The 288,358-nt window shown below is 43.2% G+C and overlaps 6 protein-coding genes and 1 pseudogene across 18 annotated transcripts; 3 read left to right on the top strand and 4 right to left on the bottom strand.

The window, feature by feature from the left end:
• Nucleotides 1-27,254: 27,254 nt before the first annotated feature.
• Nucleotides 27,255-47,083, top strand: CALB1 (calbindin 1). The gene is made up of 11 exons (XM_081071032.1): nucleotides 27,255-27,447; nucleotides 27,912-27,988; nucleotides 31,799-31,873; nucleotides 38,855-38,938; nucleotides 39,042-39,098; nucleotides 42,109-42,186; nucleotides 44,598-44,653; nucleotides 44,743-44,782; nucleotides 44,911-44,964; nucleotides 45,795-45,866; nucleotides 46,201-47,083. The coding sequence occupies exons 1-11, from the start codon at nucleotides 27,369-27,371 to the stop codon at nucleotides 46,312-46,314; spliced, it is 786 nt and encodes a 261-aa protein (XP_080927158.1). The 5' UTR covers nucleotides 27,255-27,368; the 3' UTR covers nucleotides 46,315-47,083.
• Nucleotides 47,084-50,990: 3,907 nt separating this feature from the next.
• DECR1 (2,4-dienoyl-CoA reductase 1) lies at nucleotides 50,991-74,958 on the bottom strand. The gene is made up of 10 exons (XM_081071031.1): nucleotides 74,369-74,958; nucleotides 66,174-66,376; nucleotides 64,769-64,826; nucleotides 64,560-64,646; nucleotides 63,501-63,648; nucleotides 59,719-59,818; nucleotides 55,733-55,805; nucleotides 53,635-53,781; nucleotides 53,133-53,195; nucleotides 50,991-53,031 (listed from the first exon to the last, which is right to left on the bottom strand). The coding sequence occupies exons 1-10, from the start codon at nucleotides 74,417-74,419 to the stop codon at nucleotides 52,972-52,974; spliced, it is 990 nt and encodes a 329-aa protein (XP_080927157.1). The 5' UTR covers nucleotides 74,420-74,958; the 3' UTR covers nucleotides 50,991-52,971.
• Nucleotides 74,959-77,829: 2,871 nt separating this feature from the next.
• On the top strand, nucleotides 77,830-111,577 carry NBN (nibrin). Of its 6 annotated transcripts, none has more exons than XM_081071021.1 (16): nucleotides 77,830-77,977; nucleotides 79,524-79,654; nucleotides 80,452-80,600; nucleotides 81,025-81,184; nucleotides 84,195-84,298; nucleotides 85,584-85,701; nucleotides 86,278-86,471; nucleotides 89,166-89,263; nucleotides 94,101-94,230; nucleotides 94,722-94,997; nucleotides 96,745-97,186; nucleotides 101,985-102,056; nucleotides 103,306-103,461; nucleotides 105,360-105,473; nucleotides 110,096-110,145; nucleotides 111,350-111,559. In XM_081071021.1, exons 1-16 carry the CDS (start codon nucleotides 77,941-77,943, stop codon nucleotides 111,378-111,380), a joined length of 2,262 nt encoding a protein of 753 aa, XP_080927147.1. In that variant the 5' UTR covers nucleotides 77,830-77,940; the 3' UTR covers nucleotides 111,381-111,559. The 6 variants fall into 6 exon arrangements, with proteins under 6 accessions (XP_080927147.1, XP_080927148.1, XP_080927149.1 ...); XM_081071022.1 differs by lacking the exon at nucleotides 77,830-77,977 and adding an exon at nucleotides 78,177-78,611; XM_081071023.1 differs by lacking the exon at nucleotides 77,830-77,977 and adding an exon at nucleotides 78,182-78,455 and having other exon boundaries at nucleotides 111,350-111,577.
• Nucleotides 111,578-119,477: 7,900 nt separating this feature from the next.
• Nucleotides 119,478-134,551, bottom strand: OSGIN2 (oxidative stress induced growth inhibitor family member 2). Of its 4 annotated transcripts, none has more exons than XM_081071030.1 (7): nucleotides 134,356-134,551; nucleotides 133,309-133,428; nucleotides 129,471-129,625; nucleotides 127,418-127,554; nucleotides 126,655-126,846; nucleotides 124,237-124,328; nucleotides 119,478-122,146 (listed from the first exon to the last, which is right to left on the bottom strand). In XM_081071030.1, exons 1-7 carry the CDS (start codon nucleotides 134,397-134,399, stop codon nucleotides 121,111-121,113), a joined length of 1,776 nt encoding a protein of 591 aa, XP_080927156.1. In that variant the 5' UTR covers nucleotides 134,400-134,551; the 3' UTR covers nucleotides 119,478-121,110. The 4 variants fall into 4 exon arrangements, with proteins under 4 accessions (XP_080927156.1, XP_080927154.1, XP_080927153.1 ...); XM_081071028.1 differs by having other exon boundaries at nucleotides 133,309-134,057; nucleotides 134,356-134,433; XM_081071027.1 differs by lacking the exon at nucleotides 133,309-133,428 and having other exon boundaries at nucleotides 134,356-134,532.
• On the top strand, nucleotides 134,398-157,311 carry LOC308506579 (uncharacterized protein; the record flags this gene model as incomplete). Its single annotated transcript, XM_081070247.1, has 4 exons — nucleotides 134,398-134,922; nucleotides 135,208-136,664; nucleotides 154,279-154,387; nucleotides 156,557-157,311. 2 exons carry the CDS (start codon nucleotides 134,398-134,400, stop codon nucleotides 135,358-135,360), a joined length of 678 nt encoding a protein of 225 aa, XP_080926373.1. The 3' UTR covers nucleotides 135,361-136,664; nucleotides 154,279-154,387; nucleotides 156,557-157,311.
• A 28,181-nt stretch (nucleotides 157,312-185,492) lies between these two features.
• Nucleotides 185,493-216,027, bottom strand: RIPK2 (receptor interacting serine/threonine kinase 2). 4 transcript variants are annotated; one of them, XM_081070773.1, is made up of 12 exons: nucleotides 215,609-216,027; nucleotides 210,894-211,047; nucleotides 207,490-207,645; nucleotides 201,704-201,861; nucleotides 200,321-200,370; nucleotides 199,367-199,528; nucleotides 194,914-194,999; nucleotides 193,207-193,296; nucleotides 192,004-192,097; nucleotides 190,324-190,479; nucleotides 189,471-189,851; nucleotides 185,493-186,608 (listed from the first exon to the last, which is right to left on the bottom strand). In XM_081070773.1, the coding sequence occupies exons 1-11, from the start codon at nucleotides 215,779-215,781 to the stop codon at nucleotides 189,505-189,507; spliced, it is 1,626 nt and encodes a 541-aa protein (XP_080926899.1). In that variant the 5' UTR covers nucleotides 215,782-216,027; the 3' UTR covers nucleotides 185,493-186,608; nucleotides 189,471-189,504. The 4 variants fall into 4 exon arrangements, with proteins under 4 accessions (XP_080926899.1, XP_080926900.1, XP_080926902.1 ...); XM_081070774.1 differs by lacking the exon at nucleotides 185,493-186,608 and having other exon boundaries at nucleotides 189,367-189,836; nucleotides 215,609-216,024; XM_081070776.1 differs by lacking the exon at nucleotides 185,493-186,608 and having other exon boundaries at nucleotides 189,367-189,851; nucleotides 215,609-216,020.
• A 16,133-nt stretch (nucleotides 216,028-232,160) lies between these two features.
• On the bottom strand, nucleotides 232,161-238,721 carry LOC308506991 (melanoma-associated antigen B1-like; annotated as a pseudogene). Its single transcript has one exon. The product of its transcript is annotated as a melanoma-associated antigen B1-like (transcript).
• Nucleotides 238,722-288,358: the final 49,637 nt, after the last annotated feature.

Raw genomic sequence — 288,358 nt, 5'->3', positions numbered from 1 at the left:
CTATAAAAAAATGTTTCTAATGGCAAGGCAACTTTAGTAGATTATACTTAACTGAATTTTAAAGCAGTACTACTGAAGCTTTGGGTTTTTTTTTTTTTCTGTTTAATTCAAAAACTGTCCCAGTAAAAAATCTGGAACCTTTTCTCAGATCATTAAGTTTCTCATCAAAAAAGTTTCCCAATATCTATCAATCATAGCTCTTAATGTGGTTACTTACATAATGGTATTTTAAGTTGTATTTTTTGAATAAACATGCATTTTGCATATTAAACACACAAGGATAATCTTTACTTTTGAAAGAAATGTGCTCTATCACATATGCTGCCCTCTTAGCTTATCATTTGTTTTTCCTCTTTTGATAAAGATACAAGAAATCATTCATCTTCTTCTCTACAATAAGAAAATAACAGAAATGCAATGATATATGGCAACTGAAATTCAATCTGTTTATCAGAGAGGAAAAAAAAAAACCCATGGGTTTACTCTGACACTTACCACAAGAATTTTGGCCTAGTGAAGCGAGAGCTTCTGATTTTTCAATGGAAGGCAAACACCTGGGATTTTCCGTGAAACTGCCCAATTTTTTCATGGTGAGAACCAATTCGAAATGTGTTTAAAACACCATTCAGCCCATGGCTGGTGTGTGGGGCAACAAGCCCTTGCATCACGTGACTTCAGGCCCCTGTGCGACTGCCCTCCATCTTACTAACCTCAGAACGGCTGCAGAGCGTGAGCTCACATTCTTCAGAAAATCAATTCTGCAGAGTCGTCATCCATCAAAAGCTCTGCTCGCACTGAGTTTTCATTACAAGTCCTGCCTACAGTTCTCACAAAGCCAGACACGTGCTGACACCACCAGGCTTTTGCATCCCGTGAGGAATCCATGAGCACGTATTTGGCTGCCTGAAATTCTCCAAATAGCCAGACTAGCAAACAAACTACTGAATCATAAAGCACTGTCTGTGAGGTCATCACATCCAACTGCGATTTGACACATAAACATCTAGGACCAGTGTGGCCCACAAGAGCAAATCTTAAGGAAAGGTCAGGTCATTCAGTTTGGAGAGCTAAACAGTAAGAAGTAAAAAGTACAGTTGATAATGTGTATCGTACACGCATATTAACTGTTCATCTCAGAAAGACAGCACATTAGGTCGTATAAAAAAATGGGTCTTGAATAGTTGTATTTCCCATTAGCTACCAGGATCCAAGAATATCTTCTCAAATTCAGACAGCCTTATGCATCATCTAATGTTTAGTCTCAGGAAGATGGATTGTCATACAAAAAGAACTGATCGATGTGATAATCCCTTCCTGCAAAGACAAGACTTTATTCTGGGGTTCATGGACAAGCATCAGAGAGATTCATGAAGCCCCTGAAAATACATAGCACATTCTGGATGGATGCAAATTTTTCTAAGGAAAAAGCTTATAGTTTCCATAAAATTTTTAAAATAATTGATAATACCAACTCATTTAAAGTTAGCATACTAGGAGCTAGAATTAAAGAATTTGATCAGTATTTCTGATTAAGAATCTAAAATAACCAAATATTTTTTAAAAAAAAAAAAAACAATCTTCTAGTAAGTCATTAATAATTATTTGGCTAGGTCCTCATTAAATTTGCAGTAAAGAATTATGGCTTTTCAATAAATTCATTAGAAAAGGCAGTGGAAAATTGAAAATACATGGACTGAGGAGCCAGACACACGTTCCACCCGACGTCTGCCAGTGACCAGTCTCATGACGATGCCCCAGGCACTTAGCTCTGAGCCCCTGCTCCTTCCTCTGCCAGAGTGGTGACAGCTCCTCCCTACAGAGTTTCAGGGGCACTCAAGGAATCCAACACCTCCTGGCCACTGGTAGGACTGCAGCACCAGGCTTCCTTCCTCTTCTCCTTCCAATTGAATAAATGCCCTTCATAACTCTCTAGGGTACCCAGACTATTTGTTCCTGGCAATGTGAAGGCCAGAGGTAGGTACCTTATAAAAACACCTGTAGGACACAAAAACACCTCAACAATATCCACCAAAATGAACAAAAAGAACTGAACAGACAGTAGCTTAAGCCAAAAAGGCCCCAATCCATATGACATTGAAAAAATACCAGCAAAGAATACAAATCTGAGCACTAGGGAGGCAATTCTAATCCCAGGCACAGGGCAGAGCCACAGACACAGCCACTAAAGACCATTCTGAAGGGATTGCTGATGTCCCCAGGGTTTCGGGAAAGCCGCCAGAGTCCCTCAGGTAATGCATGTCCCCAGGGGACCTGCACCAGGTCCCACCTGGCATGTGCAGTACCCCGCAATGCAGCTTTGCTCTGAAATGTCCACCTCTGCTCACAGGCAGACACGTGCAGCGAGGCTGGAGCTCTGACCGCAGGGCTCCCCATGCCCAGGGAGAAGCTGCCAGAACTGTATGAAATGGGAAAATACAGGGCAATCTGCACTATTTAAAAGACTAGATCTTTCCCACTTCTGAGGAACCAAAATGTGTTTTTTTATAAATCTCTAATAGACAGCCTTTCAATGACCTTACATAGTAAATGTAAAAATTAGCAGCACTACGTCTTTTCCCAATTTTTAAAAAGTTTACTCTCTGTGGAAAGGTCTAGAACTACTAATCCACATAAGTGCTGGGGGAGACCACATCGGTGAACATTAACCATCAATCTAAGTTAATCATTGTAATCATTATTCACCTGATGAGACAACAGGAGAGCCTCACAAGTAGAACATCAGAGCCAAAACAGGTGACAAAGCCAGGTGAGCAGAACAAGTAACCACCAGTGAACATGTGATTCTGGAAACAGGACAGAACTTTTTAAAATTCTAAGTAGAATCCTCAGTGGGATGTGAGAAAATAATACTGCATTGTGGGTTTTATTTTTAAAAGACCTTTTAAGTAATTAAAAATGATGACAAAACAGGTAAGTCAATAGAAGTAATAGTTTTCAGAAAGAATTGCTCTGAAAACCAAGTCTGTGATTCAGCACTTGAGAAATTCTTTCAGAAAAGGATTCTGACCCCAGAACTATGTACCAGTACACTATTTTTCTATGTGAAAGCAAACATTTATTCAATAAAAGAATGAATAACTGGAAGAATGACTGCAGTAATTATGGGTACCTGTCTGTACCCATCACCTATCTGTACCTACTGGGAACACGGTAGCAGAAGCTATGTTCCCCCACTTGTGCAGGTCGGACTTCCAACTGTAGCACCTGAAATTGAAAAGAGGGCTGGCTTCTCTGTCTGGCAGAGCCCACTCCAACTGCAGAAGAAGCCGCCAGAAATTCTGAAAAATCAGTGCTTCCCACGCCTGGTGGGAGTGGGTGGACAAAGCTGCCAGTCTAGCCAGCCAGGGAAGGCTAACTCTGCAGGCACTTTTCACGCAGGCCATCACTCAGCAGGAAAACTGGTTGCCGGCACCCTGAGTGGCCACCCTCACTTCTCTGTCCCAACCCCCCACTGCCTGCAAACCACCTACCCTTGAATGCAAGCGACAATAACCCCTCTACTCCAAATAATCAAAATCTATAAACTAACCTATTCTAAATGCCTGAAAGAAGGCCCCAGACATAACTGGAAGGTGGAAATTCCCTTAGAACTGGACAGAGCAGGTAGGCATGAAATAGCAAACTGGGGGTCAAGGAACAAGAGCAGGTGTGACATAATGAGCTATACCGATGACAACATTATTGAAGAAGCCACCTTTCCCATTCAGCACCAGAGCACGAGGAGCTCCCAAATTCAAAGAACAGAGCATTTCTATGTTATTTAAAGTGTTACAGAAAATAAAGGTTTTCACTCTTCATTTTCTGAAGTTGGTATAACTTTAATTCTGAAAACTCACGGACTTTGCCCACTTGTGAGCACACATGCACACACCCCCCCCAACCCTCACTAACTACAAAGCAACCTCATTGGGGACTATACTGAAAAAAAAACTTCATTAAATATTAGCAAATCAAATTCAGCATTACGTCAAAAGCATAGTGCAACATGACCAGGTTGACTTTATTCCAGGATTTCTTAACCTAGGAAATTCAATTCTGTACTTGCTTATGTTGACAGATCCACAGATTAAACCATGTATTTATTTCTAAAGATGAAAAAAAAGGCATTAAATGTAACTTATCTATTTCTATATTAGGAATGAAATTTCATTAATGTGATTCAGTCTAACAAAAAAAAACTGACATCATCATCCTTAATGGTGAAAAAATTAGAGGCATTTCTATTAAATTCAGATAAAACAAGGATATTTCGTGTCACTTCCATCACTTGACCTTGCTCTGAAATCTCTAGTCAACACGATGAAACAAGACAACAGGCACCCATAGGGAAGTGAGCAAGCAAATTATTATGATTTTCAAATGACATCATTATTTACCCTGCAACAGGCAAGAGAACCAAATAAAAAAGTTTGAGAAATAACAAAATATAGGAGGTGACTAAACTGCAACATAAATACACAGAAATCAGTAAATCATAAACATCAGTAATAATCACCAAGATGTTTGAATGGAACAGAGTTATTCATATCCTACTGAAGTAAATGCTGTATTATTCATAGGAATAAACCTAAAAAGAACTATATGAAACACCTGTGAAGAAAACTAAAATTTACTGATGGGCATAAAAAGCCATTCTAAATAAAGTTTAAGAAAGACTTTCTAAATAAAGCACATGATATCTCGGATTCTTATATGGAAGGACTCAATATTGTAAAGATTTGTCTTTTTCCAACCTAATCTATCAATTTAGTGCACTTCTAATTAAATTTTGCATAGAATTAATGGAAATGGGATATACAAAAGGAATGGAATGTACCAAGGTGACTGTTAACTTTCCTAAAGGAGAATTCAGAAGGATGATCAAGAAATTTTGAAAGAGAAAAGGTGGGTTTGTTCTACTGGGACTACAAAACTTTTTTTAAAAAAAAAAGCACTACAATTACGTAAACAATATGTCATTGGCGTAGGAATAGATGAATAGATAGAAAAGACAAAATAAGATCCAAATTTATAAATATATAAAAATTTTTGTATTATAAATGTGGCATTTCAAACATTGGAGAAAAAGGATGATTAAGTATAATAAATAATTTTGCACAGCTAGATAAACTTGGAAAAATATTAAGTCTTTTCACACAAAATCCAGATGTATTAATTTTTAAATTCTTTTGAACATAATACTATTATAATCAAACAAAGGAGTACATTATGTTGATGTGGAAGAAGGACGACAAGGAGATTTTTCTTAGGTGTAAAAAATTTTTTAAAAATTATTAAGTTGTATAACTATATATTAACTTAAAACTTTTTTTTTTTAAAAGATTTTATTGGGGAAGGGGAACAGGACTTCATTGGGGAACAGTGTGTACTTCCATGACTTTTTTCCAAGTAAAGTTGTTGTCCTTTCAGTCTTAGTTGTGGAGGGTACAGCTCAGCTCCAGGTCCAGTTGCCGTTGCTAGTTGCAGGGGGCACAGCCCACCATCCCTTGCGGGAGTCGAACCGGCAACCTTGTGGTTAAGAGGACGCGCTCCAACCAACTGAGCCATCGGGGAGGCAGCTCAGCTCAAGGTGCCGTATTCAATCTTAGTTGCAGGGGGCAGAGCCCACCATCCCTTGTGGGAGTCGAGGAATCGAACTGGCAACCTTGTGGTCAAGAGCCCACTGGCCCATGTGGGAATCAAACCGGCAGCCTTCGAAGTTAGGAGCATGGAGTTCTAACCGCCTGAGCCACTGGGCTGGCCCCAACTTAAAACTTTTTAAGGCAAAAACATTATGAACAAAATTAGCAGATAAGTAACCAGGAAAACATCACACTATATATAAAAGACAAGAAATATTCATAGTAGAAACACCCTAAAAAAAAAAAAAGAAGAAACACCCTAATATGGTTCTTAGCATTATGTTACACTACATTCTTATAACATGAAAACTCTAGTAGGAAACTAGTCAAAGATTAAATATAAGCAACTTACAGAATAAGAAAAGCAATGAGCCAAGAATACTAAATGAGGAAAAGATGGTTTTTTCAATAACAGATGTTGAGAAAGCTGGATAACTACATGCAGAAAATGGAGTTGGCACCTATCCTACATCACTCACAGACATCAACTCAAGATGATGAAAGACTTCAACATACACTTGAAACCTTAAAGCTCCTAGAAGAAAACATAAGGAAAAAGGTCCTTGACATCAGTCTTGACAATGATTTTTTTGTGTGTGACACCCAAAACACAAGCTACAAAAGCAAAAATTAAGAGGCGGGAGCACATCAAACTAAAAACTTCAAGTGCTGCTCAACACCACTACTCATCAAGGAAATGCAAAGCAAAACCACAATGAGATATCACCTCACACCTGTCAGAATGGCCGTCATCAATAAATCAACAAACAAGTGTTGATGAGGGCGTGGAAAAAAGGGAACCCTCGTGCACCGTCAGTGGGATTGCACTTTGGCGCAGCAGCTATGGAAAACAGTTCGGAGATTCCTCAAATAGAACTACCTTATGACCCAGCCATTCCTATTCTGGGTATTTATCCAGTGAAATCCAAAACACTGATTTGAAAAGATATATATGATATATGCACCCCTATGTGCACTGCAGCACTATTAGCAATAACCAAGAAATGGAGGCGACCCAAGTGCCCATCAATGGATGAATGGATAAAGAGGGCGTGATATATAGATACAACGGAGTGCTTACTCAGCCATGAGACAAGGAAACCCAGCCATGTGCTACATGGACAGAACTGGAGGCACCCTGCTACATGAGATAAGCCAGACAGGAACAGACAAATACTGAGGAACCTCACTTACGTGTGAACTCATAGGACGGGGAGTAGAATGGTGGCCACCAGGCCGAGGGGAACGGACTTGGGGAGATGCTGTTGCAAAGCACAAACCTGCAACTACTAGCTGAGGAAGTTACGGAGACCTACCACACAGCACAGTGATTACAGTCAAAGATACTACGGACTTCAAAGTTGCTAAGAAACCAGCCCTGAAATGTTTTCCACCGCAGAAAAGCAATGGTAATTATGTGAAGTGATAGAGGTGAAGGCTAACATTACAGTGGAAAATCATATTGCAATATAAAAATGTATTGAATCAACACAGTGTATACCTTAGACTGAAGGTTATATGTCAATTATATCTTAATAAAACGATTTTTAAGAAATACTTTAAAGAATGAAAGGAAATACACCAAAACATTAACAGTAGTAAATAGCTTTATAAGGTGAGATTTAAATTTTTCTGTTTACAATTTTTATCAAGATTTGTATTACCAGGAAAATATACTCCATTCTGAAACAAAAATGAGTAAAAAAATCAAATTTTGATATTTTTGAGAGTCATACTGACTCACATTTTTATTCCTAACTGTCCTTCCAATGAAATTACTGGTTTAAATAAATATTTACATCATCCACGAGCAGCAGTAAAATAGGGGAATTATTTTCAAAGCTTAGAAATACAGTTGTGATTTAATACAAAGCATACTTTTGATCCTGGATCCACAGTAAGGCTGAGTTTGGATAGTTTTGAAAAAACAACTACCAACAAAGCGACATCTATAGTGCCAGGGTATTTGAAATTCTTACCAAAGGGACTCTGCATACAACAGGAAAAACTAATGACGGCTATTTTTTTCTTTCCTTTTTGAAGGTTAATGTTGAACAAAAGTCAGTGGAAAATAAAATGCAATGGGTGACTTAGTACATCACAGATTTTAATGTTAGGCTTTGCAACTAGCAGGGGCACAGCAGCTGCTGTGCTCACATATACATTTTCTAGCTAGTGGACAAGGTCGTTCACAAGATCAAAGGAATGGGGGTTTTCCTTACATCCACTGAAAGCAGCCCACATGTTCTTTCTTTCAAAGATACCCATTAGTTTTCATGGAAAGAGCATGTTTATGCCACGTGAGTATCTTTTCTTTGTTAGCCTGCTCAAACAAACTAACATGAAAATGCTGTAACATTACTAAAAGTTTACTAACACCCAAAAAGATAAGCACGTTTTTCATACAAAAAGGAGTACAGCTAACAGAATGTATGTTAGTCTGGGTACAATGTGATTCTATGAAATCAAATCAACCAGCCAACCAGTGACTCTCCTAAGCAAATGTTCTCTGCCCAGCAATGCAAAAGCATTTGATTTGCGAACATGTGTTTACCCTGAAATGCCAGTTAATAAAGCAGCACTTTCTGAAGCATGAATAAAGCACCCAGTCTTTGAGAGTTCAGAGTTACGTAGTTATCCCTTAAATCAATCTCAGGTTTCATCTTAGTAGGCTAAAGGGGATTTGAAAAATATAGGAGTTGTCTGTTCATAACAGGTTCTCCAATAGCAGAAATGCTGAGTAGAATACTTCATTTCTCTTTAGTAATTTGTAGATGGGCCCAAAGTTAGTTTAATTTTCATAACCAATATTCCTAACATCTCTAAGGGTACCCAATAACCAAAGTACCCATCTATCATTTTGATTAAATAGTGGAAAAGGCAACCAATCTGATGGAAAAAACCCACCTAAACCGTTATTTGATTTTAAAAGCCAAAGCAATAGGGTTCTTGGTAAATTTCCACTGCCAGGTTTCTCTGGCATTGGTTAACTATCTGTTTAACCAATGTGAGGCTGGTCACCAAGAGGTACTGAGAAGGGAGAAGCTCAGGACAAACGTGAGTTTCGTTGACTGTGGCCTGGAACACAAGAGGAGACACAGAGCATACCAAGGTGAGCATGGTGCCTTCCATTTAAGACTTTCAACAGCTCAGACAAGCGTCTTACCCACATTACAAATGAGGAAACAGGTGTAAGAGAAGTGGAATAATTTTTTTCAGTCACAAAGGTAATAAATGTTGGATTCAGGTTTTAAACCCAAGTTTCTGACCCCAAACCAGGGCTGTTCCCTCTTCACCATGCTGCCTTCATAGGGCTCAAACCAGTCCACACAGTGTAGATGTTTTTGGAAATGTGGATTTATGTCATCTCTAGATCTGCCTGAATGTTACACGTGAATCACTCTATGTAAGAATCTAGTACAGTAGGTGGGGCCCACGTCTCCTTGCTTAACAAGACACAGAGCTCAGGCCGGAACATAAGACCAGGAAACAATAACCTAGCCCCACCCCTCTCATGAACTTCCCTGAAAATCCTTTCAATTCTCCACAGTGACAGAGTCACAAAATATTAAGAGAATGAAACTTCCTACTTCCAGTATCAAGTTGTGAGTCCCTGACTCAGTTTCCTCAGCAGGAGGATGGGAGATCCCGGTGTTTGATCGCCATCTCTACTGTTGCTATGGGGACCAGAGGGAACTAAAGTTACACACTGGGGGAACCTTGGACATCCTAGATCAAAACTCCCTCCCAAGAGTTTAAAAAAAAAAAAGCTGTTGTTTTGCCCCAAAGTCACCATGACTTTATGGAAGAAATGGAGAGGTGTGGCTGGTTAACCTACCAGGAATCCCTTTCTGGAATCCCGTCAGGGCACGATTCACACCCTAGTGGAGTAAAGGAGGTGCAGTGTCTGACCGAGAGGACAACTCTTCCATCACCCTGGTGACTCCTAGCACACTGGTCTGTTTTGAGCTTCTTGAATACAAGTATCATGTCCCATATTATTCCAGGCTCCCACTGGATGCAATATTCTGCCTGTTTCCCACCAAGCAATGTAATCTCACAATGTAATCTCTCTTTTTTCATCAACAAGGAATCACACAGGTTGGAGAAACTCATTTGCTAATCGGCACTAATGATGGTAGGAACCACTGGAAATTACCACATTTTGTAGATTAGACGATATATAAACAAACGTGACTAAAGATACTGTTCCACTAAAATACACATTTCCTCAGCAATTGCTTACTTTGGATTAGTTACATAAACATCCTTTGCTCTAAGTGTGCCAAGAAGGTGAAATATCTGCAAGTATGAGTAACATTTTAAATCATTTAATCTTTTCTAAGCAATGGGGAGAGACATTCCAGTTTTAAAGTCTGTACATTTCTTCAGCAGAGCAAGAACTGGAGGAAAAAGATTTAAATTCTACTTACAAGGAATATTTCATTTTCAATGAAGGTCACTAGATGCTGGAATAAGGCTAGAGAAAGATCAAAATGGAACAGATGTGTTTTAACTAAAGAATAAACTTTCAATCTCCTGGAAAGATTCATTTATCATTCAAGGACCATCAATACCCACAACTTTTAAAAGGGTTAGTCTATGTCAACGCATTGAAAGATGGACCATGCTTACCTCTTCAATTTGTAGGCAAAGAAATAGACACAGAGGCATGAAATGCCTGCTCAACACCATACCATTACTTTGGGAGTCACCAGAAGAATTCATGGGTCAGATTTAAACATTTTCATACTTACAGTTGACAAAAAATGAAAAAATAAACAAGAACATGTTACTTGTGGTTTGGGGGGTTGAAAATTCAAATCAGAATGCTTTATCACTCTAGAAAACACTGGAGCTACATTTGTTTTTACGTTGTTACTCCTTTACTTTCACTCTGTACACCCCTATTCTTCATAAACCTGATTATGTAGCCAGAGGCACAACTTGCTTGGATTTGGGAGTTTGTATTAAATAAAAAGCACTTTGAAGTCCACATTTAAAGATACATGAGTGAAGCACAAGTTTCAAATTTGTATCTCAAGTTTTGAAATTAACTTTTAGAGCTAAGCCAAAGGAGTTGATTGTGTCTCTAACTTGATGAATAGGTACTAAAAGAGTTAGCAATAAGATTCATCTAATCTAAATTTGAACTCATGCTGTTATTTTGAATAAAGATAATTCAGACTGCTATTAAGGGATTTGGCTAATAAGAGCTTTTAAAGTAATATTTACAGCAATGAAAACGGAAAAAATGTTTTTAAAAAATCTAAAAATATGCATTTATTTTATGGCAAAACTTTACAGGGAGAGGTATAAAGGCATTTTAACACGTACAACTAAAATAATAAGGACAGCAAGGTAAGAAGATGGTGCTTTCACTACAAAGAGAAATTAAGAGAAATAGGAAGGAAATTTTGGGGAAAAGTTCTATGTGTACATACATTTCATGAGTATATTGTTAAAAACAAGACATCAGGCCCAAAATGGAGTCGCTTATGCTAAGCCCCAAGTCACCAAACCGAGACTTAATGACAGTTTGGTTCTCCAAGAACCGGAATCTTAAACAGCGAGTCAGGAACCGCCTGACTCATGGCATGAGTGAGGTCACCTGCTGCGAGACTCCAGGGGGTCACCTGGCCACAAGCAACCCGCTTCGTGTCCAGTGGACGCTCCTTGTTCCGCCCCCTTCTGCCTTTGAAGGTCTCTTGTACAACTCCTCAGAGCTCCTTTCCATCCGCCTCATTCGAATGGATTTTGGCTCAAATAAACTCTTAAAATGTCTAATGTGCCTCAGCTTCCATTTTTAACAGCTGTGGTGTCATAAAAGGGAACTGAGTGGACCTCGGAAAGCCCTCAGCAGCCACGCGCGACCAGACTCAGGTACCTGTGCGGCGCCGGGCGCTTCCGGCCGCCTCCAGTCGCTTCCGACGCCACCTCAGGGGCCGCGGGGGGTCCCTCTCAGGCCGCAGCCGCCACCTTCCTGTCAGGAGCGTTCAGACTTCACCGGAGCATTCCTTCTCTGCCAGACAGGGCCCAGGAACCGGCCCCAGTCAAACTGGGTGTGACCTAGAAACCGGACCAGGCGCGGGCTCCCACCTGGACACCAGACCGGATCCGGGTCAAAGTGGGTCCTACTCCGAAACAGGGCCGGAGTAAACTCCTTCCGACTCAGAAACGGGCCGGTTCCGGGGAAGGGCTGGGTGCGAGTGAGAAATTAGACAGGGTTGGGGTGGGACTGGGCCGGATTTAAGCTTAACTGGGCCCATTGTAAGGCCTCTGTTGTATAAAATTTTAAGGCCGAACAAGCGGTTAACCTTCCCAAAGATAAACTCAAGTAACAGCAGGACAGCCCCCGATTCTGGAAACATTCGTGATGAAAGAAAATGCTCCCTCTGAGCTTCCCGATTCCAGGTTCCAGCAAGAGGCCAGAGAAAATATCCAGGCACAGTGAGCGGGACTGTGGGCTAGGAGGGACGACGACATTTCTCTGACCAGGAGGCAGAGAAAATAAGCAGCTTCAGCAAACACCCTGCCCAGCAGCGCCTGCATGGCCCTTGGGGGTTCAAGGACTCACTCTCTCATATAAAGATGGCATTTTTCCTGCAGGGAAGCTTGGCCCAGTAAGGGGGCTCTCCCTGGACATGTGGGACGCTGGCAATCTATAGAGGAAGTACAGTAATTTCTTAGGGAGTTAAAATAAGGGAGGCCATCCACGCCTGATTTGAGGGCCCTGATCCCGACAGTCACTTCAGGAATGAAAACCTATAAATTCTGGTCCACGAATTTCATGTTAAACTGTCATGGGATACAATAGTCATCATGTTGGGAAATCCATTGTTAATCTGGGGGAAATTGACAAACGCCAGGACCGAGTACAGACTGTGGGAAAGATCTGAACAGAGAGGGAGCTTGAAAAGGCTAATCAATCGGCTGCACAGGGTCTGGCCAACTATGTGTTATTTTTAATTAAAGTTTATTGGGGTGTCTGACTATTAAAATGTTTAATATGCCTCGGTTTATCTTTGAACGGTTCACACACATATGTATGCATGTATATGAGTCTGGTATAGGCATAGAGTATACATAGACACATATAGATTTGCATACATAATATACATTGTGTGTGTGTGTGTGTGTGTGTGTGTGTGTGTGTGTGTGTAGGTTAAACAGGTAGATAAATCCTGTTCGTTCTGTCTCATCACACATCAGTCCTCTCACTGAATGCCAGTTTACATGATTAGGACACTTACATTAACCAGCAAAGTTCCTAAGCAGCCTTTGACTTCTGGTCACTTAATCTTTACACTAAACATTACAATTATATAAGACTCACAATTTGAATACAAAAGAATATTGAAAAAATCTAGACTCCTAACCATTAACAAACAAACCAAAAACTCCAGGGATGGTGACCAGCATATAAAAAGTAAAGAAACAGTTTTCAGTTGGTTTGCAATGTCTCACATTTTGCAATTTGTGATAACTGCAAAGGGAAATACTCTTTCCATCACTATTTACACTTCACATCCACTGCTGTTAATGAAAATGACACTTGAGAAACAAATGCCAAATCTGTCGCTAGTGTTGCTGGATCCCCCAAAGTGGCTAGCTGAAAATATGCATAGATGATGACATGGTTAGTAAATCTCTTTGGGGTAATTCTACAACTGAGTAACAAGTACGCATTAGCAAATTCTAACTATGCGAACTAGTTTCCTTATCATCCCCGATGGTAATATAGACCTACTTCAAGTTCATAGGGGTCAAGTGATGAACTAGTTAACCTTTTCAGGCTGTGTTACTGTTTTTTTCCATTAAAACACCTAATAGAGATGCCAGTCTTATAATGTATTTGCTTTTGAGTCACATGCAATTGACATCTCCATAATAACAGCATTTGGAATTACACAATTCAGAATCCAGTATTCATTTCAGGGCTACCAGGACATTATTCCTTAGCTTCAACACGTTACTAAAATGAGTATTTTCTGCAGGGATAATTATGACCTCTTGGATACCGACAAATATAATGTAGTTACATTAAATACTTGTAAGCGAAAACTGATATTTTCTTAGTTGAGATCCAAATTGTTCTTAAAGAACTCCAAATACTTTCATTTTAAATTAACAAACACATTTACTCGTATTTTTACATAAAGGCCAATGCCTTCTTTTTTCCTGAGGAGTATTCAGTATATTCAAAAATTGTATTTGAGGTAAGTGTTAGAAATATTTTCATGTGTAACTGGTTATGGAGCTCTCTGTAGGCTGAACACAACATAAACATACTGAGAACATAGCCCAGTCCCTTGGGCTCCTAGAAGTTACTTAAATATATGCTGAATGTTCTCCCAGCTCGTGCCTACCTCCTGCACCCCTCTGCTGTCCTTATGGGGCAATAGATAAGAAAGCTCCATATGGAAGGATCAGGGACTGCGTGTTGAATTTGTGTGGTGCCTGAAGACCACAGTCCTCACTGGGGAGGAGCATCTGAAGCTGCTGGTTTCGGGATATCAGAACCTCACCCTCGGAGGACACCTAACATGTCCCTCAGCGCAACACCCTTGCTGGTTCTTGGACTTCATCTTTAGTGGCCTATGGTACAGAATGTCCCACCTGCCAAGGTTGCATTTCTGGTTGCTTCTGACTTTCAGTCTTTTTTCTCAAAGTTTGAACTTAAAATCCCTAAGTTTTCTATCCACTAGCTTTCTGAGGTAACTTTTTAATAAAAGGCAAGCAGACAGCAGATGGTATAGGACATTTCAAGTGCTTAAAGAACAACCAGAGATGTCAATGGGAACAGATAAAAAGCCCCAAGAAAAGCAGCTCTTTTTAGACAGAAGATCAAAAAAAGGGGCTGCTTAGCAAAACAGCAAAGTTAGACAATAAGCACCCTACTCTAACCAGACATTAGATCTACCAGGAAGTACATCTTAAAATTCTCATATCACATGAAAACAATTTTGGTAACTATGTATGGCGATGGATGTTAACTGGACTATTGTGGTTGTTTCACAATACATAGAAATATCGAATCACCTTAAATTAATGTTACATGTCTATAGCTCTATAAAATATTAACTTAAAAGGATTATAGACCAAAATGTAACAGCTAGAATTTAAGAACTAAAAGACAATTTAGTAGAAAAATTTTATGACCTTGGGTTAAGCAAATATCTCTTAGATACAACCCCAAAACATAAGCTATAAAATTTAAAAATGATAAACTTCATTAAAACTCTTGTACTTCAAAAGATACCATTAACAAAATAAAAAGGCAAGCCACAGACTGGAATGAAATATTTGCACATCATGTACCTGGTGACAGACTTACTCATATATACAGTATAAATAAAGAACACAACAGGAAGATAAACCAACTTACAAAAGGACAAAGGCCAAATAGACATTTTACCTAAGTGGACATACAAGGTCTGCTAATTCAGTTTGTGCACTTACATTGGCAGCACTGTACAAACAGCTCGGTAAGGTCTCATAATCATGGTATATCAGTGTCTCACAACTGTGCTCAGGCTGATGACGTGTGGCAGTATCTTGCTGAGTGGCGTTCATTATTGTTGCAGTTTTGTGTGCCATTGTGAGAATGTCTGAGCTTGAATTAGAGCAGCAAATTTAATGAACAAACATTAAGTTTCTTGTTAAACTTCACCAGAGCAGAAGTAAAGTCAGAGACGTGTTAGTCCTAATTTATGGGGATAATACCATGAAGAAAACGGCAGTGTACAAATGGAGTAAACGTTTTTCTGAAGGGAGAGAGCACATCACTGATGAAGAGAGGTCAGGGCAGCCAGTAATGAGCAGAACTGATGCAAACATTGCAAAAATTCATCGAATTGTGTATCAAAATCATTGGCTGAATGTGAGAAGCATAGCAGACCAAGTAAACATCAATAGAGAAACAGTTAGGAAAATCTTAACTCAAAATCTTGGCATGAGAAAGGTGTGCGCAAAAATGGTCCCGAAGGAGCTCACCGATGAACAAAAGCAAAGGAGATTTGAAGTTTGCCAAGGCCTTTTGGAGAGGCAAGACAATGTTTTGGGCCATATTATCACTGGTGATGAAACATGGGTGTACCAATACGACCCTGAAACAAAGTGTCAAAGTGCACAATGGAAGTCGGCCAATTCTCCACAACCAAAAAAGTTCCATCAGTCCAAATCAAGAGGCAAAACAATGTTGCTAACATTTTTTGATATCAGAGGGATTATTCATTATGAATTTGTACCAACTGGACAAATGGTTAACCAAGTTTACTATTTGGAAGTGCTGAAAAGGCTGCGTGAAAACGTTAGACGAAAACAACCTGAACTTTTCACTAACAATTCATGGCTCTTGCATCACCACAATGCACCAACTCACATGGCACTATCTGTGAGGGTGTGTTTAGCCAGTAAACAAATAAATGTATTGGAACACCCTCCCTACTCACCTGATCTAGTCCCCAATGACTTCTTTCTTTACCCAAAGCTTTAGGAAATATTAAAAGGAAGACATTTTGGTGACATTCAGGACATCAAGGGTAATATGACAATAGTGCTGATGGCCATTCCAGAAAAAGAGTCCCAAAATTGCTTTGGACGGTGGACTAGGCACTGATGTCAGTGCATATCTTCCCAAGGGGAGTACTTGGAAGGTGGCCGTAGTGATATTCAGCAATGAGGTATGTAGCACTTTTTCTAGGATGAATTCAAGAATCTAATTGTCAGACCTCATATGCTTGACTAATAAGAACATGAAAGATTCATAAAATCATTAGTCATACGGGAAATGCAAATTAAAACCACAATGAGACACCATTACGCACCAGCTAGAGTAGCTACAATAAAAAAGACAGACAATAACAAGTGCTGGTGAGAATATGGAAAAACTAAAACGTTCATGCATTGCTAGTGGGAATCTATGTAAATGATAACAGCCACTTTGTAAAACAGGAAATTCTTAAAATGTTAAATCTAAACCTATCATGTGGTTTTGTAATTCCTATTCCCAAGAATCTACCCAAGGGAAATGAGAACATATACCCACACAAAGTCTATATGTGAATGTTCCTCGGTGCATTAGTCCTAATAAGCAATAACTGAAAATAACCCAAATGTCCACTAGCTGGTCAATGAATGGGCACAATGTGCTGTATCCAAATGATGGAATATTGGTCAGCAACAAAGAGGAAGGAAATATTGGTGCATGATGCAGCAGGATGAGCCTCAAAACATTAGAACCAGATGAAAGAGACTACACACTGTATAATTCCGTTTCCATGAAATATCAAGAAAAATGAAATTTATAGAGACAGAAGCAGATCAGTGGTTGCCTGGGGCTGGTGGGGTGTAAGCAGAAAGTTACACCAAACAGGCTTAAGATAAATTCGGCAGGTGAGGGAAAAGTTCTAAAACTGTACTGTGGTGGTGGTCTCACACTCTATAAATTTATTAAAAAATCACTAAATTATGCACTCATGATGGGTGAACTTCATGCTATATTTCAATGGAGCCATTAACAAGTACTAACCAAGCAGGATTCGTCAACCTTGGTTGCATAATATTTGAACCACATGCACACATTTAGGATAAGCTTGCATCTGGGGCACATTGTCTGCCGTTCTGATTTAATATTCTAGGGATCTGGATGTCAGAAAATTTTCATAGGTTTCCAGGTGATTCAAATGTGAAGTCATGGGTGAGAACCACTACAATGAAGGTTTGTCCCCCTAGAGGACATGCTATACAGCACGCTAATCTCGTCATTCCGAATCTATTAATTTATTCAGCAATTTATCGAACATCCATTATGTCCCAGGCACAGTTCTGACACTGAGGAGACAAAAAATAAGGAAGGCCTCATCTCCTCAGAGTAATGGACCAGGGAGAGGTATTATACAATCCAATAACTACAGCAGTTTCATAAATTTCATAACAAAATAAGTGCAAGGTTAGTAGAAGTATAAATAAAAAAGAATGGCCAATTCTGAGCAACAAAAGAAAAGGTCAAGAAAAGCTTAAGAGAGTGATTCTTAATCCTGGAAGATTAGAAGAAGAGGAAATGGCAGACAAAAATACACAAAGCAAAGCATACTAGAGGAAAAGCAAGTAATTCAGTACAATTGAAAACTTGGGGAAAGAAAAAAGAACGCTGAGAGAACCTGTGAGGGAGGCCCAGTGAAATGACAGAGAAACTGAAAAAAAATGACATGGTCACATGTGTCCTTTAGAAAGAACACACTGGCAGCCCTGTAAATAAGGAACTGGAGGATTTCTACTTCTGGCCAACCAGAACCAAATTTACACACACACACACACACACACACACACACACACCTGTAAAAAAAAACCCTAAAAACTGCATAAAATATATATAAAACAATCGTTCTCAAGACATCAGAGGCCAGGCAACCAAAACGGATGCTGATAGACAAGAAACCATAAGTCCTCACCCAGTTTAAGCCTGACAAGGCCCCAGTGTGTGACTTAGGGAAGAGAAATCCAGGGGGAGGACAGCAGGCCTCTGAGCTAGGACACAATGCCAAGAGTCCTGAAGGGGAGAAAGGTGCACAGACAGAGGACTTCAGAAAGCCATGGGGGTCAGTGCTGACCGGTACATGTCTGTGAAGAGACTAAGTGAGGCTGAGAGTCATGTCTGCGCCCACTGGGCAGTGGGGAAAACCTCACAATTCAGGAGGCAGCGGGTAGAGTACACAGGAAGTCTTCCCTTAGCAGTGAGGAATAACTAGCCTCGGATGAAACACTGCTCTGGCCTCACCTACAAGTCTTTAAACAGAATTCCAACGGAGCAAACTGTTCCCGTGATACGAACTGTGTCCCACAACAGTGTTCAAGAATACACACGGAGGGGTGGCCAGATGGCTCAGTTGGTTAGAGTGCGAACTCTCAATAACAAGGTTGCCTGTTCAGTTCCCACATGGGATGGTGGGCTGTGTCCCCTGCAACTAAAGATTGAAAACAGTGACTGGACGCGGAGCTGAGCTGCCCTCCACGACTAGATTGAAGGACAATGACTTGGAGCTGATGGGCACTGGAGAAACACACTGTTCCCCAATATTCCCCAATAAAAAATTTTAAAAAAGAAAGAATACACATAGAAATACAGAAATGTGCAACACTCAACAACAAGGTAAAATGTACAATGTCTAGAATCCAATAAAGATTAGCAGGCATGCAAAGAAACATGCCAACATGCTCCATATTGCGTAGATAAATCATCTGATCAAAACTGGCACAGATAGAAACTGACACAGACATTAGAATTCGCAGATTAGGACATTGAAACAGCTATAACTCTATTCAATATACCCAGAAAATTAAGTAGAGACATTGAAGACATAAAAAGATTCAAATTGAACTACTAGAAATAAAAATTACAACATTTGAGATGGAAAATGCACTGGATGAGGTAACACTGGATTAGCGATGGCAGAAGGAAAGATTAGTGAACTTGTATACATAGCAGTAGAAACTATACAAAGTGAAACACACAAAGAAAACGTAATTTAAACACTGAACAGAGCATCAGTGAACTGTGGGGCAACTTCAAGTGATCTAATATACATGTAACTGGTTTCCAAAATGATGGCGGGGAAGAGGGGGGTGAAGAAATAATGATCAAATTTTTTCCAAAAAAACAAAAAACCACAAATCCAAGAAGGAAAATGAAAACTAAGCACAAGAAACATAGAGCAAATTATGCCAAGGCACATCATAATCAAACTTCTCAAAACCAGTGGCAATGAAAAATCTTCAAAGCTACAAGGGGAAAAAGATACTTTACACACAGAGAAACTCGGTGAGGCAGGTTTCTCACTAAAAACAAGGCAACTGGGAAGATAGTGGATCAACACTGTTAAGTACTGGAAAAAATACACTGTCCAGAAACACTGGGTAAGGGACAGTGTTTTCAACATTTGGACTTCCGTATGCAAAAAAGAGATTCATACCTACTATCATACGTAAACATTAACTCAAAATGGATTGTAGACTTAAATATAAAACATAAAACTTCTGGAAGACAACATAAGAGAAAATCTTTATGACCTTACATTAGGCAAAGATTTCTTAGATACAACACCAAAAATATAAAAGAAAATATTGATAAAGTGGACTTCATCAGAAGTTCTAATCTTCAAAAGACAGTGTTAAGAGAATAAAAAGACAAGTCAAAGACTAAGGGGAATTGTTTGCAGATCATATATCCAATAAAGGACTTCTATCCAGAATATATGTTAAAAAAAACAAAACCTCAAAATTCAATAAAAGGAAGACAGGCAACCTGGTTAATAAAAGCCTTTAGCAGACTCGTCACTAAAGAAGATATGAGTGTGCAGATGGCCAATAAGCACATGAAAAGATCGATATCATTAGTCATTAGTGAAATGCAAATTAAGACCACAATGAAATAGCACCACACACTTGTTATCATACCTAAAATTTAAAGACTGAGTATTCCAGGTGTCAACAAGATTGTGAAGCAACTGGTGGGAATGTAAATGGCACCCCCACTTTGTAAAGCAATTTAACTTATTTTTATTTATTTAAACATGTACCTCCCATATGATTCAGTCACTCTACACGTAGGTGTTTTCCCAAGAGAAATGAAACATGTCTATACAAACGTGTACATGGGTGAGCGTAGAGCTCTATTTGCAATGGCCAAATAGTGAAAACAAACCAGATGGACACCCCAGGTGACCTGTGGTGTGCACACACACAATCGGTGGTGTGCCCATGCGGTGGATACAACTCAGTGATTCATATGCACTACTGATACCCACAGCGACATGAACCAATCTCAAAATAATTATGCTGAATGAAAAGCAGACAAAAGGGGTGTGTGTTATACTATCTTGTTTGCATAAACCCTAGAAAACGCAAACTGATGGTAGTTGCCTGCACATGGGGAGGAAGTGACCGGAAGGGTGAGGGTAAGAAAGGATCACAGAGGCAGGAAGTGGTGGGTATGTTCGCTGTCTTGATTGTGACCAGTGTAACTGATTTGTGAAAACTTGTCAAATTGTACACTATAAATATGTGTAGTTTGCTGTGTGGTGATGATGCCTCTATAAGGCTGTTTTTGAAAACAGAATGAATTAGAGAAGGCATCCAGAGTGGACGCAGGGAACCACCTCAGAGGCTCTTACAGCAGTCCAGGGCTGGGGGCTGAAGGGGCAGGACAGGATTCATTACTTTGGAATAAACACGTTGGATATGGCAGCAGGAAGTGCAGACTCCCAGATCTGAGGCTTGGGGAACAGCTATTAACCGGAGTGTGAAATAAAGAGTGGGAGCACACTGGGTGAGGTGAGGGTGGAATATAATGAGTTCAATTTCGGGTGTGAATTAGGTGGATTTAATATCCTGTGTATTTGCAGCCATGCTCCCACAGCCATTTACTTTAATTAGTTTTTACATTCGCCATGAATGATTTATTATGCCTTTTTCCCATGATCCTCTCCCCATCCCACTCGCGTCCTTCCTCTCTACCCACTTGAATTTAGATCTCAGAAAGGCAAAACATAAGAACTATGTCATGCATTAAAGGTTCAAATCCTTGATTAAAAATCCATAATCTTTGTACTTAATAACTTATTTTAAAAAACCTTTACTGACCATGTATCAGACGCCAGGCACTTATGGTGCAATGAAGGAAAAGGCAGATTTGGCCCCATCCTCATGGAACTTAGAATCTGGCAAGAAGAGGTGATGTTGTGAATGAGAGTGCAGGGCCTTAGGACAGGGGATGGCACAGGGTGCTAGCCTTTCGGGTAAGTGACCAGTGACCATCAACCACATCCCCACATGTGGCCAGGAGCTGGTCCAGCTCAGAGACGCAGGGAGAAGCTCCTGGGAGATGCCCGGAGCGGAGCTCAGTGCAGACGGGGCACAGCACACAGCAGCACAGTGTCCTAGAGAGGGGTGGCTCTAGTAAGAAGTCAGACACCAGACGCTATTAGTGATGGGAGTCCTTGAACAGGACACACTTGTTCCATTGATGAACTAGATATCCATTTTCAATCTCCTATTACATTTGTAAAGGCTGATTTTTTTCAAGTTCATTGCATGTATTGATGACAATTTTCCACCTTGCATACTTTTAAATGTTACAAAAGTCTATTGAGGGAGTACAATTATAAATTCAAAGATATTAATATATAATGGCCTTCTCCTAATCAGGTACTAATTCAGATTAAGTTCCAGTTATGATAAATGTTCTACATATTATTAGCCAGACATAGTTCCTGAATATAGTCCGTTATCTGGGCCTTTGAAGCCACTTTATAAATAACTGTATAATCCAGGCGAGAAGCCAGACAGGGAAGAGAGAGAAGAGCAAGTTCCTGAAAGTTACTCTCCAGGCAGAAGCTGTGCCTCCTGATGAGAGAGAGATAGAGAGAGACAGAGAGACAGAGAGACAGAGAGACAGAGAGAGAGAGAAAGAGAGAGAGAGAGAGAGAGAGAGAGAGAGAGAGAGAGAGAGAGAGAGAGAGAAGCCTGGCAGGAGCTGCACCTGCCGGAAGCTGGCAGTGCTCCACCAGAGACACGGAGACTGGAGAAGGCACATTTCTCCGAGAAGAGAATGATGTGAGCAGCGACAGGCTGCAGACATGCAGGCAGCTCTGTGCTGGGTGGTTGGGTACTGTGGGAATGGTGCTGGAGACAGGATGGAAATACATCGTTTCAGTCTTTGGATTCTAGGCCGAGAGATTTAGATTCTGTCCTCCAATGGCTGCTCACTGAAATGTTTTGAAGGGAATTAGCAGTTTCAGTCAAGTTTAAAACACTACTGATTTAAGACGTGGTTATCACATGTCAACTTGCCAATTGAAAAACACTGGTTGTAAGATGCGCCACATGATCACAGATAAGAAAATGTGAAAAAAACATGGAGTTTAGAATTGTTGTCAATTGCAGAAGTCTGATGACTGTAGATAGCTACTCTAAAGAAAAAAGCTTCGTAAAATCAGCCTTTTATCTTTATACCCCTTCCCACGTCTTTGAGAAAGTGAGAGTACAGTTAATGTACATGAAAAGGTACAGCAGTGTTGACCCGTATTTGCACCTGGGGAGGTCAGATGAGGGGGAACAAAGCCAAGGACGTCAGAAGCATTTTTGGAGGCGGGTTAGTAAACAGGCGGGGCATTCTCGCTCAGGGCCACAGTCCACGCTCCTTACTAGACATCTGGTGTGCAAGTGCACGCTACGCACTTCTCACACAAACACCAAAGCAAGCGGTCGCAAGAGCTGGGGAGGTTCCTGGAAGTTACAGAGGAAACTGCCTAGAGTGTCCGGTAGCGACAGCCGTGCTCTCAGCCTGCCCTGCAGCCGCTCAGGCTCTCTCCTGCTGGACAGCAGCCCCGGGGCCACGGGCTCCTGAGTTACAAGCTGTGGTTAGTAGCTACCTCTGAGCAAGTGCGGGAGTGTTCTTATGGAAGATTCATACCTTCGCTACAGCACTGCCCACCTCTGTGGAAGAGCTGGAATTAGTGAACTCTGTTTAAACTACACGAAAAGTCGCGCTCTGCTGCCTTCTGATAACGTTTGCCCAACTTGCACATGCAAGCAAGCCTTGCAAACACTTGCGGGCTGCTTCTTCTCCAAGCCAAACGTTGCTATTTCATTCCACAATTTGCCACATTTTATTGTTTCCAGAACTTTCCACTGTCCCCTATATGGGCCACATTTGATCGGTTCTCTTTCTAAAACTTGTGTCACCCAGAATGAAATATCATTCTTTCCTACTGTTGCCTACCTGGCCCAGAGTACAGATTTCTCTGACTAAATCTATGCAAGTCCTTCAAACCTCATGAACATTATGTCAAATGGCAAGATGATGCTGATGAGGCACCTTTCAGAGAACACAAGTAGGTACAACCGTGACGCTGCCCCCCCCCCAGGCTTAATCCAACTGTTAAAGAAGATCTGAGGGGCTAGGATGCTAAGAGAGTGATTCATTACATTCCCTGTGCAACTGGCCCCACAGTGGGGGGGTTCCGGAGCGCTCCTTTCTGAATGGAGGCTCAGGGAGCGTTCCTTAAACAGGCAAATTCAGCCTTCCACTTTGCACGGCCCGAATGTGAATGGAGACGTGCTAACTCAGTACACGAAGTGGGAAGTGCAGTTTCATTACCCCAGAGATTGTTTTTTTCAAATGAACTGCTTCTATTTTTTATGACAATATTGGATCCTGACCCCATTCACCTTACGTTGGGTAATGCGGCCTATAAAGCAAGTCATAAAAATGCTTTTCCTACAATGCTGTTTTTAGAAACTCCAATCTTATGGAAAAATCTTTCTCACTATGAAAAGCATTTGTGATTCTTCAAGAATCCTAGAAATGAAAGGATTCCTGCACACTTAAGAAGATCCTTCCTACCGTAATTACAGAACCCAAGCATTTGAGGACAGCAGTGAGAAGTATATCTCAAGTTACTTAAAATCTGGCACCATAAAGTAGAATTTAATCTAGAAATGGCTGAACATTGTCTGAAAAGAGATGTTATTTTGAGGTGACAGTCCAATAAGACCAATAATAGCTTCAAGAAAGAAAACAACATTTTCTATGAAATTATATTTCTTCTATCAAAAAGAAAACATGATAAAAATTCCACCTTAGAAAACCAAAAAGTAAATTTTAAGAATTAATAGTGAACACAAAGTAAGGGAAGAATGCTAAGCTATATTTTTACCCATTAGATTAGCAGAAAGTTTAAGAGACAATAACATTCATAGCTAATGAGGATGTCATCCTCGGACTTTGTTCATTTGAGTACCAGAGGCTACAAATTGGAGGAAATCATCTGGAAATGTATTTTAAAAGTTAAAATACGCATACCTCTGAACTAGTACTACTTTTGGGACTCTGTTCGATTGTAATAAAAAACACATGTATCTAAGATAAATGTGTGAAGGTGTTCGTTGCAGCAGTATTTATCACAGAAAAAAACTAGAAATAAACATAACATCTCTAATTACGGTTGATCAATAAAAAATGTTATTTGAATTTTTAAACAGTATTAATTAGATGTGGATGTTAATACTGGAGGGATGTCCTTGAATGAATACTAAAAAGATAGAGCAATATACAGAATATAGTCTTTCCTGTAAAGCCAAACAACAAACATGCACGTGGAATGGTATGTTTGCAGAGCATGAAGCCTGATACTGATTGCCTTGGGGCAGCGAAGGCACTAAGAACTGACGTAAACGGGGTTGTAGAGCTCCACAATATACTTTATTCCCCTCAAAAGCTGCTCCACAGAACCGTAGGTGAAAAAGAGTGCCTGCTATTTGCACATAGCACCACGAAAGTCACCTGTGGGTCCCCAACCTACTGCCTTGTCACCACACCTAACCATTGCCACACACACATTCTGAAGTCATCTGAGCTTCAGAGAAGCAAAACAGAAAGGATACTGCGTTTTCAAATATATCTTTTTCTGACTTTTAAATATTATCATGTAACATTTTTGGAACTTAATATGAAACTAAAAAAATTGTGGTGGAACTATTTAGGAATGTATATCACTGTGTGTGTGCTGGCACAAGGGTGGGGAAGGAAGGAAACTGGTTGTAGTTACCAAAAAGAATAGAAATTTTAGTTCTCTTTTCATTGGCTTGCTCAACTCATGTGCCTTTATTTTTCCTCTGGCCTTTCTCTTCATCTCCACTGTACCCAAGTCTAGACATTGTTAGCTGTTAGGACAAGAAAGGGTCAGAGTGCTTCATCAAATCATTCTGTAGTCAATACTTTCTCACTCTCTTTTCAAGGATTATCCTCTAGAATCCAAGTTCACAGGCCATATTTTCATGTAAAGATCTTGCTGCTAATGTAGTGGCAAATAGGACCTTTCTTAGAATTAGTTTCCAGGAGTTAGGATGAGCTTGTACAAGCTCTTGATATTTCATTTCATTTCTCCTTAGAACCAAAAGGGCCCACTATGGAACACAGTGCTTGTTGTCTCAGCAGAGAACTTTAGCTTCACCTGCACACAGGCAGAAGAACTAGGAGATTCATGCACACATGGTAGCTTGTGCAAACTTCCATTGTACCAACATGTACTGTTGTGTGTACATCTGGCCATAAGCACATAAGTTTAACCCTCAAGAAGGCAGACACCAGGTCCTTTATTTCATTATTTTCCAGTGTCTAGCAGAGTGCTTGACATACTAAGGATAAATAAATGCTCACTGGATGAATAAAAATATAAATAACTGAGCATTTAATGAATGCCTATTTAGTCCAGAATACAGTTTATTTATCTTTTGTGCAAAATAAGGGGCGTAGTGCTCCACATATAACAGCCTCAGAGACTAACAGAGAATCAGCAAAGGGAACTGGAGTGCAAACAATCTGTGCTCTGCAGAGTGTTATGGAAGAGATGACGCTACTGGGAACACTGAAACAGGCCGGCTTGGAAACGATGGGTCTCTGAAAAGGATACACAGGAAAAGCTCTACAAATCCACAGCTGGGAGAGGCGTGCAGTCGCAGGAAGATGAATTTGAGAGTTCTCATAGATAGCTATACAAGGATAAAAAACAGAGCGTGGTGAATTCACTTTAATTCAGTTCAAGTCTGCTTTGGCTGTACCTGGCTTTTCACTTGTGCCCTCATTGTGCTTTTGTACCACTGTAATCAGACACGACACACATCTTCAGTGGACCCAAGGGTCTCAACAGATTCAAAAACCAAACACTACTTTAGAAGTAGGTTTGAATAACAAATCATCTAAATATATCATTTATCATATTAAAATACATAACACGTATTTATTAAGGGTTTTTTTTTTTCCAACTCTGATGGCAACTTCCATTTTTGGAAAATTGTTTAAGAGGGACTGCTTGGCATAGACAGGAGGAGAGGGACGTGTGCTCGGACCACTGAATAGGGCTGTGAGCTTGGCCAGAGCCTTGGTTTCTCTTTGGGTTGGTTTACTCATTCTTCCCAAATTCAAGGAGGTAAGCCACAGTATCTCTAAGATGACTTCCTTCTCTAACAGTTTAAGGTTTTGTCATTTAATTGTATTACTTTCTAATTAATTGTACTTCAAGCAGAAATAAACCTGCATAATCCTGCTTTGTCAGGTTGGCATGTCATATAATCCATTTTAGGAAACATTCATGTGATGGCCTCATAACTACAAAACACAGTGGTTATTGACATCAATAAATTCAATATGTACACTAATCAGATTGACCTAATACTTGCCAAGCTTTCACCTGAGTTTGTTCAAACGCGTAAACGTCTTGGAAAAATCACGCACACACTCACTACAAGCATCATATTTATGGTTCCAGCCTTCATCAGCTTTCCCCTACCATCTGAAAATCAGAACCTCTCCACGTATGTTATTTTACTATACTATTTAGGAACGAGATGGTCTCTGGAAGAGGCGAACACACGGGACGTGAGCGTCGGAGCCAGGACCCCCACCTGCGGCCTCCTCCCAGGCCGCCGCCTTCCCGGGAGTGGGGCGGCCGTGGGCGGGGCGGGGCGGGGCCGTGGGCGGGGCGGGGCGGGGCGGGGCCGTGGGCGGGGCCGTGGGCGGGGCGGGGCGGGCGGCAGGATAAATGCGGGCCGCGCGCGCGGGACCGAGGCGCCGAGCTGGGCAGCACCGCGGACAGCGCCGGCCCGGCCTCGCGCGCGCGGACACCTCGCACTCGCACCGACACGACACTCGCGCTCCGCGGCACGATGGCCGAGTCCCACCTGCAGTCACCCCTCATCACTGCCTCACAGTTTTTCGAGATCTGGCTGCATTTCGATGCTGACGGTGACTATCTTCTCTCTTATCTGTCTCAAGTCCCTTGTCCGCGTCTGTCCCCCTTCCCTCCCGAGCCTCCCACCCCTTTACCCCTTTTTCTTTGTGTCACTTCTTCCCCCGGCTCTCAGGCTTACCTGTCGGCTGGCTAGAGAACCATCAACTCGAAAGTTTTTATTTTGCTTCGATGTTAACCCCCAAGCCTTAAACTTCTTTATCTCCAAGAACGGTCGTAGTAGAAAGTGGGGGGAGAGCAGGGATTGGGGACACTGCTCCTCAAAGTTCCTGTGGCCTTGCTCAGCATCCCTAACCCCCTACCCCCGAGTGAGGGGAGCGTGGCCTTATCTTCTGTGGGTTAATCCAGGTCCAGGCAGGACAGAACTTCTGGGGTAGCCGGAAAGACACCTGCCCTGGAGACTGAACAGGGAAGAGACTTGGAGTGAAACGTCTGACACCTGGCGCCTCTGTCTTTGCAGGAAGTGGGTACCTGGAAGGAAAGGAGCTGCAGAATTTGATCCAGGAGCTCCAGCAGGCACGGAAGAAGGCTGGACTGGTAGGTTAAAGTGGCAAAGACCAAAAGGGATCTTCAACCTTAAAATATAGATATTCTAACATTTTCATAAAGAGTCAGCAAGCTCCAATGGTTTTCAGGGAATGGAAACATTTATTGACTGAGAAAGGGCAGAAAGAGCGCCTTTCCAGATTGCGTGTGGGGAAAGAAAAAGAGAGAGACGAAAGAAAAACAGAGGGAGAGATGGGGAGACAGACAGGGGATATTTCCTAAGGGGAAAGACAGTGAACCTGAAGTCGGTGCGTTGAAGTACAGCTTCTGTACGTGCACAACTCTAATAGTGTTAAAAGGAAAGTGTGGGTTCGTGAAATCTCCTAGAAGATCAGCATCTGAGACTGCGTTCTATTAGGTAATTTTTAACTTATGTGCATGAGAAGTGAGGGGGTAGAAATAACATTTCTGCCCCTTGGTGGTCAAGAAACAGACCTGCACATTATGGATCTTTTTCTATTGCCAGTTGTCATTGTGATATTGATGAGGTTAGAGAGATGAAAAAAGGACCTATTTCGACCTTCCTCAATGGGGGGAAAGTTGGACGACTTGTAACATGATAATGAGCAACAATTTAGCAAGAAAGATGTTCATTTCTGAAGACAGTGAAAAACCCAAAAGTTAGAAATGTAAAAAGTAAAACAAGTTTAAGAATTCAATGTGTTTTACAAAAGCAAAATGATACTCTGATGGTAAGCAATTAATAGGATCTTGAAAACAAGATATATTATAGTATTTGTAACTTAAACCATTAGTTGATTAAATAAATGACAATTCTTACTAATTCTGAATGACTTCCTTTGGTCATAAATTAACTTGTCAAGAAAAGATGTTGTCAGCATAAAAATAAAATATACCCAGCTTGGAAACATAGATAAGATGATTGTATATAGTAAAATAGGTTAAGAGTTTCACTAATCTATTGGGATTTATGTAAGACTGTGTTTCTGAAGGCAGTGTTGAATTTGGGCTCGTTAGATGTTCATGATCTTTGGCTTTTCTGACTGCCATTAGAAAGAGTTTACATAACAGATTGTGTGTGTGTGTGTGTGTGTGTGTATAAAATTTTTAGAGGAAAATACAGGTGTGTCTGGTCCTTTAGCAGATCACCACTTCTAGTATCGAGTTATATATAATTATAATGTTATTATATATTACATATATATAATTTACTAAGAGTTATATTTTTGTTCTATCTAAATTGAAAACTGTGATACACATCTCTGTACAACATATTCAAAAGAATCCCAGAGGCCTCTAAAATGTACTGAAATGCATTACAGAACTGTCAGCTGCTAATATCATTGACCAAATTGATTTAAAACCAGATAGCGCTCTGGGGATTGTTTTATCCAGATTTAATATTATATAAATCTGAAAGTATAATTGAATGAGATCAGGTAAAATAGAAAATGTTTTATACATTCTCTCCACATCCTTTGTCTTTGACTAACAAAACAAAAACAAGTCTCTTCCTCATTTAAAAAATATATATTTAAAATATCAGGTTGGAAAAACCTTACTTGCTAAAAATTTTCAAGTTAAAACCTTGTAAGAGCTTCCAGTAGCTAAATGATTATATTTTAATTTTTCTAGAAGTAATTTTAATATTGAGATGTATTTTCATCTTAGAAATTCAAATATTTAGAAGCTATACATTTTTCAGATTTTTCTTTTCCTCTTCCCATTTTAATATTTGTACCTTTTCTTTTGTAAATAATGACTTCATGTTAGAGTTTTAAAAATTTTAGAGCCTAATTATTTTTCTTACTGCCTGGACTCCAATTTTAGAATATTGGAAACTCTGTATTACATAATAACCCAATGATACCAAACCTGAGCACAGGTAGAGGGCCATAACAGGCTGCTCACTCCCTTGATTACTGAATGTTTTTATGGATTACTCATATAGTATTTGGATAGTTCAAAATTTGCATCAAGATCTGAATTGAGAGGCTCATGTACCAGAAAAACAGTTCACTATACTACTGGCCCCACTGCTTATAGCCTTTTACAACATTTCTTCTCTGTTTTTAGAGCATAGAGATTGCCCCTATTAACTAGATGTCTCGGCGTTTCAGGCCTTAGGATAACAGAGTTCAATGCATTAATGGAAATATTGCCTTGTTATGTGAACAATGTGACATCTCAAAAATGTTCACGAATATTAACCATAAGCAAATATAACATTAACTAAACATAATCACCCAATATATTTTCTACCCTTTTACAATAAACATGGCATTTAGTCATTAAATTAGAAAGTTTTAGTTTAGTATCATCATCATCATGTTTTGCACTGTTTAAAACACATTATCACCCAGAAAGTTCATAAACTAAAGGTCAAATCTGCTAGTTAAGCCAGTGGTATTATACGGTTTTCAGATTTAAGGACTGATGCTTTGTTTTTTGTTTACTTTAAAGTATGTGTAAAAAAAATAACAACTTATAGTCCCACTATTGCCACTTTCATTTCTTACAATTGTTGCTATGGTAAAATTTAAGACATGCAAGTTGAAAGTAATCTACATTAGAAGATTTTTTTTAAAGACTACATTATAATTAAATCGCTTAATTACTGTTACCTCAGCTCTACAATGATATTTACTTTGGTTTATGAAGGATTACGTAAAACTAGTAGTAAAGAATCCACCCTCACTATAGCCCTTAACTTGCATTTAACTATATTACATTAAACTATAACCCCTAGAGCTGACGCGTGGTAGCTAATACCTCCCTCTTTTTAGTTAAGACAAAAATCAAGACCTTAATGCACTTTCCCAAGAACACAGAGCAGGACGTGAGTGAGGGCTGACCTATTGTAAACAGGCTTCAGTTACTGCAACAGGACTGCTTGAAACTGGCTGGAGACCCAAGGGGCACTTACACTCAACCTCCTGAATACTAGCTCTGCGTTCAGATCGCTCCTTTATAGCTTGCAGCTCTCAAGTCTGACAATATGGGAAGAGGTTATGTAAGTAGTAGAACAGACTGAGGGGGAACCCAAACGAGACAAAAGCACTCATTGTGTCACTCTGAAACGTGTCTTCCTGCACTAGAGTTCATAAGAGAAAGAACATCGTCTCAAGAAATCAAGGAAACAAGGAAACACTGGAAAACTGCTACCTACATTAATCTTGGAGGCAAAGATCCTAAACATATATAATAAGTGGCCTAAAATAAGGTCATCAGATTGTCTGTCTCCAATGGCAGTACACACTGGTGAAGCTGGTTTTACATCTGACAGATATGTTCGGATATTTAACTTCTCTACTTAACTAATGAATACCACTTCGTGCTGGAAACACTGCTTACAAATGAGTCACTCCTCAACGCTCCATATCTTTTGCTTGTCCAAACTGAAAACATATATTATTACCTTCCATGGATAAAAGATACTAGAATAAGGACAATTATTGCAGCAATATGAAAGAATCTTTCTTGAAGCAAGCAGTGTTTAAAGTCCATTAACAGTGATCATTACATTCACATTCACTAAAGATCATGAACTGAATAATTCTGACTACATTTGAAAGCATAGCATATTCTCAAAACTAATAATAGAAGAGAAATCATGATTGATTCAGAAATGAAAATCATAACTCTTTCATTTGAAACCAGCAAATACTATATATCAGCTGTGTCTTTAATTTTCATGAAAATAGTTCATCAGTATTCATAATTCTGAATGGTTCCAATTCCAGATTTTCTTTGCAATAAGTTATTAACACCATTACAAGCATAATTGGGTTTGGGTTTTTGTTTTTACAGAATTTTTTTCTTGCTCTTATATAATTTTAGGAGTTATCACCTGAGATGAAAACTTTTGTGGATCAGTATGGGCAGAGAGATGATGGAAAAATAGGAATTGTAGAGGTAAGAAACCTGCATTTTTCTGACAGTTTTAACAAATGATCTTCACTTTCTGAGTTGTATCCAGCTCAAACATGGTATGGCAAGGCCCATTCAGAGAGGTTTTGCCTAGGTCCCAGGTTATATCTTCTGGTCAGAAATATAAAATCAAAAAGTGTTTGAAATGAAGGGGATCTAAGAGTTTGCCAATTCCAGAGCCTTGGTTTAACACACGAGAAACTGACACCTGGAGAAGTGAACTGATTTGCCGTTCAGAGGCCTTCAGAGGCCGTGTCGCCAACGCTGGGTCATCACCACAGGTCCATTTACCTTACCCGCCGCACTTCACCGTGACACCTGCCATGTGCACAGCTCACTGGTTTCTCTGCTCATTTAACATTATAGACTTTTCTGTTAAAACATAAAATTTTTGCAGTCTCTGTGACGATGTCATGGCAAAAAGCAGCATCCTGGTTTCTGAAATTCTGTGTTAAATTGGCCTTAGGATAAACACGAGACGTTAACTACGGTGAGTGGTGTGTTGTATAGGTTCCGTCTGAGTCTCTAAAAGTTCAAAATGTGGGTGTCAGATGTTATCTTTTCACAATGACTTTTTAAATTGAGGACTTTTTCTGTCTATAAATCAAGGAAGTAAACTTTGACTATATACCAATTATTCTACAGTCTCAGATTTGAGAAAAAGTGGTTGGTACCTTTATAGTTTTCCAAATGCTGGTGTCTCGGCTACTTTTTAAAATCTCTGCAACCTATTTTTATCTCTATTTCTATTAGAGAAATTGAGTGGACAGCTTTCAGGAAAATGAATAAGGTCATATTTTAAAATATGCTAAATCATAAGCATAATTATGTTCTTCATATATAATGTTCTTAATGTACTAGATTGAGAAGTATTCTGGCTGTCAACATTTAGTTATAATTTACCTTTGGTTCCGAGAACTAACCTGGTTTTCAGATAATTGATCTCACAGGACACCTGTGATGTCAATGTGCAATACACTTATTTTTAAACAGCTACTACAGATGGAGTTAGGGAAGGACAGACTATTATTATCTGTGTCATTAAAATATCTCCCTGGAGTATGCACCTTCCCTTTGCCTGTGGGAAACTCATTACTATATAAGGAGATAAATTTATAGTAATGGGACTTACGGACTGACAAAGAGGCCACCTAATAAGATCTGGAATCATGAAGGATAAGAAGAGAACTTGAAAATGAACATAAATGAGATAGGTAAATCTATTCCAAACTAGTTGGAAATTCTGAAATCAGTGTGATTATTGTCGTGGCTATTTCAGAGTTTGGCATGCTTTATAATTCTAGCAGAGGAAAGAGTGTCGCCTTATATTTAACACATTTCACCTTGAAGGACTCTAACCAGCTGAACATTTATTTGACTGAACTTTGCAAGCAGTGCTACGTTGTATGGGGTATAAATGGCATGGATTTGATTTACACAGATCCTACATTCTTAAAGGACAAGATGGATAAGCCTGTTTTGAACCCAGGTTTTCCTTTACGTGACATAGTCTAATCCTTTATGAATTAGAATTTGAGGCCATACTTGAATGAAAGGCTGGGGTGACCAGCAGATGCACCGTCCTGGAGATCTGATGAAAGAAATTTCCCCAGAAGTTTGAGATAAGAAACTTTGGAGGGAAGAAAGGTTTTCTGTGTCAGGAAAGACAGGACCAGAAGAGGGTGAAGTGAATGAAGGCTGAAATGAAGAATTGAGGAACTTTTACAGCAGTAACAAGGGAACCAATTTATGTTAGGATGACATTACACAATTTATAAAGTATTTTCAAATATGTTCTTTCATTTGAACCTCGTAACAAGCTAAAGTAAGTATAAATATAAAATAAGGATCTATTTTAGAGTTGGGGAACCTGAGACTTCAATAAAAATGTCTAAAGTCAAAGAAAAAATAAGAAATAAGTGATGGAACACCGGAACTCAGCCATGCTCCTCTAAATTACTCTGCCTTTTTTTTTTTCTTAAATAGTAAGTACTCTGTGCACTTTCTGCATGAAAAGAAAACCTTCTCAGCTTCAGCTGGCTGCTTATGGCAAGGCTTCAGGCTTAGCCCGTGGGTCTAGGGCAGTCAAAGTGCAGACAAGCATCTGGCCAAAGCACTTGGGACGTGATCTGGGCAGAACTTAGAGATCAGCTGAACAGAAAGAGTTAACGGGAGAGAAGTGAGACACCGAAGAACCCATGAGAAGGTTCTTATGGACCTTTTTGCTAGATGGGACCCTTGGAAAAAACTAGCCCGAATTCCACATTCTAAGGGCAAAGCAGCTCAAGCCCAGAAAGTTGACTGGTGTTCCCACGGGGAGTGAGGAAACCCTGACAGGAGACCTGCCTCGGACTCCAGAACTCTTTCCCTTAATCTAAGTTGTCAGCTAAGGCTCCGGATATGGGGCCAGGGTGATTAGTTGGGGGGAGTCAGTGCGCCCATCCACCAGATGACCGGCAAAAGAGACTGCGCAGTGGGTCCTTTGAATGTTAAAGCTGTCCCAGTATTAAGCAGCAGTGAAGAGAGCAAGGAGACGCTCTGAACATCCTGGGGAGAAATAAACTAAAAGCTCCAGATCATGAGTAGAAAATGGTGAGAGGGAATGTGGGCAGTGCCTGATCTCAACGTACCCTGTAGTGTCTCCAGAAAGTTGTATTAAATGAAGTTCATCCTTTGTTTTCAAACTTGACCTACGATGTCACTTGCTAAGAAATCCTATTAGAACATGGGACACAGATGCCAGCCAGCTATGAAGGAACAGAAAGGCCCATATCAGTATTTGGCCCATGCCATCAAGCACTCCGAGCTCTGCTGCACATGGGGAGAACAGGCTGGATTTGCCTACATGTTATGCCCATTTTACAGGTGACTCACAGCTCATAGTCTAACCCGGGTAAAGCAAACGAAATGCCGGTAGCTCTTCTGAGGGAAACAGACCACACTGACTTGGCTCTAATTCAAACATGCTGTGCAACAGATCAGACAACACAGTAGGTATTTTTTCAATGTTCTGTCCTGATGAAGTTGGCTGAGATGCTGCAACAACATGCTTTTGTGACCTGGAAACATGTAGAAAGAGCGCTTTCTTCTGAAGTGTTTAATGTCATGTTTTTAAATAGATTTAAAATCCACACAAACATAGTTCAGCAACCAAGAGATTGTTAATATGAAGTTAAAACAAGAGTAGTGAAATTCTGAGATAATTAACAAACATCACAACAGTCAGAAGTTCTCTATTCAGACTAATGGCTCTATTGCAGAGAAGGCCTGTTACAATAATTACAGAGGAAGATGAGTGATTTAGCAGAAAACAGGAATTTCTTCTCTGGTGCTCACATGAAGTGCAGACACTTCCCTTAGCCAGCTGTCGACTCTGGAGTCTTCTGGATGCCGCTTCTTATATAACTTGTCAAATTCAAATTATTCAATTCAAAGAGTCTTAAATGCACATGAGAAGATTATTTGCCTTCCAAATTCTGCACTTGTCATGGGTAGTAAGTGTCTCTAGGTCCCATGGAAGTGCAAGTGCAAGAGGCCAGGGCACAGGTCAGGAAGCCACCGGGGCGGGGGGGGGGGGGACGCCCCATTTCCCCGCTCAGGTGCCTTTTCAGGAAAGTGGTCCTCACATAGCAATGGCTTCATCGCTGTCTCCTGCGCTTTGATGATCTGCCTCCCTGTAAGGTTCTACCTAGCAGCCACACAATGCCCAGCAGCAGACACGCATGCACCTAGTAGGTCTGAGTCACAGCCCGGCCACGCACAGAGGGTGCCCACCTGCTGCACACATTTGCCAGGGCTCCATGTGGTGCTGGTTGTGTGGAAAGACCAGGCCGCCTGCCATGGGTGGGCACCCAGGGAAGCACACCTGACTTGACAATAGCGTTATTAATAGGAGTGCTGTCGGATCAACACTCGTGGAAGGGGAATGAGAGGGGCACGCTGCTTGACAGTCCCCACAGCGGTCAGTGGACCTGACAGTGCGCTCAGGCACTGGCATCACCCTCCAGAGATGTTCCAAGGTTTGAGTGGCAGGGCTGGGCCTTATCTGTCCTCATGGGTCAGTCACGGGATGCAGCCTCCTTGGGGACACAACTGTCCTCAGCCCAGGTGCTCCCAAAGAGACCTGACAGCCAAGGCCACAGCAACAGTGCCAGCACCTGAAGGGAGCTCCAGATGGCAGGTCACAGCGTCCCCTCCAACCCCTCCCCACAGCTCGGTAATACCTCCAAAGGAACACTGTCCCCTGTGTTCCTGACTGACTCCCCCAGTACACTGACTGACTCTAGACCGAGTCAATAGCTTCATTCACGGGCTCAGTAAAAATATTTGCTGAAATTGTGGCAGGTGCTGGGAAAGAAACGGTAAATGAGGCACAGACCCCATCCTCAAGGTCTGCACACACCAGCAGGGGGGTCGGGCGAGGAAGAAGAGGCTTGCACTTCCCCTGCGGACAGGCCACCCGCTGACACGAGTCCTGACGGCGCCCCCTGGTGACCACAGCTATCTGCCTCTCACTCATTCCCTTGCCGTGGTCCACTCTCCTACAGCCCAGGAAAACATTTTGGGGATTCACAAAGGAGCAGGCAGACAGCCCAAGGACTAAGGAATCAGCAATAATCTTGGAACAGGTCACTGGACACCCATATGGACAGCAGTGACCTAGCAGATCGGAGAAAAAAGCAGCCCTGCCTAACACGTGGCCTTGGGCGACGCGGTCTGACACACAGCTGGAGAGCGAGTGTGCCCAACTCTGAGATTTGGACACCACGTCGCAACGCACAGCGGGGGTACAGGCAGAGCACGGGCCTTCCATGCTGTGATGCACACCTGGGAAAGGTGGTCTCTCCATGGTCACTACAGCCACATCCTATCACACAGTTATTGCTCATTTCTTCAGACTGGTGTGTCTTACTGTAACCTACTATTGTTCAAGACTCATTTCTAATGCCTGTAAAATAGGACGGTGCTGTATTCAGCTTAATAGTAACAGTTCAATGAAATTAAGAGGCTGAACGTGTGCATATGTACATAAAATAAACCAAGCAGGACCAAACACGGCGTGGGCAAAGAGACGCTCGCTCCCACAAGCTGTGAAGGGTGACTTCCCTTCTCCAGGCGGGACATGCGCAAGGTCTCTGAACTCTGTGCGAGTTGCATGAACTTTCATTTTAAACAAGGATGGTTCACATTTTCTAACTTTACATTTGGTCACTGCTTACTAACTCGTTCTTCTACTTTTTCTGTTTTCAGGTATTCAGAGGATTTTGATAAGTAGAATTTTTTTTAAGAAAAAAATCTTTTTGTTCAAAACAATACACATTAAAATCCAAGTAATATAGAAAACTGCAATGAAAATAGTAAAACAAATGACTATAAATAGCATTAAGTAGGTATTTTTATGAAGTACAATTATCAACCAAACCACACGCATTTCTGTGAGGCCCCTAAGGTGCTGAGCGCCCCACGGGGCTCTTGGGGGATGCAGACAACAGCCTCTGCCTCCTGACGAGGACGGTCTAGGGGGAGGTCCACCAAAAGCTTGCAAAGTGTATGTCAAACACCTATAAATACAGGAAGGGCTGGCTTCGGCTATTTCTAGTTTCGTAAATGAATACTTCTGCTCATGTATAACCAACTAGTGACTTCTGTTCAACAGAAATAACACGTTTTCTGACTGAGCCATACTAAGCATCCTAATAAGATATTTGGCCCCACCCCTTACTTTCACCCCCGCATGTGGTACCTAGAAACTGACTGGTTCCAATTGGAGATATTATTTCAAAGATCTAAAAACAAGGTAAGTTAAAGGACATTTTATGCAGGCATAGAGAAACTGAAATTACGTGCTATACGGTAGAATGATACATTTTATATCACATTTTAAAATTTTTAGTGGACTTAAAAGGATGAAATGTACAGAAAGTGTGACAGTCTTTTCTATAATTTTTAGAACTTAATTTTTGAGGTAAATCTAGACCTAGGGTCTTGGTCTGGAATTCAGGGACGAGGGTCCCTGTCTGCATTCGGGGTTCACCAGCTGTGGAAATGGGAGGGGATGTGATGTGGGCCATGTCCTTTAACGCGACGCTGTGGCGATTCTAACAGACGCTCAGTCCTTTGAACCCAGAGCATTTAGGAGACACTGGATGCTATTTCAACTCCTTATTTTAGTGATGAGGGTAGAAATGGCTGAGGGAGTTGCCAGGGACCACAGCTAATTAGCAGCTGTGCCAGGAATAGAATCCGCGCATGCCGTGGGGCCATCAATCCAGCTTCCTCCCTCCCTGCACACGACATATAGTTATACTCATCTTAAAATGGGAGCAGGAGCCCTTTTCTTCTTTTAAAGAAAGGAGCACTGAAGTTATGAAATGAGACCTAAGGATGAATGTCAGAGTCCAAGATGGAGATCAAAATAAACCCAAGCTCTGGACTCCAGCCCCAGAAGTCTTTTTAGCAGAAACCAGCCATCTGGAAACTGGTCTTCCCCACCTGCCTCAGTTTCCACTGCTCACCACAAGCTCTCTCCACTGCCTTATAGTTCCCTGTCTTCGGTCATCTCCCCTTGTGTGGTTAGTAGGTTTCCTCCTCTGAATGGGGCTGTGCTTTCCCTGCATTTGTGTTCCTCATACATGGAATGTATGGCCCAGTGCCCCGTCCCGTGTGCCCTGAGATGAGCAAAGCTGCTGTACCCATGTCCAGCAGATGAGCAGAGCCCAGACGTCTGGTCTCCGAGCTCCCTCTGCAGGCCTGCTGCGGCACTCCACCGGCCGGCCCACTGGGCTCCCATGCCTGGGACGCAGTGGCTGTCTAGGAACAGAGCTGGGTCAGGAACTGGGTGGGTCCTAAGGTCTGTCCTCTCCGAGTCTCCTGGGCAATGGACCGCTCCTGTGTCCCAGACAGGTCGAGCGGTGGGAATGCCCGACTTCTGCTGGCACTCACGACAGCTGTCTGGCTCTTTTGCAGTTGGCCCATGTCTTGCCCACAGAGGAGAACTTCCTGCTTCTGTTCCGATGCCAGCAGCTGAAGTCCTGTGAGGAGTTCATGAAGGTACGCAGGGCTGCTGCCCGACATGGCCCATAACGCTGTGCACAGTAGGGAAATCATTGACTTTCTTTAATGTTCTGCTTTTCCTTATCCAAATTACTTGCAGACATGGAGAAAGTATGATACTGATCACAGTGGCTTCATAGAAACCGAGGAGCTTAAGGTAAGCGGTTAAAACTTGTGCTGCTTTTCCTTTCAAACACAGTTATCAATTTCATAGCTTTTTGAAAAAATTCCACAAAAGAAACCAATGTTGAGCAGTGGAACATTAACACCCACTTTCCACATCATTAATGAGGCACCAGATCAAAAAAGGGACTTCAAGTACTTCTTGAAATTCTCTTCAGCAACACAAGAAATTAGCATTTTCTGTGGTGTACACAAATTGTTATATAAGACAGATAGATAGATAGATAGATAGATAGATAGATAGATAGACAGCCTAAGCTGAATAAGCCACTCCTTTTCATTGAAATTTGACGTTTTAGTTCATAAATTAAACACCTCTATAGATTTCTCTTTCGAGAGAAAGGAAAAGAAACAAGGCCTGGGCACCTAGTAAAGCCCGGTACTTCACACACACCACCTTATGTAATGTCCACGTGAGTTCTGTGACATCAGCATGATCCCAGTGAGGAAAAGCTAAAAAGAAGGGAAGCTGTGCGCTGAGTGCCCCAGGAGTGAGACCCAGGGTCGTCAGCCTCCAGGTCCCTAGACGGTCTCGCACCCTGCCTGCAACCAGTGACGACGGGCTCCTTCTGTGTGAGGACACCACGCGGCCAGACTGCTCAGAAACTGCGAGTCCGGAGATGAATTTATCCACCCACACCTCACAGACGTACAGAGGAGCTAGCTGGTGAGGAGGAGGAGGGCAAAAAAGGAAGAGGCCAGGAGATTTGAAATGCTCTTTCCTCTGGACAAATCTTTGTAATCATTCTGAGTTTTATACCTTTACGATGGGGGTAATAACACCTTCCTCTCAGATTTATTGTGAAGTTCAAGAAAGATGTTGCACACGAAAGAGCTTGTGAAACACAAGGCACAATGAACTACATTATTCCTGAGCTCGGTAATGTACCAGTCTTTCAGAAATAGAAAAGAATCTTTCTCTCATGTCCTTAGAGTGGCCCCAAGACTTCTCAGAAGACCCTATTTTCTCTGTCTTAAGGATATGGTGACTACAAGGGAAGCAAATTAATATTTACTGAGCACCTACTATGTGACAGGCACAGTACAAGGTGCTTGAACTGTATTTTAACATTTAATCCTTAGAGATAATTTTCAAGGCAGGTGTTATCGTTCCCATTATACAAACAGAAACTGAAGTTCAGAGAAACTAGATAATTTTTCAAGATTATCCAGCTGCCTAGGAGAAGAACCCAGATGTGGACGTAAACACACTGTGCAATAATGCTGACGTTTTATCTGGTTTCTTCTGGTTTTCTCTGGTACTGGAGACCCGCCTTCTCTGCCGTGGGGGAGACAACAATACAAACAAGGTTTCCTGGCCATGGCTGACATGGCTCCAGTCACATACAGTTCAGAGATGGGACGGGGCCAGTAGCACCACTGCAAAATTGCTGAGAACAATTTAACTACAGCCTCTTGGAAATGGAAACATTTTAAATGTGAAATCACCAAAAAACAATGTCTTTAACAAACCTGCACCTCAGCAATGTAGGTCCCACAAGGGGACAGTTAAGCTATTTTGTTTGTACCCCATTGAACCAAAAAAATTCTTTTGAAAATTATTTCAAGTTCATAATGAAAACCTTAGCTCATTTCCAATACTGACCTCAAAATACTCTAACGGTCTCCTTTGTTCTAAATTTTATTCTCAGAAAAAGATTCTAAATAGAAGTCCTCCTCTCTGGGGAATTTTGGAGATAAGTTGGCATTCTTTTTTAATGGATCTTTCAAGAAAGCTAATTTTAAGATCTATAATAGAGTAAAACATTCCTTGCTCTCAGACACGACTGAATCTCAGCGTCCCGAGGTTTCTCCCAGGCTATTTCTGTGACCACCATTTTTGTCTCTGATGAGGATTTTTAACCCAATTAATCTCTGACAAAAGCCTCCTAGGACTCAAAAATAAAATTCAGCCTGAACAGATAACTTTGAATTTTCCACATTTCACTTTGGATTTGAAGTGGAATGTCTGAAGTGAAAGTGAATTGATCAGACCCAAAGAAGAGATCTCCTCTTGTGAAAAAAATGAAGTGACAGCAGCCCAGCAGGGCTGGGACATTTTGGGGGGACAGACATCGCAGAGCGAAGCTACACAGTCCTTCTGGGACGTGCGAGCACGGGTCTGCCCCATTCCGCCACAGCGTTAGCTCACTTTCTGAGAAGATAAGGACGTGCAAATGACGAGCACTAGACAAAATGAAAGGCTACGGACTTACACTGTTGTTTCTATGGCAAATTTCTGTAAAGCTCTGATTTATTTCTCTGTTAAAAAAACTCACTCCTGAACGCCAACTGTCAAATTAATAATCACCTTTTTTCATCTTTCCCACATTCATGTCTGTGTCAATATGATCACAAGTGCTTCAGAGGGGGGATTTCACCCACTGTGGCTCAGGAGCTGTGGACCATGCCAGCCCTACGCTAACTACTGGGCCGCTGCTGAGACGAGCAGCAGATACATTGGCCATCAGCTGAGGTGGAGAGACAGCTGTGAGGGCAGGGCACACTTGAAATTAGGGTCGAATCTCCATGTGGTTCACTGGTAGTTTCCCACACACAGCATGAGGGTATAGAGAAGGGCCTTTGTGTTTCTTGCAGAGCCACATGAGTCTGGCTGAAGGTATCATTACCTAGAAATGCATCCACGGGGCTGGCTGCTTTCACAAGCGTTTGCTCAGATCCCTACACACAGTGCACAATCCAGACACTCCTATCACTGAAATCAAGAACATAGTGTGGCACAGACTAGGGCAGAGCAGGTCTCAGTGAAAGGCAGACATCCTTTCAGAGATAGAACCTGTCAGAGGCAGCGTCTCTGCTGGAGTGTCGGGAGGACCACGCAGTTCATCTCCCTTCTAAGCTCCTCACCCAGTTCTACCCTCAGAGGCTTTTGCACGCCTGGGATGTTACGTTTCATGGCATGCTGAAATGGAAGCAGACTGTGTTATTGATGAAGTTTATCTGAGTGTACTCTGTTTTGACAGAACTTTCTGAAGGACCTGCTGGAAAAAGCAAACAAGACTGTGGATGATACAAAACTGGCTGAATATACAGACCTAATGGTAAGACTGATCCTGAAAGGGCGGTAGCCAGTACCTCCTTGCTCATTCCCACAGCTGCAGAGGATGAAATGATGTGTGTGGGCATCGCATCACATAGGTATCATTTCACCTGGAAAGTCAAATATTAAGGATGCTGCCGCCTCGTGAGGCTCCGTGCTCAGGCCTGGGCTTCAAAGCTTCAAAACAGTGGAGCACTTCCTTTCTGTGGAGCTAGAGTTTTTATCCCTTGTTTTTCTTACAAAGCCAGTGTAATTATGCCACTAAATTATACAACTTATACTTACGTAAGCTCCATTACAGATACATAAATTATATCAGTAAAACTTATTTATTGTAGAAGTTCTGAATCATTTATGACTTAGGAAATCACAGATTTTGTTAAGAGTTTAAAGAGAACCTCTAGCTGCCTTCCTCATTGAGCCACTAAATATGGTATTTCCTCCTTCCTTTTGATTCTTGTTATTTTGGAATACTGTCTGGTGGGTTGAGTGAGGAAATACAAATACAGCCTTATTCCCATGCTCTGGAAAACAGTGCGGCAAAATCTATTGTAGGATGATGACCATAGAGTCAAGAAAATGGCTTTTCACATAGGAAGGCACTTAATGTTTTAGGGATGAATGTCAAATAAATTTATGAAGTTCCAGATGCAGTAACTCCATACCCATGAAGTTAATTCATTTCCAGTGGGTCGTTTGCTCATTCTCACTCATTACAGCATCAAAACCATGAGGAAAAGTCTTTGCTGAACTGATTATGCCATGGGCCATTAGTTTGACAACAGTATTTTAATTTCTTATGGTTTTAAATTCAGAAAGTTCTATTATTCAGATCAGATGCATGTTTGTACGTACATGCTTTAAAGACTGTAAAGTTACAGGAAATTCCTATCTCATGGATTTAAATACATAACCTATAAGCCATAAGTGTATATTATAAAAATTGTTACATAAAAGTGATAAAGAAGTTAGACTTTTTAGTTACCCTGAGAAATAATTTTATACAGGGTTTGATTATAGTTGATGTGACTGAGGTTTTCTTTCAGCCTGTCAGCCTACTTTTATGTGTGTGTGGGGATGGGGTGGGGTAACAACACTAGAACTTAACTACTGCCTTATTCACTATACAGTGATATTTATTAAAAGGAGGGCTAATATTTAGTTTCAGAAAAATCAAAAAAGTTTTCGTGGTAAGGAGGTGTCCTCATTACATTTCACTTTATCATAGCATCAGCATTTAAATGTGTCATGGTGTGCAGATCGAAAGACCAAATAACTTTTGGGAAATGGACAATAACCTACATTTATCAATTTTCTGTTTTGTGCCAATCTTTAGGGATATCTATTTAAAGTAAAGACTCCTTTCCAGGTAGAAGTTTGAAGCAGCCTTTTTAAAACCACTCAGATGGGAGTTGTCCCCTGTTGGATTGGCCTGGCATATCTGATTAAATGTCGTAAACCAGTTCAAATCTGGGAAGCAAATTAATCAAGAACTAATTAAAATTTAAATATATATGTGGAGAAATATTTCCCTATGGGCACTAAACTGTGTGATCTGGTGTCCAGTGTCTTGGTAGACAGTGTGACAATATTAGAACTTATGGTCAATGAATTATAAAATGTGTCACTACCAGACCCTGAATCTGCCTCTGGCTCAGGGTTCTGAGAACAGCTCAAACCATAGCATGCCTTCATTTTCTCCTTAAAGAGGCCTCACTATACCTATCTTCATTCGACCCTGAGCACATTCCTTCCTTTATAAACAAAAATAATGCTTTTTCTCATATTTAATGTACGTATTTGATATATTTACTATGTCCCATCCATAACCCTTCTAATTAATACAGTACAGCAGCAGTTGCTAGCTTCTAACAGCATGCCTGCCTCCCGGGGCAGGTGTACAAGTGTTTGTACTGGGTGTGTCTGGTGTGTGACGTGTACTTACGTGCACTGGGCAGGTAGGGAGCCTTACAGAATGTAAGAGTTCCAAGAGTTCTAATCTCCAAGGATTTATTCGTAGTATCTGCCCGTTGCTCCTGTGTGTACCCTGCTATGCTCTAAAAGAGAAAAACAAATTAAATATTTATTTTCGTATCTTTGTTTGGAGAATCACGATGTGCTATACTGTACTATTAGACACCGTCCCTCCACATCTTGATACATATACACACATATTTGCAAGAAAATATTCCAGAAGCCTAGATAAGATCACTGTTACTATACAACTATTCTAAACTGTTCTGAGAATCTCTGGTAATGACACAAGTTATAGAATTGAAAATTTGCACTGAAAGTTTAATAAATGCTAGCTTCTAGACTTGTTCTGTAATTGATAACTTGGACTGCTTTATTTTGAATTTCTCCTTCAAGCAATGAATTGTTCAATGGCTACAATGACATTTTGTCTTTCAGCTGAAATTATTTGATTCAAATAATGATGGGAAGCTGGAATTAACTGAGATGGCCAGGTGAGTTTAGGGAGTGTGCAAATATTCTTATAATAAGCTGATCCTTATCAAAAATTTAACCTGTTCATGTAATGTTTTTCTTTCAAAAGGTTACTACCAGTGCAGGAGAATTTTCTTCTTAAATTTCAGGTATTTCTCTTTTTCTCTAGCATAAATACTATTATCCTTGAAAAGTTAGAATATGGGAGAGTTGCCAAGAGAAACACAATCAAATGTGATAGCTGTGTTTAACCTTTGTTCTCTTCTCTATCATCTAGGGAGTCAAAATGTGCGGGAAAGAATTTAATAAAGCTTTTGAGTTATATGATCAGGTAAAAGTTTGCTAAGTATAATTCTTTAGAAGAATTTGGAAAACAGTGACTAAGGGAAAAACCCTCAAACTCAAGGTTTTTATTAAAAGCAACATGAGTATTAAAATTACCCAGCGATTCATTTTTCTCATAGGAAACATATTGTGTTATGTCCTAAATTAGGCAAATCTAGATTCAAATCCAAAGCTATGACTTACCTGCTCTGAGGCTTTGAATAAGATACCACACTCCTCTGAACCTCAGTTTCCTCACTCTGTAAACAAGAGACAATACTACCTACTCTGCACGTGGGATGAAGATGAATCTGGATAAAAATACCCAGCAAATCCCCATCCCCCAACCTAGCAGATGGGAACATGGTGTGTGTGTAAAGGCTGTTTGTGAGGTCACTAGGTTAACCTCCTTTATTTGTTCTAATTTCTCTACTCCTGGACAAACCAGGCCTTTGTGGGCTCTGCCAGCATCCGGTGTGACACTAGGCCCGTCCAATGCCTCCCCAGGCCTCCACATCCCCACTCATATGAACACATTGGTGACCCTTCACTTCAGCAGGAGGTGATGTGAACATGCAGTGACGTATTAAATGTGAAAACACTTCGAAAAGTTCACAGTGTTTTACAACTGTAAGGTGTCCAATGAGAGGCAATTCAGATCCACTCTGGAACTCTGGAGCAGTTAGAAATGTTGAGGGTCTGACCTAAGGCATTAGAATATCTGCCAGGGAGGGAGACAGGAAGCACATTTTCTAAGGATGTCAGTTCCTTCCATTCCGCTCCACTCTTCTCCCTGAGATACTGTTGGTCGTACCTATTTTGCTTCTCCTCCCTCAGGATGGCAATGGATACATAGATGAACATGAACTCGATGCTTTACTGAAGGATCTGTGTGAGAAGAATAAACAGGTAATTAGTTACTGAGCCACTTGCTTCTTAGGTAGATTTTATGGATCCATCCAGAAGCAACCACACATCCATTTTTGGAAATTTACTTTAAATGTTTATAGAGAAGTAGAAGTAGATTTCAGTTCTTATTCTGATTTGGTACTGGCCTAAATCAGTGTAACTGGGATCAATAGATTCGAAAGACAACCTTATGATTCCTCACATTTGTGTAAGAATGTAATCCAGCTCTTTTCTTAATGGCTTGAGCAGTTTCCGTGTCCCATTTTATCCTGTGGCCGTGGTTACCTACCTTGCATGTCTAACTGGACCACAATGCCATCTGTGTTCTGTGTAGGATCTGGATATAAACAACATCCCCACGTACAAGAAGAGCATCATGGCCTTGTCGGATGGGGGCAAGCTGTACCGGACAGACCTCGCGCTCATTCTCTGTGCTGGGGACAACTAGGATTGGGGACCATGGCCACTCACTGCGATACACTGTATCTAAAAAGTAACTGCACTATAAGGGAGTAGGCTGTATTTTCTTTTATATCTGCAAATTTAATTGTGTATAGATAACTGTCCAGGGTGTGTGGCACAATCTTTTCAGCTTGTTTCTATACTGTTCGTAATGTACAGCTTTTGTAACCACATGACTGAAAAGGAGATTGTCTATGCTTAGGCCAGTCAATACACCCAATTAAAAAAAATAACCTAACATATTCTTGCTTTCATAAATATAGCTGGATAAGATTTCCCTAAAAATTCTACCAGAATTAACATCTAAAATTCTAGTCTCTGATGTATAAATGCACATTTTTCACTGAAGCATTATTTCAGACAATCATAGGTCTGTTCCACAAAATAGTTCTAAGTTCTATTTCCAATTATTAGGAGGAAATGTGCTTTCACATCGAAAATACCAAATGTCAATCAATAGTTAATTTTGGCTCTCTGAGGTTAAGTCTCACCAGACAAGATTTAGTTAATCAATCAACAACACGTCTCATGCTTGAATCCACACCCATCTACTGGTTCAAGCTGATTTGACAAGGACAGTGCCAGAAGACCCGTAAATCTGTCTGATTCTAGGTCTGTATTTCCAACAAGCCCACTGTCAGAGTATAACCTTAACCCATTTTCTAAACTGTTTTCATGTGTTGCAAATTATACTCTAGTACACTGCTGTTTTTATGTCTTATTCTGTGTAATCTGATTAAATTATATAGACCAAGTTTCCTGGTGTCTAGTTTGCATACTTCCTGTATTTTCTTTCTATGTGGAATTGCTCATTTCCACTGAGAGTATCTGCTGCCTGTGAAAATATTTTTTTCTAGCTATAACTCTATTTTTTACTACATAACTGAATTTTAATGTAAAATTCATAGCCCCCTGACTGTTGAATGTTGTATTACTAATAATTGTGTGTATTCTGTGAATTCTATATTTCATATTGAGATCAGCACTCAAAATAGTTCTATTTCTATCTGCAAATAGTTTCAAATGAGTTAAAAATAACATCTGAAGAGAAATGCTATGGTAATCATTTATCTTATTTATCAAGGGAGATTCTCAAACATTCTTTTGACCCCCATTCATGTCACAGTTTCATCTATTTGTAGCTAGACCATCCCATTCAGGTTGCAGTGGTTGGTGATTTCTGTTCTGATTGTGAAGAAAGAAGCTATGAGAGATGTGTCTGTGTGGAACTTATCGTAACCGCCAAAGGGCTACTGGTTCTGCATCAATTTGAACGTCGCCATTCTACCAGTTCAGGACTGATTTACTCAGTTCACAGACATGACAATAAAAAAGTGAGGTATCTCTTTCCCCCAAGAATGATCAGAAAAGAGATATGCCACAATAATGTTTATGAAATGATGTGAGTGTGGTAGACTAGCGTCGCTTCTACTACGTGAACGGAAGCAGTGACCTCAGGCTGATCGAACTACTAACAATAAAGAACATTACTCTAACCTCTTGTATTTTCGTTTCTTCCTCAAAAAGTCAGGGGACATATACCGCATGATCAATCCCGGTGGAGATGTAGGATGCTCAAATTATTCCAGCCTAAGAAACCTAACCAAACGTAAAGCTGCCTGGTTGTGAAGCATTGATGCCTCATTAAATGAACAGGGGCTTCTGACATTAAGATTCACAAAGAAATCTCAAAAAAAAAAAACCCCGACATATCAAATATTTTTGGGCCCAACTGACATGAACTATGTCTTCACCAAAGATCTTCTCCAAAGGAACAGGAGGAACGTACAGGTCTCCTACGTTTCATCTGTAGGGCAACAGCTGTTGACTGTTACCATGACACTGTCACCATGACAGCTCGGAAGGAGGCGACCAAGCGCACGGGCTGCATCCGGGCCTTCGGTGCCGGGCCAGCAGCACCGGCTCCCGGGTGGGCGGTCAGTCCTGGGCGCCGTCCGGGAAACCAATTCGGTAACTGGGCTGAATTGTCACGCTCACATGTAGTGACAGGCCAGCCTCCTGGGGCTGCCGGTGACAAGTGGACCCTGTCGGGCTGCTCGTCCAACACCTCCGGCGCCCTGCGAACCAAAGCCACGTCCCAGCGCGGACGCTGTGCGGACGACAGCCGACGCGACGCTCGCAAGGAGCGCTTACCAACCAGCCATGACCGAGCGGGGGAAGCTGGACTCTCCTCAAATGAAGGCCGCTTCCGCAAAAGGCAGCGTCGGGGAGGCCGTGCAGACGTCAGCGTGGAGGCTGCTGCGTGGGCGCGCAGCCTCGGGGCACGGCGGGCGGCGTCGCGTTCTCTTTGCGCCAGGCCTTCGGGTCCGGCACGCGCGCCGCCTGCGCAGCCTCACACCCGCCTCGCGGGCTGTGCCCCGGAAGCCGCTCCGGGGTGGGAACGGGGGGCGGAACCCAGGGGCCAGGGCCGGGGCAGCCGGGGCGCCCATTGCCTGTGCCCATCCGGGCATCCGGGCAGCTGTTTGGCGCGCGGCTCCCAGACCCGCGTCCCACGTAGCAAGCGTCAATTGAGAGAACACAACCCAGCAGAAAAATGTGTACGAAGGTTAAACAGGCTGCTCACAAACAAAACGGCATCTAAACATCCACAAACAATAAAAGTCACCAACTTTATTACTAATCAGAAGAGCAAAGGAAAACAAAGGAGGTAGCACCACACACTCATCAGAAAGCCTAAAATTAAGAGATTTTGAATGCTAAGTACTGGTGACGATGTGGCACGATGGAAATTCTTACACCGTGCTTGGTGGGAGCTTAAACTGAGGCTTCGGTTGAGCCATGTGGCAGCATCTGCTAAATTTGAAAATGTGCATCTTACAACCCGGCAATTTCACTTCCAAGTTGCATCACCCCAAGAGAAAGCTGTATGTATCTTCAAAGAGGACGAATGTTCACAGCAGCATTGTATTTGGCTTAACCCCAAGCTACAAACAACCCCAATGTCCACCAATAGAACTAAATTGCGGTATATTCATCCAGTGGGGTATTATGTAACAATGAGGATCCATGAGCAAATCGCTCCCCAGAAAAATGCCAGAAACAGGAGAATACACTTCAAAAGCAGCTTAGCTATGATGTGAGAAGTCAGGACAGTGATTAGTTTTAGGGAGAGAAAGGGACACAAGCGAAGCTTCTAGATTTTCAGTTATGTTTCCTACCTGGGAAGTGCTTGCAGTGTATTCATTTTGTGATAATTGGTGATTTGTGTACATGTTCAAGTCCTGCGTCAATTAAAAGGTTAATGAACGGGGTAATAAAGGGTTTCAGGAAGCCAGCAGTATAGAGGACATTCCCAGGACAAAGCAGCAGCCAGTGCAAAGGCTGTAGGTGGAACTACCCCAGGAACAGAGGCAGGTGCTGAGCAGGGCCTGGGAGGGAGGGGAGTGCTTGAGCTAGAGCAGGCGAGATTTCCCATACAATACATATTGTATACTCTGTCTTTAAACCCAAGGGTTACTTTATTATTTTATTTTACCTTGCAGAGAAATGTAAGGTCTTAGAAGTGAATTACAGGGATTGTGGTTAAGAATGAATTTATAAAGGTCTAATAATATTTTTATGTTCAAGGAACAAAATATGGTAGATCAAGAACAAAATAAAATAGTTTTTCTCCCCTTGAAAGGCTTTTGCAATAGACCTGTATCTTTTTATAAGGACCTTGTTATTGTCTCTTGCTTTAAACTGGTCCAGTTGGGCAGGAGGCATGAGCTTGACTAACTGTGTGACCTCAGGCAACTCACACCTGCCTTAGTCTCAGTTCTCTCAACTATATAAGAAGGAGCTGAGAACAGTGTCTTCTAAGGCTGTTCCAGCTCTAAAATTTTGTTATTCAGTGACTTAAGTTCTCCTTGCTTTAGTTTTCCACAAGAACAATGAAGGGACAACAGCTGTTAATCCATACCCAAAACATTTCCTGGAGGTGTTTTCACATATAAATTGTCAGATGAGTGACAGTTACCAATAATCCTCACTTTACTTTCCTGAGTGTTAATTCTTCCATTACTGCATAGAAGTAGGATGCTTGGAGGAGGTACTGAATGACAAAGTAAGAATTCCGAAGGTGAAACATTGACATGGTTAGAGCCCAAAGGTGGTACATCATAAAATATAGTGACTATCCATCAGTAATGTTTGTTTCTCTTTCAGACTTCCTAAGAACTTTCAATTAATTGATAACGCATGGTCTCTTTTCTGTCCTCTCCATGCTTGCAGACTTTGCTCACTTATTCATCATTTATTATAACATATAATAATGAAGCAAACTTTTAAGAGACGATTAATAGGACGAAATGTCGTACACAAACTTAGACTAATCAAAATTTTACAGTACCCCAGTTAGCCACCAATAGGTATAAAAGCAAACAGGACACTGACAAGTATAGAAAAGTACTCACTAACACTAACCCTAACACACACGTTTGATGGAGCTATCGTTTTTACTTATGAAATTGGTAAATAGTTTGAAAGTGAGAATGTCCCATGTTGGTAGGTATTTGTTGAAATTGGCACTATCACACACAGCTAGGATATTTTAAACCCATGTAAACCTTAGGAATAACAATTTGGAAATGTACATCAAGGGTATTTAAAAGCTTTGTAACCTTTGATTAATAATATTACTTCTAGGAATCTATCATAAGGAAAAAAATTCCAAAGTCTAAAAATTCTTTATGCACAAAGATATTCTTTACAGGATTATAGAATTATATATATTACACTGAAAAATGAAAAATAACCTAATTCCAACAATAAAGAAATAAAATGATACATATAAGCAATGAAATATGGAAAAAAAACAGGATCTGAATTATTATGCAATCTCAACTGTTTGGGGAACATTGGGAAAAAGCAGTATTTATAGTTATAGAAATGTGAACACTGAATATTAATTCCACCAAAAATAGGGATATAGATAAACTGGCAGGACAAGTGGGGAGGAAGAGGGTATATTCCAGAAAAAAACAAAAGCAGTGGAGACCTTCAGAGCAGGCACTAGAGTAGTACTTTCCTGTGTAAATTATATAAACAAATTGCTTTCATAAAAATAAAACAGCAAAGGCTGAGAATAAATATATCAAAGTATTAACAGAAGTTTTCTTGAGGAAGTTAGCTTTTCATTTTTTCTATTATTTTGTTTTCTCACATTGTCTATGACAACCATGTCTTAAAAAGACTGGAGGGCCCACCTTTCATTTTTATGTTTTACATTCTACATGGTGTTTTTACTTGTTGCATCTCACTTAATCCTCATAACAGCCCCACGAAGCAGGTATTATAACCCTGAATTTTATAAGGAAGAAAATAAGAAGTGATGAAATTCACACAAGGTCATTTATACAACTACTGGCATGTTTTTTCCCCTACACCAAAAGAGGTATGGATAATTTCAAGAAGATATGGACAGATGAGAGAGAAGCTAGGGTTAGTGTTAAAGGAATGGAGAGTGGGCATCTGCATTGCGAGTGTGAAAAACGGTAAGATCCTAAAAGGCCCGGTCAGAGCAGTGTACTGGGAATGTCAAGGCGCTTATTCCTACAGGATTACCCATCTGTGCACACACTTAACTGTCAGCGTAATAAGGGTTTCCATGTAGGGCTTACAGCATATACATGCCAACAGGACTAGGTTCGCTGGTACATCTGCTCACGGGAGGGAGGATGGAAGCTGGTCTCCTCCTGGGGAGCTGGGCAGTAGGGGTGGTCAGTCTGCTGAGAATGTTATGAGTGATTCCTTATAACATGTTATGAGTGAAAGCAAAATAGGCCTTTTTAAAAACAAGCTGAAAGTTATAGCTATATAGACTTGAGACTGTGGCTTTCTTATTATTTCATTCTCAAGGTGAATGAAATGATACACAAAAATATTGTATAAGCTCTATGCATCTTCTCTACCCAGAGAAATCTATTCTTGTTTCAAAATTGAGACAGGACGCCATCGCCTAGATGGTCCTTAGTCTGCACTCTAGGGACAGCATAAGCTATTTCCTCCTGCACACTTTCACACTGCTGGAATAGCATCTATCACAGTGCATCATAAATATTCATAGGTCTGTCTATCCTGACAGATAATGAGTTTCTAGAGGGCAAAGACTGTAGACTATTCATGTTTTATGCTCAGTACTAAATAAAATGCCTGTCTACAAAGCAGGTCCTGGTAAAAAGGTGCTGGAATTAATGCTGAGCTATCTAAAGAAGCCAATTCCCAGGTACATGAAAAGGAAATGCCCTGGAAAGGCAGAGTCCATTACATCGTCCCTCCCCCCTCTACACCCTTCCTTCCAGCTCCCATCACCACAGGCCTGGCTTCATGTGTAACTCAAGTGTTACTCTGCCACTAAGATTCTCCTGACTTCTCTGTGTTCCTTTCCCTGCACTTCTGAGCTCTTTTTACCTCTGTCAAAGCCTTCACTCGCTTCCCTCTGTTCTAGTTTTAAAATAATTTGGAAGAGACGTGTTCCCATCTTATGTCTTTGAATATGCAATGTGCACCTACCAGTGGCCTGGCACACAGCACACACTCAATGAATGATTGTTAATTAACAATTTATTAGACTTGAAAATATTCAAAAGATAGAGACAGTTTGTGTCATTTCCATGGTAACCAAGATGAAGGCCAGAGGATTTTAGGAGCCTTTTGCCTTCCTGATCAGTCCTTCTATGGTGTCCCACTGTTCCTTGGTGACCTGACACAAAAAGAAAAGGTCAATCCAATGTTGTCTTTGTGGTTTTTAAAGCTTTGTATCCTAGATGCTAACATTATATTATCCTCACAAAGCGGCATTACCTTCTTCAGAGAGTTGAATTCACCCGAAATAAATACTTCCTCTCCACCATCAAATCTAATGACCTGAAAAAAATTAACAAACACTTTGAAACTAACTCCTTTTTAAAAGTTTCTGAACCATGAACCACTTTCCCATCTTCACTGGATGGAATATATCTTTGGACTTTCAATCAAATCCCAAGTTTTAAAGGCAAAACTGATGATGAAACCTACCTTGATTTATTCTCTTTAGAATATTCTTTTCACCTTCTCTACAATTTCAAAATCTACCCAATCTTAAAGATCATCTTAAAGAGTAATTTTCACTTAATAAAATTAATTTATCAATCAATCCATTCCATAGGCTAAACAATATACATTAACATTTTGATATCATTCACAGTTAAATACATATTTTAAATCATATTTACATCCAACATTGTCAGGCAGGACTGGTTCCACAATAGGCCTCAGTACCCCAATTCCACCCCCCCTAAATGTGAAGAGGAATCACAGTACTTACTGCTCCATTAATCCAAGAAGCATAATCGCTACACAGGAAAGCAGCAAGATTTGCAAGTTCTTCCACAGTTCCCAGCCGACCACAGGGGATTCGGTCAAGCATGTCTTTCTCAAATGTTCCAGTTGGGTCAAGACGGCTAAAGGCACCCTTAGAAATTAAGAAAGTAGTGACGTGGCATTTTTTTTTTAATATAACCCCTCCTATTTAAGAAACAAATTTGCATAAAATGAGTATTACTCCTATGGCAGCCCAGCCTTTGTAACCAACAGAATTCTGCCAAATTCTTCCACATAACTTTAGCTCAAAACAGGTCATTTTACCTAATATGGACGCAAAAAAAAAAAAAATCACCGGAAAATGTAACCTTTTTAATTTTAGTTTCTTCATCTGTAAAATCAGGACACCTATCTCAGCTACCTCACACCATTGCTATAAGCATCAGATGAGAAAACGCATATGGAAATACTCTGAAATATGCACAAGCTTAGTGTGTGTATGGGTGGGCACTGTCCTTGGACTTAGCAAACAGAAAAATTACTCAAGTAGGAAATATTTAAGAGGACCTTCCTTTTCTTCTCCATTCTTCTCAAATAGGAAAGGAAGAAAACAAGTGTGTCGTGATATAAATTCATGTAGATGCCAGACAGAGGAAAACCATAATTAAATCTGCAAACAGCTGCTGCCTTCTGCTGACAATGAAAAGGAGCAGACCAGGGTGGGTATGGACATGTACTGACGACCAAAACGCCTGGACTTTGCTGCACTAGAGGCTGGAAGTGAGTGACAGCTGTCTTCAGCACATGGCTGTGAAACAGTCAGCACCACCAGCTCCCCTGGGTAGGTGTGGAGTCACAGGGACAAAGTGTGGCAGCAGGTCCCCATCCTGCCCCATCTGTCAGCGCTCTAAGAGTTTCTGCACTTGGGTTTCCTTTCATCTCTTTAAACTACTGCTTGTTATTTGTGTACAAGTCACACCTCTATGCTAGCCTCCAAAGTCCTTGATGGCAAGCCCTGTGTCACAAACGATTCTTTCTCAGCACCTTTGCACACAGTAGGCCCTCAATAAATATGGTAACTAAATAATGAAACACAGGTGATCTTCCCTAGATGTTGAGGTCCTAGAAAGAAGCGTCTGTGGCTACAGCGTCCTCTTCAGAGACTCCTTAGCACCTGCATGATGCATCCCGACATATGCTTTCATTTCTCCATCTCTTTGACTTGACTCTATTATTGCAGTGTCAAACCTGTGAAGGTATTCAGTGACATTTCACTCACTCACGTGGTTTTTCTTTCCATTCCACCCTTCAAACTGCTAACTAAATGAATACAGCTATTTTCGTGTCACGATTTCATACCCAGGACCCCCTACCACCCACATGCTTCTTCGCAGTACCTCTCAATATGCTTCCACAACTGGAACAAGGTATCAGACTTTACTAGGCTTTCAGAGCTACACCCTGGGTGGGACTGGAAATTCTTGCTTACCATTGGAAACAAAAGGATGTGTGAGGATGAAGTTATGTGGGGAAATGTGAGGGAGCAGAGGGGCTGGGGGTGTTCTGAGCACTGTCTGTAATCGCACTGGTGACAACTGTGAGTATCTGTGAGGATCAGTGAGTATAGATGAAGGATTTTGAATGATATGTGTCAGGTGACACACACCCCGAAAGGCATGGACATGAGCCAAAAAAATGCTCCTACGGCAAGACAAAGCGGAGGTGACAAATTTCTTCAGCATTTCTTAAACTAAAAATACACACTTCCATTATTTAAAAAACAACAACATGTCAATCAAAGTAAGAATCTTTAAAATGTGGTAAAAATTAAGAACTATAAGTCAAAACAGATTATTGAAGCAAATTAGATAAAATGCCAAAATTAATGGCATAAAAGATCCCGGAAACAGACCTCCGGAGGCCGCTCAGCGGCTGCACTCCTACCTGCCGCCTAGTTTCTCAGACTGGATAACGGCAAAACCCTCTTCCTATCACCAAGGCTCAGGCACCCAGAAAGTTCTACACACGACAGTCAGAGTACATCTGCCCGTGTTTCATTCCTTAATCACTCACAACGTGATAACAAGCAAAAGAACACTTACTTTGGTTTTAATGGGCCCCGGTTGGATCACATTAAATCGTATTCCATATTTACCCCATTCAGCGGCAAGAGACCTAAAATAAAAATAAACATAGATTCCAAAATTCAGACACTCTCTTAAAAATAATGACCATGCTTACTACATGCCAAAGATTACAACACACCTCCCCCCAGGTACTATTATTATCCCTGTTATACACAAGGAAACTGAGGCACAGAGGTTAAATCATAAATAGTATGGCTAGTGAGTCATCCTCAAGAGGCCCAGCTCCAGAGTTGAGCCTCAGTCACTCTGCTGCACTGTCATTCACACTCTGATGTCCTTAATTACTATGCTGTTCACACCGGAGAACCAACTCCGCTGTCAATGAGTACACATCTCTAGAGTAGGTATGACTACCTGGCTAGAAACAGGAGAGAAGCGTGGCCCCCCCTCGTGCTCTGCAGTCAGCCCAGCATTTACAAAGTTCAGTATGACTTCATTATCGTACACTGGGTTACGATGTTTGTGACACCACCATGCTTTATTTAAGCAAGAGATGGGCTACATAGATTTAAAATGTTGACCACATCCATGTTCAACTAGGCTTTTTAATTTTATTTTCAACGTTTAAAGTTTATTGGGGTGACAATCGTTAGTAAAGTTATACAGGTTTCAGGAGTACAATTCTGTATTACATCATCTATGTATCACATTGTGTGTTCACCACCCAAAGTCAGTTATCCTTCCATCACCATATATTTGATCCTGTTTACCCTCATTTACAACCCCCCTCCACCCTTTAACTAGGCTTTTTAAATACAATTGAACTGTGCTCAAAAGGAAACAGGAATCTAACAAAATCCTGCTAAGTGCCCAGAAGCAAATGTAACACTAAAACAAACATGGGAAATTGAAGCAACCAGTTTGAAAAGCCTACCTGACAGACAGGCCTAACTTTATGATCTAAACTTATCTTAAGACTTTATTTTCATATTATATTTGTGTGCCTGTACTTAATCTAGTTTCAAACAATGACTTAAGGTAAATTATAAGAACACAGTGCAAATGTGTTCTTATAGATCACATTTATAGAAGATAAGATCATTTGAAAGTAAGAAAGATCATTTGAAAGTAAGATCATTTGAAAGATAGAAGATAGATCATTTGAAAGTAAGAAAGGAAAAGAACCAAGGATATGGAAATATACAAGTACCAGGAATGGAGCTAATATCTAAATGTATGGTGACATTCCATAAAATTACAAGAAGCGAGTCACAAATTTGTCCCTCTTTCTATGATGCTATACAAAAAGGTTAGACCAGTCAGTTCCACCATGAGCAGTGCCCGTAAGAAAAAAGCAAGCCAATTTCTCAGGAAAAGCACACTGCTTCTGAGATGTGCTTTTTTAAGTAATCAGAAAATCATTTCTTCCAAGATTCATAAAAGGAAAACTGTCAGGTAAAAACAATGTCCTTAAGACACGGTCTCTTGCCATAGATACAAAGGGACTCATTTTATGAACGTATAAGGTATCACATGGCCTGACAGCATTCCTGCAAAGGTCAGTTCTACAGGGGAGGGGCCTGTGCGCCAAACCCAGCCGGTTCATCTGAATTAATCCTTGGGGGCAACTTAGAGAAATGGTGGGCTGCGTCTCTTTCGGGCAAATCCTACCTACAAGCTGCTTCTACATGTGAAGCTGTGACAGAGTTCAGGGCCACACCATGCTGGGTACCTCCTTGCGGTGTACCTCCTGCAAACCGCTAGGAAGGAGTACCTCCGCGTGTGAACAGAATGACTGAGCTGAGCAGCTTGTGGCATCCTGGGGAAACCTGGGCGGCCTGGTAAGGAGACCTGCCCAGAGGACGTGCATCGCCTCCCACTCAGGTGTGTCCTGGCAGAGGATGGTCCCGCTGACCAGCTGTGGGTGAGAACTGCTGCGGCGCTCGCTCTGCACGGTGCACTGCCAGGAAGCAGAGCATCTCGGCACACGCCGGCCTCTGCGGTCGTTCCATCGACGCCCATTGCGCACCTGCGATGAGCCAACACTGCAAGTGCTGCTCACCCTCAGCTGGGGAAAATGAGTCCCTGCTCTCGAGAGAAGCCCGCACTCGAACAATGGAAGAGTCACTATACTGGGAACTGAGTGACGTGTGTCACGGCTGTTCAAAGGAGAAGTGCCTACATCTCCTGGGAGTGACGGGGAATTTGTGTGGGAGTGGGGGAGGGGGTAAGAAGACAATGGCTGAAGGTGACGAGGGTGGCATGGAGGGCAGGCAGGCAGGCACTGGCCAGCGGGAGCAAAGGACAAGGACGCAGACCGCACCCAGGACTGTGCGCAATAGGCTCTGGACAGAGGGCTGGAGTGGAGGCACATGCTTCCCTGCAACTCCCAGGGGCAGCGTGCTGTGCAGAAGCACTAACAGAAGCAGCAGAGCGACAGCCCTTCAAGGACACGACACTGAAACCTCCAGCAGGATTCACAGGTCCCAGCAAAGTGAGAATTGATAATAAACAAATGGCATTAAGATAATCAAGTTCCGGTCCCTATTTGCAGTGCCATCTGACCTTCAGAAAGGTAATTATCTCTGTTCAGAGTGAGGTTCCACTTCTGAGGGCAGTGATACTTATCAGCAACACACGTGTCTGACTGACTGAAACGTCAGAACGCACGTTGAGACCGCAGGACAAGGAGTGACGCAGCAGGTCTGTGAGCACTGAGCCCCGGCTGTGCACGGGGTGCTGTCGGAGGAGAGTGACCCCACCTCCCGCGGGGAGCCCAGGGCCCCTTCTCTGTGCGCCTGCATTATAGGAACATGGCCATCCTTGCGGAATCCACAACACTGGATGGCACCTGTTCATTACAGTGTTTATCTTCTCCCGAGACTGGAGTAAAACTTCACGGCACTCACTGAGAACAACTATTCTGTTGCACAGAAACGAGAAAACCTCCCAGAGAGGGTAACATGATGGAAGCCTTGAAGGAAGGCACAGACTCACAGAAAGTTCCAGCAACAGCAGAAGCGGGGCACACGTGAGGGCTGGAGCCGCTGCAAGGAACCCGGAGCCCAGGGCTGAGGCGGGAGCACACCAGCTCAGGCCTGCTCACCCTCCATCGCATTGTATCCTGGTGCCCAGCTCCGTGTTGGGCACACAAAAGGCACACTCATCAAATAATCAAATAAACTCATCAAATAATCCAGTGAACAAATGGGGTGGGGCAAGTCTGTTCAGAAGACCACATGGAGCTGCGGCTTTCATTCTAAAGAGCCATGGAAGTCCTGTAACGTTTTAGCGGGGAGTATCATATGCAGATACGTATGTTTAGAAAGGTGCCTCTGGTGGGAATGTAAATAAAAAAGAAAGAGGGAAGAGCCTGGTCGCAGAGAAGTATCGTAGGGTTACAGAAAGCCAGACCAGCACTGGTAAGAGCCTGCTTACAACACAGACAGCATGAAGGGCCAACGGGGAATAGATTCAAAAGGCATTCGTGCGCTGCTGAGCTAAGGCCACCAGCCCTGGCCAGTGGTCACTGTGTTAGTCCCCCCAGGCCTGCACCACAGGTACAATGGAAGGATGGACATGTGTTCAACAGAGGGCAAGGGTGGCACTAGTGCAGACACATGGGAGAAGTACAGGCCATCATCCGCTGCCATCTGCAGCAGGCAGCCACTAGCCACTCGTGCTCTGCAATTTTAACATGAAGGTAACTAGAATCAGATCAAACTCAGTTTCTCTGTCTCAGGAACCACAGGCCCAGGATTTGATGACCACATGGCTGCCGGATGGTGCAGATGCACAGAACATTTCCAACCCAGCACGACGTCCCACTGGGCAGAGCTGCGGCAACAAGGGGGACTCGGCCAGGAGGCAGGGTGCCTGTGTCCCGGGGAATCCAAATGCGTCTTTTACTTTTCTCCAGATGGAGCCTGGAGACAGGGTGTCATCCTGCGAGTGACCAAACACACCGTGTGCCATCGGTAAAAGGGATACGCAGCACTCACTTGTTTAGGGCTTCCACTCCTGCTTTGGCAGAAGCACTGGGCACTACAAAGCCCGACCCACTCTCGGCGTAGATGGTGGTGATAGCAAGGAATGCTGCCCCTGGAATTATGAAAGGACAGTGATTAAGGACACGGCTGAATATGACGTCGCTCTCAGCATATCCTTTTGGATAAGTCTCCTCGGGCAAGGGTAACAGAAGCAAAGATAAATAAGTGGGTTGCACTGACTAAGACGTTTGGGCACAGCAAAGGAAACCACCAGCAAAACAAAAAGACAGCCTACTGAACGGAGAAGATAGCCAATGACACATCTGACAAGGGGTTAACATCTAAAATATGTAGGAAACTCATATAGCTCCACACCAAGAAAACAAATAATCCAATAAAAAAAATGGGCAGAGGACCTAAATAGGCGTTTCTCCAAAGAGGACATACAGATGGCTAATAGACATATGAAAAGATGCTCAATCTCATTAATCATTAGAGAAATGCAAATCAAAACCACAATGAGATATCACCGCTCTCCTGTCAGAATGTCCATCATCAATGAATCAACAAACAAGTGCTGGCGAGGTTGTGGAGAAAAGCGAACCCTCGTGCATAGTCAGTGGGATTACAAATTGGTTCAGCCGCTACGGAAAACAGTATGGGGGTTCCTCAAAAATTAAGAATAGACCTTATGACCCAGCAATTCCACTATGGGTGTTTATCCAAAGAAAACGAAAACACTCATTTGAAAAGATATATGCAGCCTGTGTTCACTGCAGCACTATTCACAATAGCCAAGATATGGAAGCAATCCAAATGCCCATCAGTAGGTGGCTGGTAAACAATATGTGGTACATTTATACAATGGAGTATTACTCGGCCATAAAAAGAATGAAATCTTACCATTTGCGACAACATGGATATTGGAGAATATTATGCTCAGTAAAATAAGTCAGACTGAGAAAGACAAATACCATATGATCTCACTTATATGTGGAACCTAAAGAATAGACTAAACGAGAGAATAATACAGAAACAGACTCATAGATACAGAGATCATAGATACATAGATACAGAGAACATTTTGGTAGTTGCCAGAGAGGAGGGGGTTTGGGGCTATGGGTGAGAAAGGTGAAAGGATTAAAAAGTACAGACTGCCAGTTATGAAAATAGTCATGGGGATGAAAAGTACAGCACAGGGAATGTAGTCAATAATAGTTTAATAACCACGTGTATGTGTGGTGCCAGGTGGGGACTAAACATGTTGTGGTCATCGCCTCGTAAGGTTTATCACTTGTTTCTAGTGATCTAGGGATTAGTGGAAAAAGTCAGTATCTACCCTGTCCATGTCCTTTGTGACTAGACTCTTAACTAAAACCCTGTATTAGTCTCTTAGTCCTTTATCATTGAGTTCTCTTTAATGACATTAGGTATTCTTTTCCACACTATTTACTAATGTTTGCATTTACACATGATGTCTAGTGAGGACTGGGACTCAGCGTGGTATTTCCCATCCCTCCTGGAAAGGGGAAGCCATGCATGTGCTGGAAGAGCACTGCAAGCCTTGGGCGTTTCCCTCATCTCTGGTTTGTTGCTTCTTGTTCATTTTCCATCAATGCTGCTTACCTTCACAATGTGCCCAATCAGGCTTCTCTGCCCCGACTCCGGCCACAGTTCTGGAATCCTGTCATCGTCCGTCTTGGCATGCACATCGTCACTAATCCTGCCCCCTACAGTGTCTGTCCCTCTGCTGCTCCCATCCTCCCCTTCTCTAGTTTGGCCGTCCCTGCTGTCACCTGACCTGCCTTCCTGCATGGCTGACCATCTGCCCTCCTCCTGATTGCAGGTTACCAGACTGCTGCCTGGACGGACCCCCGGGTTTACACACTTGGACGGAGCTCAGAGGTCATTACAGCTGATCCCTCGGCTGTGGCTCCAACCACAGAACAGACCCCAGTCGAGGGCCTGGGTCTCTCACCCTGTCAGATCACCGCATCAATAACTGACAGGACTCCTGGAGAGTGCAAACTGGCTTCCATCTTTTAAATTAGCTAATATATTTTTAATGAAACCCATAGAATTTTAATCCAATGTGATGAATAAAATAGACCAAAGTCTATGTTAAAATGAAAGACAATAATGAGAGTAGAAGGAAGAGTCAGACAGACAGCAGGGTCCCAGGGATGGGCAGAGGAAGAAGCAAGAGATATAGTGAGGCAAAAAACATAAAGTGGTCAGAGAGACGCTGATGGAGAGAGAAACCGAGTACCAAGTGACGAGCTGAGAGTGAGACAGAGAAATGGGTGAGAGCTGCGGAGAGAGAGGCAGAGGCAGAGTGAGGAGCAGAGGTGCGGAGACCAAGGAACTCAGATGGAGAAGGAAAGGGGAGTCAGCCTGCTTCTGCCTCCCCTGCCCATCACCCACCCTTCCGAAGAAACAAAATCAAAAACAAAAGAGTCACACTGACTCCAATCTAAATCGTATCCCCTCTGCTGTGCTGGAAAGGGGGGGCCTGGGTTTTAACCTCTGAACATGTGGAGAAAGGGTGCAGGTTCCAGCACTCACAGCGGCACTGTCACCATACCCTCTCAGGTGGCACTGAACAAGAAGCTGAATGCGGTGAGGCAAAGGCTTTGAAGCAGAGGAAGGAGGCTGGCCAGCCCGCCGCCGCCTCCCTGGCCCAAACCCCGAAGGGCGTCCGTCAGGGAACAGAAGGGTCCCGGCCTCTGAGAGAACACCCCTCTCTTCAGGCACAGTCCTGTCCACCTGTCAGTGGGCCGTGAGCACAGGCTGGGGCTCGAGCATCAGTATGTGTCATGAACAAATGCACCGCCCTGGATGTGCACGTTCCTACGTACCCACTATTCACAGCATGTGTGATTTAATCCGGAGGTTTGTGCATAGTCCTGGGCAAAACTGTCATCCTAGTCACCTTCTCTAAATCTACTCTCCCTCCAGGGTCCTCGTCCAGACGCCCTTAGCTCAGAAGCCTCTCATCTGACAGTAAGGTATAATATCCTACCTTCTCAGGGTCCTGATTTATTCCTCCTGCCACCCAGCCACTCGCCAGAAGAGAAACCAACGTCCTGCATGGCCTGCTAATCTTCTCCACCCCCACACTGGAGTCAGTAACCTTTCCAGTTAGTCACACTCTTCAGCAGACACTGTTGAGAAATCCACAAGGATACACTGTTTCCCCGAAAATAAGACCTGGCTGGACCATCAGCTCTAATGTGTCTTTTGGAGCAAAAATTAATATAAGACCCAATATTTATACCATATTATATTAAATTATATTATACCTGGTCTTATAGTAAAATAAAAGCAGGTCTTGTATTAATGTTTGCTCCAAAAGACACATTAGAGCTCATGGTCTGGCTAGGTCTTATTTTCAGGGAAACACGGTAACTGCCATTTCCTTCAGAACCCACACTGTTTCCCACAGTGGTACTGGGAACCTTTCTATCACACGTAGCCCAGCCCCCTCTCATTTCTACCTCTCCCTCCCGAGTCCAGACATGCATGCGTCCTCACCCTCTCCTTCTCTACACCTGATCTCTGGCAATCACCCCAGGGAGGGGTGGTCACCCCTATGCTGGATTCCCAGTGGTCCTGAAACATACTGATAACTGCTTGTGTCACAGTGCACGGTAATTCCTGAAGTGTCGTTCCCATCAGAGACCATGAGTTGTTCAAGTGTGGACACCGTGTCACCAGCTCCTGTCAGGATCCCAGGGCCACACACAGAACCCGCACACTGCAGGGACCCAACAGGGGAAGGAGAACAAACCCACCTTTCTGTGCTTTAATTAGTTGCTTTCCAATTTCCAGTGTCACGAAGGCCGTGCCATTCAGCACTATGTCGGTTATGGTCTTCCACGCGTTGGAAGAGAGTCTTTCGGTGGGAGAAATAAAATTTCCTGCTGCATTGTTTATCACGATCTAAAGAAAGCAAATGGGAGTCACAGAAACTTTTAGACAAGGGGCAACATTCTCCCTCGGAGGCTCTTAGTTCTGAAATTTAGGAATGCAACCAGCACAAAGAAGCTGAAGTTCAGTCTGCTATGAAAGGACACCGTAAGACTTGGTTCAGATTTAATTTTTTTGAGCTTGTGAAAATATATATTATTGACCAAATTTCAGATTCCTAATTCTTTTCTCAAAATCAGGGTAGAGCCTATTATTGAGAACAGAAATACAGAGGAAGCATACGTACCATGTGACTACAAGGTATTTCAAGCAATCTCAATTAAAATGCCCTTAGTCTGTGTCATTTTGGCTTAACTTACCTAATGAAACTCTTGGCTGATGACCTGTGTTTTCACTAGCAATAAAGATCCCGCTTAGTTCTATAGAAGATTCCATATTTTGGCTGTCTGAAAGTATCTGTGACATACAAAAGCGCTGTCCTTGTGACTACTGGAGGAAATGGCTTCTTTCTACCATGTGAACCTAACAAAGCAGAAACCCCCACGCATATCGCAGGTCTTAAATAAAGAGAAATCTGGACTTTCTCGCTGGTTCTGTGCTTGTATTTTTCTCCATGGACAGATCCTGGGGTTATTAGGAAATGCGGAGAGCAGGACTCGTTTAAACCAGATCCTCTGCTCTTGGATAACTGTTCTTCTTAGTTCACAGTCTTATCAACTCAAGTGAAATCCAGTTTGTTCTGTGTGAGTGTAAATGCGTTTTTTAAATACTCCTGAACGCTGGTGCAGCTGGCTGTTCTAATCTGTTCCCTGCAGCAGAGCTGGCCGCTTGCCAGGGGCAGGGAGCCGGTGCTTCTCCCTGCGCCTCTGCAGGGTGTGACCATGGTGGGTTACCAGCGCCATGCCCCGCACCATGACACTCACATCGGGAAGGCCCGCGATGCTGATCAGCTCAGACACTGCGCTGTGAACCCTGTCGGGGTCCCTCACGTCACACTGGACTGCATGAACCTGCAGAATAACAACGACAAAGGGAGCCTACATTTTCAAACTTCCCAAACCAAAAGCATGAGTGGATTATGTCAGCAGGTTACGACTCTCAAATCTGAATTCAATCACTGTGTTTAATGTACCTTATTTCCAGTTTGAGAAGAAATCTCTTCTGCAGTAGCTTTCAAAACATCAATCTTTCTAGAAATAAACACATAATACTTTGCTTGAGTCTGAAATGTCATATATTTTTTCTTTTTAATTCCATAAATTAAAAATCTATAGAGATGCATTTTTTAGAAAATACAAATTATATCTGAAAACAAATCAGTTCGAATGAATTCATTTTGTAAAAGCTAGATTCAAATGGTTTCTATATATCTGATACTAATGTACTAAATTATTTACATTTAAACCAGTTGTTTTAATTCTACTCGGAGATTAAAATTATCTCCCTTAATGACAATCATTTCTATGTGTTCCCTCGCCCAATCCTGCTTTAGAAAGAAAATACATTAATGGTATAACGTAACGTTATGTTATACTATATAAAATCTATGATAGCCGATTTTAGACCAAATTAATATATAAATGCATTATATGCATTCAGAACCTCATACTCTTGAAAGAAACATAAAAAATCAACCATGAGTATAAATTATATAGTGTTACATAAAAATATTTTAACACTCTTAAAAACATTACAACATAAAAATGAAAAATATTGTGGCCAATTTTGCATTAAAGGAAACGTGAAAGAAAATCCTTGGTCCCTTGTAAATTACCTAATGATCTGCCATTCAGATTAATACCTACCTATTTAAAATTTTTATACTCCTCAAAACTGAAGGGAGCGTACATTTTTTTGACCAGTCTCTGAAGCTCTAGACCAGGGGTGTCAAAACTGCGGCCCGCCGGCCAACTGAGGTCCACAATCCATTGTTAATTGGCCTGCAGCAAATTCCAAAAATATATTTAGTTTACTTAAATAAACCAGGTGAGGCAATACGTACTTCACCTCGAGTGAGTGGCCCGGCTGTTTGTGTGTTTTACCACATATGGCCCTTGGTAAAAAACGTTGAAAAAAGTTTTGACACCCCTGCTAGACTAGGGACCAGGATATGCCTCAGCAAGAAGTCCTTCCACGTGGTCTTACCCTTCCTACATTCATCACAACAAAAGATGTTTTGCAGTATCTGCCCATTTTATAGAAAATGGAAGGATTACATCCCTTTCCTTGTACAAGGCTAACTATGTACTAAAGCAGTAACTACAATCACCCCACTGAGAACAAGGCAGTCTCAGTGTAGAACTTTTTAACTTCATCTCCAGGTAGAAAAAAAAATCTATCACTGCGTTTGGGAAATGTACTCTATAGTCAATCGTTAATTTCTCTCACCACAAATTATAGCTGATTTTTCCAAGGAGATTTAAATAATCTAAGGATATTTCATAGAAGATTACAATGCAAATCAAATAAGTCTGGCACACAGTTTTCAATCTCGAGGCACAGAGTTGTAACAAACTCTCACAGGTGGAGTGACTTACCGGCTGGCGATCACACACTGTGCACCCAGGCTGGACAGGAGAGTGGTCATTCCTTTTCCCAGGCCAGTGCCTCCCCCGGTAATGAATGCCACTTTGCCTTGAAAACTGTTCGGTGGTAGCATTGCTTTTTTAAGGGGTGGAAAGAACTTAGACTGAAAAGCGTCACTATTTTGATACAATATTTTCGTTCCACAACTGAAAAACTAAAAGCAGGGAAGAAACAAACAAAAATACCCCTGAAATTTGCATACATGTATTTCCATAAGAGATGAATTTCAAAAAACTTACTCTTGAATTTAATAGTATTCAAATTCTTGGATGAATACAAATTCCCTGTAAATACGTTAGTGTATAATTGTATTTAATCAATTATCATTCTTTTTCTATTAGAATGTTAAGTGACATAGTGGAATGGGTAAAAGCATGGCTTTGGACAGAATTTTTCCCCAGCTAGTCATTTAACCTCTCTGTGACTCAGTTTCTTCTACAAATGGAAATAACAGAATCTTCCCCACAGGATGTTGTGATTACATGAGTTAAGTAAAATACCTTCAACATTGTTTAGCACATACTAAGCACTCTATAAATGCTACTAGCTTTATTGTTTGCAGGTGTTTTACTTAAATTTAACTTAAAAGTAACATAAAGCATCTTTGTCTTTTAATAAGAATATCTTGGATAAATATTACATCCCATCTTTGAATCATTGAAGAAAATCATAAAGTTCTTTAAAAGTTTTATTAAATCAAATGCCTCTTCCAATGTTGCCTTCTGGATGATAAATTTAGAAACGACAAACTCTGTTATATTTAAAATGGGGGGCGGGAATCAAACCATTCTGAACTGAAAAATATTTGTACTTCCCTATCTTAGATTTTACAGCTTACACTCTCATATTACTTGTGAAAATCACTGCTGCTCTCTCCCATTTCAGTGTTGAGCATAATAACAAACAATAAAGAACTGATATTCATTAAGAACTTACCACATGTCAAACTGACTACTTTTCCCCACCCCATGAAATAGGTACCATTTTTACCCCATTGTACGGGAGGGGCCTAGAGAAGTTAAACATATTGACAGTTGCAGAACCAAGATTCAAACATGAGGTCCCCTTGTGCATCGCCTGGTTCTACTCACTGACCCCTACTGAGCTTAATGACCACACCAGCGGAATGTGATATTCCTCATCTGGTCATGGTTGCAAGACACGATCCCTGGAGTCTATCCTTTCCTGCTACATTAGCCCTGCAAGCCAAGTGGGCCACCATGAGTTGATCGAGATATCTAGAAATTTACCCTAAGGAAATAGTTAGAGATGTGATCAATGATTTAGCGTAAGGCTGTTCATCAAGTGGAACTTGCACAAGAAAACGTTTATATTAAGTGAAAAAAGAAATATGCAGTATGTTCTTCACTGTAAATAAAAACATATTCTTAGAAGAAACACTAGAAGGAAAGAACACCAGGAAGCAGTAGTAAATTCACTATTTACCACGTACCAAGGTCTACTTGACTTCTAATTCAGAAGCTCACAACAACCCTCTAAATTCTGTTGTTACCCCTATTTTATAGACGAAACTGAAGCACGGAAAGGTCAAGTTACCAAAATTTAATGACAATGAATAATAAAAAACCAAGACTTGACTCAGCTCCAAGACGTCTGACTTCCAAATCCTCCATTGCCTCAGTTACATCTCTAGGTGATGGGATTACGATGATTATTTGCTTATTATTTGTTGGTTTGGCTTTTAGTATTTTCAAAATCTATTCAAAAGTGTAATTTGATTTCCTAATCAGGAAAAAAAATGTTACTAAAAAGACAAAATTTGAGAACACATATAAAATAACTGGAGAAGATAAATCTGCAAATCCAGTTATACTTCACACGGTTATCTTATTTCCTTTAGCTTCCTGTCGACAGGGCATTCTTTTTGTATCCTTTTGCCAAAGCATGAAATCCAAGCAGCCTACAGTAATCTTTCTCCACCTAAATGGCAGTCTTACGTGAGGCTCCTACTGCCTCAAGAACTACTGTGAGGATGATGAATTGGGAGACTTGCACGAGTAGGCTGGAGAGCTTGTCATTACCAAGTAATAACGAAAAAATGTGTTATAATTTTCCTAAGGCTTAGGTTGACTTTTTACTTATTTAGTGTCGATTTGTGTAGGGAATTTGATGTGCTGCTTTATGAAAGATAAATTAAGCAAGACATTTGCATACAGATTCCTTTTTAAATTTATTTTAAAACATTTCTCAATCTCGTAACTGGGAGATGAAAGGCTATGAAGGTAAAAATAATCACGTTTAATAAAACTTCCTAATAAGTTTAACAGATCACAACACGGCACAGTCTCACCCACTGTGTCTTATCTGATGTGATTTATGCCGATCTTCTGACTCCCTTTCCCCACCAGAGAAAAGTGAGGAAATTGATATGCTGTTTGAATTCACATTACCTTCTGATAATTCACAACATATATGCTGCAGAATATTCCATTCAAGTCACTGTCTACCTAAAAGCAAGTTGTTCATTTCAGCATTAAGACCCACAGAGATAAACAGACCTCACAGACCTTACTGTATCCAACCTTTTATTTCTACAAAGAAGGATCCTGAATAAGCTGAGATAGGATTTTGGCCGTTTTCATTTGAGTCATAAAAAGCAGATACAAAATAGGCTTCCAGAGATTTTCAAATCTTTCTTTGTGGTTTTTTTCTTGCTATAAGTTGTTTCTGAAAATTGAAGTAACACCTTTCACATCAAATTGATTTCTCTGGAGGTCTTTAAACTCTCTAAAATTCTTAAAACGAGTCTTCCAATTTTGGCAAGTATTTTTTAGTTATAAGTTCTAAAATTTCCCAGAAAAAAAGTTAGCTATCGTCTGCCTCCCCTCCACACTCAGCATGTGTGCCTGCATCATGGCACCTAAACTAATTCTAACCCTCGAAATGGCAACTCTGATGAGGGTGAGGACTGAGCTGAAAAAGATTTACTCCTAAGTTACTTAGTACTTGGCTAGTCTCGAATGTCTAGAACAAACATGTAAAACAGACGCATGCCAAATACATCCTACACTAAGCGTCTGTTTGAGGCCTGTCCACTCTTTTTACAAATTTGAGCCAACATTTCAATACTGAGAAATTCAGATAAAAAGAGGAGGCTCTACCAACACTCAGGTGCACCTTCTACCCAGTTGAGTTCGGGCCCCTTTAAGAGGGCGGAGCTCTGGCCAGCGCTCAAACGTACAGTGCACCTGGTCACTGGGTGGCCTCCTTCAGGGACCTGAGGCACGTGTGTGATTCCCGGTTTAAACACAACCCAAGAAACTAATACAAAAACGGAAAAAAAAACAAACAACACACAGTATGTTTTTGTCGTGTGGCGCAGCAGGCGGGGTCTCAGCTCCCGCTCCCCACATAAGAACGCAGGACACGGTGACGCCAAAAAGGAACACCCATGGAGCCATTAGTAGGGGAGTCATATCACTATATTCTCACCGGAGGCATCTGCCTTCTCTGCAATCCGCTCTTGCTAGCCCCCAATTCTTTTTGCTAGCTTAGCCACGGCAGTTATATTAGTGGCCAATGGCTTACGGATTACAGCTGAGGCCAACTAGCCACAGCTGATGGCCATCTGATCACAGTTGATGAGCCAGCACCTTTCTATGTGAGGCCGAGAGCCTGGAAACTGCTTTTTGGGGCTTTGTCCCCACAGTTTTTGTACCAGAGAATATTCTGAAGTTTCATGTGAAACAAATTTCTATGAAAATAACTGGTGAATGTGCAGGTATATTATTAAGAAAATCCTGTTTCAAATTTGTAAAAATCACATAATAATAGACCGCTATATGGAAGCTATGGATCTAAGTAAGTCAATATTTAAGCAACTCTTAGCTTGGCTATTTCACTCTCATTGTCATCGCCACTGTGGACTGGGCGCCCACATTACAATCCCATCCCTTAAACACATGCATGTCCTCCTGATTTAAACCTACAGAACGTAAGCTCGTTAGGGTAGCGTTCAAGCTGTGGACAAGGTGGCCTCAGCCCCCCTTCAGCAGATCCGCCACTTGGGGTTATAACCTGTGCTCCTCCTCCAGCATTCCTGAAACTTGCCAAGCCCTTTCACTTCTGACCTCTGCTCTGCTTTCTCTTCAGCCTTAACCACCCACTTTCTTTCTCAACAAAGCAGAATCAGCCTTCAAAACCAAACCAAAGTGTCAGAAACTCTGTGGACACTTAAACAGGTGCCTCTGTAAAATATAGGCCCAGTGACCCCCTCCCTCCATCATGGCATGTTTCCATGGGGGAACGGGGATACCAGGAAGGCAGAAACCAATCAGGGCACATCCATGTAAATCTAATAAGAGAAGCTAGAAATTGACTGGCTTTATGGAAACATGCTACATCTATACTGTTTATTCAATCAGTCAACAAATATTCGTTGAATACCAACAATGTGAGGCATTATATGCTAAGGGAAAATCCAAGGTAGGAAAACACATGTAAAATGCTACCGTTTGTGTGGGTTTTTTTAATGAGGTCATCTTCATACATATGTTGATATTTGCACAGAAATTGTTGGAAGGATCCACAAGAAACTATTCATAGCAGTAACCTCTCGGAAGAGGGACTTTCTGTATTGTCACTGCATATCCTTTTGTACTGTTGAATGCTTGACATGTTCATAAACTAACTTCATTAAAAATAGTTAACACAACATCAATTCACACATACAGGCAAACAATATAGGAAGAGTATAGAGGAAAACAAAGTTTATAGCGAGAAGAAAGCTGGCATAGAATCAGTGTCATGATAAGGACATACACCCTATTTGAAATGCGAGTACTCTATATTCCACACTTAGGTCTGAGCTTTGTTTATAAAGACAATGAAGTATTACCATATCTATTTTGGGGGAGTTTCTAAGTACCTGTTGGTTTAGGTCAAAATGAGTAACTTTTTTAGATCAAGTTCACCTCTACTCAAATTCACATAAGAGGCCTTAACTATCATATAAACATGTCAGTTTGGTAAAGACCGGACAATATTATTTTGCACAGGATGACTTTGAAAAACGCACATCATCATCTTTGCATTCCCAAAGCAACTCAATAGTCCATGCACAACGTAAGCCTCCAAAACGACTTCCCAACTAATCATGTCCAGTTGCTACAAGGCAGCGTCTGTGCCATGCATGTGTTTCTGTCCATGCCCAACCACTGCCAGGGCAGCAGCAGATGCGGTTCACAGCTGGAGGCATCTGGAAATATAAGGGGCGGTTGGACGGGACACTACTGATGCCCCACAGCAGAAAAGGACAGTCCTGCAGAATGAGGAAGTGTCCCACCCACTAATGCTAACAGTTTGTAAACTTTGCAAGAACTGAAGAACCCAAACTCTCCAGTCCAGGGCTTGCGGCAGGCCACATGCATCTCCTGAGGTGCCTGTGTGGGTGGCTGAGCACCTCCCCCGCTTCAGATCAAATTGGGCACCGCAGAGGCCACTGACATCCACGCTTCTGCAGGACACAGATCTCGTTGCCACAGCAACTTGCAGGGACGGCTGAGCAAATATAAAAGAAAGTTAGCTGGAATCCAGGCCCCAGTGGCCGGGCTCAGTCATTCAGCTGTTGCCAGCAGCAAGACACGAATTGTACTTTGAGAAATGACACATCTGATGGCAACGAACGAGGCCTTAAAAAAGTAGTTGCTTTGTGCGACCAGATGTACTCCTGTTTTGTTAGTTATCTCTCTGCAGTTAGATGAGGACCAAACTGATGCTTCGCCAATGGTACACAATAATACACAATGGTACACAATGGTACACAATAGCAAAGTGGTAAATCGGCAGGCGATTTGAAATTTTCACCTGAGGTCTTCACTCCTGCTTGCCTCTTTCACATCCTTGCTTATCGATCCCTATCACGTTAGCCAAAACTGACATGACTCTTTTTTTGAGCCAAGAGTTCAAGCATTTATTTCGATTTGCAATTTTGTTTATATGAGAAAGCAGCAGTAAACAAACCAGATGAAATCCTTGGCTCCAGGAAGCTTCTAATTTGCAACTTGAAATTGAGTAATTAATTTCTTAGGCTTTCCAGATACCGGGAGGTGGGGGGAATCCAGCTAGCCTTACCCTTCTCCCTGAGCATATTCAGTGTCAAAAGACAATGACCCAATGCTGATTACATTCTAAGGGGAAAATAAATGGGATACATCCAAGCAAAATTATGCCCATCCGCCCATCCACTTACCAGCACAGAGCCCTAGAATGGCAATCGCCAGATGTAAAGCCTATTTATTTCTGGGTGGCCATTGCATGGTCATGTGTTACTTTGTTTTTTTAACTGAATTGTTTTTTAACCTGAATTCATAGTGACTGGGTATCATTTTTATAAAAATAGTAAAGTGATTACTATTGATAAAAACAAAAGGAAAAGAAGCTTGGAATGTGCACCACAGATATCAAAGAATGAATCTACAAAAGGAAGAATGATAAATTTAAAAAAGTTTCATAAAGTAAACTTAACCTTACTACATGAGATGAATCCTGGTATTTCCTATTCTATTCCAGTTTAGTTTTCTTAAACTCATTTTGCTCCACTAAACTGCTTTTAAGGTCCACTCATGGGTCATCATCCCTAGCTTGAAAAAGTGCATGATGCTATTAGCTCATTGATAGCAGAAATACCTTTTTCAACCAAGGATTGCCAAAGAGTGCCCAACACTTAGTAAGCACTTAATTAGCATCTCCTGATAACTGAATGAGTGAATGTTTTCCTCAGTAGAACTGAGAGCAACTTGAGAGCAGGGTTCATATTTTTTAAATCATTACATCCCCAGGGCCAGGCACAGAGCCAGTTCTGAATGTCTGTATTGAACTGAGGCCTACTAGCTAAGCACACACTTTAATATATCACGTCTTAAATGAATTACGTGACAAAGGAAACACTAATCTTGGCTCTTGGTACAAAAGTATTCACATTAGGGATTTTGACAGTAACAACTTGTGCTTGTGCCCAGAAACATGATGTTCCCTGAAGCCTTGTCTTCTCCCAGGGGTTCAAGCCCAGCCTGCACATGCCAGGAAGCCCAACACCACAACCGGGTCTCTGTCTCAAACCCGTCCTGTTTTTTTCAGCAAAGCAATTTCAAAATTGTCAGATTACAGTGAATTTCTAAACAAGCTGATTTTTCCCCCCTAAACCTGTTGTCTAATGGTGTCCGAAGAGCTGGGATGCAGTCTGTGTGACTTGATCACTATGGTCCTAATGATCTGTGTTAGTCTCTGAAGACTTTTCTACCCCACGGAGCTGTGGTCGGTTTGAAATGAGAAAGGCCTCTGAGAAGGGATCAGAAAACAGGCTTCTCTTACAAGGACCTGTAACCTAAAATAACCCACAGCCTTGAACAAATATGATTTTTGAAGAGCAAGTTTTCTTACTTGAGAGACTCACCATACCATTTCCTTGAGTTCACCTTTGGAATTTGTCCATATTTTTCAAAAAAGGACAGCAGGGCATCCATTCTATCAAACTGTAAAAAGTTTTTTCACAGTTGGCAGATTACGTTTTGTACCTGGCTAAGAAAATTGTGCTTTTGGGTTTAGTTGAGTGTATTGGATTTTTTAATTTAGTTCGGGAGGGGCGCTATATTGGATATTATTGCCTGTCACTTTTCTTTCTTCCGTCCCCTCTGCAGCTGTGTGCACGTACAATACAAACTTTGTCTCAATTTCGTCCAGCATGGAGGTGCTGACAGGAGAACAGAGGTGGGGGAGACAGCGGTGGGAGCCGCCCCGGGCGCTTGTCCACCAGCACGACCTCCAGGGCCGGCGTCCAGGCAGCAGGGTGTTGTTTTCTTTTACGTGCATTTGTTTATTAACGTTTAATTGCACAGCTGGCACAAGAACGAGTTTCCCTCCTCAGAAAGGGCCGCAGATAAGGCCAATGCGCCCCCAGCCCTTTCCCGCCCCTCGTAAGGCCGCGTGCGCACGGTCCCCTTTCTCCCAGTTTGCACTGCTGGGAGCGTGACACCGCCGAGGACCGCGGCGTGCCCTCGTCCCCCCACCCCACCCGCGTCCGGGTCGCCCTCTCCTCTCTCGGACCTCGCTCCCCGCGCCCGGGACCTCCGTCCACTCGCAGGGTGCGCGCCAGACCCGAGCACCTGCCCCTGCAGCGCCGTCTTACCCGCCGAGGACAGCGGCCTGGAGCAAAGGACACCCAACCAAGCAGCGCCATGGCGACCGGAGAAAGCAGCCGGGAAACGCCAGGGCCGGGGCAGCGGGGCGTGGGCGAGGCCTGGGGCGGGGTCGAGGGCGTGGCTTGGAGCGGGGCGGGGTCGAGGGCGTGGCTGGGAGACGGCGGGGTCGAGGGCGTGGCTTGGAGCGGGGCGAGGTCGAGGGCGTGGCTTGGAGCGGGGCGAGGTCGAGGGCGTGGCTTGGAACGGGGCGAGGTCGAGGGCGTGGCTTGGAGCGGGGCGAGGTCGAGGGCGTGGCTTGGAGCGGGGCGAGGTCGAGGGCGTGGCTGGGAGACGGCGGGGCCTGGGGGATGGTAGACCCGTTGGCCAGACAACACGCGCCCCTGACTCTGAGCTGGGCTCTGCCGCGCTGGACCTTCTCAGGCTCCCGCTCGGTCTCCTTTGTGACTCCCGGTGTTGTGCGGGCGGGTCGGCGCTGTCCTTGTCTGTTGCTTTGCCCGACAGTGACGATGGCACTGTCAGGCGCACACGGTAGCTCGGGGGCGCGGCCAGAACCCTCCTCAGGCTTCTGCCAAGCAGCCTGGATTCACAATAGGCATGTATATTGGCGACCATTGTGAGACATGTATATATACTCCAGAAGAGTAAGAAGAAAACCCGTACAAATTGTTGGGGTCCAACAAATCAGTGAAATTTGGGGATTCCAGGGTCCAAGGCATACTTTTCTTGCTCTGTTTAATAAAGATTTGCTTATTTCTAAATCATGTTTTACTTATTTTACTTTCACATTTAGATCTATGATCCGTCTGGAATTGATTTTGTTTTTTCGTCTGTGAGATACAGGGTCATTTCTTCTGTAGTATTAACCAATATCTCCAGGATTATTTATTGGGAAAAAAGAAAACAACAACCTTTCCATCATTGCTCTGTAGTATTAAAAACGTTTGAAAAATCAAGTTACCTTATATGTGTGGATATTTTTCAGTCTTTCTATTTTGACCCATTTATTTTCTATCCTTGTGCCAATACAACACTGATTTAATAACCATAACTTTATAATACCTTTTGATATCTGGTGGTTTCAGTACTCCAGCTTTGCTCTTCAAAATTGCCTTGGCTATTTTCAGTCTGTGCATTTACATATATATTTCAGAATCTGCTTATTAATTCCCACTCAAGAAATCTGAGACATTGTTGAAATTGCATTGAATCCATAGATAACTTTGGGAGAAATGACATCTTAATAATCCATAAATGTGGTATATTATTCCTGTATTTATTTAGGACTTAATTTCTGTCAATGTTTTAAAGTTAATGTTTTGTATCACATCTTTTGAAATTTACTAGTAAATATTTGATGACTAGGTGTTGTATAATTATCTATTTTACGTTATTTTCTATTTTCTGGAATAAAGGTATACAATTAAATTTTGTATATGGACTTTGTATCGTGACCTTATTAAATTCACTTATTCAGTTTGCCAATACATTTAGATTTTCCCCCTTTTTCTGCCCCCCCCCCACTCCAGTTCAAGCCATTGTTTTTCTCAGTCTAGTTGTGTAGGACACAGTCCCTTGACCCATGCTGGTATGAGCCTTGCACTCCCTGTGGGCCGCTCACAGCGGCTCAGGCTGGCCCATGGCAGAACATCTGACCTCCCACTGCACAAGGCAGCCCACCACCAGGGAGAGCCGTTGTTGCAATCCTAGCTGTAGAGGGTGCAGCTCACTGACCCACTGGCCCATGTGGGAATTGAACTGGCGACCAGTGCCCCACCCGCCTGAGCCACCAGGCAGGCCCTTAGATTTTCAATGTACACAATCACGTCATTCATGAATGAGTGTGATTCTTCCTTTTTAATCTGTATGCATTGGTTGGAGCATCCAATACCATGTTGAAAATAAGTGGCAAAAGCAATTATGTCCTTGTTTCATTCCTAATGTCAGGTTCAATAATTCACCTTAAGTATAATGTAAGCTGCAGTTTTTTCAGATATCCTTTATCAGATCAAAAATGTTCCCTCTATTATTACTTTGGTGAGAGTTTTTAATCATGAATGGATGTTGACTTTCATCAAATACTTTTTCTGCAACTACCAATATAATCATATGATTTTCCGCCCACCCCTTATTTTGTTATTCCCGTGAATTACACTGACATATTTTTTTTCCCAGTTAACACCCACCTTTCCATTTCTGGAATAAACTGCACTTAGTCATTATTATATTTTTTTGTATACCACCTGATTCAATTTGCTAGTCTTTTCTTCAGGAATTCTGCATCTCTGTTCATAATAGAGACTGGTAAACCAGCCTTTTAAAATGACATTTTTCTTCTCATTACAGAATGCTTTTGAGAACCAGAACTTATATGACCAGAAGTGTGCTCTAGGGTGTTCACTTTCTCCTGTGCAGGATCATTGAAAGAGATGAGTGGTGAAGGATTAGGGGCTATCTGGAGTAGTAGGAGAGTCTGTGCCCAGTGGAAGCGGAAAGGATTTAGCTCCTGATTAGATGAAAGTGTAAAATTGTGAAACAGATAAGTTAGAAGTTGATTTGAGCTTAGAGAAGAGTAAAACTAATGAGTTGACTTGGGGTGAAATCCTTGTCTTCACCATAATTACCACCATCACTAAGATCCATATAAACGAATGAAGATAATTTAAAAAACTGAAAACGCACGAAATTCCATAAGTGGTTAGTGTGTAAATGTATTTAAATATGAAGCTCCCTTAAGTCGCTCTGGAGCTAATGTTTAAGGCTATTTCCATTCATAATCAGAAAACAAGTGTGACGGTGACCCTCTATTTTCTATTTTGGAAATTTAAACCTCTGATGCAATTCGATTTGACAGTGGTTTGGCTTGGGATTTTTTGCAAGTTTTTTCTTTCTTTGGTTTCCTGTCCTGCCCCCAAACATTGATGACTGTCTGTTAACGGTGCATTTACTACGCACACCAGTTCCAAGGGCTCTGTGGACTTCAGACCTGGCCCAGTAACTTGGGAGCCGTTTTTTGTGTCTGCATAGGGTTCACTCTTGACCCTGGGGCCGAATAGCCTGTAGGAAGCGCCTTTCCCTGAAGTTGCCTCGCCAACTCCTCCTTCTTTTGTTTTGCCCCTCCTGGCCTGTCTATAAAACTTTTGGCGGTATTAAGAGCCGGAAGGCAGTCTGACAGGGAGTCCACTATCTTCTCTTAATGCTGGCATTTTGGAATAAACTCTACTCTTCTTTCCACCAACCTCGCCTCCCGAATTTTGGCTCTCGTGGGGAATTTTTACACTGTGCAGATAATCTGATACTCGCTGGCACCCTTAAAATGGGGTGGGTTCTTTCCAGCCCTTTAACAGGGCTCACTTCCATACATATTGCTCTATTCCCGTCCTAGCCACTGGGTGGCGACAAAGCGCCACGGCGCCCTCCGTCTTATCTGTTTTTCTACGCAGGCGCGGTCCCGGGAGCGCGCACGTCACGGAGCCTACCCGATCACAGTCGCTGCAGCCACTCACGTCGGTCAGCTGCGATTGGGCAGCGGCACGTCGCCCCCACACTGAGGAACAGACCCATGTGGAAGCTGCTCCCGAATGCGGGCCCGGCCCGAGGTGAGACGGAAAGGGAGATGCCCGAGGGCCGATTTCCCAGGGACAGATACCGCGGGCGGAGAGTCTGAGGAGCGCTGCTTTCGGCTTGGCCCCGCCCCTTTTCCCGCTTTCCGGCGCCGCTTCCATCCCCTTCCGCCCGGCTGCTGCGGGGGTCGGTGCGTCGTGCGCAGGGGCGTGGCGTCGTGCGCGGGGGCATTGCGTTCTACGCGAGGGCAGTGCGTCTTGCGCGGGCGATGCGCTTTCGCGGGCGGAGTGTTGGCCTGGGCGGGCGGTGCGTCGAGAGCGGAGGAGTGGCCCGTCGGGCGTGAGGGGCGGAGCGTCGGGCGTAGGGGGCGGAGCATCAGGCGAGAGGGGTCCGCTGGCTCCCGAAAGGGGGCCGGGCTCCTCGGGTGACAGCGGCCCCTGCGGGGCGGCAGCCCGCCGAGGGACGGCCGGCGTCGGCTGTGGCGCGTAGCGTGTCCACCTGTGAGGAGACATAGTACGTCACGGCGGTGACACCAGGGGTTCGCTCCGGGAAGAAGCTGCGGTGCCTCCGGTGACCGGCACTCCGGCAAGCGTCGTTTCAGCGCGTTTCTGAGCCAGAATGACTGGGGCAGTGGGTGTTCTCTTTGCGCAGTCCGGGCGCGGGGGAACGGTGAGCGGCGGGCGCGGGCAGGGGGCCGGGCGGGCCCTCGCGCGGTGACGGCCGGTTCGCTGACTGAAGGCGGGCGGAGGAGGACACTGTCGCCCGCCGCGCAGTCCTGCCGGCACGCGGGTCCTCGGGCCTGGGGGCGGAGCGGGGGCGCAGGCCGCGCGCTCCCCGTGACCGCCGGGCCCGGCGCACCCTCCCGTGCCGTCCCGAGACCGCTCAGCTCGCCCATCGCTGGCGGTGCCGCCGTTAGCACCCAACGGCAGCGCGCCGCACGCGTGCGCGTGGCTGGTCTGAGCGCGCCCTGCGTGGATCTGCGTTCCCCGCGTTTGCTTCTGTTCCTTACGTGTTCTTCTCGCTGTGGCACCCCCGGCGAGGGCAGGTTCCCGTAATACTCCTGCTGTGCTTGGTAGTTTTTTACATTATCTTTGCCCGGTGGACTTTTGAATTCGTTTATGAAGGTCCCCACAGAGCACAGTTGACCCTTGAACAACGCAGGGGTTAGGGGCGACGACCCCCACACCCGCGCGCGGGTAACTTCAGTCGCCCTGTCTTAACGCGCATTCCCACCGCGCAGTGCAAAACCCCCTTGTTCACGGGTCAACGATATTTTGATTTTGTTTGGTACCGCGTTAAATTTGTATGTTAATTTGGTCGAACATTCACACTTTGCAGTATTGTTTTTTCCTTATAAAAATGGTAGGCTTTCCCATCTAATCTTTTGCATCCTTCGGTGAGGCTTTAGTAGAAAAACACGAGTTTGATTTATAGAGTTGACTATTAGCATTTAAATAGCAAAATAAAAATATTTTACTTAAATATTTGCCATACCTGTTTTACATATGCACTCATATATGTGTCAGCATGTATATATACACGTATGCGTTTATCAATTTATTTTATTTTAAATTCTCTTAGAACCATACAGACTTTTGACTGGTGTTGAGTACGTTGTCGGAAGGAAAAACTGTGGCATTCTAATTGAAAACGATCAGTCAATCAGTCGGAATCATGCTGTGTTAACTGCTAACTTCTCTGTAACCAACCTGGTATGTTACCAATTGTATTCCACTAGCTCAAGCAAGCGGTTGAAATCACAAAAATTACCTTGGCCCATATGTAAGAGAGTTTGTGAGATTTTTCATAAAGCTGTTAGATTTTTATTTTAATGTTAAAAAAATTAAATACTTAAAACATTTTGGCAGTGGTATCAGTGGTGTTTGTTTATTTGATATTTGAAGTTTGTGCTCCAGTATTTTACTGTTCTAATTTAGAAACTCAGAGGAAGTAGGGCATATTTATATTTATTTACTTAAACTTATTTACTTATATTTATTATAAGTTATAATAAACTTATTTACTTATATTTATTTACTTAAACATTTAATGAGTGCTTACTGTGTGTCAGTTTCTGCTAGGCCTAGGAATAGAGCAGTGAACAGATTGTCCTGTCTCCTGATTTAGAGTATGTTTAGCCCTATGAACACAAGGATTGCCTGAATAAGGTAGGTTTTCACAGTGGGAATTGATTTGTTTTATTGTGGAAAACAGCTGTTGCTTATGCCCCACAGCTCTTTTGAATGGCTTTGAGTTTGTGTTAGTTGCTTGTTTTTGTTACAACCTTAGACAATAAAGGTAATACAAATATATACAAAGAGCTGTGCTCATCATATGCTGGTGGTAATAAGAAAGAAAAAACGTTTTTAGCAAACACTGCGTATCAGCAAATGCTGGATCTCTTCAGTGATCTTTAGGTTTTGTGTCTCTGTTCTTAATAGGTTTAGAAAAGCTGTTGAATATTTAGAGTGGTTAAACACTTTAAGTTATTTATTGATATGTTTTTCAGAGTGAAACAGATGAAATCCCTATATTGACAATAAAAGATAATTCTAAGTATGGTACCTTTGTTAATGAGGAAAAAATGCAGACTGGCCTTACCCGAACTTTGAATACAGGAGATAGAGTTACTTTTGGAGTGTTTGAAAGTAAATTCAGGTAAGAAGGTTTTTTAATTGACATTAAAAATGGACAGCTTTATTTTGCACTAATCAAAATTCAAAGGACACCTGATTGAGTTCCTACTTAGCGCAGTGGTGAACTTTGTATTACATGTGGTCTGTGCCTCTTATCAGTCACAGGTAGGGCGTGACCAAAGTAAGAGATTGAGTGGGCTGTGGGAATCTTGAGCTACGTTCCTTTGATGCCACATACGTGAAGGTATAATGTTAACTTTAATTGTTATTTTTTCTTCATTGCAACTCCAGATTTAGGAAGTGATGATTTCATTAGTTAGAAAGTTTAAGAATACATAAAAATTAAAATAACAGCATGTGACGTGAGCTTCAAGTTTAAACTTCTGTAAGTTGTCATCTCTGTAACTGTGATACTACAACTTTATGTAACTCGTTTCCATTTACAGAGTAGAGTATGAGCCTTTGGTTGCATGCTCTTCTTGCTTAGAAGTCTCTGGGAAAACCTCTTTAAATCAAGCAATATTGCAACTTGGAGGACTTACTGTAAACAATTGGACTGAAGGATGCACTCACCTTGTCATGGTATCAGTTAAAGTTACCATTAAAGTATGTTGAATGCCTTGTTATTATATTAAAATAAGTTCTGTGAATTTAAGCCTACTCTCTCACTATACAGTCATTTTTAAAGTCATTTACTTTAAATCAACCATAATGAGTTGTAGATTTCTACATGCCAACCCCAATGCCTTTGTGTACCATTGAGGCTAGAATGGCTTTTTGATACTGTATTTATTGTGTGAGTCACGCAGAAGCACATAAAATTGTTTTTCAGAGTTTTGATTTAGCATTTTGAAAAATGACTTATGCTGTCTCTTCACCAAGAAGTTTATACAGTGCATAGTTTGTGTTTTCAGTCTAAGAGCAAAGCAACCAGAGATCGACTACCAGTTTTCAAAGTTAGCATCTGACGTCTCCTCTGTCAGGCTGTCTTTCTCCAGTCTCTGTCATCTCATTTCAGGCTCTTCTGTTTAGTATTTTTTTGGTTTAAAGCCCTAATCACAAATACTTTTTAAGGTCTTGTAGTTTAATATTACCCTAATGTATCTTCACCTTCTAGAGAATTGTAGATTATATACTTTTAAAAGATGCTGACTCTTCATTAAAACAGTGATACACTTTGGTGTGTTTTCAGATTTTGCATCTTCGTCAGATTTGGTTATACCCAAAGCTAATTGAAGAGAGACACTGGGAGGTGTTGGTCTCCTTTTATCCAGGTTGATCGTGGATATGTAGGATTGTTTTGGGTTAATATCTACAGAGAAAAGCAACAAATATTTAGATGCCTTTATTAGGTGATAGGAAAATCCTTTAATACCTAGTATAATTAATTAAATCAGAATGTGTGGATTATAGCGACAGGTATTGTAGAGAGGGGCTTGCTCTCAGATGGAACCTCAAGTCACCCTTGGATCTTGGTGGTAGTATGTCTGACCAAGGATCTTTTCATCTGTGTGAATTAATTAAATTGACTTATAAATTTAGCAGAGTACTCATTTATGCTGGTGCACCCACAGATAATAGATTCATAAATCAAAATGTCCACTTAGTTTACAGTACGGTTGCACCCTTCCAGTGATCAGAATACTTACGTGTGGATTCTAAGATATGGAGGTGCCTGAGAAATGGAAGAGGTAATCATGCCCTTGCTTGGTGGGTGTGAAACAGGAGCCAAGGCAGTGAGATGGCCCTGAGGGATGTTTTGCTGAGTCCCGGGCAGACCTGAAAGCTGGCACCCTTCACGAGCACACACGCCATTCCAGTGACTGGGATTTGCTGGCCACCCTCTGGCTCTCTCCATCAGAGGACTGGAGACACACCAACAAAGGCTTGCAGAGCAGTCCTCTTTTTCAATATTTCTGATCAACCATGTGCCAAAAAACAGAACTTTGTCGTTTTTTTGGTAAATTTTCCAGAAGTGCAGTTTAGCTTATGTTTTTAAAATCATTGAATGTTAAAGCCAAAAGGTAACCTGAGCAGCATTCAGGTCAGTTTTTATTTTCTGATGAGGAAACCGACGCACAGGACTGAAATCCTTGGCCCAGGATTCTGTGTGTTGGATCCCCCTCAGTCCAGTGTTGAACTGCACACTCCTGCTTCATGCAAGAAGTCAGTTAGGTCATTCACATTGGAGGTTGGTATCTTTCAGATTCTGTTCTTGAGAGACACCCCAGATTGCTTGCTCATATTTAGGTCAAACCCCATGTGATTAGAAGCATACTTAAACAAATTCTTTAGCTGGATTATTTTCTAGAATGAGGTTGAATCTTCCTTTTCATTTTCATTGCCAATAGTAGTATTTTCTAATCTACATCAGATTATTTTAATATGTATTATTTGAGGCTTATGGCTTAATTCACTTGCTACTTGAATCTGTATATATTTATTTTGAACTTTTGCCAAACCTCAAACAGTTAATTCCTTTACTTTCTTGAAAAGACTATTCCGTAGTTACAAACTGTTGGAGAGACAGTTGAAAAGGTCTTCTCTCTCCTGATACTGTTTTCTCTAGGGCAGATGTTACATTACTTCAATCCTAAAATATACTTTTTAACATTTCAATGTTGTTTTTTAAATGGAATACATTTTAAAATTGACTTATATTTTGTTATGTTGCTCCAACCCCCCCCCACCTCCACCCCCGCGGCTCCCCAAGCAGTTTTTAAATTACCATATTTTGCCATGTATAATATGCACCCACCTTTTGGGCCCAGACTTTCAGGGAAGAAATCTTTTGTTTTAACTTTTTAATTCAAATTTTTTATTTGTTTTTATTTAGATACTTGTTTTTTGTATTATAAAATAATTTTAGTCTTTTTTTTTTTTTTTTTTTTTTTTTTTTAAAGAAGGCACAGTTTCAAAGTGGCCCATGCGGGGATCGAACCCATTGAACCGGCAACCTTGGTGTTAGTAGCAACATGCTCTAATCAACTGAGCTAACCAGCCAGCCAGCATTTATTTTTTAACATATTATGGCACAAGAAATTTTATGTAACAAATAATTACAAAACACAAGAACAGATACAAGGTACAAGAAATTTTATGTACAGGTAGCAAATTTTACCATACGCATCATAGAAGGCCAAGAACTCTTAGTCGTTGCAAGTTTGTCCTAAGTTCACCAAAACTGATGACCATATTCCAGGGTATTATTTTGCATACAGATATCATTATTGATTTCCAGAGTTGCAATTTTAACTCATAAGCATAAATAAAAAAATTAAAACCATTTATATAGATACCAAATTAGTACTACCCATGTATAATGTGCTTCCTTTTCCCTCACAAATTTGGGCAAAAAGGTGTGCATTATTACACAGCAAAATATGGTACTATTATAGTTGGTGGCTTCTTAAATTGATTATGTAGGGATTTGTATACTAAACTAAGCAGTGACTGAGTACTGACTTCTATGTTGTAGATTGTGGCTTCTTTATAAAGTTAGAGATTAGAGAAAAAAGGAATAGAACAGCTCCTTTGTAATTTATAACTTAAAGTTTTTCTTTAAAATAGGTAGCATGAGTGAATACATGGACTCACATGTGTTTTTTCTTTTTAGACGATATGTGCACTCATTTGTGGACGTCCGATTGTAAAGCCAGAATATTTTACTGAATTTCTTAAAGCAGTTCAGTTCAAGAGACCGCTTCCCCAACTTGAAAGGTATATTGTGTGTTTTACATAAAACATGACAAAGTACGATGGCACTGGTTTTGTTTAGGTTAAGTCCCCCATTAATGACTTTTTTCAGGATGTAATGCTATAGTTCAGTTTTATTAGGAAAGTTTTTTGCATGTAAAGAAAGGATCGGGAAATGCTCAGTTGATAGTTTCTGATCTCGGTGAAACAATGCTTCATGTGTGCAGGTATTTAAAGAGGACACAGAGGTGCAGACCTATAGAGTTTGTGGGTGGGGAGCCCTGCTCCCCCACCACTTCCCTCTACCGCTCCCCCCAGCAGGAACAGCTCCGTGGTTATGAGTGGAGCTCGTTTCTTCTGACAGTCAGTTGCAAAATAGCTTGCTGGTAGTTTTATAGGAATTGCATTGAATTTATAGATCAAGGTGGGAGGAAATGACGGCTTGACAATATTGAGTCTTCCACTATCCCTGAGGTGAGAGGCTGGTCACTTACGAATAGCTGTTGCAAAAGATCTGATTATATAGAAAGTTGAAACTATGGGTTGAGGAGAAGCTTAAGAATTAATCTGATTTTACCTCTATTTTCTTTTCCCTCATTATCATGGACGATTAGGATAGTTTTATAGCATCCTTTAAAGAGCTAAAGTATTATATTTTTAAATCTCACTTTGGAAATTTTATTTAAACTGACAGAATAATGTAAGTTTTAATTTCCTGAGATTCTCCAAAGAGATTTATATTAAAACACTTAGAGTGGTAGTTCACAGAATTGGAATAAGAACATTATTAATGCATAATAGAATTTCATCTTTATGATTGATGTTTCTTTCAACATTTTTGTAATTCATATAACTTATTTGAGTTATATACAGAGTGCCAAAACAATGCATACACATTTTAAGATGTATACATGTATATAGCGTATACATAATGTATACACTATTAAAATTGTAATACTCAGCATGTACTGATAACAAAAGATGAATACAAGCCATGTGCATGCATTGTTTTGGCACCCCCCAGTGTATTTAATTGGATCTTGTTATTATCTACCCTTGGATTATGTATTTTCAGGAAATAATGAACAGTGCTTTTATTCTGTGTGGCACCTGTCCATATTTTTAGAAAAAGCGTTTAGATACTTTTTTGTTATTTTTGTCCCAGATAAAAACTTATTTTTTAAAAATCATTTAATGATATTATGGAAATTAAGTCCTTTAGTATCTAGATAGCCACTTCATTTACAAATTTAATGGCACACATACAAGTAGCATATAATTAGAATATACTCTAATTTTGTTTCTACAGTTTTTACCCACCTATTAATGAACCAGCTATTGGAAGTGAAAATATTGACCTGTCAGGACGACAGGAAAGAAAACAGATCTTCAAAGGGAAAACATTTGTATTTCTGAATGCCAAGCAGGTACGATTATAAGCTACATTTTCCAAAAGAAAACATTCATTATAAACTAGGACAAATTATTAGTATTATCAATGGTTGTTAATGCTTTTTCTTCTGAGATTTTGTGTAGAAGTGTGAAGTGGAATGAAAATTGCCCAGGCACCAGAACCTGCCCATTGTTCATGTACGTGATTATTATATCTGTTAATTGGCCAATTAATTAACTTTATATAAATAATGTAAGCTGAGGGGAACATAAAACTTTGGCTTAAGTTCTAACTTGTTCAGTTGGTAAACAGCTGTCAAATGTCTTCTGTGTGCTGAGATGGGGGGTTTGGGTTGTAGATGGGAAGTGATGCAGGTACCCACAATGGACGTGCATGTGGGGAGCCCTGGACACTGCGATGGTACCCAGCTGCAGGGCTTCCTGTGACCCCGGCATCTTCTCGGAGTGGAACAGGCCAAGAAGCACAGCCAACTCTACTTCAGTTCTGCTTTTATTTTACTTCCAAATCAAATTCTTAGCACTTTTACAATGTACTCAAAAAATTGATTGTGGCTATTTTATTACTTTTTTCTTTTTCTTTTCATTTATAGCATAAAAAATTGAGTTCAGCAGTTGTTTTTGGAGGAGGAAACACTAGGTTGATAACAGAAGAAAATGAAGAAGAAAATCGTTTCTTTTCAGCTCCTGGAACTTGTGTTGTTGATGTAGGAATAACAAATTCACAGACCTTCATTTCGGACTCGCAGAAAAAATGGATTCAGTCAATTATGGATATGCTCCAAAGGTACAGACTTACTCTGTATTAGTAAAAAAAAAATGTGCAAGTAGGCCATTTTGTATATAATTTTTGTTGCATTCCACATAACAATGAAAAGTATTACAATAATTAAAAAGATGTGTATGGTATCTGAAAATTTATTGTGACTTAGTATGCTAGCAATGGAATATCTATTCATAATTTAATCTCAGTATTTATTTTCTGCCTCTTAATTTTAATAGCATTTGTAGAATTTACCTTTCTAAATTAATGAAGTAATATTTAAGTTTTTCTGTAGAATGTGTAGCAGTTGAGAAAGTTACAACTCAAATGTAAATTTTTTTCTGAAATTGCCTCAACCTGAAATGTATTTGTCACTTGATGATTATTACCATTAAAAATGCATATAAAAATTTTTATCTGTCTTATATAAGCTATTAAGGGAAAGGAGGAAAAAGATGTCAGGTATCTTAGAATAGTGTTTGTAGTGGGGAGGGAGAGTGTGATTGAGCTAAATCGAGTCTTTGTTTCCCACTCTTTATTAGGGTTAATAATCTTAGCACTATTGGAGCCAAAAAATACTGTGAGAATGTCAGACTTGGCAGTATGGTGACTACAGTTCTAGTCACCCAGCAGAATGCAATTAGGGCTTCGTGTACTCAGATGCCTAAAAAGCCCATAGCTACCTCCCTACGTTATTCTTTTTTCCTGTCCCAGGAATCCTTCTGACGGTGGAGATCACTTTTTTTGTCTTTTATGGGTTTGCTGAAGGAAAGAGTAAAATTTCAGTTATCTGCATCATAAATATTTTACTTAATGGAGAGGTACGCATATTTACTGCTGTGAAAAAGAAAATACCTGCATAACAAAGATGCCATCTTACTACTACAATCAGAATTTCTGTGGTTCTGTTATGTTTTAGGCTAGGAATACAATGGTAAACAAGGTAGCCATCGGAGCTTGCTGTCTATAGGGAAAGAGACACAGATGAGTAAACGGATAATTACAAATGTATATAAAGGAAGCGGGGGACAGGGCGAAGGGGAGACGTTTATTCTGGAGAAGGCCTCTTAGCTCCGTGCTGTCTCAGAGCCCGCAGAGCAGCAGCAGGAACAACTGCACTTATTAGGCCACTATGTAGCACGCCCTGTTTGAGGAGCTTTGTGTGCATAAACACGTGGACCTGTGTGTCATTGACTATCACGTCCCCACGTGCACAGGGCCAAGGAGGTTGAGGAGAAGTCAGGGATGTGACCAGGCAGTCTGGTTCCCAAGCTCATGCCCATCGCCATTGCGTCTCACTGCCTGTCCTGTGCAGAGACTGAGGGGTGCAGGGCTGCTCAGAGGTCACAAGCACGAGGTGACACTGGGTACTCTAGTCTTTAGCCCTTGGGTTTGGAAGGAGGATAATTTTAAAGTTTGAGGAAGACATCACTTAAAATAACCATCCACTTAGTCCAAGCTGTTGGAGGTGCAATTATGGCTAGGAAGTGGCCCGTGAAGCCGACTGTTGGTGAAAATCATACAGCAGGGCGACCTCGGGGCTGCGTAGTGGCTTGCTGTCTTGAGCTGTCCGAGTGAGTGTAGCATGCCCGGGTTAAACTCCATACATCTAGGGGGACAGGACAACCCTGGGTTTTGTCCTTACTGAGATGTGTTCCCAGAATCCTAGCTCACATTCAGAGCTCTTCCTGTTAGCACTATAATTATTTCTCTTTATCCTCTCCTCACCCATTTCGCAGCTTTGCACAAATTGGATGAGTCATAATCCTTGGTTCATGAGACGCTGTCATCACTGAACCACTAGTAATGCACATGCATTTTGTTCACTGATTATTTAGTAGTTATTTAAAACTAGGTAATGTGTTTGAGAATCTGCTCCCTCCCCCAAAGTACAAGCTAGATCCTTGACCATAAGTATGGCTGTCTAGGTGGTTCCCCTTGACCAGCTTCCCCTGCGTGGGAACCTGTACGTGATTGTTCATAGCAGATTTACTTGTCACTAAAACTGGAAAAGAAAGAAGCAGTTGCCCAGTCCTTTAGCAGGTGAAGAACTGGGCAAAAGCGCAGCCGCGCGATGGGGCGTAGCTCCCCAGTGGGGAGGAGGCCTGTGACAGACACAGCTTAGTGGCCTCTAAGGAATTACGCTGAGGGATGGCTGTGTGTTACATTCCCTTTGTTCTGTACAACAGTTGTCAGTCATGTTACAGACTGATAAAAGGTAGGTTCACAATAAGATTCCTTAACACATGTAAGTGGGTAAAATGATTTATTAAACTGAGAATCATGACAGGTGTGTGTACAGCTTACATATATGTAATTGTCCTTCATACTTTCTCCTTTCCCCACTCCCTGCTTCTTTGTTTTATGTTTTATCTCAGGATTTTAATAGAACATAGATTTGCTTATAAAAATCTATTGCTTCATATGGCTATTACTGTTTCCTCTTTATTTTGAAAATTACAGAATTTTAGACCTGGAAGGATCTGTAGCCTTTACTTGTTAGTCACTGCAGGTGACATAACTGAATTAGTAAAACATGGTGGACTTGCTCGTGTGACATTGCTCCGGGGAGCAAGCCAGCACTCTGTGTATTTGAAATTCTCTCCATATCATAAAACTGCTGTTCCTCTTTGGGGGGAAAAAAGATTCAGCTTGACATCATCTCAGTAAATTTGTTAATTGGAAGATATTATACTCATACTATTTTATTCTTAATAGGCAGGGTCTTAGACCTATTCCTGAAGCAGAAATTGGATTGGCAGTTATTTTCATGACTACAGAGAAGTACTGTGATCCTCAGGCCCAGCCCAGTCCAGGTAATTAAAGTGTTATTTTATCGATTCTTCGGCAACTTTATTTATTAGGTAAATTGATGATAGGCTCTCTGCACATAACTGTATACTTACCAGGGCTGACCATCTTCACTGTCTTTTAAAACTCACCTTTTCCATCCCATCATTTATTCGTTCAATAAAGATTTGTGGCTGCTGCATCCTGGGTACTGTCCTAGGTGCCCAAGACACAGTGGTGAATCAGGTCAACAAGTTGCCTGTCACTGTGAATGGTATACTGTAAAGGTCAGACGCAGACAGTTAGCAGGCACGCAGGCAGACTCTTCTGGTACATTCTGTTCTGGCCAGGCGCCAAGACAAAGCTGCAGTGAGGTGATGGAGCAGTGGGAAGCGGGCTCCCCTGGGTGGGCGGTCGGGGTGGGACTCCCTAGGGTGTAACAGCAGAGTCTCGTGCATCCTGCATGAGGAGAAAGGCGGCATGGCAGGATCTGGGGGCAGAGTGCCAGTGAGGAGGAGCAGGCTACAGCGTGTTTGTGGAGAATGGGTTCCCCGGGCAAGGACAGAAGTGGGGACACGAGTAGAAAGCGCTCGTGGCGGTCCAGGTGGCGAGCCTGGTGGCAGTAGTGGAGAAGCAGGAGGAACAGGGTCAGGATGTATTTGGGGTGTAGGCCCAGCAGAGCTTGCCTGTGGTGGAGTCAGAGACAACTGGTAGGTGTGGGCATGAGTGACAGGTTGGACGGCGGTGCCATGCAGTGGGATGAAAAGTGCATGCTGCCGTCATCCAATGTTGGTGTCGCCAAGCCAGGGTACTCAGGCAGCAGCCCTTACCCTTCATTCCTTAAGACACGTCCCCCACTTTTCTTGAAAATAAGCTATGTTCCTGTCACGCTGATTCATTTCTTCTTTTCTTCTTGCTTTTTTACCTTCGATAGTTGTACGTTTCTTCTCCTTAGGAACTCTTCTCTTGTTTGCCTAGCTATCAGAGCACCCACTCTGGAGTCCTGTGTGCATTTACTTGCTTCCTGGTTCTTAGCAGTTGTTGGACTTGAGCCACAAGACAGGTTAGGACAGCACTGCCTCGCTGTCCTCTCCAGGGGTGTCGTTCACAGTGTGGCCCACTGAATGGTCACCATGGAGTTGGACAGTGTCCCAGCTGAGGGTCTGTACTCTTCATCCTGGTTTAGACATGTTAGAAACGTGCTGAGCCATTAGATCCTAATGACCAGGAATTAATGAGGTGTGTAGGGCATTACTAGTAATGATTAGTAATAATAGCAACTGTCTTTTGAGTTTGCAGAGACAGAAGTAAGCGATTTTTATATGTCATCAAAATTTAATCTGCAAAACAATCTTTTTAAGATAGATGAGATCATCTGCACTTGATAAATGAGGGAACTGATGTACGGGGAGGTTAAGAAATTAGCCAAAGGTCATGTAGCAAGTCATTTCATTCAAACTGACTCTTCAGGGGAAGCTATTAAGATATACTGTGGTGCAGATGGCATGTATTTCAATGTGTAAAGTTTTGAGAAATGATGGTGTGGGCTTGACGGGAAGCAGAGTAAAGGATAGATACCTCATAAAAAAGTTGACCAGCTAGTATTTTACTATTTGGATAAGAATGCTTATTCATCTGCTGTCTCATATATCCAGTGAGTATACTAGGTATTTTTCTGTCTGTATTTAGCTTTCAACTATAAAGTTATAAGTGTTTGTGAAGTTTTCAGTATTTCCACATAAATTATTTTGCTAGAATTGTGGCATGATGAACATTCCCAGAATTCATCCTTAGAGGGCAAAAGTGAAAGACCAACTCTTCAGCCTCTCTCAGTGACAGAACTACTTCTGTGTGGATACCAAAGAGAGCCATGTGTTTGGAGAAGCTGCACAACCTTTAGAAATAGCATCGCTGTAGATAGGATTTTGTCACAGTGGATTTCTGTTGTGTTACAGAACAAAACAAAACAAAGAAAAACCTGTCAGTAATTTCAGGCTGTAATAACATAACAGAAATGTACGAAACAGAATCGTCTGTGTCTAACTGAGTAGCTGCCCTTGTTCCAGCCTCTATTTGGGACAACTGTCCTTCGTTTCTCTTTTAGCAAACTAGTTCTCAGAAACTTTTTTCACGCTTCAGAAACTTTTTTCAACGCAAATTTATTCTCTGTAATTCAGAATATTCTGGAGCGCGGCCAAGGCATCTGGGTTTTTTGTTTGTTTTGATTGATTTTAAGCTTGTGTTTCTCATACAAGTGCCAGAACCACCGGGTCAGAATATCTAGGGAAGGACTAAACTAGAGAGGAGCTTTTTTTAATGTAAATGAGGAGACCCCTGACTACAAAGGTCAGTCATTTCTTGTTTTTACAAGACCTGAAATCCTCTCTCTGCAGCTTCTGCTCAAGAGGCCCACTGCCTTGAGAAGCTCCCTTCTCTCAGCCGCTGCCCTGTATGAACCTCCATGTCTGCCTTTCTGGAAGGCAGCAGAGGTCCTGCCTCTTTGTTCATCTCTACAGATAGTGTTTCACTGTGCCACTAGAATCACCTTCCCTTTCAAACTTTGCTCGCTCTCATCAGCAGAGTGGATCTCTCAGCCCTTTTCTGGACTTCTGTCTCCTCCCATCCTCATCTTGTAAAAATACACCTCCCTACACACTCCATGTGCTGCATTATGTGCAGTTCTCACACTCCTTGACCTTGCTCGGCCTGGTTCCTGTTCCTAGGACACCAACTCTGTGGTTCCACATCCAACTCGCCCGACAGACACTCGTGTCTGTCGACAGACATTCATGAAGTTTTCTAGGTTTTCTCTCCTGTGACTCACCTCCAAGTCAGATGAATTACTCTGTTTTCTGTACACGAGTAACTTTTTTGTTCATTCCAGTTAGAGTTTCTTCCTACTTTGAAATGTAGCCAGTTTCCATGCCTCTTGCAGCCACTAAATTGATTGTAAACTCTTGCTGATGTTGGATTCCCTGATAGCACCAAGCATAGGACTTGATTGTAGTCGGTATGAATATTTGCTTAGTTGAAATAATTCTGGCATACAAGATTATCTTTGCCAGTGTGGAGCAACAAGATTTTATCATCTACTGTTAGAAATGTATTTATCGCTGAAAGGACCTTAGAGATCATCTAATCTGTCTTCTTATTAGAAGGTAAGAGATCTCAAGGCTGACAAAAGTTAAAGTCTCATAGATATTTCATGCCCAAGCTGTTCCTAAAATTTGGGATTTCTGACTACCTGGCCAGTACCTTTTCTATTATATCATTTCACACAGAAACAGTTCTTAAGGTGTTGGTAAAAATCTACCTTAAAATTAAAAGTGTGACTTGTTGCATATATTCACAGGTGGCTCTCTGTGGGTTCTAAGTCATAGACGTCTGACTTACAATTTCAGAACACAGCCAGTTTTGATGGAACAGAGAGAAGGCATGTCGCCTTGCCTCCCCTTTCCCCTCCCTTCTTTTCTCCTTTCCTTCCATGTTCATTCATTTACTTATTCAAAGAGTGTGTATTGTAATTATTCTAAGCACTGGAATAAAGAGGTGAGCAGTTCAAAGCAGATCCCTGCCCTCATGGAGAACATTGGACACAATCTTACTGTTGACAAACATTACTTATTCTTGGTCGTTGGATTCCATTTATAAATGTTTCTTTTAGTGATTATGTAAGCATCCATAATTATAATTTTGGGCAAAATTCTGTGCAAGCTAAAATGAATTTTAGGGGTATGTCTGTTTAAGGAAATGCCAGTGAGCTCCTCAGGTGGTCACATAAGGGAGTGGCAGAAGTCGTTTAATACCTGAATTTGGAATCAGTAGTAAATGTGTATTGAACACATCCCCACCATGAGGACCTAACAGTGATCATTTAGCTTAGATACTTGTAAATGTCAACTTTTAAAATTTTCAGTTGACAGATTGATTCCATTCACTGACATATCCACTACTCAGCAGACCTTGCTCAGGGACTGGGGGGAGAGAGTGCAGCCGCTGCTCCAGGCCCAGCAAGGTAGGGACGTGACAGGTGAGCGAGGTGGTGTAGAGTGAGGCAGCGATGACTGCTCCCTGGCACCTTGTCCACCATGGGCCACGCCTTTTTCTGAGTGCTGTCCGTATATCAGTTTATTCTGTCCTCAGAGCAACTTGTGAGGAAAGTGTTATAGTTACCCCATTTTGTAGTTGAGGAAAGTAAAGCACAGAGGTTAAATAATGCCTGTCGTACAGCTAGTGATGAGTGTGTTAAAAGTGAATAGAGTGGTGTGAAGCCCGTTACAGGAGCCAGGACGAGCAGCAGCCACTTCAGTGCAGGAGGGTAGAGACACATGTGCCCGAAGACTGGCACTCAAATGAAGTGCCATGAAGTGCCATGAATGAAGGCTATTCTAGTAAATAAAAGCATGAAGTAATCGTGGTTTTCTGTGGGAGCCAAAATTAATATCTAAAACTGTTTATGTATTTTTTTCAAATAGTATATTGCTCCTAAAAATTAAAAACACGTTGATTTTGATTTGTGTAGGTGGCAGGGCAGGTATACTTTCTGTGGGAACGAAATGCAATATTTTGTTCTACTGACTTAAAGCATAGTTTGATTTGGAATGTAAGTTGATTATTTAAGTCGATAATACTTCCCCTCGAAGTATTTGATGTAGCTGTAAAATGATTTGGTTTCGATAAGCTCATCACAGTCGCCAACAGGCTGCTGACAGGCCTTCATGTTAAGTATTTGTTGGCTCCACTGGCTGGAGACGACCGTGGGCTGTCTTCCTACAGCATGCCACAGGCTAACAGTGGTAAGTGACCAGAGGTCCATTTTGTGTTCAGCGGTTGTGTTCTTTCTTTCCTTTGTGTGATTTACAGGATTCAACGCGAAGACTCCTGGGCTGAGCCTTTCCCAGTGCCTGTCTGTTCAAGAACAGCCACTGCCAAGCACCCCAGTGAACACCACGCCATGGGAAGCTGACACAGAGTCAGAGCAAGCAGACACCCGGTAAAGCTTCCCTGCTAACAACTGGATCAGTAATTGAGTCAGTGCCTTTATCAGGTCATTTTGTGGAAGATGAAGCCTGGGAAAGAGGGATGCTGGGAATGTATATTTTAGGTCAGGAATCAGCAAGCTGATTTTCTCATTTTCCATTTTTTATTTTTTTACATGGAAATAATTTTAAAATCTTAAAAAAGCAAAAATTACCTAGAATTATTGCCTCATTTAATGTGTAAGAGGCTCCTAGGTTGATATTCTGATTAGGGATAGGGTAGTTTTTCATGGAAGAGCCTGCCTGACTGTATGTGCCGTGGGGATGAAGAAGAGAGAGGAGCATTGGTGACACGGGGGGCTACTTCTGGGGAAATTCGCTGAATAATTGTGTTAAGGATATTATGTTCTAAAGCTATATTACATTGTACTACTTAAAGGACTTTGTTTCTAGATAAAAAGTGCTGTAAACCTGAATTACTGTGCAGTCTTTTCTTTTGCTACAGTATGGATTTGAGTGAAAGGCCAAAAGAAATCAAAATCTCCAGAATGGAACAACATTTCAGGATGTCTTCACAAGACACATTCACTGTGAAGGAACCCCCCAAAATAGGCTCCAATAATAACACCGTGGTATCAAATGCTCTGGTTAGGATGAAAAGTCCACACTGTCAGCTTTCACCAACTAAGTGCCCAGGTGTAAACAGAAGTAGAGATCAGGATTCCCAGCAGCCGCAGACCAACTCCATCAGAAACTACTTTCTCCCGTGCACCAAGAAAAGGTACGTTTTTAACACCACTTCTCTGTGTCTCTGAAAATCTGTAGTACTGTTACTTGATGGCAGAATGGTGTTTAGTCTGTGGAAAGCAGCGGCCCGTTGACTTTATTTCCTCTCAGAAACGTTGGAATCTGCTTCCCCACTAAGGCTTAGATGGACTCTCCGTCCCCTTGTTTCTTGTGCACCTTAGCGCACTAGTTGTCTGATTTGCATCATGAAGAAGCCCTGCCCCACACCCGAATTTTCAGCTGCCTGTTTCCCTGCTGACCCCTCTCACTTCCAGGAGGCAGGACATGCTTCATCAACGACTCGGTTTCTAGCACTTTTTATGTCTTATTATGGGTCCTCTTCTGTATTCAGGAGCTCTGTCTCCCTTTCAGAACCTCCCTTGACTTGGTTTCTTCCTCTAGCTACTGTCTTTTGTCTTTTATAATCACCATTAAATGTCTCGGAAAAGGAGGTGGTTGTGATTGCTCCTATTTCTGTCGGAGATGTTTCTAAACTGTCAGCATTTTGTCTTCTCGTGACATCCTTGGAAGTCAACTCTGACATCTTGCCGACTTGAGTGACCTTTCTCCTCCTCGCGTCTCTCGCTTGTTGTGGCAGTGGTCTGTCCCAGCTCTTTCCCTCTCTGAAGTGCCCTTTGCCCTTTTTCTTAACTGTTTTCCTCCTGCTGCTGGTTTTTATACTCTGTGTACTCTACCTTCATGGTTTCATGATATTATAAAGTGACTGACATATTTGGCCCTAACTTACTCTTTAGACTTTACTTTTCCACAGGAATTTCCTGCTGTTTCCCCAAATAATAGTCCTAAAACCTTTTCTCCCCTGTGACTGAGTGTGTATTCTTTTGTTAGTAGTACACTTTGTCAAAATCTTTGATTCTTCCTCTAAACCAGTAATGTTACTTCTTGTTTTCAGTGTCTTATAAATTCCTCCCTTTCTATCTGTTTGTGTTGCCATTTCACTGGGTCACACTACGACCACATAAATTATTACAAAAAGCTCTTGATCAGTCTGTCCAGTGCAGTGACATTAGATTAGGATTATTAAACTGTCACTTTGAGTGTTCCTATTGAACTCGAACCCAGCAAACGCCTGGGGAGTGGAGACCTGAGTACAGTGATCAGTACTTACGGAACGAATGGTACTGTGTTGTGTAGAAAACTCTTGGTCACATGGCCACACATCACTGGCAGGGTGTAGTCTGTACTGTAGTCTGGATTTAGCCTGTTTGACTTACTTTGAATCCAGCTCTCATTAACACATCAAGTTTTATTCCCAAGGTGCTTTTTCCCTGCTCTGAAGTTCCCTACATCATGAAATAAGCTGCTGTTTCCTGGCAGCAAGTCCATTGTATTTTCATATTTTTCTCCCTTTTTCTCCACGTTGATTTACTTGGGCAGAGAAGACAGACATCTCCATGTTGTTTTAGCCATAGGGTTGATTAGTTCTCTCAAAACAGAGTGTATGTGAATTATGCATTATTTTCACATGTCTATTTTCTTTATTAATTTTTATTAAATTTATTGGAGTGACATTGGTTAGTAAAATTATTTAAGTTTGAAATGTACATTTCTATAATACATCATCTATATATTGTGTTTCTTTTCCAGTGATATTGTTAATGAATACAGACATGAATATTGTGAATCAAATGGGGGAGGTGGTGAATATTGCCAAACTACTAAATTATTTAGCTGTGTTCATTGCTTGTTTTGTTTTTTTCTCTCTTTTTTTAAAATCGAAGGGAAAGGGATGAAGAAAACCAAGACATTTCTTCATCTAAATCAGCAAGAACAAAAATGGAAATCTCTAGTTCTCTTTTAGAACAAACACAGCCTGCTACATCGTCAATATGGAAAATGAAGGAGCAGCACCTATCTCAGGATGAGCATGTGGGGGAAGACCCAGATAACTTTCTTACTGATAGAAATTCCACTGTGAATAGCTCTGCCCATAAATCTCATTCTACAGAAAAAGTAAGGTCAGAGAAAAGGAAACCTGATGATGAAGCCATAGAAAATGAAGTATTGGAACAGTTATTCAAGAACACAAAACTAGAGTTAGAAATTGAAGGAAAAGTTCAAAAACAAGAGGAAGATGCCAGTATCAGAAAAAGGCCAAGATTGGATAGAGAAACAAATGGCTCCTTTAATGATGAGAGAGTAACAGAAAGTAACAAAATAACTGTAAGTAACATTTTTTTAAAATGAAAAGTATTGCAAATAGAAACTTAGAATGTTAAAAAGTGCTTTAGGTATTTGTATTGACAGTATGAGCATCCATTATGTTTCCTTAAGGAAAAATTAATAGCTTCAAAACTCAGTATTAAGTATAACAATTTGTTGGTTGATAAGGTAAAAGTTAAAAGTACAGTAATTCTTTAACAATAACACTGTTATTCATGATTGCTTTAATAGATTTCTAGCTGTGTTATTATATAAGATACTTGGCCATGAATGTAAGTATAGGACATGCCTTAATAGAGTAAACAGGCACAGAAAGAAGAAAGTTAGTGAAACAAAGTATCTAGTAAATAAGTTTTTAGGGTAAAGCATGTATAACCTCACTAGGAATATTTTTTTTCCGTTTTGATCTTCAATGTCTTATCCTGTTTTCATGAATGTTGATAATTGTCTTGCCCACTTTGGTCTAAGAAAACTGTTGGGATTTCTTCCTGTTTTATGCATCAGTAAGTTGCCTACTATCTGTAGAGCAGTTAGCTCATGAAGTGAGAGGACAGACCTCATGAAATCAAACTTGAATATTCTGATCTCCACATAGATCCGTTACTCTGCTCTCATTTATGGCTATGCGTGGTCACCCCCTTAAAAACGGCTATTGGCTAAGGACAGGACTCAGTAAAGGATAAGGGTTAAGCGATTGGGAGGATAAGCGTTTGCTGAGAAGCTCGTGTGTACAAGCAGTGTGTAAATCGGTAACTACTAGTAGAAGAAAAGGTATACGTGATCTCGGACCTGTGTGTTAGCATCTTCACATGAGGGGGGGTGTCCTCATTATTTGTGCGGTGAGCATTTTACCTGGTGAGCTTTTTAAATAGGGGTTCCCAGAGCAGAGCCCCAGAGATGCTGACTCGTACACCCAGTCTTCTTCCCAGAAATGGTTCCCTCATTGTATTAGTTAAGAATTCCTCTTGCAGCCTTTAAAAATTCTAAAATCAGGGCTTAAATAAGATAAGGTTATTTTTTCCAATAAAACAAACCCAGAAGTAGGTAAATAAGGTGGCTTGGCAGTTCCACAATGTTAATTTCCTTGGTGTCTGCCTTCCTGCTCTACGGGATGGCACCTCCAGCCATCATGCCAGTTTGCACGGAGGAAGAACGGTGGAGAAAGGACAGGGTAAAGACCTTTCCACTTGACTTTCTCCCCACTTTTCTAAGGAGCTTCCTCAGAAACCCCATTTGATAACTTGTGTTATTGGCTAAAATCCAGTCATGGTCAGGGCCACTTCCCCTCCCTTGTCCCAATCTAGACGAAAGTCTGGGATGTGTTTTATGCTTGGCACATAGCTGTCCCTAATGAACTTAGTGATAATTGTAAGGAAGAAAGAGAATGGGTACTGAACAAGCCTCTAGCTAGACTGAAAACTTGAGAAACACGGGGTCCTTTATTATCAAAGGTTTAAATATCCACACGTCACTCACTGGTGTAGCTGTTGCCACCACAGTGGAGAGCTGGGCCAGTTATCACCATGGGAATGAGGCATTAGGTGAAGTGCACAAGATGATTCCTAACTAAGTCCAGTACATTTACATCTTGTTGTAAAGGTGTTTATTCTACTTGCATTGTGAATTTACACTTTAGCTGCAGACTGTTCAGAATCTGTTTGGCCCCTTAATGTTATTAGCATTCAGTCTTCAGAAAGTTAGGCCTCATTTCTGTTATTTTGGTTACACCTTTGGGAATGTATATGCCTTGTGGTACCCTTCCCTCCTGTATTTATTTCTAATTTTTTCTGATATGTTCTTTTCTTTCTCTCGTCATCTTGTCCTATTACACACATTAATCTTTTATTTTTAAGCCTTTTTTCTCCCTTCTCTTTCACTTCTATATCCCTGATTGGTCGTCTGTCCCCAGTGGACGACAGCTCTGTCTGAAATGGTGGAAGTTTTAGTCACAGAACTCTTTGGTCCTCCTGTGTGGCTGACTGATCTTCCTAAATACCTACTTTGTCTGCACATTCTCCCAGTGCTCATAAACCCAAGGAATTGGGCACACCAGAGCCCAGGCTGGGAGAGGCAGGAAGTGCGTCCCCAGAGATGCGGGACCATCCAGCAGTCTTCTGTGCACCTGAAGAGACCTTTCATTTAATAGCCAAGGTGGACATGCTGTGGAATGAGACCAGGGAATATAATCATTTTCTTTTGCTGTGTGATTCTGTAGCATAATTTTCTTGCCTTTTATTTTGCTGTTTCAGAATTTATGACATTCTAAATAAAAATACAGTACAAAATAAATATGTTGTCTAGACTTTTGGAGAGTGAATAGCAATTTGATTGTGGCACACTTGGATATCCTAAAAGTTAAATCCCTCTACTCTAGCACTATAATTTTTTAAGTGAAAATGTAACAAAGTTAGTTTTACTTTCAGTATAATATAACTTTTGAAAACTATTTTGAGGTAATTGTTGATTCGCATGCAGTGGTAAGGAATTACATAAAGAGATCCCATATACCTTTCACCCTGTTTCCCCTAATAAGTAGCATCTTGCAGAAGTACATCCAGTATCACAGCCAGGAAATGGACGTGCATGCAATTTGTCAACCTTACACAGACAACCTGAGATTAGTTTTACTTTTCAGTTTTGTCATTTTAAGAACTTATTGTCTGAAAGTCCTTGTGGGTGCTCTGGATTAAAGGAATTGTGCTTAATATTTCCAGCTGCAGAAGTGATACCAGAAAACATATTTCTCAGTCCTCTCACTTAAAAAGCTTTCTGCAGTTTTACGAAGGCAAAAAGTGTGACTTTTTTTTTTTTAAGATTTTTTTTATTGGGGAAGGGGAACAGGACTTTATTGGGGAACAGTGTGTACTTCCAGGACTTTTTTCCAAGTCAAGTTGTTGTCCTTTCAGTCTTAGGTGTGGAGAGTGCTGTTCAGCTTCAAGTTGTCCTTTCAGTCTTAGTTGTGGAGGGCGCAGCTCAGCTCAAGGTGTCGTGTTCAATCTTAGTTGCAGGGGGCGCTGCCCACCATCCCTTGCGGGACTCGAGGAGTTGAACTGGCAACCTTGTGGTTGAGAGCCCACTGGCCCATGTGGGAATTGAACCGGCAGCGTTTGGGCCTTTGGAGTTAGGAGCATGGAGCTCCAATCGCCTGAGCCACCAGGCCAGCCCCAACGTGTGGCACTTCTTGTTGACATTGGATTCCTTAGCCATATTTCAGAAAGTCATTTTCTAAAATACATTGATGGTAGAACTGCCATTTTTCTGTTTTGGGATTTAAATGTAATTCTGGCACGTCTGTAAGATATTTCTGTAAGCTGAAATAGAAAGCTATTGTCTAGATACTCCTCCTAGGAATTTATCCTGATGTAAATGGCAGCTGTGTCTGTCTTGGCCTTGCTTTTAATCTCCGAGTCACCAGAAAATGCACACATGACTTGGCGTCCTTGTTAACATTCCTGTTTATGGCACCCACTGTCTGCACAGTATCTCTTTTTCACCTCATTCCTTGTCTGATTCTAATTTAAGGTTTCTTTCTGTCTTATTACTGTAGCATCTTCCAAAGCCCAATATCAATAGCTACCACGGACTGGAAGCCATCATTCTGTTAATAGCAGCCTAGCTGCAAGCATACTATATGCATTGAACAGATTAGGAAACTGACAGGAGGAGGTGTAAGTAGCTTGCCAGGGTTGCTGTGCTAGCTCTTGACAGCTGGCACAAAAACAGGTTTGCTTTGCTGAGATAATTCCCAAGCTTATAGTCTGAGTATCTGGGAAGGGTGTAGTGTGGTTCTCTGAGCTACGAAATGAAAACATGCTCCAGAGGATAAGCAAGCCTGAAGAAGGAGTAGTGCAGGGTGGGGAGCAGGTGCCAGGGAGTGACTTGTTGCTTGTGGTGACCACAGCTTCCAGTGGGAGACGTGTGTGAGAGTACTCCGGAAAAGGGCATATGGTCACCTTGGAAGGTAGGTTTTCATAAGACATTAACTCTCTTTAGTCCCTAAACAAGCACAAAGTACATTGGTTTTTCTGGACTTTCTTAGTAATTTTCCTGAATTTTTATTGCTGAATCGTTGAAACTTTGATGTAGAACAATATACTCCTCTATTGTATCCAGGAGGACTGTGGTTTTAACTGAAAATAAGAAGCCGTCTCTGTGATGCCCTTTTATCTATAACACGGTCTGGATATGTGAATGTGAAGCCTAGTATGATTGCATACAAGGCAGTCTTAGGGTTATTACAGATAAACATCTCAAATAGTTAAAGTAACTCTGTTTCTGTCTTTATGGATTAAGGGTGATTTAAAATTCAATTCTCAACAAATTCAGGTAGAATTCCTTAAAAGTGTTTGTTTTTATTTTTAACTATAAAAGTAATGCATAATACTGTAGAAATATTGAAAATAAAAAATATAACAATTTGTTGATAATCTTGTCTACAGATAGCTATAATTAATATTTTAGTATTTTCTTTTTAAATCATATTTTGTTAACTTGGAATCCACTGTTAATGCAATTTTGTAGCCGTTTTTATTCACTTATATTATGATCATTTCTCATATTGTTAAATGTTTCTTAAGTATGTAACTTATGTGAACTTAGATTGCTTCCAGTTCTCTGCTCTTACCACTGACTCATACTACAATGTCTTCCGCGCCATATGTTTTTATTCCCATCTCATAGTTTCTCTAGGGAAGATACTTGAAAGTCAAATAACTGGATCAAGAGCATGAATATCTCTAAAGTTTTCAGAAAGGTGCCATTTTGTATCTCGTATGAACAATATTTTCTATTTCTTTAGCCAGAAAATGAAGTTGGGAAGAAATGTGTGCTCAAGAAAGAATTACTATGGTCAACTGAAGAAGAGCCATCTGTGAGGAAACTTTTATTTTATTTAATTTTTATAAAGATTGACTTACATGGACCATTATCTCATCATTTTCTGTCAGTTTTCATTCTTAGGATTAGTTATTTCTATTTTTATATTTTGGTCTGTTTCATAATTGTGCCCCCTCTGGAAATAGATAGATCATATATATATATATATATATATATATATATATATATATATATATAAATAACGATGACATAGCAAAAAGACTAAGGACAAAAAAAAAGCCTGAGTGAAATTCCTTGTCCTCTACAGATAAGTGACCTTGACTAAGTCATTTTCACATTTATGACGCTCAAGTCCTTTGTTTAATAAAATCATGTTGACACTTCCAACAGGGTTATTGTTTGTATCAAGTTAACAGTTGTGAAAAATTTCTAAACTCCGAAACACAGTACGAAAGTATTAGGGTATTTTTATTAATATTTTATTACGAGTTCCTAATTATATGTACCCTGTCACTGTCAGGTGAGCCTTTTCTTTTGACTTTTCCCTTTTTTTCTCTCTCCCTGACTCTTTATCTTGTCCTGTTAGCAACTTCCATGTGAATACAGAGTAAAGCAGCTTAAAAAGCTAAAATGGTCAGCCTGGAGCAGCTGTAACAGTGTTGCTATGTAACTACTTAGTTAACAGCACATGACAAAGAATCCCTCATTCAGCCATAGGAAGGAATCTTCAGGCTGATTTAATAGCTATCAATCTGGAATAAAAAGTGGCTTTCAGTTAATGAAGTGTTGTGTCCAGAATTAATAATTGATTTTTCTGAGGTGTCAAAAATAATAAAAATACAAATTTTTGAAAATCCAAAAAGGCTTAAATACAGCAGATGTGAATTTGTAGAACAGATTGTAAGGGTATGATTTTAACAAAAAGCAGCAGATAATACTGAGATTTCTTGCCCAGAAAATGTATACAAGAAGATAAATCGTTTATTGAGATAGTTATTAAAATAGGCTACTAAATTAAAAATATTATGTTTGTTAAGCTTTGTGTCATAGATTAGTATGGTATAAATGTTTCTAAAGTTATACAATACTTGAATAAATGCTTTTCTGGTTTTGAAATAGATATGATTTGATTCCAGATACAAAGTTCAGGTGCCAGACATAAACCTTTTTAACTGTCTTTTTCAGATGTTTGAACTTTTTTTCTGCAGAAAAAAATTCTGACAAGTAATTTTCTTTTTTCTTGCATTTCCTCTTCTTGTCCATCCTTCTTTATCCCATCTAAGAACAATGCAAGTCTTCAGGATGATGGTGAGACACCTCCAAGGAAGGTGTTACTGACAGAATTTAGATCACTGGTGGTTAGTAACTCTGCCTCCAGAAACACATCTAGTGTAAATGATGGTTATGGTCAAGTGAAGAATTTCAAGAAATTCAGAAAGGTATGTTTCCTTTAATTACACTATAATAAGAGGGCAGTGTTTGTTGCTAAATAGTAATAAAAGCAGTTCATGTTGAAAACAGACTATTTCTGCTGCTTAAAACAGTTAAAAAATTACTCTCGGAAGGACATGAACTGACAGTTAAAGAATATATGGAACACCTAGAATGAAACAAACTTCTTCAAGACTGAATTGTTTAAAGTGTGTGTTTACTTGGCTTTCCCTCCTTAAACAGCAGGCGTTTGGCTATAGCGAGAGGGTCTTCTCAGTTGTGGTATCGATGTATGATTTCCTGATGGGCTGCTTTAACTCAGGACTTTATGAAGATAACAAATGTGTTGAAAATAACTGACCACATTCAATCATGAAAACCAGGCATTCTGTTATCACACGTCCACACAAAACAAATATATATACAGAGTGTTACCATCAGATCCGAGTTTCTTGTCTGTTAGGAGCTGAAAGGTAGCTATGTTATCAGTGTGGTTAAAAGAAGGTTTCCGACTCAGTCTGTGTTCTTTTGCTCCCTGTTCTGGGAATTTGCTCTTGCTTTCGCACTGCTGACTACTGACTGCTACCTTCTGCTTACGCATTGGATGAGAGTACAGGAACATGGCACAAGTGACATCTGTAGAAAACTGCTTTTCTCTAGGACATGATTGTCTGACTCTTACTGTGACCAGGAGGTGGTGGAGCTTTTTCTTTAATGTGAGCTACTATTACCATTTCTCAGTTAAATTATTTTCTGCTAATGACAATCTCTAAAGGATTCCAAACTCCGTTAACAGGAAGAGTCTCTTCTAAGACTAGAAGATGGGAATGTCTCCGCTGACATGGCACCCATGTCTTCTTTCTCACCCCACGGCTGTGGTGCACGAACAGCATAGGCACATTCTTATCACATGGGTACTTCATGTTCAGTGTAGTGTGACGAGATCTCATTGTTAAATCAAAAATTCAAAAGACATACTAGTTTCTTATTAATGAAGTTACCAAAATAAAAGCAATAATATTCATTGTGGCGAGGAGTGGTAAAGAAGTATAAAGTTGTACAGACTTGTGGGACGTAGTTTGGAAAATTTTAAAACCCCTAAAAATATTAATATCCTTGACCAAGGAATAATTTTGAGAGTATAAAAGAAGTTCAACCCAGAATTTGTATGGAAAGTTGTTCAGTTGGATTACCTCTAATGAAAGAGTTTGTCTGAGTGTTTCTTTGTATATACAAATCAATGACCTGGTTGTATTTGTACTTTGAAAATACTGCTTAATGATGAAAACTAATTTAACATTCCTGTTCCACTTCATACATTGAAATTTTTAAAAATCCCATAAATACTAAGGATTTATTACTCCCTAAATACAGTATTACCAATGTGCTTGATATGCATTTTCACATATTTTTAGCATTTTTTAATTTGTGGGCAATTAAAATTTCAATTAAAAGTATAAACTATTGCCGTCTCCAATACCTCTTGCTAGGAAATAGAAATTGGAAAGTTTTGAATACTTAAATTTTCATGAGTACTAGAAAGGACTTACGCTTTGAAATCTTTAGAACACAGTATAATTTGAAATACAGTGTGTGTGTTCACCTTGAATTGGTAAATGATGAGCTAAGGTCATTTTTGGATAAAACTTCCAAATTGAATATCGTAAATTCTCTTAGTACATAAATCCCAGTTACATATTTAAATCTGGTTATCGTAATAGCCAAAAAATAGGGCAAAAACATGGATCTAACATAGTTACTTCTCTCCCTTTCATTTGTAGGATACATACATCTTTGACACTTATGTTATACATGATTTACAATCTTTACTTTTTCTAAGCTTTTTCAGAAATGATTATCTTAATTTGCTAATGCATTTAACCTTATTACTTTTACTATTTAACAGGTCACATTTCCTGGAGCAGGCAAACTCCCACAGATCATTGGAGGATCAGATCTGATAGCTCATCATGCTATGAAGAATACAGAATTAGAAGAGTGGTTAAGGCAGGAAATGGAGGTTAGTAGGAAGTGAGCTCAATAACTTGTTTGACTTGCATTTTCGTCCCTTTTGGTTTCCTTTGAGTAAATTCTTCTTAAAACCAAACTTAAGTGACCTAAGGTCATTCATTAGGACAATTCCTGAGTTACAGAGCATTGAGATTAATTTGTACCTTTCTATAACACCTCTTTAAGGGACTTCTAGATTTATTAATTTAAATTATGGGACTTAAACAAATGAGTTAAGTTTACATCCTAACGTAAAGAGGAAAAAAGAGACTTAACCCACAAAAATTTCAAAGGAAGCTAAAGGATAGCAATTAAAAGGATGATCATACAGTCATATGGAAGATATTACAAATATGTCAATACAGTAGAAAGGACTGGGCTTCTAAATCTGGGAATTGTCTTTCAACAGTTCTGAGAATTTCTCTTTTGAATATTACCTTTTTCCTATTTCCTCTAATATCTTTTTTTTCTATGTTTAGCTTTTTAAGCACCTTCATACTGTTTTCTGTAGCAACTGCCCCATTTTGCATTCCCACCAGCAGTGCACAAGGGTTCTAATTTCTCACATTCTCGCCAATACTTGTTATTTTCTGTTTTTTGTGTGTGTGTGTGTGTGTGTGTGTGTGTGTGTGTGTGTTTTAAAGATGTTATTGGGGAAGGGGAACAGGACTTTTATTGCAGGACTTTTATTGGGGAACAGTGTATACTGCCAGGCCTTTTTTTTCCAAGTCAAGTTGTTGTCCTTTCAGTCTTAGTTGTGGAGGGCGCAGCTCAGCTCCAGGTCCAGTTGCCGTTTTCTAGTTGCAGGGGGCACAGCCCACCATCCCTTGTGGGAGTCGAACTGGCAACCTTGTAGTTGAGAGCCCACGCTCCAACCAACTGAGCTATCAAGGAGCTCAGTGGCAGCTCAGCTCAAGGTGCCGTGTTCAATCTTAGTTGCAGGGGGCGGAGCCCGCCATCCCTTGCGGTACTTGAGGAGTTGAACCGGCAACCTTGTGGTTGAGAGCCCACTGGCCCATGTGGGACTCGAACTGGCAGCCTTCGGAGTTAGGAGCATGGAGCTCTAACCACCTGAGCCACCGGGCCGGCCCCATTTTCTGTTTTTTAATAGTAGACATCTAATGAATATGACGTAGTATCTCATTTGATTTGCATTTCTGTAATGATTAGTGAGGTTGAGCATCTTTTTATGTGCTTCTTTGGATGTGTATGTCTTCTTTGGAGAAATGTCTCTTCAAGATCTTTGCCTCTTTTTAATCAAATTGTTGATCTTTCATTATTGTTGTTGAATTGTAGGAATTCTTTATATGTTCTGGATATTGACCTTTTATCAGATATGTGACTTGCAGATGTGTTCTGCCATTCTCTGGATTGCTTTTTCACTCTGTTGATTGTGTACTTTGGCGTCCAGAAGTTCTAAATTTTCGTGTAGTCCAGTTTATCTTATTTTTTTTTCTTTTGTCGCCTGTGCTTTTAGTGTTATATCCAAGAAACCATTGCCAGATATGCTCATAATGTCAGGAAGCTTTTCCCCTTTGTTTTCTTCTAAGAGTTTCATAGTTATAGCTCTTACATTTGGATCCTTGATTAATTTTGAGTTAATTTTTTATATGTGGTGTTAGAATAGGTCTAACTTCATTCTCTGTGGTTACACTTTTGTACTTTGGTTTAAAGACACATGATCACACCATCTCAAAGGTGGGCAGGGCTTTAAAGTTGTTATACTATTAACTGCTTTCTGAAGAAAGTGTGCCTTAATACCTCTTTCCATGGGCAGTTGTTACTGGTCTATCTTCTTTCCCCCCAAGTGTCTTTCTAAGTTTTAAGAAGGTAAGGGAAATTGTTAGGTAATATTAATTACTGTATAGTAATTATTTGTAATACTTACTTTAGGGTCTAAAACTTTTTATTATGAGAAGTTTTCAGATACACACCAAGTAAAGAGAATAGTAAAATAACCCCCTAAGTGCACAGCTTCAGCAAGTTTTAGCACTCTGCACATCTTGCTTCATCTGTTCCCTTCCCAGCTTTTTCTTTCTGGAGTATTTAAAGGCAAATCCCAACTCTCTCACTCAGATTTATATGCTTAATGCAAACGTGCAGATTTCTGATCACATGGATCGTGTCAGAGTGCTTTTCTGGGTACTTTATAGTAGATACTTGGATAATCCGTTCACATTGTTTTAAGCCATGAAATTAGGGCCAGCAGCATCATTTTGATATTTGAAATTGCTTTAGAGTTCTATAATTTTGCATACTTGTTTTGTGGCATTTCTCTGATCATATCTGCAACTGATATGCTGCCTAAGCCTCAGGAAGCCAAATCTGTTATAACATTGCTCTTTTGGAAAAATATGGACTGCTTTACAGCTGTCCAGGTTAGAATGCGGTTTCTAAGACCTCACTGTTTACATATGTTTATGAACTGCTATAATGAGAACCACAGGAAAGATTACAAAAATAGGCTTTTCTTTTTTTACTTTCTTCCTCAGTGTTGTGTGTACTAGTAGATATTATATGTATAAGAAGACCATCCATCTGATACCTAAGTTTTTCAACCCCTTTTTTTAACCAGAGAATTTAATAAAACTCAGTAAGGTGGGGAACTTTGCAATAGAAGAAATACTACGTGAAGATGAGAATTTAGACACACACGGCCACTGAATTGAGAGAGAACCAAAGCCTCATACAAGGGTGGGCAGTTTTCTTCCTCGTCATCGAGTTGCCTGACTGTCCAGTGCTGCCCGACTCAGAGGTGGGCTCCGGACAGGTCACCTCAGGCAGCCGTGGGAAGAGAGCTGTAGGATAACAGGGAGAAGGGGTATTCCTTTTTTGAACTTGATTTGACGTAAGTTAAATCTCCTTTTCTTATCTGTGTATCTTCTATGCATTTCATCACTGATTCTCTGGAGTGTATTTTTGCTCATTTTTTTCAGATTGTCTTTAGTACTTCTGCTTCAGTTCTGTTTGGTTGGTATTCCATCTGTCTGTTGAGTTTTCACTCAACCTGTTGTAGTTTTTCATTTCTGGAAATCTTTTTTATTCATTTCTAAATCTGTTTTGTTCCCTGCTGCTGTGTGTAAGCTCTTCTTTTGTAATCTTTTCCTGATGGTACCAGTACCTAAAGTGTTTGTCGATCTGTTTCTGCTTGTTCTCTTTTTATAGCACCTTGTTTCCAATTGTGTATATACTTCATGATCTTTGAATGGTGAACTGCTCATTTCCCTTGAAACTTGATCTGTGGGAATTCCTGGCATCCTGAATTCAGGTGTATTTCCTCCAGAGAAGACATATATACGTCTGTCAGTCTTGTTCTACCAATATGAGACCACTTTAGTCTCTGCTTGTGAGGGTTTTGGATCAGTCAGGTAGTTACCGTGTTCCCCGAAAATAAGACCTAGCCTGATAATCAGCTCTGATGTGTCTTTTGGAGCAAAAATTAATATAAGACCGGGTATTATATTATGGAAGACCAGGTCTTACAGTAAAATAAGACTGGGTCTGATATTAATTTTTGCTCCAAAAGACGCATTAGAGCTGTTGTCCAGCTAGGTCTTATTTTCAGGGAACACTGTAATACATGTTTGGACCAGAAACCTGAGTGAAGGCCAGCTTGTCTTTATAAACGTAGATTTCTTTTTCCTTCTTTCCTCCCTATGCCAGGATCAAGACAGGCAAGTTTCTTTGCTGGTGCCTTTTGTGTTGTAGGATTTATTCCTCTTTCACCCTTTAGTAATAGAGTCTTTTATTAGATTCCCCGTCTTGGGTTTTCTTACATATCACTCATCCCCTATCCAGATATGGAAGCAGAACCCTGGTTTTTTATGGTTTGCAGATATCACAGGGCAGGGCAAAAAGCTGGCTGTGGTACTTAGTAACATCTCAGGGTTTGTATTTTGCCTTATTGTGGGTCCACTGTAGTCTTCTGCAAATAGTTTTTAAAAATTGTTAGGAAGGTCACTCAGAAAATTTGCATTAGTAAGAAGGTCACTCAGGATATTTACTGTCCAAAAACGGGAGTGTGGAAATCACTTTCTCTGCCTTTCTTCTTGGAAAGAATAATTGGCTTTATTATTTTATAAATGTGCATTTCAGAGAAGCATAGTAGTACACAAAAGAATTGAAGCAGTTCAAATGCTAAAGCCCAGAAATTACCCATTTAAAGATTAAGTGAATAATATTCCAGACATCTCTTAATTGAGGGGAGTGAGAGGCGGGACAGCGTGGGAAGGGAGAAAGGGAGCCACTTTACCTGGTCAAAACTGGGATAAATACTGCCTTCTCAGCCCCTTCATCAGTGCTATCTGTGACCTCAGAACACTGAGATTTCACTTAGGAAAAGGGTTCTACTGCAGAAAATGTTTAAAAATTCACCAAGCAGCAGTGTGTGTGCTGGTTGCCTTGATGGGGAGGTTGGCTGGTGGAAGTTGTTTAATGAGAGGACTTTGCAGTCAGGTGGCGTGAAGTATAAATGGAGAGAATCTGTGGAATGGGAGACGTGTAGAAACAAGAACAATCGACCTGATGACCTGGATGTGGAGCTCTCGGAGGTGCCTGAGCACCCCATATAGCAATCCATTCACTGCATATGCACCATTGAGCAAATGTTTGAAATTATGTTCGTTTTGACAGGTGCAAAATCAGCATGCAAAAGAAGAGTCTCTCGCTGATGATCTCTTCAGGTAAAGTTTTAATTTCCACCTTCTCATGAATCTTAGAGAGATGTATGTAAAATTCAGTTCTGTTTGTAGAGATTTAAATATTTGTTTTTCTTCTGTCCTTAGAAATAAACACTTAGTCCCTTCCCCTAAAGAATGTTTTGTTTGTAATATGTGTTTTTTTCCTGCTTGAGCACCTCTAATTGGGTTTACTGGATATAGCTTCGAGGTTTGGGGTGATTTAGTTGTACTGCACCACAGGAGATTTAAAATTTGTGTGGGGCATTCAGGAAAGAGACAGTTCCTAAGCTGGGTGAATTTGTCTATAACTGCGAGACTTTCAGCTCTAAGCAGAATTATGAGTGAATGGGTTTTGAAGTCAGACAAGTAAACTACCAGACCATTTGTTTAGTTTTAATTGGCACATGCATAAAAACAAGAGGCTGGATTAGAGTTTCAAAGCAGGTTTTGGTGGGAAGTTTATTACAATGGATGATTATAATTCAATTCTGATTTAACGTATTTTCAGTGTTCTTACAGGCCCACAAACCTTATAATTATATCTGAAATACTCACAAAGTATTGAAATATAGGTAGCTACTATAATAGTTAGGGGAGAATAACATTTTCCCAAACTTACTCCCAAAACAAACATTTTCCCAAAACAAAGAAGGTACTACATTTTTGAGTCTGTTTTGCAGTGAATTTGATTCTTTAATTTCATTATTGACAGTATGAATCATTGGTCAAAATGTGGACAGTGCTGATTTTTCATAAGAAGTCAAATGAGAAAATCTGGTTGTCCAGCTACATTTAATTGCTATTAGAGAAAATTTTGTAAAGTAATTATATTTTAGGTTTATTATGCTTGTTTGTGTAAATGCTATTCTTTAATTTAGGGGCAGGCAGAGAAACTATTTGAAGCCATATTAAAAGAAGTATAAACACATATTTGTTTTTAAACTGTTGTTTTTGTTAATTATTTTAATGGGTTTATAGGACTTTTTGATGATGTTTTATTTATTCACCAAAGCATTCAAAGGATAAATGAAAGTATAAATGTTTAATTTATGTGCTTAATATACTTAATGTCTGATTTTAAGGATAAAAATGGCATTCTCATTCTGTTTGCTAAAGTGTGACTTATTTTGAAAGCCCTTTAACTTTAAAAGTGAAAGAAATGCCATCATTTATCTAGGTATCTTCTAACCCCATTTCTTTCTTGCAGATACAATCCTAATGTAAAAAGGAGAAGATAACTGAGAATTTTATAAAGAAGCCATGGAAAACCATTTTCTGTCAAGTATTTACTTTGTTTCCTCTGGGATACATACATATAGTATATAAAAGGGATGGGACATAAGTTACAAATATTCTATGGCCTGAATTTGTTAAATAAAATGCACAAAACTCCATTTCTTTTGTGTGTGGCAAATAGTATGGTTGTTTCATTTTCAGTCTTGGTCTTTTCATCTCTTATGGTAATTTTTCTTTTTTTCATTTTTAAATTTGGTTTTTATTTATTTAGTAGTTAATGTAGTCACAGTTCAAAATTCTAAAAGTTTAAAAGAGTAAAGGATTAAAAAGTTTCCCATCACTGTTTCCCCTCCTTAGAAGAATCCATGAGACTAATTTCTTATGGGTCTTTGCAGAGATTTGTAATACCTATTCAAACTTCTGTGCATATCATTTTTCAGTCATTTTCTATGGAAACGATAGCATATAACATGCAGTGGGCAGCAGCTTGCACCTTTTCACTGATTTGATCATAGGCATATCAGAACATCCTTTTTGCTTTTAATTTTTCCTTTTCCATATGCATAGTCTTCCTTGAGCTGAAGTGACCTGAATGAAATGGATTTCAGTAGTGAAGATGTCACCACATAAAGTAGTACTGGCAACTGGAGACAGGATGGAAGCCTTCCTCAAGCTTGTGGATAAATCTCACTAGAATGGAGAGACCTCTTTGGTGGTCTTACTGAGCTGGGTGTGCCTCTGTTGTGAGCTTCTTAGAGACCTAGGTTTGGTACCTGTAAAGTAGAAATGGTAAGATCGTCTTCTTTCTACCTTAAAGGGAGATGGTAAGAAAAATGAATGTCTTTTTTCAAATTTTGTAATATAAACAATTTTGTACCTTAGGCTTATGGTCAAGTCCTTTGGTTACCAAACATTGGTACATCATGTCCTAGGAAGCAGAGCAGGCTTTGGATTCTGCCTGAAAGCGTCCTGGTCTCATGCAGGTTCTGCCGCCCTAACATGCTTACCTTTGTAGGCTGGTAGCGATAGCGTAGCATGAAAATGATGCATAAAGTAACATGTACCATTGCTAGACCTCATGGAAGATGCAGTGCTCTTCCGTCGTCAGGGAAGGCACCACATGTGAGGGTCGGCTAAGCCACTTTGCACCCCTGGCCAGCCCTCGGAACGTACCGTTGCCTTTCAGGAGTTCGTTCCTTAGTGTCTTTGCTGTTTCTTGTTTGTTTCTTTGTTTTATTATCCCTTCAAAGTCTTTGTTTGGGTAACATGATTAAAATTGTATTATATATAAAACATTGCTGTCCACAGCACTCAATCCAAAGATGAATGAGCAGTGGTCTCTGCTCTCTAGGACGTGACAGTCTGAGTTGGAGAATTTCCTTTGAGTTCTTTTGAGCTCTGGAAGTCTTGTTAAGCAGACGGAGGATATCCCCCATTGCTGTGCACAGATCCTTCGGGGGGCTGTTAGCTCTGCCCTGAGCCAGTGGAGGCACAGCCCCCGCGCTGGCAGGTGTGCAGCTTTCCCCAGGCTCTCCTGGGGACACTTTTCTAAGCCTTTACATGTTCTAGGAGAAAGATGGGAGGGTAGGTGAATGAGAACTGTGCCCCATTTCTAGCCTGGGGCTTTAGCTGAGCTTCCTGATGGCAAGGAGAAGGTGGCCAGGCCTTGGGCCACAGTCTCTCAACTGTCCATTTCCCAGCAGCACTTAGGGGCCCCACACCCCTTTCCCTTTCTGCAGTCGTAATCACCCCGGAGTGTCTTCTTTCCGGACTTCTTCCCAATTTTACAATTGAAGCCTTGTGGTTGGTTACACCACTGGGAGTCTCCAGTTGCTTATTGGAATGATATTCATGGTCCAAATTCCTTCTACAAGATTGAAGAAAGGTGACTTCCGTGAAGTTTGCTCCCTCAGGTGTAACAAGGCCGCCTGTGTGACTGGCTGGTGAGCAGTAGTACTGTGAACACACAAGCACAACAGAACTGAATCTCTTTTTCCCTGTATCAGGATGATGTGGAGTGAGCAGGTGTATTTTGCTGCTCTAAGCCATGGAACTGAATGTCACAGTACAGGCTAGCCTCCCACACTGGGAACAAGAATTCCTGAAAATTTAATGTTGGTTTTGGTAGTAAGTTACAAAACCTTAACTGTTGGCCAAGAAGCCTGGATTTTATTCGGTTTGGGAGTGGGGGAGCTGCGCTCTGTTTCTGAATGGGAACTTCTAAATCAGTATGTTAATTATGTGTAAGATACAAAGAAACGGAAGGTACCGGTATTTCCATGTTGAGCTCCAGTTGAAGTAAACGGAAACCACCATAGACGTTTTAAGCAGGAAATGTTTTAATACAGGGAATGAGATGCTGAAAACGGCTGGACGAGGAGCAGGCTCTCACCTGGGCCTTCAAGGAAAATTCCCAAACTGTTGAGAGCAGACCGCAGTCCACTCCTCACTGAGGCCTCCCTGGAGCATGTGCTCAAGTGTACATGTGTGCTCCCATCATGCTCCAGGCCAGAGTGGACAGTGAGGGGGGCATGGGTGACGTCCCTGGGAGAGGAGCAGCCGGAGGGATGGGACTTGGCCTCTCCCTCACTGTCACCTTCCTGACCTCAGGCTCCAGCATCCACTTGGTAGAACTAAATAACCTGCTGGCAGGTGGGGCGCTCGCTCAGGGAGTCAGAAGTGGAGGTTTGAAGATGCTCTGCTGCTAGGAAGTGGAATGGGGTGAGCCAAGGTACAATTTCTAGTACAGGCATCAAAACTGAGATATTAAAAGCCATTAACGAGGAGGTTATTAGAATAGTATAAGGGGTTATAAACACATAAGTGATGACGGTGGTGACGCTGGAGAGAGTGTGGACACCGTACGAGTGGAATGGCCAGGCCTTATTGGTGGATGAACTGGAGTCTCTGAGTAATAACGGTCTTGCTTTGCAACTAGCCAGTGAAGCTGGTGGCCTCCATGCTTCAGGTGAGGAATGGAATGGTCTCAGCCATGCCCACAGACCTGTTCTAAGGAAACCTGCCTACACCAGTCCACGAGTGCTCCTGTCTGCAAACATTGGGATTGCCAGAGGTTTTTCCTTTTAATCCATTACCCTGGGTGTGCAGTGATGTGTCATTCTGGTTTTAATTTGCATTACCCTGGCAACTATAATTGAGATATAGAAGTTCTTCATATATTATGGATGCACTTCTTTTGTGTATTGAGAATATTTCTCCTAGCCTGAATTATTTTTATTTTCATATTTCACTGTTTTTCATGATCTCTTTGATGAACAATGCTTTAGATTTTGGAAAGGTCAAACGTGTCAATTTTTTCTTCTTGATGTTTCCTTTTGTATCCTAAAATATTTGATTCAATATCAAGATTTCAAAAATATTCTGTTTTCTTCTATAAGCTTTATATATTTTTATATTTATATATATCTGATCAAACATACATTAATCTTTGAGTATGAAGTATGGGTTAGGGTTCATTTTACTATCCATATGGCTGTCCAGGCTAGCACCGTTTGTTGAAAGAACTGTCCTTTCTTATTACCTTGGCAACTTTGTAAAAAATGAGTCAAGCGTATGTAGATGGGTCTGTTTTTAAACTCTGTCCTGTAGCATCAATCTGCTTGTCCGTTCTTAGACTCAAGCACACTGACTTGAATCACTATAGCTGTTTAGTGGGGCTTGAAATAAGGTACTTTAAGTCCATGAAGCATATCAATTTCTATCAAAAAAAAAAAAAAACCTGCTAGGATTTCAGTGGAGATATACTGAATCTAAAACTTGATTTGGGAAGAATAGACATCTTAAAAATATTCAGTCTTCTAATACATGAGCATAATACATCTGTTCATCTCCTTAGATCTTTAATTTCTTTCAGCATTATTTTATAGTTTCAGTAGAGAGGTTTGCACATCTATTTTAAATTTATCCCTAAATGTTTAATATTTTGATACTATTGTAAATGGTACTTTTAAAAATTTCATCTTGCAATGATTTATTGTTTATACATGTAAGTGCAGTTATTTTTTGTATATTGAATTTAGAGGCTAAGAACATGCTAAACTCATAGTTTAGGATTTTTTGTGTAGATTCCTTAGGATTTAAAAAAATTCTGTAGGTGTAAAGTTGTTCATAAAATTCCTGTGTTAAACTTTTAATAATTGTGTAATATATAATGATGTCCCTTTTTTCATCCTTGTTTTCAGAGAAATGTGTTCTCTTTTTCTTGATCATCTAGCTAAAGGTTTATCAATTCTGTTTAAAAAGTTTTAAAGAATGGTTGGTTTTGTTAATTTTTCTTTATTGTTTGCCATTTTTGTGTTTCATTGATTTTCACTCATCTTTATTTCTTCTAATTACTTTGTGTCCAGTTTGCTCTTATTTTTCTAGCCCCTGTAGATGGAAGCTTAGATCATTGATTTTAAATCCCTCTTCTTTTCTAACACGAGTATTTAAAACTATACATTTCCCTCTATTTACTGCATTAGTTGCATGTGACAACTTTGGATATTTATGTTAGCATTCAGTTCAAAATATATGTCTTAATCTCTACATGCTTTCTTCACTGATACATGGGTTAGCTACTTAATTTCCAAATAAAAATTTTCCGTCTATCAAAAGATGTTATTTATTTATTTGTTACTGCTTTCTAAATTAATTCCACTGTGGTAAGAGATCATATTTAGTAAGATTTTCAACCTTTTGAAATTTTCTAACACTTGTTTTGTGGACAAACATGTGGTTGGTCTGTTTTGGTAAATGTTCTTTGTCTACTTAGAAAGTGTATTTTCAGGTTGTGAGCGTAGTGTTCCATAAATATCATTTAGGTGTGTGGTTAATTACTGTATTGACATCTTTTATATCCTTTCTATTTTTCTGTCTTCTTGTTTGACCAGTTACTCAGAGGAATATTAAAATCTCCAACTATAATTGTGGATTTGTCTGTTTCACCCAGTTTTACTGAGATATAAATTAGTTTAAGGTGTACAACATAATGATTTCATATGTGTATATATTGTAAAATGATTACCATGGTAAATTTAGTTAACATTGATCACCTCACAAATTTTTTCTGCTTGTGATGAGAACCAGCTTTCAAATATACAAAATAGTATTGTTAATAGTCACAATGCTGTAAATTACATCCTCAGAACTTATAACTGAAAGTTTGTACCTTTTGATCACCTTGACACATTTCCCCACCACTGCCTTAGACAACCACCGATCTGTTGTGTGTCTAAGTTTGGTTTTTAGAGATTCCATGTATAAGTGAGGTCATATAGTATTTGTCTTTCTCTGTCTGACTTATTTCACTTAACATAATGTTCTTTAGGTCCATCCATGTTATTCCAAATGACAGGATTTCCTTTCTCAAGGCTGAATCTATATTCTATTGTAGATATGTGTATATATGCCATATGTTCTTTATCTGTTCATCCATTGATGGGTACTTAGGTTGGTTCTATATATTGCCAATCGTGAATGATGCTGCAGTGAATATGGGGGTGCATGTATCTCTTTGAGATAGTGATTTTATTTATTTTGGGTAAATAGCCCGAAGTGGAATTGCTGAATCATATGATAGTTCTATTTTTAATTTTTTGAGGGACCTCCATACTATTTTCCATAGTAGCTGCACCAGGTTACATTCCCACCAACAGTGCACAAGGGTTCCCTTTCCTCCACATCCTCACCTTATAGTTTGTATAACTTCTTTTTGATGACATCCATTCTAACAGGTGTGAGGTGATTTTTGCGTTGTACTTTTGATTGCATTTCCCTAATTAGTGATGGGACTAATCACCTTTTCATGTACTTGTTGGTCATCTGTATGTCTTTGGAAAAATGTCTATTTAGACTCAATCTATTTTTTAATTGGATTCTTTAGTTTTTGCTATTGAGTTGTGTGAGTTCTGTATATGTTTTGGATATTAAACCTTTATCAGATACGTGATTTGCGAATGTTTTCCTCCAGGACTTTTATGGTTTCAGGTCTTACATTCAAGGTTGTAATCCATTTTGATTTGTTTTTTTCTATGATACAATGGTCTGGTCTCATTCTTTTGCATTTATCTCTCCAGTTTTCCCACCACAGCTTATTGAGGAGACTGTCTCCTTCCCCATTGTATATTCATGGATCCTTTGTCAAAAATTGACCGTAGGCTCTATATTCTGTTTGATGGATCTGTGTGTCTGTATTCAGTCTGTTCTTGAGACAGATTTAAGGAAACCATGCAGATTTCTGGAGCTGCTTCTCAGTGCATCTCCCTCAGGCACCTTGCTCCTCCGTCTCTAGCAGGGACCCTGAACTGGGATGTTTTCCACTACTCCACTTCCAGTGTTGTGTGGGAAGCAGCCTCTGGCAGAGTGAGGGTGATTTCAACCTCACCTGTTGTTTCCTCACCTCGTTTCTTCTCTTAAATGTCATTCTAGGGCTGCTGTCCATCGTGTACAAACATTGCTTTATGGTTTTTCCCCAGTAATTGATAAAGGGTTAAGTCCGATTCCCATTAGTCTATCATAACTGAAACCAGTAGGGTGTTCTTTTAAATTTGAAGGTTACTTTTAGTTGTTTTATGGTTTATCAGTTAATTTTTTTTGTCCTGCTACCTCCCTAGCGACACCATTTTTCTTGAATAGTCTGGGGGTGGAGGGAACAGTCAAAAGCAGCCGTTATCTGTTTAGTTCTTTCTCCATTATTCTTCTGGGTAGGTTTAGCAACCTGGCCCCCTTTTCACCCTAGGAATGTATAGTGTAGTTTAAAAGACTGATCTGATCTGATCAAAGTAGCTTTATCCAATAGCAGCCCTATAACCAAATTAGATTTGTTTAAATGACGTTTAAATTCAGTCGGTTTCATTTAATTCTGGGTGTCTCCGTGTTCCACAGGCTAGGACTTAAGTGCTTTCATTTAATAGGATTTAGAAGGATTTTTCACCATTTCCCACTGACTACCGTGTTTCCCTGAAAATAAGACTGGGTCTTATAATAATTTTTGCTCCAAAAGACGCATTAGGGCTTATGTTCAGGGGATGTCACTCTGAAAAATCATGCTAGGGCTCATTTTCCAGTTAGGTCTTATTTTAGGGGAAACACGGTACATAATTTAAAATACCTTTCAGTCTGATTTTTTAAATTTGTTAACTAGAATTTGATTCTATGGAAACATATTACTTAATAAAACTTACTAGATTTTCAAAAAAGTCATTAAATGAGGTTCACATTATAAAACTGCCTAAAATAGAAGTGACTTAATTTTTATTGTATTACTATTTTTAAATTTTTGTTGTGCTGCCTTTTTTTTAAAAGATTTTATTGGGGAAGGGGAACAGGATTTTATTGGAGAACAGTGTGTACTTTCAGAACTTTTCTTCCCCAAGTCAAGTTGTTATCCTTTCAGTCTTACTTGTGGAGGGTCCTGTTCAGCTTCAAGTTGTCCTTTCAGTCTTAGTTGTGGAGGGTGCAGCTCAGCTCCAGGTCCAGTTGCCATTGCTAGTTGCCCACCATCCCTTGTGGGAGTCGAGGAATCGAACTGGCAACCTTGTGGTTGAGAGGCCACTGGCCCATGTGGGAATCGAACTGGCAGCCTTCGGAGTTAGGAGCATGGAGCTCCAACCGCCTGAGCCACCGGGCCGGCCCGTATTGTATTTTTAAAATCCCAAAGAGATTCTGCTTTTTAAACATTCTTTCAAGAGCCAGGCTTTTGAGGGATGAAGGAGAGATGCCCACATCATGGTATGACTAGTCAAATATTTAGTGCTTTCTCCCTCTCCCTGAGTAGCTGGTTGATGACACTGAAGAATAAGTAAAGGTTTGTGATTACGGGACAAATTAAGAGTACAAAAGTGTAGAACATCAGAGAAATGGCTTTAATGTTACTGGCGACCCATAGCAGCTAGGTTTGAGAGGTAATTGAAAAATGGAAAGCAACTAACGATGAAATTATTCACCAGGCTTATTTTGGGCCTTACTAGAACTTTACTTGAAGTCTTTTTTTTTTTTTTTGGTGAATAATCTCATCACATAAATGCTATGGGTAAGAGCAAGCTTTTGACACCCAAGGGGATGTCAACAGTTCTTATCCTTCCCTAGAAAACATCTTTATAATAATGTCATTTTTTATTTAGAAGTAACGTTAAGAAAACATCAATTCAACTCATTCAGAGCTCAAAAGAACAGGCAGGCAAAAGAGTGCTCAATCTAAGTGTAGTCAGAGATGTTTTATCAGTTCCAGTAGATCTGAAATTAATTTGAAAAAAATTATCATAAACTAAAACTGGATCACATTTCTAAAATGTTACTCAGACATGAGTTATCAAGAGTGTAAGAATTCTGAGACAGATGGTTGTAGATGAAAGTATATTCTAAACAATTCTATTTGAAGGTGAATTGTGATACTGTAAGCACATAATACTGCAAAAAATGGACAGCAAAATAATGACACTTTAGTCCATTCTTTAATACTAAAAAAAAAAATTATATGTAAACACATTTCAGATGAAATAAATTCTACCAAAAGAGTGCCAGAGTGCAAGAGAGAATATGAGAAATTTAATTTGCCATGGAGAAATTCAGAAGACTTTTCTGTCTAACACAAAGGATTTGTATGAAGATGCAGACATTATGCACACCTCAATAAATATAAATCAAGGTAAGAGCATACAATTCAATAAGTAACCACAGAATGAGCTGCTGTGTCATCTACGAGTATGAACAAATTTGAAAATAATCATATTAGGAATGGAAAAGACAGGTTTTAATCTTATTTTCAATTTTAATCTTAAATAATTCTGGCAATACCCAAATAGTATTACAATTATTAGAAGTACTTATGCCCAGATACCTTAGTTTCAGTGATAGATATGAACTCCGCGTTCACAAAGGGATAGGTAGTTCCATTCACAATCTATTGAACTGCAAATTAGGTTCTGTTATGCTAGTTAAGTAGAGAATAAATCCCCAGAGAACATCTTGGCAAATTCTGGGTTTGCCAGCACTATCGGACTGTTGAAATTATTAGAAGCTAAGAATGTGAAGTATCTGTCGAGCTTTCAGCAATAAAAATATTTTTTCAAAGATCATATTTGGTAATAAGTTAGATTTATACAATTGGTAATTTCAAAATAAATAAAACCTGAGTTTAAATGCCTTCTACCCCACCCCACTTCCAGCATCCACCCCTCACATCCATTTTCTTTGCGGCCAGTGTGCCTCCCACTTTCCTGAGCATACATATTCCTTGAGGAGCTCAATAATCAGATGTGGTCTCTGAATCTAAGTCTGCAGTGGGTGTGAGAGTCTGCACTTCTGACAAGCTACAGAAGAAGCTGATGCTGGTCCCTGGACCACTCTGTGAATAGCAAGGTCACCCAATGTGTAGTGAGGACAATTTCTAGCCTAATGACTGTGGTTTTATAGGTTCAGGCTGTAATATTTTGGAATCAATCCTAACAAATAACCAAAAATGATCACAAAAAGTACCTCTTGGAAGAAGACTGTTTAAGTGAGAGCTTCAAGTATGCTAAATTGGCAGTGTTTCCATTTGTCTGACAGTGACACCCTTGATACATTACAATATAAATCTGAACACCAAGTTTTTTTAACTTTAAAAAATAATTAGCTTGAGGCTCTCTTCCAGTTAATTCAAGTCCAAAAAATTCAAGCCAGTACACTGCAAAAACACTAGTAAAAATCTTTAATGGTAAACTGTCCATATAAATTACTTGTAAAGCTGCTTTAAGCTATCCCATCTCCTCCTCCTCTTTCAACAAATAAATGCTGCTTTTTCTTCTGTCTTGCAGCTAAACAGTGTGTAACACCCAGTGCCCCTCCCTTTAAAAATCGAACAAAATTGTCTCCAACTAGAGGACCCAATGCAAAAAGGTGGGCTTCTTTGACACACTCATAGGTATATGCATCTATTTCCACAGGATTACCCTTACAGGTGATTGGCTGACTTGAGTTATGGCCCAGGTAACAGCCTTGCTCCTTCAGAAAAGATAGATTGGGGTGAGAACCTATCAGCACCACTGCTGCAGAGAGTTTAAAGATTTTCTTCAATCCAGAGACGTTCTGAAGGATGCATTTCATGTCCGACTTAAAGGAAAGCACATGGTGCTCAGGAAAACTGGTATAATCAGATAAAAGATTGGAGTCTGCAGAACACGACTGAGTACACATCATATGATAGACTTTATGGTATTCTGGGTAAAGCTTTTTGGGAAGCTGCTTGAAAATTAAACTTGGGTCCGTTACTCGTCTGCGGAATACATGAATCACAGGGATATTATTGTTGTAAGCACACAGTACTGCGTCAGCTGCAGTAAGCCCTGAGCCCACAATTAACACTGGGTCCATTCTGCCACGCAACTTTCCTCTGCTCACAGCCGCTCCGAATTCAGGCATAGAGTGAAACACAAAAGGAAAATCTTCCCCTTCAACCTCCAGATGGGCAGGAGAGTCCAGAGTTCCGGTTGCCAGGGCCACGTTCTCAGCGAAGAGACAAAAGGGAACCTGGGAACCGTCGGCTACGCGCTGATAGCCCCGGACCTCCCAGTTTCTCCTGATAAACTTGGACTTGTCGATCTGGAGCTGCTGTGCTGAAATACCACTGTCCTGGCCACTGTCGTCGTCGTCGTGATCTCTGTAGAGCCTGGACACAGAGGTAATGTGCGTGTTCTCTCTGAAATTCTTCTGGAGACCCATGACTTTTACATAGTGTTTATAGTAGCGAGCCACCTCCTCGGGCACAACGCGATCCCCTTTTAGGTTCCTGTAAAAGAAGGCAAAATACCCTGTGAGGACAAATTAGTACCTCTCCATCTAGTAAGCTGTCATATGTTTTTAATCGCTCTCAACTGTCTTAGCTAGAAATGATCCTAACGGTTTACAAAAGAAAGCTAAGATTTCTTTTTAGTTCACAAGAGTAAGTGCCATGAGGGCAGACTATACTTAACGCATCTTTGTTTCTCTAGTGTCTTGCATAGTATCTGTTCACACTAGCTGCCTTTATCAATAAACTTTTATCAAATGAAGGGGTTAAAACACGGGTATATGAAAACTGGCTACTTGAAAGTCTATCTCACAATTGTAACCTAAACAATTGAGTCTATAAATACACTACTCAGTCTATGTTCTGTAGTTTAGTACAGGCTAAATGGTTTAGATTAATAATTGTTGAGATACGATACAGGTCTTGCTGTAATACACACACTTCTTATAGTGTGTACCTTCTTGACCCAACTTTTAGTTAAATTGCTTTCTATTTTCCTACTGACCAAAAATAAGTCAGATCAGTCAGTCTTCTGCTGAACAAAATCATCTTACACCCTAGTAAATAAAACATGTGTTTTCCTACTCATAAGTATATAATCTCTTTATGAAAAAAGTGCATTATTAGCACACCATTCATTTTCCACTTGAACTTCAAAGCTAGTTTTAGCACCCCTAAATACCGTGCCCCAATTAGAGCTAAGTAGCAGGAAAAATACACCAAATCATTTCACATAATTCATTATACCTTGTATTTGGAAGAAATTCATACAAATATTTTTCTTAAAGTTTAATGACTATAATAATTTTTAGAATGTATAACTCTCAACATTTACAGAAACCCTATGTAGTAGTTACTATTATTCTCTCCATTTTACAGACTAGCAAGTTGACAGCTATTTATTTGACCAGGGTCACAACATCAGAAGTTATAATAGGTTTAGGATTCAAACTGCAATCTCTATAGAGATTTAAGAATCTTCTCTTAATGCTATGCTAAGGGAGGAACTAAAGGTACTATTTATCACAAGATTCATTTTCACGTTACTTCTATACACAGCATCCCCAATTTAGAAGGACGAATGCTTCTGGTACATAAACCATAAAGCTTTCCTTTCTTACCGACATTGCAAAGGGACAAACGTTGAGCAATATCGCTTGCTTATGAAAATCAGGAAGTTGTCCATCTTGCCTGATTTTGTAACTTTACACATCAGACCTATATATTATAAAATTCCTTTTTAAAAAACCCAAAAGGGACAGTTGAGAGATTTAAAACATCTCAATTACCCATGTTGGTCCAAACTTGCTTTCTTAAATCTTCCCAAAGTAAGGATAATTTCTGTGGTGAACATGGATTCTATCTGGCAGGAGTCAAGCATTCACATGTTACAGCCCTGTCCTAACAAAGGTTAAGTAACTTCCTCCTTTTACTTACTGTTTCTGTGAGTAGTCAAATTAGAGTAGGTTCTCCCACTTGGTAATTCCTATCTAATTTAATATTTACTGTCCTTGAAAATGGAGCTTTTCATATATATATTTTTAAGTTTTGGGCTCTTTTTCCCAAAATAAACTTGTATTCTTCCAAGTTGAGATTTCTTCTATTACTCCTACTTTCTTATTAAATATTTACCTCTATACCCAAATAACCAATTACATCACAGATTCTAGTTTATCCCATCATTCTAAATCATTAATCATACACATTCTTCTCAGAAATTCAGATCCTCTAGGTATGTATACATGAGATACACACATGCAGTTACGTATCCACTCGTAAAAGTAAGATGTGGAAAAGATATGTGGGTGGCTGAGAACATACACAGAGTGGTTTAACAGAATGACATCAATCCACGATTAGCAGAGAAGTCAAGAATCCAGCGTACAGACCAGCCCTTCCCTCCTTACCTCTGGGCTTCATATGTAACATCTCTAAGTGGAAATGAGCTCCTAATCTCTGCAGCAAAAAGGCGTTTTATTTGAAAGACATACACATTTATGTTATTCATCTAGGACAGGATCATAAATATTCTGACATTTGCTGACACTCTTTCATTGTACAACAAAGAATTTTAATAGTTTGATCTTTACCTTCGTTTACTAGATGCCCAATCTTTAAATTTAAGTCCAGGTAGCTCCATCCAATTTCCAAAGCTGATGGTCAACATGGAGCCTTCCATATTCTATTTGAATAAAAAATGGATAATCAAAAACACACTTAAGCAGTAACATTGATTTTTGTTTTTAAACTCAATCCATCTTATTTACTGTTAAGTTAGAGTCTGGATAAGTAGAGCTCAAAGAAATCCTAAATGGTTGTATAAATTAATTCTCAAAGTATATTCCAATAAACTTTTAAATAATACTTCCATCACTTGGTAGTATCTATATTCCTCCTTTCATGTAGTTATACATTTATAAAACAAACGTACACTATTACCCGATGCCTACACAATGCTGATAGCTCTGGCTGTAGTCATGGTAGCCCAGCTGTAGATCATGTTAGAGGAACAAATCCGTAGTTTCACTTTTTACACAGAAGGAAGAAAGTTCATTAATTTCCATACTTTAGATGTCTTCCCATCTTACTGTTAGAATTTTTTAATGGGCAGCACCCCTATCAATTATAATTGCCGTCTACGTGGTTTGGCCACGGCAGCATGTCTTCCGAGAAGTATGGAAAGAAGCAGTGCTTGCCTGATTAGAACAGACCACGCTGGTAATGTTGCCTATAAAGGGCGCCGCTATGTTTCGCTCAGTACAAAGCGAGGAAAGCCCGAGGGCCACCAGCACCTGTCCCTGTGCCCTCGGCCATCTTTTCTCATCAGCTTTTTTAGGCTATGGCTTCTTTCCTCTTAACTCTTCTTGCCCTGTTTCTGTACAGCCCAGGACTGGGAATGGGACTGGCTACTACGAGCCAGCACTGACAGCACACTTCCTGTGTGTGAGGCCTTCTGAAGCCTCTCACTTGTGACAGTACACAGGTCCCTTGTGAGCGAAGGCAGCCAGCTGTCAGTGCTTTCAGGCAGCCTGGGCCTGGTACCAGCATGAGAACCAAGATGCGAAACGAGGAGCATCAGAAGGACAGCTGTTAAGAATGTGTATCAGAAGTTATCTGGAGCCACAGTCTTCTCAGCTGCAAAGCAACACCCTTAAAGCACTAGCGTTCCACTGTCAACAGTCTCTTAAATTTATTCCCAGTGCATCAGTTCTTCCAGTGAGATGAGAACCCTCACCCCTCGATCTCTTCATTTTTCTCCCAATCTGCTTTCCCCCCATGCAACCTTGCCATGGATGCCTGCTGTCATGAGGGGACGCAGGCCTGACAAGTACTGTGGGCACATACAGAACGGGGACTGTTTCTGAGAGGACACAAGTGCACTCTGAGTAGCGCAGATTAGAAAGGGAGAGCAAACAGGCTGTGTGACACTTTAATAGAAAGAAAGCATTAGTGTCCTTCAAGGAATGAAACCATTAGTGCAGGAAAGGACGAGCTCAGCAACCATGAGTTGCTTTAGCCCTACGCGCTACTGACACGTGTGTGCAGAACTGGTCCTTGGCCGCCTCCAGGGAGACACCCTTTGACCCTTGGGATAGTCGATTGATGAGTGTGTTTCTGCACGCCCATGTGCCGGTGTGACTTGGTTCCCTGCGTCCAGAGCAAACACTGAGCACTCGACACACTAGGGACTGCTAACTGCCAAGGATGTAGAAGTAAAGAATAACGGTTAGTTAGTTGCTGCCTCTAATGAAATGCTCTGGGTTAACCAGTTCTCGGGTTAAACCTCTGCTGTGGACTACACTGTGTCACAACTCCATGGGAAGCTGGAACCCCCAATGCAATGGTATTTGCAGATGGGGTCTTTTGGAGGTAAATAGGCCTAAAACAAGACCATGAGGGTGAGGCCCTCGCGACAGGATTAGTGGCTTTATGAGAAGAGGAAGAAAGAGATCAGGTGCTCCACCACGTGAGGACACTGCAAGAAAGCCGCTGTGTGCAAGCCAGGAAAGGCGCCCTCACCACGGGTGCGGGCTGGCACCCTGACCCTGGACGTCACAGCCTGCAATCTCTGAGGAGAAAGTACCTGCTGTGTAAGCCACTGGGTCTGTGGTAGTTTGTTAGAGCAGCCCAAGCACACTAATACAACTTCTTTCTTTTACAATACATTTTCACTTAAGATCTTGAAAATGATGAGAAATAATGGATATTGGTATGAAATACTGTGTGAGATTTTGTAAAATCTAAAATGAATACAGAAATTTAAAATTTTTTACTATGTAAAATATTCTTGAAATATTTTCTATATAATTCTTATAAAATAGTATAGAGAAATGCTTATAGTAAGACTATTGTTAGTCAAATTTGGCCTAGCTTCTAGTGATTAACCCACATTTACTTGAACAGGATTAAAATTCTTAGATAAAATTCAGTACACATCATATAATGTGTAAGAATCCACGTGGTCTTATCAGCTGACAATACACTAAAGTGCTGAGGAAAAGACTCACATGCCAGGCTCCGCCGGGTGGCCCTTTCCCGAGGACGACGTGAGGGATGTAGTGATGCTGCTCTAACTTCCAGTGCAACACGGAGGGGTCATCGTGCCCAAAGTCGGCGCCGGGATGCAGAAGTGTATCGAACAGCACTGCGACTGGATTGGATGACCGGCCCTCAAGGCCCTCAGATAAGTATTCCAAGTCCTGAATGGATTTTTTGTTTTTTAAAAGAAAAAAGGCAGATAGACTTTCAAGCAAGCAAACAAACAGCTATCATAACTAAAGTGAAGGGCATTACACTAGTGCTGCATTTCCCAGATAGCGTGCCGTAGAACACTGATGTTCTGTGAGATCCTACGAGGTTCTTGGGTCAACTGAACAGGAGAAATGGTTGGGTTTCAACAAATCTAATCAGACCCTTTTACTGCAAGACTTGAAGATGCCTTTAATATGCTATATGCCTTAATATGTCTATGGTGACACTGCAGTTATAAAAGGCAACAAGTCACAAACTTATTTAAGTACAGAGCACCTATTAAAACTTTATCAGGAAATCATTTAGGAATTCTGCTCTTATCAATCCAGGAAAACAAATTGATGTTTGAGAATCCACATGGATTCCTAAAAGTAACTCAGAATATATTTACTAATCTAAAACAGAAATGATACAAAATTTATTTAGAAGAAAGGATTTTCAATTAAACACAGTGTTGAAGTAGAAAACTAATCTTGTTTCAGTCTAAAAAATTAAAAGGATTGCCGTGAGAAATAGTACCTGATCAACAATGGAAAGATGTCTTGCTTCTTCTAATTTACTATGTAAGATTGCATTTGGATGTATTGCTTCTGGTGATAAATATGGCCTATAGCCTGACAACATATAAGAAAGGCAGATCCCTGAGGGTCCATTTCCTACAAAAAAAAATAAATAAATAAATAAAAAAGAGAAACAGGTGGAGAGGGGTGTGTCATTGCATCTTCATAATCCTATTCCTTGGCTTTTCTCGCTCACCAATTCCTCCTCTCAAAACCAACTCTCAAAACTAAATATTCACATGATTCTGACTTTTGTCTTCACTCCTGTTTTCTTTTGGGAAGCTCATCTACTCAGAGCTTCAACTCTCTATGCTACTGACTCCCAAAATGAGATCCCTATGCTGACTTCTTCCCCCAAAATATATTCCACATTTCCAATGCTACTTCTTCACCCCACCTGATAGACCCACTAATAATTAAAATGTGTTCAAAAGCAAATTCACGAGTTCCTTCATTTAGGTGCCCTCTCCTTTTAAACACCATCCCTTCTCAGTGTATGGCATGAGCAAAATCCTAAGTCAGGTTCTGGTTCTACACCTATTTTGTCCATCTATATCCATTTAGTTGTCTGCAATTCTCACTCCTATACTCTCATTCAGAAGACAAAAAGGCTCTTTCTGTTTCTCCTCCTTAAGATTCACCTCCAAAATCACTTTCTACATTCCAGTTTCGGTATCACATGCTCTTCAGCATGTTACCCCCCTCAATTCTAAAGACCTTAACTGCTTGTGTCTGATACCCAGTGTTCTCCATGTTCTAGTCTCAACCATCTCCTTATCCCGCCTTCCTATATTTTTGTATGCTTTAACTAAAACCAGACTGGATTTTCTGTTGAATCTGTTGCACTACTCCCATTTCTGTAGTTCCTTTAGTCTGGGTTGCCCCTTCTCTATTATCTACATCTATCAAAAATTTAATCAAACTGGGACAGCTGTGAGCCACAGGGAAAAAAATCCTGTTCCTGACCTAATATTTTGTCCCAAATAAAACAGGCTCAAAAATATAAATATGAAAAGTAAAAACATAAGAATATTAGGAAAGTGGGTAAGATTTCTACTTATAATGCTGGAGTGGTAGCCTTTAAGCATGACACAAAACTCAAAAGACAAGAAAATAAACCATTTACCTTTGTAAAAATTATAAATGAATGACAAATAGTGGAGTAAAGACCTGAGGCAAAGAGCTAATTTCCTTGAATCAAAAGACAAAACTACAGAAGACAAATCATAATAGCAACAGATACAGAAAAAGCATTTGATAAAATCCAACCCCGACTTATGATAAAACAGGCTATCAAAGAAACTAAGAAAAGTCGTCTGCCATTGAGGTACATTATGTTCCATATTTCTTTTCTTCAGCTTGGCTTCACACTACAGTATGTGGCTACCTCGGGTGAGTGTGAATATTAGGTGGAAGATACACATGACAGGTAATTAAAAACATGCAATAAACAATCATAAAACCTTTAATATTCTGAAGTAGTTTTTATTAATAGCTTTATTTTTAATACATGCCTATCTGTTGAGGTGGTGCAAAGGACATATAATTTTATGGCTAAGGTAATTTACAAACATTACTGCAAAGTACCAAGTGTTCATTACTGAGCACTGGTTACTAACTTGCACAACTTTCTCAACTTCTGTTTTCCTGTCTGCATGTGCACTACATCAGAGGAAGATAGGGTGGTAGGTCTAATCTAATATGTACACAGAATGTTCTAACAATACTCGCTGTCGTCATTACCATGACACTTCATATAAGCAACGCAAATGACAGACAGTATTTTAAAACAATAGAGTAATATCAGTCCTTTAATGAAAGGATGTAGTACTCTAACACAGGGCCTCAGATCAGATACACCAATTACTCTCTCTAAATATTTGGCTATTGGTTGTTTTAACATCTCAAACCTAAAAATACTTATCAGTACAATCCTATGAACTTGTGTTATGTAATTACATTTATAAAAGATTGATAACTGTAATTTTAAGAGATAAAATGGAGTAACTTACCTATTACTACCATAGGCAAAGTCACTGATGAATCTTCAAGTAAAGAAGTTTCTTCAACTAATGGCATAGCTTTAACTTTTCGCCCCAAATTATCACCAAAATATTGCACTAAGGAATTAAAAATCTCTCCTTCGGTTTCAGTGTCTCTATAGTTTCTTTTAAAAAAAACAAACATGGAACAAAAACAAGAGATGTATAGTCAGTATAGCCTTTATAAAAAAATCTCTTTACTCAGATTTTATTTAGGCCATAATATATTCAATAGTTCCATACCAGATTAATGCTTTCAAATTAGTAGCTTAGATACGTCAACCTACACCACTTTCAATGTCAAAAATCCTAAATAGCTGCTAATGTCTCTTTAGTACTGTATAGTCAAGTCCTACATAAGACAAGTCCTAAATAAGCTCTCTTTAATGACCAACGACACAATATTGTATAATTCTCAAGAGCTCTAGGAACGGGTAGTTTCTTTTACTTTTCTCTCATTAATCAAAAGGTGGGTGCATTAGAGGTTGTATATTTAGAAAATCACATAATATTTTAAGGAAGTTACAATACATGTTATAAATTGTGCACTTTGGTAAAAAGAAATGGGGTTTATATTTATTAATTCTCAGATACTGAAATATGAAAAGATGTTAATCTACCTACCTTCCCAGTTGCCTCCTTAGAAAACTAGTTTTAGCATTCTGACATGCTCATGCAGTAATGGACTAATGTTCAATATCCTTTCATGTGCTTATTGGCTGGCCACTTATGTATTTTCTTTGCAGAAATAGTCAAATTCTTTGCACACTTTAAAGTGGGTTGTCTTTTTATTGCTGAGCTTCAAAAATGCTTTATATGTTCTGATACAAGTCCCTTTTCAAGATACATCATTTGCAAGTATTTTCTCCCATTCTGTCGGTTACCTTTTCACTTTATGTTGTCTTTTTAATCACAAAAGTTTTAAACTTTGATCAAATCCAGTTTATTTTTTGTTTTGTTGCTGTGCTTTTGGTGTCGTATCTAAGAAACAACTACCTCGTCCAAGGTCGCAATTTACTCCAATGCTTCTATATGTTTCATAGTTCTAGTTCTTACATTTGGGTCTTTCATCAATTTTAAGTTAGTTTTCTATATTGTATGAGGGAGGAGTCCCACTTTGTTATTTTGTTTGTGGCTGTCCATTTTTCCTGGCACCATTTGTTGAAGAAACTGTTATTTCCCCTTTGTCTTGGGACCCCATGGGAAACCCAGTCAACATAAATGTAAGGATTTATCCTGGACTCTGAATTCTATTCCACTGATTGATAATACATTTATCTTTATGCCAGCACCACACTGTTAATTCTACTTTCCTTGTAGTAAATTCTGAAATCTGGAGTTGTGAACCCTCCAACTTTGTTCTTTATCAAGACTGTCTTGGCTACTCTGGGTTCTGTGCAATTCCATATATTGTTCTGAACAAAAGGCACCTAGAACTTTGATAGGATTGCACTGGTTTTGTAGATCAATTTGCGAAATACTGCTATTCTCAGAATATTAAGATTTTCAATTCATACACATAGGATTCCTTTTCATTTAGGTCTTCTTTAATTATTCTCAGTGATGTTTTGTAGTTTTAAGTGTACAAATCTTGTATTTCTTTTGTTAAAATTATTCTTGCCTTACATTTTTTATTATATGTACATTTATTATGTTTTTCAATTATAGTTGACATTCAGTATTATTAGTTTTGTCTTACATTTCTTTTGTCAAAATTTTTCCTAAGTATTTCATTCTTTTTGATGCCAGTATAAATGGAATTGTTTTGTTAATTTCATTTCCAGATTGCACATCGTTAGTGTATAGAAATACAACTGATTTCTGTATGTTCATCTTATATTGTGCAATATTGCTGGGTTCATTTATTAGGTCTAGTAGGTTTTCTGTGCGTGTGGGCCTCAAGCAGCTTAACTCGAGTCTATCCCAAGACTCAAGTGGATTAGTAGAACCAAAGTTTTACCTGATCTAAATTCTCTGTGCAGTATAGGTACTTTGTTTTGGTATTCTACTAGTCATTGGTATAAACTATGTGTATGTAATCTGTATATAACATGTGATAATTAGTATAAACTGTCTGTAATAAACTTGCAGGGTGTTTGATAAATTGAATACCGGTTTAACACTGATAGGAAAAACCAAATCAAGAGAAACAAAAACCAAAAATATGGTTCACTGGTTTTACATCAGGCAACAATGAAACACAGGTCTTCTAGTAAGTATTCTTCCTAAAAACTTCAGAGTCTAAGTTATACATTTAGTATTACTGTGTTTTACAGTATAGCATACTAAATCACAGGTCTATGAACAGTGTACATTTCCACTTTAGATATCCAATTTGATGAATTTTTGTTCTATTTAAAAATGTATTTAGGAAGATGATGGTTTTTAGACATGAGTCTGCCATCTTCCCTAGCTGCTCTGATCTAGAATAAAGGACGCTTTCCTCCTCACCAAAAAAATAAATATTTATTTTGAATAATAAAATCTACTTTTCCTTTATTTGGGAGCACTAGTTAGATTGGAATGACTATATATATAAAATTACATTTTAGGAAAGAGTAGAGAACAGCACTTCATACACATGGGAAAACAGTTACCCTATTGTTAGGCCTCAAGTTACGAGTTTGAAATATAAGATGATTTTAGAGGCCTTCCATTTTGGAAGCCCTTTAATGTTCTGAAACATTATGGTCCAAAGTCTCAAAACAAATTTAAAAGGATGGCATAGGCATAATACTTGGGTAACAAAAAGACTTTTCTCACATTTAACAATATGTCTTTAAATGATCAAATCAAAATGAAATGCTTATTATCTGAATTTTTATAGTTTTCGGAAGCATGACCCTACATTGGTACCCAATTGATACTACCCTATGAAAAGAAGGTTCTAATGTGACAAATGAACAGGAACTATAGGGTTTTCTCCCTCGGGAAGTTACTGGACAGCTCTCACAATACCTATCCTTTCAGATATTAGACAAGATCCAAATATAGATGTTGTCACAATCTGTTTTAAAGTGAAATTGCGTGTTTCTAATGAAATTGCGAAAAAAAATTAGTAAATTATAAACTTCTTCCTAAAGGAGCTTTTTTAAATATTAATGTTTGTTTGTAAAAATTTTAGGTACAATATCGCTGTTTGTACAATGAAATTAGGGTTTATTAATCACAATATTTATTTTCTGGTGAGCTGGCTTGTTTTCCTTTACCCTTCAAGATCGAAATTTAGCAAATACCTTGTTTTCATCCCCTCCTCCCAATCTCTTTACAAAGAAGTGAATATATGATACCTGCCACCTGGGGTCAGCTGAATGGACATGACCCCAGGCTGTGTCCCTGGAGTTCGGCTGCACCCAAAAGGTATCAAAAGGCTTTTGAACAGCACTTTCAGAAATGCATGTTCTTTTCTCAGGGGCTGCAGTTAAGTTGCTAGGGGAACCTGTTTTCTAAGACCCTCCAAAGTGTATCTGACACTCTAAAGCCACTGTCTATAGAGTAGGTAACAAACAAAATTGCCTACAACTTAAAACCCAGCAGTTTATTATATAAAACCAATTTTTAAAATATCCAGAATTTAGACACTCCTACAAAACTGAGAAGCCAGGCAAGCCTAGATTGCTGTTCTCCATTACAACAGGGGTTCTGAATTTCCTGTGCCTTACACCCTTTTTGCAATTTCGCGAAGCTCAGGACCTCTTCTTCGAGTAATATTAAACACACAAAAGATACATAAGCATTCACAAGGAAACCAATTATATTACAACAGTTTTAAATAGTAAACTTGTGACTTGTGTTTATGCAGGCACACCTCGGAGACATTGCTCGTTCAGATCCAGACCACGGCCACAGAGCCGGCCTCGCAATCAAGCGAGTGGAAATATTTTTGCTGGTGGAGGGTCTTGCCGTCAGTTTATAAAAATTACAGCACCTGTGAAACGCCATAAAAAGAGGAATGGCTGTATGTGCTTCTCTTAAATAACAAGTTCAGTGATATTTAATAACTACTGTAATTTTGAAGAAATAAGCATTAACAGTATTTCTAGATATCTGCAACTGCAACGTGATAAGAAAATGTGGTTTCTCGTGATGACAGTCACAAATATTACTGTGATTTGTTGCTTCTATTCATAATAGAAAATATTAAATAACATTAGGTTATTAAAGTTTAGTGAAAACAGCGCTTGCTCTACCTTCCTTTACATCCAAGTTCATGGCCCACTTAAATTCTATGCATGAACTCCAACTTAAGAACCCATGATGAGAGTTTCACATTGGACACAAAAAGAAGTTTTACGCGTCACGATTCTGGTCATTCGTATATGGAAAATAAGGCACTTGACCAATCTGCCTGAGCTGAACATGTCACCACGGGGTTGAAACCACTTGCAAGTGTCCTCGGTCTCTCTGTCCCTAACTGCCACGTCTCGAACACGCGTGCACTTTTGTTTTTAGACGCGTCGTCCCTGGAGCCTTCCCTCGGGAGTCTGGCCGCCACGCTTTTCAGGTTTCCTCAGTAGGCACGGCTTCCAGCGACTGCCAAGTCCGCGCCTCCGGTAACTAGATCGTCACACGGAAAACATGGTTCCCACCTCCCTTCCGCCCGGCAACTTAAAAGACGTAAAAACTGAAAAGGGGGTGCTCGGCGCCCCTTCCCTGGAACTTTGCACCCGCGAGCCCGGCCGGCTCGGGCCTGGCACGGCGCCGGGGGCAGGGGCTGCCTCGGAGCGTCCCCGAGCCCGCAGGAGCCGGGGGAGGGAGGCCGCGCACCCCGGCGCCCGCCCCGCCCGGACCCCTCCACCCCGGCCCGGCCGCGCCCCCGCGCCCCCGCCGCGTCCCTCCCCGGCGGGGAAGTCACCTGAAATGCCCGGGCAGGGAGCAGCGGCAGCACCACACCGGCATGGAGCGCGGCCGCCACAGCCACCGCCTCCCCCGGCGGGGCCGCCCGGCGGGGTCGGGGGTCGCGGGTCGGGGGTCGCGGCGCCCGGAAGCCGCGGCTAGGCGGCCGGCGGGCCCGGCGCCGGGTCGCTCTGGGCGCAGCTTCCGCCCCTGCCGCGCGGGCCGACGCCGGGGACGCTCCGGACGCCGCGGTGGGCGGGGCGGCGCCTCCTCGCAGGTGCGAGGCCGGCGATTGGCGCGGCGCGGCCGGCGGGCCCCTCGCGGCGCTGAGGCCGGCGGGCGAGGCGGCGACGGCGAGGCGGCGACCGCGCTCCGCACCCGAGGCCGCCTCAGTCGCCTCAGCCGCCGCGGCCTCCCGGCTGCAGGACGCGCGCGGCCCGCGGACGCCCGGGGCTGTGAGGGCCGCCGCTCAGAGCCAGGTGCCCGGCGCTGCCGAGGCCGCCCGGGAGGGCCCGGCCGGCGGTGCTCGCTGACGGGACCCGCGGCCGCAGCCCTGCCCGCGCGCTCCGCTCTTCTTACCCGTGAGGTACGGGCGCCGCGATTCTCTTCGGACAGGTCTTTTCCCTCCAGTTCTCCAGTTTTGCTGAGCGTGGTCCTTGCACAAACGTGCCCTTGGCAGGTACTTGAGGTCCGGTGGGACTCAGCCTGCCTCCAGCGCTTCGCGCCGTGAGAGAATGGATACACAGGTGCGCGCTGTTCTGCAGGCCTCTGTGTCTTTCCTCCTTGACGTACTGGCGGTTTGGCATTCATTTTCCTGTGAGGTGGTTTCAGAAAGTGAAGCATGAACTTACTTCTCTCTTAATACCCACAGCATCGTCCCTCTGAAGGACCTGAGTCCCTGAAAGCTGCGCCCAAACGGAGGACTGACAATGTTCCCATGAGGAATGTTCCTACGCACTTTGTACGAGTCTGCCTTCCCGCCTGTTTTCACTTTGAGTTTTCTTGCAGTATTTTCCAGTGGTGAATAAAGCGAGAGGGACACACCCGTAATAGGTGATCACTGGTGCACGGAGCCCGCGGGGCTGATGCTGGATAAGCCGGGGACTAAGTGGAAGGCAGAAACATGACTTAGAAGAGGGAGCAGTTTGCCACCCCAATATATGCCTCCTTGGGGTATTGATTGTTTTAGGCTGGTTAATTTTAAGAACTGCAGACATGGGAGAAGCTCTGAAAACCAAGAAGGCGGTACCTTTGTAAAGGACATTTACGTTTACAAGTGAAAGCTCCATCTGTGATGGTGTCTCCCTCACTGTACCAGGCCTGCCGTCTTCCTCCGCGAGGTGGCACCAACTTAAATCGGGAACAACCTTAGTCTTGTGTCCTGTGCTTTGCCTGGTAACCTGCCATAGCTGATTGTCTGCCCACAAAACCTTGTCTTTAGTTGAAGACGGTATTTAAGGTGATGGCTTCCGCCATTTTGGCAAGTTACTCAGTGTTCCTAGGGCTCTCCCGTGTGTACAGGAGATACCTGTTATTAAACTTTAAATTGTTTTTTCTCCTGCTAATCTGTCAATTTATTTAGCCCAGCCAGAATAACCTCAAAGGTAGAGTAAGATTTCCCTTTCCTAACGTTTACCACTCATTTCTCTGTCTCACTACTGTAAGGTCAACTTCTAGGCTCTATTTGCATTATTACAAGATTAGAGAAAAAGAAAAAAGGAGAGAACAGTCAGAGACAAAATATATGACAGAAGAGATAAGTCATGAAGCATTGATCGAGGTTTTCAACATCAGAATAAAGTTCCAGATAGAACAGAGAAAATAGTTCAATGAAACTTACAAGAAAAAAAGTTTTCAGAACTAAAGGGAGACATTAGTGTGCAAATGTATAAGACCTATCATCTACTAAGTGGGAGAAAGAAAAAAGTCTACATGTGTGCATGTGAAATTTAAGGTTCACAAGACTAAAGGGAAGATGATAAAAGCTTTCAGAGAACAAATACAGCTTCCTCCATAAAGGCATGAGAATCAGGCTGGCTGTAGGCTTCTCATCATCAGAACTGGATATTAGGAGACAAGCAAGGCCCTCAAAGTTCCACTGGAAAATGACTGTGAATTTGGAATTTTATACCAAGCAAAACTATCAATAGAATACAGGGGTAGAATGAAAAAAGGAAATTAAACATAAACTGAGAAAGCTTTGTCTCTCAAATACTCTTTTTCAGGATGTTACTTGAGAATGTAGGCTGGCAAAACAAGGGAATTATCCGAAAAATTGGAGCAGGTTAGCTCTATGAACAATAGAACCAATTCAGAAAATCAACAAAGGTAAGTCCCAGAACGACAGCTCTGCAGCAGGTCTGAGAGCCACTCATCCAGACTGAAAGACTGCAGGGCTGTAAGAACCTCTCGTAAAAAAAATTAAAAAAGAGTCTCTAGATGTGATTGTATCCTGTAAATGTGAGAAGAACCTATTATAATGATGCCATAACAGTAGACAATTCAAAGTAAAAGTAAAAAGGCTGTTAAAAGTCCAATACGGGTGGGAGCATATGAGAAAACGTGTACAGACAAACAAGTATAGTCATAGAATAGAACTTGCCTGGGCAGAAAACAGTGTTTATGTACATATGTAGATTCTGATTTCCAAATTTACAGTCCAGCTGTAGACAGCAAGAATCCCTTACCTACGGTTACAAAGCAGGTTGTAAATGTTAATTGTAGAAGAGCAAGAGAGGTAACAAGAAGGGTCTGGGATACAATATTCTTATTTGACAAAGTGAAGAGATACTGCTTGCGGTTGAAACAAGAAAAAGGAGCTTAAGAATACATGTAATCAATGGAAAAGCTAACAGTAGTGATATAATTGCTTAGGTATACAGGGAGAGAAATTGGGGGTGATTATTTTAGTAAAATTCATACCTATCTTGGCAGGAAGTGAGTATGCAAAATCTAACATTGATCCATCCAGAATTAGCGGCATAAGTGCATTATTTAAGAGAGGAGAATAGCTGTGAGGTCAGTGTCATTGCCTCTGGGAACAAGATTGGAGGGATTGAGAAAGGATGGGTGGGGGGCTTTTTGTGTTCAGCCCTCTTTCATTCATTCATTCATTCATTCATTCATTCATTCATTCATTCATTCATATAAGAAATAGCTATTGTGTCCCAAAGATGTGCCAGGCACACATAAAATGAAACAAGATTTGGAGAGACAGAATATTTTCTACCATGACAATGCCAAAATATGAAATTAAATATTAGGTGGACTTGTTCTTAAAAATTTTTGTTGTGCAATTGATGCCACCACGTGGCTCCCCTCTTCTCTCACCCTTCCTCTGACACAAAACTTTTCAGTCATCTGACATCCACACCAATCTTGTTTGTTGGTATTGTGGGGAGCTCTTGAATAGGGCAGCAAAGGAGAAATGTGGCCTGTCCTGCCTTTCCCCTCCGGTGGGGTGGCCGGGAGGGGTCCCAGGACTTCTGTGCAGGGGATTTGTGGTTTTGGAGTTTCTGGTGTGATGGGCACTGACGTGAACTGGAGCTGCAAGGATAATGAGCATGCTGAGAGCGGGAGTGAGAAAAGCCTCTTTTTACAGCTACCGGAATAGTGCTGCTGCACCGTGGCTGCATGTGGACATCACGGAGAGCATTAAGGAACTTCTGTGCCCAGGGACAGCCCCTTCCTCCCTTCCCATCCTCACCACTACTGACAGAATTAAAAAGTCTGGTGAAGGGACTTCAGCACATGATTCAAATCATTAACATACAATTCACGTGCAGTTTTTACACAACTGATTGAATTGACAAAACAGACGAGAGCTTCAAAGCGCTTTTTGTTCTGATAGTCATAATATAGTGACAGTCGGAGAAAGAACTACAGTAGTTCTCTCATCCCTGGGGGAGGTGTTTCAAGACCCCCAGAGGATGCCTGAGACCTTGGATATACTATTTTGTTCCTATACATACTTACCTGTGATAAAGTATGATGCTTTTTCCATCTTAACTAAGCATCAGTCACACACACTGGCTGTAACTTTCACAGTTGGAGGTATGACAGCAAAATAGCAAGAATTTCTCTTTCCTTCTTCACAATTTCATGGCTAGAAGATTCATTCTTACCATAGATCTTAGCAATCTTAGCATACGACTTTTTTTCTTTCATCTTTTCACTTAGAGGAAGCACTTTGTAGCTTCTCTTTGGCATATTTGCATTGCAGCATCACTACTCTTGCGTTTTGGGGCCATTACAAAATAAAATAAGGGTGACTCAAACACAAGCAGTTGATCTGATAATTGAGAGGGTTACCAAGTGACTAACAGGAGGGGAGCTAATGCAGCATGTACACTGGACAAAGGGACGATTCACATCCCAGGTGGACAGAGTGGGATCACGAGAGATTTCATCACGCTACTCAGAATGGCATGCAATTTAAAACTTACGAACTGTTTGTGTCTGGAATTTTGCGTTTAATATTTTCGGACCATAGGTAACTAAAGCCACAGAAAATGAAACCACAGGTAAGGAGGGGACTATTGTACACTCACTTCTTTGACTTGATACTGTGGAGTTATAATGAATAGGGAATGCGTAGTTTATACGTCATTGATAAAGTTAATTCAGTGTCAGAAGCCCCCTAGACGTATATTGGTTTACAGTTCTGGTCTCAGCATATATTCTCAGTGCCCTCTATGCCATTCTCTCCAAACATGGGCACTCTCTCCTCAGGATTTTGTGTTGGCTATTCCCTCTGCCTGTAACACTCTTTCTACCACATCCATAGGACTAACTCTCTCACTTTGTCAGAATCGACTCAAGCATTGCCTTCTCACGGAGGCTGCCCCTGATCACCCTATTTAAAATTAAAATCTGCCCTCCTTGTCCCAAATTTGTACTCCCAATCTAACCTTGCTCTACTTTTGTTTTTATGGTAGCCCATATTACCTTCTAACCTATTGTATAATTTGCCTACTTAATATATCTATTGTGTAATGTTTGTTTCTTCCTACTAGAATGTGAACCAATTAAGATAGGGTTCTTTTTTGTTTTGTTCACTAGTGAAGCTTAAGTGAAACAGTGCCCTAACTCATTGTTAGCACTTAATAAATATTTGTTGAACTTCAATGGCCTCTTAAATAACATTTAGTTCATTGTCTCCACAAAAGATGTGTGTTTAGCCGTGTTATATAATATGTGTTTGGAATGTGCTGGCGTTACATAGTTGCATGAAGTCTTTGTGGAGTTATAAATCTCCCCAGGCAAACGTTCTCCTAGGAGGCATGTGGCTATCTGGGCTGGGAGTCAGAAGATCTGGGTTGTAGTGTTGCCTTGTCTCTGTTCAATAGATGTCATAATATTGGGCGTGATACCCTCACCTCTCTAAGCCTCACTTACGCAATCTATAAAAAGAGGAGATTGGTGTAAGTGAATTCCAAATTCTCTTCCTCTTCTATCATACAGTATTTTATTCAGTCATGCATGAGATGGAGACACTGTTAATTTTGTGTTTTCTATTTTCTTATGGAAGCAGTAGAAACATGCAGCTATCACCATATTTCAAATTGAGTTTAGTAGCATGGTTAAGAGTTACCCTCTTTGGAATGTGTCTTTCTTTCACTCCTTGCTTAACCACTCATTACCTGTGTATCAAGTTAATTAACATCTCTCAGCTTCAGTTTCCTCTTCTGTAAAATGAATATTGTACCAATATCAGAAGGTATTGTTATCTTTACTGTGAAATTAAATTGGGCAGTGCATGTAAGAAATCTAATACAGTGCCTGGTTCATGATAAGGGCTCAACAATTGTTAGCTATTAATTCTCTGTGAAATATTAATCTTAGCAATACTTTCTGTTGTATAGGTTTGTGGAAATAAAGGAAGACCAACTGGATCAGAAAAGCAAAGGCTAATTATTCTGAGCTTGCTATAGAAATGGCATCAGACACCGATGCTTGCATTTTGGCAAAAACTCAAAGGTAGGCAGACCAGGGGAAAGCTTTTAGTAAAAAAAAAAGGGAAGTCTTCAGGTGTGCCCTGATTGGAGGCCAGCGGAAGTTATGGGCAGGCAGGCTGACAAGGAGCCAGGCATCCCTGGTTAGGGGTGTGTATTTGGTGTTCTGTGCTTGGTAATAAGTCGGAAGTATGGACAAAAATTAGGGAAGCTTGTCAGTTTTTTAATCAAGTCCTGGACATTTGGGGCTAATTGTTACAGAAGTTGTTGTTTAGCTTCCCAGATTGTCACTAGAGATAGCAGTCTGCAAGTTTGACAGCCTGGCTTCTGAGGCTGTGTATTGCAGGTACAGGGGCTGTTTCCTGGGCAGGTTGCTACAAGTTGGGGGTCATGGTTCTACTTTTATATACGACTTGGCCATGGTCTGTTGGCATATTTGGCCTCTTATTGGGCTCATAAGAAAACAGTAAAATTTTAATTTCTTTCATGGAATTAGGCTTTTTAATATCAAAATAATATTAAATATGAGGACAGTTTAATTAACTCCATTCATTAATTTGCACCGATGTTGCCATTTTAGAGTTGGTTCCAGCTAAGTATCAGGTTAGTGCCAGTGCGAGAATCTATTTGGATGATGATAGTAGCTAAGTCTTATTAGCAGTTACCAACAATATGGACTGGAGAAAAATGGATTGTTTCAGTTTTCTTAAATCAAACTTGTTTATTTGTTTGATTTAAATATTGATCCATTGTTGGTATAAACTTATCCAATCAGCATTTTGCAAAGTGTGTTGCCTTCCCTTAATCCATTTTATCCATAAGAAAGGCTTAGAACAAATATAGATGTCCTTTCTATCTAATTATCCTCTTCAATGTATTAAATCTGAGAAAATTCTAAGATGCCTGGCAAGGTATTTTTGGAAAGGGACCCATTTCGAATATTTCCTCCCAGAAGCTTCAGAATTGCAATTTATGCCGGGAAATAGTACAAGTTCATAAGGACACTGCCTTTATTTTTTCATGTTAAATATATTTTTGTTATTTTGCTCCTAACTTTATTCTTTTAGTTTTAAAAGACTATTTGGCCTCCCCAGTGAATAAAAGTCTTTTATGACATAGTGGTTCTTTTGTATGTGAATTCATTATTAGTACTTCTTGACATGGATCTCGGTTTTCAGAGGCACTTAACAAGTAACAGTAACTTATTTGAAGACTCTCACTCCTGTTGAACATCCACTACTGTCTTGCATTTATTTGCTATAGATTTGAAAGAAAGAACTGTAATGTCAAATACATTACACTTCAGATTATTTAGAAAGAAAACTTGAATATCCATCATTACATAATTTATTATTCTTATGTTTTACTGGTAAAAGGAGAGGAATTGTTAACCTGGCATTTTAAAGCATCTAAAATTATAAAAGTATTTTAAAAGAAGACAAATAACCTGCATTTATGTCATAGTGATATTATTAGATATATAGTTTTACTAAAATAACCATATGTCCTTGTTCTCAATTGCAAACCAGATTATTATACATCCCCAGAATAATAGCTTGAATCATAAACGTGAACATATAATTGATTATATCTTAAATTTAGAATATGTACCAGTCATGACATAAAGTAGTCCTTTGACTGACTAGCTAATGGCCCACTATGCATTGCTATAACTTGAATGTGTGATAGGATTGTTCTTTTGGGGGGGTTACTGAGGAATGTGCTTATATGTGTGCATTTTAATTTTAATTTATGCACCGTATTAGAAATCACTTCAAACTCATGCTACATATGTTTGAAATTTAGTATGGCATCCAGAACTAAGAACCAGAGTTTGGAGTCAATTTCTGTAAAAGCATGAATAAAACACATCTAGCTTCCTTGTGTAATTCTGGAAGGGAGGGAATTAATTTTCTTTCCTGTTTAAAAATACTGTATATTCCAGAATTTATCTCCTGAGTTAACTAACAAAACACACTAGAGCTGTAGATAAACTAATTAAGTAGAAAAGATTTGAAATCTATTCATTCAGTATTTTTTTTCTTATGAGTATATATTTTATTGGTAGAAAATTCCGTTTGGCTCCTTCACAGATCTGTCTGTGCTTATTTAAAATACTGTCTTGTTCCTTCATCATGATTTATATCCTTTCTTTTCTTATAAATACTTATGTCAGAATATCTCTTAGACTATATTGTATCCTTTTTCCTGTCCTTGGTTACAAATTCTTCTTTCTGTTTGTTGTGTCTGCTAGTACTTTCTCATAGTGATTCATTTCCTCAAGTGGATTACAATCTCTAAGCTATAAATTCGTCTCTAGCAGGGCTTGACTTGGAGGTTTTGGCTGTGTACTCAGGATGTAGACTCTTAACCACAGCCCGGTTTCACATGTGCCTCTGCCCAGACTGGTGGGTTTCATCACATCGAGACGAGTTTTAACGAGCATATCTCAGTTGAGGATCATTCGAGCCAAGCACACAGGGTGACTTCGGGCTCCACAGCTACGCACAGGCTGAGGTGCTGGCTACCTGGGGATGCCTTCAACTCTGCCCAAGCTTCCTTGTAGGGTCCGAGGCAGGGTCGGTGGCTGAAGCTTTTCCATTTCATGAAAAGGTCAGCTCCTTAGGACTCCTGGTTGTGTGCAGGAAGTTTGCAGTTTGGTCTTTCAGCCACAGCGCTTTTCGTTTATGTTTATCAGCATCCCAGTATCCCACTCCCAAGCCTCAAACTGGTTTCAACGTGTCCTGTAGCTAGGAGGACCTTACAATTTATCATCTGATCAGGACACTGAAAATTGGGCGGGGAGGGACATGATTATCAGTTACTGTCCAGCAGTGGTGCGAAGCAAGCCTACCCTTGGCAAACCCGTATGTGCCCCCGGCAGGGTCAGCTGTGTTGGCTTCTGCTCCCGCTCACTACTCACTGCCCCACGGTTTCCATGCCTTTATTTCTGCTGTCTGGAGATTCTCCTGTTGATTTCTAGCTTGACACTGTGTCCGAGATGCCCTTATTGTGTTTGATCCATGTGTTTGTGTTGAGAGGAAGGGGTCCTCCCAATGGCAGTTTGTTCTGATGAGTTTACCTAAAATTTATTAACTTATTTAATATATATAAGTTTTCCTAATCTTGTTTCACACTTCCTCTGAGTTCCAGTTGGTTTTATTAGTTATTTCCTTATTATTATAATCACATTTACTTGAGTCAAGTGTACAAAGGTGGTAAGTAAAGAATTTTTCCCTTTTTTCTCCCTTGAAATAGTTGACTGAATTTTGTCTAATAATATATGGTTGCTGAATGTTCATCATTCCTAAAGTAAATTCCTTTATTTCTTTCAAAAGGATCAAACCAGTACTTTGAACTTGAGTTCATTGCTGATATGAACGGTACTTAACTTTTTAAAAATTACTTGGCATCTAATTAGAGCCAGTGAAAGTACCCTTGGCAATAGAATTTACATTTAGTTGCTCATTACTCAGAGTCAGGACTCCAAAGCCAAGAAACTTCTGAAAAGACTGAAGTACCAAGAAAACGAACAGAAAATGACATTGACACATGGAACAAGCAGGACTGTTTTTCAATCTGAATTAAGTCAAAATAGGCACCAGGGTTTTGGCTTGCAGTAAAGCCTAGTTACCAGAACTGGGGCACAGGTGGATGAAGTAAACACATCAAACAGAGCCTCAGACGTGTGCTGAGTTTAGACACACACGGCACAGCCACAAATTCAGTGAGGCCAAGTGGGTCACAAGCTCTTGAAGAAGAGGTTACAAACTATTGGAGCCGATTCATTGCGCCATGTCTGCTCTTCCGTTTGTTGTGATTCCTTTAGCCGGGCATCTCTCCCCTCCAACGTGCTCCTCTGGTTCCCTCTGTGAGCCTGCAGGCCGGGCAGAGCGCTCAGGACCGCCCAGGACAAGCTTGTTGCAAAGGCAGTCTTGGTGGTAAGCTCCATCCTTGTAACCTGGTAGCTTCCCTTCCCCCACCTCTTCTGCCTCCTTGGTTCCGCCTTGTCCCTACTGGTACAATCCCGCTCTTCTTCCTACTTTGTATTTCCATCTGGTGTACTCCTTATTGCCAACCCATCCTGATGGGCTTTGTTCAACCAAGCTTTACTTTCTCGAATAGTTGTCTGTAAACCATTGATGTGTTAAACTTCTTGGCTTTCATCTTATGAAGGTATATTTTAAAGTAAAAACCTGGAGTAAAATACTGTAGAGTTAAAGCTTTATTTGTTGACAGAAGAAAATACTGTGTTCCCCCCCCCCAGAGATAGTTTTTTGATTCCTTGAAAAAGCATTGTTATTTTTCTGATAGCGTCCGTTCAGTCTGTACTCTGATGTTAATAATGTGTTCACCTGCATGTTGAAAAAGACCCTGGACATTTAAATGCAAGCACACAGAAATGACATAAAACCCACTTGTGGCTCACCTATCCTATGTGTTAAATCACACTGTGGAAAATTAGAACGGAAAATTCTCACTCCTCTTCCTTGGCTTGGACTGCCAAGCCTGCCTGTACAGGTGAGGGCTCCTGGAGAGGAAGTCATTCATGCTCTGTGGAACAGTCACTTTCTTTTGTATTAACTGTATCTCATACTTGCCTGTTGGCCGTGTCCTGCCCAAATTGTAGAAATTATCCCTTTACCAAAAACGCAAACTTAAGCCTTAGCGTAGCATACCAGCTGTGTGGTCCGCGTCTGCTGCTGCTCAGCCGCTCACACTCCTCCCTCCAGTGACCTCACATCCTCGCAGTGACAGCAGCACACGAAGGTATGCTTGTGTTGAGCCTTTGTCCTGCTTTCCTGTTTTCCTGGAGTGTCTTCCTTTTATTACCGAGTAGTATTTGAGTATATGAACTGCCACAGCGAACTTCCAGTTGGTTGACTTTGGAGTTGTTTCCAGTTTGGGACTCTCATAGATAAAAATTAAAGAATAAAACGGCTATAAACATCTGCATACAGGTCTTGGCGTCGATGTATGTTTGCATCCAGGAGTGGGACTGCTGTGTTGTTTTGTCGTTTGGTAAGTGTGTGCTTACCTTTGTGGGAAACTTCCGAACTGTTTCCCAAAGGGGCTGCATCACTTTTGTCAAAGGAACTCAAAGAGTCTGGAGGCTCTGACTAGAAGTGATAAAGATTCATTCAAGGGTCTTAGGGTTCGCAAACCAGAAACACAACTGGGCAATACCCAGAGGTTCCCGATAAGAAAGAAAAGCTAGGCGCTCTTAGAGTGAGAAGAACAGTCTTGAGAAGACTCAGTCCTGAATTCGTGGCCTCGGGACTGTCCTGGATGGTGATCCTCTGGCTGTAGGTGGTTTGGATACGTGCACGTTCTGTCTGCCCTCAGGCCTTAGGGGCCATCCAGAGTCGCCTGGATGTCTGAGGCACATCCAGGTACTGTGCAGGACTGGCAGTTCACACGTTTAAGTTCCCAGGCGAGTTGGAGCCAGAGCAGAACCGTTTCCTCAAGCCCCTCCTTCTTGATTGTAGGAATTAGCGGCCCGACGACAGCGACTCCAGGTGACTTCCTGGCGCTCATGTTGCCTCGGCAGCAGTGATGTATGAGTTTCAGTCACTCAGTAGCAGCACTGGTGCTGTATGTTGTCTTAATTGTAGGTGTTCCTGTGGGTGTTGTGTGGTGGCATCTCAGTTTGGTTTTAATATGCTGTTATTCACGAGTGACGATGCGTTGGGCTTGTTTTTATGTGCTTATTTAAATCGCGATTACAATTCTTTCTCAGTAGATAAGGTTCCTAGCCCTGTCAGTGCCCCTGGTGCAGTGAAGGTGGTGCCGTGGTGTGTGAGGTCACCCTGCCAGCCCTGGTGACTTTCTTCCCAGTGTGGCCACAGGCGTCATGGGTTTCCTGACCCTGGTAGCTGAACCCAGTCCAAGCAGATACATTGTAGAATTGTGTGGTTTCTTTTTAACCTCCTGGAGAATTTTGTTACATTCTTTCTAAAAATTACCGGAATCGGAGGAGTTGGGAGGGGACCTCAGTGGAGTTCTTGTCACAGGACAGTGATCTGCGTTAATGGAGGGAGGGCCCCAAAGAAGCAGAGTTTGGTTCAGCACAAGAAAACTTGGTGACAAAGGACAGCATGATGACTGTACAGTCAAGAGGCTGGTGGCCAGCTGCGTTGTGGGCTGGCGTTTGCCAGCTGGGCTCCAGGGCGACTTACCTGAGCTCTCAGAGTCTGTCTCCTCATTTACAAAATGGGGATAACAATTTGGGGTTTCCCTACTTCAAAGGATTTTTGTTAAGATGAAAGGACATAATACATATGACATTTCTGTGCCAGCATACTGAAATTGGAAGTGGTAACAGTAGCAGTGGGACAAGTAGGAACGCGAATGCAAAAGAAGTGAGCGCTGCCCAGCAGTCAGAGGTGCGGCCTCAGGAAGGACTGAGTCTCCGCCTGCTGAGTGACATTAGGGAGAGTGCTGCTACTGGCCCTCACCCAGCATGTCGTGGAAAGGAGCTCTGACCCGCTGGCTCCCAAGTCCTTTCCAGGCTCAGGCTCTGTGTTGGTGCTCATCACCTCACTGGATGCTCTTCCGGTCTCTTGGCAACGCCCTACAGTCAGTACCATAGGAAGCGGGACGCGGAGCCAGAGAAAGGTCGCGAGGTTCTTTAATGCTGGGACAGTGAGAGCTCCGCCAAACAGTGCTGGTGAGGGGCAGGTAGGATTCAGCAGGGGCCGCTCTCAGGAACACCCAGCTGAAGGCGACCTTTATGGAAGATAAGGAAGGATGGATTTCAAGTGTGGACACAGCTCACGTTCTAGAATTCTGGAGAGCAAAGATTTCCAGGGTCACTAGTATTTTTTGTAATGTTCTTTTGCTGACAGACTGCTATAGTTGAGCAGATCATTATTCAAACAGGAAGTTAAAAGCATAAGGTAAAATGAATATATTTGTAAAAGTATACATTTTTATTATACCTGAAGATGAGGACAAGTATTAAGGGGGGAAATAGAATATCTCAGATACGTGCAGTTTAGTGATTTTTTTTTTTGACGAACAAACAAGAATAGACATTTTGGGTTTATTAAATATCTGGAATGTTTTAAAACCTTTTTTATTTAAAAAATTTTCAAAATTGTTTAAGCTAATAACTCTATCCTTTAAAAATATATTTGAATTTCTACTTTACAAGTAATACTTGTTCATTTACAGAAAGTTAAAAAAAGTGTGCATTTCTATAAGAAGAATTGAGAATTGTAAAAAGAACCTGAGCCTTATAAGAATCAACTGCTAACCGTAACCACTGTTAATAGTTTTGTATAGTCCCTTGTATACATACACTTTTACAATTCTGCTTTCATGAATTATTCCTTAAACTATTACTTCAGCAGTGTCCTGATACTAGCATACCCTATGTTAAACAAAAACTTGCAAGGCTGAAAGCTTTTCTAAAAGAAAATGTTTATTGAGCCTTGTGCTAGGCAGGGAAGGACCAAGTCCTGGGGTGTGCGGTCTCCTCCTGGAGATGGTGGGCGCCATTATGGAAACAGTAGGGGGAAGAAAGATGTAAGTTGTTTTGAAAGAACTGCCATTAGATGGAGGGGGTGGGATAAGGTGAAGCAGCTGGTTCTGGGATGGGAGTGGAGTCTGTCAGGGAGCAGTGTTTGCCCTGTGGGCTGGCCGTGGGCAGCTCGCCTGTCAGGGATGCTCTCCCTAGAGCAGCTGGGAACTAGCCACCTGGAAGTTACTTCAGAGCATCAGCACTGCTCAGGAATGTCATCGCCTTTGTTGGTTTCTGTCTGCAGCTGTTAACTAATTAACACTTCACCTCCCTTCCAACCACCCTCTGGCTGCTGTAATTTAATTTAGGGCATCTCAGAATTTTCTCGTAGTCACCTGCATTTACATCTTAACATTTAACTGTATTCCCTCCTGCTGAACACTTAGGCATAAACCAAGGGATTTACTAAGTTAATCTTTAAAACCAGGTAAATTCCATTCTGAGCTCTGCTGTGTGTGCAGGGTAAGTGTGGGTTGGCTCAGAGCTGAGGTCTTTTTGTATCAAATCCAGGTGTCTGCACAAGGCTAGGTCACCATGGCTTCTCTCTACCACAAGTTCTTTCCCTTCTCTAAATATGGTCTGGTCTGACTGGGAATGAATTCTTCTACAGAAAGAGGGGAAGGACACTGTGTTGCACGGATGCCGCACGCGGCCATTCAGGTCACAGGTGCTGTGAACACCAGGCTGGTCACTGCCGAAAGGGCAGGTTCACTGAAGGGGGGCGATTCCTTGCCAGAAAAATGAGTTCTTTACTTGGGATCAAACAATCTTGAATGAAAGGACTTGAGGATACACCATTGTACTTTGTGCAGAGGATATTTTAGGAAAAACTTATTTGACCTGAAAAATGTAGACACAAAAACACCAGCTAGAAAAAAATTGAAAAGGAAAAACTTTAAAAACTACATTTCTCGTATAGTTTGGGAAAAGCAACCTGATGATTGGGTAAATAAGACAGAGCTTAATGGCCAGCTACACTACATCAGAAACCAAGCAATCCGAATGAAAACTTAGAAATGAGATTGGTGGGAGGCTAGGTGGAGGGCAGGGGTGAGAGGGAAGGCTCTCCTTCATTCCTTATAGAAATGTTATTTATATTTGTAAAAACGAAAAAATTTGTCTGGCAACAGAGGAATAGTTAAATCAAACATGATAAATACACTCAGACGGCAAAACACATATACAATAGGACTTTAATTTTATATATATATTTTTTATATTTTATATAAATTTTATATTATATTTTATAAATAATATATATATAAATATATATTATAAATATATATATATATATAAATGTCCCAAACATATTTAGAAAAGAGGAAAAAATACATCAAAATGCAAAATGTTATCATGAAAATAAGATTTTTAAAAAGTCATCATTATTTGCGTCAGGGTGGTTTGGGCTTCGTTTTTGCTGTTCAGTAAATTGAATCTTTGTATTTTCTTTTTTAAGCTACTTACAAATTTTCTGAAAGTGTATAGTACTTTTATTTATTTAATATTATTTAATTTTTTATTTAATGAAAATCACAACCCCATATTGTATAAGACAGTGAACATCTGTGTACAGAGTATTTTCTGCCTTTATCATTATTTATTAAAGATGGATTCCTAGCAACCGATTTTCACTAGCAAGAGGATCAAAAGATAAAACCAGTTAAAATTTTATTTCCGTTGCAAGCAGCACTTCATCGGTTTGGTGGTGCATTTTTTCACATTTGACTATCTGTGAAATCAGAAGGCCACATACGCCCCACGAGGTCAGACACCACTGTCTTCTGGGCATCCGTTACTGACCCACTGTCCTTCCTGCGCGTGGGAACTTGGTGGTTACACCTAGTGACAGCAGCTGGGGCACTGTGACCCTCCCCAGTTCAGCCAGGTTAGGGACCACCTGAAGGAGAATGGAGAGTCTGGTTTTTCTCCAAAAACTTTCCATTGACACCTTCTGGTAAGATAAAGAAAGCCCGTATCTCAAAATGTACAAAACGGGTTTTAGCTGCTTGGAGCTCACGCTGAAGAAAGGATACAGCATCTTCCCCTTGATGGCGCAGAGGACAAAATTACGTAGAAAAGCACGGACACCCCACCCCAGGACAAGGACTGGGCCTACTCAGAACCTGCAGCCGCTGTAGGTCACACAGATGTCCTGCCCCCAGGCTCAGTGATGGATCGCACAGCTGGCGCTGTCCCAGACTCCTCAGATGCAGCTTCAGAGCGACTGTGGACGGTTCGGGGCTGACTCCAGTGGGACCACGTACTGGACGCTGCTGCCCCTTAGAAAGTAATGCTAAATTATAAGCAGGATGCAGAGTGTGTGGCTGGCATGACGCTCGGATCAGTGGGGGAGAACGAATAAGGACACAAAGTGAGAAGTGCTGTTACTGGGGAGCGAGTAAGAGCAAACAGTGCCCGACTGCTGTTCCGCGGGATTTACACAGGTGAACACGCTGACTCCCAACAGCCCTCTGCAGAGCCCGGCACAGCACAGAGAGCGTCACTCACTCACCGAGATCACAGCTCAGAACGGTGAAGTCCCAACTCCAGCCTCTGAAGTCGAGTCCACACCCTCCGCCGCCGTTCTCAGAGGACTTGGGTCTGCCCCGACCAGCGGCATGTGCTTGTCTCGGGTCAGTTTAATTCTTGGGCCTACTGAACACGCTCAAGGGTGGGGGAGAAATGTGTGCATTGCCTGCACTGGTGTCTGTGACTCTTTTTCTTTTGCATTGTCTGAAGGAGCAATTGATTCGTAAGGCATATGAATCATTTGTCTTACATGTTCCTCGTGTTTTCTTTAGGTTTTGTATCTAAAAAGTCAGAGATTGAAAGTTTGCTTGATGTAGAGGAGATTTAATTTTTTATTACAAATTGAGACTATAATGGTGAGTCGTGGGCCTCAGAGCTCTTTCCTTCTCTGTCATGAGGGGTGATGACAATGCCTACGGCAGGAAGTTTCTGATTGATGGGCCGTGTGTTGCGTGGCCCAGTGCTGCACGTGCGCAGACAGTGAAATTACTTCTTTCGTATTTTTATTACTGTGTTCTCCAGAATCTCCACATCCTACTTCATCTGGACTGAAATCAGTTGTTACTATACTGACAATTAAAGAGACAATTTTAGGAAAACTGTGATCTATTAGTAGTGAAGGTGCTGTGGGCGAATCTGGTATTAGTGTTCCTTTACTCTAAATACCTTTTAAAAAGCAGAATAGTTTCATGTAAAAACATATGATGCTTAAATATTACCTTATGATATTATATTTTTAAGTTGCTACTGCAGCAGTAAGTAGTACCTTACCACAAACAAATTTCGTGTGTCTATTTTACACAAGGTGAAAGACATGTGGATATTTATATTTTAAGGCGTCTTTCATAAATATTAATGCTCTAGTAGTAATAAACTTTTATATTCTGTATTATTCAATATTCTAATAGATTCTGTATTTAATAGAATTTTAATACAATTAAAAATTTTTAAAACTATTTGGCCACCATCTTACATTGCTGGTTTGTAAATTGATATGACACTTTCAAAAATTAACTTGGCAAGACCGTGTTCCTTGTGGGATTGGAGATATCATTGGCCTTAACATGCAGCTTTATTTTATCATGAAGAAAGAATTAAAACCTGCCGTATACTTGACACGGTTTCTTTCATTTACAGCATTTATTTTCTGCTTACTGAGTTATTTTTAAATTTCTTTAGATATGAAATTTTATTATAATTCTAGGGCATGTATACAAAGGGAAATATGAGCGAACTTCTTTATATTCAGAGTCCAACTCCTCCGTGTCACTTTTCCTGGGAGTTGTTTGTGTCTGTGCTTTTCTACGTAATTTTGTCCTCTGCGCCATCAAGGGGAAGATGCTGTATCCTTTCTTCAGCGTGAGCTCCAAGCAGCTAAAACCCGTTTTGTACATTTTGAGATATGGGCTTTCTTTATCTTACCAGAAGGTGTCAATGGAAAGTTTTTGGAGAAAAACCGGACTCTCCATCTCCTTCAGGTGGTCCCTAACCTGGCTGAACTGGGGAGGGTCACAGTGCCCCAGCTGCTGTCACTATGTGTAACCACCAAGTTCCCACGCGCAGGAAGGACAGCGGGTCAGTAACAGATGCCCAGCAGACAGTGGTGTCTGACCTCGTGGGGCGTATGTGGCCTTCTGATTTCACAGATAGTCAAATGTGAAAAAATGCACCACCAAACCGATGAAGTGCTGCTTGCAACGGAAATAAAATTTTAACTGGTTTTATCTTTTGATCCTCTTGCTAGTGAAAATCGGTTGCTAGGAATCCATCTTTAATAAATAATGATAAAGGCAGAAAATACTCTGTACACAGATGTTCACAACAATGTTATTTATATTTGTAGAAACAAAAATGTTTTTCTGGCAACAGAGGAATAGTTAAATCAAATATGATAAATGCACTCAGACGACAAAACACACATACAATAGGACATATATATATATATATATATATATATATATATATGTATATATATATGTCCGAATATATATATAAATGTCCGAAACATATTTAGAAAAGAGGAAAAAAATACATCAAAATGCAAAATGTTATCATGAAAATAAGATTTTTAAAAAGTCATCATTATTTGTGTCAGGGTGATTTGGGCTTTGTTTTTGCTGTTCAGTAAATTGAATCTTTACATTTTCTTTTTTAAGATACTTATAAATTTTCTAAAACTGCTTTTATTATTTATTTAATATTATTTGTTTTTTTATTTAATGAATATCACAACCCCATATTGTATAAGACAGTTTTCACCATTAGATTTTTCTTATATCACATGCTGCAGACATGTTAGTGATTTTAAAACCCTGTAAATAGGAGCATGTCAGACAGTTTAATATCTCAACTTTTTTCCAAGGTCTTTGGTTGGCCACAACGTGTAATTCTTTCAGAAACTCAGAATGTAGCATGTCAGTCTGAAAGTGCCCTTCCAAATTGATTAGTTCAGCTGCTCCTGTAACTCCCAGCATTGGTCTGTGTCCTCGGTGGTTTGGAGCAGCCAGGCGGGCTGTCACTAAAGTCACCCCCTCACAGGGGCATGGACAGGCCAGGCTTCTGCCACCTGCTCTCGCCTCTGACTGTCCTGTGGCACATTCATCATCACCTTCCCTGTCCAGCCCCAAAGTTATATTGACAAAAACAGCAACCAGGTATTTCAAACAGTCCTGATTTCAAATCTCTTATCCTCGTACGACATCTCATTTTGTGTTCTGGAAATTCCAAATCCACAAGTCATGGAAGGGAAAGGGGCATAAAGTTTGCTGCAGAATCGAGATTGCTGATTCCCTGTCCTGGGCTTGGGGAGCAGCACAGTTCTGTGCATCACCAAAATGTCTGCAGCATCCATATCCAAATACAGGCACGTAGACGCATTCCAGAGTTTGAGGAAAGTTTTCTTTGATTCACACTGATGTCATTTCCCATGGTGTCTTCCACAGACCCTCAATTCAGGAAGCATGCTGGCGGCAGCTGGTTTTGGTATGTGGGCCCCATGGCAGTTTGTTTTCTTACTCCTGGTTAGGTGACGTCAGGGAGGTGATTTAAATTCTCCAGTGCTTGGTTCGCTGGGTTGTGAAGTGGGTGCAGTGCTTCTGTTTACCGGAGGGAAGAGCAGGCCTTTGGGGGAACACTGTATTTTGCCTTGACAAGAGCCTGATAAAACATCTTACCAGCTGATGTTCCTTTGTTCTCCGCCTGTGACGTAGAAATGGTAGAAATGCCACGCAGGGTACAATCCTTCCTCAGTATGTATTACAAAAGAGGCACCTGACTTAGGAGCGAATGACACAAAAGTTTCTAAACTGGTTTGGCCAGGAAAGTGCTTGGGGACTCGGTGTGTGCTGTTGTGGTTGCAGACATTGTACCGTCAGAAACCACTGTGAACGTGGTGGCCAGGCATTGTCTCCACCCTGGAAGCAGGTTCCACGATTCAACACGTCTGCTGCCATCAGGTCTGTGAGAAGAGACCACAACCCTGACAGTTAGCATTGTAGACACTGAGGCTCAGGTATGAAATGTGATAGCTTGTGTCAGTGGGTAACATTAATTTGTGCAGTTTTCTCTGTAACAAGTGTTGTCGTTAGCCACACTTTCCATTTTAACTTGTGTTTACCTTTGACGGGAATACAGACTTTTCCCAAATGTCCCCCTGCTGATGCAGAATGAAAAAAACGGCCTTGGACAAGCTGCTGCTGTATAAACTGTGTATTTGGGTCTTGGTGAGCGTCAAAAATCTCTGTCATCTCTTGGTTTATTATGTAAGCCCCTTGAAGCCAGGCCGTACCCAAGTCAAAACATTCCCAGCAGAAGATATTTTATAAGGGGAAAATAAAATACTTGGTTTTGCAAAACAGTTTTAAAATCTTCTTTTACTCACATGTGTCCATTAACATTGCCTTCTGAGTTCACATGAATCTCCTTTTATTTCAAGGTTTTCACGACTGCCTCTCCCCTGCAAAAAAACAAGTTAAGAAACTGGTCCCATGTGAATAAGGGCCCTGTCTGACCTCTGGGAGTCAACTTTCTGAGTCAGAACTAAGGTCAGTTAACTGGAAGTGATGCTGCCAGGCCTGGCCAGGGTCCGATTCTCCCAAAGACAAAGCAGGGAGTGGCATTCCATTCCAGGGTGGACGGGCCTCATGACCCTTCCCCCACCGTGAGAAAGTTACTTTTAGCACAGCTGTTAGGAAACAAAGGAAGGTTTCTGCTTTGTGAAAACTGTAACTTGAGGGTTTTTGGCAGGACTTTTGTTGACTGAGAAAAACTACAAATGTTTCAAAGTACTTTGTTTGAAATATTAGATATTTCCATATATTCAAAAAATTCAAAAATTGGTCTCTTTGTTAAACATTTATGCTATGTTAAGGCCCAGAGATATGAAAACCAGTAAGACTTGCCTTCCTCAAGGAATGTACAGTTTAGTGGGTGGACATGAACGTATTTCTGTGCATTTTAAGATAAATGCAGTCTCTCACCCTTACAGGCGTCCGTGTGGAGCTCGGGCACTGCCTCTGCCGTCTGTTGCATGACGACAATGCCAGGCCTGCCCACCTTAAAATGTTACTGAGGGGCTGAAATTACATGTCTGCAAGCATTTTAAATACGTCTTTTACTAGTGTTTCCCAACTGGTGATCCACCTGAATTGTGTCACCCAGAGGTGGGGGTGGGAGGGTGCTTGTTAAAGGGGCGGGTTCCTGACCCCCCCCCCCCCACCACAGACCTGCTGTGTTAGAATGTCGGGGAGTGGAGCGGGACGCACATTTTCATCACAGCCTTCAGGTGATTCTCACGTACTTTGAGTTTGATAAACTTTGTTTTGTTCAAATGTTTTATGCTGTTATTATTAGGGATCATCTTCAGAACTAAAGCTTGGAAACAGTTACCTGCCCCAGGTTACTTGGTATGTGGTAGAGACGGGGCCCAATCTAGTTACCTATAAATCTAATTCTCTTTCTACATCAGGTTGTTTCTTATAGGGAAGGATTATGTGAATGAAAAGTACTGTTTTTCTTAGTGGGAGACACTAACTATATTGTGAAAATAGCCATGTGAATGACAGACTGTTCTGAGGTGGGCAGGGCCGATGGCAGGAAGGGGCTGGTCCCCTGCACAACTGGGTCTTGGCTTTTGTCTCCTACTTCCTCTTCAGGTCTCCCTCCAGAGCAGTCCTTCCCCACTCATAGCCCTACCCCAAACTGAGTACATATTAGAAAATGGAGGAGGGTAAGGGGGGTGGGGGGAGGGAGATGAGGGTAAGGGGGATCAAATATATGGTGACGGAAGGAGAACTGACTCTGGGTGGTGAACACACAATGGGATTTATAGATGATGTAATACAGAATTGTACACCTGAAATTATGTAATTTCATTAACAATTCTCACCCCAATAAATTAAAAAAAAAAAAATGGAGGAGTTGTGCTTGACTCAGCTTTCTGATGGTTCACTTCCATAACTGATTTTCCAGGCCATCACATTTCCCAAACTGTGCCTCAGTGCCCTCAAAGTCACAGGGGTTCCATGAGATAGTTAAACTTCCAAGGGGATCGCAGTGATATATGTGCAAATTCCTAGCTAGAGGAGGTTCCCAGTTTCAACTTAGAACATGCTACCGTGTTTCCCCGAAAATGAGACCTAGCCAGACCATCAGCTGTAATGCGTCTTTTGGGGGGAAAATTAATACAAGACTCGGTCTTATATTAAAATAAGGTCGGGTCTTATATTAAGTTTTGCTGCAAAAGATGCATTAAAGCTGATGGTCCAGCTAGGTCTTGTTTTCGGGGAAACACAATAGGTGTCTTCCAGAGCTTCCCTGAGCTGAGGCTGCTCACCCGCGGCGGGGATCCTCCAGCCTGAGTGCCACAGGGGTCAAGCAGGAGTCTGGCAGGCCCTCCCTGTGAGTGCCAGCTTCTGTGCTCTCCAGGCCGGGTCCCGAGGACCATGGGGCTCGTGTTCACTGGCTCCTGCCTGGGAAGTAGAAAGGAATGCCTGGGTCGCTTATTTTTATTATGTTTTATGACTTCCCTAGGAATCAGAATTGTGAAAAAATACGTGTGATGTTAATATGTTTTCCACTCTTATTTACAAGGCTCATTCAAGGCAGTTACTTTTTGGAGGCCTAGAATTGTCTTTTATGTTTGTTCAGAATTCCTCAGCTGCAAGACCTGGTGAATGCTTACTGTCTTCTAACGCTCATCTTTTCTAAAACAGCTTCAGTCCAAGTCCAGTGGCTTGTGGCCATAAATGGCGGCGTCGCAAGACAGACTTCCCTTGTTTTCAAAGAATGTATCCACCCCAAGAGGGGTGCTTATGAGCAGTTCAGGCATACGGACAACACAGATTTCAAGGTGGAGCAGACCCTGTTGCCGTGGTTACGGTGCTGCCAGCCCTGACCCTTCCTGAGACACTGCCGACACCTCCCTGCACCGTGTCCCTGGCTGTCCTCCTTCGTCCATCCGTCCACCCTGGGCCTTTGCAGGGAGTGTGAGCCGTGTCAGAGGCGTTCAGACAAGTGCGTGTGTCATTCTGACAGTGGCAAATGTCTCCATGGAGACAAAGGCGTCTATTTGCCCCAAATGCTGTGAAAAGCATGAGAGCTAATGCTTTCAGTCACTTTCATTTTCTAGGAAAAGTAATGGTGCTGGTTTGTTTGGAAGCCCTGAGAGCTCAGTGGGATGCAGCCTGTCCTTGGGATGTGGTGAGCTAGTGAGCTGTACTCTTCAGAAAACAGATTGTGTGCTGAGCACCCTCTAGTGACAGTCACGTAGCTGTGTTTCAGGACAGTGATACTTCCAACTCAGTTCCGTCGCTTTTCACTTCCTAAATTGACTTTCTATGCCACCTATTTTTATACAACTACAGGTATTTCTTGAGTCAGAAATTCTTTTAAGGAAACATGTAGTAACACTATAATTGGAAAAGATTATGTATAAAATATATATTAAAAAGAGGAATTATAATAACTGAAAATGTTTCCTGTGATTACAAAGTGTGAAAAAGACAATGTTTCCGCTCAGTGTGCCTGTATAGGACACGCCGTCCCCACCACATGTACACATACACGCACCAGCTCTGTTCCGTGTGCTGACCTTGACATAGCACCTTTCCAGTTGTTGGGTGGGGCGCTCCGTGAGCTCGCTGAGGGAGGATGGCAATGGGAGAAGCAGTGTGTGCCCAGCCCTGGCAAAGTGAGACAGACGTGAGCACCTCATGCTGATGAACCAGGGAAGCTGGTTCATGCCTCGTTGGTGTGTTTTTAAAATTCTAAGACAGCAACATGGTCCCGGTTGTAAGTTTCGCTTTTCTAGACCAAAACGACTCATTTTGTTTAGCAACTCCTCTCACGTTTCGTACTGATAACGAAACATAAGAAAATTGCAAAGCACAGTATATCCTGGTGAAGAGAGATCCTGGACGCTTGCCGTCTGTCCAGTGCCTCCCCGAGCCTAGCTCCAGACCGACGTCTCATGACCCCAGGCTGACCTGGCGCTGCCCTGCCTACAGCTGTTGGGCGCAGCGCAGAGATGCCATTCCAAGCTCCAGTCCTGGTGTCCACCCTTGCCTGTGGGTGAGCCTGGCACGTTGGTTGGGTTCAGCTGCAGAGTGAAGAGGAATCATAACAGTACCTCTTTCATCGGACGAAACCAGCCCTGACAGAGCAAACCCAAACAGTGTGATAGACGTGTGCTTATAGCCTCATGGAGATAGCAGAGGCCATTCCCAGCTGCTTATTTCACGTCTTTCATCACCAAATTGAATTTTCTGTTTGAAGAATGAGGTTGGGACTGTTTAATAACCAAAGCCAAGTGTGTTTTCCTCCCTCATCCTGCTGGCTCAGTGGAGTCTGCATTCTTTTGCGTATGGCTGAAAACTGTCCACAGTCTTTCTGAGACCCCTTTTTATAAACTTGACACCCTGATATTTTGATAAAAGTTTTTTACTGTTGTCAAACTGGTGTATTCCCTGTCCTCGGACACAACCTTATGTCTTCTCTCTCCCCTCCTCTCCCTCCCAGGCTGGCAAGCACTGCAGCCCTTCTCATCACTACCCTTACACACTAGCTCGAACACCACTTCCCTGGCAGACACTTAGCTCAGGAAGTATGTTATAGACTACAAAATAGACTGTGACCCTCACTGAATAACGGAAAAGTGCGGTGCTGCACGAGTGCTGAGTGTCTTAGGCAGGACACACTTAGTGACTTCCCGCTGAGTGCACAGCACAAGTCCTCTGGCTCTTGCCCTCCTGTGCTCACGGAGGGATGTGGCGTATGGGGTGCAGGCTTGCCAGCAAGGCCAAGACGGAGGCCGAGAGGCCGTCCAGCCGGCTGGTCGTGGCGCCTGGAGAGTGGTCCTGCCTGACCTGAACCCTGACAAGTGTCTTCCGGGCAGAGGACGCTGGGTGTGCTGGTGCCGGGAGAAGGCGCGAGTGAGGCAGGTGCCAGGGCAAGCTCCAGGAGACCACAGCGGATAAGGACCAGCCTCGGAATTAACCTGTTTCGTGTTTCATTGTTTCTGTAGAAGTACAGGTTCGTGTTTTGAAAAGGACCCCAACATTGTATGTATCATCATAATACAACAAAGGTACAAGGAAGAAAGTGAAAAATCACTGACCTCTCCTCACTCTGAGATTACAACTTGCCACTTTGTGGAACAGCCGGCATCTTTCCATCCGTACATAAACATGTGGATACGTGTATGTAAACTTTCATAGGTGGGTTCGTGTTCTGTAACTCCCTCCATTTACATGCCACTGATGCAAATTTGGCCTTTGGGGAGTGTGAGTGAAGGTTTTCTATAAGAAGGTAGCCATCATGGTTGCATATTATGAAAAACTAACCACACTGTGTAGTGTGAATTTGAGGCATTGTAGTAGCTGGAAGACCAAGGATCCCAGGGCAGCAATGATGATGAGAAAAACCAGGCAGTGGCCGTGGGATGGGAAAACGGGTGGGTTCAGGTGACACGGAGGTGGCTGAGTGGTCTGTGTGGCTGGAGGTCGAGCTGTCCAGTGGTGGGAGGCGCTGTGGGGACAGAGCCCCAGAGAGCAGTTTCCAGGCTCTCGGCCTCACATGGAAAGGTGCTGGCTTGGTTAGTAGATGGCCATCAGCTGTAGTCAGATGGCCATCCGCTGTGGCTGGGTGGCCATCAGCTGTTACCGGTTAGCCATTGGCCACTGATATAACTGCCGTGGCTACGCTAGGGGGTTGGTTGTTGATTGGCAGAGAAGGGTGGATTGCAGCTAGCAGGGTTGATGGGTTGGTTGGTTGGTTGGCGGAGAAGCGGATGGTGGATTGTGGATCCTGTGGCTCCTGCTTCCTGTGTGTCCAACCCAGCCGCCAGCCAAACTATAGTGGTATGAACCCCCATCCATGGCTCTGTTGGTGTTGCTTTTTGGCCTCACCATATGCTGCGTTCTTGTGCGGGGAGCGGGAGCTGAGTCCCTGCATGACAGGCACAGAAAGAGGGATCACAATGAGCCCCAGGATGCCGGCCCAGGACAGCATGCAGGAAGTAGCGCCATAACTGGCCGTCGCGGGTGCCGTGGGATTCTGCAGTCCCCAGAGCAGGGAGGCACTTACGTGTGTAGGTCTGCAGCTCAAGGCAGACATCGGAGCTAAAGGCAGAACTCTGGGCGTCAGTGGTGTAGACCAGGACGACTGAGGGCTCAACAGTGGTGACACCACGGTATGCACGCCAGGAAGGGGACTTCGGGTTCTGGCAGGGACCGTTTTGTTCAGCTTGTGTCCTCAGAACAGCTCCCAAAACGCTGCGGACTCAGAAACCGTTCTCGAATGAGTAGATGAATAACAAACATTTATTTCTATTTCAGGAGGACAGCTGCTGCTTGTGGCAGTATGATGTCCCATTGAGTACATATGTCCCAACTGCATGTGCATTTCTTTGTTTTTCCAGTTACTGATGGCTGCGTGACAATGGTGTGGTTATGCCCACTGGGTCTGTGGGGCAGGGGTTTGAAAAGGGCACACACCAGGCTGGCTTGTCTGGGAGATTTGGAGGCTGAGGCCAGAACCATCTGAAACCTTGTTCCTTCTTGTCTGGAGCTCACTCTGGCCGTTACCAGACCCCAGTGGGAGCTGTACACATAGGTCTCCCGTCCCTAGGACCAGGCAGAAGCTGCATTACCTTTATGGCCTAGCCTGTTTCTGCCACTGAAACAAACACACGCAGATTTGGGTAAGGGAACAGGGCTAGAGGTCAAAGTCACCTGTAAAAAGAGCACGTGTGACCTGCCACGGCCCTTCTGTGTCCCTCATTGTTTGCCCCCCCCCCCATAGCCTTCCATCTAGCTTTCTTGTCAGCCGTGTCACAATGCTGACTGCACAAAGCAGCTAACGCCCCCATTACCCCCAAAGAACTGGGGAGCTAGCTGCTACCCTTACAACACATACATGTGAAAAAGGCTTTGTGTTAATGACTATGAAATTCGATTATCACCCAATAGATATTTATTGAGAATCTACCATTTGCTAAATGTCTCCTAGACAATGGGGATAGACTGAGTGCAATACAGAAAATGATTCCTGCCATCAAGCTCACAGTCTAGAGGAAAAAATAATTATAGTAGAGATGATAAGGTGATACAAACTTCTGTCAGTCGCTGTTTTCAGGGTATTGGATCAGGAAACCATTTATTTGATGGCTCGCTAGACTCCAGACAGACACACCGTGTCACTGGCGTTCCCCGAGTACTGGTCTGGTGACCTGGAGACAGAAAGGGATGTGACTGACTCATGACTTGTGCTTCACAAGTTCACACTGGCATGGACTGATTTCTGCTTCCTCTTTCCTTTCTCCGACCGTCAAGATCTGACAGGCCTGGGACACCTTCCGAAATGTTCAGTAGCATCTGCATTTCATTTTTAATAGGCCCAGAACCCCCTAGAATCTCCCTGAAGATATCAATACATGTATTTTAGTGGTTTGTTTTGTGTCATATATTGTGTCTGCTCAGGAATCAGTTCTGCTTATTGAATTCAGTGGTTTTCTTTCCACCCTATTGGTGGTTTGGTCACATTTGTAGGCAAGACCCCAACTTGGACAGTGCTGGTGGTTGGGAGAGTCCGAATTCTTGTTTGCCAGGTTGAAACACATTTGGGTCCAGCCACCTGTGACTCCAGGAGCTGTGTAACAGACAGAGGCGGCTGACCTCTGCTGTGACAAGGCCCTGCTTCTCTGTACCTGACACCCACGGTGGAGTGTCCTCTGAAAAGCCTTCTGTACGCAGCGTGGCCACATTGGTGCCATCGCAGGTGGCACAGGCCGGCTCTGCCCTTACGAGTGACCTGGTCCAGGCACGGTTCTTCCAGCCGCCTCTGCTTGTTTTGCTGAATTCTGCTGGGAAAGCTGTTTTCCAGGTCCTCCCTCGTGGCCCTGGGCTTGTGTTCCATTTCAGCACCAGTGTACCCAGAAACTCCCCACGGCTCCCCTGGATGCGTAGCAGCCCCCTTCTGAATGGTCTAAAACCTCTGTGGATGTATTGACATTTCAGGGGATTTGGGAAGACAGGAAAATGCATGTGTTCAGTCTCCAGCTTTGGCAGGAAGCCATCCACCGTTCCAGGGTCACCAGTGACAAGAGGCCCCCTGGGGGTCACAGCCACAGCACTGGCATGTGGTCCCCAGGAAGGGGTGGATCTCTTGTTTGCCCTTGACTACACTTGGCCTGTGCTGGTCTGTTCTCCCGTCGTCCCCTGCAGCTTTTCCAAGGTTACGTCCGGATAGCCCCGCCTCAGGCATCGGTGCTGTAAGAAGCAGTTCACTGGGACACAGGCGGTAGCTGGACGCTGGGATTAGGTCGGCTCCATCTCCTTCTCACATGTGCTTGTGCTATCGTCGCATCCAAGGTCTTCTTGATGGGAAAGGAGGCAGAGGAAGTTGTGCAGGTGTCACCTGCTAGACATTAGCCGGCCCCTATCTCTGACCTGCATTGTCCCCCCCAAGGCTAAACTCATTGAAGGCTTTGGCCTTCCTTTCCTTCATTAGTCATGGAGGTCTGGCCACACCCCAAGTTTGCTCATGTTATTTCCCTCTGCTCCTGCTCTCTGTGCCTGGCCCTTTAAAGCCTGAGTGTTGGCAACAGCTCCCTGTGCAGTAGCCGTGGCTCACGGGCATTAGTTCAGATGAGGAGTGAGTCACTGGTGATGCAGTGCCCCCACCCCCCCCACCCCCGCCCTTCCTGGAGAATGTGCAGCTGAGCCTCTCACACAGGGTCCCTGCTCAGGGCACACGTCCGTCACCTGGGGCCCTGCTCTAGTAACTCTTCTGGGCTCTTTCCCATCACCAGCAAGCCCCCTTTCCTTGGCTTCCTAAAGACTATGCTCTCCTAATGCCTCGCCTCCTTTCTGACTTCAGCCTCTGCTGCAGCGACTTCTTTCTTCTGTCCACCAAGAGTTGTCATCCTTTTGCAGCATCCAAAAGGATTTTTTTAATGGAACTTAAGTAACTCAGAACATTGTTTTTGCCATGTGAAAATTGTAGATTAGTTACAATGAAAGGTGGAATTGGAAAGGAAAGAAAATAACCAAAGTCCCAGTGGGTTCAGCTGTGCACCGGGGTGTACCTTCACAATTCCAGCGGCAGACATGCCGTGCTCTCAGTAATTCATGTAACGTCAGCCTCAGCCTACTTCCAATTGCATTTTAAAACATGGTATTGTATTAAACATACAGTTCAGAATAATTGTCATTTGTAAATAAAATTATGGAGACTAGTTGGACGTCCTGAGAACTATCTGGATATGTGCAAAAGTAGACTCTTGTTTCCTCCATGTCTTGTCTGTCCGTCTTGTGGACATGCAGGGGCCAGGTCCGGCAGATCTGCTGTCTGGATATCTTGTAGCTGTTTTTAGTCATTTGAAATGGGTTTTATTGTTTACCTTCCACGGCCACTTAGCTAGTCTGATTAACTTTTTATAGTGAGTGTGGGGGTGGGACATGGGAGCGGAGATGGGGTCGGGGGGCAATGGTTGGAGCTACAGTCTGTTTCCAAATTTTCACGAGTTCTTTAAAAAATGTTATTTTTTTCATCAGGATGAGCGAAAAGAGTATAAATAATTTAGGGAACCCTATACCAATACTTGAAAAACAATTAGAACACTTTTTTGTATTGAATGTGTTTTTTTAAATCACTAAAAACTACAATTTTTTCTTATGACGACAGCTATCTGTATTCATTTATTTAGTTTGGAAAATACAGACAAGGAAATGGAAGATGTAATACCTTTAATCCCATCACCCGGACACAGTCTTCGTTATGCTTCCATTCACTTCCTACCACATGGCATATTATAGATCCCATTTGTAACTTGTTTCTTTCATGTAGTGATATTGTTAGTATCCTTTGATATCAACAAATACTTATCTGAAACATAAAAAGTAATCCTCAAAACTCCAGCCTTTATTACCATGAAACTGATGAAACTTAGCCGTTAGTGCCACAACCTGGGCCAGGCTACAGAAGTCACATGTTTCTGTAAAATTGGAGGAAATAAGCTGATGGGAATTCTTTTTCTTAAAGAGAGCCCTCCCAAATTTTATACGCCTTAGGTGGTACAAAATCTGGATTTATCCCTGGTGTTGAGCCCTTTCCTTTCCCATTTCCATTCATCCAGTACATGTTTTTGAATGTTCGTTATGGACGGGACCTGCCCATGAACAGAACTCAGAATCTGCTTTCCTGCAGCTGTTGCCGTGGCCCGGAGAGGTAGACAGGAAACATTAGAAGCAAGTAAATGATATGACCTGTTAGAAGGTGACAAGTGCTGAAGAAAATGGTAGGGAGGAGAATAAAGGAGAAGGAGCACTGGGCAAAGGGGGAAGGTCTGGGAGGATTAAAAGAAAGAGTCCAGTGGGTCCTCACCCAGGAAAGGACACTGTGCTGAGTAAGACACAGCCCTTTTTATTTCCCGGATCACGTATGCTTCCTTTCAGTTAGGTCAGCTTCACAAGCAACTTGTGTGTTCTTTGGAACTAAACACTGCTTTTCCACTTATATAACTTTATAGGGTCCCCACACTGTTGCAGATACAGGTCTGTTGTACAACTGTTTGATGTGATGAAGAAAACAGCATTGGGAAGCTTTATCTCTAACCAGGATTAAATACAGAAATGCCACAGATAGTTTAAAATTTTGTTTTAAATGCAGTTTTGCTGCTAACAACTTAATAGTCCCGCTATCATGAGATCAGTAGATTTTAAATGGAAATTAGGCAAACAGTTGTCCTGATTTCTTGACCCTTTCACAATGATCTACAAGAAATTCTATAACCTTGATTTTAAAAACCCTATAACTTAGGACTTGTCTAGCAGGCACAACCACAGGTGGTAGAAGCTGATGCTTTTCACTACGCCAGAAGGACACATTTGAATGACACCGGCTCCCATCTTCAAAAGCAAACAAACCCATCAACAAATACAATTTCTCCTAACCTGAAAACGGGTGGCACTTTTTTTTTCTTTTAAAGATTTTTTTTTTTTTAATTGGGGAAGGGGAACAGGATTTTATTGGGGAACAGTGTGTACTTCCAGGACTTTTTTTCCCAAGTCAAGTTGTCCTTTCAGTCTTAGTTGTGGAGGGCGCAGCTCAGCTCCAGGTCCAGTTGCCGTTGCTAGTTGCAGGGGGCACAGCCCACCATCCCTTGCGGGAGTCGAACCTGCAACCTTGTGGTTGAGAGGACGCGCTCCAACCAACTGAGCCATCCGGGAGGCAGCTGAGCTCAAGGTGCCCTCTTCAATCTTAGTTGCAGGGGGCGGAGCCCCACCATCCCTTGCGGGACTCGGGGAGTTGAACCGGCAACCTTGTGGTTGAGAGCCCACTGGCCCATGTGGGAATCGAACCGGCAGCCTTCGGAGTTAGGAACATGGAGCTCTAACCGCCTGAGCCACGGGACCGGCCCCAACGCGTTGCACTTTTGAATAAGCCTGTTTTAAAAGGTGTATGTTTATGCGTAGGTTTGTACATAAAAACCGGGGAATGATGTGGAGCAGGATGTTAACAGCACTCACTTTGGTGCTTATCTGTGCCTTTTACCTTTTCAACTACGTGAGCATACTGCTTGAATACAGATACAATATGTATTCCCTGCTTCCATATTTAACCTCTTCTGCCTGTGCAATCTCAGGTATAATCCTCACTCCTACACTTCATTGAAAAGTGTCAGGACAGTGTCTTTCTCCTCACCTCCTAGTGACACTATTGGGCAGTTGTCTTTCTGTCCCTAACAGTCTGTCCTCAGTTTTCTCAGCCATCTGTGGCCTTGGGAAAAGCCGAGCAGAAGGACCGCAGGACAAGCCATTGCATTTCTCCTTCCGTTGATACACTCTGCCTCTGTCAACGGTATCTGTTTGTCTCCACACCTCAGTGGGGCTTCCTGTGCCTTCCTGGCCTGGGAAGGCAACCCAGACCGATGGACAGCTTCTAAGGAGAGCACAGAGCAGGTGTGGGCTTTCTTTTCCCTCCAGATGAGGAGTTTGGACTATATAAAGTCTTGTTAAATGTAATGTTTCCTGCTCTGTAGTGGTAGACATTTTAGGCAACTTCAGAGAGTAAGTAAAGCCTGTGAATTAAGGGAAAGTGCCCAAGGTCATGTCCCTGGACAGCCAGGTCTAGAATCCAGGCTCCAGTTCTGGTGCTGACTTCTCTACACCGTGATGTATGGAGCCAAACTGAACAACCGTCTCCATGACATACTACATTTATATAGAGAAACAAGGAAGCATGACAAAATGCGTGTTGTTTAGTTCCATATAGGTGCAAGTTCCTCATCTTCAAGGATTTGCTGTGTGACAGCTAACAGTCAGCTTGGATGATGCACAAAGATTGTTTACCGTTGTTCTAAAAATGCTCTGGGGATTTTCCTAGAAATTTCTACTTTCCTGAAAGCCTTTTATTTCCTTATCTTAACCTTTTGCCCCTATATACATGCAAACTCCTGTCTTCGTACTGTCTGCACAGAAGCAGGGTATGTTTTAGAGCAAGTTCAAAGAGATCTCTAAGTGGAAAGGGTCACACTGATAGGACTCAAGAGTAGATGAGCGAAGTGGAAGCAGTGGAACAATGTCATCACTGTTAGAATTAAGGAAACACTGCAAAAGGAGCTGATGTTGGTTCACCAGGAGCGCCTGACAGTAGTACCGTGTTTCCCTGTAAATGAGACCTACTCCGAAAATAAGCCCCAGTTAAGATCTCAGCCAGACGGACTCATTTAGTACATTATGACGATGTTCTAGAAGAAGATGACATGACTGTAATTGAATAAATGTAGATTGTTGTACATGAAAAAATAAGACATCCCCTGAAAAAAGCCCTAATGGAGCAAAACTTATTATAAGACCTGGTTTTGTTTTCGGGGAAATACCATAAGTGCTGGGGTAGAGCTGTACTTTCCTGCCCGTGTTTACTGTCACGATTGTAACACGAGTACTTCTTGCTTTCTGTAACGAGCTCCTTATGATTAAGTGCATGCCCTTGAGAGGAGGTGTGCTTCCTCCTGCCAAATTGTAGATATTGAGTGAACTTTCATATAAAAATAAAAGCAGATATAGACCCAAAATATTTAATCACATTTTTTTTTTACAATTCCAGCAGTAAAATAAACCAACTCCAGCAGAGAAAGGATTATCACGATATAACAGAAGAAACCAAAAGGAAGGTAGTCTATATACAAGTCCAAGCCATTTTAGAAAATGGCACGATTATATGAGGTGTGATCAAAAATTAAGGTGAATGTTTAAATTTTTTAAAATTTATTATGGTAAAACACATATTGCCATTAATCCCCTTCAACATACTCCCCCTCGCTTCGAACACACTATCCCATCATTCTTGCTACTCTCTGAAGCAGTTCTGGAAGCCCTCTTTTGTGAGTGTCTTTACTTCATCCTCCATCTTGACAACGCTCCATGTCACACATCGCTTCTAGTATAAGGCAATTTCTGTGAAATAAAAACATTACGGTGTGTCCTCATCCATCTTATTCACCAGGTCTGGCACTGTGTGACTTCTGGGTCTTCCCCAAAGTCAAAATGATTCAGGACATGGAGGCAGCCATGACAGAGCAACTAAAGACACTCATGAAGAGGACTTCCAGAACTGCTTCAGAAAGTGGCAAGAATGATTGGGTAAGAGTGTTCAAAAGAGGGGGAGTACTTTGAGGGGGATTAATAACAATGTGTCTTTTACTGTAATAAATTTTTATGTAAACATTCACTGTATTTTTTTATCGTACCTCGTCAATATCCATTAAGTTCTATTTAGATTTTTCTTCTGTTTTTTCTTGTTCATCCTAATCCCTTAGACAACAGCAGCACAGCAACTGAATGTATTTTGTTGTTGAAGCTGCAACAGACACAGAAAATCAAAACATGACAGATCACATGAATGAAACAAAATTTGGGGAAATGTTTACTCTAAATATAATATTGTAAACTATGTCTCCAAGAGACATTCCGATGGACCTCCTTACCATCATACTTAGGATATGGAAAGCCTTTTATTAAAAATCCCAAGGAAAAGATTCCATTATTTACCTTTGGGGAAAAAATATCCAGGATATTAACTTAATTGTGTAAAAGTTCTTCCATCCCCCATCTTATATGGTGGAATTTCCTCCTTTCTCTTTGGAAGTAGAAAGAATCGGGTTATTAACTTTTGTAAATATTTAAGATTATCTTCAGAGAAAGGGAGAACAGTGAATGGAATCACATTCTTGAGCCACAGTTCAAGACAATCATTTGCCCATAAGACTATTTCCTTGTTTGAAGTAAGAACCTCTGATTTATTACTTACAAGGCACAGAAGTAAGTTGTCACATTTTCACTTCAAATATAAGAATTACTGCACACTGTGATGGACTGAGTTCATATTGACATCTGTGAACAAGACTAACGAGACATCAGAATAGTAAATGATTAGCCTTGTGAATAGGCATGTTGAAATTTATTGTTTTTCCCTCTTGCGGTTATGAGCTAGAGCTTATCTGTACAAATCACAATGTGCATTGTGTTTCATGGGATGGGGTAAAAAGAAGGTTCCAAACACAGTATGTTGGGGGGTCAACTCTCACAACACCCCTGGTAGAAAAGCATGACCACCCCCATTTTTACTGAAGAATGAAGTAATTCCTGGGGAGGATAAGCAAGTAGTGGAAAGAGGATTTCGACTCATCATCTTGCCTCTAGACTGTAGGCTTTTTTTCCTGGGCCTTCTTCCTTCCCTCCTTTTCAGTATTGTTTCCTTCTTCTCGACACGTCATTTCCAGTTCTGAGGCAAAGCATTGGTACAGATAGGTTCACAGCCACTTGCTGATCAGCGATGGGTGGTTCCCCGTTCCCTCTTTTGAGTAGCCCCAAAACTGAGGAGGAGGGGTGCTCTGACCAGCCTTTCCTGTTACACAGCCTCTTCTCTCCCCCGGACCTGAGGAACTCCCAGACAGACTTGAGGAGCTGCCAGCGTTCTCTCCTTTCTTCGCCTTTCTCCTCCCTTTCTCTGTGCTGGCATTGGATGTATCTGCAGACACCCTTGCGGGCACACTGTTTTTAGTGTGACCAGTTACAGTTTTGTTCTTTTTTGATTTCATAAAATGTACCCTCTTAGCCGTTGGAAGTGTACAGTAATGCTAACTGTATTCACGCTGTTGTGGAATGGGTCTTTAGAACCTTTCCTTCTTGCAAACCCGAAACCCTGTACATGTCAAACAGCTCCCCATTTCACTCGCTCCTGGTCTCCGGAAACTATGTTCCACTTTCTGTTTCCATGACTTTGACTACTCTTGTTATCTCATATAAGGGGAAACATACGATATTTGTTCCTTTTGTGACTGGCTTATTTAACTCAGCAATGTCCACATGTTGTAGCGTGTGATAGAACTTCCTTTTTAAAGCTGAATATTCTGTTGTATGTATGTACCACATTTTCTTTATATATTCATAGATCAGTGGATGTTTGGCTGTTTCCACCTCTTGGCTTCTGGGAATAAAGCTGATGACCAAGGATGTGGAAATACCTTTTTGAGATCCTGCTTTACATTTTTTTGGATAAACACCCAGAAGTGGGATCACTGGATCATGTGGCAGCTCTCGTTTTAGTCTTTTGAGGACTCCACAATGTTTTCCATAGTGGCTGCACCATTTTACAATCCCACGAGCAGTGTGTGTGGGTTCGATTTTTCTACATCTTTGCCAGTACTTCCTATTTTCTTTTTTTGATAGTGGCTCCTTGTGGTTTTCATTTGCATTTCTCTAATAATTAATGTGGCCTTTTAAAGAAATGTAAAAAGCTTTATTTTTACGACTGTGTATTATGTGCTTGGCACTGTGTCATGCAACAGCTCAGGACTTTGAACAACCATCTGTGGCCAAAGTGGTGTTACCCCTACTTTGCACATGAGGAAACTGAGAATCAGAGTTTAAGTAATTTTCCCAAGGACAGAGAGTTGCTAAACGGTGCAGCCAGATTTCAAAACCAGGCCTGACACCAAAGCTCAGTAACCCCTGAGCAGTTCTCTCCCGCCCTTTTTCTTTCACTCCTGCAGTGTTTGGTGACTAACCCACACCCCTGAACAAAGGAAAAGGAGAGTGACGCTGGTTAAGTGCCCATTTTGAGCCCGACACGTTGCTCAAGCTTTCAGAGATGCAGCCTACATGTGCTTTGCAGGGAAGTGAAAGAGGGAAGCCCTTGCCTTTTACACATACAGGCAGTTACTCCCCTTGCGATGGACACTGCCTGCCCTCCCAGAGCACCGCATGTACTTAGTGCTTTGCAGATGGAATTTTGAGCTCACTGGTCTGACCTTTCCAGGATTTCACAATGAATATAGTCACTGTTAATATAGTCACAGTCATGCTTACTACTTAAGGTGCTTTCTTACGGGCCTTTCGTAATGCACTTCCTCCTGGACTATTATAGCTTCTTCAACTCAGCTGTTAAGTTTTCTCTCTGCAAAACCCTTTAAACTCATCTCATTTCTCCTGACCAGGAACACTCCTCGGCGTCCTCTCATGACAGTTATCCACTCAGTTTCCAACAGAGGATTGTCAGGCCTTCTGGCTGCTGGAGACAGAGCAGTGTCTCAGAGACAGATAGGGCCTCTTTTTCCATGGAGCCTATTGTATTGTTGGAGGAGCGGATCACACAAAGCAAACAAACTTTTAGGTTTAATCAGTACTATGAGATCGTCACACAGGGAGATGGGACAGAGGCGTTTCGGGCAGTGGGTTGGGGCCAGAAGGCTCTGTGTCACGGTGCTAATGAAAGACTTCTGAGCACTGGAGCTGAGACCCGAAAGCTGGGGACTGAGCAGTCCAGGAGGTGAGAGGTCCACGCTGGAGGACATACAGACAGGCCGGAGACCAGAGGGACAGGAGACGAGCTTGTAGAAACGGTCAGGGCCTGTGGGCAGACTAAGGAATTTGTATTATAGTTTGTTAAATAGGAGAGTGAAATGTGCTTTACTTGTCTGAAGTCAGTCTCCACCCCGTCTCGTGGTGACATCTGGCGTCTACAGCTCAGTACAAGTTACTCGTCTTTGCACAGTATCTCCTCCTGTTTCCTCTCCCCTTCCTCACTGTCCCTTTTCCCCATTTCCCTGACCACACGGAAAATTCCTGTTCATGAAAACCCACTAGAGCACCTTTGCGCTGGCAGCCCTCCCAGCCTGCTGAGCCCAGGGCCGTGCCCCCTGCATGCAGGCCCCCTTTGGGCCTTGTGCCACTGCTGCCGTGCTGGCCGTGCCGTTCTGTCACTGTGGTTACGTGCTGCCTCCCCTCTGTACAGCGCAAGGCCGTCTTCCTTTTCTCACTTGACCTCCAGGGGCTCTGTTGCTTGCTGTGCACACATTCTCTTCCACTCAACTGGTACTTGTTGCATCACTTTTACCCAACTTTGAAGCCACATGCAGAGAGGGAAGACCTTCCCAGGCCAGCTTTGCACCCCTTCACGCTGGGGTAGCCCCACCCCAGGTCATTCTTCCTTTGCGCTAACAGTTGTCTTCTGACTACCTCCAAATGAAACCTGCTTTTGTTCTGAGGCACAGGTTCTTTGAGGACAGAACTGAATCTTGCCTGGTCCCTGCCACCAGGCAAGGGACATAGCCAATACTGAAAGGCGGTGATAATTATGAGGTGCACATTCTTAAAGCAAAGATCTCCGGTGTTTTCCAAAGACAGGCAACATCAGTAGAAAAGGTAGCGCAGTCCTCCATTGACAGTGTTTGCCAGGAGCAGCTATTTTCCAATCAGAAAGTATATTTTCATCTTTGCAACAATTCATAGAAATAAATCTTCATATATGAAAAGCTGGATAAGATGGGAACCTTGGTCCTGTACCTTAGGAAAAAACCAATAATCTCTTTAGTAGTTTTCCGAGTGGTCTTTGTGTGTTCCCCTCAGTCAGCAGTGATATGGTGTGAGCTCAGATGCAAGTGCGTGGAGACGCCTCTTCCTGGCAAGAAGGGTCGGAGACGTACGTCAACAGATGTAAGTCTTTGTCTTTCATTTTTGTTTTTGAACACATGGACAGCCATGATGGGAAGTGAGGGGTTCAGCCAAATGAATGACCACACTGTCCCTTTCGTGGGTAGAAGACAGCCAGCTGCAGGCCTTCTGGGCACAGAGGGGAGCTCAGCACCCCTGCGGCCTCCTCCTCACCCACCTGAGAAAGAGCAGGTGTAACCAGAACGGGCGCTACTGTAACCCGTGCACAGGCGGGCAGGCAGAGTCGCCATCACGGTACTTAGGCTGGCGTCCCTCCCGTCCTGCAAGTCAGGGCACAGACTCAGACCTCCTGCAGCCCTGAAAGGAGCTCGTGAAGAGCAGAGGTAGCCTTGCTCCCCAGCTGCCCATCAAAGGGGCAGAGGGCAGAGGACGGAAGAAGCCCTGCGTTGGTTCAGACCCACGTGCTGCCTGTGTCTGGTCAGTGTCTGGCCGGGCGCCTTCGGTCCCTCGCAGATTAAGAAGCTGTACAATGCTGTTCTCCATTGGGGCTCAGCGAGACCCGGGCCCCGGGACCCCTCACATGAGCGCTGCGCAAGACGTGTGGAAGTGAGTGAGACAGAGGACTTGCTGCAGTGACAGCTTCTGTGGGGAAGAGCAGGGGCTGTGTGGACATGGGGACCGAGCCTGTGTTGAGCGCGCACGAAAGAGCCAGAGCAATGGCTGAATAATGAGTTTTCACTGTTATCAGCTCCAGGCTCTGCACACATCGCACTGGTGTGTCCACTGTAAACATGCGTGGCAGGAAAGGGGACTTCAGTGGACACATACTGAGGTCCTTCTCTCTGATTACCCCAGAAAAATCAGAGACCGCACCAGGACAAGGCAGTAGCAGGGAAACCCCGTGTGTGTCGTCCCTGTGGGAGTGAGGAGAGGGTGGGCGGAGGGCAGGCCGGCCACGTGCTGCCAGCTGAGGTCTGACACAACCACTCATCAAGGCCTCCAGGAGAAAGTGGGGAAACGGGCCAGACCGCGTCTCTCCCTGGACAGCAGCTGACCTCGGTCACCGCTGGCAAGAGGAGGTGGGAGCGGGGCTGAATCCCGAGGTCCCTTTGGATGAGTTTACTGAACTCACAGTAAAGCAGCAGCAATTTCACAGCGTTTGTCATGAGCAAAACGATGATTACCATTTCAGTAACTGTAGACTCAAATGATCAGAACTGCCCCATCCTTACCTTTCAGCACCCCAACTTAGAAACACTTCTGGGAGACTTTCCAGCACTCTGGCCCCGAACCCCGTGGTCTCCCTGCATGGGTTTGATGGGCAGCGCTCTGGTTGCCCCCATTATTCCTTCCAGCCAGCTGTGGGGCAGCTGGACCCCGAGGGGTCTGAAGCAGGTGGGGTGGGGGGGGCTGCCAGCCTTTCCACAGGGGCGCTCTGCTTGGCAGCCCCTCGCTGGCAGCTGTGTGCCTTCCCACATCCTGCAAGATGGGTCCATTTTAAGTGGGCTGTACTTAGGTGTGACCAAACAGAGACCCAGTTTACGTCTGAAGTCCCTGAAAGGGGTTCGTGGTGAAAACAAGCCCAGGTGGCCCAGCGAAGGTGTGGCTGGTGCCCCTTTCTGTGCCCCGGGAACATCCATCGCCACGCTTTGGCCCTCTGACCCGGGCAGGGGGGATGGGCGAGTTCGGTTTCCCCAAGGCAGACCTGGCCTCTGTGATAAGCCTTAGTCCTGAGCAGGGCCAGGAACCTTATCCCCGCATGCTGGAGGTGGTGGGGGCCGGACGGGAGGGTAAGAAAACTCCCTGGGAAGCTACCGGTTATTTTTAGCAGTGATCTCAGGGGGCAGAGATTTGGAATGGACTTGGTGCCACTTAGGAAGTTGACAAAGTACAGATGACATCAAGATTTGTCCTGTGATGGTGACCCCTGTGGTTTATGGAGAGAAGCTCAGGGAACCCTAACTTAGCTAATGAAAACCTAAAAGGAAAAGAATTCCTACCTGTCTGCAAACCTTTCTCTAGATTCGGTTCCCCTAGGCGCCCAATGCCAGATTTACGGAGGCACATCAGGCCAGACCCTCCTGCCATGTCCGGCCTCAAAATACCTCTCTTCCTCCTTTTTTTTCTTGATTTACGGGAAGTTAGAATGTAACAGGGTAGCTGTGTGGGAATCAGATGTAGGGATGTCTAATCTGGAGTGTTTCCAAAGGTGGAAATAAAAAGTGCATAAAGGAAAGGAGTGGTCAGCCCAAGTGTTAGCATGTTGTGGACACGCCCAACCCTGCCACCACTCTTCCCTGCCAGCCTCCTCGTGTGGCTGGTGTGGACACAGTGCTGGCCGGCCAGTTAGCTGGGGTCCTGGAGCAGTGCCAGTGCTGGCAACATGGCTGGAAGTCCCATCTGGTCTCTGTTGCCTCACCTACTCCACAGGTTGGCTTTTAAAATAGATATTTATGTTTGTGTGTTGTCTTCCTCTCCCTCCAGAATACAAATCCCAGTGAAATATATCTTTCCATCACATCTCTGCTTCCTGACACGTGGTCAGTGCTCACTCGCGACTTCTAGAACAAATGGATAGTACATGGCATTCCCGTGGCTTGTCAGGGAAAGGGCACATCAGCAAGAAGCCCAGAAACCTGACAGTGTGGGTGACGCTCTCTGAGGCCATTGTGGCTTTTCTTGGCTGACTATGCCCAGGACATCAGCCACACCACTCCTTTTCTTTCTCCTGCTGCTGCCCCATTGGTGGTGTCTGCTAGCTTTTCCAGTGAAAGACTTCTCCAATCTCAAGAGGCAGGCTGGCTTTTGGTACAGGTGGTAGGGCATGCCATGCCTCCCGAAACATTTTCCTTTAAGACACGCTGTGTTCACCACAATGCATTCATCAATATTGCGTTTCTTCCCTGTTAACACACTAAATGTTTTATTTCTGAATTTCAAATATTTAAGGAAATATTTTTGAATAGCTGTCATCAAAGTGAAGGATAATTATGGCCAAATCTGAGTTTGCCTGGAAGCAAACATTCAAACAGTTTTCTCTGAGTCCCTGAAAACAATCTGTATTTATGAGGCTCTGAAATTCCTTCACCCAGACCAGACATATCACACAAATCACTGAAAACTCATTGTTAATGAGAAACAAATCACAGCAGTAAAGGGATTTTCAAAACAGTATAGGAACAGTATAGAAATAATACAGAAAATGGCATAGTTCTTCTATTTTAAGAAGAGAAAATTTTATTCACAATAGCCCAGATAGTGAAACAGCCTAAATGTTCAGCAACAGATGAATAGATAAAGAAGTGTATGTATGTAACAATGGAATATTACTCAGCCATAAAAAGGACATCTTACCACTTGTGACAACCTGGATGGACCTTGAGGGCATGATGCTAAGTGACATAAGTCAGACAGAGAAAGACAGATACTGCATGCACTCATATGTGAAATCTTAAAAAAAAAAAAAAAAAGAAAGAAAAGGTCAAATTCATAGAGACAGAGCAGAAAGGTGGTTGCCAGGGGCTGGGGGTGGGGTGTGTGTGTGTCAGAAATAGGGAGAGGATGGTAAAGGGTACAGACTTTCAGCTTTAAAATGAAGACGGTCGTAGGATCCAGTGTAAAACATGGTGACAACACTGTACTGTAAGATTGACATTTGCTAAGAGAGTAGAACTTAAATGTGCACACCAAGAAAAATAAAGAAAATAAATATTGAAAAATGAAGAAGAATTAAGGTCTAACAGCCTATGCAAAGCCTAGGTTCCCCCTCTGGGTTACAGGAGGGCCCAGTGTATGAGCTGCTCAGTTTTGTCTTCATATGATAACTCATATAGGAGCACAAGGTCCACAGAATGGAGATTAATTTCTGACTGATGAAGTGTGGGAAAATAAATCCATGTTCCACTCACTCTGTGTCCTTTCTGAACAATCAGAACATCTGGTCATTAAGCCGCACTCTCAGTCCTAACACCTCATAAATCAGTAAAGAACCATGTTTTTGAAAGTTCAAGAAAGGTTTCACGGAGCATGTGCAGTAGGTATGCCACTTGGTTTTTAAGAAAAGCGATGAGACATTCCAGAAAGAAAAGGTATAACCCCTGATGTTTTTCCTTCTGTTCAGACAATCAAAGAGCTATGTTGCTGTGACTGGTAACTGATAAAAAGAGTCACACTTCCTCCTCCTGGGGAAAACCCAGGCCTGCCCCTGCCCCTTCGTTGGAAAATGTCATTAGCAGAGTCAGCTTAGTCCTGTGTCACAGGAGAGGTATGTGAGTAGCTGAAGTGGGGTTGTCTGCTCAGGCCGGACCAGAGCAAGACGCAGGTTCTGCCCAGGTCATGGGGGTGGCCAGGGGTCATTTCTGTTTTAGAGGAACAGACTTAGGGAGCAGGGCTTGTGGTTTGGGACAGGAAATGCAAAAGAAAGGGATATGGTTTTCCCCATGGGAAACTATTTTGGTTAGAGAAGCATGAAGAGCATTGTCAGGTGGTTTCCTCAGGAATCAGTCCTCCCTGAGCTGAGACACCCACCTCCTGTTTCCTTCCTGGGGCTTCAGCACAATCTTAGCCCCCACCGCTGGACTCAGAAAAGCTGAGCTCCTGTAATGGCTGCTAACGTGGCTGCTAAGGTTTTACTCTCCAGTGGTCTACAAGCAGTATCTCCTTGATCGTCCTTTAGCAGAAGTGTTATCTCAGTAAGGGGGCATTCCTTCATCAACCGTCACCCATGACCATGCAAAGTATTCAAAAGAGAACTGAGAAAAAAATCGAGCTTTTCAGAATTCATGTCTGGTTTTCCACTGGAAATCAACATTTCCTTTGACTTATGTAGATTTTTTTTTTTTATGAAGACTGAGTTGTTACAAATGACATTCTACTTTTAAAATTTCCTGCTATAGCTCCAGAATCATGACTAACTTAAAAAAATTTAAATAACTTAGCGATATCTGAAAAGTATGTATTGCAGGAAGAGAAGGAGTAATGTTCAGGCTGTTTATCTGTTATCCTTTGGAAATTCACATCTATTGACTTGATCTCAGCGGAGTTTGATTTATCCAGTCTCCTCCTTTTTCATTCTTGGTGAACTCAATTTTCACGATTTTCAGTGTTGTCTGCCTGCCCTCTTTACATGCTTGACTCTCAGCGTCACTTACCAGCTCATATTTCTCTGGTTACAGACTTGTACCTGATATTTTGGACTTCTGATTGCAATAATCTCAAACTTAATATTCCCCAAACGGAACTCTTGGTATTTTTCATCCCAAAGCTGGTTGTTCCCAGTTTCTTCTATCTCAGAGAATGATAATATTATTCAACCACATTTGAGAGCTAAAACCATGGGGCTTGTCTTGATCCCTCTTTCTGCCCCACCCCCATATTTTCGTAGCCAACATGTGGACACGTCTTGTTTGATCCCCAACATGTATCTCGACTCTGCCACTTCTCTCCCGCTCCACTGCCAAAGCCCCAGTCAGACACGCAGGACTGTTAGAGCGGCCGTGGGGTCTGAGGGAGCAGCACACTCTGCTCTTGGGGATTTCTTTGTGAGCACAGTGGGGTGTTTCAGGTGAGAGGGGCCTGCTTTGGAAATACCAGCTGCGGGTTTAAGCTGACACAGTTACCGGTGAGAGACGCTGTTGGTCTGAAGAATGGCAGTGCCATGGGGATGGACAAAGTTGTCAGCCTGGAAGTAGACACTTGACAGGACTAGGGATTAGGTGGCTGTGAGTGGGGGGGTTGGGAGTGGAGGGGAGAGCAGGCTGTGGGCGGTGCTGCAGGGAGGGTGGAGGGCCCATCTGGAATGTGCACTTTCCTGTGGGGCAGTCGAGTGGGCAGGGCTGTGACCTGAGCCCTGGGAGTCACTGTCTAGAGGAGCAGCATGGGCGGGGCTGAGGCCAGTCGGAGGAAGTGTGGAGTAAGAAGGCAGGGCCTTGGGTAAGAATGACACCTACAGACACTTGGCCAGGAGAGGACCAAACAGTGGTGGTGTCACAGAGGGAAGAGCCCACTGGCGGAGGAGAGCGTGGTCAGCACGTGAGATGGGAGAAGTGCTGGAAAGCTCCTCAGGCTTAGATGCCCGTAGGCTGTGTCAGCCATTCTGGCCAGAGTCATTTCCAGGGAGTGGTCAGACAGAAGCCAGACCCAGGGGGCTGGGGTGTGGACGACAGGGACAAGCGGCGCTGCTGACAGCCATTCCGGAAGTGTGGCTGTCATCTGCGCCAGCTGCGGTGGCTGTGGCCGTCGGTACAAACTCGTAGGGAACTTGTCAGTACTCCCAACATCTAATCTAAGTTCAACTTCTAGGCGTGTGCCACCGTACTTAAAACGTGTGCAAGGGTGCATAGACCTTTCCATGTTGTTTCTAAAGCAGAATGTTGGAAAAATTAACATTTCCTTCAGCAGGAAACTGAATGAATGTTGGTATGTCTCCATAATGGAATAGCATCTGATGGTGTAAAGTAATGATGTACATTTATGTGGACCGACGTAGAAATGTTTAAGAGTAGGTTCAGAGCAGTATGTGTAGTTCATGGAAAAATAAAATCTGGAAACCTAACACCAGGCTGATTTTGGTGGTGGTTAGGGAGTACGTGGGACTTTCACTTAGTATATGGCATGTGACTGTAAGTTGTCATTTTTACCTTATTACTTTAGAAAGCAGAGGGAAAAACAAATCTGGCTGTAATGGAAAGAGGAAGCAGACAGAGAGAGGTGGCTGCAGAGGGAAGAAACCTCTTGCTGAAATGCGAGAGTCCGAGCGGGTTTAGTGTTGCTGGATGGAGCCTGCAGAGGCCAGGCCTGGGGTGTCGTGGGGGGCACTGGACGAGCCTGGAGAATCTCTCAGAAGGAGGGCACCCCTCTGCCAGCACAGGGAGACAGTGGTTTCGGTTCAGTTACCAAGAATTGTGAGTTTTCGCCCAAAAGGATCATTAAATGATGTCCTCTGTTATTTTTATCAGATAATATCCGAGTTTCCACTGTTTGTTGTTTGTAGCCAGCATATCTCCATGTTTGACCCTGGGACTTCCAGTGCCCTTTCAGGGGTCCGTGACATCAAACCTGTATTCACTGTAATTCCAAGGTGCTACTGTGTTTCTGACTCACTCTCACAGGCGGACCGTAGAGCTTTCCAGCGGCTGTGGGACTTGTGATTTTGCCCCATGCTGGATGCATGTATGAGAACCCCTCTCGTTTCTGTTTATCTTCCTTTTACATTTAAACATTTGCAAAAATGTAAACAATGCTAGGATCACAGACTTTATTTCATTTTGGAAAGTATAGTTATTTTTCATAAAGCTGTATTAGCATGTAATGTATATAGTTATTTTTATACACATTAATAAGTACTTAAATTTTCCTGCTGTGGCAAATATGGAGAGATATAACCCATATACGCAAAAGCCCTTTGGCTCCTTAATACTTTTAGGCATTAACAGTGAACATCACTGGGACTTGACCTTTCCACACCTGTGATTGTTACCTTAGAGAAGATTCTGGGATGTTGAATTGCTGGATCAAAGGTATGCAGAAGCCTAAGGAGACAAGACAGCGAGTGTAGTGTGGGATTCTGGGCGTAAGGAGGACGTCAGGGAAAGGCTAAGAGAGGCAGAGCCCGCCGTCCCTGAGCTGAGAATGACGACCAGTGCTGGCTCATCAGCAGTACGAACGCACACTGATAGAAGCTGTTCATGACTGAGGGGAACTGAACCCCAGGAGTATGGGCCGAGTCCCTCAGAGGCCCCGGGGAACGGCCCTCCCTGCCTCTCCCAGCTCCTGGGGACTCCAGGCTGGTTGTGGCCGAGGCCCTCCTATCTCTGCCTCCGTCTCCATGTGCCTTCTCCTCTGTCTGCACTTTCTCTTCTGTCTCTTGTAAGGATACTCATCGCTGGGCTTAGGGCCACCCAGTTAAACTAGGGTGGCTTCATGTACACTCCCTTCATTTCATGACATCTGCAAAGATCTTGTTTCCAAGTGAGGTCACAGTCACAGGGACCTCAACGTGTCTTGGTTTCAGGCCACCATTTGACACATTTCCTGGAGCAATGAAGAACACACCAGCCAAAAGCCAGGGAACAGAGCAAAAGTCATGATTTGGGTTTTCAAAGATGGTCTCGGCCCTTCTTCCTGACTGGGCCGGCCAGCCATGCTCTCTGCCCGGGCAGACCTCTGGGAAGTAGAGATGGCATAGCTGTGTGACCTGCATGTGACAGACCTGGAAAAGGGAGTGGCTGTCGGAGCTTGAGAAAAACTGGAGAGACTTGTGCGTGTCTCTTTTCCTGGGGCGCCTGTGTGCCCGTCGGGGAACAGTGCCTGGCACACAGGGGCTCAGGAGTTTTGGCTGAGGAATTAGGGATCTGTCTCTGCCACGCTGGCATCATGTGTCCACCTCCATCTGTCATTTTCACCTGGCGGGCTGGGTGTTTTCCTCCACAACCAGAATAGAAGCCCCTTGAGGACACAGGGCCACGGTTGCCCAGGGACCTGTAGGCAGGTGGCCTGATACACACAAATTCATTCTGTGTCACCCGTGACCCACAGACCTGTGAGTCTTGCTCAGGCCATTCTTACCCTTTTGGTGTAAAAGAACAGTGTTGGGTTTTGTTGTAGCAGCTGTCGAAGTGTGTCACCAGAGATCCTGCAAACGGAAGAGAAAAATCTGTTTAGTAATAACAGAAAGGGTTCGGAGTTGATTGAGGCAGTCAGGGTGTTAGGGTGTCGCTGTCGGACTCAGCAGAGTTCTTCCTGGTCTGAACGTTGTCGCTGGGTGACCTGGGGAAGGTCACGGACACCTCAGTACCTGCCCTGGCTCGCTTTCCTCACCTGGAAGTTAGGGATCGTGACGTACCACTCTCAGAGGAAGCAGAGCAAGCATTCACCACGTTAGCTACTAGAGTGTTGACCAATTCCAGTTTCAGAAATCATCTCCCACAAGTTCTTCCCTCAGCACGGTGGGCTCATTCTCCATGACGCTGCATTGTCACACGTTGAGAGAAGCCTTTCCTGCCATCCTACAAGTTATTTCACTTCACACACATTCTCACGACACCTTGTTCATTTCACTTTTAGCTCTCTCTATAATCGGCAGTTAGTTTTTTGGTTTATTTGCTAGATCATAGTTTTACTCAGCCATGAACAGGTAATTTCTTTGAGGAGAGGGTCCTCCTGTAACTGATATTCTATGAAGGAACAGTTACGTGTACATCATGAGATGCGTTTCCCGGCTTTCAGAAATGCCTAACTGGGTGTAACCAGTGTGAGGACTAGTGAGTTGAAAATAGGAGGCTGCCTTCTGCCAGTAAAGATGTTTTACCCCCCTCCTTTTTCTACTCAGAACATTTACTTGAGAAAAGTTTTAATTGTAAGTACTTTCTCATTTCTTTGGAATGTACGTAAATCCTTTGGGGGATTAGATAGGCCTTTGGTCAGCTTTACAACCCAGCAGCGTCTTTCTCAAGGCCCTGGGGACATCTCTTTGAAATGTCATCATCAAGGAAGATAGCACTCATCTCCTCGTTTCTGTGGAGGGTCCGAGCCTAACTTCTGAGGGCCACCTGGCTCAAAGTTGCAAGCCTACCTAGTGTCATAACGGTGTGAGCAGCCTATTCTCCCTCTGGATGAAGGCAGCTGGTTAACGCCAGTGCTCAGCCCAACGGCCAGGTGAATCGAGGTTGAGCTGTGTGACGGACAGTGCTGTGTGGCCCTCTGATTGGAGGACTGCTTATTGTCTGTCGTGAGAACACGCCTGGAGGGGTTGTGTCTGCGTGGCTATACATTTGTTTCTGTGTTTGCAGTCTGTAAGCACGTTGCCTGTGATTCATATCCCATGTGGTTTAACTATACTCTTTCTCTACTACCTTCATGGAGAGAATTTCTGGGTTTGGAAGAGATGTGTTTTTAATTATATTTCCCCAACAGCAATGGTAAATATACTTCAGGTTTAAACAAAAAATTAATTGTTAAGTTCTTAACATAGTGATCTCACTCTTGACAAATAAAATATCTAATTAATTTTTTTTTAAGTTTTAATCATCGTTAGTGGTGACACAGCACCTTCAGGGCAATTTTCATGGTGCCAATCAATTTCTTTTTCTTTTGCATTCTTTAATGGGAGACACTCCTGCAGGTCTAGCTCCTTGATTTTATTTGACCATCATTAAAATAACAAACAAAAACAACCCGTAATATCATTACCAAAAGTTGTTTTTGAATTAGTGACAAAATAAGGCTCCTAAAATGGCTCTCTTTAAAAAGTATAGCTACTAGTAAATAAACTAGTACAGATTTATCTGACGCTGTCCACACCTGCTTTTATCACAGAGATGTGTTACACAGTTGGGTTTCTCCATTTAACTCTGTGAATTTTCCTTACTCAGTGGCTGTGGCGAGAATGATAATATGACCACTGATGGAAAAAAAGGGAAGTAATCTTAAAAAAGTTTTATGTGCTTCAGTGCTTAAGAAATAGCATACGATTCAGATCGGCCTAAATTTGGGAGTCCTGGCTTACCTCTCAGAACGTGGAAGTCAGTGCCTTGTGGGGAGGAAGATGGTTTCTTCCACCCCCTTAGGGTCCCTGACTGGGTCTGAACAGTCAAGGGACAACGACAGACGCACAGGAGAAGAGCACAACCATTTCATGGAATTTGCACATGTACATGGGAGGCTTCACAAGAGAATGAGGACGTGAAGTGACTGCAGCAGGAAGCTCTTACACCTTTCAGACAAGAAGCAATACGTTTGTGCAGAGTGGCCGAGCAGAGTGGGTTTGGGCCAGGGCAGTACATGGTGAGGCAGGAATGGGGTGGGGGCGGGCTCGCAGGCCTGTTTGTGCAGGTTGCTGGGCCCCTAGGTCCCCGCTCCAGGTGCCGGGCACGCACATCTCACAGAATGGTTCTGTGACGTGTTCCGGGCAGAGGGGTGAGTGCGGGGAGGTCAGGGGTACCTTCCTGCCCTGCCGCTGTCTCCAACCTCTTCAGCTTAGACAGTGAGCACGCTGTGGTACAGGGTTCTGGGGGCGGCCTGCAGCCAGGAGCCTCTGCTGTCACCATCTCGTGTAGATTCAGCTTCCGTGACAAAACTGGCTTTCCTCCAAGGACAGCCCTGCCGGATGGGAGACTGCTTTGTGGGGCCGTGCTGTCAAAGACCCAGGGGACCAGTAACAGGGCAATTCTACTTACTCTTAAAGCGGCTGTTACCAGTGTAAAGATGAAACGTCCCTTTTTCCTCAAGGCTTGTCTCCAATCAGCCTGCGCCTCGGGAGTGGTTTGCTTCTCACACCCAGAACAGGACACGTCTGCGTATGAATCTGAATTGACTGACTCTGGCCGACGCTCTTCCGGATGGGGCTGGTGGACGCCTGCGTCTGTCTCTTCGGCCCTGACGCTTGTGTGTAGGCTGGCAGGTGGAAGGGGACAGGTGTGCTGGTGCGAGGACCACACCTCAAATGCAGGCAGGGCCACTGGCCTGGCCCTTCCTGAAGTGACAGGCCCACCTGCGCTACCTGGTCTGCCCGCTCCATCCCGGCACCTCTGCAGTGGGCCCAGTCTTACAGCCCTTGGGACCTTTCACCGCCCACCCTCCCAGGCCCCCGGGCCCTTCTCAGCCAGGGCTGCGTGGGGACGGTGGGCCCCCTCCCACAGGACAGAGAGCAGCAGGAAGAAGTCATCGCCCAGCTGTGTTCTTAGAAAGACCAGCACAGTCCCAGCTTGTTTCTTACTGTTAAACATTTATTTTTCTCCTCCTGATTTTAAAAGAACTTAGAGGTGAAACATCTTGGTGGGCCCAGGCTCTGTGCCTTCGTGCTGGGTACGTGGGCCAGGCCTCCTGAACTGTCACCACCCCCTGTGCTGTCACCACCCCCTGTGCTGTCACCATCCCCTGTGCTGTCACCACCCCCCTCACTGTCACCACCCCCTCACTGTCACCACTCCCCCACTGTCACCCCCCCAACTGTCACCCCCCCACTGCCACCCCCCCACTGTCACCACCCCCCAGTCACCACCCCCTGCACTGTAACCACCCCTTGCACTGTCCTCACCGCCCGCACTGTCACCACACCCCCTCACTGTCACCACCCCTGCACTGTCATCCCCCACAGTCACCACACCCCCTGTCACCTCCCCCCCCCCCCGCACTGTCATCATCCCCCGCACTGTCACCACACCCCCGCACTGTCACCACACCCCTGCACTGTCATCATCCCCCACTTGCACCACCCCCCAGGCACTGTCAGCACCCCCTGCCTATAGGGCAGATTCAATTCATCGCACACATGAACCTGAAATTCTACAACTATTAACTGGGGAGAAAAAGAAATTGAGAATTTTGAACCCCTTTAACCTTCTCGTCAGGCCTGGGTGAAGTATCGCTCATTTGTTTGTGATAAGGCCGTGCCCCCAAAGCCAGAGACAGTTAATTTTCCAACTTTCTTTTCTTGTCCCATGAAACTCTGCACCATCTACTGAGGCGCAGAAGTGGAAACGAGGGTGGTGGCCGTCCTGCCAGCCCAGAGCCTTTCTTAGTGAGCTAGTCCTTTCCTCAGCTACTCGGAGAGCAGATGTGAGGGAGGGAGGGAGGTGATGACAGCTCTGCAGTGTCACCCAGTGAGGGGAAGGACTTCAGACCCGAAAGGAAGAGTACTTGCAGCTGTGCTGGTGGTGGCCTCACCGTTGGCTCGGGGTCTGCACATCCTGCAGGAGGAACCCAGCAAAGCTTACGGAAGTTGGAGCTCTGGATGCTTCTCTAGCCTGGCCAGCGCCCTAGGTCAGGACTTGGATGAGAATGGGACAGTTTTCAAGAATGAATACTTTTTGGGATAGGATTTTGAGGGTCATAGTTAAAAATATTTCTAGATCTATAGTTGTTTATTGCATAATAACTTATAGTGTTAAAGATATACCCACTCAAATCTAAGTGGTATTATTTATACTAATTTTAAGTTCTGTTTAATCTTTTATTTCTCTAAGTTTTTTTTTCAGATGTTGAATTTGGGGCTTGTTTATACAGTTGGTACCCTTAAATCATGAGATTTGGGTGGGCACAGTGCCTGGACCCTAGATTTCCTGGGCAGAGCCTGAGCCACACCACATTGCGTCTTGTAAGGAAAGGAGACATGTCCCTTTTAATATGTAATGTACTCATCTCAAAAGAAAGTGTGCTTACATTGAAATACACATTTTAGATGGGAAAACAAGCCAGTGCTTTAAAAACTGACCTGGAAAGAGAGACTATTTTGTTACATTTATAGATTCCATATTCTTTTATGATAAATACTATGTACACACTTAAAATTTTTCCAGTATATTCACTAGTGACTAGGTGAGTAGTCGCGCCTAAACAGTGATGGTTCATTGAGCTCTGTCAAGCCGAAGGGAGGAAGCCAGCGGGGGGTTGCAGACCTTGTTCCCCTGGGCCCAGCAGCGTGCATTTTAGTGAGAACCCGAATGAAATGACAAAGGGCACCTTGATCATATTTGTGGATGATGCGCTGGAAGATTCCAGGTTTAGGAATCAAACTATATTGAATGACTGGAACTAGAGATGAAGTCAGAAAAATTAAAAACAGATAAAGGCAGACTACTATATATGGGCCTAAAAACTCCACTCAGTCAACTCTGAGAATAAAGAGAAATAAGGCAAAACAGCGTAGTAAGACAGGATTTTTAGCTGGCAGTTAAATATCAATTCAACAATGACGTGTGACTGCTAATAAGTGACTTTAGTATGTTTATTATACGGGAGGATATATGCCAACGGTGCTGCTGAGACCGAAATAGATTAGTGCCTCGTGCCAGCTACGGGTACCATACTTGAAGATGAATATAGATCATGCTTCTTAAACAGCCACTGAAGGAAGAAGGGATTATTTGGAAGCAGAAAAAAGTCACCAGGAACAGGAAAGTTGCCTCGAAATACATGAAGGGCTGTCCTATGGGGGAGGCATTAGATTTACTCTATACACCATCCCAAGGTTTGAAACAGGACCAATGGGTACAGACTATAGGGAGAGCGATTTTCAAATCGTGTAGGGAGGATTATCTGATAGAACAGTCGGGGACGAGCCACTGCCTGACTGGGCAGTAAGTTTCCCCATCATCAGTGGAAGTTTTGGATCACAAGACACATGTGTATTTAACATCTCTGTTGTAGAGGAATTTGAGGCATATCCCGGGCATAATTGTTCCTTTCAAACCAGAGAGTCATTAATTCTATGGCATCAAATTTTAAATAATTAAGATCAAAATTGGTAACAAGAGCATAAAGGTGGTTAGAATAATTTTCCAGGAAAAGGATGAAAAGTAATAGACAGTGAAGCAAAGGAGTTCTGTGTTTAAAGGAAATCTGCGTTGAGATTGAAAAACAAAAATGATCCAGTGGGGAGGGAGCGAAAACGCGGAGGTAGTTTGGGAATGAGGCGAGGTGGGAGGTGGGACTTTAGAGGAAGCGAACTTCTGACACTAAGGGGATGCTTGTGAGACGGGCCGAACGTGAGCGTTTACGACTCTCCTGTTCTCCCGATGGGTCCTAATTTTCCTTCATGAATTAGAAAATTGAGTATTGGACTGAGGGGGTGGAGAGTGGGCAGCGGATTAACGACAAAGGAGTGAAATGGAAACCAGCTCACTGCTTGGCACGCCCGCTGGACTCCCAGTCTCCTTAGTGTAACGTCCAGCGGTCAGTCTTGCTTCTTGTCTCGTTCCCCTCAGCTCTGCTTCTGTTGTCATCAGGCAAGTGTTTGTCCCTCTGAAGTTCTTCCTTAAAACGCCGAGCTGTAGATCCTAGTCTACTGATCTGAGGATCACGCTAAGTGATCTTTCTAAAATACAAAACACAACCAAAATTGTTTTGGGAATTCAAGTTGGATGCAAAACCAGGTAAACTTTTCTAATCAAACCCGAGTTCTGAGACTGTACATTCTGAAGACTAGCGTGGCAACTAGCACTACGGAAGACAGGTCTGTGAACCTGAAGAGAAATGAGTTTATGCAGTTTTGTCGTGTTTCTGAGAACAGGGTCTGGAATGTCAGCACGCACAGGGGCCTGGAGGGCTGGTTAGGACAGGCTCGGAGACTGACTGAGAAGGGCGGAGGTGGGTGGGGCCATGGTTTGCATTTCTGACAAGCTGCAGTGATATCCCGCGGACTGCACTTGTGGTGGCACTGTCATTGTCCTGAACAACACGCCGCGAAGTGGCCTCCTCAGCATTACCTCGTGCTGCCCAGTGAGCAGAGGCTGTGGCAATGATCAGGTCCCTTCCCAGAGGGACTCCTACTCTGTCATTCCCCGACTACTTCTATGATGGTTGTCACATTCATGTACTACCTGTTTTGTAATGTAGTATTTTGAGTTGTCTTATTTCACTATTATAAAACAAAACTTTATTAGAAACAGAAAATTAGTACCATTTGTTAATATAGGCATCATTTTCAAACGAAATACAACTTAAAAGAAGTATAAAACTCTTGCTGAATATTGTGCCTGAAGCTCTGAGCCTGAACCTGTTCTCTTTTTGTGAAATTCTCCTTTAAATTAGAAGGCTCAAGAAAGAACTGACCAGAACTCCTGCCACACGACCCAGCTGTTCCCTCGCGCTGCGTGCGTGACCTGTAGCGGTTCGCCTGTAGCTAGCCGCAGGGCACGGCGTGTGGGAAGTGGGCTTGCGAGGGCACATCTTTCCCCTCCATCCCACTGAGCCGTTCCTTAGAGACAGAAAGCGTCTGCTGAACATCCAGCCCCGTCCTGTTCTCACTGGTGACACTCAGCACACTGCATCACAGCTGCCCCTAAACATTGCTGCTGTAAAATGCGGTGGTAATGAGTTGGCTCCTGGGACATGTGACAGCTCCCCTGCAGTGGGGTTCATGGCACAGCCACCTTCCCTGGATATCCTCATCAGTACGTTGTCATTGATGCACAAGTCTGCAGAGCTGTGGTGACGGATGAGCCCAGCGCGCCTCCCTTACATTAAATGATGGCAAAAGCCTCTGGTGTGCAGGCACCATAAGCATACAGACCGGCTAGGAAGCCGAGCTCCACGCTCTGATCCCAAAAGGAAATCGCGGGCAGGTTCAGTGTGTCACCGCTGATGCGCCAGCCATGTCACCAAAGTGACAGAAGCCGACTTCAGACCCTCCGGGCTCAAACAAATGCATGTCTTAGAGTATGTACAGAGAAGGGCAAAGCTTCCGAAAGAAAAGATGCTTTTTTCTCAGTTTATTTCCCAAATTAAATCTTTATCCTGACACTTTGAAAAATAATAGGTATAATAATAGATAACTCATATACTTAGTTTCCATTTTCCCTATTTCCATATTTCTCAGAGGCATAGTAATGAGGCACCATAGATTAGTCAAGCTCCAAAATGAAGATTAAAATACTTATTTTTATAATTTTAATAAAATATTTAATTGCCTCAACGCCATTTAGTCATTTTCACCCTTACTCATTTGTTTTTTCTTCATCCTGTGAGTATGGTGCTTCTTGAAAGTTTGTGCTTTCACATTTGTCCTGTATCACACTTCTTGCTGACATGGCTAATAAACATCTTCAGAAAAGGGCTATTATTCCTTGTAAATTTGCATTTAGTGACATAACCAGAAAAAAGAGCTCACATTATATTTGTATTTTTTGGGCTAAACTTTGTGTGAACAAGTTAAGAAAACAAAAAAGCAGCCCTGATAATTGTATATATAGCAGTTAAAAAGAATGAACTAGTGTGTAGCGATGTGGACATGATGTCCTATTCAGTGCAAAAAGCGGCTACAGTATGAGTGTTACAATGACAGTACTACTAAGAAAAGGCCCTCTCCCACATGAGCAGGGAGAAGGGGACAAAAGGATACACTCCACGCTGTCTACTTTGCTTACCGAGGTTGCTGGTTGAGGTTAGAAACACACTTTGAAAGATTAATATTTTTCTTTATGTTCTTTGCACTATTTTATCTTGAAGCAATTTTTAAAAAATGAATAACATTTTAAAAATGTAATCTAGATAACAGGGTTTAATGACCCACCCTCTGGAGAAGATGTGAACCTGGGCTGTAACAGGGTAGTAGGAATGCTGTACTGTCTCTGATTTAAGGTTTTGATTCGTACAGGGTACGAATCAAAAGCCAAACTGCATCTTAGACAAGTAATAAATAATCCACAAAGAAAGTGAACATGAAAATGGCTTCCAGGAGAGATGTACCGTGTTTCCCTGAAAATAAGACCTAGCTGGACCATCAGCTCTAATGCGTCTTTTGGAGCAAAAATTAATATGAGAACCGGTCTTATTTTAATATAAGACCGGGTCTTAATATGATATAATATAATGATAATTATAATATATTAATATAACATAATACTGGGTCTTATATTAATTTTGCTCCAAAAGACGCATTAGAGCTGATGGTCTGGCTAGGTCTTATTTTCTGGGAAACACGGTATGACACCTAAAGGCATTGCCATGTACAAGCAGCACATAATTATTACATTTAAAAAAAATAGTTTCAATTAACCTAAGAGACAAAAAATTGAACTATGAAGCAAAACACAAACTTTGTTCTATATTAATTTAAAAATATACGGTAATGCCATGGAGGGAGGCTAATATTTATCTGAAAAAGAACCTTCATTAAAACCTTTAATACTCACATGGATTTTATAAAAAGTGATCAGGCACCAGAAATATAAAATACCTTTTAATAAACTGTTCTTCTTGAAAAAGGGTCACTATAGGCTTTTATTTTGAAATAGGGACAGCGGTTGAGAAAGCGTCAGCATTTCCGGGTAGGGCTGAAGACCCAGCTGCTTGTTGTCTTTCAGCTTGTGTACTATGACTCTGGCGAACTCTTCGCCCTGGATGTCACTGATGTCCAGTAACTGTCTGACCTTGGCGGTCCTCGTGGGCTTGGTGCTGACGAGTTCATAGTCCTCCTTCATGATCAGGTCCCTGGACAGAAGGGCGTCGAGGGACTGGTTCAGGCAGGCTTCTGTCATCTGGGCGACAACGTCCTCCCTTCTGCTCTGGATCCACTGCTGGGCCGCGCCAGGCTGTGAGCGCTCTGTAGAGAGCAGGGCTGGCAGTGAAAAGCGGGGAGGGGTCAGGAAGCGGCAAGGAGTCAAACTGCATGCAGATTTTGCTATAGTCGTGCTGGCACGGAAAACCAGTATTTTGGGGGGGATGCTGTTAATGTTCAGGAAACATTCAGGTATTTGGGCTATCTCTGCCCTTCCCCTCCGATTTATATGCTGTCGATCGTGGGGGCGAAACTTCTTCATTTTCAGGTGTTTTTTTTTAAAACAAAAGATACCTGCGTATTTGTTAAATCAGAACAGGTTCACCTGTAGTAACCTATTAGGTTACTATTAGGTTACCTCCTCGTAGGCCTCCTCCCTAGAGATGGTCACGGAATACCGACTTAGGAAGGTGTGAATTTACCAGGGTGAGGACATGAAGACGAACACAACTGACTGAAGGGCAAGACTGCTGAGCTCAGAGCTGTGAGCTGAGCGGCCTCACGGAGAAAGCGTCTCACAGCGGGTGTTTACCTGGATGTGCCTCGGCTGACAGTGGACTTACGACCGCTAAAGAGTGCAGGGCCGTCCTCTGCTCACAGGATGGCGGCCTCTGAGCCGCAGACACGCCGCTGTCCCAGCTGTGATTCGCCGGACAGTGGTGCAGCGTGGACAGGTCCTGGGTTTTCCCTGGGAAGCGACATCTCCATTGGGGCACAGTATTCCTAGCTGCTCCTGTTAGCTAAAATACCCACGTCCGGTCATAGCGAGGCTAGCTGTCGGGGTCTATTGTTTCACTGCTAGTAAAACTGCTTCATAAACCAAATTCCCAAGTAAATATTTTTTGGAACAAACAAGGGATTACACTGAATCTTTTTACAGTCCTTCTGTCTGTGCCAGTGATGGAATTGTACTTCTTCACAGAGTCCCCTGTGGCTTCTTCTGTGTCGTCTTCGTCCTTATGCGCTTTACACGGCTCCTCTAAATCCATACGTGACGTGTGTTTTTCTTCACTCTCCTCTGGCTGTCCTACTCACTCAGCCTCAGGGCCTCAACTGGCACCTCTCTCCCCACATCCATAAAGACCTTTCCGGATTTCATGGCACCCCTCAGTCCCACGTTTTAAACAGTCCACTGGACATCACCCTCTATGCGCTGCTAAGCACCTCATTTAAAAACATAAACCTTAATTATCCATCTTGACTCTAAAACCTGTTCCAACTGCCGTCTCTGTTACTAGCACCAGTGTTCTCCCAGTCACCGGGCTTCACTTCTGCCGCCTTACTTCCTCTTGCCCCTCTTGCAAGTGGACAGTGACCAGTCCTACCCGTGTGTCCCCCATGACAGCCCCGCACCTCCCCCGCTTACCCTGGGACCAGCCTCCTACTCTCTCTGCTGTACTGCAGTCTCCCAGTGGGTCTCCCTACCTCATCTCCTTTTCAGTCCCAAAGAGCCTACTATCTCAGCCAGGATGAACCTGCCTAAAGCCCAACATTTCATCACATCACACCTTGCTCGGAAATTTCAGTAGTCACTCCCTGTCCAGGGGAAAGCCCAAACAGCTTCTCCTCAGGTGGGAACTCAGGATGCTCGAGCCCATTCATGCTTTTCACCCGCTAATCCCAACTACTTACTGTTCTGTGTGTTCTTGCTTCTGTGCTTCTAGGTTGTCCCTTTGCCTGCAGGGCCCATCCTTTATAGCTACAAGCCCAGCCTTCGGCCAGCCATACTACACTTCTTCATGGTGACAACATGGCGTGACATGAAAATACTTATCAAAGGACCTGGCTCTGAGTCTTGGATTTGCCAGCTACTAACTATGTGATCCACAAGTCTTGGTCTTAAAAATGCGTCAGATGAGGAATTATCTCCCTCACGATGTTGCTGTGAGCGTTCTTTGGAAGAAATGCTGTCTTCCACTGTAGCCTACAGCTGGGTCCGTCTCTCTTCAACCCCTTAGTTTCTGTCTCCCAGTGTTTACTGAGACATGTTTCTCCTCTTTCTTACCAGAAGTTTCACATCTTTCTATAAAATCTAACATAATGCCTTTAATACTTAAATATATTTGAACTTCTGCTACTATTTTCACATCTTTAGACTCTGTCCCTTTGTAAAAATGAGCCATGAATGCAAATGTTCCATACAAAGCATGGCTGTTTGCCAAGAATATCACCTTGAAAGAAAATGGAAAACTTGACTGAAAAATGTACACACCAGGTAACAAGCCATTGTCCTGAGGAGCCGATGGGGACTGAGCGGTTCCGGGAGAACCGCTCTGTTTATGGAGCTGAGAGGATCCACACGATTCCTAAGGTAAACAGGATAAATGATTTAGCCTAAGAAAAGTCGTTTTAGAAGTCATACAGCTCTAATTGCTCAATAGTTCTTGCTTTGGGCTTATTAACAATCAAAACTACAGATTGTAAGTAGTTTTATTAACAATCAAAACTACTTACAAAACTAAAGAAATACACATATCAAATAAACAAAAATTAACTTGATTTTTTTATCAACTCAGACTGAGGGGGCATGATGCAATAGTGAAATATATGAGAAGTTGTTATTTTTCCAGTGTGTGCGATATGATCTGCGAGGCTTTGTCCAGTTAATTAGAAATCAGAAATCTGAAACTCTGGCTACCTACTGATTTTGAGCAAACACTTGTTCTCTGTGCCTCAGGCTCCCTCCACCTGGTCCAGGAGAGGTGATGGGGAGTGTAGCAGCCCTCTCCTAGCTATGTCATGGTGTCACTGACTCAGCATCAATGAGGCATGTCTCCCCTCTGGCTGTCAGGTTCTCTCCCTGTGACATCTGAGGGATCTGTCTAAAACGGGCATGTTGGGCTCAGAGACCCAGTGAGACAATGTGTGTTAAGGTGATTCAAGACGCAGTCCTGTCTCTAAGGTTCAATTTGAAGGAATTTCCTGAATCTATAAAGTGAACACTAACATTCTTAAAATAAATGACTAACATGAAATAAGCCTAAAAGAATGCTACTAACAAAATTGTTCTTTGTAGATAGCCATACAAATGGCATGTTGCTTGTATTAATGATTGTGATAAGAAAGGCAGGTAGGTGGTACAGCTATTACATTTGCATTTGGACAGGAAGCCATAGGATAGTGGCACAACTGTAGTCAATGATGTGCCTCGTGCCACCCTGGAACCCTGGTCATCACACTAGACTGTGGCACGGAGAAGTCAGCGCCACTGAGGAAGCCAGGGCTGTGCTCTGAAGGCTGAACAGGGAGCTGAGACCTGGAGAGCTGGGTCTCCGGTTGGAGGTGGCCATGGGCTACGGATCAGACCCCAGAACCTCCCGGCTTTAGTTTCCCATCTATAAAAGGAGGAGTTAGACTACATGACTTTTCATATTCTTTGCACATTTCAGTTTATCAACATTTTTTTTTTTTTTACCTCCTGTGGACCATGGCTTAGAGCTATGTTCAGAGGTAACTCCGTTTCCTTCTTGTCACAGAAGTGACTAGTAATCGAAGCGCTCTGTAACTGGAATGAATACATATATGTACTTTAATCGCAGTGATTAGGAAATTAATGAGAGAAAAAGACTCAAATAAAACAACTCACCCTAAATGGTGATCTTTGCTTTCAGAAATTTCTTTATCAAAAATCTTATTAAATCTATAGTCTTCTCTTGGCCCTACTGTTAGCTAGTTGTGTACGGTGTTATGTAACTAACCTCCCTATACCTCAGTTATTCCACCTGTAAAATGGACGATATTCTTGCCCTACAAGTTTCACAGAATTGATTTAAGGACTTTTTTTTAAAAATAATAACTACAATTCTTAAGTGAAAACAATACAGCAACTTAAAAGCACTGAATGATACTATTAAATGATACTCAAATTATTTGAAAATATATACTTTATTTAAAAAGCCACAATTTCTTCTAAAAATTAAGTTTTAAATATAAATCTCAGTATTTAAGTTGTTTGGGGACAAAAAGGAACTGGAAGGTTCTCTTCTACTTTATAACCAAGAAAACAGACCCTTCTATCCACCTTTACTTGGAAGAAGAGAAAGTTATGAGGAAAGGGAACTGAAAAGATACTTCAAAAAGAAATGTTATCAGAAGTTTGATCTCCTAAAAAGTGGAGAAATTGGATATATATTCTGGAAAAGATTGTACCTACTCAGCAGTGGGGGAGTCCAAGAAAAGTTGTCAAAAGAATGAACACAGTTCCTCTTTAGTTCCTTAAAAAACTCAGGCACTGGTATTGCCACCATCAATTTTTAGTTTGGTTATGGTAGTTGTTTCCTTTATGCAAATCCCTTCTAAACCAAAGGTTATGTCAACCTACCCAGCAAACTGTAGGTGGCCAGCAGCAGTGTCACTGTGTCACACGTGACCTGCACAGTAAGTCGGCTGACAACCAAAGAGTCTGGCTAATAACCAGCAATTTTACTGTCCCATTTCCAATGCAGTACCATCCAGTGAAACCCAGCCAGCTCTGAACAGCTCTGTCCCTGAAGGACTGGAGCTGCTTTACCACAGCCTTTGAGAACGTGAAGAAGTCCCTTTCGTTGTCTGCACAAGAGCCAGGGGGGCAAACGAGACAAGTGCTCTCGGTAACTAATCCGTCAGCTGCTACTAGGGCTGGGCAACCTCAAGTGAGTGGGACAACAAGAACACAAGCAGTTGAAAAAGACACAATTTGGCTTTAACTAGTAATAAAAATTCTACAGCTTACCTAAGTCTCAGGAAAGCCCAAGAACACTGGATAGAGAGAAGAGCAAGAAACCAGGTATCTATTACTCTGTATATTAAAACTTGAAGGAAATAAATGTAGACAAAAACAAGCCCCCTACTTTATTTAGGGCATTCACTGTACCCACTGGCATTCATCACACATACTAAATTTAAATTTATATAAGAGTTCTGGAAATGTCTTGGAAATTTGGAGGTGGCCATTTGAATGAAATGGAGAAGCTATTCCGATGACAGATAGGATTCACAGTCTTTGGTAAACTCTCCCACCTAGTACTACAGCCCATAGTTCTGAAAAGTGCACAGATAAAAACTACAAACTACACTAAAAATCTCCATGACTAATACGTAATTGTTTAAAGTCCAATTCCAAGCGCATCATTTAGCAATTTACCTTTGTTTTCTTTAGTTGCATAACAGCTTCAAGAAAAGTTATCTCTTCAAATGTTCTCAGAACTGGCTCAAGTTCTATTAAGCATTCTAAAGAAAGAAAAAAACAATTTGAGTTCAGAATGCTTCTAATCATTAACTTGAATAATATAAATGCTAATATTTAACTGATAAGGCCCTAAGCGAATTTTCCCCTAAACTGATGACATTCAACTGTCTTAATTAGAGGCATAATGATATATGCTGATGGTCACCAAAGGGGAAAGGGGTAAAAAATGGGGGGAAAATGAAAGACATACACAATGGAGCAGAAACAGAATTGAGTCCACAAATAAACCCTCACAATTATGATCAACTGCTTTTTGACAACGTTTCTAAGGCAATGCTACAGGGAAAGGTAGTCATTTCAAAAAATGGTACTAGGACTGGTGCAGATCCATGTGGAAACAGATCAATTTAGACTCCCAACCTCACCCATACATAGAGTTCACCTGAAATGGGTCATGCACTTCTGTGGAAATGTAAGAGAACATCTTCCTGACCTGGGTGAGGCAAAGAACTCTTAGATACGACATCAACGACAGGATCCATAAAATAATTGGTCATTGAACTTCAAGAAATTGACAACTTTTGCACTTCAAAAGACACTATTAAGAAAAATGAAAAGAGAAGCCACAGACCGAGAGAACAATTTTGCTTATCGTGTCTACTAAAGGACTTATATCTTGACTATATAAAGAACTCTGACAACTTAATAATAAGACAAATAACCCAATTTAAAAATGGTCAAAAGATTGAACTTCAGCAAAGGAGATACACAAATGAATAAAAAGCACATGAAAAAATGTTTAACATTAATCATCAAGAAGGGCAAATTAAAGGATAATGAGTTATCACACCATACATAATTAAAAAGACAGACAATAGCAAGAATTGACAGTGATGCCAAGAAACTGAAAATCTCCTCACTGCTAGTGGAAATGCAACAGGATGCAGCCACTTGGGAAAACAGTTTGGTGGTTTTTTAAAAATGAAAGATAAGTTTACCGTGCAGGGCAATGAAATCTCTGCTCACTCACACAGAGACTTGCATCTGAATAGTCACGTCAGCACTGTTCTTAATAGCCAGCAAGTAGAAACAGTCACAGTTACTGCTCTTACAATGACAAGTGAACTTGCAGACATAAACGTGTCACTGATACACAAGGCACATGAGGCCACGTGGGGAGACAGTGCAGACAGCAAGGAGTTGAGGGCCCACGTCAGAGCTCTGAGATGTTCACACAGGAAGAAACAGCGGAGGAGGAGAAACGGGGAGTCAGACACGACGGAGTCTCCTGGGCCTGGGAAGCCACAGAGGGAAGGTTGCAAGGAGGGACTGGTCAGTCACGTTTCGTCTGCCAGGAAGCAAAGCAGGCTGGATTTTCACCGGTAACCCCAACAATTGTGGTTTTAGTGGAGATATGCAAACAGAATATGTTAACAGAGCATGTTAACAAGACAAGTGTGGACGAGTCCTACAAGGTGCTGAGCTCTGAATGGGAGCAGAAAAAAGGTGGTAGCTGAAGAATGCTGAGGGCAAGATTTTATATTAAATTATGTAAAGACAGGAGACAATGCAAAAGACTGGAGGGAGTGGAAGGAACGGTGCTGGCGATGGAAAGGGGACGGTCTCCAGAGCACAGTGACCACAGTGACAGGGTCTCCATTTTCCTCTGTGCGTGGACATTTCCACCCCCACCCCCACCCCGACGAGTGCCGCTAAGTATCCAGATCTGGCGGCGGGACCAGGAGGGAGCCCCTCTTGTGGTCTGTGTTTCCCCCACGTAGTGTGACCACAGATGAGCACCTCAGAGGAAAGCTGGATCAGGGGTGTAGGAGCTTTAAGAAGGGAGGATAAGGTACAATACATACCACCCATCTTCCCTTCCTAAGTTCAGAATCTAGTAAGAAAAGGCATAGAATAAAGATGGATGTTGACCAAGATGTCTCTATTACTGAAAAGCTGGCTGGAGAACGTTCCTTTCGCTCTGGAGCCATTGGGCATGGCCAGACGTCACCCTGCAGCTGGCAGCTTCACTCACTCAGCCACAGGCCTCACCTGCTTGCGCGTGGGCGGGGGGGGGGGGGCAAGGAGTGTGCACTGCCTGCCTGACTTCTGAAAGAAGAGGAATGGGGGGTCCAGGTCAGCATGCTCAGCGCTTCTCCCAAAGGGCCAGTGAGCCACGGCTGAGGAGGGGTGACAGGCAGACAGAGGCAGGCGGAGCCCCGCCCCCCCACTTTCCATCCTGGGGACCGGAATGGAATGTCACCTTCACTTTGGAGACATACAGCACAGGACTGTGTCTCAGACAGCATGTCTCAAGCTTTGAGGTCTCAGGACTCTTCCAAGTTGCTGAGGACCCCAAAGAGCTTTTGTGTATGTGGGTCACATCTGATATTTACTATGTTAGAAATTAAAACAGAAGATTATAAGAGTATCTCGCAACACGCTGCATTACCTATTAGAGCAATGATTACATCACGCTTCATTTAACCTCTAGAAAATCTACTATGTACTCTTGACAGGATGAGTAAGATGGGAAGATAGTCTCTTCCTATTTATTATTTTGGAAAGTTTTCATTCTGTGGACCCCTTATCTGAGTCTCAGGAACCAAGCCCCCAGGGGTAACCTTAAGAACAGCAGGTCTAGCAGAATGGAATACAGCTCTATTTGAGAGCATAACAGGATTGTGAAGCAGTGTTTGGTGCCCAGCTCTAGCCATTCATTTAAAGAGAAACCAGTGACTCCACTTCTGGTCCAGATGGAACAGAGACCGATTTACCCTCCTGCCTGAAACAACCAAAGAAGCCAGACAACACATATGCAACGGTGGTTTTCAAGTCAGCGGATCTGAGCAACAAAGGACAGTGATGTGATGTGCGACGAGAAACAAGGAGATGCCTTCCGATCCCCCATCTCGAGGACTCACCGCCCTGACTGCAGCTGCAGCACAGAGGGGGCGAGGTGGATGGTGCCTGGCGACCAGAGCAGACAGAGCGCCCGAAGGGAGCTGGGCGCACTCAGAGCTGCAGCCCTGTCCTGCAGGAGGAGGCAGGGAGCCAGAAGCCCACAGACAAACCAGGACGTGCAGAGTGGCATGGTCTGCAAGGGAGCTCAGATTTTTAGGAAATGGAGCAAATTACTGTTTGGAAGTGGCACTGGTGACAAAGGAGATATATGCCCTCCCACTTGGCTCTGGGAAATAAGAGAAAACGTGAACCCATTAGTTTAGCAACTTTGAGCTTTTTAATCTAATGCTGATGAGCACTGGATGCAAGTTTAAAGGGAAATGTATTTCATTGTTTAGTTGGAATGAAGATTCCCAGTCTGTGGCTTGCTTTTATTTTTCTTAACAGATGTTTTGAAATACAAAACTTTCAATTTTTGTGAAGACCAATATTCAGTTTTTTTATGGATCTTGCTTTCGATACCCTGGAACTCTGCCTAACCCAAGGTCATGAAGACTTTCTCCTGCCTATGATTGCTGATTCATTCTACCTCTGAAACGCCTCTTCATTCTGTCTAACGCTTCTATCTCCAGGATCACCACCTTCATTAGAAAACTCTGCAGGTGCCCACTGGCTGGTCTCTGCTTCCGCCCCACACAGCACAAGCGTGACGCCTCCCAGGCCTGCAGTAGGCCAGGCCACTCCCCTGCACAGCCCACAGCTGCCTCTGTGCCGGGGACAGGCCTGGCCTTCTGAGGCCAGCAGCCTGGCCCTCCCACCCCCCACGCACATCACTGCCACGGCTCACTGCGTCCCAGCCACAGCCGTCTCGGCCCTCCCCAGACTACACCGGACTGTCCCTTCCAGCCTCGGGCCTTATCCTTGCTGCTTTCCTCTGCCTGGAGGATGGTGGCCTCCTCACTTCGCACACTTGCTCCCAAGTAAACAGCTTTCTTGCCCCCTCCCTTAGCTCGTCACCTTGCTTGTTTCCTCACAGGACTTCCAGTTTCTAAGTTATGTGCCTGTTTTATCTCTGCTTCCTCAGCGAGGACGTGAGCCTTGGACGTTAGCGGCCTAGATGGTCCCGGTCACTACTGTTTGCAGTGTCACCTCAGCACACAGCACAGGTAGGGGTTCAGTAAACATCTGTTACATGGATGAGAGGAATTACTACCCCATCAGATTTCCCTTTTCTGGTAGAAAGTCTCAGTTCTGCTCTAGGAGCAGCTACCGTTTTATTAGGTTGGTGCAAAAGTAATTGCAGTTTTTGCAATTTTAACCTTTTGAACCGCAGTTACTTTTGCACCAACCTAATACAAACGCTATGAGTAACAAGAGTGAAGAGAACCTTAAAAAACCACTTTGAGCTTGCCATCTAACTTGTGTGATTTTTCAAGGACTATGTTCTTCACAGCACACGCTGTTCTCTAACTCAGAAGGGCCAGGCTTGAAGCTGTGTACTCACTTAAGAAGGACGGCCTTTCATCGGGGTTTTGTGCCCACCCGCCTTCTATGAGCGAGAGCATCAGTGCTCGGTGAGGTATATCAAATGGCAGACTTTCTTCACTAGTGTCGGGTCGGTGTCCTTGTGACACACTATACATAATCTGCAAAGGATTGGTCACTTCTGTCAAAACAAATGGATTTCATTCATTAGAAATAGTTTATGATCCAATACACTACATACAGTCTAAAACCAACCAAATGAAATTGAAGGACTCTTAAAACCTTAGGACAAATTCACCCCCCTTTCTGTAAGAGGAACACATATATCCGGCGCTCGCCAGCTGTGTGCCTCTGTGGGAGGAGTTTGCACCGTGACCTCAGCTGGGCTCGGCCATGTGACTTGATCTGGCAATGCCATGTGAGCACAGCAGAGCTGAGTGGAACCTACTAGAGCCAGGAGGGGCCACAGCAACTGACATCCAATATGAATGGAGAAGTAAATGTGTGTTGTGTGAGCCACTGAGATTCTGAGGTGGTCTGACACAGCAGGCTGACTTATACAAACCTCAAAACAAAGAACTAATTTAAAAATTATTCTTCAGTATTTGCTGGTCTTTATACCAGGAGCACTAAATTTTTCATAGAAAGAGTTTTATAGCTGAAATGAATCTTAGAAATAGGAATTCAAAATTCTCATTTTGCAGATGCAAAAAATGAAGACTTGAGATTCAGTGGCTTGATCATAAAGCTAATTATTGTCAGAACAAGAATTAGAATCTAATTTTTATGATCCTTTAATCTAGTATGCTTTTCTGTATACGGTGGATTCGCAATTGATAAATTGCTATGTTTTTATAGTGTGTTTTCCACAAAATGAAGAATAAGCAAGTTTAAAATAAGATGAGCTTTAGACAGCTCTGAGTGTGGCTTACCAATGTGGTATGATCCAAACAAGGAAGTCGGAATCACTTACCCTCAAAAGGCTGTTTTCTGGATAAGACTTCCCATGTGATAACTGCATAGCTGTTTAAGATAAAAAGGATACGTACAGTATATTATAAACTAATTACGCATAATAAATTAAAATAACACTAAATTTAAAAGCTGATTGTGGAGATACCATTTTTGAAAGTTGATATGGTAGTGAATTGCTATATAAAGAATCGGCATATACAACCAAGATGAGGAATGTTCATTTACAGTTTTGTTTTGAAAGAGACTTAATCCTAACTTGAAAACTTAGAAAATTACTGTTACAAAAACTTGAACTTATATGCAAAAATAACTTGTGGCTAATTTAACAATCATTCTTGAACATGTAGATAAGCTATGCCTCCAACTATATGATTTTGTTATTCACACAAAAGAGAGCGATAAGGAAGGCCATCCTAGGTAACCCTAGTCTGACTTTTTTCTGGTCTAAATGGTGCTAAGTGTTAACCACACTGTCCCCACCCCCACATCAAAGTCTCATGATAAAACTCTGGAGTATTCTATTATAAATGGACAGGACAATACAGTATGCTTTAAACATTTTTTAAAGTTGTGTAAAAGTGGCTTAAAGCAAGGCATCTGTAATTTAAAAAATACCAATCACTGTGGTCTCTATTTTCACCACTTATAAGACAGTAAATATTACATTAAATGTAGCTTCAAAATTCTGATTGATAATCTTGTTGTTCAGACAAGTTAACTCTGAGCAGAAGTAACATGCTGCACCTGTATATGTAAGTACACATATACATATATACACACACCTGTATATAAGTACATGTTAAGCACCTGTTGATACATAAGTACATATAAGCACCTGTATGTATATAAGTACATATAAGCACCTGTATATATATGTACATATGAGCACCTGTATGTAAGTACATGAGCACCTGTATGTAAGTACACAAGAGCACCTGTATGTAAGTACATGAGTACCTGTATGTAAGCACACATGAGCACCTGTATGTAAGCACACAAGAGCACCTGTATGTAAGTACATGAGTACCTGTATGTAAGTACATGAGTACCTGTATGTAAGCACACATGAGCACCTGTATGTAAGCACACAAGAGCACCTGTATGTAAGTACATGAGCACCTGTATGTAAGTACACAAGAGCACCTGTATGTAAGTACATGAGTACCTGTATGTAAGCACACATGAGCACCTGTATGTAAGCACACAAGAGCACCTGTATGTAAGTACATGAGCACCTGTATGTAAGTACACAAGAGCACCTGTATGTAAGTACATGAGTACCTGTATGTAAGCACACATGAGCACCTGTATGTAAGCACACAAGAGCACCTGTATGTAAGCACACATGAGCACCTGCATTTACATAAGCACACATGAGCACCTGTATATGTCATGCTTGACGCTGGCTCTGGACTTCTGCCCAGGCTCGTAGTTCTCAGGCGGCATGTAGATAATTGTGCCTCCTTCTGGTGCAGATTTGCTGTTTCGTGACTGGGACAGGGACATCATGCGCCATTTGGACAACCCAAAATCTGCGATCTGCCAGGGAAAAGAGTAAGTAACTGGATTTAAAATTGTCTTTCATAAAGTCTAAGAATGAACTCTGTTTCTATTCAAATGAGCCCAGAGGAAATGCTCTATGTATTACTTTCACTTCTGTGTTCTACCAGTTTTTTAGCAAATTGCACCCGTAACACTGAGCCAGTTACGCTAGAAACAGTACACACTGACTTGAAGTTTAGCACAGCAGACACATTTTAGAAGGGAGACTAAGTTTTGAAAAATTAAAGCGGAGTATTTTTTGCTTGAAAATCTGAATGAATGTACACACTGAACACTTAACTTTTCATGGCAAGGAGCTTTATATTTATAGCATGTGCTCTTCAAATTCACGTACACTCACAGAATTGCTGCACAAATGCCATGTTTCAGGCCCTAAACCCCTCTGGGTGGTATGAAGGCTCTAGGGGCCACACAGCCCTCTTACCCCACTTAGCACTGTAAACCATTCCCCCTCCCACCCTCTAAAAGCAAAACAGTACTCCAGTGACACATCTGCCAGGACAACAAGCATCATTGTGCTCAGTAACGCGCACAAGTGCTTCTGTGCCTGAGCCAGAATCTGCAAACCACTGGCTAAGTATCGGTTTGGGAGCAGTGTTGGAGAAAGTGAGTGCCTGAGCTTGCTTCCTTATGCACGCCTCTACTTCCTGTAATCTCCTCATCTTTTTGGTTACAAACCCGGCCTAGAACCTTAATCAGAATGCCCTCCATCAGCCCACGTAGTTGACTTTCACATGGCTTTTCACCATACTTCTCCCCTTGCTCTATCGCAAACAATACCACATATGAAAGACATGATTCATTAGTTCTGGGTCTTCAACAAAAAATGTTCTGCTGACAAGAGCTCCATTACTCTTAAGGATCTTGATAAATTTGTCATTCAGCAATGAAGACAAGCAGCAGCAGGAACCCCCCATTCTACACACGATCTTAATGTGCATTTCAAAGCTAAAGATTTTCTGTTTCATTAAAAAAATGATAAAAAACTTAGAGGAAATTAAAATACACTCCTCATAAAAGTCATCCAAATCCTATCACTCTGCTAGAATAGCAACTTTCATTTGTATATACTATTCCTATCTGTAAAATTGTAAAGCTGTGAAGACCCACCTTTAAGTATTCTGGTTTCCACACAAGACGGACAGAATAGCAGAGAAAGTATATACAGTACACATAAATGGCTGCTTTTCAAATAAGCCTATCACTGGTTCATTTGTATCTAAGATGCACTAATGAACACTTGACCAACAGATGACCAAATTGAATTGTATTTTTTAAAGTAGAAAAGTCTCAATTGATCTTAATTAGTAGTAAATATTTTTCTTTTAGATACTATGTTTCTGGTTAGCAGTCCAGTAAGAAATCATACTTCAAAAAACTGTAGAAAGATGTGAATTTCATTTAGCATTTTTGAAGCTGTTTTGAACTTCATTTAAAGGCTCTTCCTAGAAGACAGGCAGATCAAAGAATTCTTACTTTTCCATGGGTCACTGATGAACTTTGACTTCTGAGGGACATTCACAAAGTGAAAAGTGGGGCCACACAGGGTGCATGCATAGGGTATTGCTGATTTAGGAGAATAGTGTCAGAAAGGTCATAGTTCTGCCTGTATGTGCTAAACTTAATAAAAATTACAAAAAATACACAAAGCCAAACTATTTTAAAGTCTATTCATGTCAAAGACCAAGGGGACCCTACTGGTGGAGGAGGGAGAGGATGTGGGGATCACCACCTATTACGTGTATATTTCAGGTTACTGAGAACTTGCAAACACCTGTATGGCACTCTCAGTGCTCTCTGGGGGATAGAAGGGAGACGTACCATAGCACCCGAGAAAAGAAAATGCCTTTGGGATCTACATTCTGGTAGGAGACTATCCTTAATCCCTGGTTAAAAGTTTTAGAAAATTTTATAAAAGGGATACTTTCTGAGTAATTAATGAACGAGCCAGCAAGAACTCACGAAAAACAAATTGTATTAGGCTAGTGGTCAATTTTAGACCTCATGTGAGATATTGCAAGTGCTGGCACAATGCCTAGCACCCCACAGTTGCTCCACAAATATTTACTGAATAAAAGAATGACTGACTTCATTTCTTTTTTTTTTGACAGTATTATTGCTGTCAAAGAGTAAATGTAAAGAGAGTTTGTATGTTATAAAACATTCTGAGGCACGATAATAATCATACACTTGGCTATCAAGTTAGCAGGCCTGTCTGGTATGGACAAAAGACCTGAAAGTCATTCATTTAACAAATATTTATTGAATGTTTCTATATGGTATGTGAGCATCCGGCAGTTACTAAAATTTCTGTCTCCCTGACTGTAACTGGGGGAGATGGTCAATAAACATATTAATAAGAAATGTTCTGTTCGATGGTGACAAATACTGTGGAGCAGCATACATTGAGGTGTGAGGGTGGAGGGGAACTGAGTGGGAGGTGTAGGGACAGCGGCTGGGAAGATGAGGCTGATGACAGTGTGGGAGTGGGCCGCAAGGACATCTGGGAAAGCAGTCAAATGAGGACTTCTAGAACATTCTTCTGGATAGAATGAGGAAACATGGGCTGTGTCCTAGCTCTTGTAGGAGTCCTCCAAATAAACAGTGATTATTCGCCAACAGTGCTGATTAACAAAAGGACTGAGAGGGACCTGGAGGGAGGGACTTAGCACCATGCTGTACAGCTCTGATCTGAGCTTTGTACAGGGTAATGTTTAATGATGAGTTGAAGATACAAAAAACTAGCTAATGAAATTTGAGGATGACACAAAGCTGGGAAAGAAGTCACAACCCTTGGACTACAGAAATAACATTCAAAAAGGTCCCGATCACGCAGGTCTAACAAGATAACTGCTGATGTCCAGAAAGTATTCCATAGGGAGCACATGAGGAGGTGTGGCTTAAGCAACAACACATGGAAAAGGACCTCTCGGGGCTGATCTACACAAAGCCCATTCTGAGTGTTGTGATGGTGGTTCCCCGAAAGCTGATGAATGATTAAGGAACTATAAGTCAAGTATTAGGACTTGAGGGCAAATGAACTTCCATTCAGTTCTACACTGATCAGACCACAGCAAGAGTGTTTTGTTCAGTTCTGAGAATCAAAGTTTAAGATAGACTTGAACACACAATCATTTAGGTGGCGGCCGGGATTAAAAGCCATGTAAGGTGGAATTTGGCTGAAGGACTGAGGGCTGTTCAGCAGGCAGAAGGCCGACACACAAACGTGTGTGAGGGGCCGGGTCATAGCGATCTGCATGTAGCGGGAGGCTGTCCTATGCAGGTAGGACTGGACTCAGTTTCTCACAGAGTAGAGCTAGGACCAGCGGGCGGCAGCAGCGGAGAAGGAGTTTTAATTGACCACACAAGAAAATGTCAGTTATTCCAGCATGGATGTCGAGACTCCCCATCGTGGGATAAGTGCGTCAGGAGATGAGGGATTATGCTAAGGACCCAGGGACTAGCTGTCCACGGGGAACCTCTACCTGTGTGGCACTCTAACTGCTGTCATAGATTGGTTTCTTTTTCGGCAGTACTGAGGCAGCTGCTTTCTTTCCCTTCCTCTCCCATTTTATTCTAGGAAAAGGAAGTGCTTTCAAAGAGTTCATTTTTTTCATTTAATTTTCCTCACAGTTTTGTACTAATTTTTCTGTTATTTCAACTTCCCTATTATTTATTTCTTTGAACGTTTTTGATATTTGTAATAATATTCAATTATGTATAAGAAATACAGCAAAATACTATATAAAATAAAGTGAGTTACGTTAAGTATTAATTAATATAAAAAGTAACTACTTTTTATTTGCTGTCATCAGATATAGGGTGACTGAAAATACTACTATATCTGGTATCTTGAGATACATCTTATACTTCATACAAAAATTAAATCAAAATAATAAAATTAATTCAAAAGCATAAAACTATGAAACGTTTAGAACATAGAAAAAAATCTACAATACCTGTAGCTTAATGAAGAATGTTTAGACCTGACAGCAAAAGCATGATCATAAAAAAAAAATGTTAAGTTGGACTTCACCAAAATGAAAACTTCTGCTTTGTGAAAGACCCTGTGAAAGACCCAAAGGATGGAAAGAACAAACTGTGGAATGGGAGAAAATAGTTGCAAACTACATATCTGATGAAGGACTCATGTCAAGAAAATATATAGAACTCTCAAAACCCAACAGTGAAGAAAACAAAAATCCAATTAGAAAATGGGCTTCAGACATCAAAACTTTTCACTAAAAAAGATATACAGATGGCAGATAAGCTCACGAGGAGGTGCTCAGCATCATTAGCTATTAAATATGCAAATTAAGACCATGATGAGATATTACTATATACTTATTAGAACAGCGAAAATAAAAACTGTGATAATACCAAATGCTGGTGAGGATGTTGAAAATCTGGCTCTATCACACATTGCTGGTGGAATATAAAGTGGTACAGCCACTCCGGAAAGTTGCTGGATAGTTTCTTAAAAACTAAACACACCCTTACCATGTGACCCAGGCAGCTGCACTCTTGGTCATTTTTTTCAAAAAGCTGCACAGGTTGTTCCTAGGGGCTTTACGGTAATTGCCAAAGACTGGCAATAACCAAAGTATCCCTCGGTAGATAAATGGCTAAACAAGTGGGGTGGACCCATACCATGGATACTGTTCAGCAGTGAGAAAGGACAAGTTACTGATGCAGGCACCAACTTGGATGGATCCCAAAGGCATTACGTGAAGTGAACAAAGCAAATCTGGAAATATCACACACCACATGATTCTATTTAGAAAGCATTCTCCAAATGAGAACATTCTAGAGATGGAAAAGAGACTGGTGTTCTCCAGGGGTGGGTGGGGAGGGGAGGAATGGGTGTGACTAGAAAGGAGTGGCATGAACACTGTGTTTGGGGTGGTGGAGTAGTGCTGTATCTTGATTGATTGGTTACACAGGTCTACTACACATGGGCCAGAGTACAGGACTACAAATATGCATAGTACCAGTGTCAGATTCTGAGCCCCGAAGATGTGCGATCAGTGTGTGATGGAACAGTTTCCCACTGGGGAAACTGTGTGAAGGGGACATGGGACCTCTGTATTATCTTTGCAACTTCCAGTGTATCTACAATAATTTCAAAATAAAAAGTAAAAAAAGGTATATGCCACAATTTCAGTTAAGAACATAATGATTTTGTATTTTGTACTATGATTCTCTCTACCTCTGTGGTCTAGGAATAATTAAGCCATTGCGGCAGGAAGAAGGGAACTGAAAGTAAGAGTTGGGCTATACCGTATTTCCCCAAAAATAAGACCAGCTCTTATATTAATTTTTGCTCCAAAAGATGTATTAGGGTGTATTTTCAGGGGATGTCTTATTTTTTCATGTACAACAATCTATATTTATTCAAGTACAGTCATGTCATCTTCTAGAACATCGTCATAACGTACTAAATGCGTCCGTCTGGCTGACGATCTTACCTGGGGTTTATTTTCGGGATAGGTCTTATTTTCAGGGAAACATGGTAGAAAGGGAGGTATTAAATCAGTCAGTGGAAGAGTAACTAAAAAGCTGTTAATCCCAAAGATGCTGACCAGCTGTTTTCAGAGCAGTCACCTTGACATGGAATTCACTATCCAGGAGGATGTTCTGCGTCTTCAGGTCGTGATGGAGGAGGGGAGGGGTCATGTTGTGCAGGTAGTTCACGCCCAGCGCGATTTCATGCAGGATGCGGAACCGCAAGGGCCAGGCCACATCCGGGTACTCCGTTTTCTTTGGATGCATGGAAGAAACGAAACCCAATCAGTGCCACATTTCATTACATTCCCACTTAGAAAATGAAATACTCCATGAGGAAATGTAGTGTAAATGAAGGTCAAAACATATGCTCATTTCTATGACAGAGCATCAATTTGACATTAACATCCTTGTATCTGACTTTCCTCACCTTTTAGAGAAAATACTAACTGTATAGTATACTCCTTTTAGTTTACATCGGCGATGCAACTACGTTACATCGGGTTTTCTTTCTTCAGTTGACACAGTTTCAATTACTTTTTATCTGTATAATACCCAGACATACGAGGTGTGATAAAAAAAATATGGTGAATGTATGAATTTTTAAAAAAAAAATGTATTACAGTAAAAGACACATTGCCATTAATCCCCCTCAAAATATTCCCCCTCGCTTCGAACACACTCATCCCATCATTCTTACTACTTTCTGAAGCAGTTCTGGAAGTCCTCTTTCATGTTTTCAGTTGCACTATCGTGGCTGTCTCAATGTCCTGAATCATTTTGACTTTGGGGAAGAGCCAGAAGTCACATGGTGCCAGATCTGATGAATAAGGTGGATGAGGACACACCATAATATTTTTATTTGACAGAGGTTGCTGTACCAGAAGCGATGTGTGACACGGAGCCTTTCCATTGTGATCACAAAATACGGTGAATGCTGCTGCTGCGTGCCATCCAACGGAAAGGCAGGGATCTTCAATATGGGAAGTGGCACGTTGAACCTTAGTAACAGTGTGTGACAAGCTTCAACTTGTTTGGTGCAGTCAGTCAGGTGTGAGCTATGGTTGAGAGAAGGTGTTTTTAAAGTGTGCTATAAATCATCCTCCATCATGACAATGCTCCGTGTCACACATAGCTTCTAGCATAAGGCAATTCTGTCAAATAAAAACATTATGGTGTGTCCTCATCTACCTTATTCACTGGATGTGGCACCGTGTGACTTCTGGCTCTTCCCCAAAGTCAAAATGATTCAGGACATCGAGGCAGCCATGACAGCGCAACTAAAGACACTCATGAAGAGGACTTCCAGAACTGACTCAGAAAGTGGCAAGAACATGGGCTAATTGTGTTCCAAGTGAGGAGCAGTTTGAGGGAGATTAATGGCAATGAGTTTTACTCTTTTACTGTAATACATTTTTTGAAATTTAAATATTCATCGTACTTTCTGATTATACCATGTATACCTATGCCCACACCCATCTCCCTGTTCTATGGCTTATATTAAGTAACGTGTGTGTGTCCGTGCGCGCGCCCACACGCGCCCACACACACACACGCAGACACACTGTTTGTAGTACCTGCTAACGCATTCAATCAAAATTAATATTTTAATTTTCCTATTATTTAAAAGCATTCTTTATTATAATCATTGTATCAATTAAAAATTATGACCATATCATATTTATTAACTAAGCATTAACATCTCATACTTTTAACTATATAATTTATATGCATTCCAAACTTGAAAAATTAGCCTTAAATTTTGTTTTTATGATGGAGACAAAGATTATCTTCACTTCTAACACATGTATAATATAGACACATTTAAAACATAATGTTTTCTATTTCTTCATACTTACAAGTGATATCCAGCTGTACTTTCTTAAAATAAATGTTTTCTGAACATAAAAATTAATGCAGCATCTCAGGAAAATGAATATACTCAGAAACATTAGATGTTTGGGAAGATCTGACAATGAATCATCAGGCAACATGCCACTGGGTACATTTTTCTAAGTGACATGAATAAGTGTGCTTCCACTGAAAGCTCCAAACTGTTTCTGAGAATGTTTTCTGCAAATGGATCAGCTTCCAGTTCAGTGAGCAACCTGGCAGGAAAGCGGGTCAAAATACTATGCGTTTACACTGTATTTTGATTTATTTCAAATAGTCTTTGGGGAGAGTGCTTTAAGAGAAATCCCACCCTAGTAACGCAATACAGGAAACCAAAAGAAACAAACACTGATGTTGTATGAATGTTACTTCCTCTGGTATACACAGAGACCCGTCTACTAGAGTAACTGAATCTTTTAATCTGGACCCGTCTACTAGAGTAACTGAATCTTAAAAAGGTATCTTTTCTGAAAATTGTGTAGTTTCAAGAAGTAAGGGGGCCTCTGCAGTGTAGGCTCTGACCAGGGAGCAGTGCTGCTCTCTGTTTTATGACTCCTTCCAGGAGTCAGCAACCCCCGTGAAGGAGGCTGCTAGGATTTCTAGTGAGCTCCTAACGGGGGGTGCCCGGGTACGTACTGCGGTGCTGGGGTACGGGAGGAAGACATTAGAATTTCTACTTACATTCATTTTCAAAAAGAAATGTGCTTAAATAGTATCTGCACCTTGCTTGCTGTGGTGGTTACGCAAATCTTACACACTGACACTAGTTTACTTTACTCCGTCTTTGTCCCAGATGGTCACATCATAGAATGTAATGTGTCCTGAAACAGAGGAAGTCACTCCACAGTGGTTGACACTGGCACTCACTGTCCCTTTGCACTTACAGAACACAGATGCATCAAAACCTAGGAGCAGCCAGTAATGGGATTTTACAGCTTATGTCACCCCGTTTTAACTAAACTGATCCTCACTAAATGGACTGAGTGGTTTAAAAAGGTTTGTTGAGAGAAACTGCAGGTTGGAGATAATATCAGCTCAAACAACACTAACTACATGTATTTTGAGAATGAGAATCCTCAAATGTGTTTACCGATGTGATTCACAATCAAAGCCAGAGTTAACTGGTACCGTAAGAGAAAAAGTAAAGGCTCCTGCCATGTTTTATTATGGAAAAGCGAATGTATTTGGAACTCAGAGACCGATTTCTTTGGCCTAGTAACTCAGAACTTTATGAATTGGTATTTTAAACATTCAATTTGAACCCTAAACTTTAACATAAAATAAAATCTGGCCTGAGAGTGGATTGTATAGTGTGCAGAGTTTATCTTTTCTCTTTCCTAAGCCTACATGTGGTATTGGAATTCAGTGGAAAACTCAGGAAGAGTAACCTAAGCCAAATAATCTAGGAGCCTTAGAATACAGGGCCCAACTCCACATTTTCAACAACACAGAAGACGCCATAAATGGTGAAACTTTACCACTGCATTTGTTTTTCATTATTCTTTTTTTGATTCATCTATGTATCTCCAAATAATTTGATCATATATAAAACCAAAGCAACATATAGCTTGAAAAAGAGAACTGTAGCCACAGAAAATGTAAACACTTACCTTATGTAGGAGTTCATTTAATGATCCATTTGGCATGTATTCAGTGACTATTCCCAAAAATTCAGGCTCATTGCAAATTCCCAAAATTGGAAGAATGTAACTAAATCTAGCTTTGTGTAAAATTTCAGCTTCTCTTAAGACATCATTTCTTTCACTAAAGAAAAAAATACATATAATTATTTCAAAGTGATGAAAAATACACAATTATCATGCCCATGATATTAGGTAAGCCTGGAGTTTTTCATTAATTAGCTTTTGACCTCATGTAAATTATGTAAGTTCTCTGTCCGTTAGTTTCATCGTATTTAAAGTAGGAATACACCTACCCTATCTATTCCACAGGTTTGTTTACCTAGAGATCGAAATAACTTCTATCAGCTACTGAAAGAAAAAAGTTACACCCAGGTTATTATTATAGTACTTTCCTAGGAAAAGGAAAAAACACGATGAGTAAGTTACAGAGTCTGTATTAGAACAGATGGTGTGTGAACTAATTAAACTAAGTTTCTGTCATACTAAAATGATCAGTTTTGATTAGAACATTGAATTTTATGGCTGCCTATCATGTAAACTTTTCCCAGATATCCTGCATATTAAAACACCTAAATGTTGTTGATTTAAATGATTAGATGATAGTTGTTAGACACGGGAACTCAGGAAAAACACACTGAGAACAGGTGAATGCTAACTGATGCCTGGAGTAATTCTGTATCCCACATTCATTTGCTTATTCATAAATAAGACTAAGAAATGTTGAACTTTTATTAAGAATAAACTGTGTTCAGCATTATGGATAATACTGAAAAAAACAAAACAAAACAAAGCAAAACAAAACCACAGCCCATGCCCATAAGCTGCCAGAAATCTGTAAAGAAAAATAAATACCCACTGTGGTTTTGATTTGTATTTTCCTGATGGCAGTGATGTTCAATACCTTTCAAATACCTATTAGCCATTTATGTCCTCTTTGGACGTGTTAATTACCTTGATTTTGGCAGTCATCCCACAATGGATGTGTGTCCAATCATCATGCAGTAAGTATACTTTATGCAGTTTAAGTGCGTGCTTAGTTGCACTGCCAGTCGTGTAAAAGTATAGCACAATTATGTACAGTACAGAAAACTTGGTAATGATAATAAATGAGTTTACACTGATTTACGTGTTTACTATATTTTCTCATTATTTTAGAGTAGACTTTTTCTACTTATTAAGAAAGTCTGCTGTGAACAGTGTGAGATGTAATGCAGGCAGCAGCTCATACACCTCATGTTTACTGTCTCTTGATTCATTATTTCTCTTGTGCTTGTTTTAATCTCGTGTTTTGCACAGTGATGTGCTGCACAGGCGTGCAGCCCAGGAGCAATGGCTGGAGCGCACAGCCAGGTGTGTCGTGCTCGCTAGGATGTGCGCACGTGACGAAACATCTGACCACGCAGTTCTCTGAACATTCCCTGACTTTAAGTGGCACATGACTGTATACAACTATTTGTCAATTATTCCTCAAGAAAGTTAAAAAAATAGGGAAAGCAAATAAAAAAGGAAAGAAAAACTAAAACAAAATATAAGGCAGAATGTGATTAGTGCCACCCAAAAGAAAAAGAAAAAAGTAACTAAATGAATAAATGTATCAAGGAAGTCAGAGTGAGGGCTGTTTTGAAAATGGCGAAGTGTAATGTGAGGCAGGCCACGTAGCAAACTGTGTAAATGGAGTGAAGGGGGACAGGGCAGGCTAGTGCCATATCTCAGACCCTCAAAGCCAGACAATGATGACAGCATTTACACTCTATTTGGTATTTTCCGAGTCGTGGCCACAGGTTTTTAAGCAGAGGAGTGACAGGAGCAGAACAAAGTCTTAGGGAGATTAACTTGGCAGCAGGATGTAGGGTCAGAAGGGGGCGGAGTTCGCAAAGCAGGTGCTGTAAGTGATGTCACTACGAGGATGTGAAGCGGTGAGAGCCACGGCTACAAAGGCTGCGGTGGGAATGGACAGAAAAACACTGGCTGACTAGAATGCCCCAAATGGCCAGGCTGTGGCGACTGAGTGACTGGCTACAGGATATAAAAGGAAGGGAGCCAAAGATGTCATCAGTCTTTACCCTAGTGCATGGGTGTTTGTAGCAGCAACAACAGGACTAGAAACGTCTCCAGGAGAAGCCTGTTAGGTAAGTGATGATTAGTTGGCTCTTAAACCACCCAAGCTCTGGATGAATGGCTGTTGCAATACGCAAAGCAACAGACATTCCAGACCAGACAATGAGGCCTGCTTTAAAAATAAACAGAGAGCAAAATAAAGCAAAAAATCTTAGTTATGTTTTGAATAAATGAACATATACATACTTATGTTTCAAAATTGAAGAGTTACAAGAGGGCATACCCTGTTCTTCAGCCACTTAACACCCCAACTGTGAGGCAACCAATTACATGAGTCTGTGAGCCCTGTTTCAATTAAGCTTATATTCCCTAAATTGGGACATTTCCACATTTGCATCAAGGGATGTAGGGCAGTTAGACAGTTACTGTGCAGCATGCTTGCAGGGCATCAGGATGGACCAGAAGAGCCCTGGCTACTCTGAGGAAGAGCTACAGCAGGGCATGCTGGGAAGTATCAGCAAGGCTACACTCTTCTCCCCATTCAGGGTCTGAGGCACTCTTCCTTCTCTTTGATCCTGTTATGTGTGGGCTACTTTAGATGCACTATCATCCTAAGACCAACCCTCCAAAGTTGGTTTCATTGTCCCCACTTTATAAAGGAGGGCACTCAAACTCCAATCAATAATTTTCTAATGGTCACACACACAACAATAAGTGGCAGGGTTGGAGTCAGACTTAAATTGCTATCATGGGACTCTAAAGCCTGTGTTCTTTCCATTCCAGTGCGTGTCAGAGAAGAAGGAAAGTTCTTGAAGTCATATTTTGGGAAGATTGAGTGGGAAAGCAGAAAAAGCCAAAATCGTTTGAAAGTAGGTTTTTATATTTTTAAAATGTAAACTACATTTTCTGTAGACATATTACCAAAATTACCAGAAAGCAGTTATGGTGTCTACAGGGTGTTTAAACAACCAGTCAGATTCATCTACTCAGAAGGAGCTGGGCGATTGTTGGGGAAGGTCCACTCATTGGGCAGAAAGAAGTGAGGTTATGAAGTGAGAACGCCTCACTGATCCCTAAAGTAAGAACATGAAACATGTAAACTCACTTTACTCTCAGGTGAGCCCAAAGAACAATTATCTGTGCCACAGCCCAGAGGTCCCTGTATTTATTATTCCCGCCTTCTAAGTGAGGAAACACACAGTGTGTGAGTCAACAGCATAGCCCAGCCCTGTGCTCAGACTGTATACTACTGATGTTAGCACTGCAGGAAACAGGCGGGAGAAAACGTGATGCAGTCCTGCCCGAGTGTTTCACTGGTCTTTATGGCTTCTCGGACATCAATTCATTTCCTACCCGATTTGGAAAAGAATTTTAGACTATGAAAATTGTAACACGGCACAAAATTTAGATAAAATCTTGAGAGGCAGTAGCCACAACCGGGGGGAGGGGGGATCAATTTGCTTGAGAATACCTAATAGTACCTTCAGTGCTAGACTTCCATATGTGTGGCTGATTGTAAAATATTAATATACCTACCATCACCCTTCAAACTTGACTACTTATACACACTTGCCCAGTGCTTGCTCTACAGAACTGAAGTCCCAGGGTAAACAGACCACAGCCTGTATCAGGAGGCCCGGATTATGGTATACAAAAGGTGGGGACAACCTCTAGAGGTGTCTCAAGTCTACTGGGTGATCTGGCCCATCCAGCCTATGCCAAGGGAGAGCCAAGAAAAGCCACAGACAGATCGGAGTGCAGTGAACAATGGAAGGCAGAGCTGAGGAATGTATCTGATACTGGATACTTCCAGCCTCTGGCCAATCAGGCATCTAGCCTGCTGCTTTTTCACAGGAGGGAAGGAAGGCTGAGGAGAGCCTGCGACTTGGGACGTTAACTCACTAAGAACAATGCAGGGCCCTGGGAGGGAAATGCACATTAGGGACCGGACCCACACACCGGCCTACCGTAGACGGTTGAAATGCTTTTCAGGAAACAGAATCTAATGCCAGCCTTCTCTTAAAACCAGGACAGGGCACTAAAATTGTTCCAGTTTGTGAGAGAGATTCCAAATTTTGGGGCATTTAACAGTTATGATTCGGCTTTCTGTTAGCTGAAATAATATTTCCTCTGGGGACAGGCTTTCCTGGGAGATTGAGCGAGAACCTGAACAGCTAACGTGAATTTGGTATCTAAACTTACACGACTACACGTGATAAGCCACAAACAAAAGCAACCACACAAAGCACCTTCCAAAACTTCGCAGACCCGAGGGTGGTGCTCAATAAACATACATTTTTAAAGGCTACACGTAAAAAAAGACTGGTGACATAAATTGTAACAGTGTCTTAAATATCTCGGCGTGATACCAACACCAGTGTTAGATACTCTGGATCCTGTTCCAGGACAGTGCTGGGGGGCGCAGGGCCACACTTCCCAGCTCAGCCGCACGTGTGGTCCGCAGCCCGACTTGGGAGAAACAGGGACGATCCATCCGGCGTCCAGGAGCGACGTGCGGGGCGGGCTGCGAGGCTGGTGCGGCCGCGAGGCGGGCAGGGTGGTCCCCGCGCCCGGCCGGTCCCGGTCCCGGAGGGCGGCCAGGGCAGCGCGGGCCGGGCGCTTACCTGTCGAGCAGCGGGGTGTGGATGTGCAGGTGCTTCACCGCCACCTGCACGCGCCAGTCGGCGTGGCGCGCGGACGACACAGTGCCGGACGCGCCGCGGCTGAGGAAGCGCAGGTCGGCGAGCTTGTGCGAGGGCACCGCGGGCAGCGCGCTGCAGATGGGCTCTGCGCTCATGGTTCCGGGCACCGGGGTTCCGGGCACCGGGGTTCCGGGCCGCGCTGCCCGCTCGCCGCTCCCGCCCCGCCACAGCTGCCCGCCGGGCCTCCTGCCGCGGGCGGGTGCTAGGTCGCCGGGCCGCCCATCGCAACGCGGCGCGAAAGGCGCCGCTTCTCCGGAGCCGAGCAGACTGTCGTCCTGAGACCCGCAGGGACTCCGCGGCGGCGGCTGAGGCGCCTCCTCTCCGCTCCCTCCCTGGCCCCGCCCGGCGCCCGTGGCCCCGCCCGGCGTCCCTGGCCCCGCCCGGCGTCCCTGGCCCCGCCCCGCGTCCCTGGCCCCGCCCGGCGTCCCTGGCCCCGCCCCGCGTCCCTGGCGCCCCTGGCTCCTCCCAGCGCCCCGCCCCGCCCCCGCACGCCGGCCGCTCTCGCGGAGCAACGGGCTGGAGGCCGCTGTTTGGGCGACCCCTGCGGGCCGGCGCCGGAAGCCCCACGTGTATTCCGTCGCTCGCGCAGGTGTGAGGAGGCCGCGTGCTCTGCCGGCGGCCGTTACCTCAGCCCTCTCAGGCCGGGCTGCGGTCTCCTCAGCCCCGCTCCCTGAGGAAAACGGGAGGACAGGCTCCTGTACCCGGACCTGCTTCCCCTCCCGCCCGCGGTGACACGGACTGGGGCACCTGAGGGAGTGACCCGGAGCCCAGGTAAGGCCGCGGCGGCGCCCGGGGTTTCTGGGGACGGCGGGCGGGCCGGGCCGGGCCGGGCCGGGCCAGGGAGACGGCGCCTGAGGCGGACGCCTCCTGGAGCCGACCTCCTGCAGACGTGACAGGCGACGGCCAGCCCCACCGAGCGCCTCAGCGACAGCGACAGCGGCCGCCGGCGCTCTGGTTCATCCGTGTGACAGAGGACAGTGCCATGAAGCGTGTCCTTTCCGCCTCCGACATTCCCAGTAAAACGCCCGGCTTAAATATGGTCCCGGACGCTGTGCTTTGCTGTCCTTGAGCTCTGCTACAAAGTGCTCCCCACACCCCTTTCTTCATTCAGTTGTTCACTCATCCCTTCATCCATCCGCTCAGGTACCACACTAAGACTTCCAGAATAAGGGCAGAGAATAAGCAGGGAGGAAATGATCCAAACTATTCACAAAGTGTTGCCTGCACTGATGCCGAGGGGTCTCCACAGTGCAAGGGCCCACCAAGAAAAGGCCCAGATGGAGCCCCATGCGTGACGCCCAGGACGCTGACGCTACAGAGAGTACTCCAAGTTTTCAGACGGCAGTAGACGGCAGTGACAATGCCATTGGATTTCTCAGAAATAGCATTTTCATGCTAAAACATAATGAAGTGAAGTCTCTTCAAAGTTCTGAAGGACAGTAACTTTTAACCTCGAATTCCATAGTCAAACTATCGCATGTCAGGGCCAAATAAAATCATTTTCAGGTATACACGTAGGCAAATCATTACCTTCCACCCATCCACCTTGTTTTTAAGAAAGCTACAAGAAGATGTGCTCTAACAAAACATGGGAATAAGTCAAGAAAGAGAAAGCCATGGGATCCAGAAAACGGGACAAGAATGTGAAGGGAGACCCCAGGATCACCTTTATTTATCACAACCTCGGCCCTTTAGCTTTCATGATGGTTTTCTCCATTATACAGTTTTAAAACTCACTTCATTATGCAGTGAAATTATTTTCTAAAAATTCCTATGAGGGTTAAACTGACATCTTTTGGTGAAAGTGCTGAAAAGTAAAACAAAAGGTGGAAGACAGCCAGCTGGTACACTCCCCCACTTAGTGCTAGAACAACAGACAAATGGTTGCCGGCTTCATTTAAGCAACTCCTGGCAGTACTAGGCGATTCACTGCGTGGTGAGCAGGCCCTTTCCATTGGTTATAGAGATTTCTGTTTTAGGAAGTCCTGTTCTTAGTATTACCAGCTGTGTTACACTAAATAAGTCTCATTCTCCTGCATAGACTATTTAAGCTTTGTTATTCATTCAACAAACACAAGGGATACCACTTTAAGGTGGTATCAGGGATTTCAAAGAAGAATACTTTGAGGACATGTGTGTCATCTTTATTCTTCGGCATATTCATTTACTTCCACTTGGGTTTCAGTCTCACAGATTCTCCTGTGAATCTACTTTCCTTCAGGAGTATTCCCCTACATCTAAGAAGATTAGAAAATTCCATATGGAATTGAAGAGGTGACGGGGGCGTGGCTGTGCCTTCCTCTGATCTGAATCTATTCCATCCTGCCCTGGAAGACAGGATGCGTTTTTCAAGCACTCTTGTTAAACTGTAAATTCAGGTTGAGCCTGTTGTCAACTAAAACGGGAGATCTCTGTTAACTTGTTTCTTTTTCCTTTTTAGATATGAACTGCCTTTAAAACAGGTTTTCTCTCCTGTATGTGTGCAGTTGATTCTTTTAGACCCAGTATTATGAGTTGAATTATGTACCCTAAAAAGGTGCTGAAATCCTAACCCCCAGTACCTGTGAATGTGACCGTGTTTGGAAGCAGGGTCTTTGTAGCTGATCAAGTTAAGATGAAGTCATTAGGACAGGCCCAATCCACTGTGACCAGTGTCCTTATAAGAAGGGGACAGTTAGGCACAGAGACAAACACACATAAAGGGAAGATATGGTGAAGACATGGGGAGAAAGCCACCTACAAACCAAGGAATACCCGAGGTTACCAAAAGCTAGGAGAGAGGAATGGAACATCCCGCAATGGAATTAACTCTGTTAACATGTTGATTTTGGATTTTTAACCTGCCGAGCCTGGGAGACAATGCATTTCTGTGGTTTGAGCTACCAAGTTTGTGATTCTTTGTTATGGCAGCCCCAGGAGCACAATTTTTAAAAACTTTTTATTTGGAGATAATAATAGATATTAACAGGCAGTTACAGAGATAATACAGAGAGCTCTTAGGTATCCGTCACCCAGTTTCCCCAATGGTTACATCTTACATGATTGTAGTACAATATCAAAACCAGCAATTTCACATTCATTCAATGTGTCTACATTGCTCTGTGTCATTTTGTTAAAATCATAGATTCCTAAACTTCTGTCAAGATACAAAACTAGTCCGTTACCACAGAGATGCTCCTCATCCCATCCCTTAATAGTCACCCTTACGCCCACCCTACACCATCGCTGACCCCTGGCCACCACTAATCTGTTTTCTATTTCTATAATTTTGTCTTTTCAAGAATGTTATGTTAGGGAAAGTGTGATTTTTTTTGGCTTTGTTTGCTCAGCAAAATGCCCTTGAGATCCACCAGAGTTGTTTCTTGTATCAATAGCAGATTTTTTTTTTTTTTATTGCTGAATAGTATTCTGTGGTATGGGTGCCCCCAAAGTTGTTTAAGTGCTCACCTATTGGGGGACATTTTAGTTGTTTCCAGGTTTTAGCTGTTAGTGATAAAGCTGATGTGAACAATTGTGTGGACATACATTTCCGTTTCTCTGAGATAAATGCCCAGGAATGTAATTGCTGGGTCGAATGGTAAGGGCATATTTAGTTTTCTTAAGAGACTACCACGCTATTTTCCAGAGTGACTATGTGACTGTACGTTCCCACCAGCAGTGTGTGAGAGGTTCCATCTCTCTGTGTCCTTATCAGCATTTAGTATTGTCACTATGTGGCTATCTAGTAAGGGTGTCGTAGTATCTCACCTGTAGACCTAGTTCAGTTTTTGAACTTAATCATACTAAATTTTTTCATAGCTTTGTAGGTCCATTCTTCTAGCCTTTCCCTAATCTCTTACATCTGCATTGTGCTCTATTGGAGGTCTTTTCCAGGAAGCATGATGTTTGGGAAAATACAGACATGACTTCGGTTCTCTGCTTTATCATGTATGAACCGTGTAACTTTGGGCAGCCTTCTTTTCTCCCTCTGTGAAAGGATTGCTCTAACTAATGTAAATATGAAATAAGATAATGTGTGTATAGTGTTTAGTAGATGTCACACCCTCAGTAGATGCTACTTCTTTTTCCTTCTGTGTTTTCAACTCATCAAAAATGTGGACCAGAACAAAACAAGTTCAGAATCTAGACGTAACTACTAGAGACCTGTTTTCATTCATTAACCAGATAAATTAGTATCTAGAAAATATTCTTCAATTAGATTGTAAAATTTCAGGAAAATTTTCCTTTATCTCTTAGGCAAATTCTCATTTTAATTGCTCATTGAAGGAAGTCATGTTTTTAAGCCTTTAAAACTGGAAACATGGAGCATAACCTGGTAGAAAACATGTACTTGGTATATAAATTCTGACTCAGATCTTTTCATATCTTCATGATCTGTGTTATGGGGCTCAAGAAATGGAAGTCCTTTGGAAAGACCGAAGGATTTATCATTGTCATTTATGATGATCAGCTGCTAAAGTCTTTGGAAATGTCCCATGCAGTAGAAGTTGAGATTGGGATGTGAGTGGGGGATGGATTCCTGTGCTATTTGACGGCACTAGGCCAGAGGACTTGGGGTGGGTGACATCATGCCCCAATCCCCAGGCTTCCTGTTCCGTGAGGTGCCCTGAAATATCTATAAAACCAGGTAACAGTGGCAAAAGAAGGAAAGTGTAGTATACTCTCAAAGCTCTGATTAGCTGACTACAATGCTAGGCAAACAGAGGAATTTACCCTCTGCTGCCCTCCCCTATTTAACCTCAAACTGGAATGTTCTGGATCTAAGGCAGAGCTGGATTGACTATCACTTTTTCATAAGAAAATAAAAATTACATTCAAGTGAAATTACACATTAGTCCTCTAATTTATACATATGGTTTATTATGTAGAAGAAGATGGAGAAGACAGTTTGCCTTAAAATCACCTCATGCTTAAAGAAAGGAAGCTGGAAAGTTTCCAGTACCTACTATTTCATTGACAAATATTTATTTGCTTATTTATGTGCAAGAAACATTTTCTTTTTTCTCCTTTTCATATAAATATGATTTTTAATTGAAAAAAATACATGTACCAAATTGGCATGGTAAAACATTCAAGAATTATAGAAACGTGTAAATGAAAAGTAAGCCTTCCTGATTCTCCAGATATCCAGGCCACTCCCCTAAGGCAACAAATAAATTTAACATGTTTTACGTGCCATGACTCCAGGCGCTGGAAATACAAGGATAACAAAACACACGTGGTCCCAGCTTGTAGTGTTATAAGGGAGAGAGAAACCTGAATGTAACAACACAGTAGAGTGCGGTGAGTGTCCTGAAGGGAAGGCCAGGGCAGGGGAGAAGCACGCACGGTAATGTAGGGAAAGAGAAGTAAGGTATGTTGCCCAAAGCCACAGTTTGTAAGTTACAGACAGGATCTCTGAACCAATCTGTTTGAATTAAAGCCCAGATCCTTTCCTGGAATTGCTTGCTGTTACCAGTGGGATATTCCATTTTCAATTTCACTTTATATGATGTCTCAGGAGATAAATTTAATAGCAAGGGGGAATTTCCCAGCTACAGAAAGACAGTGCTGGACAAAAAATGATTAATAGTGGCTATTTCATAGGAAGTCCTGTTTTCCTTTCATTTTGCTTGGCAGTTTTCCAAGAATGTGTAAGCTATGTTGCTAGTAGCTCAGTCTGCATTTAAAACTTTCAGCCCCTGAATTTAGCAGGCTATTTTGAGCAAAATATATTATCCTACGGTATAGTAACTTTGTAGGCAAGGAAGTGGTGATGTGAAAGTGGTTCTATGCGCTGTGTAGCACCCACAAAGTTGTGGAAGAAGGCAGAGTCGCCCATGTGGTCCAGGCCATGAGAAGGCAGCCTGGGGTGGACACTGACCAAGTCAGGGGTCTGGCGTCCGCAGCTGAACCTGTTCGGCTTCCAGAGAGCACACGGAGGTTTATTGGGAAACAGGAAGCTTCTATGACTCAGTTTCATAATTGTAGAAAGGAATGGAAATGTCTGCTGCCAGGGCAGGCTTGTTGCACACCTCCAGGGGCACTGTTCACACGGAGGACTGGTGAGACGGCTTGTGCAGGTTGCAGTGTGGGCACCTACGGCCGGCCCACTTACCTCCCAGGATTGTTCTGAGAGACTCAGTTATACATGACCGTAAAGGACATGATTAACTATAAGCCTATCAACATATGTAAATGATAGCAGTAATTGTTGCTGCTATTTTCCTGGCCAGCTCTGTCATTTGAGCAGAACATTCTTCTTTAGAAGTTTGAGAAGGAGAAGCAGAGCTCCTGTTAGCTGGGAGCTGGCCTGGCACTCATAGGGAGTCTGTGAAGTTTCATTGACTATAAACATGCTCAGAGAATACCAGCCTCACACAAGACCACTTTGTGACTGTAATGGAGCAAGAAAAAGTAAGATGGCTGCATGATCACGACTGAACAGACAGAAATAAGAAACGGTCCAAACCGAAGAAGGAGCTAATATCGCCCTTTCCTGGGGCCGTAATGAGTGACTGCTGCTTCTTTACCAATTGCAGCTTTAGCTCGATTTCATTCCTCTCACTGTCCAAATGAGAATTATTAGTAGGATACCCTATCGGAGAATTACCTCTGCTTTGGGACAGCATCTAATGCAGGGTAGATTCCCATTTCCGTGAATGCTCCCCCAAATCACCTAAGACAAGCCCCTAAGTCCTTTCTAAGATCTTCTCACTGAGATGTCCCACGATCCCTCATGGTACACATTTCTCCTTGCAGTGAGTCAGTAAACAAGCTTTCTAGGGCTGCAGATGTGCTCCTGGTGGTCTGGAGGGGGGACATTGACAGGGTCCCTCACTCTGCATGTGTCAGAGCGCAGGCGCCTCTGACTTCTCCAGGGCTTGCCCCTGGTGCTGGTTTTGTGTCAGGACCTGGTACCCCCGAGGAAGGGTCTGGCTGGCCGCAATCCCAGCCTTCCAGTCCTCTGTGGCTTATGGGGACGTGGACACAGTTTCTGACAGCAGTGACAGCTAACTCTTACTTGATGCTGGCTACGCATCAGGCAAATTGCTCTTCCAAGCAATTTGCATATAACAGCTCATTAGTACCGACATACTGCGCACTGCATGCTGCCATCACTGTCACTTTGCAGATGCAGACACTGAGGCACACAGGTGTTAGTGATGTGTGTAAGGTCCCACAGCTAGTAAGTGGAGAGCCAGGACTTGAGCCAAGGAAATGGTGTTGCGTTCCGTCAGTCTGTCCAGCTGCTCTCACGAGGTGCATCAGACTTCTGAGAGCTGCAGTGTGACTGATTTGTTACAGCTCAGCTTATGTGAAGAGTTATGTTACATGTGAGCAGGGGTGTCTTTCATAGAAGTTCAGTCTAGCGATCTTAAAATGTTTCTCTTTAATAATAGCTTACTAAAGTCTTTACACACATTACTTTTAGCCTTTAAAAATCTTTCTCATTATAATAACAATGTCGACTTGGTATATAATTGACATTAACTGATCCATTCCAGCAGAAAAATACGGGACTTTGGAATCAGATGGACGAGAGTTAGAAGTCTCCCTCTTCATTAATCAGTGCATGACCTTGTTGGTATTATGTAATCTCCATGAGCCTCACTTCCTTCATCTATTCAGTAGTGAAACTGAAACCTTTTTTACGCGTATTATGAAAATTAAACAGAATTATTTGCATAAGGCTATACCCAATAAGTATTACTTTTCTTTCTCAAAATAAAGTATTTGGGGCCTTGCCAATTTTAGTTTAAGTGAGAATTATCAACTTTGTAAGATAATCCTCAAGGCTGACTTGTGAAATATTGAAAAGTGATTGCAAAACTCTGTAGCCATGCTTCTGTTTGAAATGTGGTCTCCGTGAAGACAAACGCCATATCTGTTTCATTTACCAGTGGCCAGGATGATGATTGAATGTGAAAATAATCCACCTACTGTCACTTTCGACCATGGAGAGGTGTTGTGGCCAGCTGAAGGTTAAAAGCAATTCTTGGGTTAAAAACATGCAGCGTTATCTGGCATGCTTGTTTCAAGTACTTTTTTTTACAAATTTACACATTCATGTTTAAAAGTCATTATAGTTCACAGAGGTAAAGTTGTGAAAAAAGTACCAGATTTGAAAAATTCTTTGCAGCCAATATTCCAATAATTCTCTGAACTCTAGACTGTATTCAGTACAGTAGGATTTTCTGTCACCTATTTAGAAAATTAAAATTTTATTAAATGTTAAAAAATAAACCACGTACAACTGAAAGCACTGGATGGAAGATATTTTATTTTAAGCATAATTGAATATTAACTTAAGTTTATTTCGCTTTGTAGATTTAGTCAAAGCTCAGTCATCTGATTGAATAAATGAAGCTCCTTAAAAACTGCATCCATGAAATAGATGAAAGAAGTGTTAAAATTGGAATACTAACTCCTTATACATAAAAAATGTTCACATTCTATCAAATACAATATCATTAAGACAATCTTGTGTTGTAACTCTTATTCCTGTTGAGATATGATGGGGCTAATAAATAATATTCTTTACGCACAGTTCAGGACCAACTGAAAAGTAAGAAAAAGCAGTGGATGGAAACCAAATGTGAACTTCATATTGAAATTAGAACGTGATTTTCAGGTATTGGCAGGTGGGTTTACTAATCTTGTGCCCCCCTTGTCACAGGAAGGACAGACCCGGCCTGCCCCATGGACGCTGCCCCATCAGTGAATTACCTGGAGGAGCAGGACAGATTCTCTCTGAGGCAGGAAGCTTCCCAAGAGAAAGGGAAGAGAGACGGAGCAGCTGCTATGTTCCCAAACTCACAAGTCAGGTGAGATGCTCTTCTCCCCAGGGTGGGGCGCGGGCAGGTGGGGAGGGGACGGCTGTGCAGAGAGGCTGGCTGTGTTATTGTAGTGAAAGGACTCTTCTAGGGAGCAGTTCTCGGACTGGTGGGATGTGGTAAATTCTTGTGTTAAAGATGGGAAAACAGCCTAGAGCAGAGTACTGGCTCCACATATTACAAGTAGAAGGTGCTAGAAGTGGGAGTGGAGTGAACCGCTTCACTGCACTAAGCCTTGGTGAGTGTGGTCCATGATACAGTCTCCCAGAGTTAGGGGACAGCTGGGACCCATGCACGGGGCGGCCAGAGCCAAGTAGCATGCATTTGCTGCTTTCTATGCATTTGCTTTGTGATGGGGTGACGAGCTCATTAGAACGAAGGCATCGCATAGGTTTCTATTCAGTGAGTGTGCAAGGGGTGTGTAATCTGAGTTAGTGCGAGAGACAGGTGAGTCATTAAGAAGGCTACGCTGAAGACATAGCCAAGTACACACATGTGTGTGACACGGTATTGAACAGAAAAACCACAGAGACTCCGGGACATTTGTTCTAAGAGCGGAGGCCCCTAGAGAGGCAGTGTAAGTGACTGGTGACTGAAGGCGCAGTTCCCGGGGCGCGTCCATGGCTGGAAGGACGGGACGGGGGAAAGTCGCTCCCAGAGACTCTGGTACAGTTTACAGAGGCCACCAAGTCCCAGAATGGAGCCCAGAACCGCGCCTTTGGGCCCACGCGGGACTGCCGGCAGTAGTGGTGAATCACATCTGTGTCCTACCACTCTGGGCAAAAAGCGTTAGGAGCCGGTGCGGTCCTTTGAGTCTGTAATACTTGTCTGCCATTTGTGGGCAGAGCCTCTACAAATCTGCACATTTGCTCGGCCTTACTCACATCTAGAAACGTGAACAGATCGAGCTCGGTCTGCTTTAGAACCCACGCTGTCTATCCTGCCGAAACCGCCCTCCTCTCTCCTGATGGGTCCGGGGGAATGAACGAGATGATGCACCTCTGTGTGTTGTGAAGGAGACGCATTAATTCATTGCAGTTCTGAGTCACGGCCCTGCTCTGAGGTTTTCTTTATTCTGGTTTCGTGCCATTTGAGGGCCAACACTGCTAGGCACGTGCAGAAAGCACGGTATTTCCTGCCTCCCAGGAGTTCCAAGAAAACAGAACATTTTTAGAGGCTTAGCAAACATTCTGTGCTTGGGTGTTTTCCTGTTAACATAGTTTCTAAAATTAGTCTTCTGTGGGGAGCTCCATAAGTGTTTCTGGGCTGACTAACGTAAGACCAGCAGATCAGGTAATTGATGTAACCCCCTCATTCATACTATGTAGCACGTGATCTCACACAGGAAAACTGGCAGCATGTGCAGAGCAACCGGCTGGCACGTAGGATCGGGCGGGGCGGTGAGTTTGGGGTGTGTGTCTCCGGTGCCTGCTGTAACCTGCACTCGTTTATATAACTCATGTGTAACATCTAAACTCTGAGCAGGAGCTTGACACTGCAGCTTTGAATGCTGTCCAGTCGCAACCTGAAGAGGGAGTTGTTTTCTAATGCAGCTCTGCCCACACCTCACAACAGGGAGGGGCGGCACCCTGACGCCTCCGCCCAGAGCAGCAGTGCAGCAGGCGGCCTGGGTTTATGGGGTGCTGAATTTGCCTGGGGCTTTTCAATACTACAGACAAAGTATGCAGAGGTTCACCGTCTTCCCACAGAAACACTGAGTTAGCTCGTAAAAGCAAAACAACCAGATAGGATCTATGAGATTAAAAAGCTCCCTTTGATTTGCATACTAAGTTGAGGAGATAAACACTGATGCCCATCCCTGCTGACAGTGTGGAGCCTGGGGTGAGGACCAGGCCAGCTGGCAGGCATTGTCTGAGCCAGGACCCCTTGTTATTGGAGGGCTGATCACGGGTCCTGGGGGTGAATGCAGCATCCGGCGAGGTTTCTGAGTTAGTGCCGTAGCAGGTTCTCATCCAGGGTGGACAGGTGTACAGAAGGAATGTGAAATGCTCGGGCATGGGCATCAGGATGAAGGAGGTAGACAGAGACCAAAGGAGCACATTTTTTAAGACAAGGAGAAAATTGCTGAAGTTGCTTTACTGAGGAGGGGCAGAGTGGAGGAGTGTTTTTCCTACAGGTGCTGGGGGTAGATGCATACTTAACTGTCAGTAACGATAGTCTTTATACATGACAGAGCTCTATATTACATGTATAGAATATATTATGTGTGTGCATATATTACATGTATGTAGCTGCATAGCACAGGTATATATATTACACATATACAATATATATAACATGCATATCTCTATATATTCTAGATATAGATGCTATATTATATGCATGTGCCCATATATTACAGGTACAGATGCTATATTACATACGTGTATCTGTATATTGCAGATATATATGATATATTACGTGTATACAATATATATTACGTGCATATATCTATATATTACAGGTATAAATGCTATTATTACATAACATGCATCTATATATTACAGGTATATATGATATATTACATGTATACAATATACATTACACGCACATATCTATATATTACAGGTATAAATGCTATTATTACATACATGCATCAATATATTATGGACATAGGGTATATTACACATATACTATATATTACATGCACATATCTATATATTACAGGTATAAATGCTAAAATACATGCATGTATCTATAGTACATGTATGTATTTATACATTATGGGTATATATAATATATTACATGCATCTATATATTACATGTATGTATATCACATGTGTACCTACATATTGCATGGATGTATCTGCACATTACAGGCATATGTAATATATTACACACATATAATACATATTACAAGTATGTGTCTATATGTTACCCACAAATAATATATGCATTACATGTGTGTATCCATCTACATTAGCTCATACGTGTGTGTTGTGTAAAATTTAAAAGACTCAAAATGAGATCAAGTAAGTTAGTCTCTATGCCCTTCCTTGCCTCCCAGATGTCCAACTTCCCTCCCAGAAGGTGAGTTACAAGGCCAGTTGCTCAGCTCCTCCTTTCTTGTTCTAACTGATTAGCCTCCCCAAGCCCAAAGATACCTGCTCAGAAACTGTTCAGCCTCTGTATTTAGCTGGCTGGTTAAATTTAACCTTACTGACCTGTATTTCAAAGCCTCGACGCTTTTTCTGTTGTCCTTTACTCTCCTTTTCTCCCTAACAGGCTTCCTGTGTCTCCCCGCTGCATGAACGTGTCCCCATTTCCTAGATGTCACCCCCCCCTTTTCATTTTCTGGTCTGAGATCTCTGCTTCCTTGAGATTGAGGTCAGACCTCGTTTCTTCCGACTGCTCTACTACTCCCCTGATTTCCTTCTCGTCTGAACTCCTAGGCATCTACGAAAGGGGTGATTTGAGCTCCGTTTTCAGCATTCCCAAGTGATGCAAAAATATATTAAATAAGATATTATGCTGCATTATTTTGGCAGTAACTATATAAATCCAAAGAGGCAAAAAGGTTAGCTCAAAGGTCTCAGATGTTACAATGAGAAGTTTGTCTTTCATTAATGAAAACAATATCACCGTGCCAAATCTTTCAAAATGAGGTCCCTGGGGAAAGAGGGTGTGATGGGGAAGAGCTGCAAACCACTGACGTGCACATTAGTGCTGAGATATGCTCAGATGGGGTTGAGAGCGTGACCTTACCAGCAGGCAGATGGGGCATGATGGGGTGTGCCCTCTCCGTGTGACTTTGGGCGTCTGTGTGGTCTTCCGGAGCCTCGTTTCTCCACAGCAGCCACTGTGCAGCAAATGCTGACGTTATGTGTTGTTGTTGTTGTTGTTGTTGTACTGCTGTGTATGCTTTGTCCAACCCTGGGCAGCAGAAGAGCTACCCTGCACGCCCTCCCGCTGCAGAGGTCCACAATCCAATCCCTGGAACCTCTGGGTATCGAGGGGACTTTGCAGTGTGATGGAACCAAGGATCTTAAAATAGGGAGATTGTCCTGGATTATCCAGGTGGCCTGGGGTTATCCCGAAGGTTCTTACAAAATGGAAGAGGAAGGCAGAAGATTCAGGAAAGGAGACGAGAGGCAGTCAGTGTTGGAGTCAGACTGATTGATGTGGGAAGGAGTCAACCTGCTCTTGCAGCTTTGACGGAAGAGGGGGCCCCAAGCCAACGAATACAGTGGCCTCTAGAAAGAAGCTGGGAAAAGTGAGGAAATGACCCTCCTTTGGAGCCTCCAGAAAGGAATGCAGCCCGGCCAGCTGGCTACACCCTGCTTTTACCAGTGAAACTGGCTCAGACTTTTGACCTCTGGAGGACAGATTTGTGTTGTCTTAAGCCGCTGAATTAGGGTAATTTATAAAATGTCAGAAGATCAGCTTTGTATAGCTGACAGTGTCCAGAATAGTGTTGGATGAAAACAGACCCATAATTGGGCATCCTGAGGCTTCCAGCAGAGGCGTAGCAACTTGTAACACACCTTCCTAGTGGAGACAGGAAACCAGACCTGGCCACAAGCCAGCTCCCTTCCTGACGGTGGATTTCCATTAGAGTACACGTTAGAAACACTGGGGAGATTCTGGCTGTCGCTGCCAGGTACATATCCTCACTGGCAAGAAGTCCATGCCCAGCCCCGCCAGTTCCCCTCGGTGTCCCTGCGTCCTGCAGTTACAGCTGTTCCGAAGGCCCCGGGGCCTCCTCTGTGTGGACCACACAGCGTGTTCTGCACACATCACCCTACCTCATCCTCACAGAATTCCTAGGGTGGGAAAAAGAAATTGGCCTTGTTTTTCAAACTTCACGTCATGAATCTCCGTGGATCTTGAAATCAGTTTGGCGGGGAGTGACCAGCAGTTTTAGCGTAAAATACAATAGAAAATACCAGGGCGCTGCATGAAGTAAGAGTAAGTAGTCTCTTAAAATTCTGGGGTCAGTTTTTAGATGTGGTGTGTCCTGGGTTGTGCTGTAGGACATCAGTCTTGCTAGGAGTCCTAGTAACAAATACTTCTTACATATGTGGGTTAGATTTAAAACTGTAGAACCCACCGGCGAAGTGGCTGAGTCCAGGCTCCAGGACAGGGCTACCTGGGTGTAACCCCGGCTTTGTCTTACCGGCTCTATGATCCTGAGTTGGTCGCTCACACCCTCTGTCCTGCCCTCACCTCCTAGGGTCCATCTCCAAGACCTTTTGGAGGACCGAATGGGTCAATCCAGTGAAGCTCTGTGAACGGCGCCCCAGCAAGGGGCACTCAGCCCACGTCACTTCCCCACTGTTACTGGGTAGGAAGGGGCAGGACCTGGGACCCCTGCTGTCTTATAAAGGCCGGTCTTGAGGGTGAAGTCCAAGGCAATTTCATGCTGTTACGTGTCCCCTCCAGACAAACAACAACAAACAAGTTTCCCTCTACAGTAAGCAAGTTGTAACCACGGAGGTGGTGGGTTGGTGGGGGGAGCCTCATCTTGTCAGGAGGTGGGCCTGTGTGGCCCGTGTCTTGTCTGACAGAGGACACAGGGTCAGCGAGTGTTCTGCTCTGAGTTTCAAGAGGAGGACGTGTGGAAGGCCCCGCTGGTGTGACAGAGAACAGACTGGTGTTGCTCAGGCCTTCACCGTGAGGCCTGCAGCCAAAGGGAATGGCGTCAAGGAAACATCCTGCATGTGTCTGGGGGTACGGGGGAGGCTGCTTTCTAAAAGCCTAGGAGGTGACTGGGGGGCTGCTTTTGTTCTTGTGGCTTGTTTTTATCTTTTGTTTTCTCCTGCTCTGTGTCTTCCCTCTGCTCTAGCGGGCAAGTCAGGTGTTCTGTGAGCATCTTAGGAAGGGTCCCGACCCTACCTGCTGTTAAGTGCTTTCAGTGGTGACGGAAATATTTGCTTTCATAGGCTCTGAAAATGTAAGAATTTAAGGAGTTATGACTCTCTTAAGTTAGGTAAGTCTTAATTGATAAAACTAATCCGAGCCTTTAAACCATTGATTTTAATATTCAGCCAATATCCAATTTAAAGTAAATTCCATACCACCGCTGATCTGATGGACTATAGAGTGGTTTTGTTGCTTTTAAAAAGTAAGGTAGCACTCTAATAAAATAAGTCCATTTAAAATGAAAAGTTTTAATGATAAAAATGTTGGAATTCGAGGATACCCAGTAAATAATATCTTCCTTCTTTTCTTGAACTTGGAGCCAAGTGAGAGGTGAACTCAGTAGTCCGCTGTGCCTGCCGAGCGCACGCACGTGGCCTGAGTGCAGACACAGTGGACACCTCACTCTGAACAGATCACCAGCGGAGCCCCCACACCGCTGTACTGCCAGCCTCTCAGGAGGGGCCACCCCCACCACCTGGGAGAGGGCAGGGGTCTGTTAACTTAGTACTGAGTGTCTATTCCTGAGTGCTCTGGGAGCCAGCATCTGGGTAGGTGCTAGAGACACAGTCTTGAGGGGAAGACGAGTCCTGGCTCCTTACTGGAGTTTGTGGCACTTGGGGTGGGGGTAGGGGTGTCACAGCCCATTGAGACAATAAAGAAACGCACGTGTCCAGTGGACAGACCGGCTCTGAAAAGACTGAGAAAGGGCCTGTGAGCTGTCTCAGTTTCTTGTCCTAATTCAATTGTCAGATAATTCCTGGGAAAGAGCCTGTGACAGAGGGAGAGATGCAAGAAATATTAGGATCGTCCCTTTAAGTCAACATGAGGCAAAGGAATGAAGGTTTCCTCCCAATAAAAGGTCGTGTTTGTACATAAAAATTCAACAGATATGGGTGATGTAATGGTGAAAGCCTTTTGCAATTCTCTTTCCACCTCCACAAGATAGCCGTTAACTTTCTGTGTTAAGGTCAATAATTACCCAATCAACAGCAAGATATTTTTCTGTGAACATAAACTGACATGCTATTCATATTTAGCCATTTAAAATAGTTGGTAGGCATAAACATGGAAAAACAGAGTAGAAAAAAGATAAAAAACAAAGGTATCCTTATTAAATACAACTGTTGTTTAGTTGTCAAATAGTATATTATTTTCCTTGATTTCCATTTTTCTTTCTAATCTCTGGGGAGAAAGAAAACCCAAACACATTTATTTTTTTGCATCTACAGTGATTCTGGATCTTAAAAAGTCTTGAGTGTTTTCCGTATTAAGTACCTGCTATTCACCAGACAACATGTAAGGTACTGGAAATGGAAAGATTAATAAACGCTCAGTAAGAATTGACATCTGCGTTGTCCGTGCTCCCAAGAAAAGTGCTTTCAGGGTGCGGGAACCCTGGGGCTCAGGGCGGGTGGTGTGGGTGATCTGTGCACACAGCCGAGTGCAGGGCTGGTGACAGCTGGGTGACACTGACAGATCAGGTGCTGAGTGAGTTCCTCCACCAAGGAGGAGGCGGGCCAGGGCAGAGGACAAAGGACCGCAGCCTTCGCCCCCTGCCCACCCGCTTCAAGTTCTGTCCTGAGGATTTTCTGTCCCCACCCAGCGGTCCCTCATCCCACCTCTGTCTCTACTTTCTTATTCTAACTCATCCTTGTATGTCCTTCATTCTGGTACCTTTTCTTAAGTTTCTTCCTACTGCAATAAAGATTCCTCTATATCTAAAACAGTGAAATAAATATTGCCCCACTGACTTTGGTGTTGAGAGGAAATTATATACGTGTATATCTTTACAGGACAAGATCTCTCATTACTTGTGTTTCGGTTAACCGTCCAGTGCCCAGGAGGGAACCAGCCCGTGCTCGCGGCTCCTGCCAACTTCTCTCCGGTGACCTGTGGCCCCGGGGCCTCTCTCTCGGTGGGTAGGACCTGCGGCCCCACCTGTTCTTACTGGAGCGGAACATTTTCGGGTGATTCACACGTGATGAAGCCTGAGAATCCCTGCTAGAGGACAGAAACCTGCGCTTCTCTGTGAGGTGGCTGTCAGTGCAGAGTCTCATCAGCAGATGCCGGAAGTTAGTCATCAGGACCGAACTGAAGGCTATCCTGGTGGCTTCAAAGTTTGTGTCATGTGGTGCCATCTAAGACGGTGACTTAGACACGAGGGACTGTGGAGGGTGGAGAGGTGCAGGCTGCTGGGGGCCGTGGACACTGACACTCCTGTCAGCGTGACAAACGGCCCTGTGTTTCCTAGTCTCCCCGTGGGTGCCTGACCAGCTGGAGAAGCTGGACGTGCTTAACCAGTTCAGTCCTGACAGTCAGGTTCCCAGAAGATGAGCCGGCCGCCCGGCCCTCCCGCCATCGGCCCGAAAGGAGCTGGCGGGAGTCCAGCATTCTTGGGGTGCCTTTGTGAGTCACACCTGAGTCCCACGCCACCTTCACATACAGGCTCCCAGAGGGAGGGAATCTGGAGATGGAAAGCCTGCGTGACTGAGTATACGTGCCGGCTTTTAGGAGGATTCGCCTTCCTGGTACGAAGATGGTTTTCCATCACTGACTTTGATGCCACATGTGTTTTGGCCCTGACTCGGAGCGCTCTGCTCATGAAGACGCAGCAGAGCACCTGGTGCCGCAGCTCCATCACTAGGGGGCAATATGAGTGTGTCATTGGCCCCCGCTACCTCTCATGTGCCAAGGGCCACAGCGCAGGCCAGTGGGCCTTGTTCCGAAGAACCTAACTGAAAGGTTATGACTGGAGTCCTTAAGGAAATGCTCTGCTCTTTTAGAAAGGGGACTTGCTCAAAATATATCCCATGGAAAACACAGAAGGGGCTAGGAATGCAGACAGTTTGCAATAACTTTCCAGAATTTTGTGAAGACCAGATGGTCATACTCTTTAGAGGGAACCTGCATGTCCTGGTCGGGAATCCTTTGGTTGGCAATGGGGTGAGGATCTGCCCCATGCCTGGGCTTCTGTCTCCCGCCCGAGTCACTGCTCACCATGGCCGCCACCCTCTGGCCCTCAGGAGGTGTCAACATGCCATCCTATCATTAGAACCCGGCCTAGCCGGGGCACACAGCCGTCCTGAGCTGACCACAGCGCAGCTCAGGGGTCACAGCAGAGACTTACAACGCAGGGAATGACAAGCACTCCCTAGCTGAGGCTTGCTGTGCAGGGAAGACCACACCTGTCCTCCCCTAATGGGACAGGGGACAGGAGCACATATGGACAGGCCATTGCCTGTCCATCTTCCCAGGCTGCAGTTCCTTCCGCAGGTGGCTTGCCCCCTTCAGTCACTGTGAGTTGGAGGTGTCTGATGATTGAACTCGGCTTCTTCACAGCCTCGACCTGGGAGGCTTTATCTGGTATGTGCGAGGAGCCTCGTAAAGCTTGTGTCACGTGAGCTTTGGAAATCAACGCCAGCAGAGTTCAGTTTCTCATGACTGCTACTCTAAAAGGAAAACGTAGGAGGCTACAGATATTTAAAAAGCAAGCAGCCAACCAAACATCTAAAAAAAGAAAATCCCAAATCGAATTCCCGAATGATCTGTAAGCCAATGCTTTCAATCCTAGAGTTTCATGACGAGGGGTTTCTCAGAACACGTGTCAGCCAGACGGTATTCGCAGGTGGTGAGTTGTGATCCGTGCGGCTTTCTCCTGTCCATTTGCTCACACTTTGCTTTGTCTCCCGTGCTGTCTCCACGGGGAGCTGTCTCCACGGAGAGCTGTCTCCACGGGAGCTAGACGCAGAAACGCTGGGTGATGCAACCCTTAATTCCTTGGAGCAGTGTTCGAGGTACTTTTGGAATTAGTGTCACTCATGCCACCTTCTGGCCGTCATTAAGAAAGCACCGAAAACGAAGTTGGAAGACAGAGAGAGGACTTGAACTTGGAGCCTTGCCTTCCTAGGTTGGTTTTCCCACCCCAGCGTCAGAACTGCCTACTGCAGTGCTTCTCAGTGTGCGACCTGGGCCCAGCTGTCCCTACACAGCCAGCATCTCCGAGGACACAGGACCTGGGTTTGGAGCTAGAACTGGCCACTACTTTGTCGCTAAGGTCGAGAACCATTGGCTTAGAGACCAGAATTTTTCTGCCTCTAATTCATTATGGAGCTTAGCTGCCTCCTCTGTTCTCCCCCACTGCTGTCTCCAGCTACCAGTCCCCTCAGGGCCAATGCTTAATCGGTACTCTGCCTTAGTGTCAGGTTACAGATGTGAGCAAGGTTCTTTCTTTCTTTCTTTTTTTCTTTTTTTCTTTCTTTTTTTCTTTTTTTCTTTCTCTCTTTCTCTCTTTCTCTCTTTCTCTCTCTCTCTCTCTCTCTCTCTCTCTCTCTCTCTCTCTCTCTCTCTCTCTCTCTCTCTCTCTCTCTCTCTCTCTCTCTCTCTCTCTCTCTCTCTCTCTCCTTCTCTCTCTCTCTCTCTTTCCTTCTCTCTCTCTCTTCCTTTGAACACAGTGAATTTCTTTTTTAATTTCGTTCCTCTATTTTGGGATCCCAAGTATTGTTGGATTCTTTTACATCTCCATGAAAATCCTGTTTCAATGCCATGTTATCTAGATCATGAACAAAATATTGAATATTTTCAATTTGTTTTACAAATTTCAAAACTGTAACATTCAAATCTTCTCAGCAGCAAAAATGTGAGAGCTGTAGCATTCACATATTTATATTCTGAAGGTTCTAAATCTTCATTAAAAGAAACAACATTTGAAAAAAATATTGCATATCTATATCAGTCTATATAGCTATCTTTCTGTTTTTACCTAGTGGTTACTTGTGAGGAAAATGCAACAGCAGATTAACATTGTGTTAAACTGACCTTGACCACAATTTGTCTTACAAATTCCAAAACTGTAACTTTCAAACCCGTTAAATAGGAAAAATATGACAGCCATGTCATTCACATGTTTATAATTTGAAGGTTCTAAACCTTCATTAAACGACATAACATTTGAAAAAATACTACATCTGTCTATATATCTAATCTAATCTATCTTTACCTAGAAGTTACTCATGGGCAAAAGGAAATGCAGATAAACACCTTGGTAAAAGCAAATTGACCTTGACCACAATTTGTCTTAAAAATTCCAAAACTGTAACTCGCAAACCTTTTATATAGCAAAAAATGTGACAGCATGTCATTCACATATTTATATTTTGAAAGTTCTAAATCTTCATTAAAAGATACAACATTTGACAAAATACTACATATCTATGTATAACTATCAGCTGTATCTGTCTGTCTGTCTGTCTGTCTGTCTGTCTGTCTACCTACCTATCTACCTACCTACCTACCTACCTACCTACCTATCTTTCTCTCTTTACCTAGAAGTTACTCATGGGGAAAAAGGACATGCAGATAAACATCTTCTTATACCTAAACCGACATTGACGACAATTTGTCTTATAAATTCAAAAACTGGAACTTTCAAACCCTTTAAATAGAAAAAATATGATAGCCATGTCATTCACATATTTTGACGGTTCTAAACCTTCATTAAAAGACATCACATTTGAAAAAAATACTACATATCTGTCTATATCTATATCTAATCTGATCTAATCTGTTTACCTAGAGGTTACTCATGACAAAAAAGGAAATGTAGATAAACACCTTGTTAAAAGTAGACCGTCCTTGACAACAATGTCTTACAAATTCCAAAACTAACTTTCAAACATTTTAGATAGCACAATATGTGACAGCCATGTCATTCTCATATTTATATTTTGAATGTTCTAAACCTTTATGAAAACAAATGACATCTGAAAATGTTCTATTTTTCTGTGTTTATCTATCTACGTATCTATCTAGTATCATCTATCTATCCTTCTATCTTTACCCAGAAGTTACTCATGAAAAAAAAGGAAAAGCAGATAAACATTTTGTTAAAACTAAACTGACCTCAACCGCCCACTACTTAGCAGGCAGGCTGCTCTCTCTCTCTGTCTCTCTCTCTCTGTCTCTCTCTCTCTCTCAGTCTCTCTTTTTAAAATTATTATTTTTGTTAGTTTCAGGTGCACAGAACAATGTGATAGTTAGACATTTATCATTTATATCCCTCACACAGTGACAACCACTACCCTCTGACATTGCACACAGCCATTATGTTTCCACTGTCTGTATTCCGAATGCTGTACTCCACTTCTTGTGACTATATATATATAAAATTGTAGTTGACATTCATTATTGTCCAGCTTCAGCTTCAGGTGTACAGTGCAGTGATCAGGCATCTACACCATCTCTGAGGTGGTCTCCCTCATGAGACAAGTGTCCATCGGATACCCTACAAAATCTTTACAACATTATTGATCAGGCTGCTCTCTTCAACCCCAAGGTGAAAAGCCTGCCCCAGACCTCGCTACACGTGGGAGGAGCTGTGCGATGTGGCCTTGGAAGATGCACTGGCCTTGGTAATACTGGCAGCCCTGGCTGCGGCTCTCAACTCTGCTCCCTCTTCTTCATCTAGCAAAGCCTCCTCATACAGCTTTGAGAAGTCACTTGGGATGGTCTCGTTGAGCCTGGCCAGAATCTCCAGCTCTTTCATGTTGGTGGTCTCAGCGTGGGCTCTTGGGCCCTACAGGAACTCATAGCACGCAGGATCACTGCCGGGCAACGGGCAGGACTCCAGGTACTTGGGCTGCACCAAATCTTTGGTGATGAGTTTCCTGGCTCCCCAAAGATGGCATGGATCCTCAACATGTTCAGGGATTCCCAGACTTCCTCCTCAGTGGCATGGTAGCCCTTCAGGAAGATCACGGCCAGGATGTTTATCAGGAGACCAGTCTTTGGCACACTCTTCTTACTGTTTAGACTTCTCTCACTAGGGAGATCCAGCATGGCGAACAGGGCATAGAAGTGACTGCTGGGGTCCACTCCCTTCAACTCCAGGCCAAAGATCAGCTCCATGTGCTCAGAGACTCTCCTGAGGATCTCAGAGAAGTGTTCCTCGTACTACTTCTTGACCACTTTTAGAATTTCTGCCTGTGTGATGAGCTTGCCCATTTTATACTTTGCCGGCAGGAACTGCATCAGCATGTGTGCCTTCCTGGGCAGAGGGTCCTGGCGAGCCGAGCGAGTGCACGACGCTGCAAGGGAGGTGCCTGGCCCTCCTCACCTTGGCTCTGGGCACCTTCATCAGATCAGGAGGCCAAGCGGCTGAGGCTCCCTGAGGCTCCTGGAAAGGGCCAGGAGCAGGGCAGCTTGGGGGAGGACCCCCAGAAACAGGAGAAGAGGGGCACTCTTTTGCTGCTGTTGCAGCGGCCTGATTCCCTCGGAGACTCTCAGTCTCATCTCCAGCCTGGAGGTGTTTGCCCCAGGCGCGGACCTTACTCTTGTGACCCCGCGGCATGATGACGCAGTTCAGGCACAGCAGGCACTAGTGTGGGCAGAGCAGGGGATGCCAGCTCCTTAGGCCACCTCGTACCTTGACGCAGACAAGGCGAGACAAGGGACTCCTCTTTCTGCCACCCTACGCCACAGCTCTGGGGCGAGGCCTCACTCTCGGCAGCCTGGCTCATGAACGCTGGACTTTACACGTCTGTGTAACTCATTTCCTTCCTGCCTCACAAAGCACGTTCTCGTACCCTGTTTCACTGGTCTTCTCGCTTGCCTTTCCACAGGCATCCTTCAAAGACCACAGGACAGTTTTCTCCAATTTTAATGTACATCTCTGCCATCCCATATACGTATATGTGCATATATGAGAGGTGCATGTTAACTAGAGCAGAAAATTGAATTCTGTGATCTGGTCACACAGCAGCCTAGCCGTCTGTCCCCCCCAACCTTTCCCTAAGGAAAGAAGAAGTTGTGGGACTGTGCCTCTCTGGGATGGAGTTTATAGCATCCTGAGTCTCTCCATCTGGTCTTCAAGAGAAGTGTCTGCGGTCAACAACGAGTAAGATTCCTCGCGGGAGGGACAACTCAAGCCAGACGGGACCCCGTTGAGACCCCAATGAGCTGCTATAAGAAATAATATGAGGGAGCCTTGCCCCTCCTTCCTCTCATTCTTGTGAGAAGCTGCCACTTGCCTCTGCTACTCCCTCTTCACCTTACTGAGAGAGAGGACATTAGAGCGATTGATCCAGCTCTTTCTGCTCAGCTCAGGGCAGTTTCACCGCGAGAGACTCTCCCCCAGGGTGGTGCACACCGCACCTTAGTCATCTTGGGGCTCCATGCTTCGGCTGCTTTGGGACAAATGATTGGGCATTGAAATCATTTTTCTGAAGTGGTGTAAGAGTTTCACAGACCCTGCCTCTAGTCATGTGATGTTCATTGTTTGTAATCAATAAATACTGTCAGTGACCCGATTCGGGGCTCCAGTCTCTTGAGGCTGCGAGTCCCTTGGTCCGCTGTGATTTAACTGTAAATGAGTCTCTGTCTCTTTATTATAGTTCAACCCTCGCCGCCTGCCTCGCTTTCCCACGGCTTGTGTTGTGCAGGTCGCAACACTGCTCATTCAGCCTGTGAGTGTTATTGAGCACTTGTTGTGTAATATTATATTATATGTAATTCAATATATATGAACATACACATTAGACCTCCTCCTCCAAACGACTCAAGGTCCTAACATGTACTCTTTCTAGAGGTTCCTAGGATATAAAACCTGTTTGTACAACTTTTAAATTTGCAGTCAAGTTCTCAAAGATATTCTTCCTTACTAATGAAAAACTCCTTAAGGTTTCCTGAATGCTCCCCTGGGATTCCAGAACTCTTTCCTCAGTCTAGATTCAAAGGATCGAAGCAAATTGAAAATCAGAGTTGTCCTTGTAGGGTGATTCTCTCCCTGCGGAGAGAATTTATTTATAATAATGGAGCCTCTTATTTGTGCTAGCTTATTGTTCATTCAGCCTGCGAGTATTATTGAGCACTTGTTGTATACAAGGCAATATTCCAGGATATAGAAATCAATAAAACACAAAAATCACCTACTCCCCTGGAGTTCACATGTTAGTGGGATAAACAAAACAAAGTATAATAAGTGCTGTGGAGAAAGATAATGCAGAGGACATTGGTTGGGCTATTGGAGGGTTTGAAGTGAGAAACCAGGGCACTACTAAGCAGGTTATGCCTGAGCTAAGATCTGGAAGGGGTGAGAGACACCGGGGGAATACTGTCTCAGGGAGAAGGCGTGGTGAGTGCAAAGGCCCTGAGCAGGGAATCTGCGTGGCCTGTGCCAGGCTGGCGAGGGGCCTGATTCCTGGCCTCAGGGACGGAGGAGGCAGTCGTGGGAAATGAAATCAGATGGGGGGCTGGCTTCTGGTTCGTTGGGGCATGACAGACCATCGCATGGACTCTGGGCGGAGTGGATAGCAGCTGTTCATGGGCTTTCAGTATGGGACGGTCCTCGCGTGTTTTAAAAGGATCTTTGTGAGGAGCATACGCTCGTGTCAGTCTTTCTGCTCCCTCACCAATACTTCTGGGTCATCTTGCAGATAAAGTGCTGCAGCCAAGTACTCGTTTCAGGATCTGCTTCAGGAAAACCAACTGGGAAGTCAGGCCATTCAAAGCATCATTCAAGTGGACATTTGAAAGATAATGGTCATGTTGGGCGCATAACGTGATCTAGAAATTACAGTCCACACAGGACCAGGGGAGCGGACATGCCTGCACTTAGAGACATCTGGGACATACATGTTGAATGAATGATGCATGGGCCACACTGATCCTTAGACAGTTGTGAATTGCCATTTTGTGCCTTAGGAACTTCTTGAGGAGTCACTCCGATGCTCACTGTGTGACCTCTCTACTACACTGACCTGACAAATAAGAACGGTGAGACATCTAATGGCAGGTCGATGCCAGAAACTACTGTTAAATAGCCAAGTCAGTTCTGTTGCTTTGACTGTTATATGGCAGGAAAGGTCTGGATAGTTACTGTAGTTACTGGAAACTATCAAAGTGGAACCACATGTCACTGGGGAACCCCAGCAAAATACCCCAAGCCCACTCAAGGTGATCTCCTTACCCTTCTCTTCAAATGTGCCCGGAAAGCCTTTTCCTGGTGCAATTCCTTTCACAGGGTGCTTTAATAGAATGAGGGGGCCCTTCTGTCGCTATGCTTCTTTTGTACAGACGGGCTTTAAATAAATGAAATGTTACTATGAGTTCATTAAGAAATACATTTACAGCTTTAATATTTGTGTTCCCCTGACGCAGAAACCTAAATCGTTCCTGAAAATGAAACAAGGATGAAGGCAGTTGATTAAACGTTATCTCTAAATGAAATAGAACATTTTTATAGGGAAAGAGTTGATTAATGTTGAACAATGAAATTGGGAGGAACTGATGGAAATATTCACCAAGGAGTCACACCTGAGATGCTGAGTTTCTAAATGTGATGGCTTTTTTATCTTGATAATGAAAATTGTCATCGGGAAGATGGCCGAAGGACGTTGTTACAGCTGGTAATGAACTAAGACTTGAAACACTGGAGAGCACATTCATAAAATTGTTAGTAGAAAGGAAAGTGATCTTATTTATGTTTTATAGAAACTAATGTACATGTTACAGACAACAGATTCTGCTCCGTTATTCTAACAATTTAAGGCATATATACAGCACAAACCATTTGTTTTTAAATGGCTGAATATACCATGAAAAAGACACTTTACAGTAAAAAATGTGGTTTTATAATTTTATAACAAAAAGAATGCCATAGATCCCCAAATACGTAATTTGGTGTATGTATTTATTTTAGCAAAAGTAAAAGGCCCCCATATCCCTGACCTGTGCTGAGGTCTCTGGTAGACCAGCCCACTATGTCTAGATGTGTTTTCAACACACCATATGCAAGTAGTAGGGAGAATATTCTAGTGACATAATGGCTCACAGGAAGAGCTGCTCTGTTTCAATAAATCACCTTCAGGAGGCACTTGGGTGTGAACAGATGGGCCTGGGGCTTGGGCTGGAAGGGGAAGGCAGGGAAGGCGGGATGGCAGGGAAGGCGTGGCTGGCTTGCTGTGAGAAATGAGAGAATGCCGCAGACATTGGGCAGAGTGGGCGGGGGCAGGGCTTCCAGAAGGGTCTCCTGCTTTCCAGTGGCTGGCTCTCAGGCTAGCTGGGATGAACTGGGAGGACCCAGCAGAGACAGGATCTGACAGCTGGAGGTTAGCACTAAGTTCGATTCAACCCCACGAGGGTCATTTGGAAGCACGGCTGGGGGATAAAGCCTTTCATCATCTACATGGCTGGGTGGGGAGGGGGCTTGGGCCAACTTTTTAATTAGAGGGGTGAGCTCAGAAGGCCAGAGAACGTGGAGACAGGTGAACTGTTTACGTGCATTAGCCCTGGACAGACATTCTTTTCTTGTAGGCTGACCCTTGACTCATCTTACCAAATGGCACAGGATCAGAGCTCTGCAAGATCTTGATTTAATTAAGGCCGGGAAAATGCCATTAGTGGTGATTATGTTACATGTGCGTGTGACTGAAACGAGACACTCCTTCCTGGGACCTCGCGTATCTGATGTAGTGCTTCAGAAATGGGCTGGGACAGTGATACAGCATCACGCTCACACCCACATTTCCCAGTCGGGCCACGTAGACTTGAGATTTAGCTCCTCACACCTGAAAGAAGACGTTGTGTAATGAGATGTCTCCCTGAAGGGAACGTGTACAACCTGCCCCCTGGACGTCCACAGGCTGCACGCAGCAGTGAGGTCACTTCTCCCAGAGCACACAGCACTGCTTCTCTGTCAGTAAAGCACTCCACGAAACATTCCTGTTTCTGCATCTTGAATAGAAACGTGATGCTGTGTAGAGCTGAGTTCAGAAGCACATGTGCACGTAGTGGGAACTCCAGGTGGAAGAAACCAGCCAGAAATGATTTGTCAGTCATTTCCCTCTGCCTCGACAGATCAAACAGCAGTGTGAAGTGAACTGGATTTCGCAGGCTCGGTGACTGGTAGCTGCCTAGCATGTCTGGCTGCATTCCTGCCTGCGAGCCTGCGTGCTGGACCTCTAGCTCCGCGCAAGCTCTCACTGTAGACAAGAGAATGCGATTTGAACTGTTCGAAGAGCACAGTTCTTTACTTCACCCTTTCCATACTCTCCGGAAGGTGCGTACTACACATGATTTTGGAAGTATAAGTGCACAGACTTGCATAACTTTTGGGAAGGGTGTCACACAATTTCCCCCCCTGAAAGTGCACTTCAAGAAATAGCCAGTGGGTGACACTGTGGTGACATAGATGGAAGCACATGATGATTCTTAGCTGCATGAAGGCTGAATGTGAGAGATGGCTTCTGGACTGCAGCAAACACGTGTGTTCAAAAAGCAAATTCAAATAAGCTAGAGAGAGACCCCAATGCGACCCAATCACAGATCTTTTCTGAAGCTCAGGGAACACGGACTCTTGCAGATGTGTTTTGGAGATTCTTATGTGGATTATTTTTTAGTGTATCACTGCCCATCTCCCTAAACATTCCAGTTATAAAACCTCAAATGCTGTTTCTGGTTTCTGTTATGTTTATTTTTAAAACCTTCTCGTATGTTTTCCAAATTCTCCTCTATGGCGTTGCCAAACCTGCTGAACACCTCCCAGGAATTGATTTTCACCCTGTTGGTATATTTTACAAGTCTTGTGTTTCTCAAACATTATCTTCACAAAATATAACCAAAAGAAGGGCAGAGTCTGCTGGAAGCAAGGTACCAGTCATTTACCCTCAGACACCAGCCGGCAGCGGCTGGGCCATCGTGAGCGGGCAGGGGTTCTCTGCAGCTTCCTGTGGTCAGAGGAGAAAGGTGTGCTTGCACCGCCTCCCAGGGCTACTTTTCTGGGTGCTTAGAAGCTGTCTAAAAGCACTGTTTCCCCCTCCCCCATAGGAAGCACACACCCTCCTGAGGTGTGATGGCAGCCCACACCTTTCATTCATCCAAATCACACACCGAAGGGGTGTCTCAGGCAGCACCCCTCATCCGTCTGCCAGAGCTCAGTCTCTGGGTGAGGCAGGCTGGGCTCTGAGCTTGGAAATGCCACTTGGTGTGACCTTGTTGTTTTACCTATTCTCTCTGGCCTTGGCTTTTCCCATGTATGATGTGGGTATAATTATTCCCATCTGGAAGATTTATTGTGGAGATTTAATAACATAAGAAGCATCAAGAGCTTAGCATAGTATCTGGTACTTATAATTCTTAATACAAAGAGAACACTGTTACTATCACTGAACGTGCACAGACCACAGTCACAGCATCAGCAGCTTTGAGGCAGAATTACGGGGACCGTGGGGCAGCTTCTTCCCGCTCTGTCCTCCGAGAATGCAGGCCTGCCTGGGGACAGTGCGGTTCGCATCCAGAACACTGCACGAAAGCAAGCATCCCAATGAGGCCGGTTGTCATCTTTATGCTGTTGGAGGGTCTTGCCTTCATTTTGTAAAAAAAAAAAAAAAAAAAAGCAACATCTGTGAAGAGCTATGGACAAAGGGTAATAAAAAGAGGTGTGCTGGGCGCACAGTGGGTGAGTCAGGAGAGATTGTAAACAGGTTTTGTGGGTAAACGTTTAAAATAATTCGTATAATTTTTATGCAGAGGTTTGCTTTTTTCACACCTATGCTGAATTTGGCATTCAAAGGGTAAACATGCAGTTCATGACTCATGGGCCTCCATGATTTATTGTAGATAAAGCATTTTGTCAAAATCTAAAGGACATATTCAGTTGACAATTCAAGAAGCAAATTTACGTAAATATCGTAAATACTTGAGCAGCGGGATTATGCTGGGCGCTCAGCAACTACGTTTTAGTAGATGCAGTTAAAGCAATACGTGCGGAAGTAAAGAGATGGCGTCTACAAGCAGACCTCGCTCGGTTGTGCTTCACAGGCGTTGCGTTTTTTAGGAACGGAAGGCTAGACCCTCCACCAGCACAAAGCTCCCGCCTGGCCTCCCTGCGCTTCGGCTTCATCCCATGGCCTGGAGCACAGCTGCAGCATCCCCGGGCTCCTGCATGAGTAATTGCCCAGAGGCTCACCACATTTCTCCAGGATAAAGCACTCTGGTATCTGCGTGGGACGTGTTGTGATGTGGTCGGGAGTCGTGAAGAGGTGCCGAGCTGGGTGGTGTAGGTGACCTCTACTCTCTCAGAGGCCAGGCTGTTTGCAAGGCGAGATTTTGATGGGCAGGTATTTGCACAGCTTATCCACAAAATGCTGGTGGTTTTCAGATTTCATATTGAATATATTTCTCAAGCCAGTGCTTTACCTGTGTTCTTTCCCATCCTTCGCTCATCTCTCAGGCAGATTCCACAGCTTCCAGGTACCTTGCAGCTATAATATTAAGGCTTATCCCAGCACAGTTGAAAATTTCCGCATGCAGCCAAGCTCTGCACTCGTGGTTCTCATGCTTCAGCGGGAAGCAGAATCACCTGGGGTTCATGAAGAGCTTTGCTGGCCCCACCGGAGTGCCTGGTGGGGGTAGTGGGAGCACCTGAGAACACGTGTTTCCAATAAGTCCCTGGGCCCCGTTAGGCAGCCTGCTTCCCCGCCTGCCTTTCCCAGGCTCTGTGCCCCCACACTCTGTTCGCGAGGAGAGGAAGGCTAGGCGGCTGGACACTGTCTGTCCTTGGCCAGCTGCGGCCCTCTTGGGGTGGTGGCTGCTGTCTGGTCCACTCCTGGTTACTCTCTCCTGACTGCGTGGCAAGTATCCCAGTGCTGGCTCTCGTGGGGATCCCATGTGGGGGGCTTCTCTGGGGGCCCTAGGAGTGTGTGTCCCCAGTGCACAATTTCCTGATGTGTCAGAATCTGCTCTGGGCTGAGTCCCCAGCACTGGTGGCCCGCTGCCTTCTCTAACGGGCCCCCAGAGTGCACTTAAAAGCCCCTGAATCGGATCATATCCTCCCCAGCCCCTGCTGAACACCCCTCAGTGACTTCATCACGTCCCCACTGCTCCGTGTGGCCCCCAGGCCCTGAGTGAGTGGCCCTCGCCTGCCTCTCCAGCCTATCACTGGTCACTCGTGAGGTCTTCTTCTGGGCCTGCCGCCTGTCTAGAACCGCCCGCTCCCACCCTTCACGATAGGCTCCATTTCTTCCCTTCGTCTCAGCTTAACCGTCCCCTCCTCCCAGGCCTTCTTAAAAAGGCCTCCGTACACCATCCCTTCTTAAAGCTGCTGCTGATTTTGCTACTTTTTCATGGTGCTCTGCTTTTATCCTTCATGGGGCTTTTTGCAATTTTTAATGATGTGTTTGTGTATATTGTCTGTTCTCCCCTCCAGATTCCAAGCCACCCAGTGCAGAAAGCTTGCTGGCACTGAGTCCTCAGGCCCAGGCCAGTGATTTGCACACGGTAGGTCTGACAAAGGGATAGATCACCTGGCTGGGCTTGAAGTTCTAGGCGAATCTTCACTCGGTTGGAGGGTCAGACCCTTCATCAGAGAGGAGGAAATGGCACGTTTGGGGGAGACAGCCGTGGGAACACCTTGTTCTCTGGGGGGCTTATATCTGTGCTAAAAAAGTAGGGGAATGTTCTGTAAAGTCAGATTTTCCTGGGCAGGCAGGACTAAACGTGCAGGCTTTGGATTCAGATAGTGGGGTTAATTTGGGTCCTCTAAGACACAAATGCCAAGAAGAGATTACAAGTGCAAGAGCTTTATGGGCTGGCGGGCACCTGTCATGGGGTGGGAGGGTGCTCAGATCACAGCGCAGGTCTGATTCCCAAAAGGGGGAGGCTGGGGCTGAGAAGAGCCTTAGACAGCAGGGCAGGTCTGAGAAAGTGTGGGCAAGATCTGTGTGGCTCTCCAAGCCCAGTGGGCCACTCAGTGTCCCGTATCACGGAAATGGGCCTGCTGCGTGTCCTGGCTGTCGGGTCCTTCGCTGGGAGCAGCCCTGGGGTGTGGTGTCTGTGCACACAGTGGGGGGCGATCACAGATGGGCACTGACAGGAGGTCTGAAAGGGGCCCTGTGCCCTCAGTGCTGCTCCATGTGCTTCTGTTAAAGGCCTGGTGTTAGCAGTTACTTGATTGCGCTTGTTGTGTTTATTATGGCAAGACTCTACTGTTCTATATTTCCCATTGGTCTGCAGTTACAGTTTAGCTTTCTAGTTGTGACTTTCTTCTTCTTCTTTTAAAATTATTGAACTAATACGTGAGCACATGTTCCTTGTAAATCACTTAAACAACAAAGACATACATTGAATATAAAGTAAAATCTCTTTTGTTCCCTCCCAACACCACCAACCTCACTTTCTTAGGCAGTAGCCACTAGTAACGTTTGCTGTGTTGCTTTCCAGACTTTTCCATGTAATTTGTTTGTATTCATATGCATGCTTACAAACATACATGTGTTAACATACACAAACATACACACAATTAAACAGGCTTGTGTTATACATATTATCCCATATGTTGCTTTTTCTTCAAACAATTTTTTTTGGGAGAACTGTCCCTGTTAGAAGATAGAATAGCTATTTTCAGGCCTTCATGGGTACGAATCAGCTGAGGTTCTGAGTAAGAATGTAACTCTCAAGAAGTCAGCGGGTCTGGGATGAGGCTCAGGACTCTGAATAACAAATCCCTGGGGCTTCTGGTGCAGACAGCCACCGGGTCACAGTTTAAGAAACACCGACAGAAATTTATCTCGTTCTTTCTATGACTGTATTATATTCAACACTATGTGTATTTCACGAATCTCCTTTTCTTTATTGATGAAGAGTTAGGTTATTATTGTTTTTCATTTTTACAAATGAAGATTACAGTGAATATTCACTTTCCAGTAACATTAGATATACACAAAAATTCCTGTGTAAGAGTAGTAGATACATTTGTTTTTCTTGCAGTTGACACAAGATTGGTTTGGTCAATTGTTTAATGCTCTAATTAGGACATATTAATACCTACTTGTCAAGACATTAATTTTGAGTTATATTTGAAATGTGTAAACTGACAAAATGACTTCTTGTCTAGCATCTGTGGGGACTCTGGCTTTGTCATTAGTTATTCCAAGAATAATTAACAGGAAAACTTTCCCTAAAACAGAGCCTAAGGAGAAAGGGAACATTAGAGGAAATGTTTATTACACTTCTAATTTTAGAAATTAGAAGTCTGCTTTTGGAAATGAGTGCTAACAAGATTGAAGCTGCAGCAGAGGTCTAAGCAGGCCCACACGTCAGTTCATGAATGTATAGAAATCACTTTTTTTCTCTTTTTAAAAAAATTTATTGGGGTGACATTTGTTAGTAAAATTACATAGATTTCAGGTGTACAATTCTGTAATACATCATCTATAAATCACATTATGTGTTCACCACCCAGAGTCAGTTCTCCTTCCATCACCATATATTTGATCCCCCTTACCCTCATCATCCACCCCCCACCCTCCCTTACCCTCTGGTAACCACTAAACTATTGTCTGTGTCTATGAGTTTTTGTTTCTCATTTGTTTGTCTTGTTCTTTTGTTGGTTTTGGTTTATATACCACATAGCAATGAAATCATAGGATTCTCTTTTTCTGTCTGACTTATTTCACTTAGCATCATACTTTCCAGATCCATCCATGTTGTCACAAATGTTCCTATTTCATCTTTTCTCACCGCCGAATAGTATTCCATTGTGTATATATACCACAACTTCTTTATCCATTCATCTATCGAAGGACATTTTGGTTGTTTCCATGTCTTGGCCACTGTAAACAAAGCGGCAATGAACACTGGAGCACACGTGTCTTTATGCATAAATGTTTCAGATTTTTTGGGGTAGATACCCAGGAGAGGGATTGCTGGGTCATATGGTAATTCTATTCGTAATTTTTTGAGGAACCTCCACACTGCCTTCCATAGCGGTTGCACCAGTCTGCATTCCCACCAACAGTGGATGAGGGTTCCTTTTTCTCCACAGCCTCTCCAACACTTGTTAATATTTGTCTTGTTGATGAAAGCCATTCTGACTGGGGTGAGGTGATATCTCATTGTGGCTTTTATTTGCATTTCTCTGATGAGTAGTGATGTTGAGCATTTTTTCATATGTTTATTTGACATTTGTATGTCCTCTTTGGAGAAATGTCTCTGCAGGTCCTCTGCCCATTTTTCAATTGGGTTGTCTTTTTGTTGTTGTTGTTGAGTTTCATGAGTTCCTTGTATATTTTGGATATTAGCCCCTTATCGGAGGCGCTTTTTGCAAAAATCTCCCATTCAGTTGGTTGCCTCTTTATTTTGTCGATGGTTTCTTTTGCTGTGCAGAAGCTTTTAAGTTTCATATAGTCCCATTTGTTTATTTTAGCTTTTACTTCCATTGCCTTTGGAGTCAAATTCATAAAATGATCTTTGAACCCAAGGTCCATAAGTTTAGTACCTATGTTTTCTTCTATGCAGTTTATTGTGTCAGGTCTTATGCGTAAGTCTTTGATCCATTTTGAATTAATTTTGGTACATGGTGACAGATAAGAATCCAGTTTCATTCTTTTGCACGTGGCTATCCAATTCTCCCAGCACCATTTATTGAAGAGGCTGTCTTTCTTCTATTGTATGTTTTTAGCTTCTTTGTCAAAAATTATCTGTCCATATTTATGTGGTTTTATTTCTGGGTTCTCAATTCTGTTCCATTGGTCTATGTGTCTGTTTTTCTGCCAATACCATGCTGTTTTGATTATTGTAGCCCTGTAGTACAAGCTAAAGTCAGGGAGTGTGATACCTCCAGTACTGTTCTTTTTTCTTAAGATTGCTTTGTCTATTCGGGGTCTTTTGTGGTTCCAAACAAATCTGATGATTTTTTTGTTCTATTTCTTTAAAAAATGCCATTGGTTGTGGTATATATACACAATGGAATACTATTCGGCGTTAAGGAAAGATGATATAGGAGCATTTGTGACAACATGGATGGATCTTGAGAGTATAATGCTAAGTGAAATGAGTCAGACAGAAAAAGCAGAGAACCCTATGATTTCAGTGATATGTGGTATATAAACCAAAAACAACAAAAGAACAAGACAAACAAATGAGAAAGAAAAACTCATAGATACAGACAATAATTTAGTGGTTACCAGAGGGTAAGGGGGTGGGGGGTGGGTGATGAGGATAAGGGGGATCAAATATATGGTGATGGAAGGAGAACTGACTCGGTGGTGAACACACAATGGGATTTATAGATGATGTAATACAGAATTGTACACCTGAAATCTATGTAAATTTGCTAACAATTGTTACCCCAATAAATTTAATAATAATAATAAAAAAAAAGACTGTGGAGAAAAGGGAAAAAAAATGCCATTGGGATTTTGATGGGGATTGCATTAAATCTGTATATTGCTTTGGGTAATATGGCCATTTCAACTATGTTGATTCTTCCAATCCATGAGCACGGAATGTCTTTCCATTTCTTTGTGTCTTCTTCAATTTCCTTCAAAAATGTCTTATAGTTTTCAGCATATAGGTCCTTCACATCCTTGGTTAAGTTTATTCCTAGGTATTTTATTCTTTTTGTTGCAATTGAAAAAGGAATTGTTTTTTGTATTTCTTTTTCTGAGATTTTATTGTTAGTATATAGGAATGCAATGGACTTTTGTATGTTGATTTTGTAGCCAGCAACTTTACTGTATTCATTGATTGTTTCTAATAGCTTTTTGGTGGAGTCTTTAGGGTTTTCTATATATAGCATCATGTCATCTGCAAAGAGTGATAATTTAACTTCTTCATTCCCAATTTGGATGCCTTTTATTTCTTTCTCTTGCCTGATTGCTCTGGCAAGGACTTCCAACACTATGTCGAAAAGCAGAGGTGATAGGGGACAGCCCTGTTGTGTTCCTGAACGTAGAGAAAAGGGCTTCAGTTTTTCACCATTAATTATGAGATTAGCTGAGGGCTTGTCATAGATGGCCTTTATTATGAGAAGGTATTTTCCTTCTATACCTATTTTATTAAGTGTTTTATCATAAATGGATGTTGTATCTCATCAAATGCTTTTTCTGCATCAATTGATATAATCATATGATTTTTGTCCTTTATTTTGTTTATGTGATGTATCACATTGATGGATTTGCGGATGTTGAACCATCCTTGTGCCCCGGGGATGAACCCCACTTGGTCGTGGTGAATAATCTTTTTAATGCATTGTTGTATTTGATTTGCTAGAATTTTGTTTAGGATTTTTGCATCTGTATTCATCAGAGATATTGGTCTGTAGTTTTCTTTTTTTGTGTTGTCCTTACCAGGTTTTGGTATCAGGGTAATGTTGGCCTCATAAAATGAGTTAGGGAGTACGGTCTCTTCTTCAATTTTTTGGAAGAGTTTGAGCAGGATTGGTATTAGATCCTCTTTGAAGGTTTGATAGAATTCACTAGTGAAGCCATCTGGTCCCGGACTTTTGCTTTTGGGAAGATTTTGGATGACTAATTCAATTTTGTTACTGGTGATTGATCTGTTTAGATTTTCCAGTTCTTCATGGTTCAGCCTTGGAAGGCTATATGTTTCTAAGAACTTGTCCATTTCTTCTAGGTTACTGAATTTGGTGGCATATAGTCCTTCGTAGTATTCTTGGATGATCCTTTGTATTTCTGTGGTGTCCATGATAACTTCCCCTTTTTCATTTCTGATTTTCTCTCTTCTTATCTTAGTGAGTCTAGCCAAGGGTTTGTCAATTTTATTAATCTTTTCAAAGAACCAGCTCTTTGTCACATTAATTTTTTCTATTGTCTTTTTGTTCTCTATTTCATTTAGTTCTGCTCTGATCTTTGTTACTTCCTTTCTTCTGCTGACCTTGGGTTTCACTTGTTCTTCTTTTTCTAGTTCTTTAAAGGTGTAACATGAGGTTATTTATTTGGGATTTTTCTTGTTTCTTGAGATAGGCCTGTAATGATATAATTTTCCCTCTTAAAACTGCTTTCACTGCATCCCAAAAATTTTGGTAGGATGTATTTTCATTGTCATTTGTTTCTATGTATCTTTTGATCTCTCCTCTAGTTTCTTCTTTGACACAGTCCTTTCTTTAAAAGTATGTTGTTTAATCTCCATGTATTTGTGTTTTTTCCTGCTTTCTTTTTGCAGTTGATATCCAATTTCAAAGCCTTGTGATCAGAGAATATGCTTGGTATGATTTCAATCTTCTTAAATTTGCTGAGGCTGATTTTATGTCCCAATATATGGTCTATCCTTGAGAATGTTCCATGTACACTCGAAAGGAATGTATAGTCTGATATTTTAGGATGAAGTGCTCTATATATGTCAATTATGTCCATTTCATCTAATGTGTCATTTAGGGCTACTATTTCGTTATTTATTTTCTGTTTGGATGATCTATCCATAGCTGTCAATGATGTATTTAAGTCCCCTAGTATAATTGTGTTTTGGTCAATTTCTCCCTTTAGTTCTGTTAGTAATTGCTTGGTATATTTTGGTGCTCCCTGATTGGGGGCATAAATATTGATGACTGATATGTCTTCTTGTTGTATAGTCCCCTTTACCATTATGAAATGTCCGTCTTTGTCTCTTGTTATCTTTTTCATCCTGAAGTCTGTTTCATCTGATATCAGTATGGCTACACCTGATTTTCTTTGGTTACCATTTGCTTGGAGTGTCAATTTGCACCCTTTCACTTTGAGTCTATGCTTGTCCGTATAGCTGAGATGTGTCTCTTGGAGACAGCATATGGTTAGGTTTAGTTTTTTGATCCAATCTGCTACTCTGTGCCTTTTTATTGGTGAGTTCAGTCCATTTACATTTAGGGTGATTATTGATACGTGAGGATTTCCTGTCATTCTATCTTTAGTTTTCTGGTAAGGCTGTGTCTCCATTGTTTTTTTGCCTTTTTGTTGTTGTCTATTATTTCTGTGTGATTGTATTCTATGATGTTTCCCTCTGTTTCTTCTTTTATTACAGTATGTATTTCAGTTCTGTTTTTTTTTTTTTGAGTGGTTACCCTTAAGTTTATATAAAAGAAAGTTTGATATTTAGAGTATTCCATTTTCTTCAGCACGCTTACTTTCTCCATTCCCATATTCCGGTTCAGGCCTTTACTCTCCCCCTTTTCATGTTGCCACAAATTGTCCCTGTTGATGGTAGTTGAATAGCCTCCTTTACTATTTCTTGTAGTGCAGGTCATGTATTAGAAAATTCCCTCAGCTTCTGTATGTCTGGAAAGGTCTTTATTACTCCTTCATATCTAAAGGAGATCTTTGCTGGATATATTATTCTTGGCTCATAGTTTCTCTCTTTCAATAGTTTGAATATTTGGTTCCACTCCCTCCTGGCTTGTAGAGTTTCTGCTGAAAAATCTGATGATAATCTAATGGGCTTTCCTTTGTAGGTTACCGTCTTCTTTTCCCTGGCTGCCTTGAGGATTCTTTCTTTGTTGTTGATTTTAGACAGCTTCAATACAATGTGCCTTGGAGGCCTATGGGGATTGAGGTAATTAGGTGTTCTATTTGCTTCGTGGAATCAAGGATCCAGTTCTGTCCACAAGTTTGGAAAGTTCTCATCAACAATTTGTTTGAATATATTCTCTGTTCCCTTCTCTTTTTCTTCTCCTTCTGGTATGCCCATTATTTTTATATTGCTCTTTCTGATAGAGTCAGAAAGTTCTTGTAGAGTTCTTTCATGTCTTTTAAGTCTCAAGTCTCTTTCTTCTTCCATCTGTGTAATTTCCAGGTTTCTATCTTCAATGTCACTGATTCTTTCCTCCATCTGCTCAACTCTACTACCTAAGCTGGTTATTTCATTCTTAATTTCTTCTATTGAGTTCTTAATCTCCAGAAATTCTATTTGGTTCTTTTTTAAAATTTCAATCTCTTTCGTAAAATGCTCATGTTGTTCTTTGATTGTGTTTCTGAGTTCATTAAATTGCCTTTCTGTGTTTTCTTGCATCTTGTTGAGTTTTTTCAGAACTGCAATCTTGAATTCTCTGTCATTTAAGTCACATATTTCCATATCTTTACGTTCCTTTTCTGGAGATTTTTCACTTTCTTTCTGAGCTGTCTTGTTGCCTTAGTTATTCATGGCAATTACTGATTTATTATTTCTCTTCCTAGACATCTACAGGAGTAGCTTTTGCAACAGGTTGATAGGAAGAGGTCTTTCTTTTGTTTTCCAGTACTTGTTGGTAGAATGTTTTATTTTCTCTCTGACTGTAGCCTTTTTTTTCCTCTCACACAGTAGTGCTGTATTTTCTCTGCACTATTCCAGCTTCTCACACAATAGGGGGATTCCCTGGGAGACGGGCTTCTCCTCTGTTAACAGTTCACCTGGGTCATAGGGCGCCACGTCCTTGTGGGAATGCGGAGAGCTTTTGAAGTTCCAAAGCTCCTTCTGCACCAGGTTCAGAACCCGAATGTTTCAGCTGTTCTGTTTACTCCTGCAGGGATCTGCCCAGATAGGTGGGACCAGGGGCGGGGTGAGTTGTGAGAGGTGGCCCAGAGCAATGGCAGCGACCACCACCATAGCCGGTCCTGCTTCCACAGCTCCCTCCCCTTTGCCGGAACTAGCTGGGCTGTGAATCTGTGTCTGCGGTCCACAGTTCTCAGAACAGCAAATATTCTGTTCTTTTGATCTGACACTGCTACTGTTCCGCTTCTAGCGCTGGGCAGGTGGGGGTGGGGCGAGCTCTGGGAGGGTAGGGAGGGGGTGGCTAGTTTCAGTGCCTACGACTTCTGTTCTCTGCTCGGCAATGAGGGCTTAAACCACAGTTTTCAGCCTTCTTCCCTCAGTCTTTTCTCCGAGGTCTCTGCCATGAGCGTTGGGTTCAGCCGTGTTATATGCTGCCCCCTCAGCCCTGTGGGCTGTAAGCGGAGCCCTAGCAGTCCGAGTTCTTCCCTCTCCCGCAGCTGTGGTAGTTCCGGGATGCAGCGAACGCGGAGCACTGAGCTGGGTCTGCGTTCTGCACCCGCAGCTCCTTCCCCGCACTTCTCCCTTCCCTCCTCCCCCGCTAGCGCGATTCGCCCACCTTTAGGTGAATTCAGTAGTGGGCCTCTTCATCTTGCCTGTCTGCTGTGCAGGGAGTCCTTTGTGGAGTTATTGTTGTTCAATTAGTTGTAAATTCCAGGGGAGCTTTACAGAGGCTCACCTCACGCCACCATTTTGATGATGTCTCTCCAGAAATCACATTTTTTTCAACTGGCTTCTTTCTTTCCTGCTTTAAGTCAAAAATTCAAGTTTTGCAGCAGTAGGCAAAATAGTTACATATTCTCCTTACCCAAAAGAAATCGTCGTCTCTGGAGTGGAGTTCTGGAAACACGACTCTTCCCTGAGCCCCCACAGGCTTCTTAACTGGTGGCTTCTATCCCACCCACTTGGTATCACTGGGCCTGGAGGGAGGGGGTAACTTCCTTGATCATCATTTCTGCTTCTAGACCATTCTCCCATTCTCTCTTCCTCTTCCATAAGCCTCTTCAACTTTGAATTCCATACATAGAGCCAGACGATAACAGCCATTATCCGTCTTTTTACAATGCTTGTAATCCTCTTGCCTCCAGATCCCTGGATTATATCTGTTCATTCCGTAAAGATGCTAGCTCCTGTCCCAGTGTCACCCTGCCCATCCTACCACTGTCATCATTCTTGGGAATTCTAACATCCCAGCGAGCCTTTAGCTGCCCTGGTACAGCCCAGTGACCTCTCTCCGTCTGCTGTTACCACTCAGCCATGCCCTGGCCTTGGCAGTAACTCCTTCCTCATGTTATCTCAGTGGTAATCTCTCATGCTCACAGTCAGCTCTCCTCTGCTGGTTTGCCCCTTTAGTAAGATGAGTCCTTCTACCCCAGGGGGGTCATGGGTCCAGGTGTGGCTGAGCTGGTCTTCTGCAGTCAGGATGTCAGCTGAGAGTGTGCTTTCAGTGGAGGCGTGGCCAGGGCAGGACCCCTTGCTTGGTCGTGTGCCATGGGCAGCACTCACTCTCTGTGGGCTGGTAGCCACAGGGCCTCTGTTTCTCACTGGTTGTCAGCTGTGTGGTTCTCATCTCCCTGCCTCCTGGTCTTCTTCACAGGAAGCGCACAACATGGCAGCTGCTTCTTCACCAGACAGTTTCTTCGAGACAGAGGTCATGGTCTTATGTAATGTGACCATGTGCCTCCAGTCTCCTTGCCTGCCAACAAGGAGCAAACCACAGGTTCTGTACACCGTCCAGAGGAGAGCGTTGCCCAGGGTGTTCACACCGGGAGGCATTCTCTGAGGGCCATTGCAGCCCTGCTGTGCATTGGTCTCATCATCGTCACCCCACTGACATGGGATGACAGGTCAGTGCATTCGCATCAAACGAAACGGACAGCATTCTGAAACGCATGGACTGTTTTGGTTATAAGCATCCTGGAGCAATCACAGTGCTACCAAATTCCTCTTTAAAATCAAATACTGTTCTCTTCAGGGTTAGGTCAATGCTTTTCATTTTTGATTTTTATTTGTTCCCCCCCCAACTTTATTGACATACTATTGGCGTATTACCATCTGCACGTTTAAGATGTGTGATGTGATGACTGAATAGGTAGATACTGCAAAATGAAAATGATCGCCAGAGTAAGGGAACACCTCCACCCTCTCCCATAATTACCATTGCTGCTGTGTGGTGATGAGATGTAGGACTGACTCTCCTGACAGCTTGCAGTGTAGTTTGGCATTGCTCACTGTAGCCACCACACTGCACTTAGATCCCCAGCATGTAGTCGTCTCACAGCTGGAAATCTGTACCCCAATTCCCCACCACCAGACCCTGGCCATCACCCTCTGCTCTCTAGTTCTGTGAGTTCAGTTTTTTAGACTCCACATAAATGAAATCATGCTGCATTTGTCTTTGTTTGTCTTACCTCATTTAGCATAATGTCCAGGTCTGTCAGTGTCATTGGAAAAGACAGAATTTCTTTCTTTTCATGGTTGAGTAATATTCCATTATGTTACGATAGCACGGCTCTGTCTATTCATCTGTTGGAGGACAGTTAGGTCATTTCCATGTTTCAGCCATTGTGAGTAATGCTGCTGGACAGGAGTGCAGGTGTTTCTCCAACATACTCTTTTCACTTCCTTCCCAGAAGTAGGATTGCTGAGTGATAGTGCAGTTCTGTTTTAAATTATTGAATGAATCTATTTGACATATAAAATCATGTAAATTTAAGGTATACAAGGCTTTACTTTGATACACTTATATGTTGTAGTATGACTGCAATTGTAGTGATACTTATTACATAACATAATTATAGTACAATATCATTGTCTCTATTTTTTGAGAAACCTCCATGCTGTTTCCCATAGCGGCTGTACCAATCTGCATTCCCACCAACAGTGTAGGATTCCTTTTTCCCCACATCCTCGCCAACACTTGTTGTTTGTTGATTTATTGATGATAGCCATTCTGACAGGTGTGAGGTGACATCTCAGTGTGATTTTGATTTGCATTTCCCTGATGATTAAAGATGTGAGCATCTTTTCATGTGCTTTCATGTCCAAATGTATGTCTTCTTTGGAGAAATATCTATTTCAGGTCCTTTCCCCATTTTTAAGTCAAATTGGAGGTTTTCTTGCTATTGCGTAGTATGAGTTCCTTATGTGTTTTGGATATTAAGCCCTTATCAGATAGTTTGCCAATATTTTCTCCCACTTAGGTTGTCTTTTCATTGTGCTGATTGTTTCTTTTGCTGTGCAGGAACTTTTCAGTTTGATGTGGTCCCAATTGTTTATTTTTTTTGCCTTTGTTGCCTGAACTTTTGGTGACATATTCAAAAAATGCTGCCAGGAGCAATCATTGTCAAGGAGCTTTTCTCCCTTTTCTTATAGTAGGTTTGCAGTTTGGGATCTTAGATTTTAGTCTTTCATCAACTTTGAGTTTAATTTTTAATTAATTTGAGTTTAATTCATGTGAATCTATCTTTTCTGCCCTCCTCAGTGCATCTTTTCTTCCTTCTGTGCTTCACCCAACTGTAACCCCTTGTCAGGATTGGAAAGGCATTTTCCTGCATGGGTACCTGTTCCAGTCGCTCAGTCTGGGAGGGGACAGCCGCTAGAAATTCCCCTGCCATCATTTCGCTGAAAGTGCTTTTATTTTAATTAGAAAATTTTATTCCGGAAAATACCTGCAAAGATATTTGCACAGACATACACACAGGTTGATACCAACGCGCGAATAGATAGCCACGGGCTCATGCTGGTTAGAAACGGCGCCTGCCCAGAGCCTGGAAGTCCCAGGAGCCCCTGTCTTTCCTCAGCTGCCAGCCAATCATTGCCTTGTGCTTCTTGACTCTTCTATCAGGTAGATGCATATCTGTAAATGAAATGTTGTTTCTTCTGCCTCGTGAATGTCATAAATGAGGCGATTCTCTTCTTTCGCTCTGTATTACACTCCCACTGCTCATAGGTGTTGCTGTATGACTGTCGATGCTTTCACTGATGCATAGTTTTCACTGCTGGATTAGGTTTGCTTATGTATCCAGTCTGTTGTTGATGGACGCTTGAGGTTTCCCCTTCCGGTTGCCACGAGCAGTGACCTGGGAGCTTTCCTGCCAGGGTCTTGGTGGTCCGTGTGGAGGAGGTTGTCCTGCCACTTGGGAGGAGTGGAGGTGCGGTCCCAGGAGTGTGACACCCACTCCCCAGCCCCCGCAGTGTCCAGCTGTGGTCAGTGGCCACCACCTTACAGCCCCCGGCAGTGAGAGTCTGCTTCTTTGTAGAGCCAAAGTCTTCCAGAGTCAACTTGAGAAGACTCTTCCTCGTCAGAGGCTTGAGGATGACAGTTGGTCTCTTCAAAATGCAGTGCGCCGGGATAGAAAACCGACAACATCAGTGGATCTTTCTGACAAGCGGGTAAGTTTAAAATAAATGTGTTGGAAGGTGATAAACTTTGAGAGACTAAAGTTCAGAGGAGATTACAGCACAAATGTTTAAGAACTAAAACTTCCTTTAATGTCCAATACCAATTAATTCTTCTTTTCTGCTTCTAATTTATCAGCCTATTGCTGCTGCACTGACAATGCGGCAGCAACTTTCTACTTGGTGGTTATTCCAACCCCATGGGGATAAAGTGACTGAGTAGTAAACGTACAAACATGAGTCCCGTTCATTCTTCATATTAATCAGTAGATTTCAAAGCCAACAGTGAGCATTGAATTGGGAGGGAAGGGAGAGTGGGAGTCTCTGGGGAAAGAACAATCTAGAATTATAAATTACATAGTACACCTGTGAAGAGGATCATAGTCTCTTTTTATCTTCACAAGAACGCTTTGTGCTTTGAAATTAAGCCAAAATTGGGGTGGCACTCACGCATATTTAGGACAATTTGGGACATTTTTCTTAATGTTGTGCTCTCTATACTTGAGACTAATGCAAATACTGACATGAATTTCTTTGGAAATCACCTGGAATTTCTATTTTTAAATTTTCTTTATTAGATATCTGTGAAAAAATTATTTCATTGTATTATCTGTATTATCTATTTAGCACTTCACCCTAATCATTCACATTCATTGGTTAAATTTTTAAAAAATTTTCTCTTGTCACCTCTTGTTTGACCGTATTAAGATCTTTTCTGGGGTTGACACCTTGTATCACAGTTTGTACAGCTGCCTGCACTATTCAGTACAGCAGTCCTGCACAGGCATGCAGCCCAGGAGCAAAGGCTGGACCACACAGCCAGGTGTGCAGGGCTGGACCATCCAGGTGTGCAGGGCTGGACCACACAGCCAGGTGTGCAGGGCTGGACCATCCAGGTGTGCAGGGCTGGACCATCCAGGTGTGCAGGGCTGGACCATCCAGGTGTGCAGGGCTGGACCACACAGCCAGGTGTGCAGGGCTGGACCACACAGCCAGGTGTGCAGGGCTGGACCATCCAGGTGTGCAGGGCTGGACCACACAGCCAGGTGTGCATGGCTGGACCATCCAGGTGTGCAGGGCTGGACCACACAGCCAGGTGTGCAGGGCTGGACCATCCAGGTGTGCAGGGCTGGACCACACAGCCAGGTGTGCAGGGCTGGACCACACAGCCAGGTGTGCAGGGCTGGACCACACAGCCAGGTGTGCAGGGCTGGACCACACAGCCAGGTGTGCAGGGCTGGACCATCCAGGTGTGCAGGGCTGGACCACACAGCCAGGTGTGCAGGGCTGGACCACACAGCCAGGTGTGCAGGGCTGGACCACACAGCCAGGTGTGCAGGGCTGGACCACACAGCCAGGTGTGCAGGGCTGGACCACACAGCCAGGTGTGCAGGGCTGGACCACACAGCCAGGTGTGCAGGGCTGGACCACACAGCCAGGTGTGCAGGGCTGGACCATCCAGGTGTGCAGTGGGCTGGACTGCACAGCTAGGTGTGTGTAGTGCTTTCTCTGATGTTTTCACAGTGATGAAACCGCCTGACCACGCATTTCTCTGAACATGTCCCCATGGCTAAATGATGCATGACTGTGTATCAAATCATTACATTGTACACTTTAAGTATATTATCATTTAATTTGTCAGTTTTATAGCTCTGAAGCTGCAAAAAAGGAGTTCTTTAAAATACGGAATGCTGTTCTTTGAAAAGGCCTGGGTGACATTCTTGATGCTTTTCAGTAACCATTTCCTCCTGACTAAAGTGGAATGAAATTACCATTTTAAAAGGGTGATCAGAACACGGGATTTGTGGAATGGATTGCAGCTTTGTGCCCAATTACCTTGCTTGTCGACCTGCAGCTGTCCCCACTCTTCAAGCTCACGCATCTTCTTCCCTCTGACAGCTGTGGGCTCTGCTCTGCTGCTTTTCCCACCTCCTGTCTGTCCGCCCTTGTCTCAGGCTGCCGCCAGTCACACGCACAGAGCTTAGACTCCACAGTGACAAACAGTGCAGCTGTCAGGGACCGAGCATGACACTGGGGAAACTCAAACAAATGACGTCCCCTGCATGTCAGAACATGTGACCCAGGAATACTTAGATGTGAACTGTTTCCTGAATTGTCAACTCCACCTAGCTAGAAAGGCTGGGCTCTGCTCCTTGTTCACTTTCACAGACTCCAGGGAGGAAAAGGAGCCCACACTTTGGCTAAACGTGGTCTGTGCCATCCCGCAAGCCTTGGAGACTGTACAGGTCACGACACTTGGGATTTTCCATTTTATCCATTGGAAGGGGGTGGGGGAAGGTTAATGGGAGCAGGCCCTTTTAAACCCTGAAATCATTAAATGCTTTGCCTTCTGTGTCATCGGATCTAGCCTTGTGAGAGTCACATTCCTTAAGATATTTGAAAGCTTTGCAGTCCCTTTTGTCTCTTTTCTCTTCTGCATACTTAGAATAATTGAATTTATTTGTTGGCGTTTCAGCCAGCACCTCTTGGTATAACCCAGTTACCTTACTTCAGTCTTTTTGCTTCTCTGAGGTCAGTTTGTGTTCCAAGAACACCAGGGAAATGCATAGTTGCAGAGCAAGATGAGGCGATGTCAACACTGGTTTGGGGATGATGAGTAGTAAGAGCAGGCCTTAGATGGAGGGAATGGGGTGTCAGTTTAGGGTTTGGGGAGGGCTCTCCCGGGACCACTGATCACAGGAAAGCATTGTTTAGGTCTCCTTTGCAGTAGCAGCCATGCATGCAGATGCATGTGCATGTCATTTTATACAGTTTCTTATTTTCCATAGCATGGTTACTAAACGAATCTCACACAAGAGGTGTCTGTGAACAGAGGAGGAAGACGCTGAGCAATTATGAGTCAACACGTAGGTCCTAGAACTGGCTGGCAGGTTTCCAAGTCCCCAGCATACTGGAAACACACTACCGACCCTCACTTTCTTAAAAGCGACGACACCCATTGATTTTCTGGGCTTTGTTATCGTGAACCAGAGTACCATGTTTTCCCGAAAATAAGACCTAGCCGAAGAATCAGCTCGAATGCGCCTTTTGGAGCAAAAATTAATATAAGATCCACAATTATTATATTGCATTGTATTGTATTGCATAGCATTGAATTACTATACTATATTATACTATACTATACTATATTATATATTATACTATATTATACCCTGTCTTATAGTAAAATAAGACTAGGTCTTCTATTAATTTTTGCTCCAAAATATGCATTAGAGTTGATGGTTCAGCTAGGTCTTATTTTTGGAGAAATACGGTATATGTGGCAGCAATACATAGGGTCACATAAAAAGCATTCACATGAAAGCATTCACAAGCCCTCACAAAGTATAAAGACAAATGGGACAAAACAAAACGGGGAGCTGAGAATCCAGGTGTAGCTCCAGGGTCCTCTTTCTATTGCATGGAACACGCTTCATCCCTGGGTCACAGGCCACCAAGATTTGTAAAGCCCCACAGGTCACAGAGCCCAAACCAGCTGACCCAGATGTATGAAACTGTCTGTGAATTTTCCGTAAACGACAGATGCGCTGGTACAAGGTGCTGCATGGGCCGTTTCTACTGTAATGAGCACATGACAAACCAGCAGCTAGGATATTCCAGGCCTGTCTCGGCCCCTCTTTTCGGAGCCATGGTTCCTGGAGTCCCTGGAGATAAGCATAGCGCTGTCACACATCAGCTGCACATTAACGCTGTGCCTACAGACATTTCCACATACCCAGAAAAGGGAAAGGTGAGGAAAGGACAAAATACATCCAGGTTTGTTCAGCCTAGCCAGGCCCTAGCCAAGCCCCAACAGATGGATTCATTTGCTGGTCAATTTTATTCCTATTTGAAACCTAACTGTGGAGCAGAATCAAGGCTCCTGTCGAGTGAAATGTCGACAGAGAAATCTGGAATCCTAGTGACTGCAGCTCCAGGCGGAATCCAGTGTCATTTTGCTCGTGTAGGCATTGTAGAGTCAGAGCTCCCAGGAAGAGCCCAGTCCACTGAGGACACAGCGAGAAGCAGGACAAAGCAGTTTGTTCTTAGTGCTTACAGCTTGCCCTGCAGGGGCCTTCACAGTCCCAAAGCCAAACTACCACTAAGCACCTGCTCTCCAGCCGTGCTCCACACTTACACGTGTGTGTCACGTTGGGCAAGTAGGTCACTGATCCTTCTGAGCTAGTTTTCTTACATGTAAAATAGACAATGACACTACCCACACGGGGTGCTGCAAGACCTAAATGAGCCAGCCTACATAGACACGCATGGAAGTACGGAGGCCGAAGCGTAGCCCCCGGACGCCTGGGCCAGGCGGTGGGCTCAATGCTTGGCTGTGTGCAGTCTCGGCGGTCAGCCATGGAAAGCATTGCCTAGTTCAGGGCCCGGTGCGCTGCTCACACCTGGCCCCCCCGCGCTGCTCACACCTGGCCCCCCCGCACTGCTCACACCTGGCCCCCCCGTGCTGCTCACACCTGCCCCCCCCCGCGCTGCTCACACCTGGCCCCCCGCACTGCTCACACCTGCCCCCCCCCCCCCGCGCTGCTCACACCTGGCCCCCCGCGCTGCTCACACCTGGCCCCCCGCGCTGCTCGCCCGGACATCCTTGTGTGCCCTGATCACAGCCCAAACCGCATGCAGGCTGCACTGCTTTCTTACTGCTCTTGTAAAAGCCACTGGGCAGATAGTGACTGAAAACAGCACACACTCACTGTCCTCCCTTTCTGAAGGTGACACCGGAAGTCTGTGTCTCTGGGCTGAGATCCAGGGGACGCGAGGCCGGCTGTTTCTGGAGGCTCTGAGGTGAGAACCCACTTCCTCGCCTTTTCGGCATCTAGTGCTGCCTCCATTCTGTCTGGTGATGCCTTCCTCCATCTTCCAAGGGCAAATCTCCAAGCTCTGCTTCCATTCTCATGTCGCCTTGTCAGCCGACAGAGTCTTCTGCGTCCCTCTTGGAAGGACTTTGTAATTACATTAAGTCCACCCACAATTAGGATAATTTCCTGTGGGGACAGAGCCAGGAGTGCAGTTTCCAGGTTCTCGGCCTCATGTGGAAAGGTGCTCACTCGGGTAGTAAATGGCCATCAACTGTGATTGGATGGCCATCAGCTGTGGCTAGTTGGCCGTCAGCTGTAACCAGTGAGCCACTGGCCACTAATGTAACTGCCGTGGCTACGCTAACAGAAAAATGGGGGCCACCAAGAAGATGGTGGCTGGCAAGCGCAGATTGCAGTTAGGACAGTGGGTTGCGGACAGTGTGGCTCCTGCTTCCTGTGTCTCCAAGCCAGCCGCCATCGAGAATATAGTGGTATGATTCCCCTATCTATGGCTCCGTGGGTGCTTCTTTTTGGCCTCACCATGTCCTGCATTCTTATGTGGGGAGCGGGACAGGAGACCCCGCATGACACCCTGCTTGACATTTCCCTATTTCAAGATCCTTAACTTGGTCACATCTGCAAAGTCCCTTCTGTCATATAAGTGAAAATTCACAGATTTCAGAGATCAGGCCACTGGGGGCCGTGGTTCAGTGACTGCTGGGCCTGATTATCTCACTGCATCAGGAATGGGGGGAATAGGGGGACAGGCAAAGGAGCCCCGTGTGCTAAGAGAGCTTGTGGGGTGCAGACCGCCTCTCATCACTAGCCTCTGACTGCTGAAAAGGGACCAGGGAACAGGAGGGCGAGGCACATACAGGGAGGTGCCCTGATGGCGGTGGCAGGTCTTCCTTGAGGACACGGGGCCTCCTACTGCCCTGACGTCCTGTGTGGGATGCAGAGTGGGGCAGAGGCTGTATTCTGCACGAGCCCTGCACTCTCAGGCTTGCCTTCACCACAGCTTTCCATGTTTAATTAGTTTTCATTGGAGCACATAGTTTATCCTTTGAGCCTAGTGATTAAGCCTGCTGACCGTCTTCTTGCCTTTTCAAGTGCTGCCACTTGCTGGGGATTTTATTATCACCCTGTAAACTCTTCAGACCCGCCTTCTGTGGCATTAGCTCTGCCGCCTGCATTTTGTGAGCACTTTTAATTGCTCCTTTGAAGTGTGGACTTCCTTTGAGAGGAGGTCACAGTCATGTTCGCTAATCTAGTGTTACTTTTAGAGTCTCTAGGCTTTCATTTGCATCCAAAATTCCATTAGTTTTTCCTTAAATATTTCATCAAATGAGTTGTGTTTTCCATTTTGTAAGGAGTCTTTCCTTGATAGATGGGCAGCCTCACTGACAAGTTTTCAGTTACCTTGCTCTTCTTACCAGCCCTAAGTGACAATTTCACAGTCAGCGAAAGAAGGGAGGGGAGAGAGTGGATGTGCTGTGTGCATTTTATCCCCCTTCCCCAACTGAAAAAGGATGGGGTCTTGGAAATCAAGTAAAATGCCAAATACTTAACTTTGGTACTGATATGGTTGATATTTCAGGTTAGAAGGAATCTTATGGATTCTTTGTGGAATATGTACTCTGCTTATTTCAAAATAACACAATACAAGTTTAATTTGATGAAAACGTGTTTAAGCAAAACCCAAACTTAGGACTTCTTTTTGCAGGGGTTTAACAATAATGAGAGTTAGCTTCTTACAAAGATCGGTCTGTGTTTTCAGTATTTTAGACAAATGGGATGGGAACATATACCACTGTGGCAGAGAGTAACCCAAGTTATTTACTTAGAGCCCTGCCTGGAGCTTTTCTTAGCTTCTTTGGACGTTACTTTAGTTTAAACCGCGTGCATTTGGAAGGTCTCGTGTACAGTAACGGCCACTTTGAGAAGATGTCCAGTCACAGAGATGCTAAGGAGAGCCAGGTTCATTCAGCTGAAGGTGTTCCCACGTGCAGACCACTAAGAAAAGGGGGGCTTGGGGGAGATAGATTGTTGCCCAACACTCGCTGGGCACACTGCAAACATGTGCTGTGTGTACAAATGGACAACACCAATTTTAGAATGCCAGTGTTTGCAAATTGTAAAGCTTGGAGGAGGTCACTGTAGGACAAATACAGCAAGTACTACTTTTCACATGGATAGTTCTAGGAATCACTCAGGCAGAGACAACTGAGGCTGATGTCATGTGGGGCATCAACCATGCTCACCAGTGAAAACACATCCCTTGTCCCCACTGCTAGTGTCAGGACGATGTGCTGCTACCGAGTAGAAACTTCTACTCAGGTCTAATACAGTACCATTCGTCCTTAGAGTTGCTCTCTTGAAATGGGTTGAAAAAAATGCTCTTAAATGTCTCAGTGTATATCACACCTGTTTAAGAGCACAATTCAACCGAGCCAATTTAATTAGTCCACTGTATACCACCTACTCAGAGCTGGCCAAGGGAAGTGCTCTTTTGCCAAATACCTGCTAACCAATAGCTGTTACGTTTTACAATTTATGATACAGCCTGATTGTCTAAGAGAGAAATTACTTTCCCCAAACACTTTCAAGGTAATTCAAAGTGTTATGCTTGATCAGTGGGTAATTATGTTTCCCCACTAAGCTTATAATAACAGCAAAATCAGATACGTTCTTCTTGTTTTGAACAGTACAGTTCTGATAGTAGGTACCTGCTGAGTAGATGAGTGACTGAACGGTCAGAGAATGTGGCTGGGGTCAGCATCTTTGCCCTTTTCTGCTCTGAGCTCATTGAGATTAATGGACTCATCCCCACTTGTGTCACTGTGTCCTGACGGACTGTGCCTGGGTCCTTCATTCCTGGTGACACACGTGGGACTTTGAAAGACTGAGCTCCTAGTGGATGAACAATGCCCTGTATGTACCTTATATGGGCCAGGTCAGCACTGCTGTGAAGTCCTAGGCGCTGGACACTTGGCCCACTGGTGCAGTTGTGTAGTGCTGTTCCTGATAGGCACTGCGATAGTCAGGTACATGCAAAGGGTTTAGGGCAGTGTGTGGGGGCGCATTAAATGTTCAGTGAGTGTTACCGGTGGTGACGGTGGTGCCAGTACTGCATGACCGCGGGGGGTGCTGGCCTCAGGACTGCATGGCTGGCGGTGACAGTACTGTGTGGTCGGTGGTGACAGTACCGCATGGCCGGGGGCGTTTGCCTTGCTGTCTAACACCCACGAGAGAGTCAGTCTCCTTTTGACCCCTGAGGGTGCTCTCCAGAGTTTCACAGCACACTCTAAAAGCATGTGTCCTCAGTTTTCACAGATGACTGGGACACAGCTAGATGCATGGTTTGCCATCAGTTTGTAAGAAGATAATTTTCAAAAGTGAAATCTGCAGCTAGGTAAATTCCAGGACTAGTCAAGTTAACTCAGAGCTCTGTCCGATAGCTTAGCGATGGGGTCACCTAGCGAAGCCGTTGAGGATTTACCTGATGTGTATAGACAGGAGTGTCTACCAGCATCTGTATGTGACGCTGCTGCAGAGTGGCCTGTCCCAGGTCCCAGGGGCCCGACGCTGTGAGCTGTAGCCCCAGGCCAGCCTGACTGTGTCCTCGCCTTTGTGTCCTGTGAGGTCAGGGGTGGAGGTGGCGGCTTCCAGCAGGGCTGTGATCTCCATGCACACGTCCCAGAGCTCCCTGCTGGTGAGCAGTGACAGAGGCACCTGCTAGCAACACCCCCGACTCTGTGCTGCTCTGGACAGTGGTGTCTGGTCCATTGTAGAGTGGGGAAGGGACCAACCTTTCCACATTTGTATCGCCTGATGTGTTGTTCATGCTTCCATACTTCCAAATCCACCAAATGAGGTGATTTGCACTTGGCTTTCTGTTCGCTGATGCATGTTATTGGGTCTTAGGTTTTTCTTTCTTTAGTTAAAGTGTATCAAGATTAATAAATTTATTCTAAACACTTAAGGATTCAAGATTATGCAGCATGACACCTTTCTTTTAATTTTGTTTCTCCTTGAGTAGTAAAGATATTGTTTCGAAGGGACAAACACACAGTTTGTAAAACTAAAGGAGTCTATTGCACGCATTTTGTTAGCGTGGTTGCCTGTTTCCCATGAATTTGTTTGCATCAGTCATTTGATGGATTCTCAGTAGGGACAGAGTAACAGTAGTGCTTTCAAGGATGAGGATGAGGGCTGTGCTTACTTGGTTACAAATTTTAAATTGTCTTTTTCTCTAGGTGTTTGGTGTCTGCTGTTCCCAGTTTATGGCAGCTGTTGTCTCCATAGAGTCTGGGCGTGAGTGTGAATGTCTGATTTGATGAGTCCCATGTCGTTCTCTCCCACTGAGGAATGGCTGATCTCTGGACAGCAGTGCCGACAAATGGTGCCCCCATCCCACCCCCCACCCCAGGTGCAGACACGGGTACCAGTAGTTCAGGTTTGTGACTGATCAAGTTGTGCCACTCACACCTTGTCACTCCGCTGCTGACAACCCTCTAGTGGGTGTCACGTCATTCTGAGACCGTGATTCCTTAGCGTAGATCTTTCTGACCTGGCTGGCGGCTGCCCAGGACATCTCATCTCCCTTTTTCCCCTCGGCCCCCTGCACTGTGCTTCTGCCACACAAGATTTCTTTCGTTCTTGCCTAATTCATTCCAGAATTAAAAGACTTAACGTTTGCCCTTCCTCCTCCTGGAATGCTCTCCCTCAGATCGTGCAGGGTGCTCTTCTTTACCTAGCACAGGTCTCAGCTTCTTGGAGAAGCTTCCCTCCCACCCCAGCTAAGGAACTCTGCTTTCAGCATCCTCTCATCCCGTTCTCTACCCCTCACCCAGCTTTACTTTTTTAAATTCCTCGTCATTACCTGGAACTTATTATGTATTTGCTTTCTTATCTATTGTCCGTGTCCCCCACTAGAATAAGTTTCGTGACAGCAGGGACCTTCCCTGAATTGTCATTGCTGTGTCCCCCGCACCAAGAACAGACCCCCAGGGGTCTCAGGAAACATCTGTCATGTGAATGAACGCACACATGAACTTGTGGGCTGGGCACGCAGAGCCGGGCATTGCCATAGCCATTCTGGTCTCTGCATTGGGCTACGTGACTGTGTAAGGTGACTGTCACCATTTCCACTTTAGTAAAGAGGAACCTGGGGCGCAGAAGGCTAGGTCGAGAGTCATATAGTTGGCAAGGGGCAGAGCTGGGATTCAGGACTAGGTTGGTTTGATTTGCTTTGATTTGTTGAATTCAAAATCACAGACACACACTATTTCTGTTCAGGAAAAGAAAGGAAGGAGGCCTCCACTTTCTGCAGGGATGCTGGCTTCGTGAAAACTTGCATCTCAGTCATCTCGCCTCACGTTGTGGGTTAGGTTACCAGTGAAGCTGATAGCCCTCTTTTGATATAGAAAACCATAGAAAATTATTGACAGAAACCATTTTGAAAAATCCGGTTCAGTTCCTTACCCTAGTTGGTTAAAGTGTATTGTAAAATCTCTCTTTTTTATCTTGTTAAATTTAATAATTTAAAGAGACTCTTCTTGAAGATTATTTCTCACAGATCTCTTTTCCTATAATCACTAAATCCTCCTTTATACTTTGCTCATCTCTCTTTGACAATGAAGACGTTCACCTTTCTGCCAGGTGGCGCTAGTTCCTGCCGAGCACCCCTTTTGGACTCTCATCACTCTTTGGTGCGTGACTGTCCACAAGGCCTCCTGCAGACCCTGATGCCTGCAGCCATTAACCTCAGAAACATGCCACGACCTCTGCCGACCTCTGTCATTGTGGAAAAAGGTGTCATGCATGCAGAGATTGAGATGAAGACGCTGGTCAGGTCTACTATTAGCTAATACTTGATAAAAGCTGAAGTATTAACCTTTTGACGTTGAAAGGCAGCTGTTAAAAAGGGCAACTATTTCCGTATTTCACAAACTGCACGTTACTGCTCGTTTATACAGGATTTTTATAAAATACTTTGCAGTAGCAACATGTTAACATAAATATTTTATACCCAGAACTTCTCCTTTCGCTGCGTGCTCTGATATACAGGGGTCACAAATAGGTTAATGAGATTTTCGCTGTTGTCACTGTATGTTTTCCTAATTTTTAAAAATGACTTGGGTTTTGATAGAGTGGGATTTTGTAATACCTGTTAGGATTCTTTCATGTTTTTGCGGCTGTTGTCAGAATGCAAGCTCCTGCAAGCTTGGCATACAGCAGGCTCTTAATACACGATAGCTGCTTCCTCAGCTTCACCTCCTCCCCCTGCCACAGAAAGCTCTTCTGGTAGTTGGAAATATGCTGAAGTGCTTATCTCATCGTAATTGTTCTCAAATAAGGGGCTACTTACTATTTTTTGTATCAACTTTTATTCTCTGGACTGTCATTCTTTAGTATCATTGGTCACTGTTGACTTTCCTATTAATTGAGCAGGCGGTCGTTTCTAATCATATTGCTGTTCTTTACTCATCTTTTCCTTCAGATCTAACATTTTCATATCTGCTCTCTTACCACTGGTCATTCAGTATTTGTACACAGGAAAGGGTGTTCTGAAATGCTCCATGGATGAAGTTTTCTGAAAATCAGTCTAGACACTGAGAGTTTGAAGCACGTTGTCGTGGATAGAAGTGGCTGCTCATAACACACGTTTCATTTGATTGCTTGTGTTATAAGACTGCAATGTGTTTAGGGGGACCCGTCTCCAGTTCTGCCACAGACTCTGCTGTTTCCTACCCTTGTGCAGCACAAACTCGGTTGTTTACCTGCCCGACTCCTGCAGGCACTTCAGGTCTGACCTGGCTCTGGGGGTTGAGGAGGAGCTGGCTGTTCAAATGACCAAAGTGACACTCACGACGTGACTAGGAGTTGAATTTGAATTAAAACCTGATGTTGAATTTGGCTTCTGCCGTAGCTATGAAGATTAGTTACTTATCTTCTCTAAGCCTTAGGTTCCTTGATTCTAAGAAGTAAGGAAATAAATAAAATAAGTAAAAATAAATAAAAATAAGTAAGAAGGAGAAGTAATCATAATTCTTACCTACTGGGGTTGTTGTAAGGATTATATGACAGGGTGTTTGGTACCTATTATATGATCAGTAATGGAAGTTATTATTGTCGCCTCATTTTTATAGCCCTGTCAAGTCAGCTTTCAAAGGCTCATGGTTGGGACAGAAAGCTACTTGAAGCACCTTTATAAGAAATAAACAGTTACAGCATAATAGACATCATTGTTAGTTATTAGCGCCAATAAGGAACAATGGCAGTCAGTATGTTTTGGATTGCTTTCATTTTCAGGAACCCCCTTTCTAAGAAGTGTTTCTGGGAAGGCCTTCTTGGCAGGAGTGTGGTGTATGGTTTCTGGCCACATGGTCTCAATTTCTGAGGGTGTCATCTGTTATTGGTGACAAGTGCCCAGGACCCAGACACATGGGATTCCCGTAAGCATTTGAAGGGACTAACAGAAGATAACTTTTTGGCAGGGAACAGCACAACCATCACCGTGTCGTTGTTATGTGCTGTGGTTGAGCTGCTCTTTGGCTCGATTTCTATGCAGTGTGACTTAGCAATGGCTTTACCTGTGTGCCCTTTTTGTGGTACAGATGGGAGTGCAGGTAGCAGTGGGAGACAGCAAATTACCATAATCAGAATTTAGTGACTTCAGAAGGTGACATCAACAGACACATGGCAACCCGTCTGCTCCTTTATAAATAAAATAACTTTTCATTTGTAGGTAGGTTTCAATTACATTTAATAACATCAAACAGGAAACCCGTGAGATGGATGCGTGTCCTGAGCGCGGTTCCCATGGGGCAGTGATGGTGGCGCCTTACATCCCTGTGGACTTGCTCTGAGCATGTCCGCGTCCTGCAGAACAGGCTTGTCTATGTGTGCAGAGCAGCTGCCCTCACAGAGGTGAGCGGCTGGACTGTGGGACCTTCTCAGGAGGAAGGTGGGAGGTATTTGTAATTAGGAAACTTGTTGGGGGGCACACTTCCCATCCTACCCCACAAGTGTCCGTGTCACGCCGTCCTCACAGGCGCAGCTCCAGCTCTGTCTCTCAGATGCGGGACGGCAGGTGGGAGCTGAGTCCTTTCCTGATGGCATGTGGCTGGTGAGGGCCCGAGTCAGGACCCACTGGACGCGACTGGAGACCTGCCCTGTGCCCGTGGAGCTGCCCCAGCTGCTCGGGAAGTGGGGTTTAATTGCCAAGCATTAGTTAGGGGCTGAGAGCAGGTGCCCACCTCCAGCCCCTCCCCAGGGCTGCCTTGGGGAGCAGCTCACTCAACAGGGCCCGAGGCCCAACAGAAAAGCAGCAACCAGATAATTAATCACTTTGACAAATGGCTGCACACGAGAAAGGAGGCTAGCTGTGAACTGGGAGTCTGGGAAAGCAGGGAACCCACAGTGACAGTTGGCACCGGACGAGAAGGCAGAGGCAGCGCGGGGGCTAAAAGACTGTGATCCTGTTACCTTTTCCCATGTCTCTAGGGCCGTCCCCGCACAGGCCGGAAGCAGAGGGCCTGGGAGGCATGGACTGGGCCAGGAGGGAGCAACAGCCGCCCTGCAGACACGGCCGTCAGGAGGGGCTGGCTCACCTGCAGGGCTGCCCAGCTTCATCCTCCCCGCGTGTTCTCGTGCGCTCATTGCTGGGGCCTGACAGAGTGGTGACCAACCAGATGCGTCACAATCTCAGTCTTTCCAGAGCCTCAGCTTAAGTTTTAACCTGACAGGGGAGAAAAGTCTCTTCCTGGGTTTTAAGAGCAGATGTGGGGGGTGACGAGTGGGGGCACAGGCAGAAAACTGCCCTGGGGGAGACCACAGACAGCGCCGCCAAAGCCACCTCACTCTGCCACCCGCCTGTGCTCTGGAACGAGCTTCTCGGCGGGTGCGTGAGGAGGAGCCAATCCCACAGTTGCAGTGCCCCGAAAATGTCATAAAGTGAGAACGGTAAATTCCCACAGGAAATCAGGTTTTGTGGCTTCCAGCTTGCATGCACCTTCTGCATTCTTCTTTTTTTTAGTGACATTTTCTCATCTTTGTACTTTGTTAGCATTATGGAACCAGCCATTGAGGTGAAACAGAGCTGTCGAACAATAGACAGAATTCTGTGAAACTCAGAAAATGGAAACTCTTAGTCACTACACGGGGCCCAATGTCAGGTCGCGACCCACGTACCAGTCGGCTGCTGCAGTACTTTTACCTTTTTCCTGCTTCATCCAGTGGCATTGGTGCTGCATGGTGATGGGAATGGCAGTGCCAGCACTGCCAGAAGCAGCCAGGGAACTTCATCTCAGGCCAAGTGCACAGACATTCAGGCTATTAAAGGGCTGCGGAAGTGCGGGCCTTTGTCACCTACCAGCAGGGACACAGAGCTGAGGTATAGACAGGGCAGTTATTGTTCAAAGCTTTGTGCACAGATGTGAGAGCAGGCAGTGCATGCAGGGCCTTTTCTTCTCAGTAGGTATAGTGCCACTTAGCTTGAGACAAGAATCTTAAAGCTGGATGATACTTTCCTTTCGGATTATTGAATGAGATGTATTTATTGAGACCTACTCTGTGTCGAGAACTTGAATCTCAAAGTTCTGTGGTGTATTGTGGTCTCACAGACGGGCAGTGATATTTGGGATATGTGTGCAGCCCCTTTTCAACAGAGGCGGGTGTGGTGACAGTGCCCTAGCTTCTGACCTCTTTTTGGGAAGTTCCATGCAATCGGGCTTTTCACACATTGCATGCTCCCTTCACCACTGGTTCTGGGCAGGGCGAAGCGTAGTAACCTGGTATCAAGTACCTCCACCTTCCAGGATACCAACCCAGAGGTGTGCATGGGAAAAACTTGTACTAAAAATTATCTAAAATTCGAATTCACCTGGGTGTGCCGCGTTTCTGTTTGCGAAACCTGACAACCCCACCTGGAGTTCCTGTATCTGTTCATTCCGTATTTCCTTATGAAAAAAGGTGAAATTAGTAAGTGCGTGTGCGCACACACACACACACACACACACACCCTCTCACTTGTAATCTTCCAGGTAAGTTCCAGGGCAACGTTTGCCATCAGTACTCGCACTTCTGAGCTACACAACCTACCAGCCAATGGTTCTCTCACCTTGTGGAAAAATCTCTTGTTTTTCTGTCCTCCACGTAGATACCAGTGAGGTTTCATCTGTTACTATTAACCGATTGCAGACTATTTATTCTCTTCTGACTCAGCAACCATGCATCATCCACTTCAGGTAGCTTCCTGAGGCTGTGAAGTAGGGTGAACATGTGTCCTGCCAGCGTCTGCATCCGGCGACTTCGGAAAGACTTGACAAGCCCCAGGCCTGAAATGTCTCCGGCACTACAGGGCAATAGCAGCAGCGTTAGCCGAGGATGCGCTGCGCGCTCCTTCCCCTGGGCCCGGCTGACTGAGTGTGCAGCCGCTCATGATTGTCCCCATCCTTTTGCACATGATGAAGCTGTGTAGAGACAGGTACCTCATGTGTGAGGTCCTGCAGCCAGTGGTGGGCTCCACTCAGGCCCCAGAGCCGTGCGCGCCCTTAGCCACTGTTACCCTGTGTCACAGCTCTGCACACGGGCCCCAGGCCACCCTCTCCACTTCAGTCCCATAACATTGGGCTCTGAATGGACTTCTACAGTAAGTATAAGCAATATCACAGGACTTACGTCCTTAATATTGTAATGAGATCAATCAGCTTTCTTCACAAGTCTGCCTAATAGCATTTCATATTTTGAAAAACACTCTGGTCCATTAGTTGAATCAATGAGGTAACAATGGGGAGCAGGAAACTGCTAAAAATACTACCAGACGGCAGCCGTGCTTCCTTGGGGTGAGTTCTTCTGTGTCCCAGCAGTAGCTCAGTGTGCAGTGCTGACGTTCACTGCCACGAAACACGTGAAAAGATGCAAAAGCACAAGAAGTGCCTGCCCTGCTGCCACGAATGAGTTCACGCTGTGGAGAAAATGTCTTTGGAAGTCCCGAGATGACCGTATTTCCTAAATTCTGATAAGTTTCGAGATTAGCAAGTGCTATGACAATGAATTTACTTTCATCCTGTTAAAACCTGGGTGGACGAGAACCACTGCAGCGCTCGGGATGATGGCGAGGCTTGAACCAGAGGCGTCCAAACATCGTTCTGTCACGGCACGCCCACTTGTGTCAGGCGTACGTCTACAGGGGTATGCTGCCAGGAAGGTCACGGTTTGGGGATTGGGTGATGGGTGTGGAGGGGGCAGCGACAGCCAAGAAAGAATGACTTTCCCATGACGAGTGCTATAACAGGCAAAAGATGCTGGTGAAGAACAGGCCTCCTGGAAAAAGTGGCACATCGGCTGGCTGTGAGGGGACGAGTGAGGTTTTGACATCTCCTAGACTCCCTGGAAAACTGTACTTCTTTGGCTTCACAGTTTCCTGACTCTTTCTCTGATGTGTCTTATTTCAAAATACCAAATTTCTCTTCAGAAAATACTTGTCGAGAAATTAATGGCATTTGCTCACATACTCTTTTATGTTTATTTTCAGTTAATTTTGAACACATGAAGGGGGCATGCTCATCCCACTGAGAACTGCTCACATAACTGCACAGTCCGGTCATGCTAAACAATATCTAGTGGATTAGAAAATGACAGCTGCACCCACGAGCTGCCCCTTTGACGTCAGGTAATGTCGAGGACCACGCACTGCTGGGGCAGCCCGGTCTTGGTGGCTGTGCTTACGTCTTTGCAGGTCGTCACTTCCTCCTTCTGAGCGAGCGTAACATCAGGAAAACTTGCTCCTAGCTTGAGAAGGATAGGAATTCACATAGCAAGAGGCTGTCTGGACCGAGTAGGATTTATTCGTTGGGTCAGTTAATTCCAAATACATTGCATCAGACAAAGTGTGTGATGTTTCAGAGATGTGGCATCAGTCCAGTGGCCCAGGCCAGGGTCTCCTGAGACCCTCAGACACACGGCTGAGGAGTCATGTTGGCCATTCTTCACTCACCCATATCTCAGTATAGTTTTTTTGTCTCTAGTGTTTCAACCCTGATTTCTCTCTAACTCCTCACATCTCAGGGTCTCTCGTTGGCTTACCTGATGGGTAGTCTTGGCCCTCTTGCTTTTCCTTCAGTCCACACCGCCTGTGCCTTCTTCTCCCTGCTGGAGTGGCCTTGTTTCCGATTTCTCACATGTTGAATGCCAGTGTTAGCTTACGCCAGCCCTCTCTCATGGACAGACGTGACATTAAAACCTGACTCCATTGCTGCTTTTGAATACTAGCCACTATGTCCTCTGAGCCCCAAGCTCTGCTGCTCTCGCTTTCACGTCTTCTATAGATGTAGTGAGCTACTTTCCCCATTGCTCAGAATCTACTCTCTGTGAGGCACTGTTAGTTTTATTTATGTTTGTAATTTATTGCTAATCTCCCTCACACCTAGTAGGTGTTACTATCACTGTTTCACAAACAACTAAAATGGGACTTGCCCACATTCTCACAGTTCACTACTCAGGACTTGTGGTATTGCATGTGAGGGAAATCCAACTCAGGCAGCCTAAGGGGTGGGGGGCGGTTTGGATCACATCAATCCTGGGAGGGGTGAGGAGGTTGAATTCCAGGCATCTTTGGATCCAGGTAACCGGAGCCTGTTAACTCTGCTCTTTGGTCAGGGTGACAGCTGTTTGTCACCTCCCACGCCTCGATTCTCCCCTGCCACTACTTTTGCTCGTCTTCTTGCCATTTGCTTATTTTCCGTACTTCTTCTCTCTCCTGTATCTTTCTCTGTTGTTTGGTCCAGACGGCTTGCATTTTGCACAAACTGGCTTGGCGTTTACAGTGACAACTATTTAGAGAATATCCTTTCGTTCTAGGTAACAAATTGACCGATGTTACACACTGTGTGTGATTTCCAGCTCTTCTATTCTGAAGCATTTTGCCGTTATTCTGCTCTCCTCGAGGAGTTATTCTGCCTGACTGGGTGTGAGCTGATCTGTGAGTCACTCCTCTGGTTTTGTTCTTGCTCTTTGTGGTGCCTGCACCTATACTGGGGCCAGACCCCAGGAGGCTAGGGATCTGCCCGGTCCTTTCAATTAGATCTCGGCAATGTCTCTCCCATTCAAGGTTTCCCTACTTCCCACAGCGTGACCAGCTGAACGCAGACGCTCAGTCTCACACCTGAATGAGCACAGGAGCCTGAGCTGGTCACGTCTGTCTCCATCCTTCCTGGTCTGTCTTGTCCACACCTACCGCTATCAGTCCTAAAATACTGCTGTCATAGAGTTGTCCCTATGAGGAAAACAGTTCAACATCTAATCACCAAGTAGAATGAAGTCCCACCCCTGGCCTGGCGCCCGGCGCGCGTCATGGTGAGTCATGGACCTACCGTCTGCCACGAAGCCTGCAGCCTCTGTGGGACGCCTGCCCTCCAGGCAAGCCTGTCCCTGCACGCACCGTCTCCACATCACACTTTTATTTCTAAACTTCTCCCCACTCCCCTGCCCACAGTGTTTTTCCTGTTCTTTGTGTCTATAAATACGACCAATAATCAAAAAATAGAAAGCCAGGTTCTCTTTCTTACCTATTTTGAACTCCTCTGGGACAGTCCAGGTTGGAAGCTGTCATTCTGTTCCAAATTCCTCTCTTTAATCTATGAGAGTCTTGTTTTCTGTCTGGCGTTGTTAATGATCATATGTGAGGGACTCTGCCAACTCGCCGGCGTGTCCCCCACCTGCATTTCTTTCTGTCCTTTATGGTACCTGCCTAGTGTTCTCCTCAGAATACGCATATAGACTGATGTTTTCCTTGTTATTGCAGTTTTGTGATAATGTGGAAGACCGGGCAGCGAGCCAAGTTTGGATATAGATATCCGCGTCTCTGCCGATCTCAACACACGTACTTACCTACGTGTCTGCAAATATCTGTGTGTCCAGGAAATTCCTGCAAGTGAGTGGCATGCAACAGCTGGGAAGTCTGTCTCTGCAGGACATTTCCTGATTCCACGTTTACTGTTTCATTCCCTGGTGCTCGGAAAGACCCCGGGGGCCCGAGGTTCTTTCCCATTTCAGTGGGCAGTGCTGGCATTCCTGACCTTTGCAGCCCACTCCTCTGTGCGGGGCATTGGCAGTGGGGGCACGCTCGGGGAGACCATGATTAACTGGTGTTTTGCTTCAAGCTTTCTACGCGATGCTTTATTTCTGTCCCTTTTGTTTGCTTTCTGTACCTGTGTAAGTTTTCTAAGAAGCAGCTCTTTGTTCAAACGGACATCGTGCTGTGGGTCGATCAGGCACGTGGTGTCAATCATTTATGCTGAGTTTTTCCTACTTGGTTCTATCTCGAATGAGTTTCAGGAGGGCGGGGCTAAGGTGGGGACTGTCCCTTTCCTCAGGACTATGCCTTTCCTCAGACTTCCCCTTCTTCCCTTTAAACTGCACCCTCTTTCTCACATGTCAGAAAACACATGGCGACTGCAGGCTGAGCTCTGCCTGTGTGGTCCGCGTGCCCTGGGCTAACAGTCCACCTGCCATGAGCTGTTCCCCTCAGCATGTTTCTTGAGGTTGCTATGCTCTTTCCTTGTCACTGTGAGGAGAATCACGACTGTCAGATGTTGCCAGCATGAGGTGAGAGGGTGCTGTATTGGCCCGGGCGTGTCGTGAGCTGTCAGGAAACCAGTTGATGAGAATGGCTCTCTCCTAATGGAAACAACTGAGGCAGAGTGTTGTATTTATTCCACTCAAATGAAAACACCGATATTTATGAGAGAGGGATGTCATCTTTCCAATTCCAGAGAGCAAAGGAAACAGAGGGCTGCTCACATGCCTGCCCTGAGCTAAATGCAAGTTTCTGGGGCTCCACGAAATGGGCCATGTCCTCTTAGGCCCTTCCTAGTCCTTCAGAAAGAGAAAAGATTAAAACTAGATGTTTATTAAAATGAACATAAGTGAGTATACAGGATATACTTAATACTATTCAAAACGGCATTTTAGGATTGTTTTGAATACTTTAGAACAAACACTCAATTGTTTAACATTGTATGTGGAACATACAAGGCTTACTAATGTTTTCTACGCTTAGGTTTAAGATCACTGGAATCACTCTTCAGATTGTCTTCTGTACATGTGTAATGTGAGTACACACATGCATGCGTGTGTGCACGCATGTGCTCATACGTATATGTGCATATACACGTGTGTGCATGTGTGTGTGTGCATGTGTGTGTGTGCATGCCTGCAGTCTGGTAATGACCGTTTTGCTAAGCCAGTAAGTTCATAGTGTTTTAGAACACTTCACACATATCCCAAATTTGCATAAATAATATGCATCTTCTTTTAACCTTCCTAAATATTATAATTCATAAGTTAAACCACTGAAATAAAGAATTCATATTAACAGCCTTTTCATTAGATCTCAAACATTATTTTTCAAATATTTCTTTCTTAAAAAGAAAGAATTGACATTGACAGTAGGTGTCGCTATAGCAAAAGAAACTAGCCATTCAGACACTTCTCTTTCCCTGGGAAACGTTACAACAGGACAAGGGGAATTACAGTGTCCACCACCTGTTCTGAGGAGAGCAGCCTTCATTTAAACCAACGTCTCCCGGGACTAGGAGACTTGTCGTCTTTTTGGGAAAGACGTTCTAATTTTCTAAGCCTAATAGTCAGGAGATTCTTTTGTCAATACAATTAAAATTCTGTCTTCTAGATTTTGAATCATTTATTTTTATTCAATGTCCAGAAAAAACACACAAAAAAACCCCCAAAAAACCCTCAATCATCTGATTAAATATTTCTTCACCAAAAACTTTATTAATTATCTAAATAATTCATCTATTTATGAAATATCCACCTTATAAAATTGACGGAGTGTGAAATAAGGCGGTCTATGTGTTCTTCCATTTATTTATCAAAACAAGTCAGTTGAGCGCCTGCTCTGTACTGGGCACGGTGGGTAAGTGCAGTGTTGGCCCTGCTGCTGAATTGGTCTAGCAGGTTCATGCAGATTGTACTGTGAAGCCTACTTTAGTATCACTCATGCATCAGAGGTGTAGCTATCAGTGAGTCCTTGCGCCCAGGAGTTTGCAATAGAACCATGTCAGTCTGCCCTGTGGGAGAAATAACAGCAGGCACTTCCCACCTGGTGTCTGTTGCTCCCTGACGGTCTGGGAACAGTGTCCATTTCACTGCATTTCCTGTGCTTTGAATGACCTTGACTCCTCTCCTCCCTGCAGAGGTGGGCATCTGACTCAGACGTGGCCAGTCAGGCTTTCTGTTCTCATGTGCAGAGGACAATCATCGCGTACAGAACCTGCAGGGCTGTCCCCTGCTTCCACTTGGGGCTGAGCTCTTGTCACTGCTGCCTCATGATACCAGCACACACCTGGGTGCTTCTTTGCTCCGTGACTCTGCTGATACTTGTGTGTCTTCCTAGAATGGCCTTGTCCCAACTCTTCTTTGTCAGCTCTGTCCATCCTCTAACACCTGGCTGAGCAGCTGTCCTGCTCCAGTTGGGTAAGTGTGCCTTCTGAGGGTTTCTGTGAGGTCATCTGGGAGGGGAGGGGACAGGCCGGAGAGTGACCAGTGGGTGTGCGTGCTGGGGGTGGGCGGTGGCGGCAGACACCTGTGCCACAGGGAGGCCTGATGGCAGGTCAGGAGGAACGTCAGTGGTCCACAGGCTGAGCTCAGGCTTTGGTGGTAGGAGCGGCTGGGAAGGCCCGGCTGGAGCTGAGGACGTCAGGCCCTGAGGGCACGCTTCTCCCAACTGATTTCTTGCAACCTGTGAAAAATTCTGTGAAGTTTTGGATGTTTGCTATTTTTGGGAAGACATAAGTTTCATACGTGTTTGTCAGAAGCAACTGGCATTTTCCACCAAAGGAAAAGGTTTTCTTCTTCATAAAAACAGAATATTCTGTGAGGAGAAGGCTGGTGGACGATTTCTACTTCCTTTCTTTTTTGTGGAAGCTGAGTTCTCAGACTGTGCAGGCCTGAAGAGTCACACGAGGGAAGTTGAGAGCACAGCCATGGTGCACAAGGAGAGGGACCTTGTGAGATAATCTATAGCTGGTCAGCAGAGAATGACTGTTGCTTGTGTCCCCAATGAGGATAGGCGAGAAGAGAAGAAAGCCAGATTTTTCCTAGACTTAATGTTTGTTGATTTTCATAGTTCTAGGAAAATACCAAGCACAAAAGACTAGGTCTGGGGCCATATAAACGGATAAACGAGAAGAAAGCTGTCAACGGGAGGGCAGGGATGTCTCTGTGGGCACTTCAACAGGTTGAATTGGAGACAAACAGCTCTCCGCCCGGCTAAGTGAACAAACTAGGGGCGGAACGGGAGGTTTGGTCCAGCGCCAGGCATGACGCCCGTGAGAGCGTCTCTCCGTGTCTTCCCCTCACTCGTACGCCCTGTCTTCCTCAGCAGTTACCTTTCTGCCCTGACCCGCGCAGTACCGTCTTTGCAGATACCCTGGGAGGGATGGAGCCAGGCGCCTGGAGACACCTAATTCTCCAACACAAGCCACTTCAGATGGCCACCTGCAGAGTGCGGGCCGGCATCCTGGCTCAGGACATGGCTCAGCCACGTGACTCAGCCTTGCCACGTCGGCACTGACTCGCGGAGCTCCTGAGCCCCGTGCGTCAGTGTCACAGCCTACAGACCAGGCCACGTGAAGCCAGTGCGGAGCAAGGGGCTGCCATCAGAGAGCGCATGCTGGGTCCCTGTGTAGGCCGGAGCGGGACCAGTTACTCTGGCCGCATGTTTGTTGGTGCTGGTATTGTGGTGTCTGGTGACTTCCTGCGTGGCACCGACTCACCCACACTGTTTGGGAAGAAGGACTCAGGTTTGCAGACCTCTTTGCAAAAGGCCCCCGAGCCATTGTGGAGGGAGTCCGCCAGGCTGTGTGTGGGGTTGTTAGCTGTGACTTAGGGCATGCTCGGCCCTGGTCATGGCTTCCTGGTGTGTCCTGCAGTCTCTGTTTTCAGACTGCTCCGTGGGGGCACATTCCCTCTTCACAGCAAGCTCAGGGAACACGCCACGGCCACTGTTCACACAGGAGAAGGCGCTGCCCATTTCCCAAGGACGCATTGATAGTAAGCAGGGAATTGGAATGTGTTGCCATGGTTACGTCCCCGCCCAGCCAGCGCTCGCAGATAGTCCCCTCACCTGTACAACACGGGTGGTAACACCACAGGCCTACCGTGTTGCGGGCGACATAACAGAGCAGTGAGGTGTCTGCTGCCTCAGGACGCATTAGGCAGCCGTGAGGAGCTGACGTATCACCAAGACCAATGAAGAGAGAGCGTGACCCGCAGGGTAAGGTCCTCGCAGGAGCAAGGTCTGTCCATGTCATGTGAGTGCGGGTGATGTTACCAGCTGCCCGCAGACGGTGGGCAGGCAGCGCATGCAGAGGGATGACTCCGGGGTGATATGGCTACTACTGTCGCATCTGGGTGGGGACATGGTTTTGTGCAGTTGGAATCACCTCAGCAACTCCCACACCACCCCACGCCGACCCCAGTGTGCTTTCCCTTAAGTAACACTTGTCCCAACAAGAATAAAACTCCAGGTCACAACTAAGTAACATCTGTACAGACTGCGGGAGGCTGGAGTTCCAGATGAGCTTGGGAAGGTGTAATCTGGGATAACAGGGTTAGTCCCTGAGCATTGGTGAGTGTGAGAAGGCAGCAAACTCCTGGGAAGAAGCAAGAGAAGTAGGTCTCGGCTTAGAGCCCAGGTTTTTACTGGGATGGCAGCTGGAGGGCAAATCGTCCTGGAGAACGTCCTGGTCAGACACAGAAAGCAGAATGAGGAGTGTGAGCTGGCCACGTGTCGTTTTGTGTAGACATGGACGAGGCCGACACAATGCAAGTTCTGCTTCTAAGGCGAGGGCTTGCTGAGCCGACGGCAGACCATGTCGCATGGGGACCTCCTTGAGACCGGGAGGGCGTCTTCTCCATTGCTATAAGAAACAAGCCGGCCCGGTCCCCGTCAGGAAATGGGCTTGTCTGTCAGGAGGCCACAATGACAAGGTCAGCTTCTCAGGACAAACACTCATGGACTCCTGTTTGCAGGAGCTGATCCTGTGGACACGGAGCCAGCTGTGTGGCCGAGGAAAGATGTCTGGCTGCATTCCATGCAGCGGGTTCCTGGGCTGACCCCTCGGGGACCAGCAGGACAGTGCCATTTTCTTCAGTGTTGCTGAGCAGTGGGGATCTGTAGGCACATGCCGTCTGATGGAAGCAATCAGACGTCCTTGAGTTCAAAAATCCTCAGGGAAAGGAGGGGAGACGGGAGAAAGCTGAGGAAAGAGGTTGTATTTTTCCAGGTTCATAGCACAAGCAGGAGGGCGTTCAGGAGACAAAGGAGTGTAGGAAAGCTGGCTGTGGTTTGGACTGGGAACCAAGGACCTTGGCACAGAATGTCACAAAGAGGAGCAGCTGCATGGCTACTTACTGCTCGCAGCTACCCGAGCACATGGGAAGGTTTGGTGTCCTCACGTGCAGGTGTGCCTGCAGTTCAGAGAGGACATATACGTGTCCAGGGCTGCGTGATTCACATGGCTGAGCCCCAGCAGTGCTCCTAATTATCTAACTTTGCTGAAGTATAAAAAACGTTGGGAAAGAGGCACAAACACTAGTTTTCAGCTCTTCACAGTACATACCAACCCAGTGGTCAGGCAGCCTCACGTGTGATTCTTGATGTCCAGTTTGTAAACATTGGGGGTTTTGACTAATATTTTCCCTTGGCGTTCTCTACATAGCACATAAAAGAGTTCATGGGTCAATGTTTATAAACTGATAATTGTGTTGTAATAAGTCTGGATATTCAGTAATCAAGTGCATTTGTTGAAAATCTAGTATGTGTCTGGTAGGTGCTCAGATTCATAGATTCATAAGAACTAATACTGGTTTCAATAGAGATATGACACGTGAGATTACATTTGTGTGCAGGAAAGGGGAAAAGAACTACACTTTGCTGAGTATTTCACAGTCGTGGAATGAGACTTGGTGTAAATGACAGGCTGCATGTGAAAGAGTGGGGCACGAACTCCAGGCTTGACACTGGGGAAACACTTCATTCATAAGATCTGATTTCATATATTTCACCTGATGAGGCGGTTATTTCCTTATTTAGAAATAAAGAAACTGAGGCTGAGAAAACGTAAGTGAGCTCACAGCTGAGACATGGTCAGACCAGGATAAGCACCCAACCGGGAAGCCCTTCTTGGATACATCATGAACCTGTTTGATAAACTGTATGCAGAATGCAAGGTGTCCGTCAGAGTCCAGGGCAGGAAACAGAAACCACTCGGGGCATTTCAAATCAGGACTTCATTCAGGGATTTTGGAACTTTTGAATCCACTGGAAGGGCTTGCGGAGCCTGTTCTAGCGTCTTAGATGAGTCCCAGAATGATGCAGACGCAACCTACGGGGAGGGCGTGTGCCTTTGGGCCACCGTTAGAGATATGTCAGAGCAAGTACTGCCACTGCTTCCTCAACCGTCTGAGGAATCGGGAGGGTGCACAACCCAAATTTTCACCCAGGGCCGTTAAAGCCACTGCCACCACCGTTGCTCCTAGATGCTTGGAGAGCTGAAGCATAGATAAGGTGAAGCTTCTGTGGGGGAGCCTCATGTGCCCAGGACCAGGGCAGGCAGCCGCCCCTTTCAGGAGTCACAGGTGACAGTCTCTGCCTCAGTTCTGTCTTCGTGTATTAACTGAGTGTGTTTATAGGACTTGATGTGCACAAAGAACCCTTAGCTGCAAGGGAGTCTGGGAAACGTAGGCCTTAGCTTTCCAGCTTCTCAGCTAGAAGGAGCAGAGACTGAGGACGAGTCAGCTACACCAGAGAAGGTATTATCACGAGTTAACTGTAATAATCACTACTGTCTGGATCTTCTAACCTGGTAGATCACCAAGGGGAAAGCTCACTGACTTTGCAACGCTAACCTGCTCTTCTAGTGTCTCTGCTGGTGTCCACGTCAGGATGCCGCTGGCTGAGTAAGACCTCTGATTTAGACATGCTTCTTGCACTTTTTCTCAGTGTGCAAAGCAATTTGTGTGTAATGGCAGTTTTGTGGTCCACCAACTGTACTGAAATGTGGCGCTTTATCAGCCACATTTATGACAGGGATTTAATCAGAAAGCACACAGGAGGGAGCTTCTGAATCTCATTTACAGTCAGACAAATGCTGACAAGGAGTCGAGCAGCATATGAAACTATTACTTGTGCCTTGGATTTCGGGGTTGGTTTTGTCCTCCTTCAGGAGACCTAGGGACATCAGTAGGTGAACTGAAGGTTGAAATGCCAATTGCTTTGAAGAGACATCAGGCCTTATGAATTTGCATTAGTGCTAAAATCAGCAGGGGATAGCATAATTAACATATGAAATTCCATTTCTTAATACAAAGCAAAACCTAGAGTGAGCCCTACAAAGGACCTCTTGATAAACACTGTTATATCATAGCCCACAAGGTCAGTAGTCTCAGGTACACTTGACGATGTTTATTTCTGTGAGCTTGTGGGCTTTTCCTAAATTTCCAACATGTATTTTATTACATGTTGACCTTTTTTTCTTTAACTCTTTCAATCATATACTATTTAGTGGCACAAGTATTTATTTCTTCTCCACGGTACTTAGTTCCTAAAATCAAATAGCAACTTCACATGCCTACACTTTGCCTGAAGTGTTTACATACTTTTTAATTAGTGTAGGCCTATTTTCTAGCTCTCAAAGCACTCTTATGCAGACCATAATCTGAGGCAAAGGGGAAAATATCCTATGCAAATGACTACTCTGTTCTAAAGTACCCCAGAAAATTCAACTTTCACGAGAGTGCTAGAAGAGGGCCAAACAGTAAGTTGGAAATTCCATGGCGGTAAAAGATGATTCAGTATTTTGTACTCAGACATTTGAAGTGTGCTTCAGTCTTTATTTTAATTTTTCTTGTGAATCTTTCATCAATAAGGTTGTCAAAATAACTTTCCATGGGAACTTAACTCTTAATCAGTGCAAAGAGACAAAATACTTGAGGAAAAAATTGATCACATTACACAATTACACTGCAGAAAAGTGCGTATGACAGAGAGGACTTTGTGTATGGCTGAGGAACTCTGAACACTGGCAGCCGCATAGGTGTGTGTGTGCACACGTGTGTGTGCACTGGGGTCATGTGGGCCCGCATTGCCTGTGTGCTTGCTTTCCCCAGGGATTTGTTACTGCGGTTGTGGGGGCTCTGTTCTGAACTTCTCTTGCTCTGTGCGATGTCACATGAACAGATGAGTACGAGTGAATGTGACGCTGTGTTTAGGTGTCTGTATCAAAGCACATGCAAGTGGGTAATTTGCATGTGGACGAGGCCATGTTCTGTGTGTGTGTTGCGTGATGTTCTGAGATGTTTGATCCCCAATCCTGACTGCCAGTGTCCAGCCTATGTTCTGCCATCTTGGCACCAAGATGGAACTTAAATGGAACCACTCACATCTTTGCTGCTCCAGAAACCCCAGATTGCAGGTCACAGCACTCAGCCACGTGTTGGAAGGCGACACAACTGGTGGCCTCATCCTCAAGAACGAAGGACAAGCTGGAGATGCCGCAGTGCCTCAGCAGGAAGTTCACAGGTTCGGGCACTGCTGACGCTTGTGTTTTTACCTTGTCCTTTCCCACTGACCGTAGTGCAGCAAGCAGGCTGTTGTAAATAGTGGGCGCATGTGTCCTTTCACGTGGTTTGGATTTTTTGGATAAATACCCAGTCTGGAAAGGCTGGGTCAGAAGGTAGCTCTCTTTTTAATTTTGTAAGGAACCTCCGTACGGTTTTCTATAACGGCTTTGCCAATCTGCAATCCCACCAACAGTGCATGAGGGTTTGCTTTTCTCCGCATCCTCACCAACATTTGTTTGTTGAGTTATTGATGATGGACATTCTGACAGGTGTGAGGTGGGATCTCATTGTGGTTTTCATTTGCATTTCTCTGATGATTAGTGACATTGAGCATATTTTCATATGTCTATTGGCCATCTGTGTGTCCTCTTTGGAGAAATGTTTATTCAGGTCCTCTGCCCATTTTTTAATTGGATTGTTTGGGGTATTTTTTGGTGTTGAGTTGTATGAGTTTTTTGTATATTTTTTATACTAACCCCTTTATCTGATGTACCATTGGCGAATATCTTCTCCCACTCAGTAGGCTGTCTGTTGTTTTGTTGGTGGTTTCCTTTGCTTTGAAAAAACTTTTTAGTTTGATGCAGTCCATTTGTTTGTTTTTTCTTTTGTTTCCCTTGCCCACGGAGACATATCAGAAAAAATCACGAGGAGCTACGTCAGAGAACTTACTTCCACGTCTTCTTCTAGGGGTTGTGTGGTTTCAGGTCTTACCTGGAGCAGCCACTTCGTCCTGACTTGCTCACACTTACAGTTAACTTACCCCCAGGTCTTTCCGAATGACAGGCTTACAGATGTGTTTCACATTTGTTTCTTGGCTCCTTTGCAAGCTCAGCAGCTATGCACTTGCTAGCTACGCCTTGTTCGCCTGGACCTGCCAAAGGGCTGAGGGGCAGAGTCGGCTGTGGCCAGGCTGGTCATTTGGGGGAAGCTGACACCTTATGTGCCCTGGTGGCATCAGCTCATCCCCACATCATCCCTGTGACTCTGTGTTCCTGTCACTCCCAGGACACGTCGGGTCCTCTTTCCTATCCCCCTTCCTTGCCATTCCCTTCTCACGACCCCTTTGAGGTCTGGAGTGGATGATTGGCAAACCGGGACACGAACTTTGTCAGAGGGAGAACAGGTCCCTGGAGGCTCGGGTTACTGTTTCAGGCTCTCCAAGTTGGAAACCAGAACAAATCTTACGAAGCAGAGAAGAGAAATTCCTTCAGATTTTCCAGCTCAGCCTTTGTGCATTTCATGAGCACCAGTAAGAACACTCACTCTACAGAGATAAAAGCCTGCGTTTCCCAAAAGATTGTCTTTATCAAAGAAAATCAAAAGAAATGTGAGGCGTACTTCATAGGAGAAGTGAGCATGAACTGAAAAATGACGAGTGAGGTAGGTGGTATGGTTGCTGAACAGAAACACTGTAACACCTTTGGCTTTCGGATGGGTAATGGTGGGTAATAGTGTCGTTGCAAATGAGACGTGAGGGGGCACTGAATACTTACACGGCTGCCCGGGACCATCACCCTCCCCTGGTAAACTCAGATGTTACCTGTGAGAGGAAGGCACCTGCTGTCCCCAGGCCCATCACCACTTCTCGCCTGTGGCTATGGCACTCCCGCAGTCCCCTGTCACTGAGTGTCACTGCAGTGCCTTCCTTTGGTTGTTTTCTTGGCTCACACGTTTACATAATAAAGCGCAGTGGTCAGGAGCATGGGCTCCGAGCCAGGCTGCCTGGCCTGCAGCTCTGGCCTTGCCACTTTCCAGTGTGACAAGTGTGCCCGTGCCAGAGTGTCCCCACTTGTGAGACGGGCAGGAAGACAGTGCCTGCCTCCCAGAGCACGATGAGGGGTGCAGCATAAATGTCCATAGAGGACTAAGTACGGGTCATCTGACATGCGCACGAGATGCAAGGATGAGCCAGACTCTGAGCCTGCGGCCCAGGCAGGGAGAGCCTCCATGCCGAAGGAACAGAAAGCTGGTAGCCTAGACCTCGAGCGGACACAGCCGTGGCGGGCGCTGTCCGTTTATTCTGCACAAGATCTCTGACCACATTTATGTACCCGGCCCTGCCCTGGACAGTGGGGACATAGCAATGAACGGGACAAGTCCCTCACTGATGTCTGTTCTGTGGTATGCAGAAAGGTTGTGGGGGGCGGAGATGGGTCCCGGGGCTCAGAACAAGGGGACTTCCTGGCTAAGGCCTTGAGCCAGGGGACAGGAGGCAGGGGGCAGCAATGAGGTCTTGGGCTGTGTCCTGTGCACACAGCAGGGACGCAGCCGTCCCACTTGCTTGGTGCGCACCTCGTGGGTCCGCTGCTTCTTAGGGGGCTTGAGCTCTGTAATGGAGCCGTGTTGCAGCCATGGCGACACAGCAAGAAGGTCAGATGCGCTGGACTCAGGCGTTGGCTCCACCGCTGGCTGCCGGCTGGCTGGCTTTGTACACACTCGGTTGCTTCTCTGCCCCTCATTTATCCAGCTGGTGGGGCGGTTGATGCTGGGCATGCCTGACAGCTGTAGGTTTATATTTAAAAATATGTAAAAAGTGCTTTTCAAGCCGCAAATGCTATATGGTGTATTATGAATTGTATTCCAGAGAACACATTGTTTTTGGTAACTGACGAATGGTTCAGTGAGAAAATAGTAGCAAGTTACTTTTATTAACTCTCGACAGGAGACCATTAGAATGAGCTCTCTCTGCACAACCCCACCTGGTCCGCGTTCTCAGCAGACGAGAGCAGCGTGCTCAGTGTCTGGCAGTAAGTAAGGGGACAGGCAGGTGTCGCGGATTCTTCTCCTAGGTCACTCCACTTATTCAGAGTTCTGCGGGACCTCTGCTTCCTGAGGAATCG

Source organism: Rhinolophus hipposideros (genome assembly GCF_964194185.1).
Source record: "Rhinolophus hipposideros genome assembly, chromosome: 13".
Classification (NCBI taxonomy): Eukaryota; Metazoa; Chordata; class Mammalia; order Chiroptera; family Rhinolophidae; genus Rhinolophus; species Rhinolophus hipposideros.
The sequence above is the reverse complement of the archived record's forward strand: the minus strand, read 5'-3'. Positions and strand labels throughout refer to the sequence as shown.

Coding starts and splice junctions, on each gene's coding strand:
- CALB1 (XM_081071032.1), top strand. CDS start 27,369: ATGGCCGAGTCCCACCTGCAGTCACCCCTCATCACTGCCTCACAGTTT. Junction 31,874..38,854: donor GAAAAATAGGAATTGTAGAG/GTAAGAAACCTG, acceptor GCTCTTTTGCAG/TTGGCCCATGTCTTGCCCAC. Junction 45,867..46,200: donor TGTGTGAGAAGAATAAACAG/GTAATTAGTTAC, acceptor TGTTCTGTGTAG/GATCTGGATATAAACAACAT.
- DECR1 (XM_081071031.1), bottom strand. CDS start 74,419: ATGGCGCTGCTTGGTTGGGTGTCCTTTGCTCCAGGCCGCTGTCCTCGG. Junction 66,377..74,368: donor CAGGCCGCTGTCCTCGGCGG/GTAAGACGGCGC, acceptor CCCTGCTTTTAG/TTTTTCAGTTGTGGAACGAA. Junction 64,647..64,768: donor CTTCTCAAACTGGAAATAAG/GTACATTAAACA, acceptor GTTATTCTGCAG/GTTCATGCAGTCCAGTGTGA.
- NBN (XM_081071021.1), top strand. CDS start 77,941: ATGTGGAAGCTGCTCCCGAATGCGGGCCCGGCCCGAG. Junction 102,057..103,305: donor CAACTGAAGAAGAGCCATCT/GTGAGGAAACTT, acceptor ATCCCATCTAAG/AACAATGCAAGTCTTCAGGA. Junction 110,146..111,349: donor CTCGCTGATGATCTCTTCAG/GTAAAGTTTTAA, acceptor TCTTTCTTGCAG/ATACAATCCTAATGTAAAAA.
- OSGIN2 (XM_081071030.1), bottom strand. CDS start 134,399: ATGCCGGTGTGGTGCTGCCGCTGCTCCCTGCCCGGGCATTTCAG. Junction 126,847..127,417: donor ATCTTTCCATTGTTGATCAG/GTACTATTTCTC, acceptor AAATCCATTCAG/GACTTGGAATACTTATCTGA. Junction 122,147..124,236: donor TGGGCATCTAGTAAACGAAG/GTAAAGATCAAA, acceptor CTTCTTTTACAG/GAACCTAAAAGGGGATCGCG.
- RIPK2 (XM_081070773.1), bottom strand. CDS start 215,781: ATGAGCGCAGAGCCCATCTGCAGCGCGCTGCCCGCGGTGCCCTCGCAC. Junction 195,000..199,366: donor TGAAAGGCCGTCCTTCTTAA/GTGAGTACACAG, acceptor TTCTTTCTTTAG/AATGCTTAATAGAACTTGAG. Junction 193,297..194,913: donor TGCAACTAAAGAAAACAAAG/GTAAATTGCTAA, acceptor TATTCATTCCAG/TTACAGAGCGCTTCGATTAC.